At 31.4% G+C, this 241,375-nt stretch overlaps 31 protein-coding genes, 1 long non-coding RNA gene and 4 pseudogenes across 35 annotated transcripts; 15 read left to right on the top strand and 21 right to left on the bottom strand.

Moving 5' to 3' along the window:
* Positions 1-6,292: 6,292 nt before the first annotated feature.
* Positions 6,293-7,227, bottom strand: LOC124824319 (RING-H2 finger protein ATL5-like; annotated as a pseudogene).
* A 3,906-nt stretch (positions 7,228-11,133) lies between these two features.
* Positions 11,134-13,221, top strand: LOC148198128 (epoxide hydrolase 2-like). Its single transcript, XM_088115085.1, has 3 exons — positions 11,134-11,660; positions 11,761-12,002; positions 12,793-13,221. Exons 1-3 carry the CDS (start codon positions 11,196-11,198, stop codon positions 13,037-13,039), a joined length of 954 nt encoding a protein of 317 aa, XP_087971211.1. The 5' UTR covers positions 11,134-11,195; the 3' UTR covers positions 13,040-13,221.
* A 726-nt stretch (positions 13,222-13,947) lies between these two features.
* LOC148198127 (large ribosomal subunit protein eL18-like) lies at positions 13,948-15,860 on the bottom strand. The gene is made up of 5 exons (XM_088115086.1): positions 15,707-15,860; positions 15,549-15,638; positions 15,340-15,468; positions 15,051-15,233; positions 13,948-14,301 (listed from the first exon to the last, which is right to left on the bottom strand). The coding sequence occupies exons 1-5, from the start codon at positions 15,707-15,709 to the stop codon at positions 14,143-14,145; spliced, it is 564 nt and encodes a 187-aa protein (XP_087971212.1). The 5' UTR covers positions 15,710-15,860; the 3' UTR covers positions 13,948-14,142.
* Positions 15,861-16,721: 861 nt separating this feature from the next.
* On the bottom strand, positions 16,722-18,841 carry LOC148198126 (putative GTP diphosphokinase RSH1, chloroplastic). The gene is made up of 8 exons (XM_088091829.1): positions 18,601-18,841; positions 18,200-18,393; positions 17,813-17,992; positions 17,635-17,700; positions 17,417-17,509; positions 17,193-17,324; positions 16,963-17,064; positions 16,722-16,880 (listed from the first exon to the last, which is right to left on the bottom strand). The coding sequence occupies exons 1-8, from the start codon at positions 18,623-18,625 to the stop codon at positions 16,746-16,748; spliced, it is 927 nt and encodes a 308-aa protein (XP_087947955.1). The 5' UTR covers positions 18,626-18,841; the 3' UTR covers positions 16,722-16,745.
* A 15,094-nt stretch (positions 18,842-33,935) lies between these two features.
* On the top strand, positions 33,936-39,287 carry LOC124842285 (sucrose synthase 2). The gene is made up of 14 exons (XM_047318744.2): positions 33,936-34,163; positions 34,268-34,400; positions 35,076-35,227; positions 35,321-35,513; positions 35,720-35,838; positions 35,948-36,164; positions 36,278-36,373; positions 36,475-36,648; positions 36,763-36,879; positions 36,990-37,156; positions 37,353-37,577; positions 37,880-38,201; positions 38,284-38,667; positions 38,922-39,287. The coding sequence occupies exons 1-14, from the start codon at positions 34,057-34,059 to the stop codon at positions 38,958-38,960; spliced, it is 2,445 nt and encodes an 814-aa protein (XP_047174700.2). The 5' UTR covers positions 33,936-34,056; the 3' UTR covers positions 38,961-39,287.
* A 7,743-nt stretch (positions 39,288-47,030) lies between these two features.
* LOC148198125 (endoglucanase 17-like) lies at positions 47,031-49,389 on the bottom strand. Its single transcript, XM_088116799.1, has 8 exons — positions 49,073-49,389; positions 48,760-48,966; positions 48,429-48,629; positions 48,238-48,330; positions 48,004-48,165; positions 47,810-47,915; positions 47,568-47,731; positions 47,031-47,487 (listed from the first exon to the last, which is right to left on the bottom strand). Exons 1-8 carry the CDS (start codon positions 49,304-49,306, stop codon positions 47,155-47,157), a joined length of 1,500 nt encoding a protein of 499 aa, XP_087972925.1. The 5' UTR covers positions 49,307-49,389; the 3' UTR covers positions 47,031-47,154.
* Positions 49,390-53,679: 4,290 nt separating this feature from the next.
* LOC124842322 (pectinesterase-like) lies at positions 53,680-57,368 on the bottom strand. The gene is made up of 3 exons (XM_047318783.2): positions 56,393-57,368; positions 55,855-56,015; positions 53,680-54,771 (listed from the first exon to the last, which is right to left on the bottom strand). Exons 1-3 carry the CDS (start codon positions 57,307-57,309, stop codon positions 54,077-54,079), a joined length of 1,773 nt encoding a protein of 590 aa, XP_047174739.2. The 5' UTR covers positions 57,310-57,368; the 3' UTR covers positions 53,680-54,076.
* A 10,840-nt stretch (positions 57,369-68,208) lies between these two features.
* Positions 68,209-70,248, top strand: LOC124824325 (pectinesterase-like). Its single transcript, XM_088091695.1, has 2 exons — positions 68,209-69,249; positions 69,412-70,248. Exons 1-2 carry the CDS (start codon positions 68,253-68,255, stop codon positions 70,101-70,103), a joined length of 1,689 nt encoding a protein of 562 aa, XP_087947821.1. The 5' UTR covers positions 68,209-68,252; the 3' UTR covers positions 70,104-70,248.
* A 2,700-nt stretch (positions 70,249-72,948) lies between these two features.
* On the top strand, positions 72,949-74,929 carry LOC148198124 (pectinesterase-like). Its single transcript, XM_088116498.1, has 2 exons — positions 72,949-73,981; positions 74,129-74,929. Exons 1-2 carry the CDS (start codon positions 72,994-72,996, stop codon positions 74,815-74,817), a joined length of 1,677 nt encoding a protein of 558 aa, XP_087972624.1. The 5' UTR covers positions 72,949-72,993; the 3' UTR covers positions 74,818-74,929.
* Positions 74,930-79,029: 4,100 nt separating this feature from the next.
* Positions 79,030-81,078, top strand: LOC124824331 (putative pectinesterase/pectinesterase inhibitor 7). The gene is made up of 2 exons (XM_047296755.2): positions 79,030-80,048; positions 80,220-81,078. The coding sequence occupies exons 1-2, from the start codon at positions 79,052-79,054 to the stop codon at positions 80,906-80,908; spliced, it is 1,686 nt and encodes a 561-aa protein (XP_047152711.2). The 5' UTR covers positions 79,030-79,051; the 3' UTR covers positions 80,909-81,078.
* A 5,832-nt stretch (positions 81,079-86,910) lies between these two features.
* Positions 86,911-87,667, bottom strand: LOC124824321 (uncharacterized). Its single transcript, XM_047296742.2, has one exon. It carries the CDS (start codon positions 87,606-87,608, stop codon positions 87,021-87,023), a length of 588 nt encoding a protein of 195 aa, XP_047152698.1. The 5' UTR covers positions 87,609-87,667; the 3' UTR covers positions 86,911-87,020.
* A 5,242-nt stretch (positions 87,668-92,909) lies between these two features.
* Positions 92,910-93,808, bottom strand: LOC148198123 (uncharacterized). Its single transcript, XM_088091998.1, has one exon. It carries the CDS (start codon positions 93,746-93,748, stop codon positions 93,167-93,169), a length of 582 nt encoding a protein of 193 aa, XP_087948124.1. The 5' UTR covers positions 93,749-93,808; the 3' UTR covers positions 92,910-93,166.
* Positions 93,809-94,737: 929 nt separating this feature from the next.
* On the bottom strand, positions 94,738-103,993 carry LOC148198122 (histone-lysine N-methyltransferase ATX3-like; annotated as a pseudogene).
* An 876-nt stretch (positions 103,994-104,869) lies between these two features.
* On the bottom strand, positions 104,870-105,835 carry LOC148198121 (RING-H2 finger protein ATL5-like). Its single transcript, XM_088092201.1, has one exon. The coding sequence runs from the start codon at positions 105,678-105,680 to the stop codon at positions 105,144-105,146; it is 537 nt and encodes a 178-aa protein (XP_087948327.1). The 5' UTR covers positions 105,681-105,835; the 3' UTR covers positions 104,870-105,143.
* A 6,810-nt stretch (positions 105,836-112,645) lies between these two features.
* LOC148198120 (RING-H2 finger protein ATL5-like) lies at positions 112,646-113,542 on the bottom strand (annotated as a pseudogene).
* Positions 113,543-117,527: 3,985 nt separating this feature from the next.
* LOC148198119 (epoxide hydrolase 2-like) lies at positions 117,528-119,614 on the top strand. Its single transcript, XM_088115343.1, has 3 exons — positions 117,528-118,054; positions 118,155-118,396; positions 119,186-119,614. The coding sequence occupies exons 1-3, from the start codon at positions 117,590-117,592 to the stop codon at positions 119,430-119,432; spliced, it is 954 nt and encodes a 317-aa protein (XP_087971469.1). The 5' UTR covers positions 117,528-117,589; the 3' UTR covers positions 119,433-119,614.
* A 726-nt stretch (positions 119,615-120,340) lies between these two features.
* On the bottom strand, positions 120,341-122,247 carry LOC148198118 (large ribosomal subunit protein eL18-like). Its single transcript, XM_088115344.1, has 5 exons — positions 122,092-122,247; positions 121,934-122,023; positions 121,725-121,853; positions 121,435-121,617; positions 120,341-120,694 (listed from the first exon to the last, which is right to left on the bottom strand). The coding sequence occupies exons 1-5, from the start codon at positions 122,092-122,094 to the stop codon at positions 120,536-120,538; spliced, it is 564 nt and encodes a 187-aa protein (XP_087971470.1). The 5' UTR covers positions 122,095-122,247; the 3' UTR covers positions 120,341-120,535.
* Positions 122,248-125,042: 2,795 nt separating this feature from the next.
* On the top strand, positions 125,043-127,740 carry LOC148198117 (exocyst complex component SEC15B-like). Its single transcript, XM_088091899.1, has one exon. It carries the CDS (start codon positions 125,114-125,116, stop codon positions 127,508-127,510), a length of 2,397 nt encoding a protein of 798 aa, XP_087948025.1. The 5' UTR covers positions 125,043-125,113; the 3' UTR covers positions 127,511-127,740.
* A 4,191-nt stretch (positions 127,741-131,931) lies between these two features.
* Positions 131,932-138,264, bottom strand: LOC148198116 (histone-lysine N-methyltransferase ATX3-like). Its single transcript, XM_088115712.1, has 17 exons — positions 137,315-138,264; positions 136,906-136,961; positions 136,668-136,836; positions 135,631-135,738; positions 135,468-135,536; positions 135,288-135,356; positions 135,104-135,195; positions 134,906-134,998; positions 134,573-134,708; positions 134,242-134,314; positions 133,993-134,092; positions 133,767-133,891; positions 133,197-133,342; positions 132,588-132,692; positions 132,346-132,410; positions 132,043-132,256; positions 131,932-131,955 (listed from the first exon to the last, which is right to left on the bottom strand). The coding sequence occupies exons 1-17, from the start codon at positions 138,029-138,031 to the stop codon at positions 131,932-131,934; spliced, it is 2,361 nt and encodes a 786-aa protein (XP_087971838.1). The 5' UTR covers positions 138,032-138,264.
* Positions 138,265-139,084: 820 nt separating this feature from the next.
* On the bottom strand, positions 139,085-140,050 carry LOC148198115 (RING-H2 finger protein ATL5-like). Its single transcript, XM_088092202.1, has one exon. It carries the CDS (start codon positions 139,893-139,895, stop codon positions 139,359-139,361), a length of 537 nt encoding a protein of 178 aa, XP_087948328.1. The 5' UTR covers positions 139,896-140,050; the 3' UTR covers positions 139,085-139,358.
* A 6,807-nt stretch (positions 140,051-146,857) lies between these two features.
* LOC148198114 (RING-H2 finger protein ATL5-like) lies at positions 146,858-147,754 on the bottom strand (annotated as a pseudogene).
* A 3,988-nt stretch (positions 147,755-151,742) lies between these two features.
* On the top strand, positions 151,743-153,829 carry LOC148198113 (epoxide hydrolase 2-like). Its single transcript, XM_088115254.1, has 3 exons — positions 151,743-152,269; positions 152,370-152,611; positions 153,401-153,829. Exons 1-3 carry the CDS (start codon positions 151,805-151,807, stop codon positions 153,645-153,647), a joined length of 954 nt encoding a protein of 317 aa, XP_087971380.1. The 5' UTR covers positions 151,743-151,804; the 3' UTR covers positions 153,648-153,829.
* A 726-nt stretch (positions 153,830-154,555) lies between these two features.
* On the bottom strand, positions 154,556-156,462 carry LOC148198112 (large ribosomal subunit protein eL18-like). The gene is made up of 5 exons (XM_088115255.1): positions 156,307-156,462; positions 156,149-156,238; positions 155,940-156,068; positions 155,650-155,832; positions 154,556-154,909 (listed from the first exon to the last, which is right to left on the bottom strand). The coding sequence occupies exons 1-5, from the start codon at positions 156,307-156,309 to the stop codon at positions 154,751-154,753; spliced, it is 564 nt and encodes a 187-aa protein (XP_087971381.1). The 5' UTR covers positions 156,310-156,462; the 3' UTR covers positions 154,556-154,750.
* Positions 156,463-159,261: 2,799 nt separating this feature from the next.
* LOC148198111 (exocyst complex component SEC15B-like) lies at positions 159,262-161,958 on the top strand. Its single transcript, XM_088091926.1, has one exon. It carries the CDS (start codon positions 159,332-159,334, stop codon positions 161,726-161,728), a length of 2,397 nt encoding a protein of 798 aa, XP_087948052.1. The 5' UTR covers positions 159,262-159,331; the 3' UTR covers positions 161,729-161,958.
* A 3,821-nt stretch (positions 161,959-165,779) lies between these two features.
* Positions 165,780-166,627, top strand: LOC124824334 (uncharacterized protein At5g01610-like). The gene has a single exon (XM_047296758.2). It carries the CDS (start codon positions 165,858-165,860, stop codon positions 166,332-166,334), a length of 477 nt encoding a protein of 158 aa, XP_047152714.2. The 5' UTR covers positions 165,780-165,857; the 3' UTR covers positions 166,335-166,627.
* A 3,610-nt stretch (positions 166,628-170,237) lies between these two features.
* On the bottom strand, positions 170,238-170,962 carry LOC148198110 (indole-3-acetic acid-induced protein ARG2-like). The gene is made up of 2 exons (XM_088091385.1): positions 170,810-170,962; positions 170,238-170,718 (listed from the first exon to the last, which is right to left on the bottom strand). The coding sequence occupies exons 1-2, from the start codon at positions 170,869-170,871 to the stop codon at positions 170,481-170,483; spliced, it is 300 nt and encodes a 99-aa protein (XP_087947511.1). The 5' UTR covers positions 170,872-170,962; the 3' UTR covers positions 170,238-170,480.
* A 2,771-nt stretch (positions 170,963-173,733) lies between these two features.
* Positions 173,734-174,356, bottom strand: LOC148198109 (indole-3-acetic acid-induced protein ARG2-like). Its single transcript, XM_088115008.1, has 2 exons — positions 174,201-174,356; positions 173,734-174,086 (listed from the first exon to the last, which is right to left on the bottom strand). The coding sequence occupies exons 1-2, from the start codon at positions 174,275-174,277 to the stop codon at positions 173,873-173,875; spliced, it is 291 nt and encodes a 96-aa protein (XP_087971134.1). The 5' UTR covers positions 174,278-174,356; the 3' UTR covers positions 173,734-173,872.
* An 8,599-nt stretch (positions 174,357-182,955) lies between these two features.
* LOC148198108 (uncharacterized protein C57A7.06-like) lies at positions 182,956-191,267 on the top strand. Its single transcript, XM_088092029.1, has 12 exons — positions 182,956-183,171; positions 184,802-185,079; positions 185,938-186,097; positions 186,306-186,796; positions 187,865-188,086; positions 188,233-188,559; positions 188,813-189,157; positions 189,240-189,320; positions 189,477-189,551; positions 189,632-190,015; positions 190,434-190,565; positions 190,775-191,267. Exons 2-12 carry the CDS (start codon positions 184,807-184,809, stop codon positions 190,925-190,927), a joined length of 2,643 nt encoding a protein of 880 aa, XP_087948155.1. The 5' UTR covers positions 182,956-183,171; positions 184,802-184,806; the 3' UTR covers positions 190,928-191,267.
* Positions 191,268-192,500: 1,233 nt separating this feature from the next.
* On the bottom strand, positions 192,501-193,879 carry LOC148198107 (uncharacterized). The gene is made up of 3 exons (XR_015786500.1): positions 193,218-193,879; positions 193,016-193,087; positions 192,501-192,934 (listed from the first exon to the last, which is right to left on the bottom strand). It is a non-coding gene; the product is annotated as an uncharacterized LOC148198107 (long non-coding RNA).
* Positions 193,880-200,752: 6,873 nt separating this feature from the next.
* LOC148198106 (caffeoylshikimate esterase-like) lies at positions 200,753-205,580 on the top strand. The gene is made up of 8 exons (XM_088115204.1): positions 200,753-200,969; positions 201,083-201,173; positions 201,263-201,295; positions 203,655-203,801; positions 203,870-204,000; positions 204,147-204,284; positions 204,807-204,905; positions 205,022-205,580. Exons 1-8 carry the CDS (start codon positions 200,943-200,945, stop codon positions 205,394-205,396), a joined length of 1,041 nt encoding a protein of 346 aa, XP_087971330.1. The 5' UTR covers positions 200,753-200,942; the 3' UTR covers positions 205,397-205,580.
* A 159-nt stretch (positions 205,581-205,739) lies between these two features.
* Positions 205,740-210,749, bottom strand: LOC148198105 (UDP-glucuronic acid decarboxylase 4-like). Its single transcript, XM_088115203.1, has 6 exons — positions 209,576-210,749; positions 207,890-207,969; positions 207,654-207,737; positions 207,461-207,535; positions 206,629-206,721; positions 205,740-206,313 (listed from the first exon to the last, which is right to left on the bottom strand). The coding sequence occupies exons 1-6, from the start codon at positions 210,528-210,530 to the stop codon at positions 206,101-206,103; spliced, it is 1,500 nt and encodes a 499-aa protein (XP_087971329.1). The 5' UTR covers positions 210,531-210,749; the 3' UTR covers positions 205,740-206,100.
* Positions 210,750-215,106: 4,357 nt separating this feature from the next.
* Positions 215,107-216,008, bottom strand: LOC124840265 (pectinesterase inhibitor 6-like). The gene has a single exon (XM_047316289.2). It carries the CDS (start codon positions 215,843-215,845, stop codon positions 215,252-215,254), a length of 594 nt encoding a protein of 197 aa, XP_047172245.2. The 5' UTR covers positions 215,846-216,008; the 3' UTR covers positions 215,107-215,251.
* A 1,371-nt stretch (positions 216,009-217,379) lies between these two features.
* On the top strand, positions 217,380-220,267 carry LOC148198104 (NADH dehydrogenase [ubiquinone] iron-sulfur protein 5-B-like). Its single transcript, XM_088092052.1, has 2 exons — positions 217,380-217,599; positions 220,042-220,267. Exons 1-2 carry the CDS (start codon positions 217,450-217,452, stop codon positions 220,138-220,140), a joined length of 249 nt encoding a protein of 82 aa, XP_087948178.1. The 5' UTR covers positions 217,380-217,449; the 3' UTR covers positions 220,141-220,267.
* Positions 220,268-226,783: 6,516 nt separating this feature from the next.
* On the top strand, positions 226,784-232,002 carry LOC148198103 (serine/arginine-rich splicing factor SR30-like). 4 transcript variants are annotated; one of them, XR_015779907.1, is made up of 16 exons: positions 226,784-226,921; positions 227,185-227,276; positions 228,160-228,225; positions 228,307-228,381; positions 228,498-228,606; positions 228,840-228,886; positions 228,992-229,049; positions 229,302-229,351; positions 229,463-229,519; positions 229,609-229,724; positions 229,807-229,914; positions 230,610-230,697; positions 230,788-230,997; positions 231,203-231,236; positions 231,498-231,574; positions 231,685-232,002. XR_015779907.1 is itself a non-coding variant. In XM_088092051.1 (14 exons), exons 2-14 carry the CDS (start codon positions 227,190-227,192, stop codon positions 231,686-231,688), a joined length of 888 nt encoding a protein of 295 aa, XP_087948177.1. In that variant the 5' UTR covers positions 226,784-226,921; positions 227,185-227,189; the 3' UTR covers positions 231,689-232,002. The 4 variants fall into 4 exon arrangements, 1 of the variants encoding a protein (XP_087948177.1); XR_015779908.1 differs by having other exon boundaries at positions 230,626-230,697; positions 230,788-231,236; XR_015779906.1 differs by having other exon boundaries at positions 230,788-231,236.
* A 3,683-nt stretch (positions 232,003-235,685) lies between these two features.
* Positions 235,686-236,821, top strand: LOC148198102 (phytochrome A-associated F-box protein-like). The gene has a single exon (XM_088092050.1). It carries the CDS (start codon positions 235,724-235,726, stop codon positions 236,669-236,671), a length of 948 nt encoding a protein of 315 aa, XP_087948176.1. The 5' UTR covers positions 235,686-235,723; the 3' UTR covers positions 236,672-236,821.
* A 2,144-nt stretch (positions 236,822-238,965) lies between these two features.
* LOC148198101 (universal stress protein PHOS34-like) lies at positions 238,966-240,876 on the bottom strand. Its single transcript, XM_088115077.1, has 4 exons — positions 240,488-240,876; positions 240,300-240,394; positions 239,576-239,697; positions 238,966-239,265 (listed from the first exon to the last, which is right to left on the bottom strand). Exons 1-4 carry the CDS (start codon positions 240,669-240,671, stop codon positions 239,178-239,180), a joined length of 489 nt encoding a protein of 162 aa, XP_087971203.1. The 5' UTR covers positions 240,672-240,876; the 3' UTR covers positions 238,966-239,177.
* Positions 240,877-241,375: the final 499 nt, after the last annotated feature.

Genomic DNA, 241,375 nt, shown 5'->3' with positions numbered 1-241,375 from the left:
ATATAAAAATATATATATATATATATATATTAAAAAATCTTCCATCTAATTACTAATCGTTCATTAGGAACATCACATAGCATCAAATAGATGAGTTTGAGAAAAAAAATATTAAAGTTTTAACAAACGTAAAAGTGGTTAGAATTATGAATGTTATCTTAGGTTCTCAAAATCATCATTGACGATAAGCATAAATTATGAACCATAATCCGATATTGAATATTAGAACTCAATTTACCACAAGAGAAATAATCTCATACATGCTATAATCACATAAAAAAAAATTCAAAATAGGTTGAGAACATACAGCGAGAGGTCATGTTGAAAAACATTTAAATAAACCTCAAAAAAAACATTATCAAATAATAAATACGAACTTTTAAAAATAAATAAATAATAAATGTTTGCTGATCTTGTCCATTAAAATTATCAGTAAATAATATAAATTATGAATTTAAAATAAGGAAAAATATGTCTTTGGTCTATTAACTTTAACTACAAATTAGAATTAGTTTATTTTTGAAACTTTAATCAAATTTAATCTCAATGTTATAAATGTGTAGATTTAATTATTTTAACTAAATTTTGTTAAATATATTTGACATTTCAAACGCGTTTTTCAGTTAACATTGAATAAAAAAATGTGTCAAAGAATATAAACAATTCAAATGATATTACGAAGCAATAGATAAATTTAATAAAATTTGGTTAAACTTATTAAATTTATATATTTTAAAGATAAAAAATTATATTGGTCTCAACGATTTAAAAAGACTAATTTTAATTTTTATTAAAATTAAGAAAATAAAAACATATTTAATTTTTAAAATAATTAATAATTTTTTAAAAATGCATGTTGGATCAAGCTAAAAAACATGCTCGCAAATGCGTTAAAAAAAATCCAGACTAATACAAAAGTTAATCATATAGTCAAGTAACTTCCACAAAGATGTTAAATGATGATAAAATGACATCTTCGTATAATAATAATGTATACAAAAACTCATTTAAATTTGTACTAATTTACTTAAAATGACTACTTTAAACTTTTCCTCAAAGTCAAGTACCTCTTTAACAGTTTTACTATATTCATTTGATTACAACATATCATATATTATCACCCACTATTACAAAAGTACATAAAATTATATTTTGTTAAAGCTCCTAATCTCTTAATATTAAGATTCAAGTATCATTTATCATAGATTTATTAAGCAGTAATAAAAAAAAGGTTATGAGGAAGAAAAAAGAAGGAGAAGTCAGAAGGGTGAAGACAGAGATGAATGTATTGATTCATTAACTGTACAAAATGATACAGAGAAAGGTACAAAATGATACAGAGAAAGGTATGTATGTTAACTGAGAAACACGTTTGAAGACGTCATTTTATCATCATTTAACACGTTTGTATTATTATTTTGTATATAATTTATCTATCACCTATTAAAAGTTGGTAACTGTTTACATGATGCTAGAAGATGAATGAGTTAGACTATAAGATGGTAGAATAGATAAAAGTTATAAATTGTTCCACTCATACTTTTTATATAGTAAATATGTTTTAGCAAATAAAATTTTAAAATGGACTAAATGCAACAAATTATCAATGCATGATAATGGTGTTTTTGATAAATATTGAATATGTATTCTTAGTTTTTTACTTTCATTAAATAATTTTATTTTATACTTTTTTTAACCCATGTTAATAAATGGAATTTTTTTATGATTTGTTGAAAGTGTGAGATAAAATATTAAAATTTGATCAAAGAAAAACAACATTAAAAAGTATTAACTTAAAATGTGATTTTTTTTTTCATTTAAACGAGAAGAATGTAACGAGAAAACATGAAGAATTACATTTGTTTACAAATCGGTAAAAAACTTTTTTTTAGAAACATATAAGTAAGTTCTATCAAACTTTTGACAAATAAAATATGTTAAAATTTCTCATTACAGCTTTTATCTATGAAAAATTAATTTGTAACGTATCTATTTTTTTTTCTCTTTGAATATACTTAATCTGAAGACATTTGGCTTTTAATGTTTATATTAGTTTGATTGACTTATACTTGTTTAATTAAAATTTAATTAGTATTAAAAATGATTTTAAGTCCAAAACATGCAAAAAGATACCTTATTAAAATTAATATTGTAAATAAAATCATTTTAGTTAGACATTTTTAAGAACACTGTTATACAGTGTTGATCGGATTATTATAACCCGCAAAACATTAAACATAATAAATTATTTTACGTAAGATTTGAATAATTTAACAAGTAAATTATATAAATTAAATTTATCAATATAAGTTTATTTTCAAGTAATCCACAAAAGTAGTGATATTATAAAACTTAACCAACATCACCATATCAAAGTTTATCACTTCATATCCACTCCACTCAATTTGTCTTTCAATTTATTTAAACAACCACTTCAACTTAATTTTTTATTTCTTTTTTCTTTAATTTTCATTCTTTTAAACATTAAATTACATTCCTTTTAATGATTCATATTTTTTTTTTACTTATTCGTGAAGTAAAAAGAATATAATCTGTTCCTTAAATATTACTAGAAGATGTGATTTATTTACATGCTCGGTTTATAATGAATAAAGATTATTCTTGTACAAGTAGTTACTATTATATCTTTATAGTCGAAGCTCGTTTATTTTTATATATTTATTTATTATCTTCGTCTCTTTAAATTTTAATATTTTGTTTTCGGTTAGAAAAAATATTTAACTCTCTAAACAACTTAAATCAATAAGAAAAATTATTCAACAATGGTACAACTCTAAGTATTTAAGATTAGATACTTAAATTTAAAAATTGGTTTTACATTAACATGACAAGCTTTCAAATATTCGTAAGAATGCACTAAAGAATTATAGAAAAGATGAATATGTTTCCCTATTGTGTACTCTTAGGTACATAATGAATACAAAAATAGATATCAAGTTACTACCTAAGAAGGTACAAGTATTTTTTAAATAAGAGTATCGAAGGTATTTTTGAGAAGAAGAAAAATTCATGAAACTATCAGAGTGAACTTAGAAATATGGGCTGGGAAGAAGGACACCTCGAGGGCTTCACCCCCTACACCTCCAAGAGTTTCATCATACACCTCCAAAAATTTAACAAAATGCCTATTTCACCCCTAATTAAAAACATTTTTAATTGGTTTTAATTTATAAAAAACTGAAAAGAATATAGTCAAATATTCTTGACCAGTTTTAGTTTCACTTTTATGTTTCTCTCTCACATTTTGGCATCTCCCTGCGTTGGATTTCATTCTTCTTCTTTACTCTCTTTTAATTTATAATTAGTTAATATATAATTAAAATTTTAATCATAAAAAAAATTAATAAATTCAAAATCTATAATTAAATTATAAAATTATAAACTAATACAATAAATTAAACAATTATAAATTATCTAATAAATTTAAAAATAAATACCAAAATAATAATACATAAGTACCTAAAAAATCATTCGAAATTTTGATATCAATTTTATATACCATTTTTTTAAAATAATTTAAAAAAGTCATACAATTTGAAAATTTTAACAAAATGAAAAACTAACAGAATAAATTAAAAATTTATAATTAAAATATAAAATAAAAAATAATCTAATAAACTTAAAAATTAATGTGTTCTGGTCTTGAGAAAATTATGATTTTTGGTCTTGGTACTCGGGAAGGAGGGGCTCATGGCTAAGATGATGAACACCAATATTGTGTTTGTGCTTTCTTTTGTTTCTGACTTCAGCCACAACAAGGAACCAAGACAGAGAAAATAAAAAGAACCTTGAGATGGTTGATCATGATGGGTAAACGTCAGCAAGTTTAACAAATGAAAGTGTTGCTCCCCACCACCACCCTATATTTCCTTCACCTCCTCACATTATTTTAAATACAATTATATTTTTAAGTTAAAAAGATTTTTACTTTTACCTTATTTTAAATAATTTGAAACCCTAATTTTACTTTCTCAGCCCTCATCCACGGAGGAACTCTCTTTCCCTTTCTCCATTTTCGTTTCACCTCTTCACCTCCCGCACTTCCATTTTTCTTTCTTCACAGATTTTTTTTTTGGTTTGAAAGTTTCCATTGCCGCCGTAGTGTGAAGGAGTGTCGCCACCGTGGTATGAAGGAACATCGAGGAGCATCCAGAGCATCAACCAGCGTGAAGAAATATACATCAACGGAGGTGACATCCTTCAACGGATGTCCCCTAATACAACAAACTTTAAAATAAAAAACGTAACATTTAAACGGAGGTGACATCCTTCAACGGAATCCGTTTAAGGTAAAACGAAACGGATATTGACATCTGTTGAAGGATGTCACCTCCGTTTACGTTTTTTATTTAGGGTTTTATTTTAAGGTTTATTCGAATACGAGGAAGCACGACACGCATTGCACGACACGCATTGCACGACTCCACGCACGAGAGGGAGACTGTTTGATAATTCTTTCCACCAATCTTTGCAACTTGTAGTATCTCACAACGAGAAAGAAAGAGAGGAAGAAATATAATATTAAAATGAAAGAAAAGTATTTTACTCATGTACGACTACAATAGGTTATTAGTGAAATATGTTCTGAATGGATAAAACTAAAAAATAATAATCTTAAAAATAAAATTTTATTGAAGGACAAAGTAGTAAAAAGAAAGTGAAAGGAAAAAAATATGGTGGTAGAGGGAGCAACACCCAACAAATGAACAGCAGAGACACCTTTACACACAGCTTGTTAAAGCCTGTGCGTCGACGAACGATTCTCGGCTATCAAAATGCTAAAGAAAACAGGGTATGCTTCGGAAATGGAAATACTAGAGGTACAACATCGGATTTCAAAATCCGATTTTTCTTTTATAGCACCTGTTTGATGTCATAATCTTAGAAAAAAAACACTTTCCTACTTCTAATGTCAATACATTTACCTTCAACTGCCTGCCACCGCCTCCAACGAATAAGTTCAATAAAAATCTTCCTCAATTTCTTTGAAGAATCTGAACTCTAATTAATTATAAGGGTATTTATGGGATTTGAAGACGTAGGATGAAACCTTGGAGATGCATGGTGAAACGCCGGACACCTTTAGTGTTGGCAATCAAAGCCCAATATTCATTCGGATCAGCCCATTTCAGTTTTAGAATATTGTTAACTTAGTCCATGATTACTATCAACACATCTTCAAAATCGTTGAATAGTTTTATTATCAATTAAATTTGATTTTAAATATATAATTAATAAATTTGAGTTTGTAATAAAACTTTCTCATAATTTCATAGATTTTAAAAATATAAATAAAAAATAAAAAATGATTGAAAAGTATATGCTATTGGCATTTTTCTAGTTGATATTGAATTGTAATTTTTTTACTGCACCCTAATAGTCTTGTCTGGGCGAGCATTTTATGAGCCTAATTTGACAAATCATATCTATTGACAATTTTTTTTACAGGAAAAGGAAAATGAAAAAATGAAATAAATGTACATAAATTTAACCATATGTATTCTAAATATAATACTGAAGAAAGAACCAGAATGAATATATATATATATATATATATATATATATATATATATATATATATATATATATATATATATATATATATGTGTGTGTGTGTGTATTGTATAACGTAATAAAAAAAATATTATATGTTAATAAAATATTCAGCGTTCAAGTATTCACTTATAATTACCATAACGTCCCATTCCATTCCCTTCTTCTCCTCTACTTAAAATGTTTGAATTATATTTTTCTTCTCACTATTATTACTGTTATTTTGAAAGAATTATTATTATTATTATTATTATTAAAACTTATTAACTGAAAAATACAGATTTATCATGCATGTACAGAAGAATTGCCTTGAAAGACTCTTTATTGGATTCTCATTGACTTTTCAACAGAGAAACATTAAGAACACATTATTTTCGAATATATTTTTAATGTTATTTGTATAGTTTAAAATTATTAAAAAAAGTATTATTGTGAAGGTTTCATAACTTATCTAATAATTCTCCATATTTAATAATAAATTGTAAACAAATTAAAAAAAAAACATGTTAAAAAATAGAGACAACCTACCTACCTACTTTTAAATTTAAGCATATGCGTCCTCCCATACTTTTTATATTATTATTTTTAGTTAAAGTGAAACAATTTATGTTTACAAAATACTTTCTATCAAAACTTAATATAAATTACTTACTTGACTCACAAAAATCAATATCTTTTTTCTTTTTGCTTTTAATAAAATACACACAAAAAGGTAAAATAATCGAAAATTAGAATGGTCCAAATGTGCATTAGTAACCAAATTCAACTGAGATTTGAGATTTCAGTGATTTTAGATTCACAGATTAAAACCAAATTCAGGGATTAGATTATGATAAAGCCTAGCATTGACTCGCTTAAGCGTTACAAAACCTCTTCAATGAGGATCTGAATCCGTCATCTTCCGTTGCAGGATTCAAATCTCTTTCCAGATCTCCCACCTCTATCACCACATCCAACGCCTTTCTCGGACACGCAATTGGGGGACCCAAAGACGAAGAACAACCCTCGTCCGCTTCCGAAACGGGAACTGAACCGGCTTCATCGTCAGAGCAACCCTTGGCCGGTTGGGCCGGAGTTCGGCACAGAGGACACGTGGAGTGAGAGGCGAACCAGGCGTCGATGCAGTGGGTGTGGAAACCATGCTTACAGTTGGGGAGCACGCGGACTTTATCACCATCGGCGAACTCCGACAGGCACACGGCGCATTCCTGGAGAGAGCGATGGACGGCTGCGGAGAAGGAAAAAGTGGGAAGGGACTTGATGACGGAAGGATCGAGACAGGGCTCGGGGAAGGAGGTGGTCAGAAGGGAATGGGACAAGAGAGCGCGGCGCCGACGGCGGCAGAAGCGGACGTAGGCGTTGAAGAGAATGATGAAGATTATGAGAAGGAAGAGGAGAATGGCAGTGCCCACCATAACCTTTCCGTTGTGTGTGTACTTGGATTCAATGTCGGGCTCCATAGTCATGATTGAGAAGAAGAGTGAAAGCTCTCTGATATGTCTGAAACTGCGTCTGTAAAAGGAGGGATTTTTATTTTATTGGATCAGATCGATATCTGCCACTGCGTATATATAATATGTGCAACCACTGGTCATATATTTATTTATTATTACTTTAAACTTTATATTCTTACCAACATCTTCATCCAATTTTTATCACAATTTCTGTTACAATGTTTATCTATCATTTTTGACTTATATAGGACTATCAAAAGACTGAAAGATAAAAGAGAAAATAGTAGACATGATGAACAATAACGCGATAAAAAGATAAGTATATGTAAATATTGTAGATAAAAAATAACCGTCACACATACAAAAAAAGTAAATAGATGTGCTGAAACATATTATCGTGATTTTTCGTTAAACCATAATATCTTTTAATTTAAATAATATTTCTTAATCTATTTTTATTTATATTAATAATAAAATAGTACTGTATTTCAATTTTGGAAAATAAAAATTATCAATCTTTATCCTGTCTTTATCAAAATTAAATTAATATTACTGGATTTTGAGAATAAAAACTATAGCGAAATATGCGGCAAGGATAAAATAAGATTTAAAACATATCCTTAATTTAAGTTTATTCACTAAATATAAAAAGAAAAGAAGTTAAAAAGATTTTCATCTCTTTTCAATTTTTCCATGTGATCTTCGTTGACTGTTTCTTTCAGCATCTCAGGAAAGAGACATGGTCACACGTTAGGATTTTCATGATGGTGCATGTCCCAACCCAACTCTTCAACAATCCTCTTCCCGAACATAACTAATTACCCATTAATAAGTATAAATCTTTCTGCATCAAGCTATCACCCGTGACTTAATCCTATCCCTTCAAATTTTGGATTGTTTCTTTATTTTAAATTTTGTGGGCTCTTATCAAATTATGAAGATTTTGGGATACTTGAAATTATTATTGTTAGTTTTATTCTCTGGTTTTTCTGGCTAAGGTTATGTCGGGCAGTAGCAGTTGTTCTGAAAAAGTGAAACAATTCACCTAACAATATGAAATGCAAGGCACTAGGTCATAAATACAATCATCACTTATCTCACACGCATACTCTCAACTAATTGGTACGCATATCAATGGTCGAGTTTAGCCTACGTGCTCCCTTCCCTGAGGCTCATTCCTCCTCCTGATATTCGTGGAGATTTTCCTCTTTCTGCAACATACCAACTATTTAGTAGAATCAAAATTGTAACTTGAGTCTTAGGTCGGCTTCGTTGAACATTATGGTCGAATATTTTATTCTGTGAACATTAAAGGAGTAAGCTTATATGAAAGTTAGCATTAGTATTACTATTTATCCATTCAAGATGTTTCCGTGGCCTCCTGGATGTAAGGCATTCGCTGTCTCTTTATGAGTTGCTTTAACCTTTTACTTTTGATTTGAAGAGTTATTATATGCTGCAAAGATAAAGAACCGATTTCTGTGTCACTAAGCATGTCAAGATCGATCAAGTGGCACGTCACTTCTCAGGTACATCACAATCTATGCATCTACAGCCATGCCAGAGTTGGGAAATAAAAGTAGAATTTGACGTTCCTGAATGTCTTATTAGGCAAAAGGGATCTGCAAAATTATGTGGATTGTGCTTATTTGGCTGATGTGCCACTACTAACAATCCACTCCAAACAGAGTATTACTACTACCACTTGGAGCTTTAATCCAAAAAGTAACGCATTGACAATTCTCTCTCTTTCTCTCTTCATCACGTTTGATTGGTTTTTTTCCGGCAAAAAAATTACATGCCACAGGACTGTGAGCAAATGTGAAAACATAGAAAGCGTTTATATAATATTTGTATATGGTCATTCGGATAGAATTTTGAACCTTTGTTCATGCGCAAGTTGTGTTAAAAGAGAAGAAAAATGAAAAACAAATCCAAGGTGTGGGACAAGAAGAAAAAGGGATTAAAGAAAGCACAAGTTGTTGCTTGGCGCATTTGCTAGAAAACCACAAATGAATGGGCACTTCAGTGAGCATTCCAAATCTTTTCAGTCGATTTGATTGCTTTCAAACCACATGTAGTTAACAAAAGATAACCAAATACAAGTAGTGTTAATCCAACTATTCTTTTCAAACCCAATAATAATGCAGCACCAAAATAATATTTTCAAAACATCAATTTGTTCTAATCCTCGTCAAATACTCTGTGTGCCTCTTGCTGCATACTGACAAAATGTAACACACTGTCCAATATTAACTAGTGGATTTAGCTTTAAATAAAACTCCTGTCATTTTCTTTTTTGCAGCTAGATTATTTTACAAGCAATAATATGTCAGACGCACAATCAGATACTAAATATGCAGAATAAAATTTCAGGTCTTGCCATATTCTGAAACACCAATTCCTTTTTCTAATCTTAGAACTAATAGCATAGCTCGTTTTCTGCTTTCCGCCTTCTAGAGTACAAGAATCGAATTTGGTACAGGTAAAATTCAATGCAATCAGTGAATGCTTGTAAATGAAGACTCAATACTTGAGAATTTCACACAGAAACGTGGTTCCAAAGTATAAAGCCAAATTCTGCAAATTTATCTGCCAGTTGTAGATACTCCTCTACTTAAAAACAACATAATATAGACAACAGGATGATCCAATCCACTGGGGTTGGATCAGAATCTGTGGGAATGTCACTATATACAAATCATAAAAAAAATCACTGCCACTGATCAAGCTTGCTACAAAAGTTCCTTATGATTCAGTGCACCGTTTGGCTGGAAAGTCACAATTTTCAGGAAAAAAGAAAAAAGAAAACTTTGAAGCATTTTTTATAATTTACTGATTATGATTGAGATTCCACAGAGAAACCAAAATGTGTATTCGTTAGAATTTGGATGAGAAAGTGCAGAAAAGGCAGAATGTAAAGTAAAAAGCAAGGGAGCAAATGTGAAGTGAGAGTGTGAGAGTCTTTTTGGATTCTGATTCTCCAAGATAATGAAAGATGGTGCACTAATGTGTTTGTAACACGACTCATTTTGTTCATGCAGTGAGATCCCCCACCCCACACCATGATTGTGCCAGTGGCCAATTCGGAACCGAAACATCTACTAACTGAAAAAAGGCATTTCAATTATTCCATTCCCACTATTGTTTTGCTATAAACTATTATAATGCTCCAAATTAGCAGATGCTGTCTTTGATATTTGTGGAAACTACAATGCATCTTTGAAACTAGTTTCTTAAAATAGATCATAGCTGTCAACAAATATCTTTTCCAGATATCGATAAATCTAAAATGGAATCTCTAAGGAATATAGGATTATATGTCAATCAGTCTTGTTACGTTGGTGATTTATGCACCTTTGTCTCCTATACTGTCGAAAATCTTAGCAATAAAACAAAACAGTAGTTAAAAATATCATTTTTAGATACTGCTATAAAACTAATGATACCACTACGTACTGTGAAATTCGCCTCTTTTACAAGGTTGTCATTGTGTCAAGTTTTGGGCCTCCCAATCCAAACGAATAAATGAGCTAGCCCATCTAAGAAAGCAATTGTCATTTACATCTTCTAGTTCTGCTAATATGTTTCTTAAACATTACTTAGTGATATTCAATTCTGAAAAGTAGTAAATTAAATTTATTTTTAAGCAAGAAAATAGGTCACTAAATATTTTCCAAGTTGCTGTGTTTAAATATTAACTTTCTCATTTTCTTCAAAGAAACCCTAACAAAAAAATATGAAATTTGGGAAAAATTCATGGAATATGAATATTGTTTGTGATGTATCAACACTCTAATCACATATTCTGTAAAGAAAGTAATCAACGAATTATCACTTATTTAGTAAATGATAAATTAATTTTAAAAAGTATTTTCATAGATTAATTTACAAGAATTACACTCACAAATTAATATAAAAAATAATATTAAAATTACACTTATCTGGATCAGTGAGCAGAGGCATGATTTCTTGACTTTGAGAGCCGCGGAGAATTTTGGAATCAGATTTGAAAGGTAGAATTGGATCGTCTTGGATTACATCATTACACGCAAAATCATTTCGAAAAGGAAAAGAAAAATTATCTTCTCATTCTCCACTTACCTAAATTCCCTGCAACACCATTTGAAGTAGAAAAATTGAGAAAGATAGAGTGAAGAGAAAGAAATGGAGAAAATAGAGCACAGAATGGTGAGTACCAATGGAATAAATATGCACGTGGCATCAATTGGGTCAGGCCCAGTGGTTCTGTTCCTCCACGGCTTCCCGGAACTATGGTACACGTGGCGTCACCAGCTTCTGTCGCTCTCGGCCGTGGGCTACCGAGCAATCGCCCCCGACCTCCGCGGCTACGGTGACACCGACGCCCCGCCCTCCGCTTCTTCTTACTCCGCCCTCCACATCGTGGCCGACCTCGTTGGGCTTCTCGATGCTCTGGGCATCGACCAAGTGTTTTTGGTGGGTCATGACTGGGGGGCTTCCGTAGCCTGGTATTTCTGCTTGTTGAGGCCCGATCGTGTGAAAGCCCTAGTCAACATGAGTGTCGTGTTCCGCCCCAGGAACCCTAAACGAAAGCCCATTCAGAGCTTAAGGGCCATGATGGGCGATGATTACTATATCTGCAGGTTTCAGGTAAAATGAATCCACTCAGTCAACTCCTCCTTATCTTCACAAATTTCAAAGATACGAGTGAAGTTAATGTGTAGAGCTTTGATATTTTGTCGTGCTGCAGAAACCTGGGGAGGTTGAAGAGGAATTTGCTCGTGCTGGTGCTGCGAGGATAATAAAGAATTTTCTTGTTTCTCGTGATCCACGTCCACCCAGTGTGCCTAAAGAGATAGGATTTGGTGGTTCACCTGACCTTCATGTTGCTCTACCATCGTGGCTGTCTGAAGAAGACGTCAATTATTATGCTAGCAAATTTGAACAGAAAGGTTTCACTGGTGGGCTCAACTACTATCGCGCCATGGACCTGTGAGTTTCTTCTGGTTCCTCGTATATAGTTCAAGCTCCTATTTTGTACATGTGACTGAAATAATTATTTTAGTATACGTGACTTCAAATGATCTTGAACTGATTATGAATATATTGTTCCCAATTATTAATATTTAGAACACTGATATACGTATCCACACGGGGTGTATAGAATGAAAGAAAAAAAAGGAACAAAAAAATTGATGAATGAGAGAGAGCATGTTGAGCTCTCCCCCAACAATAAACATGACCAATGTCTATTGTTTAAATTCGATTATTGGGTATGTTCTTCTTATTTGACTATGTATGTGCTCTAGAATCTAGATGTTTATTCCTAGCTGTGGGTGGTGGTCACCTACATGTTTCACGCTTCGACATCTAATCGTAGGCCTAGGGTGTGAGATCCCACGTCTATTAAAGATATGGGTAATACAAGGTTTGGTTAGACACCTTACAGCCGCTTTTGTTGGGCTCAGTTAGGTCCTATCCTAAGTTTTAAATTTTAAGAGAAAATGTCAGATTTCGAAAGTGTTACTGTGGAAAACAAAGAGACATAAGAAGAAAATGACATGGAAGAGTAGGTGAGTGTATTTTTATGTTTATTTTCAATCTTCAATAGCAATTTAGCTTAATTTTTAGGAATTGCTTTAATAAGTTACTTCAGATGCAGTGACTGAACCTGGTTTGTAGAACTGTATGTATGCATGTACAATTAAAGAGTTCAGAAAATAATTAGTTCGTTGAAGGATGTGTTTGTAGTCTGGTAAGGTAAATTTCGTTTTGTGTGCAGAACCTGGGAGCTCACGGCAGCATGGACTAGAGTACAGATTAAGGTACCGGTCAAGTTTATTGTGGGAGACCTTGACATTACATATAACACTCCAGGTGTGAAGGAGTATATACATAATGGTGGCTTTAAGAGAGACGTACCGTTTTTGCAAGAATTGGTCGTGATGGAAGGAGTAGCTCACTTTATAAATGAGGAAAGGCCAGAAGAGATCAGCGCCCATATATACGACTTCATCAAGAAATTTTAATCCTTGCACAAGTATATTATGTGAAAGAACTCAAACGCAAATTAAAACCCAACCCCCACCCCCTAGCGACTGACAATTGCAGTAACAGTGTCAAAATAAAATGGGGTTGAAATGGCAGTATAGTTCAAGAAAAATGTTTCAGATCGATGAACTAATACTATCAAAAGCTAAGTTATCTTTCAGTTCGCACAGCTTTTGTTAAGGAATCTGTTTGAAATATTGCAAAGGGATGTTCTAGTATCCAAAAGCATACAACACAGAACAAAAATGTGCCTCAATGATGTTTAAACGTTTCCCGAAAGCTAGATTGTTAGTTCACCAAGTTTGAACTTCTAACAAGACGAGGTATAACAGTAAATAATAACCCCTCCCTTCTGTGTATTTAAATGCGCTGTAACGAAAAATTAAAACCTCTTACAATTCGTAATCCACAAAAAAATCTTATTTAGTAATATACTAAACAGACTAAAGTACGTTCTAATAATAAAGTTCCAATAACAAGAGTAAACTTAATTCCTCTTTTAATTTGATATATATAGTCATTATTTGTTCTCAAGCAACAATGTGATACAATATAACGTATCAAACGAAACCCCGATACTTAAGTTGAATTTGATTTGAAAGTTTCCCTACTTTTTCAATGTCATGTCATGGAAAGAAAAATGTTCCTCTGGTATCAACTGAGATTTGAACTCTTTCACCAGCAAAACATTCAGTCAACTGGGATTATATTACTGAAATGGTTTTTAACATTCTTAAAAAATCGTGCTTAAATCGTGCTAGAGAATTTGAGACCAAATTGCAACACCTATGAATATATTCAAAACTAAACTCCTCCTTAGCAGGAGTAAAATACGGGCGTCATAAAACAAAGATCAGTCGAGATCCTGCCGTAAACACATCTTAAGTAGGCAAATAATTACTCATTAATCCTCTCAAAAGTAGTTTGCTAGAACAAAATTGTTCGGGGAAGGAGCTTCAATATTTTTCCCTTGGAAGGAGAAGTAAAAACTAAAATTAACGATTGTTCAAAAAACACGAGAAAACAATACATAATGATCACAAGGTAAGAGGAAAATTCCTTCATGTTTGAGCTACAAAACTCAAACTCTAAAGCCTCTGCTATTCCTTCTCCCTCTGGCCCGCTCAAATTTCCGTCCCTTTGAACGGACATAGGGCTTGGTGTGGCTATGGGGCACACCAGGAGCCGGTCCAAAGTGCTTGACGGCCTCGCGAGCATTCTTAGGACCTCTAAGAAGAACCTGAAACACCATTCAAAAACAAAGGTAAGCTTCTGAGATACACCCTCCATAACCCTTCCCCCCCCCCCCCCCCCCCTGGCAAGGAAAAGGCAGACTTTGCATTATTATTTTTTTCTTCCTCCAATAATAAAGATGAAAGAGCAAGAATACTGGATCCCCAAACAAAAACGATACTGATTAGTAAACTTTATGTCACTATTCAAAAATTGCTAATTTGTTTAGCAGCCAAAACTAAAGGGCAACAGAAGTTTTACTACGATAAAATATAGTGATGTGAAGTTTACTAATTAGAGTCATTGCTATTCTTTGGTCCCGTAAGCAAAGCTTCTAAACTACTAAGAGCATAGCAATTATGACATAAAACCTAACAAAGGTTAAGTAGAGCCTTAAAACCTATTTAGATGAACTTCATACCAATCTAGTTGCGACTCCATACCCAAGACACAGATTGAATCCCATACCTTGGTTAAAGAACCAAAATGCCAAACTACTTGTGCTAACAACTTTATGTGGGTTTAATTACTCATTTGCTTCTTATAGTTATACATACTACACAATTTGATCCCTATGTATAAAAATCATTAATTTTAATCCCTAAACACAATTTTCATTTTAATCCTTTCTAGTTTCTATACATACCATTTTAATCTCTTTCAGTCCCTACTGTCTGAACTCGTGAGAACTAGACCGATAATTAAATCTTACATTTCATAGAAAAATACACGGAAAGAGAAATAGTATAATCATACCGTGTTTTGGCCGAGAGGAGCTCTAAGAGCCAGTTGATCAAAGGTGAGACATTCCCCGCCAACTTTCTCAATTCTAGCTCTGGCAGTTTCAGTGAACCTCAGTGCTGCTACCTTCAGAGCAGGCACCTCGTACACACGAATATCATCGGTCACGGCCCCAACGACCACAGCTATCTTATCCTCCTAATGAAATAAATACCAAGACATCAACGCCAATTTGCTTGTGACCTCAAATGAGAAAAAAATAACGATTAAATGGAACGAATGAAGAGAAGAGATAGGTTTCAACCTTTCCCTTGGTGTAACGGATCAATCTGGAGAGGGATAGCGGAGGCTTGTTGACCTTGCTCATGAAAAGACGCTTGAGAATGACGGCATTGAAATTACTCCCAGTCCTCCGAACAAGAAAACGGTACAACTAAAAACATGGCGAACATTTCAAATCCAAAACCCTTGTTCGTTCGTTCACAGTCATGCAGGAAAAAAATAAAAAGGTACCTTGACGAGGAGCTTGAGGTAAATATCATCGGATTTTGGGGCGGTTCGCTTGGTCTTTTTGGACTTACCTCCTGCCTTCAAATCGATCCCCTGTAATTCAGTTCAACACAAAGTCAGAGAAACTTTCTAATGGATTGTAACAGCTTTGAGAAATGTACCATTGCGAATGTAGCTTCTCGCCGCCGACGCTGCTGCTGATGCCGTCACCAAGGAAAAATTTGTGCTAGGGTTTTGGAGAGGGTCTGATGAATTTATTTATCACTTTTTCGCAAAGTTAAAAGCCCAGACTCAATTCGGGTTACGCGCACGACCCGTTTAGCGAATCCCAAACCTTATTATTTTTTTTATGAACTTATTTCTAAAATGAAATTTTGTATTTTCTATATTTTATTATCATATTTCTTATTTAATTCTCAATTATATTACACTCTTTTGCTTTGTATATTGTTATAGATATCACTTTCATTGTGTTTTTTTAGGCACTTGTACAATAAATAAATATTTTTATGTATTTGTCTAACCTGGTTATTTTAAAAATAAGTGGTTTTTACTCATTTTAAGAAAAAATCTCATTTATTTTAACAATTAAATATTGTTTACTTTTTATAAGAGAATTATTTCATGCCAACATGATTATATTAAAGTTTGAATTCTTGGTTAAAGAACACAGTCTACTGNAGTACCATTACATTATGTCATGTTTTTAGGAAAATCAATGACAATAATGGAATGAAGCAAAGGCCACCCAAAAAAGATAATTATTCATAACAATGAAATTCATCTTTAGTTTCAAGACAATAATGGAATGCAGTAAAGGCCACTCGACAAAAATAATTCTTCATAACAATGAAATTCATCTTTGGTTTCAAGACATTGATAATTAACAAATATTTGACAAGATGGATATATGAATCTCAGTTTCATAGTCCGGTTCACGTTGCTAATACACAATATTTCTATCCAAGTCCCTAAATTTACTGTTGCAAAGTCCTATTGGTGGGAATGTATCTTTACAAGTTAGATTTTTAAATGACAAGGCAATCGAAAATTGTGTGCATCTCTTTATAGACAGTCTCAAATTTTGATAGGGACCCACCTATTCAATGTTATGTAGAGGGGAGATCGACAAAATTATGTGAGAACATCCATTCCCTTTTCATGTTATATTATTGTTTTAGAGTAAAAAACACTGCATGGTCATAACAGTTTCCTCCCAACAGAGCACAAAAAGTCTTTCAAATCAGTGGCCCTAACCTGTTTATGTGGAGGCATATGCGATAGTGTACGCATGTTATGCAACCTGTCTGCTAATTTGACAATTATAACACGAACCTGAAATGACACACATATATTAGTTGCCAAACCACTTTCAATATACAACACATTTGGAACAGACAAGAATATATTAGGTCACCTCCTCTGTCATAGCTAGAAACATTTGCCGAAGATCTTCTGCTTTCACATCTTGAACGGAATCATTTTCATTCTTATACTTCAACTTTCCAAGTTTTGATACCTAGTTAGAATTTAGAATGTTATGTGCATTTAATTTACTTGGTAAATTTATGAATGTGGCATTATAGCTATTGGAGACTTTAGATTTCCATCAACGTTTTTCAATCAAGATTCAAGAATAACAAGTACCTTGGTCTCTCCTTCCACAATGTGGCGCACGGTAGCACCAAACTCCTCCTCTATCCTCTCAAAAGTAACAACATTTGTATCCTCAACTGTATCATGAAGTAATCCGGCAGCAATTGATTCCCAATCAAGTTCCTGGACAAATGGTTGGATCCATAAATAAAATTGTTTTGTTAAACACATTTAGTATGTAAATTTTGCAGAGTAAACATTTCTTCATTACTCACAAGTTCTCCAAGAATACGTGCAACCTCAACAGGGTGAATGATGAAGGGTTCACCGCTGCGTCTTTTCTGACCATCATGAGCTTTAAACGCCAACTGTAACAACCAGGAACAAAAAGAAACAAAACAAAATAAATACATTAAGTAAATCCTACTGTGTCGAAGAAATTATTTTGCCACAAAGGGCATGCCCGGCTAGCTTCTCCAGCTAATCAACTTACCATAAAAGCATTGTGGACTAACTCCAGTTCTTTTGAAGACAGGTATGAAATAGCAGGTTTAAGATCCTGAGGCAATCATGTGATAGGTAATATGACTCAGCCACTATCAAAGAGGTTATCCTCATTCACAGAACTATAATCAACAACAGAAATGATTATGCAAAATTCAGGACTGTACCTCCCACAAACTTTTTGGGGAAAAGTCAGTGGCGGTGTTGGAAGGGAAGGCTGAAGAACAACATAATTGCCCTCTTCTGGGAGCAACTTGAGACATGTTTGACCTAGACAATCCTTCAAAAAGAACAATATCAAGTGGTTCATCGGAACACGAACCACCTACACTAAAAGCTTCACATCCCTGCCAATTTTGCAAGATTAACAGATAACCTAGTTAGTGATTTAAACATCTCTTCTAACCATACTGACTCACAGAATGCAACAGAGGTCAAAAAAGAAGGAAAATTACCCATCAATCATTCTCATACCAAAAACCAGCATCTCTAATTCAATTAAAAAATTGAAAGCACTCAAACTTGGAAAGGCCAAGGGAAACATAAAAACTTACAAAATTATACCGGTTCCTTCGTCCATTACGTCCCTTGTACAAGTCCGAACACTGGTGAAGAGGATGAGCAGTGCTCGCAAGAAAGCCAGTGAGAACCCTCGGAGCTTTCCATGCGCAGGAAAGAAGACTACAGTCGAATTTTCCGCTTCCGTCCCCTCTCCACAGCTTGCAGGCATTCACGCATTCTAAAGAAACTGCAGCACCACACCTTCACTCAGAAAACGACACTCGCAAAACTCTTCCACTCAAAAGAAACAAGAGCTTATGAACCAAGCGCTAATAGGCACATTCAGTAGAATTAAAGAATCTAAAACCCGCGAATTGGTACAGAGAATAAACGCATCAACAGAGTGGAAAGAATTTGGGAGAAGAAGGTTTAAACCCAGGTTCAGTAGACTTACCTGACATGGAGGATGCAGAGGCCATGTTTTATTAAAAGAGAGCAATCTCATTGAATCTTGAATCCCAAAAGTGTGCGGAATCGGAAGCAAGTAGCGAAAGAAAGGGTCATTGAGGTTTGGATTGAGAGGGAATTGGAATTGGAGACTGAGAGTGATTGTGTTGTGAAAATAAGAAATGAAAGAATGGGAGAGACGAAAGAAGTGTGAGCGATAACAAACACAGCTTCCAGGGGATATCGAGTTTAGCACAGGCCACACAATATCGTAAAGATATTTTTCTCTGTCTCTTTTTTACATTTAATATTCTATTGTATTAAAAGGGAATAAATCAATAATTAATTAAGTTCATTGGGTTTTACAGCAAAAAAAAACTAAAACAAACTAACAAACAAAATACATAGAGATATTGATCATGCACAAAACATTAATAAGTATTTAATGGCATTAATGATAATTTTACATGCACATAATTTCATGATTTAATATTTGTATGAGTTACATTATGCCTATAGTTAATGGGATTTTATTAAACTTTTATTCAACCTATCCACACATGGTTGATTCTTGAAGTACTAAATCTTGTCTGTGTATAATAATTGATGGTCCTAAGATTTGTCGGAGTCAGTTTCGAGTCCTATAGAAAGCTATGTTACGCCTCGAAAAATAAAATTATTTATACCGGAATAAATTCGTAGCACTAATATAATATAATTAACATTAGTAGGTCTCAATATCTTTAGAAAGAAAACTCATGACATAATGTTATTCACAATCTTTTTACATATATAGTTGTTTTTTCTTATTCCTTTACTTATTTAATTGTATTGATCACTAATGAAAATACGGTTCATTTTTTATATGATAATATAACTAATAAAATTATTATGATTGGTATTATTATACTTATAAAATTAAATATAAATTATTTTTATAATTTTATTCTAAATTTTTTTTTTTATTTTGTATGCAAATTTTAATAGTTAAGTTTAAAAAATAATTAAAATTTAAAGAAACAGTAAGTTAAATAGTGAAATTAATAAAATATTTATTTTAATTTTAAAAAATATTTAAAAAATAAAATTGAAAAATAAATATGAACATTAAAAGAAATTGGTTTTATATATAGATATAAATAATTTACCCTTAAAATATTTTTTAATTATTTTCAATATTTATAATTATTTCCATAAGTAAAATAGTCAGAGTATTGTATTTCTACTGTTAGAATAACGTGTGTGTGTGTATATATATATATATATATATATATATATATATATATATATATATATATATATATATATATATATATATATATATATATATATATTTTATAATTAATTAGTAAAGACTATTTTTACAATGAAAATGTTAATCATGAAATATTTTGTATTGAATATTTTCTATGTATAATAGATTAATTTATTTCTCCTGTCTATTCAATTGATTTTATGACATAAAAACATTTTTTTTAATTAAAAAGAGTTGAGATGAACTAAAATGTTTTACACTTTTTTAAGACATGATATTAATGGTGTTGCTTTTTTTTAAATCAAATTCTAAAAAAAATGTTAAAAGAATAAATTAACAATGCATTCAATATATTAAATTATATGAAAGAATCATTTTCTTTTCAAATGTTACTTGTAAAATATTATTAGTAATACCCATTACATTTTATTATCGTAAGGTGTTTTTCGAAAGTAAAATTTCTTAAGTTTTGAATAAGATATACAATGTTACAAAACATTTTAAACAATAAAGTTGAAAGTAAAGTATTCATAAATGTTTAAAAGATTAATATAAACTAGGGAAATTAATTTTTTTCCGGGTCCAAAACATTTTCTACCCATGACATTATAGGAAGTTGTGTCATACTGGTGAGGTAACTGAAGTATTATATATATATATATATATATATATATATATATATATATATATATATATATATATATATATATATATATATTGTTTTGAGTTGTTATACAAATTATATTATTCTGCAAATAAAGAAGTATTGGCAAGGAGTTGGAAAAAAACTTCATACAAATCAATTTATATGAGGGTGAATTTTTTTTCCAGAGGTTATCTCATTTTTTATTTAAAATAATTATAAATCCTTGATGAAATGATTCTTTTTTCAATCACATTTAATTAATTATCATATAATATGTAGTGTAATAATATGAGAAAATAAAAATATATAACTTTTCTAGTACTTCCAAAATGATTAAAGAGACAAACTTCATCTGTCAAGAAGAATACAATGTACATTATAATATATCAATAATAATACTGTAGTTTTTAATATTCGAGAATTTAAGATTACATTCCATATTTATGTAGTTTTTCAAAATATAATGAGACTATAACAATAATATTTCATATTAACTTACATTCATTTTAAATAGATAATAACATGATCCACTTTTATAAAATTAATTACATTTGTTTATTTTATTTATTTGAATTTGTAACCTTATCTAGTCACGCTAAAATAGTTATCTTTACAAAAAAAATAAATACACAACACAAATAAGAATAGTCAAACTCAATCATATTACAATTTAAATTTTATAATTAAACATTCAATTTTTATCACATCACATGATCATATCTTAACATATTCTCACTAACACAAGACTGAATACATCACTAGATTCTATATCTGGATTTATGTAATTGTTTTGACACTAGAAGTTGTGCATCCATAACTTTCCATCAAATTTTCCACATTTTGAAATTTGATAACTTATGACTAACCCAAAATTTACAATTCATTGACTTCTCTGCGAGGTTAATTCATTATAGCTTAATTGAAAAGGAATCCATTATTCCTATACCAACTATAAGAATCTCTTACATTGTTCACCACCTAAACCTCGTTCTCTATATAGGTCTGAGAATCTAATAGAGTCTAAGGACAACTTCAAGGAGTGTCCCTAACAATTGCATCACTTGTCAAATTGTACTATTCCTCCTTAGGAAGAATACACCAAATTATTTATACAAATAATTTATACATTTATGACAATTGTTCATACAGAGTCAAAAGTACTCTACAAAATCTTCTTTCTACTCCACAAACTCTTACTTTGTGGTATTCATCCTCTAAGTCTCCTTTATCCTCTATGGAGTGGTAGGGTGCCTACAAGAGATCCTTCAATACTTAAGTTAGTACTCTGATAAGAGATTATAGTTAATGCAAATAAGTGAAGTCAAAATATGATTAAATTAATATTTATAAAGGTGTTTTGTTGGCCATGGGCCTTACCCTGAATGAGTTTCTTTCTGATTGTTGTTGTTGTCACTCTTCTTGTACCATGGTGGATAACCATGTTTAGAGTAGCACTCATCCACAATGTGATTCATCTTATTACAATAGGAGCATTGTTTCTCATAGTTGGGATTTCTTCCTCTCCCTCTTCCTTGACTATGAGATCCATAACCACGTCCATGAGACTTCTAGGTCTGTTATGTTTTCCAGTGGTTTTACTTGTCAGCTATGTTGGCCAGAACTTTGGTTTTAGTGTTCTGATTGGTGAGGCCAGAATCTTGTTTTTCTTGCCTTTCTTGTTGCATGATGAGGGAGAAGACACAATTGATACTAGGAAGATGCTCCATCAATAAGATTTGTGTTCTTACAGTGTTATAAGTGTAATTTAGGCCCTTTAAGAAACAAACAACATGTTTCACTTCTTTGTATTTGAGAAAAATTTTAGACAAGTCACAACTGCAAGGGACATCACAGGTACAACATGGTATGGGTTTAAGAGACTCCAATTCTTCCATAGGATCCTTAAATTAGTAAAGAACTGAATTACACTTCTTTCTCCCTACTTGATGGAGTGAATGTCTTGAAGTAAGTCAAATATCTTGAAGTAATCACCTTTTGATAACCTTTCTTTCAGTTCATCCCATAGTTATTTAGCATCTCCACCACATATAACACTTTCTGCAAATTGTGAGGAAAGAATCTTGATAATCCAAGATAGGACCATCATGTTACATCTTTCCCAAGCATCGAATAAGGGGTCACTTATTTGGAGTTTCTTCATTCTCCCATCTATGAATTTTATCTTGTTCTTGGAGAAAAGGGTTATTCTCATGTTTTTGCTCCAAGAGGCATAATTGGTTTCATTTAGAACTTGAGAGATGAGAGCAAGGCCTATATTCTCTCAAGGATGCAAGTAGAAGGGGCTGGAAGGGTTGATGGATTAGTCCATGTGCTCCATAATGCCAAGAACGAAAGAAAGATGGGTTAGACACTAGGATTCAAAGAACTTTGGCACAACAAGCTAGAGTAGGCAATAGACCTGCTTAGATACCATATTAGAAATGGTAGCAAGAGAAATTTACAAGAGAAAAAGCTCAAGCAAAGAAAGCTAGGGCAAACGAAGCACCCATGGCGGCAATAACTAGGTGAAGGAGTGTGAAAGTAGAGGAAGCCCATAAAAGGTAAGTAAACACTACAAAACTCATATATTCTCTATGTTTATGATTTTCGTTTGTTACAAGAGTGAAAAGAGGAACCTTAGTTTATATAGGATTCCTACAAATATGAGGGAAAGAACCAAAATAAGTAAAATCTTCAAATTCTAATTAACTACAAATCCTAACTGACTCGTTATTGCTCCTAAGGAGCAATACTAACTAACATAACTACTTTGATATAAATAGTTATATATGAATATAAAGATTAAAAAAAATTATTAAACAATATATAAATCTTGATAAAAGATTGAGTTATTTTTTACCTATAAAAATTTTGTAGAGTTTAGAGTTATAAGAATCTAAGTTCAATATTATTAGTGTAACATGTGAACATTAATCTCATGATTTATCATTCACTTTTTATTTATTTTGAGTATGATATAAGTATATTTTTAAACTGAATATAAAATATATATATATATATATTTTGTTTTTTCATCCGTTTCCAATTATGAAAAATGTTAACGCAAATATTTATAACGCAAATATTTATAACATAAATATTTTAACATTAAGTGGTGAATATAATTAATTACTTAATAGTCACAATATCTTTGACATATTAATATCATAGGTTAAATTTTATAATTTCATATGAAGCATTAATTATAACTATTCTTATATAATATAATAAAATTTATCCGCAAGAAAAAAATTATTATGGTTGGTTGGTAACATAGTTTAATACCTTTATCACGAGATTATAAAATGAGTATAATTAATCAAAATTTTAGTTTACAAAATTCACTAATGTATGTATTGGTCAAACTTAGTTTTAGTATTAAATTATGATGATAAGTATAATTTAGTTTATTTTGCAAGATGTGTGTTTTATAAGTTTTATATTTAAGCTTAGAGATGTGGTTCTATTTCTGAGTATTGAAATTGTATTGTGACAACTCTATTACAATAGTTGGTAATGACAAAGAATAACAAGACTGAAAATAAAAGAGAACACTTTGATATTAAATATTTAATAAGTAAGTAATATATTAAAGAAAGAAAAATAGTTGTTAAACACATTAATATTGAGTTTATGATTGTTCGTTCTTTAACTAAGGTATGCTGCCATATAAATTTAGTGATCATGTGGTATAAATGAGATTTGGTTTCACAAAATGATATTCATTATACATACACTTGTTATTTGAAAAAACTCTTATTCAATGCTATTTTTTTTTACACATATTTGTTTATTTTTTAGAAATATCATATAGTTTTTTTAAACTAGAATAGACATACGTGTTATTCATTAAGTTTTAAAATATAGAATAGAGAATCTTGATATATTATAAAATACAGGTGTTGTTTTGAAATAAAATATTTAAGTTTTCTTTAAAATTTGTAATATAAAACACAATTTAGGTTGATTTTTAGAAAACACGTATTGTATTTAATTTTTAATATTTTTTCGTATAGATTAAATTTGGAGATTTGAGTATTGAAAATATAAAATAGAAATTGAAAACATAACTATTTGGAAAAACAAAAATAGAAAAAAAGAAATGTTATAGTTCACTCTCAAGATTGATACAATTTCTTTTATCATAATTTTCTAAATATTTATATACAAATTTGAACTATTAAAAGATTTAATTGATCAATTAAAACAATAATATGAATCAAATCAAAATATCATTGATCTAATATGTTTCTAATTATCAAAATAGAAGTCTATTGATCTTATTTTGATTTCTAAAAAAATGCAAATTATTATGACAAAGTGCAAATCCAAAATTAAAAAGAAAAACAACAAACTCAATTCTTGCTATATTCATGAATTGATCACAAAAAAATAGTTATCCATAACGAGGAACAAAAATTGCAAATGAAAGAAGATGAGGGAAAAGGAATTTATTGTCATGGCCAAAAACAGCAAAGAATGCTAGATTATCTTAAAATATAAAATTAATAAAAAAGATAATACTTTGAATCCAATTTATTGTTACTAACATAAAATGATTTAAAAACTAAAAATAAATCATATAGGTATTTTAAATGTATAATAAAATTATAAATATTCGTACAAAATATATGTCATCAACGAGAGATAACACTTTGTATTGGAGGATTTGTCACCAAGATTTATTTCTTTGACATCTTGTTAATAGAAAAGTGTATCAAGTAATAGATGTAATTTTTTTTTCTCAAACTTTCAATAGTATTGATAATCTTCATTAAATGTGGTTTATTTTGTTGACTTTATTCAACTTTTTATCATACAACGTATAAAGAATGGGATTTTGTGGGTCAAATAAATCTTCGCATGTTTGCTCTTTGCAAGGGATAAAACGATGCAAATATTACACATGTTTTGTATTTCGAGTTATTAAATTTACTCTCTTCTTCAATACACAAAATTATTGCATATTAAGAATGAATGTTCAAGGACGTAAAGTACAAATCAAAATACTCGCAATGACAAAGACCATGACCGAAGATTTGTTGACTATAAATCTTACTTTAATATACAACTTATTAATATTTTATTCCTATTAAAGTAAGTACAATTATATCTCGAGCAGACATATCTAACACTAACTTCTTCCCTAGATTATGTATATTAAATTAGATTGCAATTTTAGTGAATTAAAGTAAATTAAATTGTTTTGAATTGCTTAAGCTCTTTAAATTATTTGAATTATTAGCAATAAAACATATTATTTTAAAATATACTTTCCAATCTTATAAGGTACAATCCAATTTAGTTTAATCAATTTTAAGTATAAACAATTTAGTTTTTAGATATTAACCTAGTATAATAATTTAATCAATTAAAAAATCTTTAAACGCATTAGAAATGAACTTAGCAAAATAAGGCTTAAGACAGTTTGTTCTTCCTGTACCTCCATACATTTTAACCTGCACCCCCACAAAATTGTGAAATAATCCATTTGTCCTTATCTTTTTTCCTTCATCTTCTCACTCACCCCTTCTTCTTCATCCAACAGTGCAGCCCTTTCCTTCAATCATTACCTTCTTCTTCCACCACCATTCCTCTCTCTCATTCTTCACCTTTTTTTTCCATTAAAAATACATATAGTACTGTATAATATAGAACATATATTTTATTTTATATTTTTTGAATTATCCATTCGAGAATATTTCTGAATTGTACATTATGAAACTTATTGAAAACCTTAAACTAAAGGGTAAAATTGAAATTTTCAAATGTATGAGATGCTAATTAAATTATGGAGGTACAGGAAGTGTCAAGAGTAAAGATAAAGAACCACATGACCTATTGAAACTGGGAGCAGCCCATTTAGGCCCAATATTCGTCATACATGTGAGTTTATTTTAGAAAAAAAAATATTTTTAAGAAGGTTGTTGAAATAATTGTTTATTAAAAGGTAATTATTTATCAAGAATAATGGATCCAGTGTTTATAATTCAAATTCTGAAACCTAGTGAAACTTCAACCATAATTTTCTTACAAATCAAATTCACTTTATGTTTTACTTATGATTGTAGTTTGAGTGTATGAAAACATGTAAGGAAAATAGCAATACATTTGAATACCCCTGAATAAGGAGATTGGAATGGAAAGTATAACAAGATCAATTTGACAAGAATTAGTTTATATGAATAATTTTACTATTTGATCACTTGAAAGGTTGCATTTTCAATTATTAAATTAATATATATTGTTATTTAATAATACTAATAACATAATGTATATATTTTACTTTATATTTTTGTTGAGCTAATAAAAAATGAAAAAGTACAAAAATAAAAGCAAATAAAGATGTTGCATTAATAAGTAAAACTGAATAAATAGATAAATGTTTTGTCTATTATTAATATATTATTTTATTTGTTTATTTTTAACTTATTTTAAAAACTAATTACATAATTATTAAAAACTATATATATATATATATATATATATATATATATATAATTAATTTAATTGAAAACATAATTAATCACACAATAAATATTTACTATATAATTGACTATTTGAAATTATAATTAATTATTATAATTTTCACATAAAGGTCTTTAATGAAAAATTTAATGGTCGTGCTAATTTCTTATTTTATATTAATTTTTTTACTTTTTCCCTGTTTCCTCGTATTTAAAATTTTTATATATTGATACAAACAAAATATTAATATGAACAACTTTACTTTATATTTTTTACTATGTATTTATTGTTTTTCTTAATTTAAATAAATTAATTCTAAATATAACTGGTATAGATACTTTGCATTATAATTTTAAAATGATAAGATTTAAATTATTGATTTAGCACATTTCATTTCATTTCTTATTATCAGACTATTTAGAATCAAATCTGTTCATAAGAATAAGTGAAAACTAAACTAAAAACGAAAAATTAATCTAAAAACGTGTAATTAATTAAAATTCAAGACTTGAGGATTGATTTGGATTAAAACTGATAATGAATTAAAATTCAAGAAGACCTGATGATTGATTTGGATTTATTTTAAAAAATATTTGATTTAATTTATGATTTGAAATTTCAAAATTAATAAAATCAAAATTAATTATTTAAATATCATCATATGTTTATTGTATCACCTATAGATGAGAGGTGTGCGTGAACATATAATTTAACAAATCTAACTTTATTCATGTTTATAAATATGTAATCGTAAATTGATTAAAATCAAATTTAGTGAAAAATTAATAATTTAAATATTATTTACTATTTCATTTATATAGATATATGTATGTCAGAAAAAAAAAAAAAAAGAAAAGAAATGTGATATTTTAAACTTGGTTTATGCATTTAAATTCGTAGTAGAGAAACATTACCAAATTTTTAACATATAAATGACGTGGTGAAATGAGAGTCATTCCATTATATAATTGATGTTAATGTTCATGTTTTAAATTTATTGCAATATTATATATTTATAAAAAAGAGTTATATAGTATTTATATCATAATATATAAATATAATAAAATATTTTTTAATACTCGAATTTAATAGGATTCAATTTATTAATTTAAAGTAGTATTACATAATTATAAAATAACATAAATCAACATAAGTATATAAATCTATATACAAATTCGAGAAAAACAAAATAATTTCAAAGATAAATAATATTTTATTAATTAGAAGATCTAAACAATACAAAATTATATATGTCTAAATAACCATTACTATGAAAACGGTCAACAATCCTATTGTTTCGCTATTATCCCATTTGTACTATAACATATTATTAATAGCAAACCACAACACAACAAACAATCACGTAAGTTAGAGTACTTTAAAACTTGTAAGTTTTAAATAAAATAAAAACATATTATATACTCTGAAGTTTACTACACAATTTTCACAAACCATATAATTAATATTCAAATATAAAAGTTGTAATATCTTATTCATACCAATAACCACATACACAACTTTTACAGAGTTGGTAGCATCCTAAAACCTTTCACCTCCTATTACTCAATCGTTCACATCTCTCAAGAGTTATAGTTATAATATGTACTTTCTGGTGTATAGAGCATGATAGGATAAATTATATGTCTCATAAGTTCAATCATTGCCGATTCTCTAAACATGAACTTTTCTCAACTTTCACAACTGTTATTTTCATTAATACGAGTCCAAAAAAGTTTAAAGTATAAATAAAATTTTTATAAACGAGTTTCATCATCTTAAAATCACATAATCTCTCTAAACGCATTTCTTTTAGAGCTCTCTCCCTTCCTCTAAGTTTTCTCATCGTCTTTTCATCTATTTGAAGATCGGAGACTTTTAGGATGATCCTTACGACGAGCTATTCACTTTTTCTTCGATCAGTTTCTTCGATAAAGTAAATTGGTTTTTTGTCCCTTTTTTGGATATGTTTGTTCTTCATCCACATGAGACCCTTTTTTCCTCGCATGTAGGGTTTGATTTTTCTTTTCTAGTATTTGTTTATCAATAGTCCTAATGGTGTATTCTGATTGTGTTTGTGTTGTTCATAAGGGAAAAATAGTAATTTTTGTGTGTTTGGAGGTGTTTTTAGGGTTTGTGAACAATTTGTGTTGTCTTTGAGGTAAGGAAAACTAATTGCATTGTTATTAACTAATAGATACCTTGTAATTGATAATTGTATGCTTCTACGATGTTTGCTTTGTTTGATTGAGTTATATGATGAAATATGGTATGTGGAGTTGAGTTAGGATATAATTTGGCTTATATGAATTATATTTTGAAATTTGGCATGCTATTTGGTTGGTATTACAAATGAGATGAATTAAGTCATTAAGTAGTGTAAAATTTTATAGTTGGTGTGTTTTGGCACTTGTGATTGTTCTTGGATTGAATTGTAGGGATGAAATGACATAAATCTTCAAAATTATGTTTTGAAAAATTATGCAAACTCATTGGGCGATAATATACTCACTAAGCGAAGTCGAAGTGAGAGAGGTACTAACTTAGTGGTTGTTGGGCGAGAATATACTTATTGGATGAAACCAAAGTCAAAGCTCACTGACTTGATAGGTCGAGAATATACTTACTAGGCAAAGTCAACGTCAGAGAGCTACTGACTTGGTAGTCGCTAGACGAGACAAATCTCATTAGCAAAACCAAAGTTAGAGAGTTCACTAACTTGATAATGACTAGGCGAGACAAGTCTAGCTAAGTGACTTTGGGAGAATTTAAGTCTGTGAGTTCTAATGATAATCTCGTTGGAGGAGCTATCTGGTAGCTGGACGAGCTATCTTTTAGACACTATTTGTTGAGCAAATAAATATTTGTGAGATTAATAATATCTAACTCTATTTTCTTATGTTTTATTTTGATGTGTTTAATGTGTGACTTTGTAAATGTTAAAATGATGATTGGTTTGTGATGTTCATTTGAGAATAGTTGGTATGTATTGATATATAGATTAAGCATTGAAAGTTATTTTGTCACTCTAATAACCATCTTATCTCAAAAGAAGGGTGAGGTGTGTAGTGAGAGGTACAAGAGGTCATAGTTTAGGGGCTATACCTTGACCAAATATGGTTGACGGACTAATTTTGTGTGTGGTAGCTTAGATGGACGAGTTGGTCCACTACCACAAGTGCATAACTCACTATAGTTTGATATCAATACATGGATCCAGATAATTGAGTCTTGTATGTTTATTTTATTGAATGAATATAATGTGTGATGATAATTTTATGTTTATTTTATGAAAAACACATTAATTTACCTTTTTCTTTTGTGTTGTTATTAACAATATAGCCGTTGATGTAATGTATACGAGGATAGTCCTCTATAGTTTTTTGGATGATTTTGTTATATATAAAATTTATTTTGTCTCGATTAATATAATATTTTCTTAATGTAATATTTTCTTAGTTAATCTTTATAAATATTTTGATATTATAGTTATATTTTATTTTGGATGATGGTAATAGTATTAGTTGTTTGTTTATTTATTATGTGATATTGTTTTTATTAATGATACATTGGGTTGTTAAGTGAAACTTAAGTTTAATACACTTAATAAAAACATGTTGAAATTTATGATGAAGCCCAAATAAATAAATAGGTGAAACATTATTCTTTTCTGAAATAAAATTGAGTTCATATTTACTTAGCTGGTGATACTATTAAGAATATCAACAAGATAAATGGCTTCAGTTTGTCAGTGTTTGCATTACTTTAATTAGATATTCTTAGGCTATTTTCTAAACTGAATTTGGTGACTTTATAGATCTTTTTCGCTACACTCTTACAATGACAAGACTAAACCTAGTGTGACATCTTCGCTTTGGTATCCATCATTTGCTACTGTCTACTCAATTAACTCACACACCACCTTCATATGAAAATTACACATGTTCATGTGCTACTAAAACAATACACCACGTTAATTTTAACCATAAAAGGCTTATGAAACTTTCATACAAAATGACCTATTATTCAATTTTTGTGATCATGTGCAGGTTGTCGTATTTGGTTTAGGGTTCGGTGTCATGCCTTACCTTTTTCTTTTAGGCATATAGGAGGTCACGAGTGAGATTTACACATGTTTTTCTAGAAAATGGACTTTTTGAACATCTGTTCAGAAACTACAATTTTAGGGAAAAACAAAATAAAGAAATGTCTAATCAAAGGCCACTTGTTCAAAATATATATAATAACAAATATTGAATGGATAAGGTTTGTAACATAGGTGTCCCAAATTAATTAGACGTAGATGGATCATTTTGTTTCTTTTATATTTTATCTCATGATAAGAAAGAAAGCAGGGAATGAAAAGAAAAGGAGGGAGAAGAGAATTAGATTAAGAAAATTATTTAGACGTGGGATGAAAAAAAGAAACAAAGTATAAATATGAAATAACATTTAAAATATAAAGAAAGTATGTATAGTATATAAAACATCCCTTTTTAAAATATAAAGAATGCAATTTAATTACTTCAAATAATAATATAGTAACTAAAATAATTTATATCATTCTCTTAACTAAGTTAAAATTTCACCCGAAAAAAGTTATCATCATTGAAGGTTGAAATCATTTTTTCAAAGCGATTCATCATATTTTTTTACATAAGATATCATAAAAAACACAATCCAAAATTTGCCTCGGCCACGTATTGATTTAAAGTGTTTCTTGAAATAAAATATTCTGAGTTCTAAGTTACTTTACAAAAACTGTAGTAGGTGGTTGAATTATGGCACACAGAATGATATGATGAAGAGAACCATGGGCATATACTAAATGGATAAGATCATGGTGCATATACCAGAAACAAGCACAAGATCATGGTGCATATACCAGACACAACCACGTCAAAGTAAATAGTAACAATATAATAAATAATTGCATAATGAAGACCGAAACAAGTGATTTTTTTTGGTGGGAGCCACTTACCAAATCAGTGATTCCTTAGACAATTATTAGTCAGTGCATTAGAGGCACAAGCACAAGGTTTTATTATTTTATAAAAGTTTAGGATAAGATGTGGTGCATTTTATTTTTATTTTTAAATGGTTTATTTGTTTATTCATGATGCTAACACAAAACATAAGGTTAAAGAATTTATAAATTTATAGTAAGAAGATATTCATTATTGTGTATTGGAGTAGGTTGATGACCCAATGCGTATATGTCTCTATTTAATGAATATTCAAAATCTATGGAGAAATATATTTTAGAGAAAGTATACAATTTCAATTACCAGTACGTACACTTATAAATAATACCTTGTTTAACACATTTATAATTTATCTTACGCATGTTTATGTTTCTAGACATAATTTTTTTATCAAAAAATAAAATTACACGTTAAAGCACAAGCTAACTCATGTATTTAGATTATTGGTTGCAGTTTATACATTAGTTAAACTCAAAATTATCCCTCGTCTGAAAAAAATAAATAATGATTTAAATATATTTATGGTATTTAAATAAAATTAGTGATATTAACATTTCTGTATTAAGATTATAATTTTGTTCATTGTACTGAAAATAAAATATGATAATATTTATTGTAATAAACTGACTACTTATTCATTAATTATTACGGATTACCGAATAAATATATTGATATATATTTTGTCACTGAAATAAAGAAAAAAAATAATCTTAATACATAAATTTTAATTTTATTAATTTTATTTGAATTCAATTAATAGTTTAATTAATTGAATACGTGAGTAATATTTAATAATGATCACATATATCTATATATAAAAGAATTAACTTTAGTAAGCAATTAGAAAACTATTAAAAATTTTAAATTTAAACAAGTAAAATACTCACTTTAAATAAACATAACAAAGCTGATGAAATTAATTTTTTTTTATTAAAAATATTTATTAATTATACTTAAAACAATGAATATTAACTATGCTTACCTGACTATTTATCTATTATTAATTATATTTTTTAATAAATAAAAATTTATCCACATTATTATATAGAATTAAAAAAAGTGAGAAAATACCCACTCAAATGAAAATATAATTAAAATTAAGTATAAAAACTAACACTAACTTTATTCTAATATGACTTTTTTTTACAATGCTGACTTAAAGTTGTATCAAAATCTATTCTCATATCTATTGTTTAGCTACTTCTTTTTCTTGCTATCAAACTAGCGTATTCAGTAAAATGTGTTAATATTTTAGCCTGTTAAAAAATATGACCGAATTAATATTTTAATGTAATATTGTCTAATAATCAGATTAGACAATAATTATCTCAATTTCTAATGTAATATACATTATCTTTAGATTTTAATTTTAATATTAATTGACCAGAATAAAGTAAAACATTATACTTTTAATAAATTAAGTATTTTTAAATATGTTTTTAAGTTATAATTATAGAATATAAAAAATAGTCAGTATCCTTTTGTTTTATTTTATCACTTTAAAAAACTGTGAAAAATAATATTAAAAAAAAAAAATCAAAACACCCTTAAAACACAAACTCTCACTCAAGGGAATTAATTTTTGTTGAAAAAAGTGAAAAAATATTTTAAAATGATTAAAATAACTTGAAACAAGGCACAGAGTCAAAACGTCTCTAAAACATCTACACGGATGTTCTAGTTCTTTTCTTAAAAAATCTGTACATTTCAAAGTGTAAAGTAATTTCTCTACTAATTTTAAATTTATAGTAATTTTTTAACTGAAAAAAGTCAGATGATTTACGGGTAATTAAGTTAAGCTTGACCTAACATATCTCTAGAAGAAAGGTGAGAAGAAGAAGTATAAGAAACAGTGGTTACTAATCTAACCATACAAAATACTAAAATTATTACAAAAACTATAAATACATTTAGCTTAGAGGAAAATAGTGAATGATGGACACGTATACCTTTCTTGTTGCTTTTCTCTTCACTATATAAACGAACTCAGCTCTGATGATCCACAACACAACTCTCACAACTTTCTTCATTAACTCTGCTGCTTTTTCTCACTGCAATTGGAAGCTCCAAATCCGCTTTAACTGACATCTATACATAACAAGATTGTTCGGCATGTCTACTCAGCCAAAACCAAAGCTTGGTAGGCTTCCCAGTATCAGAGATCGCGTTGAAGACACTCTCTCTGCTCATCGTAACGAACTCATTTCTCTTCTCTCCAGGTTCTTAGTTTATCAACCCTACTTTTTTTTTTTAAATAATTAACATGTTTTCTATGTTATGTCTCATTTCTATGAATGCTTGTCTTTGCATGTTGTTTTTTAAGGTATGTGGCTCAGGGGAAAGGGATTTTGCAACCTCATAACTTAATTGATGAACTTGACAACATTCCTGGGGACGATCAAGCAAAGCTGGATCTTAAAAATGGCCCCTTCGGTGAAATTATCAGGGCAGCACAGGTAATTTACTTTATCGTAACTTTGATTTAGATGAAATATTATTTAATAAATATTATGATTTTTTTTAAGTAGTTGTTGAGGTTTCATAAAATTTTGGTACGGAACCCCACTAAAGGATGTTTCTCGAGTTTAACCAGTGAGCTACACGTGGTCTGATGATAGATACTTTTTTTTAGAAAATAATTGAATAATTTATTACGTGTGAGATGAATAATTTATTTAAAAACTTACGTGATAATCTCTCTTTATTTTTGGAATTTCTTCTCAGTTTCTGAAAAGATGGATTGAAATTTTAAATAAATTCAAATAAATACAAAGTGTTTGGGACCTTGATTTACATCCCAACCGATAAGGACTTAATACTGCACATTTCCATATATATATATATATATATATATATATATATATATATATATGTATGTATATATTATATTCAAAACAAAGCATTAAATTGGAATTTAATATGATGGAATTTCAAGTGTGCATGCAACTGAGGTTCGTGGTTGACCATTGTTAGGAAAATGAATACCAGTTTATTGTCATTATCAGTGTCACGCAGTACTGTTGTTGGTACTGTTAACGATTGAAACTGTCGTATTCGGAAAAGTTATTTCGCAATCACGTTGGAAGATTTAACATATGGAATTAAAATGGGTAGCATAATTTTTGTGACAGGAAGCCATAGTTTTGCCTCCTTTTGTGGCAATAGGAGTTCGTCCAAGACCTGGTGTTTGGGAATATGTCCGTGTTAATGTCTCTGAACTGAGCGTGGAGCAATTAAGCGTTGCTGAATATCTGAGCTTTAAGGAAGAACTTGTGGATGGAAAGTAAGAAATACTGCGTAGTTTTCATTGAAGAAATAAACTCTGACCCTGGACTGTTTCTGAAATTGGTGACTGTTTCTGTTTATTGTGCTTTAGGAATAATGACAATTTTGTACTGGAACTTGATTTTGAGCCATTTAATGCCTCATTCCCTCGTCCAACCCGTTCATCATCCATTGGCAATGGTGTCCAATTTCTCAATCGCCACCTTTCATCAATTATGTTCCGCAACAAAGACTCCTTGGACCCCTTGCTTGATTTCCTCCGAGCTCACAAGTATAAGGGCCATGTAAGCATGTTGTGTTATGTTATGAACTTCGATAATGTGATTATGTTACGTGACAGCAGCTATAGTTTCAACAATGAAACTTATGCACTTCTCTCTGAATGACATATATGCTCTTAAACTGACTTATGAGTACTCAATGTCTTATTTATATTCTTTGTTTTAGTACGAGGAATCAGTAATTCTCTCCCTTGTTGTCCATGTCACAGGCTCTGATGTTGAATGACAGAATACAGAACATTTCCAAACTCCAGACTGCTCTGGCCAAGACTGAGGATTATCTTAATAAGATTCCACGTGATACACCTTATTCAGAGTTTGAATACGTGTAAGCTTACGAGGTTTACGTGTTTTAATTTTGCAACAGAGTGCTGGGAGAATTTTGTGGGACTTTTTTATTTTAACTTTTTTTTTCCTTTGATTGGTTCTGAATGTAGGTTACAAGGAATGGGTTTTGAGAGAGGATGGGGTGATACTGCTGAAAGAGTATTGGAAACGATGCATCTGCTACTGGATATTCTTCAGGCTCCTGATCCTTCTACCCTAGAGACTTTTCTTGGCAGAGTGCCAATGGTATTCAATGTTGTTATATTGTCTCCTCATGGCTTCTTCGGACAAGCCAATGTCTTGGGTTTGCCTGACACTGGTGGGCAGGTATCTATCTCATTTGTCATATACTGAAAAGAATAGTTGTTTTAATGCCTCCTCTTTTTGTTTCCCTTAGTTGTTTCCATCCTTTTATCTTACATTGAAGGTTTTATATGCAGGTTGTTTATATACTAGATCAAGTGCGTGCCCTTGAGAATGAGATGCTCCTTCGGATTAAGAAACAAGGACTAGATTTCACTCCTAGAATTCTGATTGTAAGTGTAACTCTTTGGGTCTGGCTTTTCATATCGATAAAGCTTTTGTATTTGATCGTTTTTTGAGTTCAAATCAAGTTCAATTCTCTACTATTTTGCAGGTTACCAGGCTAATACCCGATGCAAAGGGGACAACTTGCAATCAACGACTAGAAAGAGTCAGTGGTACCGAGCACACACATATTTTGCGAGTTCCATTCAGATCAGAGTCAGGAACTCTCCGTAAATGGATTTCAAGGTTTGATGTGTGGCCTTATCTAGAGACTTATTCAGAGGTAATTGAATTGTTCACTTGCCCATGAATCATTATTAGGATTTAAGCAATTTCTTAGCGTAATTTAGATTTGTTATCATTTCCATTTAATATTGATGGCTGAGTATGTCAACAGGACGTTGCCAGTGAAATTGCTGCTGAGTTACAAGGTTATCCTGACTTCATCATTGGAAACTACAGTGATGGGAATCTTGTTGCATCTTTATTGGCTTATAAAATGGGAGTTACACAGGTTATTGTCCCTCTTTTTTCTTATCTTACTTTGCCTTTCGAAACGTGACATCTGATGTTATCTACTGCCGACAGTCCACCTTAAATTGATTTGGATGTTACCATGTGTAGTGCACCATCGCCCATGCACTTGAGAAGACAAAATATCCGGATTCAGATATATACTGGAAGAAATTTGATGACAAATATCACTTTTCATGCCAGTTCACTGCTGATTTAATAGCCATGAATAACGCTGATTTTATCATCACCAGCACCTACCAAGAGATTGCAGGAACGTAAGTATAATATACCTAGTCATTTCTTTTGTCTTGGAAACCTCTTTCAGAGGCATGTGGGATAGTTACTATTTTGCTTAAGCATCTCTCTAGGCATCTCGGACATTTGAAGTTTTTTCGTTGTAATCTTTATATATGTTTTGGTTTTCGGTATGCTGATGCCACTCATTTCATTTTCTTTAACTTGTACTTACAGGAAAAATACAGTTGGACAGTATGAGAGCCACACTGGTTTTACTCTTCCTGGGCTGTACAGGGTTGTCCACGGCATTGATGTTTTTGATCCCAAGTTCAATATTGTTTCTCCCGGAGCAGATATGTCAATATATTTTCCCTACTCTGAAAAGCAGAACAGGCTTACATCCCTGCACGGTTCCATTGAACAGCTACTGTATGATCCAACACAGACTGATGACTACATGTGAGTCTATTTCAGTTGCGAAACTTTTGCATCATTCTGTATCTCCATGTGTAGTTGATCTTATGATTAATTTAATAGTTCTGCCTTTACCATCCATGAAGGATCAATATAAATAAAAATTGACCTAGTTGTCTGTTATGCATCGTGCAAAAACTCAAGTATTCTTCAGTATTGATCCCTTGTTTCCACTCACTTATTCCTGATAAGGGATATAATACTTAGAGCTGTTTGTAATTACTGTTAAGACGTATTTTGGCGTTATGTGCACAGCTAATGAGTTTATCTTTGTCTCTATGCGACAGTGGAACACTGAAAGACAAGTCAAAGCCCATAATTTTCTCCATGGCAAGGCTAGACAGAGTGAAGAACATGACAGGATTGGTTGAATTGTTTGGTAAGAGCAGCAAATTGAGGGAGCTGGTAAACCTTGTTGTAGTAGCTGGTTACATAGATGTAAAGAAGTCCAGCGACAGAGAAGAAATTGCAGAAATTGAGAAGATGCACAGTCTCATCAAAGAGTACAACTTAAATGGTGATTTTCGTTGGATTGCTGCCCAAACAAATAGGGCACGTAACGGGGAGCTGTATCGCTACATAGCAGACACACAAGGCGCTTTCGTTCAGGTTTTATAATTATACTGATATCTCTTTCCCATTTGATTTAATCGCTCAGGATTTCCTTGTAACTACTACTGCATTGCTTCAGCCTGCATTCTATGAAGCTTTCGGGCTCACAGTTGTGGAAGCCATGACCTGTGGACTCCCAACATTTGCTACTAGCAATGGTGGTCCAGCTGAGATCATCGAGCATGGTATATCAGGATTTCACATTGATCCTTATCACCCGGATCAAGCTTCAGAGCTATTGGTTGAATTCTTCCAAATCTGCAAGACTGACCCAAGCCATTGGAAGAAAATATCTGATGGTGGTCTTAAAAGAATTTATGAAAGCTACACTTGGAAGATTTATTCCGAAAGGCTCTTGACCTTGGCGGGAGTTTACAGTTTCTGGAAATACGTTTCCAAATTGGAGAGGCGTGAAACTCGACGATATCTTGAGATGTTCTATATCCTCAAGTTCCGTGATTTGGTGAGTCACATGAAATTGTTCATGTACGATTACAAACTTCATCATTGCATGGTTATGACAAATATCCGAACCATCATTTCAGGACTCAATCGAAATTTTCAAATTACAACTGAGTTATTAACATATAGTTACATTTCATGTGGAGATTGGTCGGATCATAGTGATCTTACTTACATGCATTCTTAGTTGTCATGAAGAGGTTTGCCCTCTGGCTTCTTATTTGTAGCATTACATTTGTTTTTTTTTTTTTGCAGGCAAAATCTGTGCCCCTAGCAAAAGATGATGCAAGTTAATTGGATGCTTTTAGCGAGGCTTGACAGAAGACACAATAATAATAATCTAAGCAAATAAAAGTTTGGTTCTGGTGCTCTCAGATGTCGTGATGTGATGCGACCTAGAGGAGTTTCATGGAAGACTTGTCTATGTTAAGTTAGATTATGTGAGAGGTGGTGAGTACTGGTTGTTGAATTTGAATGTTTCTTGATTGTGATCAAGGCCTGGATTGTGATCTCACTGATAAGTAAAAATAAAGCATTATTTATCTTAGAACTTGTGATGAGATTACATGTTAAATGACCCTCAATTTTGAAGTTTGAAAATGACACTTTTTTTACCATGAACTATATTGTTTGATTTCTTTACAAAAGGAAATACTATTAACATTATTTCACAAATACAGTATCTATACACTACAAAAATAAAGCAATATAGTAGGGGTTGGTTTCCTGAAACCTTTCCTAATTATGGGTGGTTTCAATACAAAACCGTGTTTAAGTGAAATATCCAAAATATTTGGCGCTCAAATCGCGCCTCCAGTACTTTCTAAAATATTTGGCACCCAACGCCGCGCTTCCGTCTTCTGGTCGTTTCTATCTTCACCTTCTTCTCGACTTCTCTGTCTTCAACTCCTTCGACACTTTCCAATTTCTAACTCTTGTCTCTCCTCCTCCAAATCCCTAATTTTGAAAACCCAAAGCTCACCAACCTCGACGTTTTTTAGGAGCTCTCCAATGGCGATTTTGAGGAGCTTGTGATTTTCTGTAGGTTGTATGATAGAAAAATCGCACCTCTCCTCGGCAGCGAGTTCTCACAAGCGGTGGAGCAGAAGCAGGTGGCGCAGCAGGAGGCTGAGCAGTCCAAGTTCGTTGTGATGAAGGCCAAGCAGGAGTGACAGGCCTTGATTATCCGTGCTGAGGGAGAGAGTGATGCGGCGAAGCTAATCTCCGACACTACTGCCTCCGCTAGAATTTACAAATATTCTTTCTTACTTTATATTTATTTTCCCTGTTGTAGAATAAATTTAGATGTTCCCGAAAGATACCAGGAGTTCACCTTGCTCAGTTCTTTGTCATTCTTGACATGATGAAATTGCAACTTGCTAGCTTCATTTTATATTTATGTACTTTTTAGTTCATAGTGATGTTTTCTTGACTTATTTGCTTCTATTTTCGTAGTCTTTGAAAAGGTCAATATAACTTTGAAGCGAATGTCTGATTTGTTTGGTTCCTTAATATATATAACTATTGCATCATTGATTTTGATTCGTACTTTCTTTTGAAGGAATTGTGCGTCAACAAAGCAGTGCTGCTGAAAGTTTCAATCCTCCAAAGCTTAGGAGGAATGCTTCTGCTGCATCTAATATAAGTAGCACTGCTTCCCAGGTGGTCCAACACTTCCAGGTTATACTTGAGAAGACGTTGAAAATAGAGAAGAAACTGGAAGAAGACTTCTTCTGCTTATTACCTACCATCACTGTGGTGTTGTTTTGGATAACAATGACTGCAATAATCACTGTGAAGACAATGAAATTTGGAGAACTCTTATTGTCTTCGTTTTCAATGCAGAGGTAACACAACTCATTTATACCAGAGGGAGGCTTTAGATCCATGACTTGTGAATAGTGAAAGAATCTGATAAAGCATAAGCGAGACCAACATAAAGGCTTTAAATGGTGTTGATTTGGAAAGGTAATACACGACACTGCACATTTGCTCTGCTCCGCTGGTTTAGTACTTGACTTAAACAAGCTTTGTGGAAGATTCCATCAATAACGCACAATTGTTGGCTCTGCTTTTTGTACTTTGTTTTCTTATAAAGATTCATTTTATTATTGGTCCTTTTTCACTACCCATCTAAGCACCTAACTAAGCGCTCCCCTGTACTTCCAATAATTTACCTACATGCATGCACATGTTTACTCACATGAAAATGGTTGTGTTTAGGATCAACTTACATTGCATTGGTTATGTTTGCATCAGTAGATATTAGTTAGATTATCTTAGCGAATATAATCTGAAGTCACAGTTTACACTCTAGGCTGTCACGCTAGTTGCTACCAACCTTGGTTATAACTCGTGATTTTGAGATTTCAATTTAGTTTTAAATCTTGCATTGCATTTCTAGTCTTATCTTAATATTGTAGACTTGTTTAAATCAATGCATCTGTACTTCATCTCCATTCATATTAGTTTGCATCTAGCGACCAGTAACAGATCAGATTCAAACAAATATAGTGAGGTTTCCAAGGGGTGGTTATGGTCATAGCTTTCACTTCTTAGATAACTCAGAAAGTGGTTCTAAAACAGTGGTGTGACGGATAGCAAAAACTGTGGCATTACATGGGCATATGAAGTGGGACACGAAACAATATATGTAATCAACAGATATATATAATCAAGAGATTCGAATGTGATGAGTACCGACTCAACACTTTTAAGATTGATTCAAGAATAAGGTTTTTCTAAATAAGATTTACAAGTATGTATAAGTAAGAGAACTAACAGCACTGTCATTAAATAATGTTTTTATTGCAGCACTGTCTTTAAGATAATGTGTTTATGGAACACTCTTAAATTCCTTCTAGAATTGAAAATTTTCTCATTATCAACATAAATCAATTCAGAACATGCCAAATGATTTGTTGTGTATGTGTTTGACGATGCAGCTAACGAATCACGTTTTTTGGGGCATCAAAGGTTGCAGCCACAGCCAGTACTGGGAAATTGGACTTGTTAAGGAACTTGGGAGCAGACTTAGCCATTGATTATACAAAGGGGCTGCTTGAAGAGCTGGAAGAAAAATTTGATGTAGTGTACGATACAGTAGGTGAGATATTGAAACTCTGAACCTATATATTTTTGTCGTGTATAATTAATATGCTGCAACAATATACAGATAGACCAAAAGTAATATTGTACAAATGATTGCATTTGTATCAGATTTTCTATAATAACATTATTGAAAATTTGTGTATGATTGATTCTAAAATCAAGGCAGAGTGAGATTGATAGAACATTGAAGGTTGTTAAAGAAAATGGGAAAGTTGTGACAGTAGCAGCACATGGAAGTTCTTCAGATATCTTCGTAATGCTCATAATGGTAAGATAGAATTCAGTGTATGTTTTACATATCTATCATTTGGATTACTTATACAAAATTAATTCATTGGCATTACTTTGTTGCGGATGCTTTGTGATGTGCAGGGTATATTCCCTGCCCATCATTGACATAATTCGGGGTTTTGGATTGAATATATTGAAAGCCAAGATGGAAAGAAAGAAGAACAAACTATGGGCAAGCTTTGTTGTTGAGGTAGATCAAATATTTGATTGCAGTATTAGAGTACAAATTACAACATTTAGATGCTGATATGTCAGGCTGCAGTTTTCTTTTTCACTTGTAAACTTTTATGAAAAGTTTAACATTGCTTTACTTTGTGCAACAGGCAAACAGACACATGACAAGGATAGATGTGTTTAGGATACACTTAGCAAAATGAATAGGTGATCAATTCCCAACTAAGTTCCCAAGGAAGAGGCTGTGCAAAATGAATAGGTGAACTAAAATTATGTATACTGTTGAGCTTTATGGATAATTATCAACGAATTTGATGTAGTCAATAAAAAAATTATCTGTAATTAATGTTTTTCTTATAAAATATCCGATTTAAATGTTTAACTTGTAACATTTTTTATAACGATAACTTCTTTAGGGATTTACGTTTACTCTTAAGAAACATAACTTCTTTTAATACATGTTTTGTTACTGAATTGTATGACTATTTCAACATTAAATATTTCACGTTTTATCATATTTTTTTTTTAATATTGAGGTATATGGTTAGATAATCTTTTAATTGGACACTCATGAAAGACAAGATGTACCAAACAAATCCCGTATGACATTTGTCTACCACGACACCACTCACTACTTCAATGCGTGCCGCTCCACCCGTATAACCCTGTTTTATGTTGCTGAATAATAGACTGTGGATGTTGTAATTTAGCTCAAGCATGGTGGCTGGGAATGTATTTGATCGTGTAAATTGCATACGTTTGTTGAAAGGGATTATAATTGATGAATTGGTGAGAATTGAAATTAAATGGTTGGGTTATAAAATTATTTAATTTAATGGTCATATAATCTCAGTGTAAGAAGCACCTTAAAAAGCAAAGTTAAATTATAGCTCTGAAACCCACCCTTTATCTCCAGCTAGCATACATTCAGATAATATTCTGTGATTCAGATTGTCAAAGGTGGATGGCTAGTTATTATACTAGGTATCATATATCCTTTAAATTGTTTGAATTGAAAGAAAAAAATACAATAATATTGACGTAATGTATTAAAATTATTATTTTTAAAATTAAAATTGAATAACAAGGGTAATCTGGTTCATAAAACTAGCCAATATTGGAAGTGAATGCATTAGAGGTTTGAAACAGTAATAAGTTTATGCTATTTTTTTGTCATACTATCTTATTATGAAGTAATAGTTTGTTTTGGAATTGGAATAGAACTTCAATTAAATATTGTTTTCTTGCATTTTATTGTTTAAATGTTGAAGACTATCAATTGTGTTATTTTTCAGGAAAGCGAAAGAGTTGTAAGCAAAGAAGATGGAATGTTTGGAAAACTTGTGCATTTGTTTTGGACTCTTGAAGTAATGTTTAATATCTAATAATTAGGAGCTATTGGCCAACCTAAAAGATTGAACAATTTTAGCAATTATTCTTGAATTTTTTTTTTAATTTGTATGGTTGAATAATGTTACTTTATGTTCAATAATTAATTGTATTTAACAATGTTTAGATATATTTTATACAATAATATTTAATTTTATTTTCAAATTATTTAATTGTGTCTTTTATTATTAAAACAATTTTTTTTATGAAAATCAAATAATATTTGGAATATAAAAAAATAATTTCATTCCCGGTATTGAAAAAACCCTGCAAGTGTCGGTGGTTTTGCAAAAATCTCTGTAAGTATCGGCAGTTTTGGAAACCCCTGATAATTATCGGTGGTTTTGTGAAAGTCCCTGGTAATTACCGGTAGTTTTGTGAAAACCCTGCAAATACCAGCGGTTTTGAAAACCCCAAAAATAGTAACGGTTTTTTAGAAAATCGTCGGTAATTATGCTTTTCCTATGGGTTTTCGAAACCGCGGGTAATATATTTAGACGGGATTAAAACCACCGGTAACATAAAATAAAACCCCGGTAAAATTAGACTTTTTTGTAGTGATAACAGGGAATTAAGTGTACACATGTCATTTTTTTATTTTACCTTTAGTAAGTAATGTTTTTTAAAGTTTAAATGAATATCTTATTAATTTTCATCATTTTTCTAAAATTTAACTGTTTTTTATTTGATCATTTTTTTTAACTTAATAATTTTTTAAAATTAAAATAACTATTTACAATAAAAAATATCTATAAAATAAATAAAAAATATTTTTTACTATAACAATTATTTATATTTATTTTTATAATTATAATTTTGTTTTCATAAAAGCATTCTGTTTGATATTTTGAAGTTAAAATCTTAAAAAAGTTATAATTAAATATACTAAAAACTGTAGATAGAAAGATATAGGAGATATTTTTTAAAAAAATAATTTGACTGGAGAGAAAACTTTTAAGATAACTCGTTAAAAAAAAAGACAGTTAAAAATACTTTCATGCAATAAAGTTAGAATTGTTTTAACAACTTCAGTATAAGTACTTTTAAAATAGAGAAAAAGAAGAAAAATAAAAGTTAAAATTAGAGTGTGCGTGTGTGCAAATTATCTTCTAAAGAAAAAGAAAACTTTTAGTTAAATTTTTATGTAAGTTTTAAACATAAACAGTACAACAAAATTAATGTAAATTTGAATTAATTTTTAAAGTAAATTTTATATAAAATTATTTTCTAAAGAATAAAAGCTCTAAATAGTTTGTAATTTTGCAAGTTTCTAGACTAATTTTTTTAATTAAGCATATGAAAAAGTTTTTTTTAGTCTCGAGTTCGGAAATTTTCATACATTATAATTTTATTAAAATTTTATTTTTAATAATTGAATATATATATATATATATATATATATATATATATATATATATATATATATATATATATATATATATATATATATATATATGTGTGTGTGTGTGTGTATGGTATATGATTGGATATTTTTTATTTTATTAATATTGATGTCTTCTTAGGATAATTTAGTGTATAAAATGTCAAGGACTCTATCGAAGGTTAAATATTGTTTGTCATATGTCGTATGATAGTCTAATGTTATCTCTTAAAGGTTAAGCGTTGTCTACTAAAAGTCATATGTTGTATGTTGAGAGTCAGAAGCTACTTACTGAAAGTTAAACATTGTTTACTAAGGGTCATATGTCGCATGTCAATGGTCGAGAACTACCTATCAAAAATTATGTGTTGTTCGTTGAGTGTCATATATCACCTGCTAAAGATTATGTCTAACCAGGATTGTGTGTCGCTTGTTTATAACTAGGTGTTGCTTACCAAAGAGTGTGTGCCTCCTACCATTACTATATTCTGCCTATTGAAGCTAATAGTGATCTATCCGACCACAAGTCGACTGTCTAGCTACTTCTACCTGGTCATAAGTCAATCTATCTAATTATTTTTATTTGATCACAGTCAGCTTGTATGACCATCACTATCTAGCCATAAGCCGGTCTATCCGACTAACTTTTGGACTAACAAAGCTAATAACATATTACTTCTTAATTTAGTAGAATCTAAATTAAACAATTGGTTCATAAGATAAATGAATGACTAATTACGCCCACTAAATCCATATAGGTAAGAATCATAATTACTCTATAAATAGTATAATTATCGAAATAAATAACTTAAGTTAATTATTATAGCATTAATTGTTATATGACATATTCAACTAATTTCTCGGAGTGTTTATGCATATGCATCTTCCGATCTTAAAGAAATATTTTTTGTTTGAAGAACTTTGAAAAGTCTTGACATGATGTCTCGAACTCTTAAGAACATATTTTAAGCAATGAGAGTAATGGAATTGGAAGAGATACATCAACCACAAATATTGAATTTAAAGAAAGAAAGATGAGATTTTGTTGGAAGCCGGAAAGGAGAAAGGTGATGTTTCTCACTTCACCAGAAGATATATGTTTTGACTTATTAAATGCACGTCTCCTACATGTTATACTAAAACCACGCATATGCTTAGCATGCTTCTTATCTTCAATATCTGTAATTATATAGATTTTTAAAATCTAAATGTAAGTAGGAACTTTTATATAAACAACTTGTTCTTCTAATAAAAAAAGTACTTTATTTTGAAACACACGACTTCATCGAATTCTAGGGAAAAGAAACAACCAATAAATTAAACAAAGGTAAACAAAGAAACATACAAGCCCATGACCAATAACATCGTGTATACAAAAGATAATAATATTTTGACAACATTTTTTATATAATATTTTAACATAACTTACATGTGATTAATCCATCTTGATATTTATAATTATTATTATTGATTATAAAGTAATTTTGTATAATAATAATAAATAAATAATATTAAAATGTTGTAAAAAAAAATGTTTTTAAAAATATTATTATCCTTCTTATAATTTACAGAGGAAGAAATAATGTATCTGTTTGAACATTTATGTAAGTCGGAGTGGAGGAACGTGTTTCAATCTTATGTATGATCCTCTCTCACTTCCCAGCACTCATTACTTTTTACTTCTTACACTTCACATGTCCATCTTTACAAGCTTTTTCAGACCCTTTCATCCACATTTCTCTATATGGCTTTCAACGGTCAAAGCTCGTTATGTGCAAGCCAGTAGAATATTCAAATCAAAATTATTACTCACTAATTTTTTGTATAACGTGCATTACTCGAGCATTTCCCATTCCTTATTATATTTTATTTATATCCTCTGACACTCTTTCACTCTTTATTAACAATTCATTACTTCCAACTTTCAAGGATTAATCATCGTTATTATACATTCTCTCACATTCCCAACCCCAAATTACTTTATACTTTTTTCAGTTATTAAATCTTCACAAAGTATATATATAAACATAAACCTTCTTCCATTAAAATCAACACTTAACAAAGTGGATTTAACACTTAAACTGGTCACACTAATATTTAATTAAAACAAAAGGTGCAAACACAAGTTGCAGACACTGTTCCCTAGAGTTGGCCAGAAGAGTGTGCGAGATAAGCAAGTGATCCCACAAGAGGTGCGTTGATATAAGTAGCAGGTTCTGATTGCTCGTAATCTGACCGTTCATCAGGGAACCGATCATTCAGATCTGGTCCTCCAACAACGGCACCCACTAGAGTGTTGGGATTGGGTGATTCTGAATTCATCACACTGAACCCTGCCGAGCATTGGATCTTGCCAGGGTGAACACCAATGGACGGCAGCGATGAGCCCCTGTGGTGTATCCTTCGCGGAAACCGTGGCCCATACCCCACCATGTATGACATCTTCAAGGGGTTCTCTCCTAACAGGTAATCCACCTTGAAATAAAAAATAATAAATGAAGATCGATATTTTCATAGAACAATAATCAATATTCTGATGGGTCTATTCTCTGTACCTGTTTTTTGGCTATGGCACGCAGTCTCTTTGGAGTCACTGTGGTTCCACCGCAGTTCACAACCACATGGGCTTTGGTTAAATACTTAGCATAAGCTAAGAGTATAAAGGAGGTGGAAGTCACATACTGCATATTGCTATCACCCATCTTGAACAGAAGTCCACCTGTGTTAACAATGGTCATACGATAGTTGAGTAAGAAAAAGAAAAGAAAAAGGAAAAAGGAAAAGAAAAGAACCTTACCTGGGGTGAATCGAGAAGAGGAGGAACCGGGGATAACAGAACAGATAAAATTGTCTGCATGCCCCTTGTAGTCATGCAGGGATTGCACCTTTCGAACAAGAAATTCCTAAAACCAAGAACACAAACATGAGTTGGAAACCATTATTGTTGTTACCACCCTTTCAAAAGAAGAGGGATTGATTTTGATTTTGGACCTTGGAAAGCAGTATCCTTGCTCCAACATGCTTGTTATCCCATCCAAAGGTATTGTCAGAATCTGCAGCCCCAAGGGTCTGTCCATTCGCTTTAATGTAGTTTAGGTACATTGGGTTCTTGGTAGCCTTGTGAAGCCAAGTAGCTCCCCACAACAGCTCATCCTAACGTATTTCCAAGGCATCATTCAGGAACTGTTCTTACTTTACACAGAAATGCAATAGAAATTTGTTTACCTGATAACCAGAGTAGGAGCAATAAAAGGGGCACACAACGGACTTCAAGCCATTGCTGTAGGATCCCCTGTATTTGTCAGCAAACTGGAAAACCTATATTCATAAACAAGCACAACATCACATTTTCAGTATTACTTTAGAGAACTACGTTACAATCAAAGTGTGGTTTTCGTGTCAAATGAATCACATACACGAATAGCCCTCCTAACCAAAGTTTTGGAATAGGCTGGGTCAGTTTTCTTGAAAGCCAGAGAAGCGGCTGCAAGAGCCGCAGCAGTTTCTGCAGCCACATCCGAACCGGGGTTGTTTTTATCTACTTTAAAAACACTTCTTGGGGTGTCCATGTCCTCAGGTCTCTCCCAACAAGCGTGGTCCTTCTCAGCATCTCCCACCTGCAAAAAAACCACACCCAATAACCGTACTTCCCTTGCTTTCTCCGTAGTCATAAGCATTTTGGCGCAACATGACAAAAGTTGACAAATAAAAGCAACCATTATGAAGAGAAGAGAAGAGAAGACTAACCTGGACATAAATGGTGTCTGGATGTGCAGTAGCTTTAAGAAGATAATCTGTGCCCCAACGAATGGCCTCTCTGGCATTCTGCAACTCACCTTTCATCACCCCACCAAACTCAATAACACTCCAAGAAAGCATGGTGGTGGTGAAGGCCATGGGAAAACCAAACTTGACATTATCCCCAGCATCGTAGTACCCTCCAACCAAATCAACCTGCATTGCACATTTAACCCGAAATAAGAAAAGTGCACAAGCGAAAGAACAAAAAAAAAATGGAACTGAGATAAAGGGTAAAACTCTGGTGTTGATAGTATGATACATTCATGGCGGAGCCATCAGATAGAGCAGAGTCCCTCCTCCAAGACACCCTCTGGTTAGAAGGGAGCTTCCCTGACCTCTGACCCTCGAAAAAAAGGATGGATTTTGTGAGAGCATCTCTGTAGTTGTGTGTGGCAGAGTGAGGGTGGTGGTGGGAATGGGGAGTGAGGGAGTGAGAAAGGGTGGAAAAGACAGAAAGAAGGAAAAGGAGACAAGAAAAGAGAGAAAAAGTCATATTGAACTGCCCAAAGTAAAATGAGCAGAGCCAACCCAACCAACAACAAACTGCAAGTATCTCTTGCTCCTCTTGTATCTATTTATAAAAGCCAAAAGCTTCCTCAGCAACGTCCTTGTTTGCTTGGTTACAATACAACAATAATTAGGTCCACATCCTAAACTGAAAACCTAAGGTAGCTAACTAGCACCACCACTACAGCAAACCCACAATACAAGTTTATTATCAAAAGAGTTATCAAAGGCCTATTTTAGGAAACTGATGTTAAATGAAAATAGAAACTAGTGGGAACATTCATCAGGCAATGGTTATTTCATAAAAAATAATCATATATCTTCAATTTTCTCCTGAACTAGTGCCTATTTTTCTTTAGAACTTGTAAGTAAAGTATGAATCTCTGTCAAATTGTAGGCATAAACTGCTGTTTGGTGTTATTGAACAAATAGGAAACATCACTGATCAACAGGTTTCTGATGCAAATTATTAGCTGGGCTAGCTACTTGTAGATATTCTTTTCCATGAAAAACTAATGTCTTCACATCAATGAATACACATGCTTTTTGTATAAACAGTATCCCATTATCTTAAAGATCCCTCTTCCTGGGTATAGATTGTCATAGACATTATTTACTACAGATTACTTTTGTAGTGATAATCAGAGAATCAAGTCATACATACACATCAATGGTGCTAAAACATACTGACATTGTTCGGTTCCATCTCTTGACCACTTGATTCCTGTCCATGCAGACCTACAGAAACTAACCTTTCCATTATGCCAGGACGTTATTTTGTCAAAAGGTACTCATGTTCTTTATAATACTATTTTAATCTTTTACGTTTTATAAATAAACAAAATATTTAAAATGGTTATTCATTTTTAACAGAGTTTTTAAAAATAAAAAAGATTATGTTTTTAGAAAATAAAATGAATCAAATTGTGGAGTTTATTTTATATTTGATTCACAACTTAATTCTTGTTTTTGTAGTCCATTGTTCTTCAGCAGTAAAACAAAGGTATTAACTTTTATTTAAATTTGTATTTTTTTGAGTGAAGAAATGCAATAAAAACAAGGACACGGTGCTCGAACAAGAAAAACTGTCGGAGAAAGGTGATGAACAGAGCATGGAGAAGAAGTATCACTTGAAGTTCTCCAAAAACCATTTTCACAAAGGCCCATACATAACAGATATGGAACTTATATATAGGGATAAGTATGATCCCTCACACATATAATTCCAATTGTTACCATCCTCATTCTGCCTTATATGTTTTGTATCGTTGATACAATTTCAGTCATGCATGCACGAACTGCTACAAGTTATGCAACTCCTGCCGCTATTACTGTCTAAAAAATGAGTTTCTTTTTACATGGAACAATTTCTCCAAATATTACAAATGGACAAGTTAAAAAAATATGATTGATCATAGACTAAGTTGTATGTATTCGTGATAATTCTAAAAACAAAATTGTGAGTATGATATAAATGTATGAAAAAGTGAAGTTATCATTACTTCTACAGACTTCACTTTTTCAAAAGAAGTTGTGTGATGTTCTTATAACGTTGTTTTTTAAGTAATTATGAATTCACATAACTTAACCCATGATTAATTATATTTTTCTGATTTGTTATCCGAACAAATTTGTCTCAGATATATTAAAAAAAAAAAAGAATGATATCTCCTATGTAATAGGATTTTGATTAATATTTGAAGTGTTTGGTGTACATGTCAACTCAACTCAACATAAGATAAATTTAATTTAAGATAAAAATACATAACAATTAAGGCAGAAAAAAGAGCATAGAAAAATCGACATGACAGAAAAGCAAACACTCTAGAAGGTGGCTCCGTCTTGTGATGAATAACATTTTAAATGCCTTCTAAATAGTGATGTATGTAATTATGTAGACCACGAGGTGAGAGTGATCAATGTTGGGAACAAACAGTTTCTTATGTTACGGAAAGAATGAACCAATCTCATATTCAGAAAAATGGTTTTTTTTTGTTTTTTCATCCCTACAAAAATTCCTTTAAGCGTATGTCACCAAACTAATGAAGACAGGAAAACGAATAAGACACAAAAGAAAGGAAATTTTTTTAACAATTCTTTTTAATAATTTTTTATAACGTCGAGTTGGTTTATGATTGATGTATTTTGAATATTTTTTTTAAAAATAAATTTAAATATATCAATAAAATGACACATAATTTAATATAAAAAAGAATTGTTATAAAAAATTATTAGCATGTAATTGATTCAAAAGGTACTCAGGGTTTCCATAACCACAAAAGAGAGATCTATCACAACACATAAATATTTCATGAATACCATATGTGAAACTAACACAATTTCGTGGCATTCCACGTGCTTCAAGCAAAGGGTAAGTGATTATACGTACCAATTGCTAATAACTCTGCACCATTTGTATCCCGTGATGTCTAGACAATATTAAATGAACCACTTATTCTATGGCCATTTCTTCATTGTGGATCAAAATTTCTGGAAGAGGTGTTGAAAGAAATTTGATGGGATGCATGAAGAAACAACCTTATTCTATTCATTTGCCTCCTAATGTCAATTTGGACTTTAAAGTGTGGGCTGATAGAGGCTTTTAACCCAATTATTTCTTTTTCTTCACTTCGGTTCTCGACCTTTGTTACGTGAAATGTTTTAATCAGATCAACTTGATTATTTTACAATATTATATCTATAGATATTAAATATTTATTGGGAGCATGTAATTTAAAATTAAATTAAAACATTTAATAATTCCGTTGAAACTTTAAATTCAAGGAAAATAAATAATTAAAAAATGTCGCATAACCAACCTATTTGGTTATTTATTTATTTATAAATTTTCACTATTCACTAAAGAAAACAACCACCTTGTTGTTCTCATCTAATCTACAGATACTTGATTTTGAGTTTAGTTCCGAGGTTGCTCATATTTAATTGTATTGACTAATTTGGTAGTCATTAGAAATTTCTCTCTACTGTAACCAAAAAATATCAACTCTTTCCGAAATTTGTTCCACCATGCACACATAATTATATGGAGAAGTGATTCTCATATATCCCATCCATAAATTACGTAAAAAAAATACTTCTTTTCTAGTCGGAATGCACTTATAAAAATAGGAGAAACAAAAATAAACATATTTATAGATCGGTACTTTAATATCTTCGTCATGAATACTCAATAAAAAAATATTATTATTTAATATGTAACTTTCTTAACAAAAATTACAAACTTTTATACAATTTTTTATAAAAAGTGAAAGTTTTTATATAATTTTTCTTGACAAAAATTGAAAACTTTCACGTGCAATTCTTTTACCAAAATTGCAAACTATTTTGTTTAATTGCTTTGACAAAAATTACAAATAAAATCCTCTAATAATGAAACACTTGTGAGCGACAATCTTTTTCCATCACCAGCTCTCATCACCCATAGTTGATAACTTCTACATCATTACTGTTAACAACTCACCATTAAGGACAAAAATAAAAGCACAACATAAATTTAGTAAAAATTATTGAGCATACAATTTTCTCTTACAAAAATTACAAATCTTATCGATATAGATTTTTCTGACAAAAATTTCTTATTCAATTTTGTGACAAAATTGTAAATAATATAAACACATAACTAATTAATCCTATTCTTATTGAATTTTTATATTATTCCTTCGTATTAGTGTATCTCAAATTTTGATATATAGTGATTTTAAGAACTAATATAAGAAAGTACATAATATATGATAATATAATGTAAACAAATTCAGCAGTAAGCTAATAATGATCTGATTCAAGGTTATCAAATTCGAGAGTTTATGTAAATTAGTGAGAGTTGATAAATTCGACTCGTAAACTCGTAAGAGTTTACTTCATATGAAAAAAAATTATATAAATAATATCTTAATTTAAATTAGTCTACAAAATTATATAACTTTAAATAAATAAAATTTATAGTTATATTGTTCATAAAAATAAATATTGTAAAACATAAATACATGAATTATTGCTATTAATTTTGATGTATTTCATTAAATATATAACTTTTAAGTTTGCATAATCGCTCAAAACTTACGATTTTATACGATCCCACTGATTTTACAGTTGATTCTATCGAGTTTATGTAGAAAACGAGTTTACTTCCGAATTAACTCAGAAGTCATGTCTAGAAACGTAAACTCGTAAGAGTTTACGAGTTAACTCCTTAGAGTTTGATAACCATGATCTCATTACTTAATTATTGATTATAATGGCAACTAAAAATCATTCAAAAAATATTTAATGATGTATTATTTTGGTTTTTCAAACGTTGATGACAAAAGTTGTGAATTGAATTTTAATTACAACTTGAAATAAAACTAAATTAAAACCCATTAATTGATTAATCCAAAATATAATTCGGTTTACAAATTTTATAAAGGATTTAATCATTATTCAAACAACTTAATTACTTAAAAATTACGACAAAGTGAGAATTAATTATGTTCTACTTAGACCATACAATTCAGCACTTTGATATTTTCTCATTGAAGCATAGGTTTGTATTCAAAGTATTCAAATAATATAGATAAAACTTATTCAAGAGCTTCTTTGCTCTTAGGTCCTCCACATCTTGAAGTATGTCCCTAACCTTCCTAGTGGTGAGGTCTCCAATGAGAACATTTATTTCTTTTTACTTGATTGCTAAGTGGCACCAGAAATAGCAAAGACCAAAAAAGTGATACTTCATGGAATAAGAGCATGCACTTATTCAAGTCAAGCCAGAGAAGAATGGAATGCCATAAGAGTTCAGCCATTCATTGCCTTGAATGAAATTTGCAACTGTGAACTGGCTTGCCTCAGTGGAGTTGGTGATGACTCTATAACCAGGCCACGTAACTCTGCCACTTGTATTTGCACCAGGACCTCTATTGTTGTACTCTCCATAATACAAAGTATCCAATGCAAACGTCCCATTCCATTCCAACCACCCTGCAGGGTCTATCAGATCCTCCATCAATGAATTCAGAAAAACAGTCCTCGAATACATCTTCCAGGGACGACCCAGGTAATTCCTGAACTCAGATTTCACAGGGATCAAATCAGCAGCTGCTGCAACCTTGCAGTTTATGATGGAAATGCCGGTGTTTTGGTTAGGGTCTTCTCTGCCTTGTGCGGTGAACAGGTTCCTCTGGTTTGGATTAGGCTTTCTTGCGTACAAGTTGCAGTTCTGGAGCACCGCTGCTGCATTACCAAAGATGAAGTCCACGGTTCCATAAACGTCGCATTCGCGGTAGAATTGACGCAGAGAGTGGACATAGAGCGTGTCTTGGTAGGCAACAAAGCTGCACTGGTAGAAGGCTGAGAAATCAGCCCCGCTTCTTAGAGCCACAGCTTGGTGTTTGCTGGGCCCAGCTGAGTTCTCAAAGGTTATACCCTTTGCTATGAATCCGTCTCCAACCACAGCTGAACGCCACAAACATCAGTTCCATACATAACAATTAGCTTCATTCATTATGTTTTCCGAAAGGATAATTTAAAAAGCTGAGGTAAGTGTTTATAGTTAGTGTTGTCGGCAGCTGTCATAAAATATAAAAGAAATATATGTAGGCCAAGGTGTCTTATCATGAAGGACACGTTATTTTTGGTTTTACAATATATATATAAGACAAAGTTCTTATGCAATATATCTCTAACTCTTTTTTGTGCTGTCCATCCTATAAATCCATCAATTTTCAATTTTAAAGAAATATATATATACCAAATTATTCACATGTTAATTCTTCTTCATGAACTTAGATCTTAAGTCAATTATCAAGAGAAAAAATGACATTACTTATATAATAATTTACATGTAATTAACAGCCAACAAAATAATTGTTACTCAATTACTAGTGTTGCAAAAGAAATTTTCCTCGCTAAATATACCTTTCAATTTTGTTTGTAATAAAATAAGCTTGATATTAATTAGTTAATCGCAGGAAAAAAAAAACAATTGATATGTTACGAGCTTTAATACAGGAATTGAATTGGTAGGCTTGAAAGAAGTAGTTAATTAATTCTAGTTGTTCGTGTTCAAATCTAATTTGCTTTCCAGAAATGAAAAAGATATAGAAAATGACAAAGCGCAGGTTCCGATAGTAGTAATTCTTATCAGCATACTTGTCAGAGAACCGACACCAGCCCGTGATTGTGATATTCGAATATAGGTTAGGTTACTATGTAGAGCATCTGAAAATGCAGGTAAAGGTCTAAGTGCTTCCCGCTTTATTGTGATAATGTGATTGTGATATTCGAATGTTTGTTTTACCTTTACTACTATATACTAGTAATAATTCAAATAATGTAAGGAATGATATTTTTGTCTCTGTTTTTTCTTCTGCTATTATTATTGCCTTTTTATTGAGTGAACATTAATTCAGACAAATTAGTTGTTGGACTTTTTGTTTTGATGTTTATTTTATGTTATCCTTAAAGAATGGATACCAATCAACTTTCTATGAGGAACAGCAGTATAAGGAAATTAGGAAAGGTTTGAGTAAAACGCACCGACAGTGGCAGATTGGAAAGTAGTCCAGCCATCAACGACGTTCCTGCTTGCCTTCACAACAGTCTTTCCAATTCCATCTCCGACCCACATCAGATTGGTCTTCCTCCTTATTACCTCCACGTTCTCGAAGTATGCCCCAGCTTTTATGTGTATCACAAATCTACACATTTCAAAAATTTACCACTTCATAAAACGTCAAACAATTTAAAGCCACATAATGGCTATGGTTTTCGATTATATCATACCAGTTTAATATTAATATTACACAAACTATTTATTTTACGGCTTTTTACTTTTATTCTGAAAATGCATTCAATGCATCATTTAATATCCTATCGCTATTACCAGATCATCTGTCATACATTACAAGATTTGGTGAATCTTTCTTCTAGTTTAATTTTTCTTGTGATTCTATATAAAAATATTAAAGAGTTTGTTTAACAAGTTGCAATTACCAAAAAAAAAAACAAAGAAAAGAAAAACATAGTACCGATGAATGAGGTGATAACGTGATGGATAAGGTGGTAGTATACTTGCCTGGTCGCACTGGAGTTTGGAGCTGCAGCCACTGCTTCACCTATAGTGGTGAAGTTGCCACTGCCATCTTGGGCCACAACAAGGTCGAACTTCGTTTCATTCACCGGAGCTTGAAGCAACTTCCGGTCTTTAGGGGTAACCCACGACGGGAACCCGTCTTTCATCTTTCCATATTCGGGAAAAATCTCGTTCTTCGACTGTTTCTTCTTTTCGGGCACTTTCTTCAGCATGGCCAACGAGTTGCTTACGAGATGCGAAATCTCCAACAGCCCCTCTTCAATCTTCTCCCTCACGTGCCCTTTGCTGTACGCAAAGCCATCCAGACACGTGTACAGGTTGGTCATGGCGCCGCTTAAGAGAGTCTGCGAGTCGTGGTAACGCTTCGACCCTATTGTGCTTTGGGAGAGATCCGCCACGGTGGTTTTGAGCTCCTCCACGGTTTCGTCGAAGAGGTCGAGGCAGTCGTCGAGAGCTCGCTGTTCGAGTTTGTTGAGACTCGGGAGCTTCTTTCGGAGACCGCTGCAGTTGGAGGAGGACAATGTGACCTCGTATATGGTGTGGTTCACGACAGAACATATCATTTGTGGTACAGTTTTTGAGGTGAGATCTGGGAAAGAGGTAAGGGTTGAGACGCAGAGGTCCGGGTAGAGTGTTCCCTCGCATGTGGAGTTTGCTACCTGGAAATGGAGTTGGGTTTGTTCCAGGGCTCTCGTTGCTTCTGCGGTGATGCTGAATTGGGTTGATGAAAAAAGGAGTATAACATGAACCGCAGAGAGAATGCAGGGTATGTGAGGTATCATTTTTCTACTGATAAAGAAGAACACGAAAGAAAGAAAGTGATAGCAGTGGATCTCTGGCATGTGTGAAGTGGGGTGGTAGAAATTCTGTGGATAAATAGGGTGGGTGGTTGCTGGCATTAATGAATTAGTGGGACTTGCTTCTCTTTAGATCTCACTCACTGTTTGTAATTTAATTTCTCTTACTCACACAGCCACATTCAAATTGTTGTTTACCTTAGTTTGCTCGAGCATGTTTAAGTTCATGCAAATTACTTTCTCTTTTGAAATTTATTTGTGTTGGTTTTTCTACCAAAATGATGCACTTTTATACACAAATTACTAAAACGAGTATGTTTAAAATAAGGAAAATGTTATTTGGACAACAAAAGTTTGACACAATTTTGACAACGGCGACGTGGCAGCTGTGCATTGGCTCAGTGAATTGAAAACAAACCAGAAAAAACCCAAAATACCCCTCACCCCGGTTCAGTGAGCCAATGCACAGCTGCCACGTCGCCGTTGTCAAAATTGTGTCAAACTTTTGTTGTCTAAATAACATTTTCCTTAAAATAAATTTCAGGGTAAATAAAAATCCAACAACTTCAACTTTTATTTTATAGAAATCGTACAAATTTACAAAACTAAAAATTGTCAAATTTTAAAAAGTTCATACAACTAAAACTACTCAAGTCGTCGAGGGAATGAAGAAATCGTGTCTCTTACATATGATTTTAGTTCAATCAAATGGTCAATAAAAGTCATGGGACTTTGGACGACTTTGAAGTTGAAATAACGAAAGGTGTTAACGATATTAATTTTAATTGAAAGTTGTATAAGGATAAAACGATTTCTAATTTTCATAATCATGACTATAATCAACTACAATATAAACGTAATTGATTACCAGAATATTTTTTCTTAAACGCACAATTATAATGGATTACAAGTAATCGACTATCATATTGTTTTAATCCTTACAGACATTTTTGTAATTGATTATCGTGGTAGAACACATATAAATTAGATTTTTGTAATTGAAGAAAATCGTAATATATTAAATGATTATGTTATACACATTTTACGATAATTAAGCTTTTTTTAAAATTGCCCATTAAGGTAAATTTTGTACTACACCATTTTGGTAAAAAAATTCACTTTTATTAATTTTCATTTCTTCGTCTGTTTCAATTTGTTCCCTAAATTTAATCAATATATATGTTATGTTTTTGTTCGATACTTAAAAAAAAAAAGCTCTCGACCACGTCATTTTCTATTGATTATGTAATAATCGATAAAGAAAGAAACACCAAAGTTAATTTATAATTATAAAATTTTTATATCTGTTATTATTTAGTTATAATATAAAAAAAAATATCATTGAACTTGGATGATAACATAGCCATATTGAACGATGCTTTGTAAGTGGGTAGTATAATAATTGATATAGGTTTTAAACCACATCAATAGGCTTTTCGCTCTCACTTTCTTCTTTTCTGAGGGTCGTTTCTTCTTGGTTTAATAGTCAATTTAGTCCCCACTTTGGTTGAAAAATCTCAATTTAGTCCCTCGTTATAAAAATGTTTTACATTAGTCCTAACTTTTAAAATAGTGGGTCAGATTGGTCCCTTTCCTTAAATATAAGTTAACGAAATTAATGGATGATGATGTGACACAGCTTAAAGCTGATGTGTTAGATTGGTCCCTCGTTAGCTTTAAGTTGTGTCACATCATCATCCATTAATTTTGTTAACTTATATTTAACAGAAAGGACCAATCTTACCCACTATTTTAAAAGTTAGGACTAATTCAAAACACTTTTATAACGAGGAACTAAATTGAGATTTTTCAACCAAAATGAGGACTAAATTGGCTATTAAACCTTTCTTCTTTTATATCACTCTTGTCGTGCCAATGTTATTTGTGTCACACTAACGTGATTAAAGTCATCGTTGCCGACAAATTGGCGTCGCCACTATGAGTTTCTCCATTTCCAAATCCACAACCCTTCTCCGTCACCTTATAATAACATATTTTAAATCGTAAATGTTTTTTCTTCCAAAATTCGAAGTCTTATATAATCAATTTCAAGAATCTACAATATTGACATATACTTTTCGACGTATCACATATCATATAGTAATGTTTTACTAAAAACTTCTTTATTACGTATTACACGAAAATCAAAATTAAATAAGTTCATTAATTATTTTAAACTAATAAACAGTTTCAATGAAAAAATTAACACGTTAGGATAAATTCGTCTTACATTACTTTAAAATCTTTGCAAACTAAATTTATCAAATCATTTTAAGCATTCTATTTCAGAACTATTATGGAGTATATCAAGTTAGACTAAAATAGAAAAATCAATGTTTTCTCATTGTCATAAATAAATCATGGATTTTAAATTATCTTGTAACAAAACAAATTTAATTTTAATATATTTGTTTCTAAATTAATTCATATGACGAATAATAACTATTTTCTTAACCATTAAAATAAACATAAAATTTTAAGAATTTTCGTTTGATGAGATATTTAAATTAATTTTATTACAAATAGACGAGATTTACATTTCCTAAAACTACACACAAAAGGGATTTTTTACTAATATGGTTCATTGGTTTTTGAAATTACGTTTTTGAATCAATTTTTTTTTAAAAATACCTTCAAGATTAAGTCGTGTTTTGTTTTGAAATTAAGTGTGTAACTAATTATATTTAATTCTGATGAAAATTGTCTTTCATATTCACAATTTTTTTTTAAAAAAAACATAATTTTAAAAGCAAATTAACTTAGATTGGTTAAACAACCCACAAAATGTGTTCCCAAGTTATGTTTATGCTTCAACCCATTTGGTACAACTAATTACCAACCTTGCAGGGCACAGCGACAGGACATAATTATCCTCAGCTAACAGTAACAGGAAACTTTTAAATGTGATTAATAGGGGAGACAAGTTTAATAATATCCGTTTCCACTTAATAATAATTAATTATTATAAAATTATGCTTGTAATAATGTATTTAACGTTTCATTTTGTTAAAAGACTTATATAGACATTATTTTGAATTATAACTTATTAAAAAAATAAAAATTGTAATTTACTTATCATTCATTAAATTTCATTAAAAATTATAGTCAATCAACCTTTCTATTTAATTATTTATTTTCATATTTTATAGTTTTTAATAAATTTAAAATAATTTAGAAGTATGCTTTGTAAAATATATAACACTTAATTAATAAAATAAGATTACTTGATTCCCTTCATTGGTTGGACAGTAAATTTTCAGTATCGGTTATTTTATTTATATACAAAATCTTCATATTAGGCTTTTTTTAATCCATATTTTCTATGTTAATTTTCAAACGATATAGAAAAAAACATAAGAAAATAAATATGATTCTTCTTCCAACAAATGTGATAAAAGGAATTAATGAATGAAAAGATAAAGAGGAAAAAACACATAAAATCAAAATTTATAATCATCGCAAAAACAAATATATAGTAATTCTTTTTGCATAATAGTAAAGAATTACGCATAAACGGAAACACAATAGGTTATTCTTCAACATAATCGATTATATTTTTCAGCAGAAAATATAATTAATTATGTTGTCAGTTTTTATTAATATTTAAGTATTTATTTGTGATAATAGAATAAATAATAAATATAATATTGTAAAATAATAAATCAGTCTATCAATCAAATTTATTATAAATTGTTACTTAAATTTATCAATTCGTCCTTAATTCTAAAAGTCTCATTTTCGTATTGTGACAAAAAACATTATTAAAAGAATGTTCCAATGATCTTATATGTGAAAAAAACCTAAGACAATATACACATTTCGTATTATTTATAATAAGTCCAGTATTAAACGGAATTTTTTAAATGTAAGAAGTTAGATATTAAATATTTTTTATGGATTTATTGCCAGTGTACTTTGCTGTGCACAATATCAAATATAATACACTGTGAAACTAGGAGATTATTGTCCAATAAAAAAAAAACTGAAATGAAAAAGGAAATGGATTTTGAGTGGCTTTTTTATACATTTCATGCTTTATTTATGAAATAATCTTACCTTTAACAATACAAATATAAATGGTGAAATTAAATTTCGAAATTCCACTTCAGATTATTTGATTATGCTTGTGTTTTTGTCTAAACAATCAGATTATTAAGTTTTCCACATTAAAAATTTCGGTGCCCACGATCTAAATTATGATGCTACAATTATTGTGAGATATTCAATCTTCCTCTGAAGTTCTTCTATATTCAGACATTTGTTTATGCTGTTCTAACTTCTCTTGTCCCTCTATGAAGGACATGGTAAGGTGCCACACACTTTGCATCCATTAAATATACATTGTTTGAGAATTTAATGTATGAGTTGGGCTATTCTTCGTATCCTGTCCAAACTATGTTTATTTTTTTTTGCTGAAAAAAAAAGAGAGAACAAAAGTGCCTAAAAAGCTAAAATATCACACAACTATTAATCTCTTAAACGAGCGACTCAATATAATTTTTTTTAATATTAGAGTTTTTCGATTTTAATGCTGGATCCCTTATAAACGTTCAAATCGTAAATGTTGGAGACACCTAAGACTTTTTATTTATTTATTAAAAGATCTATGATATGTGTGTGTGTTAAGAAACTCCCCTCCTGCCTAATAAATTAACCTTTACGGTAGCTGATAAAAAAACAAATTAACCTTTACATTTCTGATAACTGACTTCTTGTTGTTGACTATTGACTGAATTATGTAAAAGGTTACAATGAGAAACTACTATTTAATTCAGGATCATGAGGTTAGTTTTTATCCAATATTTTCTTGACAGGTGAATCTTTTTGCAGTAATAGTTTTAAATGTTAAAAGTATATAACAAATCATTATTAAGTTGTGAGCAAGATAATTTATATTTGAACCATACTCTGGGATTAAATAATATATAATTTTTCAGTAGAAGAGGATGCTAAAATCTTAGAATAATATAAATCAATTAAAATTTGCATAGGAGAAACGTGCTATGTATCTTATATGGGAGATGCAACGCATCTTATCTATATATAATGTGTTTTGAGAGTCAGATTTTTGGGCTACCCTCTGGATTATAAACTGAGTGTTCTCATCTATTAGTAACATAATATATATATATATATATATATATATATATATATATATATATATATATATATATATATATATATATATATATGGTTTAATACCTATTTTGGTTCTTCGGTTTGTTTTAAATTTGTCTTCATTTTTTTTAAAAGTTCACTAATATCCTATATTTTGTAAAAACGATGCACGTTAGTCCTTTTTACTTATGACGTTAAAAAAGGCTAACGGCAGACTTGTTCTCTTGACAAAAAGTTGATGACTTGTACAGTTATTGTTTACGTGGCACGCTGAGTTGGAATGACTTGGCAAGGTGTGTAGAAATGTTATTAAATTAATTGGTTAAAAGCAAAAGGTTAGGGTTGTTGTTGATTCGTCCTTGAAGTGAGAAAACTTATTCTTCCTCACATGGTGGTGTGCTTCGAGGGGAGGTGGGATAATCCCTATTTATAGGTGCTTCTCATGATGAATTACAAGGTTGTCTCGAGGTGTAGAAAACGAATATGGTGGAGTGATGTTGCGATTTAGGTTTTTGCAAATTAGGGGTTTTCTGATTTGGGATTTTAGGGTTTTCTTTACAGGTTGTGTAATTGAGGTTGAGGAAAAAGGAAATTGAGATTGAATGAAGGTTTTTCTCGTACTTGCAAATCGTGAGGAAAAAGGAATTCTCCTCCTTTTTATGCTGCTGCAAGCATCCTAAGAGGATTTTACTATTTAAGAATAAAGACATCCATTAAACAAAGAAGTCTCGCATGTATCATCTAGAGTATCAACAAACAAGGAAAAAGTACGAAAGCAGCCTTCAACTAGTCATGAAAACTTTAGTAAAACTTTTAGGTCTATGACAGCTTCCTCAATGGCATAAACTATCATCTTCTGTATCTGTTCAACATAAACATATATCTGATAGTATATTCTGCCAATTATCCTTAATATGTATGATAATCATATACGTTAGGGAGCACATTGCACAATTTTTAAATAAAAGGAAGATCACATTTAACATTTTTAAACCATTGAGGGGACCAAAACGAACTTTTATACATGAACCCAGATTGTTCATTTTAATTATAGCAGAAACTGATAATCATCCTTTACAAGAACAACACATAAAATCCCAAAATTGCCTCCCAACATTCCTTGTAGTTCTAGCAAATTTCGTTACAACAATATCACCACAATGGCAAATAGGATTATCCCAACTCCCCTTGAACCAACACCATGTAAGGAATCCAAAAATCCTTTGCCCCATGTCTTCGAAGAAGAATAACAACTTTGTGAAGAAGTCATTCTTAACCCTAACCCTTCGCTTTTAAATTTGGGAACAACAACTTTGCTCACTGCAGCACGAATCACTAACAACCCTAACCCTTTGCTTTTAAATTTGGGAACAACAACTTTGCTCATTGCAGCACAAATCATCAACAACCCTAATCCTTTGTTTTTAAATTTGGGAACAACAACTTTGCTCATCGAACGAATCAACAATTTCTTTTAACCCTCTGTTACAAAATTTCCACATCATTTACTTTTATTCTAAAAAATTAATTCATCAAATGACCTCATCGTGCCACGACATCAACAAATGTACAAGTCATCAACTTTTTGCCAGGGGCCAGGTCTGCCGTTAGTCTTTTTAACGCCGTAAGCAAAAAGGACTAACGTGCACCGTTTTTGCGAAAAGTATGATGTTAATGAACTTTTAAAAAAAGGAAGGACAACTTTGAACAGACCCTACAAACCGAGAGACCAAATTAGATATTAAACCTATATATATATATATATATATATATATATATATATATATATATATATATATTCACGAGAAAAATTGCAAACAAAGTTGTTGTGTATTATGGCAGAAAAAAGAAAGCAAACTTACAAACTGAGATCAAAGAGAAAGAGAACAAAGAAAGCGCCTTGAGAAGAAATGTATTTCTGATTAATGTGAAACAAAACGTTACAAAGAGATAGACGCTAGTGCCTATTTATACAGAGGAAAAGACAATAACAGAAAACAATAAACAGTTACACATAACAATAAGTAATTGATCAGAGAAGCAATGGTAATTAGGATGAAGGTTCGAAAACCGAGCAATAGAATGAAGAACCGAGTGGTGGAAGATGGAATCGAATGGTAATGAAGAACCGAGTGGTGGAAGATGAAACCGAGTGGTGAAAAATGAAATTGAGCGATAGAAAATGGAACCAAGTGGTGGAAGGCAAAAACATAAATAAGACCGAACGGTCGATAATTAAGTTTTTGAATTCTGATTATATATATATTTATTGCACGTAGAGAGGATATATCGTGGTAGAGATGTGTTAGAATGTTTTAAAAAAGCACCGGCTTAGAAAATTTTCAGCGTGCTACAGGCTGGATATTATTCAGCCAAATCCCTTTGTTAAGTTATGTTTATTCAAAATATATTATTAGCAGCCCTTAAAAGAATAAACGCGTCATTGTCCCAGGTGTAAACTATAAAAGTAATTAATAATATAAGAAGTTCACATTATATTAACACTAAAACCGAGTTTATCTTGGCTGTTAGCTACAGGCAATAGTTAAACCCAAGTGGCAGTGTTCGTGAAAGTTAGCTAATGCATGAATAATATACGTGCACATGAAGAGTACGTATATATATGTAAATTGAGTTGAGAGGCAGATCAGTGAACTGTGCGCTGTAACCTCTTTCTGCTTATTTTGATTTTAAGGTAAACTCTAGATAGGTACACTTTAATTCTCTTCAACGCCTTGGGTATATAACACTATATTTATTACAAAACGACCTTAGCTTTCAACTTGTGAAGAGGTGTTTAATCTCAAGTTGCTCAGCACAACTTCCTCGTACTTTCACACAAAGTCAAGTTTATTTTTTAAGCCATTAACACGAAAATAAAGGGTCAAGGCAGAATTTATCTCTTAAAGAATGCAAAAGTTGTAATAAGTTCAACTCTTACTTTCTTTTGAAAAATAAATAGTAGCTGTTGAAGCATTGAAGATCCAAAAAATCACAGGAGAACATGGAGGTAAAGACATGAAAGAGAGATATATAATAAGTGTCATAAATACTTATTATATATGTTTATTATAATTTATTGTTTGTCTTCGATATATGTTTTATTCTCATGGATTTTTATGTTTTCTTTTTTAAGGTAGATATAGTTCTTTTTTTTTTTTATAAAAAAATTAAGATTAGAAGTTGTTTATCAAAATCTTCTCGCTCAACCACTCAATCACTACGAGAATACCAAACATTCCTCCAACTGTTATTTTCTATTCTATCAACTTTATTTATCCAGTATTGTCCTAACCCAATGAAGTCATATTTCCAAATTTACTTTGAATATTTTCAGATTGGGCGACTTTTGTTTGCTCAGACCTACTTTTTCTTTTGGGCATATTAATTGCTTAACTACATTTACACTATTGATTTTAATACTTTAAATTTAACAGCTTGCGAAAATGTTAGATCTAAGTCTGGAAGCAAAAGTTTTTTTCCATGGATGGAACAATGCAGCATGGACTTTCTGTAATTTGCAATGGCAAATTAAGTCTGAAATGACAGCTGCACGTGTAGAGTCTTTTGAGAGGAATACGCAATTTTAAAAGCTTTATCCCTTTCGAAGAAATATTTAAGCTAGGAGCAAGTAAGATAATTATAACGCATTTTAAGTTTTAGATTTTTTATTTTTTATCAACTTGCTCTTTCTACATTATCATCTTGTTTTCGTGACAAGAAAATGGTCAGTACATCATTTTTCTATTCCACCTATCTCACATGAATTATTCTAACAAATCATGTTGTCAAACTGTACCATTCAAACAATCAGATAACCACTTGATTTTAACAAGACGATAATATGCATACATAAATCAACAAAACTTTTATAAATAAAAGTTGCATATCTAATTAATCGTGCTCTTGTTCTAATTCTCTCCACAATATAAGATGTTGCATGCATAGTTTTGTCAAGTATGTGATTTATAAATAAATAAATAAATATAAACATTAACTAGATATGTCCAATATAATTTCCAGCAAATAAAAGTAATTGTCCAATAAAGTCAATAAATAGCTTGATTTCTTAAATATCTGTTATAGTTAAGGTTTAATTGGTCAAGTACATGAAAGAGGTTTGCTGGAAAAGATTGCTTATGAATTAATTATGTTTATTTCTATAATGTTTTGAATTTGGATGAATAACTCTATCCGAATTGTTTGATTAATTCATGTACTCAACTATATATTTACATCAATAGTTTAAAATGAAATTGTTTAACTTTATTTTTATTTGAACTTAGATATAGACATCCACAATTTCAATGTCTTGAAAGAATTAGATTTGGCTGTTGATGGAAGATACTAGGAAAAAGAGGAAAAGGTAATTAGAATGTAAAGTATATTTATTTAGGGTTTTCCATATCAGACGTTGATCACGAGCTATACAGACGTTAGCAGTTCTCTGAAGATTATTATGATTTGAATACCTCATTAATAGTAATCTTGAAAACATAAATATTTTAATGATAATGCTATTTTCTTAATTTTATGTAAAGGTATAATTTAAGAAATTGTTAATAAGCTCTTTTCAAAAACACTAATAATTGTAAACTAAAATTTAAAATAATACATCAATCAGAATATCATATAAAATATTATTATTATTTTATTATTATCATCAACATTATTCATCACTATTTTTTTTAGTTATTTTGTTGTTGCTAATTAACATCCTACCTTGTTAATTTTGTCAATACACTGATGTTGGTCAAACAAGCGATGTTTGTACGTGACTTGTTTTTCGTGTTTACGTGTCATATAGTTCGGAACCACCCTCAAAGTTGATAAAATAAAATAATATTCGATGTTATAAGTAGGTGTCTTAAAGGGGTTATCAATTGAAAACAAAATGAACTTTATATTTCAATTTGGCCTATTCAGATTGGTTTGCCTCTTTATTTATTTTTTTCTTCTCTAATCGAAAGTCTAATATGAAAATGCATTAATGATAGTTTGTCAGATTAATTCTAGATTGAAAAAAAAAAAAACTAAAACTGTCTGTTTGACTATTTTAAATCTTATCGAATTGTATCAACTTTATCAAGTTGTATCAAACCTTGTAAATCGAATTATCGATTAGTTTGGACTTTTAAATTAAAAACGCTCTCTTAACTCTCTTTTTTTTTACTGGATTGATCTGCGTGAGCAAGTAACCAAAACTATCATGATAACTTAATTTGATTTTAATATTTAAAAAGAATATTATATATTAAAATTATAATTTTAATTTGGTATAATATTTATAATAATATTATAAATATAATACCATCAAATATTACTTATCGAGTAAAACTATCTATTTTTAAAAATTAGACCATTGAAAAGAATGAGACGTTGGATTAGGATGAAAAAATTGATAATACTATTCTTTTTTCTTACCATTTTTTCTTCTTTAGTACCAGATAATAGTAATTTTAATAACTAAATATTTTTGTTTTGTGATGTTAAGAATCATATCAATTGATTAATGGTATTGACTTCAAGAACTAAATTATAATTTCTTCTTTTCATTTTAGGATATATACGAATAAAACCACCATTTTTATTGCATTCATGTACGATTATAGCTAGTTCAATGAATTTCTACTCAACAATTTGGAAAATATTTCATGATCCCGAGTTGGTAGCGAGTTCATTGAGTTTATGGCAGCCACATCAACATCAAGTAGCTACGAAAACGAAAAGTCCTCAATTGATGACATTTTTTATTCGTGTGGTGCTTTCATTCTAATCTAAGATTCCGATTTAGGACCAACAATTTTATAAGATCAAGTTGATCTTCGTCTTGGCCTATATATAAGAGCCCCCAACAGCATGAATTTCATTCCGACACATTCTTATACCTACAAGCTCTCCTCAAGTTTCCTTCTTTCAAAAGCCCAATGGCTTTTAAGAACTTGTCCCTCCTTACGCTCTGTGTTTCTCTTGTGTTATCCTCCTTGTCACCGATTTCCATAGCTTCTAATAATAAACGTGATGTTGTTCCACCAGAAACCATATGCAAATCCACCGTATATGCTTCCTACTGCAAAACCCTGCTTGCTAATCAAAACGGCACAATCTTTGACTATGGTCGAATTTCTGTCCGAAAGTCCTTGTCCCAGTCCCGCAAATTCTTAAACCTAGTAAACTCATTCCTCCGAGACAGATCCTCTTTGTCTCTTCCCACAACTCGCGCCCTTGAAGACTGTCAATTCCTCGCTGAACAAAACTTTGAATACTTATCAAACGCACTCGACCATGTTGATAAAGCCAGCGATGATCTTCCCACCACTCAAGCTGAAGACCAGCAAACCATGCTTAGTGCTGCTTTGACAAACCAAGAAACTTGTTTAGAAGGTTTACAGACCACAGCTTCCGATGAAAGAGTGAAGAGTGAACTTCTCTCATCACTCTCTGATGACAAGAAGCTTCACAGTGTTTCCCTTGATTTGTTCATCAAGGGTTGGGTGCCTGAGAAGAAAATCTCAACATCATGGCAACCCAATGGAAGACACTTGGGTTTCCGCAACGGTCGTTTACCATTGAGGATGTCTAACCGTGTACGTGCCATCTATGATTCTGCTAGAGGTCACGGCAGAAAACTGCTTCAAGATAGCAGCGACAGTGTACTGGTCAGTGATATTGTGGTTGTTAGTCAGGACGGAAGCGGGAACTTCACTACCATCAACGGTGCTATAGCGGCTGCGCCAAATAACTCTGCTGCTAGTGATGGTTACTTTTTAATTTTAGTCACCGGAGGTGTGTACCAAGAGTATGTATCCATAGCCAAAAACAAAAAGTACTTGATGATGGTTGGAGAAGGGATCAACCAAACGATTATCACCGGTGATCACAACGTTGTCGATAACTTCACAACATTCAACTCAGCAACATTTGGTTAGCAAATTAAATATACACATATCTTCCTAACGTTGTCGTTTTAATTTTTTAATAGAACTTTTTGAAAAGAAAACTATCTAACCAAACATGCTAACATAGCAATATAGCAAATTTATCTCTCTTTTGACATATAACTTGAAATTTCGTGCGCAATTGTAGCTGTGGTAGCACAAGGGTTTGTAGCTGTTAACATGACATTCCGAAACACTGCTGGGCCAAGCAAGCACCAAGCGGTTGCAGTGAGAAACGGAGCTGATTTGTCAACTTTTTACAGCTGCAGCTTTGAGGGGTATCAAGACACCTTGTACACGCATTCCCTTAGACAGTTTTACCGGGAATGTGACATCTACGGTACCGTTGACTTCATATTTGGAAATGCTGCTGTTGTTTTCCAAACATGTAACATGTATCCACGCCTTCCCTTGAGTGGACAATTCAATGCCATCACTGCCCAAGGCAGAACAGACCCAAATCAAAATACAGGCACTTCGATTCAGAACGCTACTATAAAAGCTGCTGCTGATTTGGCTCCTGTAGTTGGGAGCGTGAAAACATATCTTGGGAGACCATGGAAAGAGTACTCAAGAACAGTTTATATGCAGTCTTTCATGGATAGTTTGATAAATCCTGCTGGATGGCATGAATGGAGTGGAGATTTTGCCCTAACCACCTTATACTATGCAGAGTACAATAACACAGGACCTGGTTCAAGCACCCAAAACCGTGTAACGTGGTCTGGTTACCATGTTATCAATGTTACCGATGCGGTTAACTTTACTGTGGCTAACTTCTTGGACGGGGATAGTTGGCTTCCTATAACTGGCGTTCCATATAGCAGTGGATTGATATAATCAAACATTCAAGTTCCGAGCTAGTTACGTGTAATAAGAGCAAAGTTGCTTTGTATGTCTGATGCAATATTCGTTTCTCTGTTGTATTTATAAATAAGTAAAATGTACTCCGTTGTAAAGTTGTGGATTCATTAGTTGTTATTTACGCAAATTAACATACATTTTAAGTGACTTATATATTAATTATTTTAAAAAAAATCATTTTATAGTCAGACTAAAAATAAAACGATTTTATAGTATATAAAATGACGTAAGTTTTATTTTACAAAAGCTTTAGTGAAATTGATAAGATAAATTAATAATATTTAGATAAGATAAATTTATAATATATAAATAGATACAAATTTTATTATTAACTTGTTTATAGACGTTGTGCTTTCCATTTACAGATGCATGTTAACTTGCTTATAGATGTTTTGCTTTCAATTCATGAATCGTGTCTAAGAGTCACTTGTTTATAGATGTTTTCAATATAACCCAAAACTCAACTAGAATTTAAAAACCTGTCCTAAAAGTTATACAATATTTTTAATATCACTAATAGTATAAAAAAATAACAAAAAAATAAATTGAATATCTTTTAAATAGAGTAAAGAAAATATTAGTAACACTTAATTAAGTATTATATGTAACTGCTGGGAACAACGATAATCCTCTATCATTTTATAATTTTTAATGTTAGAGAAATGTATTGTCAGTTTTAAGAAGTGTCTTGAACCTTGTTTAAGCGACCATTAGACAAGTATCATATATGACGGTACTTACTTAGAGTGACAATATGACTGATATCTTAATCACTTAAAAGAAAAGTTTATATGATTATTGATTGTTGTGAAGACACTTTTGAAAATCCATCAATCTCAAAGATATATATTTGAAGGAATATTTTGAAATATTAATAAGTTCAGGGTAGATATTTTGGGGTTGGTTTATACTAACTCTTTTGGATGTAATTTTATGCTTATTTTTTTTATAGATATTTTTTTCTAAAAAAATCTATATGTGATTTGGAATTCTCTAAATACATCATTTATCAATATGTTCTTTCTTTACTTTTCTTTTTCGGTAACAAGAAAAACATTTAAGTAAACAACCTTATATTAAACATGGTTTTATAGATTTATGTATTTCGATTAAACCAAAGTCATTAGCATCCGAACTAGCTAAATTATTTTAAATAATCTAAACTCAGTATAATTTAACGTAGACGCTAATGACTCTTATTCAAAAGCTTATACTGTCAAAACGGACCACTCGGTCCGACCTGACCCGGTCCACCATAGGTTGGTCACTTAGTGAGTCAACCCAACCCGACTCATTTATTAGTGAACTAAAAAAATTCTAACTCGGTCCAACCCATCACGGGTTGTTGGTGGATAAACAGATTGGCTCCTGGCTCACTTAATTACAATTTTTTTTAAAATAAAAAAAAATTACAAACTTTCTATAATTCAAATATAAATAAATTTCACTCTTGTGTTTAATTAATTTTGAAAATAAGGAACTTAAATAATTTCTTTCAAGAAAAAATAATAATAAATATTTTTTTATAAAATGAAAATTAAATTTTAATAAAATAAAATTAGGTAGGTGGGTTGGTGGGTCAACCTAGCCCACCATGAATTCAACTCGTATGAGTTAGGTTTAAATAAGCCGAGTTAAAATCTAATCTGCATAAAAAAAAATATAATTTTTTCAAACATAACCCAGCTCGAATCCGTGGTGGATCAGATTGATCCGTGGATTGACTCATTTTAACAGCTAAGCTTATATGTAATTTAAATTCTTTAAACTTTTTTATGCATATATATGTGACGGGGTTCACTATTTAGCTCAATTTTTTTCTTAGAATCGAATTTTGATCGATGATACATTATCGTTCACCATGAGATGAATTCACGAGTTACTACTAACACTGATTACTTCCGCTTATTTACTGTTTAAACACATGGATATGTATTTGCTTCAGGTGATTTTAGATTATTCCAGGGAGCAGATTTGCTGGATAACTAGGTATTTGCTTCCTCGCATTTTTTTTTTCTCTTTATCTCCTCAAATTTATCTATTTATTACTCTTCCTTAAGTCATCTTCTAAAAGTAAAATAATTAGGTCCAGGGGTTGGTTGGTGGACACAAATGAGAAAATAAATATATATATATATATATACACACACACGCACAGAGAGATGTTGATTATCACGTTATATATTAAGCATACATGGCTCTGTCGCATGCGGAAATTATCTGACCACATACATTCCTGAGAATCTCTCAAACATTATTCTATTTTCAACATTTTAGGAGCATCACCAGAAATTGACTTTCCATGGGATATAACGGCAGCACAACACAATCTTGTCTGATATTCGTCAAACAATCCACTTTAGTTTAGTTATTCTTATGTTTTGCGTTCCCGTGTCTTGTGATTGCTGGGAACCAACCCCACCATTCACAACCTTAAAATCATATCCAATTCGTTATCTGATAAGTCCATTACCAAACAAATCTTCCGACCAATTTAAAGAAACACACCTAATATTCCTATCAATATTTGCATACATGCACGATGCTTTAAACCTAATGAATGTTCGTCCTAAATTCTTAATCAAAACATTTCTGATATACATTGCAGTTTGATTTAGAGTTGTTGACTATGTTAATGGTCGCCACGACATCAACACAAAGTAGGAAAACGAAAATTCCTTAAAGTTGACTTCCCTTATTCCCTGCATTGATCACCCCACATTAATATCCCTGATAATTTTAAGGACACAAATTCGTCACCCAGTCCTATATAAGAACCCAACTATGTATGCTTTGATCACATCTTCTAAACAATCTTCAAGCTACAAAAAAATCTTATTTGTTATTCTTCCATCCAAAAATACCAATGGCTATGGCTTTTAACAGCTTGTACGCTCTCACACTCTTTGTGTCCCTTCTGCTATCCTTCTTCACGTCGATTTCCATAGCTGATAATAGCCATGCAGTTGTTCCACCAGAAACCCTATGCCACTCAACCTTGGACCCTTCTTACTGCAAATTTGTTCTTGCTAATCAAAATGGTAGCATATATGACTATTGTCAATTTTCTGTTCGAAAATCCCTGTCCCAGTCTCGTAAGTTCTTGAACGCGATGTACTCATATCTTCAAAATCCCTCCTCTCTCTCCCAACCAACAATCCTTGCTCTTCAAGATTTCCAATCACTTTCTGAACTAAACTTTGAATACTTATCAACGACAATTGACACTGTCGATAAAGCTAAGGATGTTCTTCCCACCTCTCAAGCAGACGATGTTCACACATTGCTTAGTGCTGTTTTGACAAATCACCAAACTTGTTTAGATGGTCTTCAAACCTCAGCTTCAGATCCAAGAGTGAAGAATGATCTTTTTTCCCAACTCTTGGATGATATGAAGCTTAACAGTGTCTCACTTTATTTGTTCACCAAGGCTTGGGTTCCTGAGAACAGAATATGGAAACCCCATGGAGCCATCCAGAATGATCGTTTACCCTTGAAGATGTCAAACAAAGTTCGTGCGATTTATGATTCTGCGAAAGGTCAAGGGAGAAAACTGCTACAAACATCGGATGACAGCGAAAGCGTTCTGGTGAGTGATATTGTGGTGGTTAGTAAAGATGGAAGTGGAAACTTTACCACCATAAACGATGCCATAGCTGCTGCACCAAATAACACAGCTGTTACGGATGGCTACTTCATTATTATCATCAGTGAGGGTATATATCAAGAGTATGTATCTATAGCAAAAAACAAGAAGTTCTTGATGTTAATTGGAGATGGAATCAACCGAACAATTATAACTGGCGATCACAATGTTGTTGATGGCTTTACAACATTCAACTCAGCCACATTTGGTAAGCATAATTAACATCCTAAATAAAGATAACTAACGCGCGATCTTTTTTCATGAACGTGAATATATATCTGAACTTCAAATATTCTTGTTAATTAGTCATTGAAATCACCCTCTAACATGATAATTTGTTGGTGACCTTTTTCAGCTGTGGTAGGACAAGGATTCGTAGGTGTGAACATAACATTCCGCAACACTGCGGGGCCAAGCAAGCACCAAGCAGTTGCAGTAAGAAATGGAGCAGATATGTCCTCCTTCTATAGCTGTAGTTTTGAAGGGTATCAAGACACTTTATACACCCATTCCCTGAGACAGTTTTATCGAGAATGTGACATATATGGCACAGTTGACTTCATATTTGGAAACGCAGCTGTTGTTTTGCAAAACTGCAATATGTATCCCCGCCTTCCGTTGAGTGGACAATTCAATGCCATCACTGCACAAGGTCGAACTGATCCAAATCAAAACACCGGCATTTCCATACAAAATGCCACTATAAAAGCAGCACAGGATTTGGCTCCAACGGTTGGTACTGTGGAAACATACCTTGGAAGGCCATGGAAGGAGTACTCAAGAACTGTTTATATACAGTCTTTCATGGATAGTTTGATAGCTCCTGCTGGTTGGCATGAATGGAATGGGAATTTCGCTCTCAGCACATTGTACTACGCTGAATATGATAACACGGGTCCTGGTTCAAACACTGCAAACCGAGTAAACTGGTCTGGGTTTCATGTTATCGATGCCACTGATGCAGTCAATTTTACTGTCTCTAGCTTCTTGGATGGAGATGATTGGGTGCCTCGAACCAGCATTCCGTACCAGACATCTTTGTAATTGTAGTTGCAAACTTTACTTGGATTCATATACTTGTCATAGATCATGTTGAATGTTCTGTTCCTTTTCGATTTAGCCACATTAATGTGGTAATGAATGAATCAATGAATTATACAAGTCTCATCTTTAACTTTAATTTGGGTTGTCTTGTTTTTATTGGTGTATATCAACTTATTTTATTTGTTGGATATTTTCACATCATAACTTATTCATTAAATTCTTCCATTTATTAAAAGCTATTATTATTTAAAAACAATAAACATAAGAAATAACCAAAATGTTACATTAAATATGTAGGTTTTCATTATCGAGTTACTTAAATCATAATAAAGGATACTAAACTATTTAAATAAAAAAAATGAAAACTAACTAAATTAAGCTCACTGAAAAAAGCAGTTTCTATAATGTATTTCAACATATCAACATTAAATTTTTAGCAGTCTTACGTTAGACTTTTTATAAATATTTGCTTCAAAATTTAGTTTTTCAGAAAGAATATTTTTGTCAAAAGACAAAAGCTTAATGGTTGGCATGACATTGCAAAAGAAAAAAAAAAGATTGAAAATAAGGAACTCATTTTTGCATGGTGCAAATTGAAGAACAGTTGCTTCTTGTGTTTAAAAAATCACACATTTTATCCAACGGAATGGTTAATATGGAATATGCTTTTGATTCACCAGTCCAAAATAATAAAAGAATGTCAGATTGCAGCAAAAGGAAAGTAAGAGGGTGCAGAAAGCAGCTTCCGTATTGAACCCATTGTAGACCGTGTTTCCGCTATTGGGCCTTACGAATTGGGTTCGTGTGAGAATAGTGTTGGGGGCTTCTTTCACATCCCATAGCTTTCTACCATAAAACGTAGATCTTCCACGTTTTAAAAAGGGAAAATGTTATTTGGACAACAAAAGTTTGACACAATTTTGACAACGGCGACGTGGCAGCTGTGCATTGGCTCAGTGAATTGAAAACAAACCAGAAAAAACCCAAAATACCCCTCACCCCGGTTCACTGAGCCAATGCACAGCTGCCACGTCGCCGTTGTCAAAATTGTGTCAAACTTTTGTTGTCCAAATAACATTTTCCTTTAAAAAGACGGTGTATCCCATAAAAAGAGACGAACTAAAATGAAACTTATAATTAAACTATCTAATGTTTAATGTATTATCATTCTACTCAAGTTACATTTGTGTTTTTTAAATGTATATCTTTTATACTCTTGATAGTTTATTACAAATTGTTATACAGTGTGTCATTTTTAAAATATAATATATATTTTTAAAACTAATTTATATAATTAGTAGCTTCCATGTAAATATAACGTGCTTCCTTTGACTTGGATTCGATTTTGATACAAACAACTTGCTCGAGTTTTTCAACTACTGTACATAAGAATAGTTTTGTAGTGACTGATTTTGACTTTGGCAAGCTCACAATTTATAAAAAACACCAAACTTATCATAAATCAGAATAATTAACATTTTGAGAATTTTCGATCTAGTTGAAGCAACATCTACTCATTAATATAAATATAAATTATTTTATATTAGAATGAAATATAAGATTATATTAAAGATTATACAACATAATATTTTCAAGTAATTAAATAACTAATAAGTATCATAGACGTGGAGTCGAGGTCAATTAGTTATTGTTGTATGGCTTACAAAAGAATTTAAATGTTCATTTACACACTATTGTTCATTTTTTGTCATTTATATACTATGTTGATGAATTATAGAAGATATTTTGATGTCAGTAAAAATTTGACATTTCAAGTATTAATAGCACAATAAATATAAAATCATAAGTCTTCTTACGTTATAATTAAATTTATAAAATTTGACTTCATGATAATCTAATTATAGTCTAATTATATTCAAAAATAATTCTTCCATTACATATTTAGTCCGACTTCTCAGTCATTCGATAGTGATCAGCTTAATTTATTTCATCTGCATATAATTGACCGTTGAGTCTGTCTCTGACATAGCACTCATACGGTATAATATAATTATTTAATTATTAATTGTCATGTGGATTGTTAGAAGTGTTAGCACTACTATGGTTTTGCAGAGGAAGTAACAGAGGAGTTTAATTATTGAGATTCCGCGTTGCATTATTTTTGAAAAGGAAAAGGTGGGAGCAGGGGCAGGGTGTGTCTATTTTTTCAAAGGAGTTTTGTAGTATATATATATAGAATAGTCTATAGTGTAGTGAATCCTTAACCGTTCGACTTTGGACTCTTCTTCTCTATTGATCCCAGCTTGCCCAATTTGGCAGATATTGTTTACTGAATAATTTCTGCAACGTGTGGGCCCTTCACCGCCATAAACATGTAGCATATCTATATAAAAATGTCAAGACCAGAGTTTCCGCGTTAACAATCAAGGTCAAACTTCCTAACTTTCCATATTCCAACTATTGTCACCATTCAATCACCCTATAAAAAATACAAAAACAAAATCAACCAAGTCTACGACGTACGCTACATTTTAGCTCTCCATTATCTCTAATGTTTACTCCAACATGTATCGATCGTCTTAATTTCTATACACATTTACTTAACCATGATTCATGTTTGATGCGTATTTGTTAAAAATTATTCCAGTTCATTAGTTTGCAGAATCAGCAGTTATGACTTTCTGTCTCTGTGTTCAATCAAAGTCAAATTTGCCTTTTTCATGTTTCCATTATTCTTTTTTCCTGTCTGCCATCTTTTAATTTCAAACAGTTAGGCATCTCTTTTACCAAACCTTTTCTTTGGGCTTTCAGCCCTTAATTGCTTTTCGTTCTCAGTATCCGCTGGCTTCCACTTTTCAACACACAAAAATACTGTGGTGTTTTTCATGCCAAGGAGTCTTTTATTTTTATATAATTTTCTCATTTCTATCTAAGGTAGACTTGACTCATGTTTGATTCCTAACACTTCTTACTTTTGATTCTCCTCGTAATGTCTTTTGTGTTACATTTACAAACACATGAAAGGAAAATTTTACGCTAACAAATAAATGTTGCTTGCGAAGCTCTGCAAAATTCTGAGGCAAACTGAAGTTTCTTCGAAATCAAACCATCCGGTGCCACACATATACATATTTGAGAATCTGCAAATACAACTTGTGAGTTTTTATCAATAATCTTTTGTAAATTTTGAAACATACTATAAATATTTAGTATAGTTTTGGATGTAAACACATTGTGTAACGAATCACGTTAAATTCTTGTATAGTTTAACATTGAATGTATTATCCTCACTGGGTAATTATACCCTATGAATTCTAGAAGACAGCTGACATTAAGAAGAATGTAAACATTCTTTTTTGAAATGAAACCTTTACCCCCATTCTTGTTTAGATTGTTTAAGCGCTAATGGTTTGGCAAATGTCCATTGTTATATTTTGTATTTTAATATTCATTCTCAAATGCCATTCTTTACAGAATTATATACTTAGTATGAGTTTAATTAATATCTATCCTTAATGTGCGATATAACTTTACTATATTGTGAATCAATTAAAAATTATCTTAGGTGTGGTAGTGATAATTATTATAAAAGTATTTTTAGTGTATTTAAATTAATTTTTGTAGTGAATATTGTTATCATAACACATTTTTCGCGGTTGGAGGTAATAGTGTTTTGGTTAACATATTCTCCTTAATGCGGTAAGATTTTGCATAAGATTTAGGAAACAGAGAACAGATTAAATTATTCAACGACAGATATAAAACACGATATTTAATAAAAAAATATATTATAAAAAAGTGCTTCCTTAATTATTTATGAATTACTCCATCATGTAGAAATCTTTATTCATCCCAGTGAGTTGCATGTGTTACAAGTACTGTAACATTTATATCCGTCTAAGTAGAACAGGACAAATGATTCGGTAGTGTCCCTAATTAATTAATCACCACCTACTGCATACTTCATAAATACATAAATTTATTAAGCAAATCCTAGTGGCAAATCCAATAGTTACAATTTCCAAGATGCGTGTCCAATGTAATTTGATGCAATTGACAAAGTCTTCAATTGTTGACTTGTGACTATGCCATTAATATATCTCTTTAGTTGATAGGTCAACCTTCGGCTGCAGTAAAAACATGCAAAAAAAATAAAAATTAAAGTAAACAATTAAACCCATAATCAGAGGTCTCTGTCTCCACCTATAAATTCATTGAGCCAAACGGAGTTTCCAAGTACCAAAACAATATCTTACTACTACTACTACTCAATATGCCTTCCAAGCTTTCTTATTCTCTCTCATTCTTTCTCTTTCTCTTACCTTTGTTTCACACCGTAATAGTTTCCGCCGACACCGTTTCAAATCCCGCAACTCCTGTCTCCCCTGGAACCGCATGCCAATCCACCCCAGACTCATCTTACTGCAAATCCGTTCTCCCTCCCCAAAACGGCAACGTTTACGACTATGGCCGCTTCTCCGTCAAAAAATCACTATCGCAGGCTCGAAAGTTCTTGAGCCTCGTCGATAAATACCTCCAGCGTCGTTCTTCTCTTTCCGCCACCGCAATCCGTGCGCTTCAAGATTGTCGTACTCTCGGGGAACTCAACTTCGATTTCCTTTCCAGTTCCTTCCAAACCGTCAACAAGACAACGAGATTTCTCCCTAGTTTTCAAGCCGACGACATCCAAACCTTACTCAGCGCCATTCTGACCAACCAGCAAACATGCTTGGACGGTCTCAAAGACACTGCTTCCGCTTGGAGCGTCAGAAACGGTCTCATACTCCCTCTTTCCAACGACACCAAACTCTACAGTGTCTCGCTTGCCCTCTTCAATAAGGGTTGGGTTCCCAGATCCAAAGTCAACACGATGCACCCTACCAAGAAACAACAAGGGTTCCGAAACGGGCGTTTGCCGCTTAAGATGTCCAGCACAACCCGTGCGATCTTCGAGTCTGTGAGTAGGAGGAAGCTCCTTCAGGCCTCGGTGGGTCAGGATGTTGTGGTGAGAGATATCGTCACGGTTAGCCAAGATGGAAGCGGGAACTTCACCACCATCAGTGATGCCATTGCTGCCGCTCCTAACAAATCTGCCTCTACCGATGGATACTTCCTTATCTATGTCACCGCTGGTGTGTATGACGAAATTGTGTCCATTGATAAGAAGAAGACCTACTTGATGATGGTCGGCGATGGTATCAACAAGACAATCATCACCGGCAATCGTAGTGTAGTTGATGGCTGGACAACCTTCAGCTCCGCGACATTAGGTAATAATAATAATAAATCTTCAATTACTTACTTTAGTTATGATGTGAGAAATTGGATATTATAATTAATCCCCACAAACAAAACTCATTTTAATATGCTTCTAAAAATTATCCAAAGAGAATAATTTTCCAAAGAACCTGAATCTGATAATTTTTTCACCAATGATGCAGCTGTGGTAGGGCAAGGATTCGTGGGTGTGAATATGACCATTCGCAACACCGCCGGAGCCGTGAAGCACCAAGCGGTGGCCCTTCGAAACGGAGCAGATTTGTCTACGTTTTACAGCTGCAGCTTCGAGGGATACCAAGACACATTGTACGTTCATTCGCTGAGGCAATTCTACAGGGAATGCGACATCTACGGCACCGTAGATTTCATATTCGGAAACGCTAAGGTGGTATTGCAAAGTTGCAACATGTATCCTCGTCTCCCCATGCAGGGTCAATTCAACGCCATCACTGCACAAGGAAGAACAGATCCAAACCAAGACACTGGAATTTCTATCCACAACTGTAGCATTAGAGCATCTGACGATTTAGCTGCTAGCAGTGGTGTTTCAACGTATTTGGGAAGGCCATGGAAGGAATATTCTAGAACTGTTTATATGCAAACTTTTATGGATGATTTGATCAACGGTGCAGGCTGGCGTGCATGGGACGGTGATTTTGCATTAAGCACTTTGTATTACGCAGAGTACAGCAACAGTGGACCAGGGTCTAACACCAGCAATAGAGTGACGTGGTCTGGTTATCACGTGATTAATGCCACTGATGCAGCTAATTTTACAGTGTCGAATTTTTTGCTTGGTGATGATTGGTTACCCCAGACAGGAGTGTCGTACACCGATAACCTGATATAGAACATCTACTGACTCACACATTCACTTTGTTCTTTTTCTTTTGGTATTTTTTGTATCCTTAAAAAAATAAGCTGGCCACTGCCTGTACTCTAATCTACTAATACCCCTTCCAAGTGTTCAAAGCATATTGTTTCATTGAAAGTTACTGTGATTTAGAATTATAAACCAAATATTCACTAGTAAAAAATCGGGTTTTTACAGCGCACATTATGCCACGGTTCAACGAAAACCGCAGCATAATGGTGCGCGGTGGCAGTTTTGTAAATAAAACGAACCTATATGCCGCGGTTCTACTGGGAACCGCGGCATATACCCCAGTCAACCATTGCCTTTGACGCCACGTATGAATAAAAAATTAAATAACAGAGTATATGCCGCGGTTGTGCAGAGAACCGCGGCATATACCCTGCCAATTTATTGCAGGTGCTGACTGGGCCAGAGAATTCGAAAAGTTACAGGGGGTATATGCCGCGGTTCTCTTGGGAACCGCGGCATATACCCCTGTCACGTCTCAACTTCTCTGCCAGTCAGAGAATTTCAGAAGTTACAGGGGGTATATGCCGCGGTTCCCCAGAGAACCGCGGCATATACCCCCTGTAACTTTTCAAATTCTGTGAAAGGCAGTTGGGGAGACAGTTGTGTTGAACACGTTTCAGGGGTATATGCCGCGGTTCTCTGGGGAACCGCGGCATATTCTCCTATATGAAATTAATTTAATGTTTATTTGAAATATTTCGAGGTTTATGCCGCGGTTGCCCGCTGAACCGCGGCATATAGTTTGAAAATAATTTTTTAAATTAGTATAAAATGCCTTTTATACCGCGATTAAGTAGTGAACCGCGGTAGATTCTCCCGTTCAGAGTTAAAAAACAAAACTTGGAACAGTGCATCGTCTTCCTCGCGCGTTCTCTCTGTTTTCGCGTTTCTTCTTCCTCCGAACCACCCTTCATCTCAGATTTTGCGTTTTTAACCGTTTAAACTCAAAATTGTTCGGTCATTATTCGTTTTTGACGATAAAAACGAGTTTTAGCCGTTCAAAATCGTGATTTCCTGGCGTTTTTCACCCTCTCCGCCGCCGTTCCTCTTCCAGGTATTTATGTCCATTTGCATTTTTAACGTGATTTCTTCATTAATTTTTGCATAATGCTATAGTTTTGGTAATGTATGAAGTTTCTATAGTTTTGGTATAATTTTTGCTTTAATTTTGATAGTGCATGAAATTGTTATAGTTTTGGTAATGTATGATATGGTTTTTGCTATAGTTTTGGTAATGTGTGTTGTAGTTCTTGTATTATTTATAAACCTTAAAATATATAGTTAGATTATACAATAGCTCTTAGATTTAGATTTAAACAATGCATTTGATTAGATAGAATTTTCTTAGACTCTCTACTTTATTTGATGTTGAAATACATTTGAACATGTGTTTGTTATGTTGAAATTGAATTTCTGTAAATGTTTTTATATGCAGGTCTGTTTTTGTGGTAGTGGATATCACAAAAACAGACCTGCAATTTTAAAAAACTGCAGGGGAATATGCCGCGGTTCTAACCACAACCGCGGCATATAGTGCATTTTTTAATTTTTTTTTTAATTTTTTTTTTAAAAAAAAATGAATTTAGGCAGCGGTTCCCTAGACAACCGCGGCATATTCCGCAGCCTATATACCGCGGTTCGAACCGCGGCATAAAGTGTCTGACTTACTACCGCGGCTGAATATGCCGCGGTTCAAGAACCGCGACGTATAGTAAAAATCAACCGCGGTAAAAGCCCCTCGCTGCACTAGTGATTGTATTCTGTCTCATTCTCAATTATTTAGTACTTAATCAGATTGTGACTCTTTCCTGCACCCATCAACCGCTGATTTTGACTTCTGCGATGCTTACCAAAAAAATAGAATGTACTTTATGCATGACATTTGTTCAATAAAGATTAATATAAAAATTCCTTCAAAAATAGATAAAGATTGGTAAACAGGCAAAAGCACCAAACAGGTATAATTCTTTTTCAAATTTATTAAAATAGTGTAAATTTTAAAAAATTTACAAAAATTATAAGTAGTCCTAATTTGATATCATTTTCGTGTGTTGTATTTTTTTTAATTTTAATTAGAATCGTAATAACTTAGTGTAACTTTGGTATATTGTAATATAAAATAAAATAGTATGCGTTATATATATATATATATATATATATATATAAAATTCATTAAAATGATGTTAGTTTGATATATTTAATTATATTGTAATTTAAATTAAAGTCGTATCATTTAATACCACTTTATTTTAATAAGTCAAAATTATGTTAAATTTGACATAATTTCTTTATAATTAAGTCGTATCAAAATAGGACTTTTCGATTTTCACCGTTTCAATAATTTTAGAAACAAATGCTTATGTCATATTTCTAGCTAATATTCAGAAAAAGAAATATGATATGGTGCGAAGAGAAAAACAAACAAATAATAAATAATTTTAATTATATATCACTGTCACTCGTTACCTAAAAGAAGCTTTTCGTACTACAAAGAAGAGGAAATAGAAGATATCCTTCTTTGGTTGCCGTGTGGACGATTTCTTTTGACCAAACAACGCTGACGCCTTGCTTTTACATTTTCTTTAAATAAAAAAGTTATAGAAAACTACGTCTTGGAAATAACTTACACCATGCGGCGGTGATTAAAGTTGTATATACCTGTTGTTCAATGATATCACACTAATATGTAGATTTTTTTTTTCTATTACAGACAATTTTCTAGGATCCGACGTACAAAATCACAAATGACACATTTCATCTCAATTTTTTCATTAAACATAAATACGTAAATAATTCATTCCTACCTTTATATATATATATATAAAGATTTTATATTTTTATAAGTTTTATCACATTGAAACTAAAAAGTATAATATTAGACTTTTACAAAAGATATGATTATCTTATTTAAAACTTTTGTGGTATCATCATTTAGTATCTGACCTATAGAGACAACATCTTTTGCTCATACCAAGTAATTATTGTAAAAGAAAATACACACAAAATAGACAAGAAACAAAGATAAACTAATGTATCAAAAAAATCATATAACATTTTTATAGAAGTAAGCACATAATATAAGAAATTTAATCAATTTTAAGATATAAAATCATTCATTCTAGACTTATTTATCTAGATACATGTATTGATGTCTGACGAGTTCTGCATTTGTAGTGATGAACCAGTTTGCCTAAGCTATCACACAAGGTTAATCCGTCTACCATCTATGGTCAATGAATCAGACTATGAATAAGACTTCTTGTTACTCCACATGAGATTAGATGGTTATTGGAATATAAGGATAACTCCCAATATGGAATCCTTATATCAATACATACATTACTTGAAACAACCACAACAACTTTTCCTTGGAATTCTTTTCAAAACATTCTTTAATCATATATACAACTATGTTTATCAACTATAAAACATCTATAATTTCCACACAAGTAAGCATTAAATCTATATAAATCAGTTCAAACCAAACAAGAATCAGAAAATATAGAAAGCATAACATGACTTGAAATAGGGCGTCCAACACCAGGATCGACGCTCAGTGAACTAGGTCTCTTTTCCTAGCAAGTCAGCCTCTCACCTAGAGAATTAAAGAAAGAAAGGTCCAGACCTGTAGGAAAATAGTAGCGCTCAATGCCACCAAACGCCACTCAGCACCCAAAATATAGAAGTTCACTCGCTTGTGTAGCGCTCAGCTACCAAAAGTGTCACTCAACGCCTGGGAGCCTAATGCTCTCTAACTTTTTTGCTCTCAACACCACACCAAAAACCAACAACTTTGAATCTTGATTTGGTTGCCCTCAAGACCTATCCAAATGACCAAATTGGTATTCTTAACACTAAAATTGATTTGAAAACATGTTTAAACATCAGATTGAATACCAATTTGCTCAATTGACCTGTGACTCAGTCCATCAGATCAAACCAACAACCACCACAGCCCTAACAACAACTTAGCATATCAAAGGCCAAATTCAACAAAATAAGAAGCTAAGTAAGTCTTAGATGACACAAATATAAACTCCTAACATCAAGCTCACTCAATAAGCAATCCCCTCTAAAATTCACCTGTCAACCTACTAATTCTAAACAAATTTCCAACTAGCTCTAAAACCTATTACTGAACTAAAGTTCATCAGCCAAATGACCAATCTAAAACAAAAATTCTATCATCCACATATCATCAAAAGCCAATTATAACTTAACAAGTTGTTTATAACAAGAACTCACAAAACCAAATCACCAATTTCAACATGGCACACCATCCACTATCACAAATTTCAATAATTATTCCATACAATTACCATATACAAACTCAAGTTATCAAGCTACTAAAACTATAGAAACAAGGTATTTAGCTTTCCTTCCTGATATATGACCAAAACGTTTTAGGAAACTTAAAACAACTTCAAACACACATTTGCTCCTACAAACAACAAAAACACAATTAAGGTACATGTTAGAACCACTAATCAGCCAAAAACTCAAACTAATGACTCAAAAGACATAAACTTGAGCGCGACTCACATGTAACATATATATAAAAAAACACTAAACAAATGGGGTTAAAACTCAACTTACTTAAACACGGAGAAACTAATCGGTCAAAATTAAAGAGCTCGTCATAAGGATTAACCCTATAGTCTCAATACTTCAATTAGACGAGCAGAGGATGAGAATTCCTAAAAAGAAGTCAGAAAACTGTAAAAAGATGATTTATAGAAAAATTATCTGTTTTAAAATAAGAAAAAGAATTCATAACAAAATTATTTAGATTAAAACTTTTATTATTAAAATAATCGAGTATCTGTATTTAAACCACTGTCACTTCTAAAATGTCATCTTCTAAATTGAGTTTATTTGAATTTCAATATTCGCATAAAATTTTCACAAATATTTTATTTTAAAGTTAAAATTCGCATGTAACTTTTCCTGCAAATTAAAAAAAAGCTGGTCACTTTTTCTGCTAACTTTAAATTCGAAGGTAACGTTTACTGTACTACGGAAATTTTCAAAAATTAATAACTAAATTTTAAATTTATCAAAATATTTATATAAATTCATGGATTAAATAATTTTTGTTACCTTCAAAATTATTGCATATTAAAATTGATATCTTCGAAAATTTCTCAATTATGTAATATATTAAATTCACTATTTTAATAAACATATGAATTTAGTCAAAGCGATAATTATTAAAGTTAAACTGTATTCATAGTAGTTACTTTTAGTCTAATTTTTTAAGGTTTGGGATTATGAGACAATGTCAAAATCAATTAATATATCAAAACGGAAAATTAAAAATAAATGTAATTATTATAACCAACTTAGCTAATTGATGATATAGGAAATAATATCTTATAAAGGAAGCACATAATAAATTTTCATATAAATAAGAGGAAAAATAAAAGTATATATGTATTGTGAATATATAATAATTTTTACATTAATTATTACAAGAATTGATGTTATCTGTAGTTTTAATGAAATATATAATATCCATTATTATAATAATTGATGTAATATCCCCACCTAAAAAATATGCCATATTAGTTATTATAAGAACTAATATAATTTGCTTAGGTGAATAATTTTTTTAGGGTGAATTAATATAGTATATGGGTATTTTTCCAACAGCATAATCTCTTTACTGATACATAAAAGGAATGAGAAAGATATCAAATTATTACAATAAAACAATTAACAAAAATATAATTTAAATTTTTGAAGCAAAAATTGATAGAAAGATGATTATATAATATAAAAGAAGAGGGTTGTACCCTTATCTAATTAATTGTCAATCAAGATCTTCCAAAGAAAAATTGAATGAAGGACCTATCATTACATAATTTATTATATAATTTATGTAATTTCTAAACCACTACTTATATTTGTCCGAGTCCTTATTTTCTGACTTAACAGAAAACAAGATAAATAAAAACCTCGGACAACAGTGCAGTAGGAATATAATCATATAATGATGGAATTGAGATCGACAAGGACACGATGAAGAAAAGATACACACAGCAAAATATGGATGGATCCACAATGCCGAAGGATTTTATAACCTATTTGAATTAACAAAGAGCTTGGTGACGGTGATGGCAATGTTGCAGAGCTTGCGGAAGACTGTGCTCTCAACAGAGAGAATGTCATCATCTCCGGGGATAGAGGCATCGCAAGTGTCGATGGCAGCCAAGGCAGCTTTGAGCCAACGTTGTGCTTCAGATTCCAAACCAATCATCAAGGAGGCAATGGTGTCCTCTAGCTGGCTCTCTGCATCCAAAATGTTCTCCTTGCAATCAGCCAAACCTTGTTGGACATCAGGGTCTAGGTTGACGTCATCAATGAGAATTTTGGCATCGCTGAGAATGCCGGAAGCGTTTGTGGCAGCAACCCTAAGGGAAAGGATTGCCAAGTCTTTGAGATTAGCAGTAGGGCTAATTACTGGATCCGATGAGAGGACCTCAATGCAGAGGTCTCTGGTTTGGGACTTTGTGCATACCTTATTGATTAGAATCTTTCCTGTGGGTACTGTTTCCTTGCCGATAATTAGATTTTCATTCAATAAGTTTAGTGCAACTACCTGGTGTGCCATTACAACTACGCACAGAACCAACGTCGAGAAGAGTTTTGCAAAAAGTTCCATCTTTTGTATTTGAAACCAAAGACAAAGCTTATCTTCTCTTCTCGGTTCCTTGTACTATGTTCGTTGTACTATGTTGCACGCCAGGATGAGGAATCCTTGAGCCCTAGGGGAGGGATTTATAGTTGGAGAGTAGCACTCCTGTCCATTGAATTTTCACACCTAATTAAGGATTATTGTTTTCAATGCTTAAGTTTAGCATAGTATCATACATATTTAGTATTTTTGAGTTAAATTTTTTTCTCTTGCTTTAATCAATGACATTTAACACCGGTTAAATCTAAATTCTATGTCTCATTATTGGTTTTATTCGTTCAACATTTTCTAAACTTAAAACAAACTTGGAATGAGATTACTTTCTTCACATTAACAGAACAAATTATTCAAGATATATATAATATTATATTTTTCTCTCTTACATTGAAATTTAAATTCTCTTATTTTCAGGATGTGGCATACTCATTTTTTTTCTCTTAATTTTATATTCAAACTCTCATAACTTTGTATTGAAAAAAAAACAATTAAAATATATTTTACTTAATTCTTCTCAACAATATAAATGTGCGGTTGTCTTTCAATCTTATGTCATAAGGCATTTTTCTTCTTTAACATAAATAAAGTATTTTATCTAACTTTATAAAATTATAAAATGAAAAAACTATAAAATTATATAATACTAAATTATAAAATTATAAAGTTACAAGTTAATAAAATTAGAAAAATAAAATTATAAATTATAAAATTACAAATTACAAATTACAAATTACAAAGTTATAAAATTATAAAATTACAAAATTATAAAACTATAAATTTATAAAATTAAAAACTTGAAAAACTAAAATTATAAAATTATAAAATTATAAAACCATAAAATTATAAAATAACAAATATAAAACTAAAAAAGTATGAAATTACAAATTATAAAATTATAAAATTATAAAATTATAAAATTATAAAATTATAAAATTATAAAATTATAAAATTATAAAATTATAAAATTATAAATTATAAAATTATAAAATTATAAAATTATAAAATTATAAAATTATAAAATTATAAAATTATAAAATTATAAAATTATAAAATTATAAAATTATAAAATTATAAAATTATAAAATTATAAAATTATAAAATTATAAAATTATAAAATTATAAAATTATAAAATTATAAAATTATAAAATTATAAAATTATAAAATTATAAAATTATAAAATTATAAAATTATAAAATTATAAAATTATAAAATTATAAAATTATAAAATTATAAAATTATAAAATTATAAAATTATAAAATTATAAAATTATAAAATTATAAAATTATAAAATTATAAAATTATAAAATTATAAAATTATAAAATTATAAAATTATAAAATTATAAAATTATAAAATTATAAAATTATAAAATTATAAAATTATAAAATTATAAAATTATAAAATTATAAAATTATAAAATTATAAAATTATAAAATTATAAAATTATAAAATTATAAAATTATATAATTATAAAATTATAAAATTATAAAATTATAAAATTATATAATTATAAAATTATAAAATTATAAAATTATAAAATTATAAAATTATAAAATTATAAAATTATAAAATTATAAAATTATAAAATTATAAAATTATAAAATTATAAAATTATAAAATTATAAAATTATAAAATTATAAAATTATAAAATTATAAAATTATAAAATTATAAAATTATAAAATTATAAAATTATAAAATTATAAAATTATAAAATTATAAAATTATAAAATTATAAAATTATAAAATTATAAAATTATAAAATTATAAAATTATAAAATTATAAAATTATAAAATTATAAAATTATAAAATTATAAAATTATAAAATTATAAAATTATAAAATTATAAAATTATAAAATTATAAAATTATAAAATTATAAAATTATAAAATTATAAAATTATAAAATTATAAAATTATAAAATTATAAAATTATAAAATTATAAAATTATAAAATTATAAAATTATAAAATTATAAAATTATAAAATTATAAAATTATAAAATTATAAAATTATAAAATTATAAAATTATAAAATTATAAAATTATAAAATTATAAAATTATAAAATTATAAAATTATAAAATTATAAAATTATAAAATTATAAAATTATAAAATTATAAAATTATAAAATTATAAAATTATAAAATTATAAAATTATAAAATTATAAAATTATAAAATTATAAAATTATAAAATTATAAAATTATAAAATTATAAAATTATAAAATTATAAAATTATAAAATTATAAAATTATAAAATTATAAAATTATAAAGTTATAAAGTTATAAACTTATAAAATTGTAAAATTGTAAAATTATAAAGTTATAAAGTTATAAAGTTATAAACTTATAAAATTGTAAAATTGTAAAACTGTAAAATTGTAAAATTACAAAATTATAAAATTACAAAACGGATTCTATAAAGTGTCTGTCACATCTCTAGGTTGTTACCTATAGTTAACAGAAAAAGCCACTTAGTTAATAACTATAGTTAACAGAAAAATTTAATGAGACAGATTTGATTGACATAATAAATCGTAAAAATTTATTAAAAACTAATTTGAAATTTTTAAAATTTATTAAGACTTAAACTTAATTATATAAGCCAAAAATATATTATATATTTAACTTTTGTTAATATTTTCTAATGAATACCTAAAGTCAACATAAAATGGATTTAATTTATTATGATTTATAAGAATCATTAGTATTATTTCTCAAAAGTCAAATATCAGGATATCGTGGGTGTATCCTATTAAAAAAATTCAAATGTATTCTTAGTTTTATGGAATTCATGAGTGAAACTTGAAATTGGTAAAAGAATTACGTTTTTGAAGACATATAAATAATTTAGAAAAATTGTAGATAAATTTTGTTTACCATTCTATCCAAAAGAGTATTATGAGTCAACTTTTTATTTTACATTCAACAATAAGAATGATTAATATTATATATAGAACAACTTAAAAATTGTATATCTAACTTGATGAATGATATAATGCAACATCAAAGTGAGGAGGTATATAGAATCTTTGTATTAGTAAATGATAGGTTTAATACATCATTTAGTATTTACTTTTAGAGGTTTGGTTCAAAGTAATTATACCTTTTAAAAAACTTCAATAAGGCTCATATTTTGTTTAAAAACATAACGGTGAAAATGTCACTGTCACGTGACACACGTTAATAGGTAGACTTAAATGATTTTTTAATTTAAAAAAAAAAATTTGTCACGCCATCATCACCATCTCCAGACAAACCTTAATTTCTCTCCAAGAAACCCTGCCGCCGCATCATCCAACGCCGTCACCGTCATCCTCGCTGGCAGCCGTCCTCTCCAACGCATCACACACCACCACCAAAGTGTCTTATCCCTTCTGTTGCACCTCCATCACCTTCGCATCTCACCTTCGTTCTCGTGCCACCACCCAACGTGAGAACCAAACCCCTAAAAGTAGAAACCAAATAATGTATAGATATATATTATTGAGAAAAAAAATATATTTTTTAATTACACGATTTACGGTAAATTTTGTAACTACATCTAAGTAAAATAACCATAGGTCAATTTCAATCTCAAAAACATTTGACACATGCTGTAAAAAAATGTCAATTTAAGCATTTCTAAATCCATTGGCAACGGGTCAACTACTACAAGAAATTAATTCACAATTTTTTTTCATATTTTTTTTTGTTTTTATTATTCATCAAAAGTATTTATGATAAATCTGTCTAATAAGAAAATAACCATTTTAAAGTTCTAGATTTTAGTATTTCCCAAATGATGTTACCACCATTATTATTTAAAGTTGGATTTAAAAATTTTATATGAGGACTCTCAATATGAAAGTAATATATCTTTTAAGCTAGTGCTATCAAATTGGATTGTAACCCGCGAGCCAACTCATCTCACAACGGATTTGAGCCGGGTTGGGTTTGAAAAAAATGTAATTTTTTTATGTAGGCTAGTTTTCAACCCGGCTTACTTAGAACCCGGCTCACCGGGTTGAACCCGTGGTGGGAATTATTTATTATTTTGTGTTTCAATATTAGTAGTTAATATTTTTTTATTGTATTGTAGATGGTGATAAAAAAATATGTTTTAAGAGAGAAAAATATTATAAATTTATCTATATTATAAATCAAAAAATGATACAAAAATTATCAATATTAACAACTTATTTGTTCGCCTTTTGTACATGTTTTTGGATTACGTTTGGATTGTATGATATTTTTTTATTTATTTTGAATTGTCTTTGGAGTTTAACATATTTTAGTGTAACGTTGTTTATTTAGATTTGAATTAAAAAAAATTGTAATTTTTTTATTTTAAAAAAAACTTATAATTAAATGAGTCCATGAGTTAGACCGGGTTCGAATTTTTTCAACTCGCTAATAAGTGAGCCGGGTTGGGTTGGCTCACTAAGTGATCAACCCGTGATGAGCCGGACTACGTCGAGCCGGGTTACCCGTTTTGACAGCTCTAGCTATACTATCATACTGAACAGTTTGTTATTGTTTATACATTATAATTTTGTGTCTTCTTCTAATAAAGATTTCTATTTTATAGTGAAAATAATTTAATTATGAAATGAAAAGATTAAAAGTGAATTCAAAATAATAATTTGTGATTATTTATTATACAGACTATATTATGTCATTCTCATTAATTGTGAAATGTTTGATATTTTTACAAAAAAATTAAAAAAAAAAACTAACTTCTCTATTAAGTATTAGTTTATACATGAGTTCAAAATATAAAAAAAATGTAAATTATATATGTGTGTGTACTAATTTTAGTTTGTGAAAAAATTGATTCTATTTTTTTCTTAAAGAGAGGAAGAAACTCATCCAAACAATTCATAACATGCGTCTTGTTTTAACTGCTCGTGAATATTTATTTCTTCTCCAATAGGTTCTTATAGACAAATTCATAAAAATATATAATATATTACTTATTCTATTAAGAGCTAAAACAGTGTATAGCGATATCCTTGAGAGCCTCCTTTTTATCTTTATTGAAAAATTGCATATGATTCCTCTTATCCTTCTTTCTGTCATTTAGTACGAACATCTTTATTATTGAAAAATAGATTATATTTTTACACACTTCTACCGTTCTCATTATTTTTTACTTTCTTATTATAAAAATCATGTCAAATTAACGTAGGTGTCATCCTAAGGCCAACTACTAATAGAATGATATCATAGTGTGCCATTCTTCACAAAATTGAAAAAATAAGAACGAGGAAATTATATAAATCCATATATCTTAATAATTCTCAACCAAAATTTTTAAAATAACCAAATGAAAGATTCACACGGAAAATCAGCCTGCATGCACCACATATCATCGCGTTGTTTGTGTAACTTCTGAAACACAGCAACCTTCATTTTCTCACATTACAAAAGACAGAAAGAAAAAGACTTGGAGAGCAGTTGCTGAGTTTAAAAATGACAAACACCGGATGAGGAAAAGAGTAATACACAAAATGATACATGTATGGGTTCACAAAGCCGAAGGTTTTTAAGATTTGGTTGGATTAGCGAGTTGCTTGATGACGAGGTTGGCGATGTTGCAGAGCTTGCGGAAGACGGCGCTCTCAACGGAGAGAATGTCGTCGTCTCCGGGGATGGAAGCATCACAGGTGTCGATGGCAGCCAAGGCAGCCTTGAGCCAAAGCTGAGCGTCACCATCAGAATTGATCATCAAGGCAGCAATGGTGTCCTCCAGCTGGCTTTCTGCGTCCAAGATGTTCTCCTTGCAATCAGCCAAACCTTGTTGGACATCAGGGTCAAGTTCGTCGTCATCGATGAGAACTTTGGTGTCGGCGAGGATGCCAGAAGCGTTTCTGGCAGCAACCCTGAGGGAAATGATTGCCAATTCTTTGAGGTTTGCGGTGGTGCTTAGTGCATCAGAAGAGAGGACCTGAACGCAGAGGTCTTTGGTTGGGGACGCTGAACATACCTTGTTGATCAGAGTCTTTCCTGTTGGTGTTTCCTTTCCGCCAATAAGGTTTACTTTCAATAGGTCCAGTGCAGTTGCCTGCTGTGCCATTACAGCCACGCATAGACCCAACACCCACAGGAGTTTTGCAGAGTGATCCATTTTTATTCAGAAATCACGGTCAGAGGTTTTTTTTCTTTTATTCTCGGCTTGGTGTTTTATGCTTTTACACCAAGACGAGTTATCACTGGACCTAGGAGAGAATTTATATAGTGGGAGAGTAACACTCCTGTCCATCCAATTTTTCACACTTAATTAGGGTTTTTCATTTTCAATGCTAATTTTACCACAACATCATAGGTCTACCCAAAGTACTAACAGCCAAACCTAGGTACGTGTTTTTGTGTTTCTGATTTATTTTGTTCCTGTTTTTTCTCTCTTTTTGGCTTCAATCCATTTCTGAAACTGCATTTACACCGCTTGCAAATTCTATCTCTCGCCATAATTGGTTTGGTCAAAGTAGGAACAAATTCCTCCTCCTTCCAAGTTTCTAATATAACCTTAATGCATATAAACAAAATAATAATAATATTAGTATATTTGAATCAAGTTACTTCTATTAATTATGACATTTTATCTTTCTACTGCTAACGGTGGATATTAAAAAGAAAACTATTTTAATAATTTTTTCATAACAATTTTTTAAAAACGGTAACATCTCATTATTCTATTAATTCATTTGAATTTAGTTTTAAAAAAATATTTAAAACAAACCAATAACAAATAAGTTAATAAGTTGTCAAAAAAATTGTTAAAAAAGTATCTTCTTTTGAAAACTATATTCTGAAACATAAATTTCTCTTTCGGACTAAATTGCTGGACATGTTTATTGTTTTTTAGGTGTTTGGCATCGAGATATACATTTAGCAATTTCTTTTTACGGGTGTTATGGATAATTTTCTTCATCATATAATACTTTATAATTGTTCTGTACCAATTTATACCATTCAAAAATTCACTCCCTCCCATTCAAACCAGTCAATACAATAACTGAGATGGCCAATTCAAATTAGATACCATTAATCTAAGGTGATTTTCAATTGATTATAAGAGTTTACATAGTAAGTCATCATATAGTTAAGCTCTTAAAATTAAGTGTTTGAACAATAGATGTGAATAAAAAAATACCTGTAGTACCGAAAAAAGTACAGGCGAAAAATATTATGGAACATATGTCATTACAGTAAATTCATTGTAAGCAAATTTTCCTTTATTCTATAAATTGAATCCAATGGTATACAAATTAATTAACTTATGAAAAAGCCTAAAAGTTGAAGAATCAACAAATATTTCCACATGGTTGGAAAACTTGTAGGCCTGGAAACAATGTAGAACAGAGACAGGGAACCTAGTTCATAAATTCCCTACAATTAGGGGCTTTACAGAGACAGGGAACCTTCAGTTCATCTGGCTCATCTACATCGAACAAGTAATTATACCTGTTGCAACATTTAAAGACAAAAAATGTTAAGCTAAATAGCATCTTCATTCCTAAAAGTAAGACATTATTATATTATTATATATGATGTTTGTCACGTTCAGTTCAATATGCATGATTCCTTAAATGCACAAACGTTAAAAATATACAAACACAACAAACCGTACGTTAGTTCTTCACCAGCCGAAACATTGGTCTTCGCAATAAGCACAATCCGATTCTCCTCATCACTCAAGCACATAATCCTAGCAAAGCAGTTTGGCATGCACTGTAACAGAACAGGTTGATTCAAAAAAAAATCATTAACAAATAATTCATCATTGAACACCAACATCTCCCACATTTTTTTAGCGCCATAGAGCAACCAAAGTACATGAAATCAGTTCTACCTTCGGCGCAAAACCAGAGTCCAAAGACAAGATTCGTCAGAATGACTTACAGAATGGTTTATTATACGTGCAATATTGCCCTTATCCGTTGCGTCAATCATCACTTCATCACTAATCTTGAACAACTGCATAGTTTATATCATTTGGCATTTAGATCGCAGTACAATGAATCCCAACGTTAACACTAAACATCTGCTGTAGAAATCTGAACATGAACTAGAGGTACAAATGGAACATGATAGAATAGGTAGAGCACCAAAGTTCAAGTCACAATTCCCCATGTCCCCAACTAAAAAGTTTAGCTTTGGCAGATTGACTATCTTGGAAAGGGAGGGTGGAGCAATTCGCAGACATGAAAAATGGAACTGCCTAACCTTAATATTTAAGACCCAAGTAGAATTAATGAGAATAAAAAGGACTATTTATCTAAAATCAAATTTTGATAAATCTCAATATTTATAGAACTTCTGTATAAAAACTCAATAAAAAGTTGGGAAAAAAACAATTAATTTATCATTTTTCACTGTGAAGCAAACAGCAAGCCAAAAGCACATAAAATTTGAGTTACCAATCAATGAAATCTCATTATTTTATCAGAATAAGGTAGCATACTGAAAGTGTTGGGTGTAATGTGCAATACCGAAATAAAAAAACAAGATACTCACGTAACAATCTTTGCCTTCTGAACGATACTTTGCTTCCCTTAGGTCTGCAATACTACGTCGTACCTGCTCACCACGATATTCAACAACCTGCAGACACGCATAAAAAACAAGTCCATTTTGTGCTTCAAGGAAACTAGGGTAATACTTATCCTACAATTCATCTTAAATTAACATAGTTACCATTTCTCCTTCTTGTAAATCTCTACGAGCAAAGAGGCCCCATCCATGAATTCCTGATTTTCCTAAGCAAACTCTTTGGCTTTCTGTCTTCTGGAACCCCAAAACATTAAAGGTTGAATATAACCAGGCAAGAAAACCAAACAGATCGCTAATTTGAAAATAAAAGTTAAGTTTTAATTTGACCAAATGGAGAGACTAACTAACCCGTAAATGATGAAGACGTTCCTTAAGAGAAGAAAATTCAAGAGCTTGATCATCCTGTCACAGAACAAAGATATAACTCAGGAAAAAAAATCTACCAAACGGGAAAAGAATCGCAGTCACAACTCAAAAAGACTTGTTACCCATTTCAAAAGCAGAGGTCAAACACCAAAAAAAGTATTACCTTAATACCATTCAATTGAGTTATTTCACCTAAAGAGTGAAGCTTTGGCCCCCCAAGCAAGTGAATTGCAGGCGCAGCATTCTTCTGGCAATAAATTGAATGAGACGAAACAAAAGAGATTAGATAATGTACGGAATAATTTAAAAAAATATATATATTTTTTAACGGATAGATTTCAAAAATATTAAAGGGTATATATATAGGTTGAATTTTAAAATACTTTTGTAAGAATAAATATTTCAAAAAATATGTTTATTATTTAAAAAAAATTATCATAAAATCTCAATTTTTTAATTAAAATTTGTGTTCTCAAATACGATTTCCTTTAATTAGAAATTGCAATTTAAAATATAACTTACTTTTATACCTATGTTTAATGAAATTCTTCCTTTTCGTATTCAATTTTATCTTTCAAATATTTTTTAAAATAAAATAATTATTTTATTAATATTACTTTTTAAGTGATAATTTATTTAAATTTAACTTTTTTTTCAATATTTTTTAAATTTAACCATTTTTTAATTAATTTAATTAAAAAATTACCTACAAAATAAATAAAATTATAATTATTTATATTTAATTTTATAATTATAATAATAATACTAAATATTTTATTATTTTTTATTATCATAAAAAAAATACAAATATACATAATGCATGTGTTTTTTCTTATAAAGTTATTAGGGTTAAATATGTTTTTAGTCCCTAAACTATTGACCATTTCTGGTTTTCGTCCCTCTTCCAAAGTAAGGTACAATTTGGTCCTCATTCTTTAGAAAAACGTTCGTTTTAGTCCTCAAAATTTTGTTTTTAGTCCTCGTTTTAGTCCGTCCTCAAAACGTTCGTTTTTTCGACTAAAACGAACGTTTTTTAAAGATTGAGGACTAAATTGTACCTTACTTTGGAAGAGGGACGAAAACCAGAAACTGTCAATAGTTTAGGGACTAAAAACATATTTAACCCAAGTTATTAAATGTAAAAATCCCAAATAACATCCTTTACACCAAATCCAGATTTTAGTATTTTAGTTTTGGATGCAGCTGAAATACAGTAAGAGACTATGACCATAAAACAAAAGGCTATAAAATCTCATAATTTTACGGCCACAATAAAATGTTCTAAATTACCTTATTGGAAGACCTTTCGTACACACGAATTCGGGCAGCGGAGAGTGGATCAATCTCATGAATTTCAGAGTTTGAAGGTTCAAGAAGTTCTACATTCTTTGTCGAAGCCAGACTTGATCCCCTGAAGCACCTCGGGTGATTTTGAAGCGAAACTGTCGGTGAGAATACCTCCATGGGTGTATGTACAACCAGTCCTGAATCTGGGTTTGGGACCCTAAAATGATATTTTTCTTATATATGAACATTCTCAAAAAAAAAATCACGGAAAACAAGCCATTGTACTTTAGTGACCAGAGCTCAAACCTGTGATTTGCACAGTATATTAGCATCTTCGTTGTTGTTGTCCCATTCTTTTCTGTCGAATGCAACTGTAAATTCAAACAATATCAATATTTCCCCAGCAGTGGCAATCATCATACAATTAAATGCTAACATCCCTGGAACCTTATTTATTACGGAAAGATTGATGAAGCAAGTTAAGAAGAAAACCACAAACAATTTTAGAACTTTGGTTTGTTCATATTCAGAGGGACCATTAAACTTACTTCCATGATATATCCCATTCTTGACGCGCACGTCACATGAAAATGTGTAGCACATTTGCAACAACTTATACAGGAACCGTGGCTTTGTTTACAGATCACGCAAGTCTGCCATCAAAATAGACAGGAAACGTGAAACAATGAAACTAATCTGTAAGTATAGGACGCCCAAACCCAACAAGAAAAGGGAGAAACAAAATGTTAAATAACAACCCAACCACTATGTTACCAATCAATATGAATAAAATCATGGGGAGGAGTGCTTGTATTTGCATTGAATTGAAGGTAGAAGATTAGACGATGTATGATCAGGCTATTTATGTATTATTAGTGTATATTTATGTTGAGTAGGAAGTGTTTGTAAAAGTAATATTTTAAAGAACGATTTCTTTGGTGAGATTGTACGATTGTAAAGAACAATTTTAAAGAACATTTATGTTCAGTAAGACATCATCAAAATAAAAAATGTGTACGATTGTAATTTTTTTTGTATTATCTGCATGGATATCAAAAGAATCACAAAGTTTTGAAGGTGCTGCTAGAAAGAATATTGTAGGCTTCTAGCTGAAACCACTTTAGAATGAACATAGACATTTCAGTCCAATGCCATACCTTCGAAAAGGAATTACGAGGAATCTTGAGGATTCCAGTGGCCGGTTCCATTGCCTCATGATTTTGGAAAAGAACTTCAGGCTGAAACCAAGCGCATGTGACATGAACCCACAACATCTCAACATCAGTTGGTTTCAGAGCCCCACCTGCAAATCATTTTCCCCGTATAGTAAAAGCAGATTAGCAATTGATCGTGGCCAAAAATAATGAGGGAAAAACAATCATTCAAATGGAAAGTGGACAGTTCTAAGACTTTAGATGTAATCATATCTACTGCATGAAGCTTATAGGAGGATTCTCCTTATCGTTCAAATTTTATCAGATTTTCCCAAAGAGAATTCTCCTAAAATTTGTAAAAAAGGGAATAATTAATAGCATTCATAAATTGGTGTAGAGATTAAATATCAAACAAAATCAAGCCATTCTTGGTATACGTGAAAACTAGTCCATTTCTTGGTGAAAATAGTGCATTCGATCCATCAGTTGCTACTGTCGTAGAGTGAAGTAATAGGATCATCAGCATATGCAACAATGTCAGACAACAAAAAATACTCGGTGTGAATAACGTACCTTTTACTGGGCAGAGGCAACACTCTCTCTCAACATCAGGAGTTTCACAAACTCTACAAACCCAGGAAGTAAAGTCTTGAACATTATTTGCCCCGTAGCATTCTTGGTGGACAGCCATTTGGCACCTGCACAATAAACATGCACATAACATAATTGACGGTTCATCCAGTAAGTTAGAAATGAAACTTTTTCAGATCCATCATAACATGAACAATGATGACAACACCTGTTACAGATGATAATTTTGTTATATTCCCAATCTTCGACCCATCTGCAAATGGCACATCTTTCTGTTGTCCATTTTGCATAAACTGGCTCGTACTTCTCTGAAAAAAATAAGGTAAAAGGAAAATTAATCTCTCCCTTTCCAAGATATATTCAACAAGATATATGACTTCCACGTGTCATAGCACATGATCGCATAAGAGAAATTGAGGCTTCAATATGTAAAGGTTTATATGAAATAGAAATTCACCTTGTAAAAAGGACAGAATTTGCTGCTGATCTAACTGCGGGGGAATTCCCGTTGGGGCCTTGTGGTTACTGATCTGAAGTAAATATTATTGGTATAAACACATTATATGGAAAAATGAAGGCATGATATACACATACATAACAATAGCTGCGTAAGTGAAAATTGGGAGATGTTTGAAATAGAAAGATGTAGACACTAGACAGCAGTGAAGTAATCTGAGTAATATTTTTCATAAACGTGAATACAAAAAAATTAATAAATAAATAACAACAACACATAATTCACCAGAGAGTATTGCCATGAATCTAGTATGACAAGAACTGGCACAAACCCATTTTATTAGCGGTTGCATTGTGCTTTCTACTTTCACGCTATGTTTCCATTTTTTGGCTTTGCAACCTGCATGTCTTTCCCATTCAGTAAGTGTATACTTCCTAGAACTACACAAGCCGCAATTGCACATAACCCTGCAAGAAAATGTAATAAAAAGAAACTATATCAATTTCTACTTGAATGACATAATAGGTTTAATCACCACAAGTGTTCACTTGTTCCCAGATCGGACATAGGTTTGCTTGTGAACCTATTCAGGTAGGCTAATAAATCTAGAACACAGTTTCATCTTCCTAATACAAAAATTAAAGATAAAGTGTTGGAGACTTACAAATGAAGCTTTGGAATATAGATTCCTTCCAGGCCATTGCATACCACAGCAATATTTTCAGGTAATACAAGTTTTTGGCTATCCTCCATTGATCTACGTCGAAAAATATCACATAAGATTCACAGATAAAATCAAAATCAATATGTCCGATGTCCTTAAAAGAATGAGTAGAGGAAGGAATAAATAATTTCTACGTACATCTTTTTTGACTTCTGTGCATGAGATGTTGATAATTTACAATTAAATTTTCCCTTGCAATCGGGGCAATAATAATCCATATTTTCCAGATCCTGCATTAAGAAACTAATCAGTCTCTTATACTTTTTTTATCAAATGAAATAAAACAAGCAGGACAAAAATGAAAACTGTCACCACACGATACCTTGAAAAGTTTACTGGAAATTTTGTCACACTCAGCATGCACCCAAACATTACAACCATCACAACATACCTGTCAGAAATTAGCCCCCCAGACCACCACATCTCAAAATATTAATTTTTTTTGTTGAAATAAATAAATAAAATCTAATAATAGATACATTAAGTAAGTAGACAATCTTACCCAATTTCCACCGTCTGAATGATGCCAAATCTTTTTGCAAATCCCACAATATTGTTTCGATTTTATTAACTGCGATAACAGAATCCAATGGAGTAATCAAATGTCAGCAACAAATTTATCCTGTCAAGAAATGAAAGACATATACGCAGAGTCATCGCAGAACCTTTACACAGGGCTTGCAATAGTGCTGAGGAGCACAACTTGAATCCTTAATCTTCTTTATGTTTTTGCATGGCAACACCAAACCACAGCCAGCACAAGATAGTGTACCCTACATAATTTATTCACCGGAAAAAAATCTAGAATTAACCAGACTCTAAGATTTAAAAGATTAATTGACTAAATTATCCACACTCACTCACGTACGGATATATGAAAAGAGATCAAAGGCTTAAAAAAGGTTTTCGGCAAATAAGGAAGGAAACAAATTTACCTAAACCGGCCAACTGATCCCGAGTTTACACAAATATATTTAATTATATGGATCAGTTTCCAAAACCATGATAATGTATACGATTTAGCTATAGGGCGATAGGTAAATGAATCAAAAAATAGAAAAAGGTTTTATTGAAAACTATAATGAGATAACCTTAAATGTTAAACTTTCCATTTTTTGATTTTGTAACCAGGAATGTATACGAAATATCGTTTGTGACATAATTCTACAACATTATGCATATGTCATTATATCAAAGGCATGTTTCTGAAGTCTACGTGAGAGATTTGAACAAACTAAAACTCAGTCAGCCACGCCTATACGGCTATGCCTATGCTATATCCTATGAAAAGACAACAAGAAAACATTTCAAGAAAACTGCACGATTGCTTTCACTTCACATGCTGGGCTAAAAATCTTTTAACTTTGGTGTAACCGATACCATTGAAAATTCATAATACTATCAGTCCCATTTGCTTTTACATTTTGGGCCACTGAAACAATACTCATTCAAATTCTAGGATGTTAATTTGAACTCTTGAAGTAGGGAGTGACTACATTAGAGGCTATAGCGTGAATATCATTACGCACTCCTTAGTCCTTCCAAGTAAGACGAAAATCAGCTATACAGTGCAGCTTTTGTAATCTATATTGCAAGTTCACGACATCACTAGACCTCGTTCTTAAGCTAAATGAAGCTTACAGATGCTCTCGTCATTAGTCTAAGCATGATCATACGCAAAAACAAAGTGAGATAAAACTACCTGATCTTTATAGGAATGACGGTGGTCAACCGGGGAATCCGCAGCCACCAAATTTTGATCAGCTTCCAAGTGTAAGTCCAAAATGCCATCTTCGGCCAACATTGCCTCTTCCATTGCCTTGTGAAAATCACTTGCTTTATTTTTGTACAGTTTGATCTGCCCCTGGAACCTGAACAAAGGCAATTTTAGTAAGTAAATACAAAACATTATTGCGGAAACAACTGCAGCAGATACGCACCTGTCCATGAATTCCCAGAAGGGGAATATCATCCCCTGCTTCACCCAGGCATAGTCCTGCCCATCATAATTCTCTTAGAAATATTTAAACACTAAAAACACAACCAAAAACTCAAGTCTATGAACATACGCAACTACTAAATTAGTGCATATTTGATTCCTTTCTCATTTTTAAGTTGTAATAAAAACCTAAAACAATTCTACATAACTCAACATTCAATTTCTCAACCAAAACATGTTCTTAAAACAAATTCCAGAATATACGTTTTAAAATCCAAAAATAAGAAAAACTCCAAGATAATATTTTTTTCATCTTATTCAATATTTCCTTGAATTGTCTAAGCAACCTGTTCAGTTTCCTTTCAAAACAAAAAAAGTTTTTTTTTTCTAAATAGAAATCAAACCCTTACCCTTCGATTCCCGTTTTTGGAGTAACCAAAAAACATAACACAAAGTGCAGAAGGGACACAGCAGTTTATGACGGATTTGGGAGCTCGAAAGAAAGGATCAATGACTACAGCAGGCCAAGCAGGATGGGTCTTCCCACACTTTGCCCAAACTATATCACCCAAACAAAAATCATCCAATCTGCAAGCATCCCTCTTCCTTTTGACACTTCCATTCACACGTTCAACGTGGGTACTTAGTCCAGGCACAGCATCAATCTTCTCTTTAACAAACACAGAACGACCTCCAATAACCGTCTTTCTAACAGTCTTGACGGAGTACTCGGAATCTCTTAGCACAGCAGAACATGGAAAACAAGGAGAATCCCGCTCACTACTCATGGCAGCAACGTCTTGTAAAACATTCCCATTCCCGTTTTCAGACCCTAATCGTTCGTAAAGAACAGAATCACTGAACCTGCAAGGAAGCTTCTTGGTGCGACCTCTGGAAGACTGGGCTTGAATGGCACGAACCTCTTCTTCTGGTTGCGGGGGCAGGTCTCCAATTGTGCCATTGGAGTCCACGGAATTTGAATTGGACGGCGCCTCACTGGATCCAGAGACTCCTTCAGCAGAAAAAAACCCATTTGTTCTCCTCTCCTTATGAATCTCGGAACCCTCGTTTTTCTGACTTGAATCGTTTTGGAATTTCAGTTTTCATGCTCCGCTTAATGATCATCTTAAGAATCCTAAAATGCACGCCTTTGAATAAGAAAGGGGAAGCTCTGGCTGTGATTGTCTATAACACACCCAAAATATAGATCTGTGTAGAAAGAAACCTAATAAAGCAGCAAAGATTATTCATGTATTGCTACAAAAAGGTTTCTGTTAAAATATATTCATATTTATTTGATTTGATTCTATGAAGAAATTTAGATGCAGAGATCATGGCTGGCGGTGGTTTTGTGACATTTGAACACAGAAATTTGCAAAATTGAGAAAAGGCGCGAATTCTTAAATTTCTTGATTGCGTGATGGCGCCAACATTTGAGGGTTACAGATGCTATAGTTTTTTCAGTTGTATACAAAAGATTCCTCGGCAGTGAATAATCAGAAATTAACTATTTTTTAAAATATTAACTACGGGAAAATGAGTTTTATTAAAATATAGTTAGTATTATAAAGGACTTAAAATTTACAATCAGGTTAAAACTAATTGATAAATAATGTTACAACTTTGAATTCAAAATAAGTATAGCATACCTTATACAAATGAAAACTGCAAAATTATTTGTTAAGATAATTGGTACGTAGTTTCAAAGTATTACTAGTTTTACTTAATCATATCCACTGTGTAGTTTATGAGAATTAAAAAGAATTAAAAAAACTAAAAATTTCTCATCTAATTACTAATTATATCTAATTATTAATTATATGATTACTATTTGATAAAAGGAATAAATTAAATATAAATTATAAAAATTAAGATCATATTAAATATTTAAGAAAATAAATTGTATATTGAACAAAAATGAATGAAAATAAAGAAAGAAAATATTATTAAACCTTATTATAATTATTATTAAAACATATTATCTAAAAATTACAGATTTATAATGCATGTACAGAAGAATTGCTTTGAAAGTTTCTTTATTGAATTATTTTCAATGGCTTTTCAACAGAGAAACATCAAGAACACATTTTCGAATATATTTTGAATGTTATTAAAAAATACATATTATTTTAAAGGTTTCATAACTTATATAACATGTTAAAAAAAAAAAAACGAACAACTTTTAGTTTACAAAATACTTTCTATCAAAATCTATTATAGATTACTTACTTGACTCACAAAAATTAATACATTTTTTCTTTTTGCTTTTAATAAACTACACCCAAAGGTAAAATAATAGAAAATTACTATGGTCTAAATGTGCATTACTAACCAAATTCAACTGAGATTTGGAATTTCAGTGATTTTAGATTCACATGTTAAAACCAATTTGAGGGATTAGATTATGATAAACCATAGCATTGACTAGCTTAATGCGTTACAAAAACCACTTCAATGAACATCTGAATCCATCATCTTCCTTGCAGGATTCAAACCTCTTTCCACATCTCCCACCTCTATCACTACATCCAACGTCTTTCTCGGACACGCAATTGGGGGACCCAAAGACGAAGAACAACCCTCTTCTGCTCCGGAAACTGGAACCAAACCGGGTTCATTATCGGAGCAACCCTTGGCCGGTTGGGCCGGTGTTCGGCACAGAGGACACGTGGAGTGAGAGGCAAACCACGCGTCGATGCAGTGGGTGTGGAAACCATGCTTACAGTTGGGAAGTGTGCGAACTTTATCACCGTCGGCGAACTCCGACAGGCACACGGCACATTCCTGGAGAGAGCGGTGCACGGAGGCGGAGAAGGAAAAAGTGGGAAGGGAACGGAACAAGAGAACACGGCGGCGACGACGGCAGAAGCGGAGGTAGGCGTTGAAGAGAATGATGAGGATTATGAGAAGGAATACGAGAATGGCAGTGCCCACCATAACCTTGCAGTTATATGCGTATTCGGATTCAATGTCTGGTTCCATAGTCATGATTGAGAAGAAGAGTGAAGTCTCTGATATGTCTGAAACTGTGTCTGTAAAAGGAAGGATTTTTATTTTATATTTGGATCAGATCGATATCTTCGACTGCCTGCAACCACTCTTCATTGGTCAATATTGTAGAAGAAAAAAAATCAGTGACACACACAAACTAAACAGATGGTTCAGGATGATGATTTTCCATGACTTAAACATGTATATACAGGACGTTGATTAAAAAATGAAAATAAAAGATAATATATTAACTGATTAATCTAAAGAATATTACTTAATATATCTTTATTTATATCAATAATAAAATAATACTACATTATAATTTAATAATGAAAAATTAAAAGTATTAATTCCTATTTTATTTTTATCAAAATCAAATTAATATTACTGGATTAAAATTAATAATTAAAATTCAAAACCTAAAAAAAAATGTTTCATGATTTTATCAACAATTTACAACATTCAAAACAATTTGTTAGAAATTATCTCCTTTTCTCTCATCATTTTTATGGTGCTTTGTATCACAAGTGTGAAAAAAATTGAGAACTTACTATTTAATTTTTTTAAAATTGGACCCTAAAATTAAAATATCTTTACAATTATCAACCCAATTATTCATTGTTATTTTTTAGAGCTACATTCAAAATCTTAAGTTACATACAAGAGCAAAATGTTTCTTTAATGTAAATCTTAGACCCAAAAATAAAAATATATATATATATATATATTAAAAAATCTTCCATCTAATTACTAATCGTTCATTAGGAACATCACATAGCATCAAATAGATGAGTTTGAGAAAAAAAATATTAAAGTTTTAACAAACGTAAAAGTGGTTAGAATTATGAATGTTATCTTAGGTTCTCAAAATCATCATTGACGATAAGCATAAATTATGAACCATAATCCGATATTGAATATTAGAACTCAATTTACCACAAGAGAAATAATCTCATACATGCTATAATCACAAAAAAAAAATTCAAAATAGGTTGAGAACATACAGCGAGAGGTCATGTTGAAAAACATTTAAATAAACCTCAAAAAAACATTATCAAATAATAAATACGAACTTTTAAAAATAAATAAATAATAAATGTTTGCTGATCTTGTCCATTAAAATTATCAGTAAATAATATAAATTATGAATTTAAAATAAGGAAAAATATGTCTTTGGTCTATTAACTTTAACTACAAATTAGAATTAGTTTATTTTTGAAACTTTAATCAAATTTAATCTCAATGTTATAAATGTGTAGATTTAATTATTTTAACTAAATTTTGTTAAATATATTTGACATTTCAAACGCGTTTTTCAGTTAACATTGAATAAAAAAATGTGTCAAAGAATATAAACAACTCAAATGATATTATGAAGCAATAGATAAATTTAATAAAATTTGGTTAAACTTATTAAATTTATATATTTTAAAGATAAAAAATTATATTGGTCTCAACGATTTAAAAAGACTAATTTTAATTTTTATTAAAATTAAGAAAATAAAAACATATTTAATTTTTAAAATAATTAATAATTTTTTAAAAATGCATGTTGGATCAAGCTAAAAAACATGCTCGCAAATGCGTTAAAAAAAATCCAGACTAATACAAAAGTTAATCATATAGTCAAGTAACTTCCACAAAGATGTTAAATGATGATAAAATGACATCTTCGTATAATAATAATGTATACAAAAACTCATTTGTACTAATTTACTTAAAATGACTACTTTAAACTTTTCCTCAAAGTCAAGTACCTCTTTAACAGTTTTACTATATTCATTTGATTACAACATATCATATATTATCACCCACTATTACAAAAGTACATAAAATTATATTTTGTTAAAGCTCCTAATCTCTTAATATTAAGATTCAAGTATCATTTATCATAGATTTATTAAGCAGTAATAAAAAAAAGGTTATGAGGAAGAAAAAAGAAGGAGAAGTCAGAAGGGTGAAGACAGAGATGAATGTATTGATTCATTAACTGTACAAAATGATACAGAGAAAGGTATGTATGTTAACTGAGAAACACGTTTGAAGATGTCATTTTATCATCATTTAACACGTTTGTATTATTATTTTGTATATAATTTATCTATCACCTATTAAAAGTTGGTAACTGTTTACATGATGCTAGAAGGTGAATGAGTTAGACTATAAGATGGTAGAATAGATAAAAGTTATAAATTGTTCCACTCATACTTTTTATATAGTAAATATGTTTTAGCACATAAAATTTTAAAATGGACTAAATGCAACAAATTATCAATGCATGATAATGGTGTTTTTGATAAATATTGTATTCTTAGTTTTCTACTTTCATTAAATAATTTTATTTTATACTTTTTTTAACCCATGTTAATAAATGGAATTTTTTTATGATTTGTTGAAAGTGTGAGATAAAATATTAAAATTTGATCAAAGAAAAACAACATTAAAAAGTATTAAATTAAAATGTGATTTTTTTTTTCATTTAAACGAGAAGAATGTAATGAGAAAACATGAAGAATTACATTTGTTTACAAATCGGTAAAAAACTTTTTTTTAGAAACATATAAGTAAGTTCTATCAAACTTTTGACAAATAAAATATGTTAAAATTTCTCATTACAGCTTTTATCTATGAAAAATTAATTTGTAACGTATCTATTTTTTTTTCTATTTGAATATACTTAATCTGAAGACATTTGGCTTTTAATGTTTATATTAGTTTGATTGACTTATACTTGTTTAATTAAAATTTAATTAGTATTAAAAATGATTTTAAGTCCAAAACATGCAAAAAGATACCTTATTAAAATTAATACTGTAAATAAAATCATTTTAGTTAGACATTTTTAAGAACACTGTTATACAGTGTTGATCGGATTATTATAACCCGCAAAACATTAAACATAATAAATTATTTTACGTAAGATTTGAATAATTTAACAAGTAAATGATATAAATTAAATTTATCAATATAAGTTTATTTTCAAGTAATCCACAAAAGTAGTGATATTATAAAACTTAACCAACATCACCATATCAAAGTTTATCACTTCATATCCACTCCACTCAATTTGTCTTTCAATTTATTTAAACAACCACTTCAACTTAATTTTTTATTTCTTTTTTCTTTAATTTTCATTCTTTTAAACATTAAATTACATTCCTTTTAATGATTCATATTTTTTTTTTACTTATTCGTGAAGTAAAAAGAATATATTCTGTTCCTTAAATATTACTAGAAGATGTGATTTATTTACATGCTCGGTTTATAATGAATAAAGATTATTCTTGTACAAGTAGTTACTATTATATCTTTATAGTCGAAGCTCGTTTATTTTTATATATTTATTTATTATCTTCGTCTCTTTAATTTTTAATATTTTGTTTTCGGTTAGAAAAAATATTTAACTCTCTAAACAACTTAAATCAATAAGAAAAATTATTCAACAATGGTACAACTCTAAGTATTTAAGATTAGATGCTTAAATTTAAAAATTCGTTTTACATTAACATGACAAGCTTTCAAATATTCGTAAGAATGCACTAAAGAATTATAGAAAAGATGAATATGTTTCCCTATTGTGTACTCTTAGGTACATAATGAATACAAAAATAGATATCAAGTTACTACCTAAGAAGGTACAAGTATTTTTTAAATAAGAGTATCGAAGGTATTTTTGAGAAGAAGAAAAATTCATGAAACTATCAGAGTGAACTTAGAAATATGGGCTGGGAAGAAGGACACCTCGAGGGCTTCACCCCCTACACCTCCAAGAGTTTCATCATACACCTCCAAAAATTTAACAAAATGCCTATTTCACCCCTAATTAAAAACATTTTTAATTGGTTTTAATTTATAAAAAACTGAAAAGAATATAGTCAAATATTCTTGACCAGTTTTAGTTTCACTTTTATGTTTCTCTCTCACATTTTGGCATCTCCCTGCGTTGGATTTCATTCTTCTTCTTTACTCTCTTTTAATTTATAATTAGTTAATATATAATTAAAATTTTAATCATAAAAAAAATTAATAAATTCAAAATCTATAATTAAATTATAAAATTATAAACTAATACAATAAATTAAACAATTATAAATTATCTAATAAATTTAAAAATAAATACCAAAATAATAATACATAAGTACCTAAAAAATCATTCGAAATTTTGATATCAATTTTATATACCATTTTTTTAAAATAATTTAAAAAAGTCATACAATTTGAAAATTTTAACAAAATGAAAAACTAACAGAATAAATTAAAAATTTATAATTAAAATATAAAATAAAAAATAATCTAATAAACTTAAAAATTAATGTGTTCTGGTCTTGAGAAAATTATGATTTTTGGTCTTGGTACTCGGGAAGGAGGGGCTCATGGCTAAGATGATGAACACCAATATTGTGTTTGTGCTTTCTTTTGTTTCTGACTTCAGCCACAACAAGGAACCAAGACAGAGAAAATAAAAAGAACCTTGAGATGGTTGATCATGATGGGTAAACGTCAGCAAGTTTAACAAATGAAAGTGTTGCTCCCCACCACCACCCTATATTTCCTTCACCTCCTCACATTATTTTAAATACAATTATATTTTTAAGTTAAAAAGATTTTTACTTTTACCTTATTTTAAATAATTTAAAACTCTAATTTTACTTTCTCAGCCCTCATCCACGGAGGAACTCTCTTTCCCTTTCTCCATTTTCGTTTCACCTCTTCACCTCCCGCACTTCCATTCCTTTTTCTTCCCAGATTTTTTTTTTGGTTTGAAAGTTTCCATTGCCGCCGTAGTGTGAAGGAGTGTCGCCACCGTGGTATGAAGGAACATCGAGGAGCATCCAGAGCATCAACCAGCGTGAAGAAATATACATCAACGGAGGTGACATCCTTCAACGGATGTCCCCTAATACAACAAACTTTAAAATAAAAAACGTAACATTTAAACGGAGGTGACATCCTTCAACGGAATCCGTTTAAGGTAAAACGAAACGGATATTGACATCCGTTGAAGGATGTCACCTCCGTTTACGTTTTTTATTTAGGGTTTTATTTTAAGGTTTATTCGAATACGAGGAAGCACGACACGCATTGCACGACACGCATTGCACGACTCCACGCACGAGAGGGAGACTGTTTGATAATTCTTTCCACCAACCTTTGCAACTTGTAGTATCTCACAACGAGAAAGAAAGAGATGAAGAAATATAATATTAAAATGAAAGAAAAGTATTTTACTCATGTACGACTACAATAGGTTATTAGTGAAATATGTTCTGAATGGATAAAACTAAAAAATAATAATCTAAAAATAAAATTTTATTGAAGGAGAAAGTAGTAAAAAGAAAGTAAAAGGAAAAAAATATGGTGGTAGAGGGAGCTAACACCCAACAAATGAACAGCAGAGACACCTTTACACACAGCTTGTTAAAGCCTGTGCGTCGACGAACGATTCTCGGCTATCAAAATGCTAAAGAAAACAGGGTATGCTTCGGAAATGGAAATACTAGAGGTACAACATCGGATTTCAAAATCCGATTTTTCTTTTATAGCACCTGTTTGATGTCATAATCTTAGAAAAAAAACACTTTCCTACTTCTAATGTCAATACATTTACCTTCAACTGCCTGCCACCGCCTCCAACGAATAAGTTCAATAAAAATCTTCCTCAATTTCTTTGAAGAATCTGAACTCTAATTAATTATAAGGGTATTTATGGGATTTGAAGATGTAGGATGAAACCTTGGAGATGCATGGTGAAACGCCGGACACCTTTAGTGTTGGCAATCAAAGCCCAATATTCATTCGGATCAGCCCATTTCAGTTTTAGAATATTGTTAACTTAGTCCATGATTACTATCAACACATCTTCAAAATCGTTGAATAGTTTTATTATCAATTAAATTTGATTTAAAATATATAATTAATAAATTTGAGTTTGTAATAAAACTTTCTCATAATTTCATAGATTTTAAAAATATAAATAAAAAATAAAAAATGATTGAAAAGTATATGCTATTGGCATTTTTCTAGTTGATATTGAATTGTAATTTTTTTACTGCACCCTAATAGTCTTGTCTGGGCGAGCATTTTATGAGCCTAATTTGACAAATCATATCTATTGACAATTTTTTTTACAGGAAAAGGAAAATGAAAAAATGAAATAAATGTACATAAATTTAACCATATGTATTCTAAATATAATACTGAAGAAAGAACCAGAATGATATATATATATATATATATATATATATATATATATATATATATATATATATATGTGTGTGTGTGTGTATTGTATAACGTAATAAAAAAAATATTATATGTTAATAAAATATTCAGCGTTCAAGTATTCACTTATAATTACCATAACGTCCCATTCCATTCCCTTCTTCTCCTCTACTTAAAATGTTTGAATTATATTTTTCTTCTCACTATTATTACTGTTATTTTGAAAGAATTATTATTATTATTATTATTATTAAAACTTATTAACTGAAAAATACAGATTTATCATGCATGTACAGAAGAATTGCCTTGAAAGACTCTTTATTGGATTCTCATTGACTTTTCAACAGAGAAACATTAAGAACACATTATTTTCGAATATATTTTTAATGTTATTTGTATAGTTTAAAATTATTAAAAAAAGTATTATTGTGAAGGTTTCATAACTTATCTAATAATTCTCCATATTTAATAATAAATTGTAAACAAATTAAAAAAAAACATGTTAAAAAATAGAGACAACCTACCTACCTACTTTTAAATTTAAGCATATGCGTCCTCCCATACTTTTTATATTATTTTTTTAGTTAAAGTGAAACAATTTATGTTTACAAAATACTTTCTATCAAAACTTAATATAAATTACTTACTTGACTCACAAAAATCAATATCCTTTTTCTTTTTGCTTTTAATAAAATACACACAAAAAGGTAAAATAATCGAAAATTAGAATGGTCCAAATGTGCATTAGTAACCAAATTCAACTGAGATTTGAGATTTCAGTGATTTTAGATTCACAGATTAAAACCAAATTCAGGGATTAGATTATGATAAAGCCTAGCATTGACTCGCTTAAGCGTTACAAAACCTCTTCAATGAGGATCTGAATCCGTCATCTTCCGTTGCAGGATTCAAATCTCTTTCCAGATCTCCCACCTCTATCACCACATCCAACGCCTTTCTCGGACACGCAATTGGGGGACCCAAAGACGAAGAACAACCCTCGTCCGCTTCCGAAACGGGAACCGAACCGGCTTCATCGTCAGAGCAACCCTTGGCCGGTTGGGCCGGAGTTCGGCACAGAGGACACGTGGAGTGAGAGGCGAACCAGGCGTCGATGCAGTGGGTGTGGAAACCATGCTTACAGTTGGGGAGCACGCGGACTTTATCACCATCGGCGAACTCCGACAGGCACACGGCGCATTCCTGGAGAGAGCGGTGGACGGCTGCGGAGAAGGAAAAAGTGGGAAGGGACTTGATGACGGAAGGATCGAGACAGGGCTCGGGGAAGGAGGTGGTCAGAAGGGAATGGGACAAGAGAGCGCGGCGCCGACGGCGGCAGAAGCGGACGTAGGCGTTGAAGAGAATGATGAAGATTATGAGAAGGAAGAGGAGAATGGCAGTGCCCACCATAACCTTTCCGTTGTGTGTGTACTTGGATTCAATGTCGGGCTCCATAGTCATGATTGAGAAGAAGAGTGAAAGCTCTCTGATATGTCTGAAACTGCGTCTGTAAAAGGAGGGATTTTTATTTTATTGGATCAGATCGATATCTGCCACTGCGTATATATAATATGTGCAACCACTGGTCATATATTTATTTATTATTACTTTTAAACTTTATATTCTTACCAACATCTTCATCCAATTTTTATCACAATTTCTGTTACAATGTTTATCTATCATTTTTGACTTATATAGGACTAAAGATTCTTCAAAACTCTTCTTTTTTTATTCTATCTTCTCAGACGAACTTTGAAAAGTATCTAAACTCTTCAAAAGACTGAAAGATAAAAGAGAAAATAGTAGACATGATGAACAATAACGCGATAAAAAGATAAGTATATGTAAATATTGTAGATAAAAAATAACCGTCACACATACAAAAAAAAGTAAATAGATGTGCTGAAACATATTATCGTGATTTTTCGTTAAACCATAATATCTTTTAATTTAAATAATATTACTTAATCTATTTTTATTTATATTAATAATAAAATAGTACTGTATTTCAATTTTGGAAAATAAAAATTATCAATCTTTATCCTGTCTTTATCAAAATTAAATTAATATTACTGGATTTTGAGAATAAAAACTATAGCGAAATATGCGGCAAGGATAAAATAAGATTTAAAACATATCCTTAATTTAAGTTTATTCACTAAATACAAAAAGAAAAGAAGTTAAAAAGATTTTCATCTCTTTTCAATTTTTCCATGTGATCTTCGTTGACTGTTTCTTTCAGCATCTCAGGAAAGAGACATGGTCACAGTTAGGATTTTCAAGATGGTGCATGTCCCAACCCAACTCTTCAACAATCCTCTTCCCGAACATAACTAATTACCCATTAATAAGTATAAATCTTTCTGCATCAAGGTATCACCCGTGATAATCCTATCCCTTCAAATTTTGGATTGTTTCTTTATTTTAAATTTTGTGGGCTCTTATCAAATTATGAAGATTTTGGGATACTTGAAATTATTATTGTTAGTTTTATTCTCTGGTTTTTCTGGCTAAGGTTATGTCGGGCAGTAGCAGTTGTTCTGAAAAAGTGAAACAATTCACCTAACAATATGAAATGCAAGGCACTAGGTCATAAATACAATCATCACTTATCTCACACGCATACTCTCAACTAATTGGTACGCATATCAATGGTCGAGTTTAGCCTACGTGCTCCCTTCCCTGAGGCTCATTCCTCCTCCTGATATTCGTGGAGATTTTCCTCTTTCTGCAACATACCAACTATTTAGTAGAATAAAAATTGTAACTTGAGTCTTAGGTCGGCTTCGTTGAACATTATGGTCGAATATTTTATTCTGTGAACATTAAAGGAGTAAGTTTATATGAAAGTTAGCATTAGTATTACTATTTATCCATTCAAGATGTTTCCGTGGCCTCCTGGATGTAAGGCATTCGCTGTCTCTTTATGAGTTGCTTTAACCTTTTACTTTTGATTTGAAGAGTTATTATATGCTGCAAAGATAAAGAACCGATTTGTGTCACTAAGCATGTCAAGATCGATCAAGTGGCACGTCACTTCTCAGGTACATCACAATCTATGCATCTACAGCCATGCCAGAGTTGGGAAATAAAAGTAGAATTTGACGTTCCTGAATGTCTTATTAGGCAAAAGGGATCTGCAAAATTATGTGGAGTGTGCTTATTTGGCTGATGTGCCACTACTAACAATCCACTCCAAACAGAGTATTACTACTACCACTTGGAGCTTTAATCCAAAAAGTAACGCATTGACAATTCTCTCTCTTTCTCTCTTCATCACGTTTGATTGGTTTTTTTCCGGCAAAAAAATTACATGCCACAGGACTGTGAGCAAATGTGAAAACATAGAAAGCGTTTATATAATATTTGTATATGGTCATTCGGATAGAATTTTGAACCTTTGTTCATGCGCAAGTTGTGTTAAAAGAGAAGAAAAATGAAAAACAAATCCAAGGTGTGGGACAAGAAGAAAAAGGGATTAAAGAAAGCACAAGTTGTTGCTTGGCGCATTTGCTAGAAAACCACAAATGAATGGGCACTTCAGTGAGCATTCCAAATCTTTTCAGTCGATTTGATTGCTTTCAAACCACATGTAGTTAACAAAAGATAACCAAATACAAGTAGTGTTAATCCAACTATTCTTTTCAAACCCAATAATAATGCAGCACCAAAATAATATTTTCAAAACATCAATTTGTTCTAATCCTCGTCAAATACTCTGTGTGCCTCTTGCTGCGCATACTGACAAAATGTAACACACTGTCCAATATTAACTAGTGGATTTAGCTTTAAATAAAACTCCTGTCATTTTCTTTTTTGCAGCTAGATTATTTTACAAGCAATAATATGTCAGACGCACAATCAGATACTAAATATGCAGAATAAAATTTCAGGTCTTGCCATATTCTGAAACACCAATTCCTTTTTCTAATCTTAGAACTAATAGCATAGCTCGTTTTCTGCTTTCCGCCTTCTAGAGTACAAGAATCGAATTTGGTACAGGTAAAATTCAATGCAATCAGTGAATGCTTGTAAATGAAGACTCAATACTTGAGAATTTCACACAGAAACGTGGTTCCAAAGTATAAAGCCAAATTCTGCAAATTTATCTGCCAGTTGTAGATACTCCTCTACTTAAAAACAACATAATATAGACAACAGGATGATCCAATCCACTGGGGTTGGATCAGAATCTATGGGAATGTCACTAAATACAAATCATAAAAAAAATCACTGCCACTGATCAAGCTTGCTACAAAAGTTCCTTATGATTCAGTGCACCGTTTGGCTGGAAAGTCACAATTTTCAGGAAAAAAGAAAAAAGAAAACTTTGAAGCATTTTTTATAATTTACTGATTATGATTGAGATTCCACAGAGAAACCAAAATGTGTATTCGTTAGAATTTGGATGAGAAAGTGCAGAAAAGGCAGAATGTAAAGTAAAAAGCAAGGGAGCAAATGTGAAGTGAGAGTGTGAGAGTCTTTTTGGATTCTGATTCTCCAAGATAATGAAAGATGGTGCACTAATGTGTTTGTAACACGACTCATTTTGTTCATGCAGTGAGATCCCCCACCCCACACCATGATTGTGCCAGTGGCCAATTCGGAACCGAAACATCTACTAACTGAAAAAAGGCATTTCAATTATTCCATTCCCACTATTGTTTTGCTATAAACTATTATAATGCTCCAAATTAGCAGATGCTGTCTTTGATATTTGTGGAAACTACAATGCATCTTTGAAACTAGTTTCTTAAAATAGATCATAGCTGTCAACAAATATCTTTTCCAGATATCGATAAATCTAAAATGGAATCTCTAAGGAATATAGGATTATATGTCAATCAGTCTTGTTACGTTGGTGATTTATGCACCTTTGTCTCCTATACTGTCGAAAATCTTAGCAATAAAACAAAACAGTAGTTAAAAATATCATTTTTAGATACTGCTATAAAACTAGTGATACCACTACGTACTGTGAAATTCGCCTCTTTTACAAGGTTGTCATTGTGTCAAGTTTTGGGCCTCCCAATCCAAACGAATAAATGAGCTAGCCCATCTAAGAAAGCAATTGTCATTTACATCTTCTAGTTCTGCTAATATGTTTCTTAAACATTACTTAGTGATATTCAATTCTGAAAAGTAGTAAATTAAATTTATTTTTAAGCAAGAAAATAGGTCACTAAATATTTTCCAAGTTGCTGTGTTTAAATATTAACTTTCTCATTTTCTTCAAAGAAACCCTAACAAAAAAATATGAAATTTGGGAAAAATTCATGGAATATGAATATTGTTTGTGATGTATCAACACTCTAATCACATATTCTGTAAAGAAAGTAATCAACGAATTATCACTTATTTAGTAAATGATAAATTAATTTTAAAAAGTATTTTCATAGATTAATTTACAAGAATTACACTCACAAATTAATATAAAAAATAATATTAAAATTACACTTATCTGGATCAGTGAGCAGAGGCATGATTTCTTGACTTTGAGAGCCGCGGAGAATTTTGGAATCAGATTTGAAAGGTAGAATTGGATCGTCTTGGATTACATCATTACACGCAAAATCATTTCGAAAAGGAAAAGAAAAATTATCTTCTCATTCTCCACTTACCTAAATTCCCTGCAACACCATTTGAAGTAGAAAAATTGAGAAAGATAGAGTGAAGAGAAAGAAATGGAGAAAATAGAGCACAGAATGGTGAGTACCAATGGAATAAATATGCACGTGGCATCAATTGGGTCAGGCCCAGTGGTTCTGTTCCTCCACGGCTTCCCGGAACTATGGTACACGTGGCGTCACCAGCTTCTGTCGCTCTCGGCCGTGGGCTACCGAGCAATCGCCCCCGACCTCCGCGGCTACGGTGACACCGACGCCCCGCCCTCCGCTTCTTCTTACTCCGCCCTCCACATCGTGGCCGACCTCGTTGGGCTTCTCGATGCTCTGGGCATCGACCAAGTGTTTTTGGTGGGTCATGACTGGGGGGCTTCCGTAGCCTGGTATTTCTGCTTGTTGAGGCCCGATCGTGTGAAAGCCCTAGTCAACATGAGTGTCGTGTTCCGCCCCAGGAACCCTAAACGAAAGCCCATTCAGAGCTTAAGGGCCATGATGGGCGATGATTACTATATCTGCAGGTTTCAGGTAAAATGAATCCACTCAGTCAACTCCTCCTTATCTTCACAAATTTCAAAGATACGAGTGAAGTTAATGTGTAGAGCTTTGATATTTTGTCGTGCTGCAGAAACCTGGGGAGGTTGAAGAGGAATTTGCTCGTGCTGGTGCTGCGAGGATAATAAAGAATTTTCTTGTTTCTCGTGATCCACGTCCACCCAGTGTGCCTAAAGAGATAGGATTTGGTGGTTCACCTGACCTTCATGTTGCTCTACCATCGTGGCTGTCTGAAGAAGACGTCAATTATTATGCTAGCAAATTTGAACAGAAAGGTTTCACTGGTGGGCTCAACTACTATCGCGCCATGGACCTGTGAGTTTCTTCTGGTTCCTCGTATATAGTTCAAGCTCCTATTTTGTACATGTGACTGAAATAATTATTTTAGTATACGTGACTTCAAATGATCTTGAACTGATTATGAATATATTGTTCCCAATTATTAATATTTAGAACACTGATATACGTATCCACACGGGGTGTATAGAATGAAAGAAAAAAAGGAACAAAAAAATTGATGAATGAGAGAGAGCATGTTGAGCTCTCCCCCAACAATAAACATGACCAATGTCTATTGTTTAAATTCGATTATTGGGTATGTTCTTCTTATTTGACTATGTATGTGCTCTAGAATCTAGATGTTTATTCCTAGCTGTGGGTGGTGGTCACCTACATGTTTCACGCTTCGACATCTAATCGTAGGCCTAGGGTGTGAGATCCCACGTCTATTAAAGATATGGGTAATACAAGGTTTGGTTAGACACCTTACAGCCGCTTTTGTTGGGCTCAGTTAGGTCCTATCCTAAGTTTTAAATTTTAAGAGAAAATGTCAGATTTCGAAAGTGTTACTGTGGAAAACAAAGAGACATAAGAAGAAAATGACATGGAAGAGTAGGTGAGCGTATTTTTATGTTTATTTTCAATCTTCAATAGCAATTTAGCTTAATTTTTAGGAATTGCTTTAATAAGTTACTTCAGATGCAGTGACTGAACCTGGTTTGTAGAACTGTATGTATGCATGTACAATTAAAGAGTTCAGAAAATAATTAGTTCGTTGAAGGATGTGTTTGTAGTCTGGTAAGGTAAATTTCGTTTTGTGTGCAGAACCTGGGAGCTCACGGCAGCATGGACTAGAGTACAGATTAAGGTACCGGTCAAGTTTATTGTGGGAGACCTTGACATTACATATAACACTCCAGGTGTGAAGGAGTATATACATAATGGTGGCTTTAAGAGAGACGTACCGTTTTTGCAAGAATTGGTCGTGATGGAAGGAGTAGCTCACTTTATAAATGAGGAAAGGCCAGAAGAGATCAGCGCGCATATATACGACTTCATCAAGAAATTTTAATCCTTGCACAAGTATATTATGTGAAAGAACTCAAACGCAAATTAAAACCCAACCCCCACCCCCTAGCGACTGACAATTGCAGTAACAGTGTCAAAATAAAATGGGGTTGAAATGGCAGTATAGTTCAAGAAAAATGTTTCAGATCGATGAACTAATACTATCAAAAGCTAAGTTATCTTTCAGTTCGCACAGCTTTTGTTAAGGAATCTGTTTGAAATATTGCAAAGGGATGTTGTAGTATCCAAAAGCATACAACACAGAACAAAAATGTGCCTCAATGATGTTTAAACGTTTCCCGAAAGCTAGATTGTTAGTTCACCAAGTTTGAACTTCTAACAAGACGAGGTATAACAGTAAATAATAACCCCTCCCTTCTGTGTATTTAAATGCGCTGTAACGAAAAATTAAAACCTCTTACAATTCGTAATCCACAAAAAAATCTTATTTAGTAATATACTAAACAGACTAAAGTACGTTCTAATAATAAAGTTCCAATAACAAGAGTAAACTTAATTCCTCTTTTAATTTGATATATATAGTCATTATTTGTTCTCAAGCAACAATGTGATACAATATAACGTATCAAACGAAACCCCGATACTTAAGTTGAATTTGATTTGAAAGTTTCCCTACTTTTTCAATGTCATGTCATGGAAAGAAAAATGTTCCTCTGGTATCAACTGAGATTTGAACTCTTTCACCAGCAAAACATTCAGTCAACTGGGATTATATTACTGAAATGGTTTTTAACATTCTTAAAAAATCGTGCTTAAATCGTGCTAGAGAATTTGAGACCAAATTGCAACACCTATGAATATATTCAAAACTAAACTCCTCCTTAGCAGGAGTAAAATACGGGCGTCATAAAACAAAGATCAGTGGAGTTCCTGCCGTAAACACATCTTAAGTAGGCAAATAATTACTCATTAATCCTCTCAAAAGTAGTTTGCTAGAACAAAATTGTTCGGGGAAGGAGCTTCAATATTTTTCCCTTGGAAGGAGAAGTAAAAACTAAAATTAACGATTGTTCAAAAAACACGAGAAAACAATACATAATGATCACAAGGTAAGAGGAAAATTCCTTCATGTTTGAGCTACAAAACTCAAACTCTAAAGCCTCTGCTATTCCTTCTCCCTCTGGCCCGCTCAAATTTCCGTCCCTTTGAACGGACATAGGGCTTGGTGTGGCTATGGGGCACACCAGGAGCCGGTCCAAAGTGCTTGACGGCCTCGCGAGCATTCTTAGGACCTCTAAGAAGAACCTGAAACACCATTCAAAAACAAAGGTAAGCTTCTGAGATACACCCTCCATAACCCTTCCCCCCCCCCTGGCAAGGAAAAGGCAGACTTTGCATTATTATTTTTTTCTTCCTCCAATAATAAAGATGAAAGAGCAAGAATACTGGATCCCCAAACAAAAACGATACTGATTAGTAAACTTTATGTCACTATACAAAAATTGCTAATTTGTTTAGCAGCCAAAACTAAAGGGCAACAGAAGTTTTACTACGATAAAATATAGTGATGTGAAGTTTACTAATTAGAGTCATTGCTATTCTTTGGTCCCGTAAGCAAAGCTTCTAAACTACTAAGAGCATAGCAATTATGACATAAAACCTAACAAAGGTTAAGTAGAGCCTTAAAACCTATTTAGATGAACTTCATACCAATCTAGTTGCGACTCCATACCCAAGACACAGATTGAATCCCATACCTTGGTTAAAGAACCAAAATGCCAAACTACTTGTGCTAACAACTTTATGTGGGTTTAATTACTCATTTGCTTCTTATAGTTATACATACTACACAATTTGATCCCTATGTATAAAAATCATTAATTTTAATCCCTAAACACAATTTTCATTTTAATCCTTTCTAGTTTCTATACATACCATTTTAATCTCTTTCAGTCCCTACTGTCTGAACTCGTGAGAACTAGACCGATAATTAAATCTTACATTTCATAGAAAAATACACGGAAAGAGAAATAGTATAATCATACCGTGTTTTGGCCGAGAGGAGCTCTAAGAGCCAGTTGATCAAAGGTGAGACATTCCCCGCCAACTTTCTCAATTCTAGCTCTGGCAGTTTCAGTGAACCTCAGTGCTGCTACCTTCAGAGCAGGCACCTCGTACACACGAATATCATCGGTCACGGCCCCAACGACCACAGCTATCTTATCCTCCTAATGAAATAAATACCAAGACATCAACGCCAATTTGCTTGTGACCTCAAATGAGAAAAAAAATAACGATTAAATGGAACGAATGAAGAGAAGAGATAGGTTTCAACCTTTCCCTTGGTGTAACGGATCAATCTGGAGAGGGATAGCGGAGGCTTGTTGACCTTGCTCATGAAAAGACGCTTGAGAATGACGGCATTGAAATTACTCCCAGTCCTCCGAACAAGAAAACGGTACAACTAAAAACATGGCGAACATTTCAAATCCAAAACCCTTGTTCGTTCGTTCACAGTCATGCAGGAAAAAAATAAAAAGGTACCTTGACGAGGAGCTTGAGGTAAATATCATCGGATTTTGGGGCGGTTCGCTTGGTCTTTTTGGACTTACCTCCTGCCTTCAAATCGATCCCCTGTAATTCAGTTCAACACAAAGTCAGAGAAACTTTCTAATGGATTGTAACAGCTTTGAGAAATGTACCATTGCGAATGTAGCTTCTCGCCGCCGACGCTGCTGCTGATGCCGTCACCAAGGAAAAATTTGTGCTAGGGTTTTGGAGAGGGTCTGATGAATTTATTTATCACTTTTTCGCAAAGTTAAAAGCCCAGACTCAATTCGGGTTACGCGCACGACCCGTTTAGCGAATCCCAAACCTTATTATTTTTTTTATGAACTTATTTCTAAAATGAAATTTTGTATTTTCTATATTTTATTATCATATTTCTTATTTAATTCTCAATTATATTACACTCTTTTGCTTTGTATATTGTTATAGATATCACTTTCATTGTGTTTTTTTAGGCACTTGTACAATAAATAAATATTTTTATGTATTTGTCTAACCTGGTTATTTTAAAAATAAGTGGTTTTTACTCATTTTAAGAAAAAATCTCATTTATTTTAACAATTAAATATTGTTTACTTTTTATAAGAGAATTATTTCATGCCAACATGATTATATTAAAGTTTGAATTCTTGGTTAAAGAACACAGTCTACTGTCATATGTATCCACGTTAGTTTGTTTTAATTTAAATTAATTAATAACATTAATTTGTTTTGTTTAAAATTTATAGCATATTCGTATAAATAAAATTTTGTAAAAAATAATTCATAATATAAATATGAATTTCCTAATTAAATGATTAACTATTTAAATTAATTTTAGACAATGTAGTTTTATAATCATTACAAATTAAATGACAATTAAATTAAATAATTACTATTGATTACATAAATTTCAAATAGTTAATTAATATTGGTTTAATTATTTAAAGTTAACTAACAAGATGAAACTAATCAATTATTATATGTTTTAAACTAATCAAAACAAATTTTGATTATATCAATTTATAGCTGTATCAATAGTTTAAGGAACGTAATAGTTTAATTTTAAAATGTTAGATAATTTAAATATATAAATATTCAAAATATATTTAACTTGTGATCCGTTGTTTTCTATTTTTGTCCTACGTCTCAATCCAATTTTATTAAAATGTTTTCTTAAAAAGAAAGGCTTTTTTAATTATTTTGTGTTAGTAATAAGAGTTTTAAATTAGTAAAAGTAACTAAATTATAAAAATGAAAAAAAAACGAATTATGAAAGTATTATCAAATAAAACATAAATAATTTTTAGTAATTTTTTTTAATTCAAAATACAACTCGTAGTTGATTCTTTTTTCTTAATCGGTTTCTGTGTAGATTTATAATAGTTTATTTACAGTGAACTTTTAATCTGTTCTTCATGTTCTTGTGTTTGTAATTTTCATATCTGAACATCGTTTAACGTGTATTTTATTGTCATTTAATTTGATAACGTAATATTTTTTAAATCTTTCTAAATTACATTGAAGTTTAGTTTTATTTTCAATTTTAATTTTCACTTTGTGTCTCTCTTTATTTGTAAATATATTTTTCCATATTTTCAACTTACCAAAACAATAACGAAGAATGAAATTTAAAAAAATAATGAAAAAGTGGAATATAACTTAAAAAATAATATTTTTATATAATTGTCCTTAACAAAAGTTAAGAATCGTGTTATTAAGTGTAAAAGGAGAAAAATAAAAGTGTACATCAAATCAAATGTGTATCATTTATATATATATATATATATATATATATATATATATATATATATATATATATATATATATATATATATATATATATGTGTGTGTGTGTGTGTGTGTGTATAATTACTTCAAATGTCATTAAATATTTTATCATGTCTTATAAATATTTATATAACATTTTTTATCATCGAAGACAATATATAAAAAATAAATGAAGTAATTTAACACATCTGCATATCTACATAAACGTAATGTAAACATTCTTATATATCTATAATTTTCTTTTGCAAATTATTCATTCTTTGTCTATTTGAATATGCAATCAGTATTATAATTTAAAAAAAAAAATCTTCAATTTTAACATAAAATGAAATTTAGCAAATACAATTTTCTATATCCACGAATTACTATTTTGTAAACAGAATCGTATATGGACTTCTGCTTTCACCCATTTCTTGTAAGAGTAGAGACATTCCGTCTTGCAACTTGTTTTTAACCGTATTTTCTTAGTGTAGACGGCATTTCAAAAAAATAGAGGCTGTATTTGGAAATTACCATTCATTACAATTTAAAAAAAACAAAACTTATACTATTAAATATAATGTATATGTTTATTTTTTTACACAAAAGAATACATGAGATCAAATAAGCTGTCAACCATTTGACAAGCTGTATTCAATCATCCCTCGTTCATACATTCATTGCGTTGAGGAATGTCAGATGTGTATCAACTCAATGATGGTGTGGATATATATCCAAACTATATCAAACAGAGAGATGAAAAGTAAGACGAAAAAAAAAAGTGATGTGATAAATCGTATAATTTGAAAACAATGCTATTTTGATGATTAATTGATTAATTTGAGGTTTATATACACAGACAGCCTGAAATAAATTTTAATTAATTTGAAAAACACACAACTCCTAGAAATAAGAATTTATTTACGAGAACATGCAAAATTGGTATTTTGCATTTGTAGACAGAAGACATTTACATTGTTCTTCAAAATTGAAAAAGAGAGCTACCAAAATAAAAATAGTATTAAAAATAAAAATGCTATAAGTAAAGATAAAATTACACAATAAATTCATTACTAAAAACAGCTAAAAAGGTGTCCTGACATAGATAACTGTCATTTAAAAAACATACAATAGAAGTCGAATCATATAATTAGGTTAACAGTGGTTGCACCCACCACACATGCATAAAGCTAATTTTTTAATATTTAATTATTTAATAATCATTTACAATTTCATATGACAAGTATGAATGAAATAAAGACTTTTTATTTTTCAGTTCAATTACCGAAATACCCCAAAAGATTACGGAATACCCAAAACTCAAGACTTCCGACGACTCTAATGAAGTGTCCGAAAATTTTCTGAATCCCTAAATTTTCTCCTCCTGCCACGGGCACAACGACGACGATGCTTTCCTCCAAACCACCGCGTCGGAAAATTGTTCCGGCGAACGGAGATGAGTCCGCTGACAAACTGGACCAGCTTCTCTTGTCCTCCGCCATCTGCAACAATGAGGACATAGGCCCGTTCGTCCGCAAGGCCTTCGCCTCCGGAAAGCCAGAGACGCTCCACCACCACCTCCGTCACTTTGCGCGTGTGAAGGAGTCCGAGATTGAGGAAGTGTGCAAGGCTCACTACCAGGACTTTATCCTCGCCGTTGACGATCTACGATCCCTCCTATCAGACGTCGATTCGCTGAAGTCCTCCCTCTTCGATTCCAACTCGCGGCTCCAGTCCGTTGCGCGCCCGCTCCTGTCGTCTCTCGACGCCTTCGTCGAGACGCGGAACGTCTCGAAGAACGTGAACCTCGCCATCGACTCCATCCGCACTTGCGTTAAGCTGATGGAGGTTTGCACGCGCGCCAACCGCCACCTCGCGGACGACAACTTCTACATGGCACTGAAGTGCGTGGACGCGATCGAGCGGGAGTATTTGGATAAAACGGAGTCATCCACGCTGAAGCGGATGCTGGAGAAGAAGATTCCAGAGATTCGATCGTACATCGAAAGGAAGGTGAACAAGGAGTTTGGGGACTGGTTGGTGGAGATCCGAGTCGTGAGTCGCAATTTAGGTCAATTGGCGATAGGTCAAGCCTCGTCAGCGAGGCAGAGAGAAGAGGATCTAAGAATTAAGCAGCGCCAAGCGGAGGAACAGAGTAGACTCAGCGTGAGGGACTGTATATACGCTTTAGAGGAAGAGGAAGAAGACGAAATTATCGCTGGCGGGATCGGCGAAGACGGCGGTGGAGTCGCCGGGTTTGATTTGACTTCGTTGTACAGGGCATACCATATTCATCAGACTTTAGGGTTAGAGGATCGGTTTAAGCGGTATTATTTCGAGAACCGGAAGCTTCAGTTGACTTCGGACTTTCAGGTCTCGTCGATGACTCCTTTTCTGGAGTCGCATCAAACGTTCTTTGCGCAGATTGCAGGGTTCTTTGTGGTGGAGGATCGCGTGTTCAGAACCGGAGGTGGGTTGATTTCAAAATTGGAGGTTGAGAATCTGTGGGAGATTGCTGTTAGTAAGATGTGTTCAGTGTTGGAGGATCAGTTCTCCAGAATGCAAACTGCTAATCATCTTTTGCTTATTAAGGATTATGTGAGTCTGTTAGGGGTAACCCTGCGACGATACGGGTACCCCATTGATGCGTTGCTTGAGGTTTTGAGCAAACACAGGGATAAGTACCACGAACTTCTTTTGTCTGATTGTAGGAAGCAGATTGCGGAGGCGGTTGCGGCTGATAAATTTGAGCAAATGCTGATGAAAAAAGAGTATGAGTATTCCATGAATGTGCTTTCTTTCCAGATACAGACTACTGATATCATACCAGCTTTTCCCTATGTTGCCCCCTTTTCGACCACTGTGCCAGATTGTTGTCGGATTGTACGGTCATTCATTGAGGATTCTGTGAGTTTCATGTCTTATGGCGGGCAGCTTGAGTTCTATGAAGTTGTTAAGAAATATTTAGACAGGCTTTTGATTGAGGTTTTGGATGAAGCTTTAGTGAAGCTTATCAATACCTCGATTAGTGGTGTCTCCCAGGCAATGCAAATGGCAGCGAATATGGCTGTCTTGGAGCGTGCTTGTGATTTTTTCTTTCGCCATGCTGCACAGCTTTCGGGTGTTCCCTTGAGAATGGTGGAGAGAAGCAGAAGGCAGTTTCCCCTAAGAAAAGCTCGTGATGCTGCAGAAGAGATGCTCTCTGGGCTACTCAAAGCCAAGGTTGATGGATTTATGACCTTGATCGAGAATGTAAATTGGATGTGTGATGAGGCACCTCAGAGTGGAAATGAATATGTAAATGAGGTTATAATTTATTTAGAAATTTTGGTTTCAACGGCTCAACAGATATTGCCATCTCAAGTCCTTAAGAGAGTATTGCAAGAAGTTTTTGCTCACATATCCGACAAGATAGTTGGGACTTTAGTCAGTGATTCTGTTAAAAGGTTTAATGTCAATGCTATTAATGGAATTGAAGTAGATATTCGGCTCTTAGAATCATTTGCTGATAATCAGGCCTCTCTTTTCTCTGATGGGGATGTTGATGTTTTGAAAGCATCACTTACCAGTTCAAAGCAACTGATTAATTTGCTATTGAGTAATCATCCAGAGAACTTCTTGAACCCAGTGATAAGGGAGAGGAGTTACAACACTTTGGACCACAAGAAAGTGGTGATTGTTTCAGAAAAGTTGAGGGATCCTTCAGATCGGCTCTTTGGAACCTTTGGTAGTCGTGGGGCCAGGCAGAATCCGAAAAGGAAATCGTTGGATACGTTGATAAAAAGACTTAAGGATGTTAGCTGATTAAGTCTATAGCTGTATGTAAGGTACTTTTTCTTGTTGTTGTCTCTAGTCCATCTTGACTAAGAATTATTTAATAGTGAGTTGTTGATAAATTTATTTGGTTTAAGGTCAGGCTATCACTTTTCGAAATCCATTTTAAGATTTTCCCAAATATCTGTTTGAAATGTATAATTGTTATGTTCTTTATTTTTTTGGATTTCATTAAAATACTTCCATGTCATTTTGTTGTATCTGTTATGAACTGTATCCCTCTTGTCTGCTAAACTGTCTTTAATGTTGTAACATGATGCTTTATTTTCCTGAGTAGCTCCTTGTGTTCTTTCAACTTTCATTGATTTAGGTCTAGATGAATGGAACTCCTGTTAAATTAGCTCAGATTATTGAAATGTCATAATCATTGCCTTGGCATTTGTCTCTCTGTTCATCGGCCTTAGCCTTGTATTGTATCACACAGTGTTGTTAAATAACCATAGTACGGCCACCATAACACTAACATGGCATTTGTCTACCCCTCCGCCAGTGGCAATTTGTGAAGGGATTCTTGTTATGGTGGCACCATAGACCACAATGGCTTGCTTAGCCTCTATTGCTTCTTCAACTTTGGCCAATGGTAGATAAGTTTTGAGATTATTGAAGTGGCATTGATCCACACATTGCTTTCTAAAGCACGATTGATAGCCTTGGCCCTTAGGTTTTGAAATTGATACGAGGTTATTTTTCCAATCCTATTGTCATGATTGTAGGTTTTACTAATGATCGAATGTGGGTCTATAAAAGACACCAATTTTGGAAAGAAACCTTTAAACCCAACGCATAATTTAGATATTATATCTAAATCCTTAACCAATTGAATTAAAGAAGCTCTTGACCTGTTGAAAAAGTAAATCCCAGTCTAATTAAAACAATTTAATTGAGGTTGTGAAGTGATGCAAACAGAATTTGTTTGCGTATTGTCTTTAATTAATCTATTGCATATAGTAATATAGTATTGAATATTAGCTGCACAACACAACTGAATATACTGGACACCAAATTGCTGGCTGAGCCATATTGAAGTATGCTGTTCACCGAGTTGCATTGTGCCCTAAACACACAATGAATGAACCATGACACTTTTCGTAAAGATGGCAGCACCTTGACTTGACACCGTTCTAGACAAATTTGAAACATACACCAAATGCACACTAGTGGGCAGCTGTTTCTACGTTTTCTCTGCTATCTTGTCTTTGTATCTCTGTGTTGTGTTCAAGGTTATATTTGAAGAGTGCCACTTTGATTTTAATTTATCATCTGTATTTTCATTATCTGTTCAACCGCCATCTTATTGTAATGCTGAGCTCTTTATAACATTAAAAAGGACAGATTTGATATAAATGTCCATAGTTAAGATTAAATTAGATATATAAAATCCAATGACTGTTAGATTAAATTGGGTAAAATTATAAATTGTGCCAAAGGTAGACCCTGTTGAATAAATATTAAAACATGACTTGAAATAGTCAAAGACTGGTTGTGCATACTTTTCTATGGTTGACATTTCAAAATTATAGAATAGTCCTTAAAGGATTGATCTGTCTCCTGAATAGTCGTTAAAGTAAAATAATTATATAAATAATTATTTAAGTATTGGAAATTAGAATGAGAAATCTTCAAATTAGTTCATCACCCTAGTAAAATATATTTGGATAATAATTAAATTATTTTATATTTAATACGTAAGGAATTAATTATATAATGTACTTCCTTAAGATTATTTAGGAAAAAAGGTCATATTTGAGAGACCATGTTGATTATTTCTTCAAAAAAGGATCATAGTTTCTCCATTTGATTTGGTTGAATTGGAAAGTTTCTTTTTGGTTGCAATTCTTTGTCTAGAGCCACTCTAGAAAGAAGTTTTATCTATAATGTTTGTTTGGCTATTAAATTTGGAGATATGGTTCGTATTTTTTATCTACAATTTCATTTTCATATTTTGTTTGTTGTCTTCAAACATAATTGATGTTCAAAAGAAGCAAAAGGAGGCTATTACCTGTTTGAGAATATGGGCCATTTGTATGATTGATGGTCATTTCTTCTTGGGTTGCATTTTGTTACGGATCTTCTTTCGCCTTTGGGCTCCTCATCTCAGACAGAAACATGTATACAAGGAAGAAAAACAAAAGAATGTTCCCTATCTTGAAAAACTTGACAAATTACGACACGATTAGTCAAAACCTCTTGTACCACCGAAGTAGCTTTTCTAATTTCAATCAAACCTTGGGTTAGACATTCCAGTCTGCTTCAAATCTGCGATTGAATACTCTGTGCACATTAGGAAATCAAGCACTCGAAACTTGTATTCACACCTTACTAGTTAGATATAGTAGTGAAATTGAATCAAAACTAACTGGGTTATCCGTAATTTTATTTTACTGTATTTTTTGGGAATATAGATTATAAAATATCAAATATTCTTTCAAGTTGTGAGTATCAGATGTAAAACATTGCTTGTGAAACATTATGACTGTTGATATGCGTGTTATGATAATTTTAAAGGAGGCGGCTTTTAAAATTGAAAGAAATAATTAGCTAGGGCTTATTCAATTAGTCTCCAAAATTTATTTATACATTAATAATTTATTTTTTATAATTTAAGCAAATTCTCTCCACTAAATGAATTATTTTTACAAAAATTATCCGTACAAGTGACTCCACGTTTTTACATTTAATCATCTTTTCTTTATCTCCCAGCAACACTTGTTTCTACTTCTCTAACTCTTATATATAATTATTATTAGAAGTTTGTATTGGTTTTATTGTTAAACTTGGTCATTAAGTTCCAAACCACTCTTGAATGGCATCTAAGATTCAGAGTTTTTATAATAAAAATACAGAAGCTAGAATTGGACGAAAAAATATTTAGTCAATATAGACTAAAATAACGTTTGTGTCAAAGTAAGTTTAAACAATAATTCGGACTTTGTTTTCGATACGTGTTTAAAGCGCACGTGAGAAAAGTTTAACACACTTTCTTACTAAATAAATATCATGTCTCCTATATTAATGATATTTTACATCAAATTCAAACATTATATATAGAGAGAGAGAGAGATTTATATGGTCTAAGTGAGATTTATACATATTCATATTCGTTGAGAGTCTGAAACATAATACGAGCAAAGGAGATAAACATGATGGTGGAAAGAACAACCTTGCATGACTAATGACGTGTTCAAACATTGTTTTTCTAAAAAAATAGAAGCCTTATTTTTATCATAGCGGATGTGTATTAATAATTATAATTAACTACTTAATATATACATAAGAGAAAGAGTTTACTACAAATTCTAGAGATATATCATATAAGCTTTTTGAAAGAATAAATTAGATAAGTGTAGGGCATTTGTGTCTTTTGGAATAGTTAAATCAAAACCATGTTCTGTTAACATTGAAAGGATTAAAAAAATGTCATAGAAAATATCTATTATCAGTTAGAGCTAACTTACAAAATATATATCTGTAAATACTAATTAATGAGTTTCTTTTAAATTTGAAGAAGAAATGTCCAAAACTCAATGTCATCCAAACACTGGAAAGAACAAGTTAATCAAGTCATATGTCAAATCTTACAATGTTTCACCAGAACATTTCGCTATGATGGATTGAATTTACGAAAACGAATTTTCAAAACTAGTTTTAAATCTCCATATTAATTTTAACACAGCATTCCACATCACAACTTCTAATGCATTTATTGTATTTATCTGACTGGTGTTTTAATAATTACATTTTAATTAACAAAAAATAAGTTATAAATATGAGATCAAAATCTCTNTTTCAAATATTTTTTAAAATAAAATAATTATTTTATTAATATTACTTTTTAAGTGATAATTTATTTAAATTTAACTTTTTTTTCAATATTTTTTAAATTTAACCATTTTTTAATTAATTTAATTAAAAAATTACCTACAAAATAAATAAAATTATAATTATTTATATTTAATTTTATAATTATAATAATAATACTAAATATTTTATTATTTTTTATTATCATAAAAAAAATACAAATATACATAATGCATGTGTTTTTTCTTATAAAGTTATTAGGGTTAAATATGTTTTTAGTCCCTAAACTATTGACCATTTCTGGTTTTCGTCCCTCTTCCAAAGTAAGGTACAATTTGGTCCTCATTCTTTAGAAAAACGTTCGTTTTAGTCCTCAAAATTTTGTTTTTAGTCCTCGTTTTAGTCCGTCCTCAAAACGTTCGTTTTTTCGACTAAAACGAACGTTTTTTAAAGATTGAGGACTAAATTGTACCTTACTTTGGAAGAGGGACGAAAACCAGAAACTGTCAATAGTTTAGGGACTAAAAACATATTTAACCCAAGTTATTAAATGTAAAAATCCCAAATAACATCCTTTACACCAAATCCAGATTTTAGTATTTTAGTTTTGGATGCAGCTGAAATACAGTAAGAGACTATGACCATAAAACAAAAGGCTATAAAATCTCATAATTTTACGGCCACAATAAAATGTTCTAAATTACCTTATTGGAAGACCTTTCGTACACACGAATTCGGGCAGCGGAGAGTGGATCAATCTCATGAATTTCAGAGTTTGAAGGTTCAAGAAGTTCTACATTCTTTGTCGAAGCCAGACTTGATCCCCTGAAGCACCTCGGGTGATTTTGAAGCGAAACTGTCGGTGAGAATACCTCCATGGGTGTATGTACAACCAGTCCTGAATCTGGGTTTGGGACCCTAAAATGATATTTTTCTTATATATGAACATTCTCAAAAAAAAAATCACGGAAAACAAGCCATTGTACTTTAGTGACCAGAGCTCAAACCTGTGATTTGCACAGTATATTAGCATCTTCGTTGTTGTTGTCCCATTCTTTTCTGTCGAATGCAACTGTAAATTCAAACAATATCAATATTTCCCCAGCAGTGGCAATCATCATACAATTAAATGCTAACATCCCTGGAACCTTATTTATTACGGAAAGATTGATGAAGCAAGTTAAGAAGAAAACCACAAACAATTTTAGAACTTTGGTTTGTTCATATTCAGAGGGACCATTAAACTTACTTCCATGATATATCCCATTCTTGACGCGCACGTCACATGAAAATGTGTAGCACATTTGCAACAACTTATACAGGAACCGTGGCTTTGTTTACAGATCACGCAAGTCTGCCATCAAAATAGACAGGAAACGTGAAACAATGAAACTAATCTGTAAGTATAGGACGCCCAAACCCAACAAGAAAAGGGAGAAACAAAATGTTAAATAACAACCCAACCACTATGTTACCAATCAATATGAATAAAATCATGGGGAGGAGTGCTTGTATTTGCATTGAATTGAAGGTAGAAGATTAGACGATGTATGATCAGGCTATTTATGTATTATTAGTGTATATTTATGTTGAGTAGGAAGTGTTTGTAAAAGTAATATTTTAAAGAACGATTTCTTTGGTGAGATTGTACGATTGTAAAGAACAATTTTAAAGAACATTTATGTTCAGTAAGACATCATCAAAATAAAAAATGTGTACGATTGTAATTTTTTTTGTATTATCTGCATGGATATCAAAAGAATCACAAAGTTTTGAAGGTGCTGCTAGAAAGAATATTGTAGGCTTCTAGCTGAAACCACTTTAGAATGAACATAGACATTTCAGTCCAATGCCATACCTTCGAAAAGGAATTACGAGGAATCTTGAGGATTCCAGTGGCCGGTTCCATTGCCTCATGATTTTGGAAAAGAACTTCAGGCTGAAACCAAGCGCATGTGACATGAACCCACAACATCTCAACATCAGTTGGTTTCAGAGCCCCACCTGCAAATCATTTTCCCCGTATAGTAAAAGCAGATTAGCAATTGATCGTGGCCAAAAATAATGAGGGAAAAACAATCATTCAAATGGAAAGTGGACAGTTCTAAGACTTTAGATGTAATCATATCTACTGCATGAAGCTTATAGGAGGATTCTCCTTATCGTTCAAATTTTATCAGATTTTCCCAAAGAGAATTCTCCTAAAATTTGTAAAAAAGGGAATAATTAATAGCATTCATAAATTGGTGTAGAGATTAAATATCAAACAAAATCAAGCCATTCTTGGTATACGTGAAAACTAGTCCATTTCTTGGTGAAAATAGTGCATTCGATCCATCAGTTGCTACTGTCGTAGAGTGAAGTAATAGGATCATCAGCATATGCAACAATGTCAGACAACAAAAAATACTCGGTGTGAATAACGTACCTTTTACTGGGCAGAGGCAACACTCTCTCTCAACATCAGGAGTTTCACAAACTCTACAAACCCAGGAAGTAAAGTCTTGAACATTATTTGCCCCGTAGCATTCTTGGTGGACAGCCATTTGGCACCTGCACAATAAACATGCACATAACATAATTGACGGTTCATCCAGTAAGTTAGAAATGAAACTTTTTCAGATCCATCATAACATGAACAATGATGACAACACCTGTTACAGATGATAATTTTGTTATATTCCCAATCTTCGACCCATCTGCAAATGGCACATCTTTCTGTTGTCCATTTTGCATAAACTGGCTCGTACTTCTCTGAAAAAAATAAGGTAAAAGGAAAATTAATCTCTCCCTTTCCAAGATATATTCAACAAGATATATGACTTCCACGTGTCATAGCACATGATCGCATAAGAGAAATTGAGGCTTCAATATGTAAAGGTTTATATGAAATAGAAATTCACCTTGTAAAAAGGACAGAATTTGCTGCTGATCTAACTGCGGGGGAATTCCCGTTGGGGCCTTGTGGTTACTGATCTGAAGTAAATATTATTGGTATAAACACATTATATGGAAAAATGAAGGCATGATATACACATACATAACAATAGCTGCGTAAGTGAAAATTGGGAGATGTTTGAAATAGAAAGATGTAGACACTAGACAGCAGTGAAGTAATCTGAGTAATATTTTTCATAAACGTGAATACAAAAAAATTAATAAATAAATAACAACAACACATAATTCACCAGAGAGTATTGCCATGAATCTAGTATGACAAGAACTGGCACAAACCCATTTTATTAGCGGTTGCATTGTGCTTTCTACTTTCACGCTATGTTTCCATTTTTTGGCTTTGCAACCTGCATGTCTTTCCCATTCAGTAAGTGTATACTTCCTAGAACTACACAAGCCGCAATTGCACATAACCCTGCAAGAAAATGTAATAAAAAGAAACTATATCAATTTCTACTTGAATGACATAATAGGTTTAATCACCACAAGTGTTCACTTGTTCCCAGATCGGACATAGGTTTGCTTGTGAACCTATTCAGGTAGGCTAATAAATCTAGAACACAGTTTCATCTTCCTAATACAAAAATTAAAGATAAAGTGTTGGAGACTTACAAATGAAGCTTTGGAATATAGATTCCTTCCAGGCCATTGCATACCACAGCAATATTTTCAGGTAATACAAGTTTTTGGCTATCCTCCATTGATCTACGTCGAAAAATATCACATAAGATTCACAGATAAAATCAAAATCAATATGTCCGATGTCCTTAAAAGAATGAGTAGAGGAAGGAATAAATAATTTCTACGTACATCTTTTTTGACTTCTGTGCATGAGATGTTGATAATTTACAATTAAATTTTCCCTTGCAATCGGGGCAATAATAATCCATATTTTCCAGATCCTGCATTAAGAAACTAATCAGTCTCTTATACTTTTTTTATCAAATGAAATAAAACAAGCAGGACAAAAATGAAAACTGTCACCACACGATACCTTGAAAAGTTTACTGGAAATTTTGTCACACTCAGCATGCACCCAAACATTACAACCATCACAACATACCTGTCAGAAATTAGCCCCCCAGACCACCACATCTCAAAATATTAATTTTTTTTGTTGAAATAAATAAATAAAATCTAATAATAGATACATTAAGTAAGTAGACAATCTTACCCAATTTCCACCGTCTGAATGATGCCAAATCTTTTTGCAAATCCCACAATATTGTTTCGATTTTATTAACTGCGATAACAGAATCCAATGGAGTAATCAAATGTCAGCAACAAATTTATCCTGTCAAGAAATGAAAGACATATACGCAGAGTCATCGCAGAACCTTTACACAGGGCTTGCAATAGTGCTGAGGAGCACAACTTGAATCCTTAATCTTCTTTATGTTTTTGCATGGCAACACCAAACCACAGCCAGCACAAGATAGTGTACCCTACATAATTTATTCACCGGAAAAAAATCTAGAATTAACCAGACTCTAAGATTTAAAAGATTAATTGACTAAATTATCCACACTCACTCACGTACGGATATATGAAAAGAGATCAAAGGCTTAAAAAAGGTTTTCGGCAAATAAGGAAGGAAACAAATTTACCTAAACCGGCCAACTGATCCCGAGTTTACACAAATATATTTAATTATATGGATCAGTTTCCAAAACCATGATAATGTATACGATTTAGCTATAGGGCGATAGGTAAATGAATCAAAAAATAGAAAAAGGTTTTATTGAAAACTATAATGAGATAACCTTAAATGTTAAACTTTCCATTTTTTGATTTTGTAACCAGGAATGTATACGAAATATCGTTTGTGACATAATTCTACAACATTATGCATATGTCATTATATCAAAGGCATGTTTCTGAAGTCTACGTGAGAGATTTGAACAAACTAAAACTCAGTCAGCCACGCCTATACGGCTATGCCTATGCTATATCCTATGAAAAGACAACAAGAAAACATTTCAAGAAAACTGCACGATTGCTTTCACTTCACATGCTGGGCTAAAAATCTTTTAACTTTGGTGTAACCGATACCATTGAAAATTCATAATACTATCAGTCCCATTTGCTTTTACATTTTGGGCCACTGAAACAATACTCATTCAAATTCTAGGATGTTAATTTGAACTCTTGAAGTAGGGAGTGACTACATTAGAGGCTATAGCGTGAATATCATTACGCACTCCTTAGTCCTTCCAAGTAAGACGAAAATCAGCTATACAGTGCAGCTTTTGTAATCTATATTGCAAGTTCACGACATCACTAGACCTCGTTCTTAAGCTAAATGAAGCTTACAGATGCTCTCGTCATTAGTCTAAGCATGATCATACGCAAAAACAAAGTGAGATAAAACTACCTGATCTTTATAGGAATGACGGTGGTCAACCGGGGAATCCGCAGCCACCAAATTTTGATCAGCTTCCAAGTGTAAGTCCAAAATGCCATCTTCGGCCAACATTGCCTCTTCCATTGCCTTGTGAAAATCACTTGCTTTATTTTTGTACAGTTTGATCTGCCCCTGGAACCTGAACAAAGGCAATTTTAGTAAGTAAATACAAAACATTATTGCGGAAACAACTGCAGCAGATACGCACCTGTCCATGAATTCCCAGAAGGGGAATATCATCCCCTGCTTCACCCAGGCATAGTCCTGCCCATCATAATTCTCTTAGAAATATTTAAACACTAAAAACACAACCAAAAACTCAAGTCTATGAACATACGCAACTACTAAATTAGTGCATATTTGATTCCTTTCTCATTTTTAAGTTGTAATAAAAACCTAAAACAATTCTACATAACTCAACATTCAATTTCTCAACCAAAACATGTTCTTAAAACAAATTCCAGAATATACGTTTTAAAATCCAAAAATAAGAAAAACTCCAAGATAATATTTTTTTCATCTTATTCAATATTTCCTTGAATTGTCTAAGCAACCTGTTCAGTTTCCTTTCAAAACAAAAAAAGTTTTTTTTTTCTAAATAGAAATCAAACCCTTACCCTTCGATTCCCGTTTTTGGAGTAACCAAAAAACATAACACAAAGTGCAGAAGGGACACAGCAGTTTATGACGGATTTGGGAGCTCGAAAGAAAGGATCAATGACTACAGCAGGCCAAGCAGGATGGGTCTTCCCACACTTTGCCCAAACTATATCACCCAAACAAAAATCATCCAATCTGCAAGCATCCCTCTTCCTTTTGACACTTCCATTCACACGTTCAACGTGGGTACTTAGTCCAGGCACAGCATCAATCTTCTCTTTAACAAACACAGAACGACCTCCAATAACCGTCTTTCTAACAGTCTTGACGGAGTACTCGGAATCTCTTAGCACAGCAGAACATGGAAAACAAGGAGAATCCCGCTCACTACTCATGGCAGCAACGTCTTGTAAAACATTCCCATTCCCGTTTTCAGACCCTAATCGTTCGTAAAGAACAGAATCACTGAACCTGCAAGGAAGCTTCTTGGTGCGACCTCTGGAAGACTGGGCTTGAATGGCACGAACCTCTTCTTCTGGTTGCGGGGGCAGGTCTCCAATTGTGCCATTGGAGTCCACGGAATTTGAATTGGACGGCGCCTCACTGGATCCAGAGACTCCTTCAGCAGAAAAAAACCCATTTGTTCTCCTCTCCTTATGAATCTCGGAACCCTCTCGTTTTTCTGACTTGAATCGTTTTGGAATTTCAGTTTTCATGCTCCGCTTAATGATCATCTTAAGAATCCTAAAATGCACGCCTTTGAATAAGAAAGGGGAAGCTCTGGCTGTGATTGTCTATAACACACCCAAAATATAGATCTGTGTAGAAAGAAACCTAATAAAGCAGCAAAGATTATTCATGTATTGCTACAAAAAGGTTTCTGTTAAAATATATTCATATTTATTTGATTTGATTCTATGAAGAAATTTAGATGCAGAGATCATGGCTGGCGGTGGTTTTGTGACATTTGAACACAGAAATTTGCAAAATTGAGAAAAGGCGCGAATTCTTAAATTTCTTGATTGCGTGATGGCGCCAACATTTGAGGGTTACAGATGCTATAGTTTTTTCAGTTGTATACAAAAGATTCCTCGGCAGTGAATAATCAGAAATTAACTATTTTTTAAAATATTAACTACGGGAAAATGAGTTTTATTAAAATATAGTTAGTATTATAAAGGACTTAAAATTTACAATCAGGTTAAAACTAATTGATAAATAATGTTACAACTTTGAATTCAAAATAAGTATAGCATACCTTATACAAATGAAAACTGCAAAATTATTTGTTAAGATAATTGGTACGTAGTTTCAAAGTATTACTAGTTTTACTTAATCATATCCACTGTGTAGTTTATGAGAATTAAAAAGAATTAAAAAAACTAAAAATTTCTCATCTAATTACTAATTATATCTAATTATTAATTATATGATTACTATTTGATAAAAGGAATAAATTAAATATAAATTATAAAAATTAAGATCATATTAAATATTTAAGAAAATAAATTGTATATTGAACAAAAATGAATGAAAATAAAGAAAGAAAATATTATTAAACCTTATTATAATTATTATTAAAACATATTATCTAAAAATTACAGATTTATAATGCATGTACAGAAGAATTGCTTTGAAAGTTTCTTTATTGAATTATTTTCAATGGCTTTTCAACAGAGAAACATCAAGAACACATTTTCGAATATATTTTGAATGTTATTAAAAAATACATATTATTTTAAAGGTTTCATAACTTATATAACATGTTAAAAAAAAAAAAAACGAACAACTTTTAGTTTACAAAATACTTTCTATCAAAATCTATTATAGATTACTTACTTGACTCACAAAAATTAATACATTTTTTCTTTTTGCTTTTAATAAACTACACCCAAAGGTAAAATAATAGAAAATTACTATGGTCTAAATGTGCATTACTAACCAAATTCAACTGAGATTTGGAATTTCAGTGATTTTAGATTCACATGTTAAAACCAATTTGAGGGATTAGATTATGATAAACCATAGCATTGACTAGCTTAATGCGTTACAAAAACCACTTCAATGAACATCTGAATCCATCATCTTCCTTGCAGGATTCAAACCTCTTTCCACATCTCCCACCTCTATCACTACATCCAACGTCTTTCTCGGACACGCAATTGGGGGACCCAAAGACGAAGAACAACCCTCTTCTGCTCCGGAAACTGGAACCAAACCGGGTTCATTATCGGAGCAACCCTTGGCCGGTTGGGCCGGTGTTCGGCACAGAGGACACGTGGAGTGAGAGGCAAACCACGCGTCGATGCAGTGGGTGTGGAAACCATGCTTACAGTTGGGAAGTGTGCGAACTTTATCACCGTCGGCGAACTCCGACAGGCACACGGCACATTCCTGGAGAGAGCGGTGCACGGAGGCGGAGAAGGAAAAAGTGGGAAGGGAACGGAACAAGAGAACACGGCGGCGACGACGGCAGAAGCGGAGGTAGGCGTTGAAGAGAATGATGAGGATTATGAGAAGGAATACGAGAATGGCAGTGCCCACCATAACCTTGCAGTTATATGCGTATTCGGATTCAATGTCTGGTTCCATAGTCATGATTGAGAAGAAGAGTGAAGTCTCTGATATGTCTGAAACTGTGTCTGTAAAAGGAAGGATTTTTATTTTATATTTGGATCAGATCGATATCTTCGACTGCCTGCAACCACTCTTCATTGGTCAATATTGTAGAAGAAAAAAAATCAGTGACACACACAAACTAAACAGATGGTTCAGGATGATGATTTTCCATGACTTAAACATGTATATACAGGACGTTGATTAAAAAATGAAAATAAAAGATAATATATTAACTGATTAATCTAAAGAATATTACTTAATATATCTTTATTTATATCAATAATAAAATAATACTACATTATAATTTAATAATGAAAAATTAAAAGTATTAATTCCTATTTTATTTTTATCAAAATCAAATTAATATTACTGGATTAAAATTAATAATTAAAATTCAAAACCTAAAAAAAAATGTTTCATGATTTTATCAACAATTTACAACATTCAAAACAATTTGTTAGAAATTATCTCCTTTTCTCTCATCATTTTTATGGTGCTTTGTATCACAAGTGTGAAAAAAATTGAGAACTTACTATTTAATTTTTTTAAAATTGGACCCTAAAATTAAAATATCTTTACAATTATCAACCCAATTATTCATTGTTATTTTTTAGAGCTACATTCAAAATCTTAAGTTACATACAAGAGCAAAATGTTTCTTTAATGTAAATCTTAGACCCAAAAATAAAATATATATATATATATATATTAAAAAATCTTCCATCTAATTACTAATCGTTCATTAGGAACATCACATAGCATCAAATAGATGAGTTTGAGAAAAAAAATATTAAAGTTTTAACAAACGTAAAAGTGGTTAGAATTATGAATGTTATCTTAGGTTCTCAAAATCATCATTGACGATAAGCATAAATTATGAACCATAATCCGATATTGAATATTAGAACTCAATTTACCACAAGAGAAATAATCTCATACATGCTATAATCACATAAAAAAAAAAATTCAAAATAGGTTGAGAACATACAGCGAGAGGTCATGTTGAAAAACATTTAAATAAACCTCAAAAAAACATTATCAAATAATAAATACGAACTTTTAAAAATAAATAAATAATAAATGTTTGCTGATCTTGTCCATTAAAATTATCAGTAAATAATATAAATTATGAATTTAAAATAAGGAAAAATATGTCTTTGGTCTATTAACTTTAACTACAAATTAGAATTAGTTTATTTTTGAAACTTTAATCAAATTTAATCTCAATGTTATAAATGTGTAGATTTAATTATTTTAACTAAATTTTGTTAAATATATTTGACATTTCAAACGCGTTTTTCAGTTAACATTGAATAAAAAAATGTGTCAAAGAATATAAACAACTCAAATGATATTATGAAGCAATAGATAAATTTAATAAAATTTGGTTAAACTTATTAAATTTATATATTTTAAAGATAAAAAATTATATTGGTCTCAACGATTTAAAAAGACTAATTTTAATTTTTATTAAAATTAAGAAAATAAAAACATATTTAATTTTTAAAATAATTAATAATTTTTTAAAAATGCATGTTGGATCAAGCTAAAAAACATGCTCGCAAATGCGTTAAAAAAAATCCAGACTAATACAAAAGTTAATCATATAGTCAAGTAACTTCCACAAAGATGTTAAATGATGATAAAATGACATCTTCGTATAATAATAATGTATACAAAAACTCATTTGTACTAATTTACTTAAAATGACTACTTTAAACTTTTCCTCAAAGTCAAGTACCTCTTTAACAGTTTTACTATATTCATTTGATTACAACATATCATATATTATCACCCACTATTACAAAAGTACATAAAATTATATTTTGTTAAAGCTCCTAATCTCTTAATATTAAGATTCAAGTATCATTTATCATAGATTTATTAAGCAGTAATAAAAAAAAGGTTATGAGGAAGAAAAAAGAAGGAGAAGTCAGAAGGGTGAAGACAGAGATGAATGTATTGATTCATTAACTGTACAAAATGATACAGAGAAAGGTATGTATGTTAACTGAGAAACACGTTTGAAGATGTCATTTTATCATCATTTAACACGTTTGTATTATTATTTTGTATATAATTTATCTATCACCTATTAAAAGTTGGTAACTGTTTACATGATGCTAGAAGGTGAATGAGTTAGACTATAAGATGGTAGAATAGATAAAAGTTATAAATTGTTCCACTCATACTTTTTATATAGTAAATATGTTTTAGCACATAAAATTTTAAAATGGACTAAATGCAACAAATTATCAATGCATGATAATGGTGTTTTTGATAAATATTGTATTCTTAGTTTTCTACTTTCATTAAATAATTTTATTTTATACTTTTTTTAACCCATGTTAATAAATGGAATTTTTTTATGATTTGTTGAAAGTGTGAGATAAAATATTAAAATTTGATCAAAGAAAAACAACATTAAAAAGTATTAAATTAAAATGTGATTTTTTTTTTCATTTAAACGAGAAGAATGTAATGAGAAAACATGAAGAATTACATTTGTTTACAAATCGGTAAAAAACTTTTTTTTAGAAACATATAAGTAAGTTCTATCAAACTTTTGACAAATAAAATATGTTAAAATTTCTCATTACAGCTTTTATCTATGAAAAATTAATTTGTAACGTATCTATTTTTTTTTCTATTTGAATATACTTAATCTGAAGACATTTGGCTTTTAATGTTTATATTAGTTTGATTGACTTATACTTGTTTAATTAAAATTTAATTAGTATTAAAAATGATTTTAAGTCCAAAACATGCAAAAAGATACCTTATTAAAATTAATACTGTAAATAAAATCATTTTAGTTAGACATTTTTAAGAACACTGTTATACAGTGTTGATCGGATTATTATAACCCGCAAAACATTAAACATAATAAATTATTTTACGTAAGATTTGAATAATTTAACAAGTAAATGATATAAATTAAATTTATCAATATAAGTTTATTTTCAAGTAATCCACAAAAGTAGTGATATTATAAAACTTAACCAACATCACCATATCAAAGTTTATCACTTCATATCCACTCCACTCAATTTGTCTTTCAATTTATTTAAACAACCACTTCAACTTAATTTTTTATTTCTTTTTTCTTTAATTTTCATTCTTTTAAACATTAAATTACATTCCTTTTAATGATTCATATTTTTTTTTTTACTTATTCGTGAAGTAAAAAGAATATATTCTGTTCCTTAAATATTACTAGAAGATGTGATTTATTTACATGCTCGGTTTATAATGAATAAAGATTATTCTTGTACAAGTAGTTACTATTATATCTTTATAGTCGAAGCTCGTTTATTTTTATATATTTATTTATTATCTTCGTCTCTTTAATTTTTAATATTTTGTTTTCGGTTAGAAAAAATATTTAACTCTCTAAACAACTTAAATCAATAAGAAAAATTATTCAACAATGGTACAACTCTAAGTATTTAAGATTAGATGCTTAAATTTAAAAATTCGTTTTACATTAACATGACAAGCTTTCAAATATTCGTAAGAATGCACTAAAGAATTATAGAAAAGATGAATATGTTTCCCTATTGTGTACTCTTAGGTACATAATGAATACAAAAATAGATATCAAGTTACTACCTAAGAAGGTACAAGTATTTTTTAAATAAGAGTATCGAAGGTATTTTTGAGAAGAAGAAAAATTCATGAAACTATCAGAGTGAACTTAGAAATATGGGCTGGGAAGAAGGACACCTCGAGGGCTTCACCCCCTACACCTCCAAGAGTTTCATCATACACCTCCAAAAATTTAACAAAATGCCTATTTCACCCCTAATTAAAAACATTTTTAATTGGTTTTAATTTATAAAAAACTGAAAAGAATATAGTCAAATATTCTTGACCAGTTTTAGTTTCACTTTTATGTTTCTCTCTCACATTTTGGCATCTCCCTGCGTTGGATTTCATTCTTCTTCTTTACTCTCTTTTAATTTATAATTAGTTAATATATAATTAAAATTTTAATCATAAAAAAAATTAATAAATTCAAAATCTATAATTAAATTATAAAATTATAAACTAATACAATAAATTAAACAATTATAAATTATCTAATAAATTTAAAAATAAATACCAAAATAATAATACATAAGTACCTAAAAAATCATTCGAAATTTTGATATCAATTTTATATACCATTTTTTTAAAATAATTTAAAAAAGTCATACAATTTGAAAATTTTAACAAAATGAAAAACTAACAGAATAAATTAAAAATTTATAATTAAAATATAAAATAAAAAATAATCTAATAAACTTAAAAATTAATGTGTTCTGGTCTTGAGAAAATTATGATTTTTGGTCTTGGTACTCGGGAAGGAGGGGCTCATGGCTAAGATGATGAACACCAATATTGTGTTTGTGCTTTCTTTTGTTTCTGACTTCAGCCACAACAAGGAACCAAGACAGAGAAAATAAAAAGAACCTTGAGATGGTTGATCATGATGGGTAAACGTCAGCAAGTTTAACAAATGAAAGTGTTGCTCCCCACCACCACCCTATATTTCCTTCACCTCCTCACATTATTTTAAATACAATTATATTTTTAAGTTAAAAAGATTTTTACTTTTACCTTATTTTAAATAATTTAAAACTCTAATTTTACTTTCTCAGCCCTCATCCACGGAGGAACTCTCTTTCCCTTTCTCCATTTTCGTTTCACCTCTTCACCTCCCGCACTTCCATTCCTTTTTCTTCCCAGATTTTTTTTTTGGTTTGAAAGTTTCCATTGCCGCCGTAGTGTGAAGGAGTGTCGCCACCGTGGTATGAAGGAACATCGAGGAGCATCCAGAGCATCAACCAGCGTGAAGAAATATACATCAACGGAGGTGACATCCTTCAACGGATGTCCCCTAATACAACAAACTTTAAAATAAAAAACGTAACATTTAAACGGAGGTGACATCCTTCAACGGAATCCGTTTAAGGTAAAACGAAACGGATATTGACATCCGTTGAAGGATGTCACCTCCGTTTACGTTTTTTATTTAGGGTTTTATTTTAAGGTTTATTCGAATACGAGGAAGCACGACACGCATTGCACGACACGCATTGCACGACTCCACGCACGAGAGGGAGACTGTTTGATAATTCTTTCCACCAACCTTTGCAACTTGTAGTATCTCACAACGAGAAAGAAAGAGATGAAGAAATATAATATTAAAATGAAAGAAAAGTATTTTACTCATGTACGACTACAATAGGTTATTAGTGAAATATGTTCTGAATGGATAAAACTAAAAAATAATAATCTTAAAAATAAAATTTTATTGAAGGAGAAAGTAGTAAAAAGAAAGTAAAAGGAAAAAAATATGGTGGTAGAGGGAGCTAACACCCAACAAATGAACAGCAGAGACACCTTTACACACAGCTTGTTAAAGCCTGTGCGTCGACGAACGATTCTCGGCTATCAAAATGCTAAAGAAAACAGGGTATGCTTCGGAAATGGAAATACTAGAGGTACAACATCGGATTTCAAAATCCGATTTTTCTTTTATAGCACCTGTTTGATGTCATAATCTTAGAAAAAAAACACTTTCCTACTTCTAATGTCAATACATTTACCTTCAACTGCCTGCCACCGCCTCCAACGAATAAGTTCAATAAAAATCTTCCTCAATTTCTTTGAAGAATCTGAACTCTAATTAATTATAAGGGTATTTATGGGATTTGAAGATGTAGGATGAAACCTTGGAGATGCATGGTGAAACGCCGGACACCTTTAGTGTTGGCAATCAAAGCCCAATATTCATTCGGATCAGCCCATTTCAGTTTTAGAATATTGTTAACTTAGTCCATGATTACTATCAACACATCTTCAAAATCGTTGAATAGTTTTATTATCAATTAAATTTGATTTAAAATATATAATTAATAAATTTGAGTTTGTAATAAAACTTTCTCATAATTTCATAGATTTTAAAAATATAAATAAAAAATAAAAAATGATTGAAAAGTATATGCTATTGGCATTTTTCTAGTTGATATTGAATTGTAATTTTTTTACTGCACCCTAATAGTCTTGTCTGGGCGAGCATTTTATGAGCCTAATTTGACAAATCATATCTATTGACAATTTTTTTTACAGGAAAAGGAAAATGAAAAAATGAAATAAATGTACATAAATTTAACCATATGTATTCTAAATATAATACTGAAGAAAGAACCAGAATGAATATATATATATATATATATATATATATATATATATATATATGTGTGTGTGTGTGTGTATTGTATAACGTAATAAAAAAAATATTATATGTTAATAAAATATTCAGCGTTCAAGTATTCACTTATAATTACCATAACGTCCCATTCCATTCCCTTCTTCTCCTCTACTTAAAATGTTTGAATTATATTTTTCTTCTCACTATTATTACTGTTATTTTGAAAGAATTATTATTATTATTATTATTATTAAAACTTATTAACTGAAAAATACAGATTTATCATGCATGTACAGAAGAATTGCCTTGAAAGACTCTTTATTGGATTCTCATTGACTTTTCAACAGAGAAACATTAAGAACACATTATTTTCGAATATATTTTTAATGTTATTTGTATAGTTTAAAATTATTAAAAAAAGTATTATTGTGAAGGTTTCATAACTTATCTAATAATTCTCCATATTTAATAATAAATTGTAAACAAATTAAAAAAAAAACATGTTAAAAAATAGAGACAACCTACCTACCTACTTTTAAATTTAAGCATATGCGTCCTCCCATACTTTTTATATTATTTTTTTTAGTTAAAGTGAAACAATTTATGTTTACAAAATACTTTCTATCAAAACTTAATATAAATTACTTACTTGACTCACAAAAATCAATATCCTTTTTCTTTTTGCTTTTAATAAAATACACACAAAAAGGTAAAATAATCGAAAATTAGAATGGTCCAAATGTGCATTAGTAACCAAATTCAACTGAGATTTGAGATTTCAGTGATTTTAGATTCACAGATTAAAACCAAATTCAGGGATTAGATTATGATAAAGCCTAGCATTGACTCGCTTAAGCGTTACAAAACCTCTTCAATGAGGATCTGAATCCGTCATCTTCCGTTGCAGGATTCAAATCTCTTTCCAGATCTCCCACCTCTATCACCACATCCAACGCCTTTCTCGGACACGCAATTGGGGGACCCAAAGACGAAGAACAACCCTCGTCCGCTTCCGAAACGGGAACCGAACCGGCTTCATCGTCAGAGCAACCCTTGGCCGGTTGGGCCGGAGTTCGGCACAGAGGACACGTGGAGTGAGAGGCGAACCAGGCGTCGATGCAGTGGGTGTGGAAACCATGCTTACAGTTGGGGAGCACGCGGACTTTATCACCATCGGCGAACTCCGACAGGCACACGGCGCATTCCTGGAGAGAGCGGTGGACGGCTGCGGAGAAGGAAAAAGTGGGAAGGGACTTGATGACGGAAGGATCGAGACAGGGCTCGGGGAAGGAGGTGGTCAGAAGGGAATGGGACAAGAGAGCGCGGCGCCGACGGCGGCAGAAGCGGACGTAGGCGTTGAAGAGAATGATGAAGATTATGAGAAGGAAGAGGAGAATGGCAGTGCCCACCATAACCTTTCCGTTGTGTGTGTACTTGGATTCAATGTCGGGCTCCATAGTCATGATTGAGAAGAAGAGTGAAAGCTCTCTGATATGTCTGAAACTGCGTCTGTAAAAGGAGGGATTTTTATTTTATTGGATCAGATCGATATCTGCCACTGCGTATATATAATATGTGCAACCACTGGTCATATATTTATTTATTATTACTTTTAAACTTTATATTCTTACCAACATCTTCATCCAATTTTTATCACAATTTCTGTTACAATGTTTATCTATCATTTTTGACTTATATAGGACTAAAGATTCTTCAAAACTCTTCTTTTTTTATTCTATCTTCTCAGACGAACTTTGAAAAGTATCTAAACTCTTCAAAAGACTGAAAGATAAAAGAGAAAATAGTAGACATGATGAACAATAACGCGATAAAAAGATAAGTATATGTAAATATTGTAGATAAAAAATAACCGTCACACATACAAAAAAAAGTAAATAGATGTGCTGAAACATATTATCGTGATTTTTCGTTAAACCATAATATCTTTTAATTTAAATAATATTACTTAATCTATTTTTATTTATATTAATAATAAAATAGTACTGTATTTCAATTTTGGAAAATAAAAATTATCAATCTTTATCCTGTCTTTATCAAAATTAAATTAATATTACTGGATTTTGAGAATAAAAACTATAGCGAAATATGCGGCAAGGATAAAATAAGATTTAAAACATATCCTTAATTTAAGTTTATTCACTAAATACAAAAAGAAAAGAAGTTAAAAAGATTTTCATCTCTTTTCAATTTTTCCATGTGATCTTCGTTGACTGTTTCTTTCAGCATCTCAGGAAAGAGACATGGTCACAGTTAGGATTTTCAAGATGGTGCATGTCCCAACCCAACTCTTCAACAATCCTCTTCCCGAACATAACTAATTACCCATTAATAAGTATAAATCTTTCTGCATCAAGGTATCACCCGTGACTTAATCCTATCCCTTCAAATTTTGGATTGTTTCTTTATTTTAAATTTTGTGGGCTCTTATCAAATTATGAAGATTTTGGGATACTTGAAATTATTATTGTTAGTTTTATTCTCTGGTTTTTCTGGCTAAGGTTATGTCGGGCAGTAGCAGTTGTTCTGAAAAAGTGAAACAATTCACCTAACAATATGAAATGCAAGGCACTAGGTCATAAATACAATCATCACTTATCTCACACGCATACTCTCAACTAATTGGTACGCATATCAATGGTCGAGTTTAGCCTACGTGCTCCCTTCCCTGAGGCTCATTCCTCCTCCTGATATTCGTGGAGATTTTCCTCTTTCTGCAACATACCAACTATTTAGTAGAATAAAAATTGTAACTTGAGTCTTAGGTCGGCTTCGTTGAACATTATGGTCGAATATTTTATTCTGTGAACATTAAAGGAGTAAGTTTATATGAAAGTTAGCATTAGTATTACTATTTATCCATTCAAGATGTTTCCGTGGCCTCCTGGATGTAAGGCATTCGCTGTCTCTTTATGAGTTGCTTTAACCTTTTACTTTTGATTTGAAGAGTTATTATATGCTGCAAAGATAAAGAACCGATTTGTGTCACTAAGCATGTCAAGATCGATCAAGTGGCACGTCACTTCTCAGGTACATCACAATCTATGCATCTACAGCCATGCCAGAGTTGGGAAATAAAAGTAGAATTTGACGTTCCTGAATGTCTTATTAGGCAAAAGGGATCTGCAAAATTATGTGGAGTGTGCTTATTTGGCTGATGTGCCACTACTAACAATCCACTCCAAACAGAGTATTACTACTACCACTTGGAGCTTTAATCCAAAAAGTAACGCATTGACAATTCTCTCTCTTTCTCTCTTCATCACGTTTGATTGGTTTTTTTCCGGCAAAAAAATTACATGCCACAGGACTGTGAGCAAATGTGAAAACATAGAAAGCGTTTATATAATATTTGTATATGGTCATTCGGATAGAATTTTGAACCTTTGTTCATGCGCAAGTTGTGTTAAAAGAGAAGAAAAATGAAAAACAAATCCAAGGTGTGGGACAAGAAGAAAAAGGGATTAAAGAAAGCACAAGTTGTTGCTTGGCGCATTTGCTAGAAAACCACAAATGAATGGGCACTTCAGTGAGCATTCCAAATCTTTTCAGTCGATTTGATTGCTTTCAAACCACATGTAGTTAACAAAAGATAACCAAATACAAGTAGTGTTAATCCAACTATTCTTTTCAAACCCAATAATAATGCAGCACCAAAATAATATTTTCAAAACATCAATTTGTTCTAATCCTCGTCAAATACTCTGTGTGCCTCTTGCTGCGCATACTGACAAAATGTAACACACTGTCCAATATTAACTAGTGGATTTAGCTTTAAATAAAACTCCTGTCATTTTCTTTTTTGCAGCTAGATTATTTTACAAGCAATAATATGTCAGACGCACAATCAGATACTAAATATGCAGAATAAAATTTCAGGTCTTGCCATATTCTGAAACACCAATTCCTTTTTCTAATCTTAGAACTAATAGCATAGCTCGTTTTCTGCTTTCCGCCTTCTAGAGTACAAGAATCGAATTTGGTACAGGTAAAATTCAATGCAATCAGTGAATGCTTGTAAATGAAGACTCAATACTTGAGAATTTCACACAGAAACGTGGTTCCAAAGTATAAAGCCAAATTCTGCAAATTTATCTGCCAGTTGTAGATACTCCTCTACTTAAAAACAACATAATATAGACAACAGGATGATCCAATCCACTGGGGTTGGATCAGAATCTATGGGAATGTCACTAAATACAAATCATAAAAAAAAATCACTGCCACTGATCAAGCTTGCTACAAAAGTTCCTTATGATTCAGTGCACCGTTTGGCTGGAAAGTCACAATTTTCAGGAAAAAAGAAAAAAGAAAACTTTGAAGCATTTTTTATAATTTACTGATTATGATTGAGATTCCACAGAGAAACCAAAATGTGTATTCGTTAGAATTTGGATGAGAAAGTGCAGAAAAGGCAGAATGTAAAGTAAAAAGCAAGGGAGCAAATGTGAAGTGAGAGTGTGAGAGTCTTTTTGGATTCTGATTCTCCAAGATAATGAAAGATGGTGCACTAATGTGTTTGTAACACGACTCATTTTGTTCATGCAGTGAGATCCCCCACCCCACACCATGATTGTGCCAGTGGCCAATTCGGAACCGAAACATCTACTAACTGAAAAAAGGCATTTCAATTATTCCATTCCCACTATTGTTTTGCTATAAACTATTATAATGCTCCAAATTAGCAGATGCTGTCTTTGATATTTGTGGAAACTACAATGCATCTTTGAAACTAGTTTCTTAAAATAGATCATAGCTGTCAACAAATATCTTTTCCAGATATCGATAAATCTAAAATGGAATCTCTAAGGAATATAGGATTATATGTCAATCAGTCTTGTTACGTTGGTGATTTATGCACCTTTGTCTCCTATACTGTCGAAAATCTTAGCAATAAAACAAAACAGTAGTTAAAAATATCATTTTTAGATACTGCTATAAAACTAGTGATACCACTACGTACTGTGAAATTCGCCTCTTTTACAAGGTTGTCATTGTGTCAAGTTTTGGGCCTCCCAATCCAAACGAATAAATGAGCTAGCCCATCTAAGAAAGCAATTGTCATTTACATCTTCTAGTTCTGCTAATATGTTTCTTAAACATTACTTAGTGATATTCAATTCTGAAAAGTAGTAAATTAAATTTATTTTTAAGCAAGAAAATAGGTCACTAAATATTTTCCAAGTTGCTGTGTTTAAATATTAACTTTCTCATTTTCTTCAAAGAAACCCTAACAAAAAAATATGAAATTTGGGAAAAATTCATGGAATATGAATATTGTTTGTGATGTATCAACACTCTAATCACATATTCTGTAAAGAAAGTAATCAACGAATTATCACTTATTTAGTAAATGATAAATTAATTTTAAAAAGTATTTTCATAGATTAATTTACAAGAATTACACTCACAAATTAATATAAAAAATAATATTAAAATTACACTTATCTGGATCAGTGAGCAGAGGCATGATTTCTTGACTTTGAGAGCCGCGGAGAATTTTGGAATCAGATTTGAAAGGTAGAATTGGATCGTCTTGGATTACATCATTACACGCAAAATCATTTCGAAAAGGAAAAGAAAAATTATCTTCTCATTCTCCACTTACCTAAATTCCCTGCAACACCATTTGAAGTAGAAAAATTGAGAAAGATAGAGTGAAGAGAAAGAAATGGAGAAAATAGAGCACAGAATGGTGAGTACCAATGGAATAAATATGCACGTGGCATCAATTGGGTCAGGCCCAGTGGTTCTGTTCCTCCACGGCTTCCCGGAACTATGGTACACGTGGCGTCACCAGCTTCTGTCGCTCTCGGCCGTGGGCTACCGAGCAATCGCCCCCGACCTCCGCGGCTACGGTGACACCGACGCCCCGCCCTCCGCTTCTTCTTACTCCGCCCTCCACATCGTGGCCGACCTCGTTGGGCTTCTCGATGCTCTGGGCATCGACCAAGTGTTTTTGGTGGGTCATGACTGGGGGGCTTCCGTAGCCTGGTATTTCTGCTTGTTGAGGCCCGATCGTGTGAAAGCCCTAGTCAACATGAGTGTCGTGTTCCGCCCCAGGAACCCTAAACGAAAGCCCATTCAGAGCTTAAGGGCCATGATGGGCGATGATTACTATATCTGCAGGTTTCAGGTAAAATGAATCCACTCAGTCAACTCCTCCTTATCTTCACAAATTTCAAAGATACGAGTGAAGTTAATGTGTAGAGCTTTGATATTTTGTCGTGCTGCAGAAACCTGGGGAGGTTGAAGAGGAATTTGCTCGTGCTGGTGCTGCGAGGATAATAAAGAATTTTCTTGTTTCTCGTGATCCACGTCCACCCAGTGTGCCTAAAGAGATAGGATTTGGTGGTTCACCTGACCTTCATGTTGCTCTACCATCGTGGCTGTCTGAAGAAGACGTCAATTATTATGCTAGCAAATTTGAACAGAAAGGTTTCACTGGTGGGCTCAACTACTATCGCGCCATGGACCTGTGAGTTTCTTCTGGTTCCTCGTATATAGTTCAAGCTCCTATTTTGTACATGTGACTGAAATAATTATTTTAGTATACGTGACTTCAAATGATCTTGAACTGATTATGAATATATTGTTCCCAATTATTAATATTTAGAACACTGATATACGTATCCACACGGGGTGTATAGAATGAAAGAAAAAAAGGAACAAAAAAATTGATGAATGAGAGAGAGCATGTTGAGCTCTCCCCCAACAATAAACATGACCAATGTCTATTGTTTAAATTCGATTATTGGGTATGTTCTTCTTATTTGACTATGTATGTGCTCTAGAATCTAGATGTTTATTCCTAGCTGTGGGTGGTGGTCACCTACATGTTTCACGCTTCGACATCTAATCGTAGGCCTAGGGTGTGAGATCCCACGTCTATTAAAGATATGGGTAATACAAGGTTTGGTTAGACACCTTACAGCCGCTTTTGTTGGGCTCAGTTAGGTCCTATCCTAAGTTTTAAATTTTAAGAGAAAATGTCAGATTTCGAAAGTGTTACTGTGGAAAACAAAGAGACATAAGAAGAAAATGACATGGAAGAGTAGGTGAGCGTATTTTTATGTTTATTTTCAATCTTCAATAGCAATTTAGCTTAATTTTTAGGAATTGCTTTAATAAGTTACTTCAGATGCAGTGACTGAACCTGGTTTGTAGAACTGTATGTATGCATGTACAATTAAAGAGTTCAGAAAATAATTAGTTCGTTGAAGGATGTGTTTGTAGTCTGGTAAGGTAAATTTCGTTTTGTGTGCAGAACCTGGGAGCTCACGGCAGCATGGACTAGAGTACAGATTAAGGTACCGGTCAAGTTTATTGTGGGAGACCTTGACATTACATATAACACTCCAGGTGTGAAGGAGTATATACATAATGGTGGCTTTAAGAGAGACGTACCGTTTTTGCAAGAATTGGTCGTGATGGAAGGAGTAGCTCACTTTATAAATGAGGAAAGGCCAGAAGAGATCAGCGCGCATATATACGACTTCATCAAGAAATTTTAATCCTTGCACAAGTATATTATGTGAAAGAACTCAAACGCAAATTAAAACCCAACCCCCACCCCCTAGCGACTGACAATTGCAGTAACAGTGTCAAAATAAAATGGGGTTGAAATGGCAGTATAGTTCAAGAAAAATGTTTCAGATCGATGAACTAATACTATCAAAAGCTAAGTTATCTTTCAGTTCGCACAGCTTTTGTTAAGGAATCTGTTTGAAATATTGCAAAGGGATGTTGTAGTATCCAAAAGCATACAACACAGAACAAAAATGTGCCTCAATGATGTTTAAACGTTTCCCGAAAGCTAGATTGTTAGTTCACCAAGTTTGAACTTCTAACAAGACGAGGTATAACAGTAAATAATAACCCCTCCCTTCTGTGTATTTAAATGCGCTGTAACGAAAAATTAAAACCTCTTACAATTCGTAATCCACAAAAAAATCTTATTTAGTAATATACTAAACAGACTAAAGTACGTTCTAATAATAAAGTTCCAATAACAAGAGTAAACTTAATTCCTCTTTTAATTTGATATATATAGTCATTATTTGTTCTCAAGCAACAATGTGATACAATATAACGTATCAAACGAAACCCCGATACTTAAGTTGAATTTGATTTGAAAGTTTCCCTACTTTTTCAATGTCATGTCATGGAAAGAAAAATGTTCCTCTGGTATCAACTGAGATTTGAACTCTTTCACCAGCAAAACATTCAGTCAACTGGGATTATATTACTGAAATGGTTTTTAACATTCTTAAAAAATCGTGCTTAAATCGTGCTAGAGAATTTGAGACCAAATTGCAACACCTATGAATATATTCAAAACTAAACTCCTCCTTAGCAGGAGTAAAATACGGGCGTCATAAAACAAAGATCAGTGGAGTTCCTGCCGTAAACACATCTTAAGTAGGCAAATAATTACTCATTAATCCTCTCAAAAGTAGTTTGCTAGAACAAAATTGTTCGGGGAAGGAGCTTCAATATTTTTCCCTTGGAAGGAGAAGTAAAAACTAAAATTAACGATTGTTCAAAAAACACGAGAAAACAATACATAATGATCACAAGGTAAGAGGAAAATTCCTTCATGTTTGAGCTACAAAACTCAAACTCTAAAGCCTCTGCTATTCCTTCTCCCTCTGGCCCGCTCAAATTTCCGTCCCTTTGAACGGACATAGGGCTTGGTGTGGCTATGGGGCACACCAGGAGCCGGTCCAAAGTGCTTGACGGCCTCGCGAGCATTCTTAGGACCTCTAAGAAGAACCTGAAACACCATTCAAAAACAAAGGTAAGCTTCTGAGATACACCCTCCATAACCCTTCCCCCCCCCCTGGCAAGGAAAAGGCAGACTTTGCATTATTATTTTTTTCTTCCTCCAATAATAAAGATGAAAGAGCAAGAATACTGGATCCCCAAACAAAAACGATACTGATTAGTAAACTTTATGTCACTATACAAAAATTGCTAATTTGTTTAGCAGCCAAAACTAAAGGGCAACAGAAGTTTTACTACGATAAAATATAGTGATGTGAAGTTTACTAATTAGAGTCATTGCTATTCTTTGGTCCCGTAAGCAAAGCTTCTAAACTACTAAGAGCATAGCAATTATGACATAAAACCTAACAAAGGTTAAGTAGAGCCTTAAAACCTATTTAGATGAACTTCATACCAATCTAGTTGCGACTCCATACCCAAGACACAGATTGAATCCCATACCTTGGTTAAAGAACCAAAATGCCAAACTACTTGTGCTAACAACTTTATGTGGGTTTAATTACTCATTTGCTTCTTATAGTTATACATACTACACAATTTGATCCCTATGTATAAAAATCATTAATTTTAATCCCTAAACACAATTTTCATTTTAATCCTTTCTAGTTTCTATACATACCATTTTAATCTCTTTCAGTCCCTACTGTCTGAACTCGTGAGAACTAGACCGATAATTAAATCTTACATTTCATAGAAAAATACACGGAAAGAGAAATAGTATAATCATACCGTGTTTTGGCCGAGAGGAGCTCTAAGAGCCAGTTGATCAAAGGTGAGACATTCCCCGCCAACTTTCTCAATTCTAGCTCTGGCAGTTTCAGTGAACCTCAGTGCTGCTACCTTCAGAGCAGGCACCTCGTACACACGAATATCATCGGTCACGGCCCCAACGACCACAGCTATCTTATCCTCCTAATGAAATAAATACCAAGACATCAACGCCAATTTGCTTGTGACCTCAAATGAGAAAAAAAATAACGATTAAATGGAACGAATGAAGAGAAGAGATAGGTTTCAACCTTTCCCTTGGTGTAACGGATCAATCTGGAGAGGGATAGCGGAGGCTTGTTGACCTTGCTCATGAAAAGACGCTTGAGAATGACGGCATTGAAATTACTCCCAGTCCTCCGAACAAGAAAACGGTACAACTAAAAACATGGCGAACATTTCAAATCCAAAACCCTTGTTCGTTCGTTCACAGTCATGCAGGAAAAAAATAAAAAGGTACCTTGACGAGGAGCTTGAGGTAAATATCATCGGATTTTGGGGCGGTTCGCTTGGTCTTTTTGGACTTACCTCCTGCCTTCAAATCGATCCCCTGTAATTCAGTTCAACACAAAGTCAGAGAAACTTTCTAATGGATTGTAACAGCTTTGAGAAATGTACCATTGCGAATGTAGCTTCTCGCCGCCGACGCTGCTGCTGATGCCGTCACCAAGGAAAAATTTGTGCTAGGGTTTTGGAGAGGGTCTGATGAATTTATTTATCACTTTTTCGCAAAGTTAAAAGCCCAGACTCAATTCGGGTTACGCGCACGACCCGTTTAGCGAATCCCAAACCTTATTATTTTTTTTATGAACTTATTTCTAAAATGAAATTTTGTATTTTCTATATTTTATTATCATATTTCTTATTTAATTCTCAATTATATTACACTCTTTTGCTTTGTATATTGTTATAGATATCACTTTCATTGTGTTTTTTTAGGCACTTGTACAATAAATAAATATTTTTATGTATTTGTCTAACCTGGTTATTTTAAAAATAAGTGGTTTTTACTCATTTTAAGAAAAAATCTCATTTATTTTAACAATTAAATATTGTTTACTTTTTATAAGAGAATTATTTCATGCCAACATGATTATATTAAAGTTTGAATTCTTGGTTAAAGAACACAGTCTACTGTCATATGTATCCACGTTAGTTTGTTTTAATTTAAATTAATTAATAACATTAATTTGTTTTGTTTAAAATTTATAGCATATTCGTATAAATAAAATTTTGTAAAAAATAATTCATAATATAAATATGAATTTCCTAATTAAATGATTAACTATTTAAATTAATTTTAGACAATGTAGTTTTATAATCATTACAAATTAAATGACAATTAAATTAAATAATTACTATTGATTACATAAATTTCAAATAGTTAATTAATATTGGTTTAATTATTTAAAGTTAACTAACAAGATGAAACTAATCAATTATTATATGTTTTAAACTAATCAAAACAAATTTTGATTATATCAATTTATAGCTGTATCAATAGTTTAAGGAACGTAATAGTTTAATTTTAAAATGTTAGATAATTTAAATATATAAATATTCAAAATATATTTAACTTGTGATCCGTTGTTTTCTATTTTTGTCCTACGTCTCAATCCAATTTTATTAAAATGTTTTCTTAAAAAGAAAGGCTTTTTTAATTATTTTGTGTTAGTAATAAGAGTTTTAAATTAGTAAAAGTAACTAAATTATAAAAATGAAAAAAAAACGAATTATGAAAGTATTATCAAATAAAACATAAATAATTTTTAGTAATTTTTTTTAATTCAAAATACAACTCGTAGTTGATTCTTTTTTCTTAATCGGTTTCTGTGTAGATTTATAATAGTTTATTTACAGTGAACTTTTAATCTGTTCTTCATGTTCTTGTGTTTGTAATTTTCATATCTGAACATCGTTTAACGTGTATTTTATTGTCATTTAATTTGATAACGTAATATTTTTTAAATCTTTCTAAATTACATTGAAGTTTAGTTTTATTTTCAATTTTAATTTTCACTTTGTGTCTCTCTTTATTTGTAAATATATTTTTCCATATTTTCAACTTACCAAAACAATAACGAAGAATGAAATTTAAAAAAATAATGAAAAAGTGGAATATAACTTAAAAAATAATATTTTTATATAATTGTCCTTAACAAAAGTTAAGAATCGTGTTATTAAGTGTAAAAGGAGAAAAATAAAAGTGTACATCAAATCAAATGTGTATCATTTATATATATATATATATATATATATATATATATATATATATATATATATATATATATATATATATATATATGTGTGTGTGTGTGTGTGTGTGTGTGTGTATAATTACTTCAAATGTCATTAAATATTTTATCATGTCTTATAAATATTTATATAACATTTTTTATCATCGAAGACAATATATAAAAAATAAATGAAGTAATTTAACACATCTGCATATCTACATAAACGTAATGTAAACATTCTTATATATCTATAATTTTCTTTTGCAAATTATTCATTCTTTGTCTATTTGAATATGCAATCAGTATTATAATTTAAAAAAAAAAAATCTTCAATTTTAACATAAAATGAAATTTAGCAAATACAATTTTCTATATCCACGAATTACTATTTTGTAAACAGAATCGTATATGGACTTCTGCTTTCACCCATTTCTTGTAAGAGTAGAGACATTCCGTCTTGCAACTTGTTTTTAACCGTATTTTCTTAGTGTAGACGGCATTTCAAAAAAATAGAGGCTGTATTTGGAAATTACCATTCATTACAATTTAAAAAAAACAAAACTTATACTATTAAATATAATGTATATGTTTATTTTTTTACACAAAAGAATACATGAGATCAAATAAGCTGTCAACCATTTGACAAGCTGTATTCAATCATCCCTCGTTCATACATTCATTGCGTTGAGGAATGTCAGATGTGTATCAACTCAATGATGGTGTGGATATATATCCAAACTATATCAAACAGAGAGATGAAAAGTAAGACGAAAAAAAAAAGTGATGTGATAAATCGTATAATTTGAAAACAATGCTATTTTGATGATTAATTGATTAATTTGAGGTTTATATACACAGACAGCCTGAAATAAATTTTAATTAATTTGAAAAACACACAACTCCTAGAAATAAGAATTTATTTACGAGAACATGCAAAATTGGTATTTTGCATTTGTAGACAGAAGACATTTACATTGTTCTTCAAAATTGAAAAAGAGAGCTACCAAAATAAAAATAGTATTAAAAATAAAAATGCTATAAGTAAAGATAAAATTACACAATAAATTCATTACTAAAAACAGCTAAAAAGGTGTCCTGACATAGATAACTGTCATTTAAAAAACATACAATAGAAGTCGAATCATATAATTAGGTTAACAGTGGTTGCACCCACCACACATGCATAAAGCTAATTTTTTAATATTTAATTATTTAATAATCATTTACAATTTCATATGACAAGTATGAATGAAATAAAGACTTTTTATTTTTCAGTTCAATTACCGAAATACCCCAAAAGATTACGGAATACCCAAAACTCAAGACTTCCGACGACTCTAATGAAGTGTCCGAAAATTTTCTGAATCCCTAAATTTTCTCCTCCTGCCACGGGCACAACGACGACGATGCTTTCCTCCAAACCACCGCGTCGGAAAATTGTTCCGGCGAACGGAGATGAGTCCGCTGACAAACTGGACCAGCTTCTCTTGTCCTCCGCCATCTGCAACAATGAGGACATAGGCCCGTTCGTCCGCAAGGCCTTCGCCTCCGGAAAGCCAGAGACGCTCCACCACCACCTCCGTCACTTTGCGCGTGTGAAGGAGTCCGAGATTGAGGAAGTGTGCAAGGCTCACTACCAGGACTTTATCCTCGCCGTTGACGATCTACGATCCCTCCTATCAGACGTCGATTCGCTGAAGTCCTCCCTCTTCGATTCCAACTCGCGGCTCCAGTCCGTTGCGCGCCCGCTCCTGTCGTCTCTCGACGCCTTCGTCGAGACGCGGAACGTCTCGAAGAACGTGAACCTCGCCATCGACTCCATCCGCACTTGCGTTAAGCTGATGGAGGTTTGCACGCGCGCCAACCGCCACCTCGCGGACGACAACTTCTACATGGCACTGAAGTGCGTGGACGCGATCGAGCGGGAGTATTTGGATAAAACGGAGTCATCCACGCTGAAGCGGATGCTGGAGAAGAAGATTCCAGAGATTCGATCGTACATCGAAAGGAAGGTGAACAAGGAGTTTGGGGACTGGTTGGTGGAGATCCGAGTCGTGAGTCGCAATTTAGGTCAATTGGCGATAGGTCAAGCCTCGTCAGCGAGGCAGAGAGAAGAGGATCTAAGAATTAAGCAGCGCCAAGCGGAGGAACAGAGTAGACTCAGCGTGAGGGACTGTATATACGCTTTAGAGGAAGAGGAAGAAGACGAAATTATCGCTGGCGGGATCGGCGAAGACGGCGGTGGAGTCGCCGGGTTTGATTTGACTTCGTTGTACAGGGCATACCATATTCATCAGACTTTAGGGTTAGAGGATCGGTTTAAGCGGTATTATTTCGAGAACCGGAAGCTTCAGTTGACTTCGGACTTTCAGGTCTCGTCGATGACTCCTTTTCTGGAGTCGCATCAAACGTTCTTTGCGCAGATTGCAGGGTTCTTTGTGGTGGAGGATCGCGTGTTCAGAACCGGAGGTGGGTTGATTTCAAAATTGGAGGTTGAGAATCTGTGGGAGATTGCTGTTAGTAAGATGTGTTCAGTGTTGGAGGATCAGTTCTCCAGAATGCAAACTGCTAATCATCTTTTGCTTATTAAGGATTATGTGAGTCTGTTAGGGGTAACCCTGCGACGATACGGGTACCCCATTGATGCGTTGCTTGAGGTTTTGAGCAAACACAGGGATAAGTACCACGAACTTCTTTTGTCTGATTGTAGGAAGCAGATTGCGGAGGCGGTTGCGGCTGATAAATTTGAGCAAATGCTGATGAAAAAAGAGTATGAGTATTCCATGAATGTGCTTTCTTTCCAGATACAGACTACTGATATCATACCAGCTTTTCCCTATGTTGCCCCCTTTTCGACCACTGTGCCAGATTGTTGTCGGATTGTACGGTCATTCATTGAGGATTCTGTGAGTTTCATGTCTTATGGCGGGCAGCTTGAGTTCTATGAAGTTGTTAAGAAATATTTAGACAGGCTTTTGATTGAGGTTTTGGATGAAGCTTTAGTGAAGCTTATCAATACCTCGATTAGTGGTGTCTCCCAGGCAATGCAAATGGCAGCGAATATGGCTGTCTTGGAGCGTGCTTGTGATTTTTTCTTTCGCCATGCTGCACAGCTTTCGGGTGTTCCCTTGAGAATGGTGGAGAGAAGCAGAAGGCAGTTTCCCCTAAGAAAAGCTCGTGATGCTGCAGAAGAGATGCTCTCTGGGCTACTCAAAGCCAAGGTTGATGGATTTATGACCTTGATCGAGAATGTAAATTGGATGTGTGATGAGGCACCTCAGAGTGGAAATGAATATGTAAATGAGGTTATAATTTATTTAGAAATTTTGGTTTCAACGGCTCAACAGATATTGCCATCTCAAGTCCTTAAGAGAGTATTGCAAGAAGTTTTTGCTCACATATCCGACAAGATAGTTGGGACTTTAGTCAGTGATTCTGTTAAAAGGTTTAATGTCAATGCTATTAATGGAATTGAAGTAGATATTCGGCTCTTAGAATCATTTGCTGATAATCAGGCCTCTCTTTTCTCTGATGGGGATGTTGATGTTTTGAAAGCATCACTTACCAGTTCAAAGCAACTGATTAATTTGCTATTGAGTAATCATCCAGAGAACTTCTTGAACCCAGTGATAAGGGAGAGGAGTTACAACACTTTGGACCACAAGAAAGTGGTGATTGTTTCAGAAAAGTTGAGGGATCCTTCAGATCGGCTCTTTGGAACCTTTGGTAGTCGTGGGGCCAGGCAGAATCCGAAAAGGAAATCGTTGGATACGTTGATAAAAAGACTTAAGGATGTTAGCTGATTAAGTCTATAGCTGTATGTAAGGTACTTTTTCTTGTTGTTGTCTCTAGTCCATCTTGACTAAGAATTATTTAATAGTGAGTTGTTGATAAATTTATTTGGTTTAAGGTCAGGCTATCACTTTTCGAAATCCATTTTAAGATTTTCCCAAATATCTGTTTGAAATGTATAATTGTTATGTTCTTTATTTTTTTGGATTTCATTAAAATACTTCCATGTCATTTTGTTGTATCTGTTATGAACTGTATCCCTCTTGTCTGCTAAACTGTCTTTAATGTTGTAACATGATGCTTTATTTTCCTGAGTAGCTCCTTGTGTTCTTTCAACTTTCATTGATTTAGGTCTAGATGAATGGAACTCCTGTTAAATTAGCTCAGATTATTGAAATGTCATAATCATTGCCTTGGCATTTGTCTCTCTGTTCATCGGCCTTAGCCTTGTATTGTATCACACAGTGTTGTTAAATAACCATAGTACGGCCACCATAACACTAACATGGCATTTGTCTACCCCTCCGCCAGTGGCAATTTGTGAAGGGATTCTTGTTATGGTGGCACCATAGACCACAATGGCTTGCTTAGCCTCTATTGCTTCTTCAACTTTGGCCAATGGTAGATAAGTTTTGAGATTATTGAAGTGGCATTGATCCACACATTGCTTTCTAAAGCACGATTGATAGCCTTGGCCCTTAGGTTTTGAAATTGATACGAGGTTATTTTTCCAATCCTATTGTCATGATTGTAGGTTTTACTAATGATCGAATGTGGGTCTATAAAAGACACCAATTTTGGAAAGAAACCTTTAAACCCAACGCATAATTTAGATATTATATCTAAATCCTTAACCAATTGAATTAAAGAAGCTCTTGACCTGTTGAAAAAGTAAATCCCAGTCTAATTAAAACAATTTAATTGAGGTTGTGAAGTGATGCAAACAGAATTTGTTTGCGTATTGTCTTTAATTAATCTATTGCATATAGTAATATAGTATTGAATATTAGCTGCACAACACAACTGAATATACTGGACACCAAATTGCTGGCTGAGCCATATTGAAGTATGCTGTTCACCGAGTTGCATTGTGCCCTAAACACACAATGAATGAACCATGACACTTTTCGTAAAGATGGCAGCACCTTGACTTGACACCGTTCTAGACAAATTTGAAACATACACCAAATGCACACTAGTGGGCAGCTGTTTCTACGTTTTCTCTGCTATCTTGTCTTTGTATCTCTGTGTTGTGTTCAAGGTTATATTTGAAGAGTGCCACTTTGATTTTAATTTATCATCTGTATTTTCATTATCTGTTCAACCGCCATCTTATTGTAATGCTGAGCTCTTTATAACATTAAAAAGGACAGATTTGATATAAATGTCCATAGTTAAGATTAAATTAGATATATAAAATCCAATGACTGTTAGATTAAATTGGGTAAAATTATAAATTGTGCCAAAGGTAGACCCTGTTGAATAAATATTAAAACATGACTTGAAATAGTCAAAGACTGGTTGTGCATACTTTTCTATGGTTGACATTTCAAAATTATAGAATAGTCCTTAAAGGATTGATCTGTCTCCTGAATAGTCGTTAAAGTAAAATAATTATATAAATAATTATTTAAGTATTGGAAATTAGAATGAGAAATCTTCAAATTAGTTCATCACCCTAGTAAAATATATTTGGATAATAATTAAATTATTTTATATTTAATACGTAAGGAATTAATTATATAATGTACTTCCTTAAGATTATTTAGGAAAAAAGGTCATATTTGAGAGACCATGTTGATTATTTCTTCAAAAAAGGATCATAGTTTCTCCATTTGATTTGGTTGAATTGGAAAGTTTCTTTTTGGTTGCAATTCTTTGTCTAGAGCCACTCTAGAAAGAAGTTTTATCTATAATGTTTGTTTGGCTATTAAATTTGGAGATATGGTTCGTATTTTTTATCTACAATTTCATTTTCATATTTTGTTTGTTGTCTTCAAACATAATTGATGTTCAAAAGAAGCAAAAGGAGGCTATTACCTGTTTGAGAATATGGGCCATTTGTATGATTGATGGTCATTTCTTCTTGGGTTGCATTTTGTTACGGATCTTCTTTCGCCTTTGGGCTCCTCATCTCAGACAGAAACATGTATACAAGGAAGAAAAACAAAAGAATGTTCCCTATCTTGAAAAACTTGACAAATTACGACACGATTAGTCAAAACCTCTTGTACCACCGAAGTAGCTTTTCTAATTTCAATCAAACCTTGGGTTAGACATTCCAGTCTGCTTCAAATCTGCGATTGAATACTCTGTGCACATTAGGAAATCAAGCACTCGAAACTTGTATTCACACCTTACTAGTTAGATATAGTAGTGAAATTGAATCAAAACTAACTGGGTTATCCGTAATTTTATTTTACTGTATTTTTTGGGAATATAGATTATAAAATATCAAATATTCTTTCAAGTTGTGAGTATCAGATGTAAAACATTGCTTGTGAAACATTATGACTGTTGATATGCGTGTTATGATAATTTTAAAGGAGGCGGCTTTTAAAATTGAAAGAAATAATTAGCTAGGGCTTATTCAATTAGTCTCCAAAATTTATTTATACATTAATAATTTATTTTTTATAATTTAAGCAAATTCTCTCCACTAAATGAATTATTTTTACAAAAATTATCCGTACAAGTGACTCCACGTTTTTACATTTAATCATCTTTTCTTTATCTCCCAGCAACACTTGTTTCTACTTCTCTAACTCTTATATATAATTATTATTAGAAGTTTGTATTGGTTTTATTGTTAAACTTGGTCATTAAGTTCCAAACCACTCTTGAATGGCATCTAAGATTCAGAGTTTTTATAATAAAAATACAGAAGCTAGAATTGGACGAAAAAATATTTAGTCAATATAGACTAAAATAACGTTTGTGTCAAAGTAAGTTTAAACAATAATTCGGACTTTGTTTTCGATACGTGTTTAAAGCGCACGTGAGAAAAGTTTAACACACTTTCTTACTAAATAAATATCATGTCTCCTATATTAATGATATTTTACATCAAATTCAAACATTATATATAGAGAGAGAGAGAGATTTATATGGTCTAAGTGAGATTTATACATATTCATATTCGTTGAGAGTCTGAAACATAATACGAGCAAAGGAGATAAACATGATGGTGGAAAGAACAACCTTGCATGACTAATGACGTGTTCAAACATTGTTTTTCTAAAAAAATAGAAGCCTTATTTTTATCATAGCGGATGTGTATTAATAATTATAATTAACTACTTAATATATACATAAGAGAAAGAGTTTACTACAAATTCTAGAGATATATCATATAAGCTTTTTGAAAGAATAAATTAGATAAGTGTAGGGCATTTGTGTCTTTTGGAATAGTTAAATCAAAACCATGTTCTGTTAACATTGAAAGGATTAAAAAAATGTCATAGAAAATATCTATTATCAGTTAGAGCTAACTTACAAAATATATATCTGTAAATACTAATTAATGAGTTTCTTTTAAATTTGAAGAAGAAATGTCCAAAACTCAATGTCATCCAAACACTGGAAAGAACAAGTTAATCAAGTCATATGTCAAATCTTACAATGTTTCACCAGAACATTTCGCTATGATGGATTGAATTTACGAAAACGAATTTTCAAAACTAGTTTTAAATCTCCATATTAATTTTAACACAGCATTCCACATCACAACTTCTAATGCATTTATTGTATTTATCTGACTGGTGTTTTAATAATTACATTTTAATTAACAAAAAATAAGTTATAAATATGAGATCAAAACATCTCTTTAAGCTGCAGATGAGTTCATTATTAGCCCCCTAGGTGCAGCTGCAGCATATTCTATTCCGTTTTAGTACAATGCACGTGGTACCCGAGGTTTTGTTTTTTCATTTGGTGAAATCACGTGCTTCGCGAGTTGCAGGCGTTAATATAGTATTAACCTTATTATATACCGAGTAGGACAAAAACTTGATATAAAATAACTACATTATTAAGTTGGCGATTGGTTTATTAATTTCATTTAGTATTTGTTCCTCCCAGTCTTAGCACGACACTTCAATTCCCCATTCTCCACACGCTAAACTCGTGCTCCCTACAAAAATGAACACTGGGTGTTCGATGATACTTCTTTGCATACTGGCTTATGCCTATGTTTCCGTTTCAGATAAATTATCAGCGTACGACGTTCTTGAGAAATATGGCCTTCCAGTGGGTCTTCTTCCCAAAGGTGTGACAGAGTACGAGCTAAACGAAAAAAACGGCCACTTCACTGCGTATCTGGAGCAAACATGCTATTTCAGCGTACAATCGTATGACCTAAAGTACAAGTCCACCATCAAGGGCGTGATCTCGAAGGGGAAGCTGTCGAAGCTGAAAGGTGTTAGCGTGAAAATTGAGGTGCTGTGGATCCCAATCTCTGAGGTCACTCGCGACGGTGATGACCTCAAATTCTCTGCCGGCGTTGCATCTGCCGGTTTTAGCGCCGACAGCTTTTCGGAGAGCCCTCAGTGTGGATGTGGATTCGATTGTGAGAATTTCAACCAGAACGGTGACGTTTCTTCTTCACTACAGATTTAATTGATAGGCAGAATTGGATCTGTTGTTGTGCTCTTCTGTTCTTAATTATTATCGATGATGATGATCTTGTTTTTCCTTCTGCATAAATAATGATTATCTATGATGTTTTGCGGGACACGCTAGAAAAGTTTGTGCAAGAGAAGTTGACCTGAGTTTTAGAAAGCAACCTAGATAAATGGATATTCTAGAATCATTCTAAATTTTCCAGTGAATCTCTTTCTCCTACAAATATCTTGTTTTATTGAATGTGTTTGTATTTTTTTAATATTAAATTTGTTTGGTTTTTATGGTGATTAATTTTTTAATAAAGTAGAAACAAATTTATAGAAAGATGATAAAAATAGAATAGGAAAATGTTATTTGGACAACAAAAGTTTGACACAATTTTGACAACGGCGACGTGGCAGCTGTGCATTGGCTCAGTGAACCGGGGTGAGGGGTATTTTGGGTTTTTTCTGGTTTGTTTTCAATTCACTGAGCCAATGCACAGCTGCCACGTCGCCGTTGTCAAAATTGTGTCAAACTTTTGTTGTCCAAATAACATTTTCCAATAGAATAATATGCATTTCTGATTACATTTTACATATTATTTTTGTCAGCTCTCTTTATTTATTGACTATTTCCAGTTGTAGATAGAGATATATGAGAAAAGGCCGAAAGAACAACTTTACACTTTGGAAAGTAAAACAGTGAAGGCAAAATAGATAATAAAAAAATGTAGAGCTTTAGATTTCTTTTTCTTAATCTATAAATTGAAAATAAATATTTTTTAATAGTGCAGATAATTAATTAAAAAATTAAATATGTTTACGAAAGAATTCAAATTTATTTATGTCTCTGGCTTATTTTTATTTTCAAATTTAAAAAATAAAAGATTAAATATATTTTGATTCAATTTAGTTTCCATTTTAAAAATGTGTAAATTTTGTTGTTTTAATCAAATTTTATTAGAGGTATTTTAAATTTATATTAAAATAAAAATATTTTAAATGATATAAACAATTTAAATATTATCATGAAATTAGAAAAAAAAATAATAAAATTTAATTAAAATAACTAAATTCATGTATTTTTAATTACAAATGATTAAATTGAGTCAAAATATCCAAACGAAATTAATTATAATTTTCAAAGGTAAAAAATCAGAACATATTTAACACAAAAAAATAAATAAATATAATTTTTTTGGACTAACAATTTTAATTGTATCTACTTTTTACATTTGAGCTCAATATACTCTTTGGTTAAATAGTTATTACAAGATCTAGTTGATTTAATGAAGTTTTTTAATCCACATTATATTCAATTAAATGTTTTTTTAGATTTGTCTAAATCCGTTAAACTTCAAATATTTGGTTGTCGTTTTGATGGTTTCTTTACCTGTCTCTTGGAATCCATCATAATGTCCTTTATCACGTTTTCTTTGGGTTTTTTTTCGACTTTTTTTAACGTTGTTGCTTCTGTACATGATGAGAAGAGTTTCAAAATGCATGATGTCTTTTCGAGATTAAAGGTCTCATGTGTGATGGGATCTAATTAGTTGGTATGACAATGTATAATTTCCGATAGGGGTGAGTAAAAAAAATTGAACTCACCAAATCTGAGAAATTCAAAAAGAAAAATAAATTTAGAGTCGGCTTGATGAATAAAATTAAATAAATAAAATAGAGTTTTGAACCAAGTTAATGAATAAAATAAATAGGTAAGAGCGTTAAATATGTGTAATAAGTTGCACTTTTATAGATATTTAACTGGTCTTAAATAAAAGAAAATGTTTGTAAACTTTAATTGGTCACTACACACGACATCTCTTGCTTCCATCTCTTCGTCTCTATCTATTTTCGTCACCTTTTCATCTTGAACCCACTTGGTATGACTTTACATGAATCTTAAGAACCAATTTAGTTATATATATATATAAACAGGTTAGGATAAAATCTTTTTAATATAGTCAATTTAATTTATTTTTAATTATAATTATCAAATTTCTTATTTGCCTTGCTTTAAATAATTAAATTTATAAAAAATGTAGAACAACTCACTACAGCATAAAAGAATGAAAAAAAATATAAAAGTATGATATAAATTAAATATCAATTTACAATTTTACTGTGTAAACAACTTTATTTATTTTCCTATGAAACATTATAACATCCGAAACAAAAATTATTAACGAAAGTCATTTGATTTGAAAAACACATATTTATAGTTTTTCCTCCTTTTTTTTTAACGAAATGGTTTCAAAGTTAAAAGAACAAAAAACTAAAACCAGATGAATACATAAAGTTATCTTAAGTTACGAGTAAAAAAAAATCTAAAAAACATAAAACAACAAAAAATGATTTAAACGTTAAAAGAATAGATGATTTTTATTTTAATTATGTCTAATAATTTATTTATTTTTATCTTCTTTCATATGCAATTCTTCTACTGTGGTGGAATTTTCACCAAAATTCTATATTGTCTTTCAATATTCTTCAAAAGTGGTTTGACTTCAATATTCTTCATATTTAATTTTACCATTTTTTGAAAATATGAAAATAGAGTTAGATATTAATATTATTAAGAATTAAAAAATATGAAATTAATTCATGTAACTTATTTTGTTTGCGATTTATTTCTTGATAGAATTTGTTTGACATGTATGATGACGCTATTAAAATCGGAGTGAATCTCATTCTAAACTCATTGACATGGTCCATAAGGTGTTCAAATTAAAAATCATTTGGGACAGATTCCCAACTTTTAGCTGATTCAAAAATTGAAACCTACTTCTATTCGATGCTTGTCAACTTGTTCGTCACCCATTTCCATTTCTCCAAGTTAGATGGATTTCTACTCTACCAATGGAAAACTCTCTACAATTTTAATTAAACAATAGAAACCTAACAAAAATTAGATTGCATAAAATATTTTTGGTTTGATGTGTGTTGACGTTGTTGCTTGTTTCATTGTCCAATTGGAGTTAAAAGCAGAGTAGTAGTAGTTTGGGAAACAAGTGCAGCAGCTTTATCCACATGCAACGAATGCATGCATGAGAAACAAAACAGAATGCCATTAAACTATTATGCATATGTTCGTTTCTTGCTTTGCTGCTTCCGGTAAAGAAAACTACATCACCCTGTCTTTGCAATTTTTCTGTCACTCACACTGCCCTATGCATATGCTGTCATTGCCAAACCACAATCTACAGCAAATTGAAAACGACCCAATCCGTCAACTCTTCTCTTCATCTCACACTTACCTCCCATACACGCTTCCTCTACCATATAAAACGACCATTGTTTCCAATTTCCCTTTGAATTCCTCTTCACTTCACATCTTAATGTAAACCATCACATGTTATACCATCTTTCTGTCACCTCGGCTGCTTCAATCATACCAGAAAAAAACCTGTTTTATATTATAAATAAATGAAACAAAATAAATCGACATGATGTCGGAAACGGAATACCATTGTATTGTGATATATGTGTCACAAAACGGAATACTGTTCCCTGAAGTATAAAAAACTCAGACATTTACCGCTTTTTTTTAGAATCTCAACTCTCGAATTTCTGTTTTTTAGCTCAAGTGAGTGATTTTGGGACTGACTATTATTGCTTGATAACTCTCATCAAAACAATTCTTTACAAAAATTGCTCAATTATTTTGTTTCATAGTGAAGGGGAGAAACGAAGAAGGTTTACCACTTTACAGAAAAACTATTGATCAATTTCATCGATCGGGAACACCATGTTTGATTTGTTATAACTTTAATTGAACACGAAAGTAATACTTTTACTGAAACGTTGAATAAGGTAGCATGGAAAAAGGTAATGTAATGGAGTAAATAAATATATCCTTAGTTAGTCGGATTCTGCTGTGCAAGATTGCAAGCTGGAAATTCCTCACACCGAAAAAGAAATTAAATTGTAAAACTTTATATAACCAATAGATCAGAATGCATTACTGATCGCCATTTATTGACTTCTAAAAGTGAAGAAAACTCATCAGATGCAAGGGAAGATAAACAAGGTGTTCTCTTCATGAAGAGAGAACAGAGCATATCAGCATCATTAATATTCCAGTCTGAGATTAATTAACCAAGCAAGGTGCCGGTAAGCCTGATTAAACTGGACAGGTTAAATCATTAATCTCAATTTTTTAATTAATTGATTGAGATGAGTTGTTGAATTTTTTGGCCAAAAGCGCAGCGCGCAATTCAGCGACATCAACCTCGTTAATGTTCTCGGGTTTGTAATAGCCAGAGACAGGATCTGGAACCCAGGAAACCTTGTAGGGAGACACTCCTTTGTCTTCTCCTGACGTTGTTGCAATTTTGGAGGTCATGGAAGCCACCCCTCCTTTTGTTGCGTTCTGCGATGCCACCGCGTACCCACGTCTGTTTCAAAACCATACATCAATTTACTACCCAACAATTCAATAATAAAAAGCAAAAATCTACTTAAAGAGTGAGAAAAATCAGGTTATACCTAGTGAGAACATGGGGGAAGAACGAAGAGAAGATTTTGGCGCTGGTGAAAGAAGGAGCCATTGGTGATTGAAATAGAATGGACTCTGTTATCAGCTATGACTCCCTCTCTGACTTTGTTCTTTGAGTTGAGAAGAAGAAGGGGTGATGGGTCTTTATATAAGGCAGAGAGTGTAGGGCAGTTCAGAAATTTGGACGCGTCAAATATGAAAATAATAATTCATATTCGCATAATCAATTTTAGGGAAAGGGCCCACATCGAATACACATTTATAATTAAGCTGGTTGTTAGAGAAAGGCTTTCCAAAGATATGACAAAGAGGAATCGGTGCTAATATTTTTAACTTTATTTTTTTAAGCTCTATAAAATATATAAATAACAATCTTATCTGTAACACTACACAAATAATTACCTACCTACATGTTTACTTTTTTTAAAAAACAAAAAGTAATAAAATTATTATTATAAAAATAAATATAAATAGTTTTTATTTATAGATGATTTTTATTTATTTAGTACATGTTTTTTATTTTTTAATTTAGAAAAATAATTAAATTTAAATAAAATGATAACTTAAAAGTAAAAGTGAAAAAAATAGACATCAAAAGGAAAAATCTTCTTTGTCTATAAATTAAATAAAACGAAAATGAAAAAAAAGAAGTAAACAATAAAAAGGAAAATCCCCTTTTATATATTGATATATAGTTTTATATATAAATAATAAGTTGCAGAAAATCAAATCATTTCCTGAGTTATTTTTCTTACTTTAACAATAGTCAACTGATAAATTACTCTCATGTATAAAAGGATAAATGATAAATTATTTAAAAGAGCAATTATATAGGACACATTTTTACATTTGACAGATACATGATAAAATAATTATAAAAGTGTATAATTTTATATTTTTTCGAGAAAAAATAAATTAATTAATTAATATTAAATAAATATAAAAATTAGGTGTCAAAGAATATTTTTCTATTTCAAAATATCAACTAAAAAATAAATTGCGTTAATGTAGACTAAACGGCATTCGCCTGCATTAGTAAAGAAAAATAGCTGACATTGATGAGAAAATTTGGTTGATAAAATCCAAAAGAAATAGTTTCAATCAATATTGTTCAATAAGTACCTATTAACAGCAGTATAGGATTGAAAACTAATTTCAATTTAACATTAATTTAAAATAATTTCAATTAAAATCAACTAAAAAAATTATGTTGACATTATACGAAAAGCATTATGTATATTAATAAATATAACTAAAACTTATATTAATTAATAAATAAAAATGACTTTATTGACAAAAAAACATTGATAATAATACATAAGTACATGACTTGAAGATAAGAAAAATAAAATTATACAAACATCAATAAGAAAAGGCAAACACGTGTAAAAGAATATGTAATCTTTATTTTTTATTTTTTCATAATAGTTATAATCTACTTATATTTTTATTAAATATAATTGTTATCATAAATTTGATATAGTTAAATTTTTATGTTTATTTTTTTTATTTTAATAAATTTTTATGTGATAACAAATAATTAATGATTTTTTAAGTTTAAGATACTCAAAGTTGATAATAATAATAATAATAATAATATAAAATTAACTTATTTTAAATGATAACCTAATTTTAGTTAAATTAATTATATGTTCAAACTTAAATGAGTTTTGTAATATTTCAATTCAAGTTAAGTAAAAAAACAGAATAAGAAAAAATTTCAATTTTACCTTTTAAATGAAATTTAAAGTTTTATAATTATAAGTAATCAAATTAATTCACATTTTTTTAATTGTATTTTCTAAATATCATATTTCATATTAAAATATTGTAAATTTATGTAAAAATAAATTACGTTCCAAAGAAGTTTTCATCAACACAGTACAAATGTTGGCACTACAATTTTTGGTTATACATGTACAATACAGGTTAAATTGAAAACTGAGTAATTAAATAATGGTCTGTTCAATGTTTAATTTAATACCTTACATTTATAGTATGTGTTAGTATTTCACTGCCTTTTTAACACAATTATATTATTTTGTTTATGCATTTAAATACGTCTTAAAATATCATTTGTACCTCAGCATTGGGAAAGAATAAACATTTCTGTAATTTTTTTATATACAAAAATTGTAATTGAAGACAATAAGAGATATTTAGTTTTTCTCTTAAATTCAAACCACGCATCATCACTTCTATTTTTTTACACCACAGGACATGGTGAGTTTTAATTTTAAATTATTTCATATTTTGTAATGCTTTTGAATTCTTAGATTCTTATTTATGATATTCCGTATTATGTAACATTATTTAAATAATAAATATTAGTATTGTGATAACGTATGATTATATAAATTTATTAAAATTTACAAAAAGAAATGGTATCTATCTATATTGACATGAATAGTAGAAATTAAATATGTTTTTTCGAGAAAGAAAACAGAAACCCAACTATTTAATATAGACTAAAAATAATTATTTAAAATTTTATATAAAAAATATAAAGAGTAAAATCAAAACCTGTTATTTTACATATAAATTAAAAACACGTTCAAGTCTAAAACATCACGCAACAAAGTAATGTAAATATTTAAGTAAGAAAGTTGTTTTAGATAACGTTCATATAAGGAAAAAAAAGTTCATATGTCATTTTTCAGAAATGAGAAAGGATTTAACTAAATAAAAGTTTCCTTATTTATAGCCATATAATTATGTTTATAGTAACAAATTAATTAGATAAAACGGTAACGTAATTTACTCTTGAAGTAAGTTATCTTTTTGACATCACATAAAAGAAATAAAATCTAATAAAAAAATATAGCAATCTATCCTTAATTAAGGAGAAAATGTAACTAAAATCTTTTATCCTTGATTGAAACAGAAAGCAATTTGAAAAATATAAAATGAGATAAGATTACAAAATATTTCAAGTCTAATAAACTGCTAATAGTGGTGATTATGAGGATTATTTCTAAAACTAAAACTAAAAAAACACTTGATCGAACTGAAAATCTAAGTAGAAGAAAAAGAAAACATAAAAAATTTAGAGATTAGGAAGATGGTTTGTTGGACTTTTTTGGCAAAAGCTTAGCACGCAATTCAGCAGCGTCAATATCATTGAAGTTAAGGGGTTTGTAGAAGCCAGTGAGAGGATCTGGAATCCACCAATTGATCTCATTGGACACTTTCTCTTCCTCTGACTTTGGTCGCATGTTGCTGTTACTCATGGAATCTGCAACTTTTGATACAGCCGCGTAACCACGTCTGTTTCGTACCACCAAAAATCAAAATATTATATGTTGTTCCCACAAAAATTGTAAGTTTTCCGAAACCTGGTAAAAAAACAAATCAAGATGATATGAAACACAAATAGAGTACCTGATGGTGAAGCAGTTTGAAATTTCTGCCATAGCAAAAGAAGAGAAAAGTTTAACAGTGGTGAAAGATGGAGCCATTGATGGTGTTGAAAAATTCTTCAATGTGAACGTAAATCTCCCACAGTCTATATTATCGCAACAAGGAACAAAATTCTTTAAGCTCTCTCTAATTTCTTTGGCGAAGTGAAGAGAGGAGTCATTATTATATAGGGCACAAATTGGAGCATCTATCTTTCTTTCATAACAAAAATTCAATATATTAACTCATAATCTTTTTATGAATGGATTCTGTTGATTTGTAAAAATATTATATCTAAATATATATTTTCATCTATCTTTATTTATTTTTTGGGGGAAACCCAATCAAGTTTATATCTGTTGACAGATTTTATTAAAAGTAATATTTTAAATTAAAAACTGTATTTTAATTAAAAATAAATTTAAAGAAAGTCTTAACTATAAAAAAATTAGTATCATAGTCTATTAAATATTAATGGCATAGATTTCGAAAAATAAAGGATCCATAAAATGAAAAAATATTTTATTTGTTATTTGTGAATGTATACATAGATCTAGGAAATGTTTCAAAGAGATATTTGAATGGGAGAATCAGTTCTAATTCTAATTTTATAAATTTGATTTTAAATTTTAATATTAAAACTTGTTATATATATATATATATATATATGGGGTTTGTTAACGCGCATACGCTGTTTTTCAGTTGGTACATTTTAGCAATGTGTACCAGGTTTTAGTAGACAAAAATATCCTTATATATCATGGATTCTAAGTTTTAAGGTTAACGGTATTTTAATCATTTTCATTCTCAAAAATAAAACAAAAAAACCCCAAACCCTTACTCACATTTCTCATTCCTCTCAACCATTTCTCTTTCCTCTTTCTCACTCCAATCTTTTCTCTGTCATCCTTATTGTAGTCCAATTGAAAAAATCAGAAACACTTGATGTTAAACAATCTTACAAAAAAATGATTTTATAATGAGTTTTCATCTTATAATTTTTGTCTTCTCTAATTTTATCCAATTTTCACAAGCATAAAGGAATTGGTAATTGACTTGGAAAAAATCAGAAATACTTGCCGTTAAACAATTTCTTACAAAAAATGATTTTATAATAAGTTTTTATTTTATAATTTTTGTTTTATCTAATTTTATCTAATTTTCACAAGCATAATGACATCAAAGAAATTGGTAATTGGCCTGGAAAAAAATCAGAAACACTCGTTTTTAAACAATTTCTTACAAAAAATGACTTTATAATGAGTTTTCATTTTATAATTTTTGTCGTATATAATTTTATCTAATTTTCACAAGCATAATGACATCCGAAAGAATTAGTAATTGGCCTGAAGGGTTTTTTTTGAGATGATGATTCAACCTATACAGATGATGAAATTAGAGAGGTTAGTGAAGATGGTGAAATTGAAGAGATCAGGTGAATATGTCAATGACTCAACTTTTTACAAAGGCAAACTTTTTAAAGGTAAGTGTTTCTGATTTTTTCAATTGGGACTATGACAGAGAAAAGGTTGGAGTGAGAGAGATGAAAAAGAAAGGATTGAGAGGAATGAGAGATGTGAGTAAGGGTTTGGGTTTTTTTTTTTTTTTTTTAAGTTTTGAGAATGAAAATTATTAAAATACCCTTAACCTTAATTTGGGATATGTTTCCTTTTATATAATAGCAATGTTTTAAACTCAATCTTAGCTACTATACTTTCTCAAACTGAATCTAGATTGTATAATTAACACACTTATCTAAAAAAGATAATAATCATTTTTTTAACGATATATATAAAAAAATTTAAATATATATATATATATAAATTTATATATATATATATATATATATATATATATATATATATGTAAGATCCATGAAAAATAATTATAGTAAATTTTAGTATTTTATTAGTAATAATAATTTTAATGGATAGAAAAATGTAAATTTTGGATATAAAATTATAGTAATTTTAGAAGGAGAGGTGCAAATTTTTGGTAAACTTATTTAGTAAATTTTTTTTTTTAATTGAATAGTAAAAAGTAAATAGTAAATAGTAAAAAGTGAATAGTAAAAATAAATTTTCAGCATTTGGATTCCTTAGCATGGAAGAAAGTAGTAGGTAGAAATTAGGATCAGATTTGGTGAGAAAAGGATTGAAATATTATTTTTAAATAATATTAAAATAATAAATAATATTAAAATATTAATGAATAGTAAATTTTTTTTTTACTATAAATAGCCATGGGAGGGAAGGGTATTTTGCACCAAGAGAAGAGAAATCAAGTGAGAGAAAGATAGAGAGAAATTTTTAGTTGCAAGAAGGGTAGAGGTTCTGAAAGGTTTCGGAGAAATAAATTCAGAGCAAGAGACGTCTGGAATAGAGGTAGGGGAGCTAACCTTTCTATGTTTTTATATTATGATTTAATAGTTCTATGCTTTTATATTATGATTTAGTATTGTTTTATTACTATTCATATATTGAAATTCTGCTGTGTGAATACTGTTAATGCTTACTGTATGTTAATCTATATTGAAATTCAGTGTTAATATTATATGCTGTTGTTTTGAATCTGTAAATAAGAAATTTGTTAAAAACTAGTTGAGGAACACTTTGGCTAAGGAAAGACTTGGTACTTAAGTTGTCCATTGTGACGCACCTCTCTTTCCTGGAAGTCTACTCGACAAGTTTTTAACTTAAATCCTATTGAACAGATTGAGTACTGTTAAATTATTATGCAATATATTGAGTTTGTGTGATTTATGCGATGATTGTATTTTATTATATTGCATTTGAATTTATGCATCTGAACATGTTATGAGTATTATGGGGAGATTTTGTAGGGGTATAATGTGAGTTGAGGAAAATGAGTATGGCATGAGTCTCGTGGAGAGATTCAGTAATATTATGGTATTTGTGTATATGTTGATGTTGAGGGTCCCGTAGTTGGACGTTATCCTGATACTCTAATAATCATCTAGTCTCAAGTAGAGAGGGATGAATTATGTGGTGAGAGGAGCAGGAGGTCCTGGTCTATGTGCCGGTTTTGGACATAGTGAGGGGATTAACCTTGTGAATGGTATGAAGTATTTTGAAAGTGTATTTGTAAAAAGAAGTAGAAGTCATTACAAGTGCATAACCTCCCGTGACCGCTCGTCAACGTATCATCCGGATGAGTGTTTATTGGGTATTGTGGTGTCTATTGGGTATTGTGAGACGAGTGTCTAATAGGAATTGTGGTATGAGGGTGTCGAACATAATTATTATATGATGTTTATATCAAGGTAATTATACATGTTTTATAAATGATTTGTTGCATGTTAGCTCACCCTACTTGTTTGTGTTTGTTTTGTTTGGGTATGTGCGATGATCGTATAATTCGTTATACGGGAGCAGATGAAGGAATGTCGTCTGATCCAGTGCCAATGAAGAGAGAGACAGAAGAATAAGTTAGAAGAATTCGAATTATATTTATGAGTTTATAGTTGAAATTTGAGTTTAAAACATGTGTAGACATATATTAACTATGAATTTATAAGTGTGAGATTACGGGATATTACCGTAAATGTAATGTTACAATATATAAATTATGAATTATCCAGTGTGAGATATTGGGATGTTACAATATATATATATATATATATATTGAATCAGCTTTATTTTTAATTCATATGAAACTTCCAACACAGACAAAATATATTTGTAGTTAAAAAAAATTATAATAACTAAATTCATTAAATAATACATCTTAACAATTCAACTACAAATTTGCATGTTCATCACCATCATTAAACTAACATAGACAACCATTATATTTCATTCACAGAGTACAAAATTTCGCAATAAAAAATCGACAACCGATCAATCAAACATATATTACAATGTTCAAACCTCAAATCATACCAATAAAACACAATTATGTGGATAATAACACTATTTTTCCTTACATAAAGTAGAAACCCTTATCAGAAAAAGGTGTTCCTAAAACTCTAACTCTTAGAGATAGATCTATCTAAAAAAAACATATAGAGACCTTTCACATTTTTATTCTCATTAACTTACAAAATTCACTTTAAACTATTTTAAGTCAACTCATTGAATCACAAGTTACAAATAACTAAAAATGCTAACATATCTTAAAAGTAGGTAAAAAAAATGAACTTATTATATTTTTATATACATAAAGCTATATGCAATTATCATTAATATGATTTGTGATTATTAAATAGATGACTAATGGAATCAAGAAAAAATTTATAGAAAAAAAGAAATGTTTATAAAATGAAATTTTATTATTATAAATTTTGTTTATTAATTTTTTATTAATAAAATAACTGAATGTCATATTCACTAGTGCAGAAAGGGCATTTAACGTCTGTTTTTGGCTTTTTAACATCATATCCAGACCTGACGTCTTTGTGGGTGACGTTAATAAGACGTCGGACTCCACAGGTCTAACGTCTTTATAGACGTCGGACATGCATTAACCGACGTCTAAGGGCTCTATAGACGTTGGACATGGCATTAACGTCTATTGCAGCTCGTGTCTTTGGGTAGTGTAGTAGCACCTTCTTCCTTTGCTAGTTTCGCCATAGAAAAGGTTGCGTCTTTTGGACCTCTTATGACATTTCAATCGAAAATCGAATCTGGGTCCTTGCCTAGTTCCATTCCAACTGGCAATGAAAACGAATACGGTGACTTGAGAACTAGGCAAGGATCCAGGTTTGGTTTTGGGTTGAAACGCTATAAGACATCCAAAAGACGCAAGTTTTTCTTACGAGGAAACTAGCAAAGGGAGAATGTGCTATTACGCTACCCAAAGACACGAGAAAAACATCACCAAAACACAACAAAAACTCATTTTAATCGGTTCAAATGGAAGATAATCAATCAAAGACTAATTTAATCGGAGTAAAAGTATGTTTAAACGGTTCAAAAGAGACAAAAACGCATCTGGAAATGCAATGTCGCGGAGAGAAAAGGCGAGAAGGAAGACGATGAAGTGCGCGTAACCGCGGGTTTGATTTATGATTTAACAGCAAACAAGACGTCGGACACCTAGGGAACTGACGTCTATTCTCGCCTAGACGTCGGGGCCCTCACTAATATGACGTCCAAAACAACTTTTCACCTACCCTGTCAGGCCATTGAGACGTCAGATGGCGGGATCTGACGTCTATATGGCGAAAAAAGAACTTTTCATCTACCTGTCAGACATATACATGTTCGTTAGGAGGGGGCACCGGCGTCTATAATATTATAGACGTCAGTCCCCCTCCTAACAGACGTCTATGTGTCCAACTTATTTACGAAAATGTCATCGGTCAATAATTTACGTTGGTTATTTTATGGTCCGACGTTTAACGGGTGACGTTAAAGGCTAATTCTGCACTAGTGATTTAAAAATTCTATCTCTCTTAAAGTGTTTTTTAGGTGTTTACAAAACATTTAAAAGCAACAATCCTCTTAATGGTGGAATTAGAGCTGTCAAAACGGGTCACCCGGCTCGACCCACCACGGGTTGGTCACTTAGTGAGCCAATCCAACCCGGATCATTTATTAGCGAGTCAAAAAAATTTGAACCCGGCCCGATGGGTAAACGGGTTGGCTCACTGACTCACTTAATTACATTTTTTTAAAATAAAAAAAATTACAAACTTTATATAATTTAAATCTAAATAAATTTCACTCCCAAATTTCACTATCAATACGAGTGTTTAATTAATTTTTAAAATAAGGAACTTAAATAATTTTTTCAAGCAAAAACAAAATAATAAATATTTTTTTATAAAATTAAAACTAAATTTTAATAAAATAAAATTAGGTAGGTGGGTTGGTGGGCCAACCCGGCCCACTACGGATTCAATCCGCATGAGCCGAGCTTAAATGAATCAGGTTGAAATCGGACTCGCATAAAAAAAATATAATTTTTTCAAATTTAATCCGGCTTAAATATGTAATTGACCGGATTGACTCGCGAGTTATGATCATTTTGACATAAGTCGAATGGATGTAATTGTAGGATTATTGTTTTTCAAATAGTAAAAATATGCGTCTGGTGTTCCTTGAGTCAAGGATAATTTTATTTTATTTTTTTCAAACATAAGAGCCAATGTTAATTTCGTTTAAGTGAGTCTCATACTCATTAAAATAAGAAAGAGATAAAAAAGACACAGAGATTTTCACAGTGAAAGTTAATTGGTATAATATTAATAAACTAATAATATTATTAAAGTGCATACTTGCACATTTGAAAATTGGCGGATATTAAGAACAATGATTGTTGTTTTGAATTCTTCAAAGTATAAGCCGACAAGGACAATCAAAGGAAAGTATAATGGGTAATATTTTTAGAAGAAAAGGTATTTCAATAGAAAAAACTTAAAGAAAAATATAAAAGTTTGGATGGAATGAGAATCCTGGAAGTGAATGGAAAATAAATTAGAATATTGTGATGTCTGCATGAATAGGAAAGTTAGGACGTAGTTATGATGTCGTCAGATGGATGAGTTGAAACTAGCTGGAAACTTGTTCAGTGTTGAAAGCAAAAGCAAGGAAGGAATAACTTGTGCAGAATTAGTAGTCAATAGACATCTCAGTCCAAATTTTAGGGAACCTTCCTCACTTCTACCTTCAATTTGATGTGCTGTGCTTTTTAGGTCAACCGATCACAGTTCAACATTTCAATGTGCTTTATGTTCCTTCTCTCATAAGTCTCATCAAATGGGAAAGGCTAATTCAAACTCAATTTATCTACTCAATTCATCATCATAAAAACATTAAAAACAAATTTGATTCATCTTTTCAATTTTAAAATTTTAAAATCCATACTTTTTTCCTATTTAACTCAATATACATATTGAAAATAACAAATTGAGTAAGAGCCTAAACTTACTTCTAATTCGATACGATTCATATATTATAATTAAATTTCAATAATTTGGTGTACTAATTATTATTTATTATTTCGATGTAAATATAAGTCCAAGCTCATGTTAATCTTATTTATTATTTCTTTAAGAAATATTAACTTCATAATTATTTATATTCACTGTATTTATAAAGATATTATTTCTGACTTTGAGTAATAAAGATTTTCTTTTGTAAATAGATCTCTCCTTCAACAACAAAGATTCGATTAGTGATCATAAAAAAGATCGAATTACTGTTAAATTCTTGTCATCATTTATAAATCTATGTTCAAGATCTAGCTAAGATTACGTACCATTATATTTTAATAATATATTCTAACATATTTTAATTAAATTCTTTTACACTAATTAAACAAATAATTGAAATAATATTTTTTATTTTAAATTAATTAATAATAAAAAAGAAAATTATATAAATATATTTGTAATAAAAACGTGAATCCATGTTAATATTTATAATGTAAGCAAATGTTTGTATATATGCAATATGGAAATATAAAAGGGTAGGGTGAAAAAAGGAAAGACTGTTATGCATCTCCAAATATTGTATTATGCACCTCAATTTTAAAAAATAACTTCATAGTATATTGAAATATGTTGAAGTTTTTGAAAAATCCTTTAAGGGATTTTAAAATATGTTATTTTAAAATATGTTAAAACACAAAAGATGAGATATATGATTTTTTAAATTAAATGATAATTTTAAAATTTTAAAAAAAAATTAAAAATGCAGAAGAAAAGTGCACCCCTCAAATTTTAATTTTCCTATTTCACCCTTATATATTTATAATCTATTATCTATTATAGTATGAAAAATAAAATACTAGTAAATTTCTTTTATTATTTATTTTATTTTATTGACAAATGTATCAAAAAGTTAATTTTTTAATCATTTATCATTTTTAATTTTTTTATTATTTATGTTTATTTTGTTGTTATTTGTGTGTAAATTATTTTACTTTTTTATCTGTTTATTTTATATTTTAACTTATTTTTTATTTATATTTACTTTTTTGTCACATGAACATAACATTTATTTCACCTTTTTGTCTATTTATTTTATTTTTTGGTTGTACTATTTTTTATTGTTAATTTTATCCTTTTATAACTTTCAATTGTTTGATCATTTAATAAATTATTAAAGAATAATTTATATTTATAATATAAATTTTTTTATACTACTTGTTTCCTTTTTAATTTTATCTTTTTATGATTTATAATTATTTGGTCATTAATAAAATTAAATTTAAAACCATATATATTATTTTTATTTCTTATAATAATATTATTTAAAAAAATTATATATATATATATATATATATATATATATATATATATATATATATTATTAATAACGGTTTACATTGTCATATAACAAATTATTTCTCTTAAAAGTTATTTTATAATTTTATCTTTTTGATTTGTTTTTAAATCGATATAATGTAAAAATAAAAATATATTTTAAATTTATAGTTTAATATCTAATACATTATTATTTTTGTATTTTAATAAAATTATTATATTTTTAAAATTTCAAATTTTAAATTTTATATCAATCTCCAAAATATCAATTATATATAAAATTTAAATTATATTGTTGATCAATTTAATATATGATATGCACTCATACATATTATTTTAAAATTCATTTATTTTTAAAATAAACAATTAATTAATTGTTTTATAAATACCTATCAACATATTTTAATTATTATTAAAAAATTATGATGTTTAAAATTATAATATTTTAAACTCATAACTATCTTAGTATTAACCCTAGGCACAGCCAGAAGGGTTTTGTGTTTTTGTTTTAAAAAGATCCGGGTTTACCCAGAAACTCGTTTACTTTCGTCCTTTGTTCTCGGGTTTTTTGGGTGATTTCTGCGAGTGTGAAATTAGAGGTTGGTGAAGAGAGGGTTGAGGAAGAAAGCGAGGCAGAATCGTGAGCACGGGAGGTGCGAAGGGATTCGATTCAAGTGTTTTTTCGATTCAAGGGTTTTACTAAGAGAAGTTTCAAACCAGGTATGGGGAGCTATTATGTTCATGTTTGGGTTCATTGTTTGAGAAAGTGGAGTGCTTGTTTGGGTTTGTATTTCGTTATCTTTGGATTGTATGTTCTGGAAATTTTAACACTTGAATTAGTGGGGTCATGTGTTGTTAAAAAGGGGTTTTTATAGTGTATGCTCAGAGAACTGTCATTGAGTTAAGATATTTGGATAATTGAGTGTATTATGATGAAATGAGTTCTGGAAAATTGTATGAATGTTGTCGCGTGTTTTTTTGTATGGACTAGGTGCGTGGATAATAATGTATGAAGTTGGGAGATGATATATTAAAAGAATAAACGAGTATACGGTGTTTGGTCGTTTGGGTTTTACCTATTCTGCTTCAGTCAAGTATAATATAGACTTTAGGTGGGTTAAAATGAGGCTAAAGTAGAAAAGCTTGTTAGTACGATGATTGGGTTTGAAAGGAACAATTTAAAAGCTGCTATGCATGAAGATTGATGAAGTTTGTCAAATGTTATGCTTGCTTGGTCCTAAATACTAAGAGTATGATTGATGGAAATAAAGGGGAATATTGGTTGAAACGAAAGGGATGTTTATTTATTTTTGGTTCTTTTAGTTTGAAGGTCAGATTATGAACGCTGGAAGTAAAATTCACTATCTTATTACTGTTGGAAAGAAGTGAAAGAGTTAATTATCTGAAGTTTGTATGCTAAGAATTATTTTACAAATAAAGGTGTATGCGTTAGAATTAACATAAGTAAGCAATTGATGGGGTTAATTATATCTGTGAACAATGTCTACCAGTATATGTGACAAATGATGGTAATAAGAAGTAGTTAAATGAAAGTTTATTGAAGGAAAATGGGTAATAAGAAGTAGTTAAAAGATAAGGATAATGGGGGTATGAGGAGCTATCTTGGCTTGAATTTATTGTTGGGATATGATATGATCTGTTGTTATTGCTTCGAAATTTCTTTGTGCTTTGTGTCTTATGGATATAACAATTGGGTTTCTGTTCTGTTAAATGAAAAAATTACACAAGGGTTATATGTATTGGGTTTTGATTTTGTGGTTATTAAATTAAGAAGTTGGTAATTCGTGTTGTATAATTAAGGGAAAGAGTGAATCAAAATCCTATGAACTTGTAGTAAAACGGTTTTTGCAAAATCTGATTATTAAATCTGGCTTTGAATCTGATTTTGGTGTGAGAGAACTGTTCAGATGTGTCTTGGATGTTAATCTTTGATGCCTTGACTCCTTACTTGATCTTGCTTGAATTCTACTTCAAGAATTGTAGTACCATGAAAGCCATGTTTCCCTTCATTCTCTAAAGAGTTTCTAACGCATAGCATGTGCTTAAATTTTCTGTTTAGAACCAAATCTGATTACTATGCTTGTATGAAACGTGAAAATGAATGTTTATGAGATATTAATGAATTGATAGAAGAAAGAGAAGTAAAATTAAAAAAATTTATAATGATGTTTTAGAAATTTCTGGGAATGATGTTTTAAATTGAGATATAGACAATTATGTCTGAAGTTATAGTAAATTAAGTTTTTTTGAAATTCTCAAACTTTATCTCGATAATCCTTTAGTACTTTATACGCTTGATTTAAATTTGTAATAAGTCTTCTTGTAATAGCAACCATGAAGCTTAAAGAGATGGGGGGAGGTAACCGGAAAAATCAGAAGTCGAAGAAGAAGCAAAACTTACAACGGCAGAAGAGAGGCCCTCGTTTGCCTTCTTCTTTGCAAAAGCAGATTGACCGTTTAAACCCTACAACTCCCTTAGAGAGTGCCGATTCTGATGACGACAACGACCTTTACGAATACGAGGAAGAGAGGGCAGAGGAAGAGTCTAGGAAAAATAAGCGTTACGACCCTGTTTCGGTTAATGATGACCTCTCTGAAGAAATTGAGGTTTCTCTTTTCTTGATCTTTTTCAACAATAATGTCATATAAACTTTTCATATTGTTCGTGTGGTTAACTTGCTTAAATGTTTGTCATAGTAGGGCATGTTTGGTTTAGTTTCGTTTTCAGTTTTTGATATTGAAAACTGTTTTCTATTATCTTTTTTTTTTTATTATTATTAAAGCTTGATTTAATTAAGGACACCTTTGAATTGATGAAAGGAGATGAAAGAGAGGGGAATGGAATGGATTGTGTTTAAGACCCATTGTTTGACTTATTGAAAAATAAAAATTGGAGGAGGATGGAAAGTGTTGGAACCCATTCCTTCTTTTTTCAATTTTTAGCTTTTTTCTTCCCTCCAATGGCGTGCATGCGATGGAATGTGAAACAGTCCTCTCAATGTGGTAACTAGAAGGGTTATGCTCTCCTTTGTGGCTTATCGTCCCTTCCTAGTTTTGTGTTTGCATTCTTCCTTGCAATGTCTGCAATCCTTGTTTAGTATTGGCCAACGCAGATGTTAGAAACTTTTTAATACATCCAACAAACCAAATACATGTGACATCCAAGGTCTAATGGAGAAAGCATTTGAGACTTGCAACACCTTGTATTACACCAAACGAGTCTGTATACAGTCTGGCAGATATTCAACTTACTAGTATTGTAAAGATGAAAAAAACACAAAATTTCATGTGTAACCTGTGATGATCTTTATAATGCCTTACGAAATCTCATATCTCTGATTTATATTCAAATACATTTGGAATATTACATTTGGGTTGGATTGGTTAATTAATTTTTAAATTTAAATTTAACTTATCCTGTTTGTACCATATAATTTTCATTCATGTCTTCACTGGTATTTTTAGGATGAGAATGTGCAGTCTGATGATGAAAGTGGGGACAGTGATTACATTGGGACAAAGAAGGATGAAAATGTTCAAAGTGATGATTCTGGAGAAGAAGATGATGGGAGGCATGCAAGGATGCTACAAGCAATTACTGGTATGCCTAGTGAGGCTTTTGAAGGTGAGATTATGTATGTATGTATATCTGTGTTTCTGTGTCCAGCATTTTGGAGATTATAAGTGTTGTCGTGTCCATGTAGTGTCTGTGCTACATATACTCTAATTTTTGGCAGTATGTAGGAGGAATACTGGACCAGTTTTTTTTCATTAATGTTACACAGAGAGAATGTTGTAACGATATGTTTTACACCTTAATAATCAAAATGCAGAGAATAAGAAGAAAAAGAAGACGATGAATGACTTTGTTATCCCAGAGCTATATCAAGGACCTGAATATAATCCTAGTCGTGATGTTGGGGAAGGTAAAGCACGTATTAGCATAGAGGACCTACTGAATCCTCTTAGTGAAAAGCCGACTTATGGAAAACTTCGGAAGAGACAGCTTCAAATTATGAAGCATGGTAGAATTGTTCATGCGCCACTTTCAAAGGCAGTTCAAGCAAAGGTAGAGAGGACAGCAGCCTATGAAGTATCAAAGAAAGATGTCAGCAAGTGGCAGCATATTATTCAGAGAAATAGAGAGGCTCCAACTATTTTCTTTGATGAAGATGTGAATCTAGGATTTTCAACTGTAGGAGCAATAGCTTCTGAATTTGAACCCAGAACTGAATTTGAGAAGAAAATAGCTGCACTAGTTTATGATAATGAAGTAACGGATGCCCATAAAAATGATGGTTCTAAGCTTCTTGAAATGAACAAGGTATGAATTCTATTAACATAGTTAATAATTGAATTTGACATTACTGGTAGTAGCTCATCATGGAATTCGGAATCTGATTGAACTTTTCCTTTTCTGATTCCCTTTTTATTTTCATTTTCTGTTGTATGATCCTTTTCTGAGTATGATATTAACGTGGAAATGTCTTGACTAGACATTGGTGAAGGTGACTCAGTTGTGGTTCGCATACATCAAAGCATTTTATTTTCAAACAGTCAAACTCAAATTTGTTTATTAGACTAAAGTGCTTGTATATACATTTTTTATTCTTCAAATTAGATTATTTTCATCCCAAAATATTTTCCTTATGCCTACTAAGATTAAAAGGTCAGCTCAAACTAGCTGGCATGATCGAGGGGGAACTTCAGTGGCATTTTTTTCGTGACTGTACTGATTTATTTGTGTGGGTGGAGGTGACAAGGGTATTTGTTTCAGTGATGTGCTTAAATAAGGTTGGATTTATATATACTTTGGAGGTGCACGATAGATTTTGGAAAAAGCAGCAACTTCTTGTTCAGTCCCACAACTATTATGACTCTCCGTACACTGTAGACTTGGATCAGGCTTGTTCATAAAAGTCAACAATGAATTCTCATTTTTTAATCAATCTCACCGCATTCAATATTCCTATTACTTCACCTTCTTACTGTACCATGTTGAAAAATCTAATAACTTGGATGAATAGATTAACTCATTTTGTAAGATTCCAAACATGTATCACTTCTACCAAAAAATAATAATGGGTTCCTTCCAAGCACACTACATAAGCTGAAATAACACTTATGATTCTGGCAGCTACATGGAGGTAGACAAAATCCTAAGTCTCAGCTTGAGTGATGTTATCCCAATTTTAGTTTTAACTTCTAAGTCCCATACAATGTTTCCATGTGTGCCTGTTGGAGTAAAAGAATAAAATGAACATTCGATTACAGCTTTGGAAGTCTGTTTATTGAATAGTCTTCTTAACCCATGTTTTTAATGTATAATTAAAGAAATTACTGATGTGCTGCGCCTTATCAATTGTTTTATGTGGTTTATTATGTCTGATAGGTGTCTATTGAAGATGAGAAGGATAGACAAAATCGGATTGCTAAAATGCGGAGCCTTCTTTTTCGTCATGAAATGAAGGCAAAGCATATTAAAAAGATCAAGTCCAGAACATTTCATCGTTTGTTGAAGAAAGATAGGTTTAAAGCAGAAGGTTCTCAGATACAAATGGACCCCGAAGCTGCTAAAGAACATGCCATGAAACGAGAGCGTGAAAGGGCCGAGGTATATCATCATTTCTGAAGAAATAATAGCTCAAGATATATTTCTTAACAAATGTAGTCTACCAAGATATAATGTATCTTCATAATTAAAACAGGAAAATTGTTTCTATCAATCCCTTTCTAACTTAAAATTTCAACTTGGTACAGGAACGTATGACTCTAAAACACAAAAACCAGAATCGGTGGGCTAAGCGTATTATACAACGTGGCTTAAATAGCCAAGATGAAGGAACACGCGCGGCTATAGCTGAACAACATCAAAGACATGCTGAATTGACTAGAAAAATGCACTCTATGAAGGATAGCAGCAGTAGCAGTGAAGATACCAGTGATGAGGATGACGATGAAAACTCTGCTGGTTCTGATCAGGAGAGGGCTTACAAGCTTTTGGGAAAAGCTAGAGATAAAACCATGAGAGTGTTGGAGGAAGAGAATGAAGTTCCCAAATCAGGATTGCTTTCTTTGCCTTTTATGGTAACACCCATTCCTGCCCTCTTCCCTTTCCTTCTCTTTTAAAGAAATTTCTGTGTAAATGTTATTCTTCTTCTTAATACTGTGAATAAATACTCAATTATTTTAACGTGAATTATCTTGTTGCATGAATTGTGTTATCTTTGCTTTATGTTAATTTTATTTTTATATATTCTCTATAGTATTCAATATAGAGATTGAAAATCGTAGTTTTTCTTATTGATTTGTGGTCTTCCTTTGATCTGGTCTGATGTAGAGGCGCGGATTGGAGAAAAGAAGAGAGGAAGCTGTTGAAGAAGCTAACCTTGCTTTCCAAGAATATGAAGATTCCTTGAAGAAACTGGAAAATTCTGGTAGCTTAGAAGATCCAAAAGCTGCTTCTACCAGTGGTCGAAAAGTATTTGGACCAGCCAAAGCTCAAATATCTGATACCAGTGTTAAGGTAAAATCATATAATAGCTATGGTGGCAGTGATAGTGAGGATGACTTGGGAATCGGCAAAAGTGACAACATGGAGAATATGGGAAGTCACCTTTTGCATAACAAGGATTCGGTTGTAATTCAAGAAGACACTGATACTCACAAGGAATCTTTGTTGAAGGTGATGGAAATTTTTTTGTATTTTTTCTTATTTTGATGTTTTTCTCAATGGATGATACATTTAATGCATTTTTTGTTCACAGACCATTGATGATATTATTGAAAATCCTGGGCCAAAAACTACATGTGAAGTTTCCATATTTGTGTCAGATCAGTGGAAAAAGGTTCGAGTGCTTTTAATATATATATATATATATATATATATATATATATATATGTATTTTTTTTTTCTTTTTTTAATTGGTTTCTTTTGTTAAAGAAATATATTTTCCATTTATGAAGTGGTTGTTCTGTTGTACTTACGTATCTGTGATAAGCAGGCAAAGAACAAAAATGAAAACACAACTATCAAGAAGTCTCCAAACCTTACAGGGCCAGTTAGGCAAAACAAAAAAGTATAAGCTCTTTCTATTTTGTTACAAGTATAAAGCATCTCATTGGTTTAGCCTTATATTTGATCCTTTTAATATATTAGGATGCTGAAAAGGAAATTGGAGAGGATAGTGATACCGATAGTGTAGGACAGATGGTGGATGGAATTCTGTCTTCTGTTTCTAAAGGGCCTTATGAACTTCCTTCTCAAGAGGAGCTCATTCGGCAAGCGTTTGCAGGGGATGATGTAGAAGGGGATTTTGGAAAGGACAAGCAGGAGATCCTCGAGGAAGAAAATCCTGAGCCAGAAAAGCCTCTGTTACTTCCTGGCTGGGGCCAGTGGACACATATACAGGAAAAGAAAGGTTTACCATCTTGGATGCTGAAAAAACATGAAGATGCCCAGAAAAAAAGGGCAGAGGCACTCAAAAAGAGGAAGGATGCTCAGCTTAAAAACGTGATTATATCTGAAAAGATAGATAAGAAGGTTAGTGTCATCATATACAAGGTTTTGAACCTTCCGTATTTTTTTCAATGCATGCAACAATTCATATTCATATTAGAAATTTGGGGAGTTATTTGGATTGTCATATAATATTCCTGATTTTTACTTGTATGAACAGTAATGTTATTAATACGTATTATCATTATTATTATTTGTATTAAAATTTTCACTCCTACCTCATTATTCAAGACTCCTGTCTTCATTATTTGGTATTATATTGCTTATAATTTTCATTTAGTATGTATTCATGGTCGAGCTCTAGTTTTGTAACTTTGTTGTTCGAACAATGTTGCCAACTGCCTCGTGCTCCAGTATATGCTGACCAGTTCTGTACCTATTATTATGTGGGTCAATTAATTTGTCTTGGCTTTAATTCTGTACTTCCTTTTGGATATGGCAGGCTGAAAAACTGCATACTAAATCACTGCCTTTCCCGTTTACTTCCAAAGAGGTGTTTGAACAGAGCATGCGTGTGCCCATCGGACCTGAATTTAATCCAGCAACTGCAGTTGGTCCTCTTACCCGACCCGAAGTAAGTACTTCATTAATATTCTTGACTTTTTCCTGTGTCGAAAAGAATCACACCTTTTGTTTAAAGTAATTGAAAATAGTAGTCGATGGCCTTGCTTACCCTTGGTGAAGGAAAGAACTTTGTTTATTGGGTGGTACTATTTAGGAAAAATACTGTAAGATGAGTGTATCTATTGTAGCCGTTTTGTAAGTATAGTGTCACATATGCAGGTGGTGAAGAAACCAGGTGTTATAATAAAGCCAGTGGAGTTTGAAGACGTGAATCCTCATGAAAAATCAGAACAACGAAGTGGTGATAAGCGAAAGTTTAAGAAAACTAGTGGCAAACCCGTGAAAAAGGCGAAAGTTGGAGGAAAAAAGTAATGGACATTAGTTTTGGTTCTGATCCATTTATTTAATATTCCCAGTTTTGTGTTTCTTTTGGAGAAAGAGGATAAACATTTTTGCAGGATAGAAGAAAACGGTTAAGATAAAAAGAAATTGAAAAGCTGAGAATTTAGTAGAGCTCCGGAAGCTTATGGCATGCAAAGAGTAAAAAATAGAAGAATTAGAAGAGTTGGTGTTGTATTTTTGTGGGGGTTGTTTCCCCTTAAATATTATCAGTCCAATATACAGGTGGAAAAGAATATGTTATTTATCTTTGTCACGTTTGTTTCCCAGGAAACCGTCAAATTTCATTATTGTAATCTTACCTTTTCTGTTACACCCTCGCTTCTAAGTTATCTCGCTTTTTTCTAAAGATCCACCCTAGTACGGCATTTAACTTTTATATCATTTATATATAATTCATTGTTATGTCTACCGTATAATATAAAATTTTTATATAATATAGAAGATATCTAATAAAAGTGTATTGGAAAATGCATTATTAATTTTCAATGAAAGGCACACCATTTTTTATTATTTGAACGTATTCTACTTAAAGTGACTATATTTTAAGTACTCCAACAACGATCATTTAATTAGTTTTTTGCAAGGCATGAAATAAAGGAAAGTATTATCAGTTTTGCAAGTATGAATGATAATAAAGACGATAATAATATATGTTTTAAAGCTTCTTTAAAATTTAATTATATATTATTAATAATGTATAACTCTTTTCAAGAAATGTTAAACAGAAAATACTCTATAAAAATTTCATTGTGTTCATTAAATGTGACAGTAAATAGATATTTGTATAGAGAAGTTGTACAATTGTAATGCCTATAAAACTTACCACACATTGTACTAATGTTACCCGAAAGTAAAAAGCTTTCATGCCAACAATATTTATATACCAGCTGTTGATAAAAAAATCTTATTTGCCTAAAATATACCAGCTGTATCGTCTAGAAAGATAACCGTTTTTACTAATAAAAGTGTTAAACATCACATTTTATTCGTCCTTGAAATTAAAAAAATAAAAAAAAAATTCTTAAGACATTCTTTTAGTCACGCTATTTACTTTCATGGACTCCAACTATTTTAACAAAAAATGTTTAAAGTCAATGAATCATACTAATTTGAAACAATTGCTATTGTTAGTATCAGTTCCAGTGGAGGTAAATCAGATGAGTAGAGGTGTCACAGTTTTGGTAAATCTATTCCATGAAATTTTAAACAACTCATATAGTTCATTAATCACACAGAATGATGTTCCTAAACCATGAATTTGAATTAGTGAGTCGTATTCAGAGAGTCATGTGGTGGCATGTGACCTTTAGTTGAGTAAATTCCAGCTCCCCATTGGTAGGACGGGTTTTCGTTGTTCACCAAGTTATTATCTGTTGACTATTGCTTTGTTTCACCATTTTTCAACAACCATCGTTGGAAACCCTAAATGGACTGCTAGATCATACTTATGTTGCTTAGGTGGTTGGTGGTGGATCGCTTTTATTGTCTTTCCACTTTTATTTTATTTGTAGATATATGTCACACTGAGATATATGTCATACTCTATTGCCCATTTCAAGTTTGGGGAGCACACATTTATAGGACAAGGTGTCTAATTCACACTTGTGTAAACAATTTTGACCTGACACTATAACTCATTTATGGACTTCTAAATTTAGTACCATTTGAGATTCACCATCCATGATGAAGCTTACTGATGTCCAGACACCTAATATGTTTTATTATTAATAATGAGAACCAACTCAAGGAAACTATATTACACTTAGTTCATAACTGCACACTCCTTCAAAGATATACAAGCATACCATCAATTGTGTAGAGGATAATGCCACGAAGCTCATATTCTTGTAGCAATAGAAGTATCCTTTGAGGCTAATTAGGGTGAGATGAAGCTAATATGCTTGTCTATAACTCTTCAAAACCGTCTTCGTCACCTTCATTCTCTTCCCTTTGAAATTCTCTTCTCCATGATTCCATCTGCCATAATATCAGTGCCTTGTTATGCCTTATTCACACTACTGTGCAATACCATGTAAATTTGAATACAAAGTGCCTCACCTAATCATCGGAATGTAACAACTGTTCTGCAGAAAACAATATACTGTTATAGTGCCTTGATGCAAAAACTAGCTGCATTTAAGGAAAATCCATATCAAATTATGCAATATCATCAAAATAACTACCTAAGTACTTAATGAAAAATCGTAATTTAAGAGGATATAGGATTATTCTCAGAAACATACACACACTAAGCAAGTACCTGTTTTATTCCATCATTAAGACTAACTGTATGGAGCCGTTTATCATCAATGAACTTGGCTGCAAGACGGTACGGATGACATCCTCGGGAGTATTATCAGGAACAAAACAACCACCATATGGGTCTAGAAAAAGACGCTCTGCACTTGGGAAGAAGGGATACTATGAAACATATGTCACGCGAGACGACAAAATGAAGCATCTAAATACCAAAAATGTGATATACTCAAACTCGCATATATAGACAGAGAAAAGTAATGATACGTACACACCTTCCTAAATCAAACACTCAATCAATGCCTAATATTATTGTCTCCTTTTTCTCGATAGATCATATCACCTATCATAACTATATTTCTCTTTTCCTTTTTCCTCTCTGGATGTTAAAAGGCATTTGATGTCCACCAATCTTTTCCCACCAGCCTAATATATGAATGGCGGCAATGAAATGCTAGCTTAGCACGATGAACCTACAGCTACCATTTATTGGACCATTCTATATAAAGATAAATGCTTTTGTACTTTGAAGCAAGAAGACTCAACCATACTCATGCATTATTATCATTCATTAAGACCCTTGAAATGCTCGATGAAATGTCTAAATGAGATAGAATTTCCAAGACAATGTGATGGAATGAAAGGGAGAGATGGGTTAATTTTCCTGGTCCAAGAGATTTGTGTTAACGAAGAGAAGCAGAAGAAGAAGCAGTAGTAAAAATATGTTTTATTTATATTATTGAGTTTATGCAATTAACTTACTTAGTTTCATATTGAATTTATTTTTTAAATAAAAAACAAACAAAAACATGTAAATAGTTATGATTTAGATTGAATTAAGTTAATGAGTTAATGTAAAACTTTATATTAAAAATCAAATCGAGCTTCAAGCACTCGTCACATTACATAGACATAATTTGTTGTTGTGGTTTTACTCTCTTAAAAATAAGTTTGTCTCTTTGATAAAAAAGTATCTACGTATATTTGAAATATCTACATGTACTAAGGTTTAGTTAGTAATTTCATTTTTATAATTAATCTATAAAAAAAAACAAAACTGTATTACTAATTAAACCTTAACTAATATTCCAGAGTATCTTATTCTCGTCTCTCATTTCAAATCAACTGTCTAATAAATGTATAAGGGACAGGAGGATAGACATGTATTTGACACTTTTTTGACCAAACAAAAAGATTTTGTAGTTTTTATTTTTACAGGATACAAATGCAATATTGAGTTAACAATTGTTTTCTTAATATAAGATGATTTTACAGAGTAATATAAATACTTAATTTAATTGTTTTGAATAATCTATATTATTATTCAGTTTTAAAAAAATCTCCCTGTTTATTAATAAAAAATACATATACTTTTAATATTCAATGAGAGATAACAAGAAAGTCAAATATAAAATTATATGAAAATCTTTCACTCTCTATCGAACCATTATATCATCTCGCCATGTTATTATGCTAATTAACTAATACCACAGAACCAAAAACATCATATATGAATAAATTTTCGTAAGAGAACATGGAAAGTTATTCATTAATTAAAATTAACTTATATACAAATCAATTTATACAAGTTTATTTGTGTAACTTTTTATTTTCTTAATCTGTATATTAACTAATTTATTTTTCTTAAAACTTTTTATGATAGTGTGTATCTATATTTATATATTAAGGGAAATTTTCTTTCTTGTGTCTATATTTTTTTCTTTTCAATTTTATGCTTCAAATAAAAGGTTTTTTTAATTAAAATAAATATTTTATTAGTTTTTTAAAATATATTTTTTAATTTAATTATATTTTCATTTGATCTTTTTTTAAATTTAACTATTCTTTTGGTTATAAAATTATATACTAAATAATAATAAAGATATACTATTCATTCACTAACGATTATGCATACAACTAATTTATTTTGTATTTCATCACAGTAGCTGTGTGTTTTTTTTATTTTTTACATAAATCTGTAGTGCATATTATTTGTCAAATATTATTTTATTGAAATTATAACTTACATACATCAAATAAAAAATAGTAATACGTATATATTAGTTAAATAAATACATACAATTAAAATGAATAATGATATTAAGTTTTAATTTATTAAAAAATCATAATATAAAAATTCAAATGTACAAAGTGGACTAGGATTCTCCTAGTACTGTTAGTTTGACTTTTGTGAAAAGTATTGAATGAAATGAAAACGACAAGAGATTCCAACTAATTTTAAGAGATTTTTTTCTTCTAGAAATTCTTTTATTTGATGTTAGTAACTATCTTTATATGCCAATTAAAGGCAACCACCCTATATACGTTTTGGTTTCTTGTATGGAAAATTTCAGTGAATGTGTGCTATACATATAGGGCCTGCAATATTTAATAATCATAATTATTTTTTTAGGTATTTAACGTTTTGCAAAAAAGATGTAATCTTTGTAGTTTGCATTGTAGTTGGCTAAATATTTTAATAATTTTTTAAAAATACTTTATATTAAATATTGAAAGGTGAAAGCCTTTTGTTTTGTTAAAAATAGTTTTAAAATGTTAAGAATATAACCAATACTTGTTTAATAAAAAAAATTATACTTTTAGAAACATTAAAAAAAATTGAAAAATATTTTTATAAGAAAATATAACGGTTTCTTTGAAAAATTAAAATTAATTTATATTTAAATGATTTTGTAAAAATCATCTTATATAAATTATTGAAGTTTGCATCTTAATAAATGTCTTTTTGCTATAAAAATCTTTTATTTACCTTTTTGTTAATGTTTAAGCACAATATTGAATTGAACGTTTGATAAAAATATTTTTCTGGACTAATTTGGTTCGTGACTAAGGCTTGATTATTTTTATTTTTAAATGGGTGGTGTTCCTTCAACCATTTATAGTGATTTCTTAAAGTATACAGGTAAGAGAAATGATGTTTGGTGAAGTAATTGTATATGTATTAACGTGAGATATTTGAGAAAAATTAATTACCTATATTTATATGTTGACTAAGAATTTTTGTATATTGGATTTGAAGCTCGTCTTAAATAGTTTTGAGAAACTTTGTAGATCACTGAGATTTTAGTTTATTAAATTAAATGGTGTTCAAACTTTTTTGAATAATATTTTTAACTTTTTATTGGATTATAATGGTTTATATGAAAGTTGTGTAAGAAATAGTCACCGGAGCTTTTTTAGGTCTGAGGTGGCACTGGACCACGCAGTTTTGTTTTCATATATATATAAAAACTAATATATAATTGATATATTTTATCTTTAACATTTCCCATTTGTATTCATCTATAATTTTTTTTTTCACTAGTATAATATATTTTTATAATATCCACCACTACTTGAAATAGATAAATTTGAATGTTTTAAACTTCATAGTAAAATAATTATAAATAGAATATCATGATTAAAATCATCTTGGTCAATATGAAATAATAACATGTCACTAAAATTATTTTGATTTAAATAACTCTGTGATATGAGGCGAAGTTGTATTTGTAGGAACATGTCGACAAAAATAATAATAGCATTATAATTATAGTTAAAAACATAAATGAAAACAAATATAATTGATAGAGAGATTAAGATATAAGATGGATTGGCAAAATTCTAAATCATTTTAAAAGTAATTTGTTTAGATGATCTAGGATCAACTACATAAATTTTATGAGACCATTAAAAATAATATTAGTGATGAGGTATATTATCTATTCACTTTAACACTTTTTATTCACATACTTGAGTTTCATAGTGTATTTATAGGCATCACCTCTATTTAGATTTTGGAGATATTTTTACGCAATACATCTTTGATGACTTAGTTGTGTGGAGGAAAACATATCAAATTGAAGAAAAAACATTAAAAAATGTTTATTGTGTGACATTTCTAGAGTATGTCTTGGTCATTTTAGAACAAACACGTTGGTGACGATAAAGGTTGAAAATATTTTGGAGCTATTGCATATAAATTTATTTTTCTCAAACACTATAAAAATGTAAAATTTACATTCCCTTATATATTATCATGCGCTTATATATTATCATCTTATCTCTAATTGATGTAGAATCTTTTTCACGTGAAACATATACATTTAAAATATAAAACTATATAATAGTCAATTAAGAACTTAATAATAATAACATAATTGGTTTAACAAACTACAAATCTCATTAATATAGATTTCAGATAATTTTAAGATCATATTAATAAGGATTTCAAGTAAAATTTAACTTTATAAAACTAACTAAAAGTTTCCAAACTTATATGAATTACTTTGTAGTCAAAATGAAATTTCTAATAATACTTTTGCTTAAACAATACTCTTTATAAAGTAAATATAAAGTAAAAATCTTGATTATATATATAAACGTTGATAACAAAAAAAACAAAAATTGTGTCTCTGGTTATTGATAGTCAAAGAAATCAACTAGCTAACAACTATTAAGAAAATTAGCATGTAAGGTTAGTAGGTGAGTGTTTGGTGATCTACAATTCCGGACGAGATTAATGGCACCCAGAAGTGTGTTATTTTCCTTATTTGTTTATTTATTTATTTTACTTTGGATTTCATTTATTGTTAAAATGATACTGATAAAAAAAAGTCCAATTAAAAATGTAAATATAATTAGGACTTTGTTCGAAAAAATGGCTTTGATGATATAATCATATATAGATTGTAGACTGATATAAAATGAGACTTTGATAGGAAAGAAGATGTTGAAATGTGATGTGCTACCACTTTACCATCATCACATTCATCACTACATCTTCCATTAATTAACCAATGGAACAAGATTCCGTTCTCGATTAATAAGCTTAAGAAAAATGATACTTGAACAACCATTTTTAACAACATTTAGATACGCATACACGTGTCTAAATTTGAGTGGTCCAGTTGGAAAAATTAAATGAAAATGGACCATTCAAATTTAGACACGTGTGCGCGTGTCTAAATGTTGTCAAAAATGATTGTTTAAGTGTCATTTTCCTAAGCTTAATACCTAAACCTCAATTAACACCCACAATTGATGCTATATGTCCTAAATTACCTAATTTTAATCAAAATTATGGAATCCAATAATATTACGCAACTATCATATTTCAAATTAAACGATTTCAGAAATATCATCATTACCAATCATTACTGGGAATCTCATTCATTTTACACAGATAAATCATTACTGGGAGTCTCATTCATTTTTAAATTATAATATTACATATTTAATTTTTCAAATAACTTAATAAAAAAATATTTTTTAAAATTTATAATTATTTTAATATTTAATTAAAATAAGATTCCGTACACTAGTTTATCAACTTATACTATGCTTGTTTTCATGCGCAGACTATTTAAACAGGTGTGAAGATGAATTTTTCATCCGCTCTTATTTGTTTTTATGTATGTGAGGAGATTTGACGGTGTTGATTTGGGTGAGACACGAACTAGCGATTCACCTAACTTGGAAAGATTTGTTAACTATTTATTTATAGGAAAAGACCAAAATACCATTGTTTTATTTTGAAAAAAAAAACTGGATTATTGTTGTTATGTTGTTTCATTAAAGAAAATTGTGAGAGTCCTGGATTCGAATTTGGACTTTGTGATGAATCAAATTGGTTATAAATAAAAAATATATTTAAATCAGTCAAACCATTTAATGATGGATCAAATTAGATTAAAAATTTTAACTTAAAAAAATTAATTAAATTAAACTAATTCTCTTTAACAAAACTTAAGCCATGTAAAACAAATTGACTCGTTTGAATATCCCAGCGTTTGATGAACTTCGAAAGTATCTGCATGTTGATAGCACGACATAGGGTGCATAACTATCCAAAATCACGTCAACTTAATTAAATTAAAAAGACATAATTACTCTGTAATAAATTTTGTTTTTTTGCGACTAATGACATATCTTTCTCATAAATTATAAAATTGATTTAATTTCTAGTACGAAAAACATAGTTGTATTGTACATTTTTTTAACTTGATAAAAATGTTGAATTTTACACTAATTAAAAAGAAATCGATATCATTTAATTTTATTAATCTCAGCTCAATAATTTTGTAACATCTATCACAGAGAAATGCTATAAAAAAAAACTTTAAAACACGATACTAATTAAAATCAAAATAATTTAAAACGATATCATCAAATATAATTAAAATAAATTAAATTTATTTATATTTGTTTTAAAAAAGAGCAGCATTTATGTATGAAGAAAGATTGATCGAGAAGCAGCCTGTACTATTAGAAGAAATTAAAATTTGAAAAGTTTATTGAGTTTATTAAGCTCAGCCTACCGCATTATTGCTTCTAGTGAAAGAAAAACAACACTATTGACTTCTCTTCAACATATAATTCTTTACCTTTTTAACTATACCATTAAATTCTTTCATAAATCCACGTCATTTAATAAAATAAATATCATAACAATAAAAATTTTGTACAGGTTAAATGTTTTACCAAATAAAGCATACTATTAATGCATGTAGACGTTAATATGTTCAGACAAGTAAGTGTTTGGTAATACTGGTATTTGTTAAGAATGTTACAAAAACATTTTCTGAACATTTTTCATTTATTAAATTTCATTAAAAATAATAAAGTATCATGAATCTTACTATGTCTTATATATATATAATTTATTTTATGTAAGTTTAATAAACGTTAACAGATAAAAAAATGTGTTAAAAACATTCTTATAGAATTTTAACATGAACTTTTTGTGGTATGTTATTTTAAGTTTATTATCTCTTATTAAAACAGGTCCCTGAATTTGTTTTGGCAAACTTCTATAACTATTTTTAAAATATAAAATAAATAAATTTTAAATATAGGTTACAATTTTAATTTTGAAGACGTTAATATGATTTTTTTTTTGTACCAAATTTATGTATTGAGAGTTTTATTTTTTTTCAAATAATAAAAATATTAAAAATTTGCATGAAATTTATGAATCAGTTACTTAAATTGTTTTAACGAATGAAATTTAAAAACATTAAACATTTAGTTTTAATGTATAAGGAAGAAAACCTTTTTTTTTCTTATATGTATAAACAAATTTTAACCATTTTTCCTTTTTCTTATCATACTATTCTTTAAAAAAATTAAATTATATTAATCAGTGAATGACTTTTGAGTACAAAATTATAATTTCTTTACAAAATTAATGATCAAAATATTAAAACATCAATAAAACACAATGTATATTAGGGGTATGTTTTAAACAAGCTTCAAATATCAGTATCAACAATAAAGCCAAGTTAAGAAATAATTAATTTAATTTTAAAGAGAATTAAAGATATCAAGGTTACAATTAATTAGTTGTTAAAAACTTATTTTAATATAGGATTATGTTACACATGTAAAAATTATCGATAGATTAGGTCAACAGTTCATTATTAAAAAAAACTAAAAAAAAAGTACAATATTAAAAGGTACTGATCAAAGTTATATATTAATGGAAAAAAAATAATAATGAATGTTTTTATATACAAGAAACTTCGCTACAGTCTCTTTCCAAAGGGACGAGACTCTAAGCTTTATTCTTCTTCTTTCTCTCTTCTCTTCTTCTCTTCTTCTCTTTCTCTGCTATCCGACTTTTCTCTGCTATTTCTCTGCATTAATTCACGACTTTCATCACACCGAGTTACACACTGAAGCAGAAGTGCAGTTTACAGATCCATCAACACTCGGTGCAATCTCTTCCATGGATTTAGATTTTGAATATCACGAAGTAACTCTTCCCTTTCTTTCTCTTCATTATTTCTGCACACTCTTATGTTTTCTTCTTCTTCGTCTTCCTTTCTTAATTATCTAACATGGAGATTGTACAATTTGTAAGTTCAGGAATACAGAAGAAACTCAAGGGGAGTGCAACTTTTCACCTGTAAATGGTTACCTTCATCTTCTCCCATGGGTCTGGTTTTCCTTTGCCATGGTCAGTAATTCACTACTTTTCTCTCTCTCTCTTAGTAGTAGGTGTGGCTTAACTTAATTTACATAGGTTTCATTAATTATTTCTTGCAGGTTATGGCATGGAGTGCAGTGGCTTCATGAGAGGTAATTAATGATCTTCTTCCATCTCTTTTTCTGTTCCCTTCAGAATATTTTTCCTTTTTCTGACATTATTTTTGCTTTTATCCACTTAAAATTATAATTTAAAAACACATAAATAAGTTTTATGTTTTATTGTAAAAGATTTTATTATCATCGCCGACCTAAATCCTTATTGCGAAGCTATTTGTGGTGTTGTGGTGAGTGGTTGAAAGTGTTTCCATGAAAAAAAAGGGAAAATAATATGTTAGAAAAGAAGAGGTGTGATGTTTGAGGAATTGGTAGGTGTGGGTAGCAATATTTGAATATTTGATGAAGTGTAAAATAAGAATGGGATTGCGTGTTGTTACGTAAGGGTAGCGTTGGAGTGAAAGCGATAGTTTATGGTGTAGATGCCCCTTAGATAAAGCACTACCGTGATCCAACTATAATTCACACCCTACTAAAAAAGATAAAGCTTTTCTACATTCTTTTTTTATTTTCACTCAAATTTAATTCACCAATCTCATACTCATCACAGTTGTAATATTCTTGTATTTAATAAATTTTTAATTTCTTATATGATTTCCAAATTCTATTCGATTTCATCTTTAGTCATAAATTATTAAATAAGTAACATTCTTTTAAAAATATAATTTGTTGGGTTTCTATTGCAAAACTAGTCCATAATAAAGTTGGTAAGTGATAAGCTACTTAGTTAATAAATTTCCAACATATAATTTTTCAGCTCATAAACCAGTTTATTAACTTAAAAATGTTTAGTAAACTAACTGATAATCTAGTTACTAAGTTTAAAATGACATAAAATAATTATTTTATTAATTTTATTTTTTAAGTGATGATTTCTTTAAATTTAATCATTTTTTTTACTTGATTGTTTTTTAAAAATTAATCATTTTGTTATTTACAATAAAGTTACAAAAATTATTTTAATTTTATGACTATAATAACAACGACAACAATAATTTTATTATTATAAAAAAAATATGAACACATAGGTGTTTTATATTATTATGTAAATATAGTTTTAGCTCTTTTTTTCAAATAATTACATTTCGAATGAACTTTTTAGTAGTTGTATTTATTTTAATTGTTGTATACACGTTTTTATTTCAAAAATTCATATTATTATTTAAATAAGTTGATGTTATAAATATTTTACAGAATTGAAATAAATAACAATACATAAAAAAATAATGAAATGTATTAAAATGTAAATCTTAATATGTAAAAAAAAACACTATATTAAAAATATATGTAATAATGTCAATGTGCTAACAACTAATTAACTTAGTTTATAAATTAACTTAATAAACACAACGATGTTTTATAAGGCACTTAAAACTAGTTTTTCAGATTATTTAATTTTCTTTTATTAATGTCACTTATACTTTCAATACAATTCTTTACTATCTTTAATATATTTCAATAAATTATCTTAGGTGTTTCTAATATGATGTTAGAAAGCGCTTGCAATATTTAAGATTGAACATTTGTTTTAATTATTATTTTTAATGCCTTTTAAATTAATTTTTAATTTAGTCCAAATTAAAAAAATTAAATTTTATTTTTAGATCAACTGGTTTGAAACTAATTACATATTTAAAATGATTAGTGAGATTGTTCGTTATATATGTAAATTAGCCAATAAAAGAATTTGGTTAAAGATAATGTTGAAAATATTTAATAGTGGTATTTTTTTTTTCACGAGATATAAATTGTCTTGTAAGCTCTGAAAATGTGATGAAAGCATTTTCATCTTAGTCGGTATCATTTAATCTTAATGGAATCGATACTCCACAAACATAGGTATCATGTGGATGCTAGTATTCCGCAGCTTTATTCATAAGATCTTTTCTCGAACTTTTTTTTCTTCTGGTTTTTACTATTACATTATTATTATTATTATATATATTTTTTTATGATTATTATTAATTAATTAATTAAAATAAAGGAGCAAAGAGTGAGAGGGTGATCAAATCCCATGGCAGGTTGGTAGTATTAATTAGACATGGTGTGGGGAGGCAGCCAGACAAAGCAGAATATGGTCACATCATTTTGTTGCTACCAATTATAGTTATCTTAATAATAGTGAACAACTATCTAAATTTATACATTTGAAAAAAATCGACATATTGAAACATATATGATATTACAATTTAAACTTAATTTGATTATTTTATCAGATCATCGAATTTATTAATATTTTTCATCACGATCTAAACAATATTCAAAAACTGATAAAAGCATTTATATTTACACTGATATGTAAATAATTAACAATGTTGGACAATCAACAACAACAAAAATAAAAATGATGAGTAGAGTTACTTACATTGTTGGTTTGGTTGCATGATGGTTGTAGAATGTGGTGTAAGACTAGCGTGTGCTAAATATGCCGTGTACGGTATCGATTATGAAGGGCATGGACGTTCTGAAGGTGCTCGTTGTTACATAAAGAAGTTCGATAACATCGTTAATGATTGTTATGACTTTTTCAAGTCTGTCGGCGGTAAGCTTCCATCTCAATGAAACATGAGACTTTTGGTTCAGCTTTATGATTTATTGTGTGTATTTCAGAGCTCCAAGAGTATAAGGGGAAGGCTAGGTTCTTGTATGGAGAGTCCATGGGAGGGGCAGTGAGCCTACTTTTGCACAGAAAGGACCCTTCATTCTGGGACGGTGCAGTTCTTGTTGCGCCCATGTGTAAGGTATGAAACTATGACACTATGAAACGAAACATTTATTGACCTAAATAGTTTCTAAAACTTCATTTTAGCATGGGAAGATAAATCTTACTAATGCTATAAAAAAGAAATTGAACAGTGTTTATCCAAATGTTGAAACTATAAACCAGATATCAGAGAAAGTGAAGCCACACCCGGTGGTGATCAACTTATTGACTAAAGTGGAAGATATAATCCCAAAGTGGAAAATAGTTCCCACTAAGGATGTCATCAATGCAGCCTTCAAAGACCCTGCTAAAAGAAAGAGGGTAGGGTTCAACCTCTTTCATCAATATTTGTGAAATTTTCAAGTTTCTATTGTTATTGAGAGGTGTTGACTAGACTCTTCTATTATTCTTTGGACGGTCGGTTTCATACTGATAACCATTCGGCTTGTTCTGGTTCTTTATGACTGAATGTTTTGTTTTGTGATCGTTCGGTCTTGTGGATTCGGTTTTGGTTCGTACGTTCGTTTTTTCGTTTTTATTGTACTCGACCTTCGGTCGGTTTTTTCTTAAACGATCGTTTGATCTTTCTGTTGTTTGTTTTCAGTCGTTTGGATTGGCTATATATAGTAGCTTGTCTTTGTAGAATCAATTTAATCTCGAAATATTCAGATTTTTTTTTTCTCTCTGTTTTCACTTTTTTCTTCTTTTTTTTTTTTTTTTTTTTCTGTTTCTTCGTTTCACACTCGAACTCAACAAGAGGCTTGCTTAAAGACTTAAGATCTTGCTTATTTAGTTCTGGAGTTAACTAATGTGTCTCTTCTTTTCCTCTGAGGGTCACTACAGATAAGGAAAAACAAGTTGATATACCAGGACAAGCCCAGGCTGAAAACAGCACTGGAAATGTTAAGAACCAGCATGAGCCTAGAAGACAGCTTATATAAGGTTATGTTTTAATCTCATTTGTTTTTATTGAATCTAGTTCATAATCAAATTACGACTTCTTAAATATACTTATTATACCTGATTTTGTTTGATTCATTGGCTTTGTTTTTGAGCAGGTGACCCTGCCTTTTTTTGTACTGCATGGAGAAGCAGATACAGTGACCGACCCAGAAATAAGCAGGGAACTATATGAGAGGGCAAGTAGCAAAGATAAGACCATAAAATTGTACCCAGGAATGTGGCATGGCTTAACATCAGGGGAGACGGATGAGAACATCGAAAAAGTTTTTGAAGACATTATAATGTGGCTAGATAAGCACACGGGCAATCCAACTCATGCTTCTACACAACAAATTGAGACTTATAAGTATGACATCGAGAGATTGACTACAGTTACATCGTCAGCAAAGTTTGTAAAGCAAGAAAACGGGCGAAGAAGCTATCTCTGTGGCTTGAAAGGAAACCGCTTGTTATACCACTCAGCAATTTAGATTGCAGTCCTAATATGGTAGGAGTTAGGACCTGTGACCATGTGGCATATTTTCCCCATGTTTGCCTAATTAATAGGAGTCTAACTTGTTTCCAAAAGTAAAGCGATTTGAGACTGTACACTGTTATGGCTATTTTCCCCACGGTTTGTTTTGAAAAGTAAAGCGATCTGTGCCAAAGCTCCAATTCGCCTCGTTTCAAGAAAAAATTCACAGGACATGCCAATAAGATTTTATGATGTTAGCACCAGGCTAATAGTAGTATAATACCAACAAAACAAACGTACGAGTCCCTATAATGTAATAACAGAGATTAAAACGAAAAAGCGTCCAAGACAATACGGTGTCTGTTTAATATGTGGGACATAATTTCCATTTCGTAATTAATTTTAGTCGTTCATAAACTTCTGTTTTTTCAGCATCGAAGATGTCCGATTTCGTATTACATTGTGAGCGTGTATCCATCTAACAAGGGGGGAGCAAGGGTTGCTATTAGAGAAATACAATAAGGACATCAATGGTACATTCTAAGAAAAATGGTAGAGGATAAAGGACCAAGCGGAAATTTATGTTTGGCTGACAAGCTACTGTGACTAATGGACTACGATCTGGCTAATGCTATGAAAAATGTAAACTACAATCTCCTTTCACACTTGGTCTGAGGTAACTGGCAGAACAAATTCCAATATTCATTTTCCAATCAAGAATTAGGTAGAGGTTGCTCCTTCCTTTTGGTCCCCAAAAATGCGTTGTCGGAAGTCAGAAACCATTAGAGGGAGTCCCTTGCGTAGATCCACCTTGGGTTCCCAGCCCAGTAGCTCCTTGGCCCTACTGATATCAGGCTTTCTCATGTGTGGGTCATCCTCTGTGTTTGGCCTGTAGTCTATCTTAGCCTCTGGATCTATTGTTTCTTGAACCACCTGCATCACCATCATCAAATATACAATCTTATTGCTCGTGAGCCGTAAAGCATTTTATCACAAAAACAACCCTTTCCTCTCTGTTGCCAATTACCCCAAGTCACTTCCCTAATCTTACGTGGGTGGGTTAGTTGAGACATTTATTCCCGGTTTTACTTGTTAAGATAATAAGAAAAGAGACATGATACCAGAAAATACTGGTGTCCCTTGCTAACAATGATGCCTAAATAAATGTTTTCGTATAAGTAAGCTCTGTTTTATCATATGTTTTGTCAGCTTAGAGTGCGTTATTAAGAGCAAGAATCTCTACTTTACCTTGGCAAGTTCAAGCATGGTAAATTCACCAGGATTTCCAAGATTGAAAGGTCCTACATGTTCTCCTTCCATAAGGCGCATCAGCCCCTCCACCTGCGACATCATAAACACCTCATTAATCTAACAAAATTAAGGCACATGAGCTCTAGAGTTAATGATCCAATTGAACTAACCAGGCACCAGTAATCTCTCACGGATACTGATCTAGAACTTAATTTATAGTGATATTTTACCATTTAAAATGCAAGAATCACTAATCAATTATCATACAACGAGGCTGCCACTTAGAGTGGAGACTTTGTCGTCCCACGAACAATTATGTAATGGACTGCATACTTACCTCCATCACATGACAATACATCTTTAGGTAAATGGGTTCACACAGTGGAATTGTAGTACAACCGACATTAACAATTCTGAAGTCTGAGGCCTTCCATTCAAATTACACATTTTAACTTACCACGCATTACGCGACTATTCTTTGCATTTAGTACTCTTGATCGCCATTACTACCACCTCCACGGATAGACTTCTCATCACTATTACATCTATCCCCACTACTGATGTCACAGTCAGAATTACCGTGAACAGTTGTTATCAGAATTATAATATCGTTATTATAATTGTCACCACCCCTGCCTTCTCACCATGACTCTCTTAAATTGTTTTGAAATTACGACTCGCAACCACAATTCTAGTTAATGCGTGAGTAGATCCCGGAAGAAAAGATTCATTGCATGATGCCAAGAATTTTTTGTTGTGCATAATTAGATATAATAACTTATTAACATGATTAGGATGAGAGAGAAAAAGAAGTATATATATGAGTTACCAGATCAGAAACGTATTGGAAACTTCTAGTTTGCTTCCCATCCCCATAAACGGTCAAAGCCTCCTTTCTTAGTGCCTGCATTAACGCCAGCAATTACCGATATTATTTTATTAAGAAGTCCATGCATTTCTTTTTGTAACACCAAGTACTTTATGTAACACATAAATACTTCAAAACAAACCAACTGGCTTACCTGAGCGACGAAGTTACTAACAACGCGACCATCGTCTAAGCACATTCTGGGCCCGTAGGTGTTGAAAATCCTAGCTATTCTTACCTGAAAAAAAAAAAATAAAGTTTTATAATAATTTTAAATTGCTGAAACAATAAATTCATTAGCAAAGAAAAGCAAACACATAGATAATAATTAATTAAATTGAAGAATAGAAACAATTAAGAGGTAGGTGTGATAAGTTGAAGGAAAATGACCTCGACTCCAGCTCCTCTGTGGTAATCCATGGTTAACGTCTCAGCCGTACGCTTTCCCTCGTCGTAGCAGCTTCGAACACCTATCACAAACATGTACAACCGTGTCAGACAACCACCAAGAAATCACCACTCTCTTTAATGGCCTTCCGGTAAAAAAAAGGGTGAGATTACAGACAAAATTAATTGAAATAAATTTGGTTATTGGATTAACTAAAAAAATAGAGTAAAATATCATGAAGCTAATTACTATTTCTTATTCTATTTATAGATTATATTTGTTCATTTTTATTTTTATTTTTGTTCATCTTAATAGAAAAAAAAGAACCTGCGAGATGAAAGTTTTGGCAAGCCTTCAATATCTAAATCTCCTCTGGAAACTAAAGATGGAACAGAAAGTAATTTTATGATATATTTACATGTATTTTATTTATTTATCTGTAATCCTATTCTAATAAAAACAAAAACATTTCTATTAAATATTAACAAATAAAAAAGTAACAATTAATCCTATTAAAAGTAGGGTGGGTATGTGGCTTTCAAACGAGTCGGACAAATTCAACTAAAAAAATAAATAGATTTGTTCTTTCAGGTATGGAAAACACACGAATAAACGACAAGTCTACTAATCTATTAAACTGTTTTTTAAAATATATATATATATATATATATATATATATATATATATATATATATATATATATATATATATGTGTGTGTGTGTGTGTGTGTGTGTATAATATTTTATATTATTAAACTACAATTCACCAAAAAATTATTTAAATATAAAAAGTATCATGACATTTAAATTGTTTATTTCAATAATTAATACTAAAAATAACAGTTAAATTAATCTATACAACTAGTATTTTTGTGTTAATATTAAAATTTAATTTAAATAACAGTTAATGAAATAGTTCATGAAACTACATACAGAAATTGTAAAATTTATATATCAAACTAGTCAACTAAAAAAATTATGTATTTATGGCATACCCACCCTAGGTAAAGGTAGACTGTGGTTCTAATAATTTTATCCATGATGTCGACTAGTACAAAAACTAAAAATTTCAGTTCCAGTCAAAAAAGACTACCGAACTCTGAAAAGTTAACTAAAATTATCTCTGGTTTCTTCTTTAGGTTGGTTCTGTGATTTCTATTATTTCTTTCCTTTTTGTTTTACCACACCAAACAGAATGTTTGGTGCTGACCCTTCTACGTTGTAGCTTTGTAGGTTAGCCGTTAAAGCACCCTCCTCACCGATAACGCCAAGTACCAACCAACCATTCCTTACCGGCCTTCCACCATCCACGATAAGGATTTCAGTTGTTTCGATCGTTGCAATTGAAGTTGTGAACAGAGAACCAGAGACCAACGAAGATCTGAACCCTGGAATCATGGATATCCCACGAGAATTTTCCCAGGGTGTGGAAAACGTGGTCCTCTTAAGAAGTCCCACGTGTCTCGGTTTGGTTTTGACTCACCATTTCTCCACCCCACCTAGAAAAAGTACCAAGTTTGAAAAGGAAAACACACAGACAACGCTGTGCTGTCGCAACGCCACGGTTGCCACGTGACACTCAATCACTCTAATTTAAACAAACCAACCATCGCTGGTGCAGAGCATGTGAGAGTCTAACACGCTAGCGTACATCCCAAATAAACAAAAAGAAAAGAGAGAGAACTGACCAATGGGATTGACGTTGCCCCAATAAGTCTCCTTCTGAGGGTGCTGCAGAGGATCTCCGTAAACCTCGCTGGTACTGGTTAACAGGAACCTCGCGCCAACCCTTTTAGCCAGCCCCAGCATGTTCAACGTGCCCACCACGTTGGTCTTGTGAGCAACACTACCCCAATTAAGGATTCCATTTTCCAAATCCAATTCAACATGGACCAAAGTGATGTTATTATTTAAATCTGTTCTTTCGGTACATAGAACTTTGGACATTTTCATGGGAGAAGAAATTAAGCAGTTGTTAAACGTAATAACGGTAGTAATCAAGACGAATAGAATGCAATTAAGAGAATTAAATAGAAGGAAACGAAAGGATATAATAGTCTTGACGGGATTGAACTTGTAATGGACAGGGGAGGCAGGACAAGCGAGATGGTAGATCTGGTCTACTTCAAGGAGGAGAGGCTCAACGACGTCGTGTCGGATAAGTTCGAAACTCGGATTCCCAAAATGGTGCATCACGTTTTCTTTCCTTCCTGTGAAGAAATTGTCAACCACGATCACGCTGTCTCCTCGGCTAATCAACCGATCCACTAAGTGGGACCCGACGAACCCGGCCCCGCCAGTCACCACCACCCGGCGCACCCTGCGTTTAATCCCTAGAGGGATCCTCCCCGAGGAATGCACCGCCACGTCATAGGCTCGGGTGTTGGTAGTGATCCAGTGCGTTAAGTCGTGGCGGGCGGAGAGAGAAGCGGGGAGTGGGTCGTGGGCCCGGACGGGAGGAGAAGAGAGGGAGGGGAAGAGGAGGAAGAAGACGGAGGCGAGGAGAATGCCGAAGAAGAGGAAATGGAGTCGCTGCTCGCGGAAGAAGTAGCGGAGGGAGAACCATGGCTTTTGCGGCTTGGCGGAATAGGCGTCGTTGACAGGTTGGGCCTCGTGCCCTCGGAAAACCAATCCCGAAGCCATTTTCGCTGCTCAATTCACAGTAATACTTGTCTGTCTGTTGTTGTTGTAGTATTGGTCGTGGTTGAATGTGTGGCTGTGAATTTGATGTGAAGAGACGAGAATGAATGCGGAGAAGGCGGGGAATGAAAGTGCTGGTGCTGGCTGGCTCACCTTTTCAGATCCAAAGGTCACTGCTTATAAAGCTCTACCAAGTTTCTATGCTCTAACGTGCTTCAACTCCTTCTATTCTGTAAAATTCCACTACACACACATTTTCAATTTTTAATTTTAACAAACAAATCCTTAAAATCTCAACTTCATAATAAAAAATTATCCCTTTCTTATAATTATTATAATATTAATTAATTTTTCTTCTCAGTTAATAAATTTCACTTAATAAATAAATATAATTTTTTTAAATATTAAATAATATTCCAAATTGATATTTAAAATATTTATATTATTTAATACATTTTAATTTTAATGTCAATTTAAAATACTGTTAACATCTAAAATAATTAATTTTATTGAATTAAAAAGTTATATTTTACTTATATTTTAAATTTAAGAATAAAATATATATAAATAAAAACGAATATCAGTTTCATGTTTACAAGGATTGAAACATACTTAATCCTGCACTTAAAAAAATTATAAACACACACGCATACATATATATAACATAATCACTGTATACATTACGTATTATTTATTAATGATTTGTTAAAATCACCTCTTTCAATTTGTATACATGTTTTTTTCTTATATATGATATTATTAAAAGTTGATTTATAAGAACTAGTAGAAGTGAGTGTCTAAAATAATTTAATGTGGCATGTGAATAGCGATTAATTAAAAGAAGATTGAAGATTAGAGAAGTAACCACCATCATAGATATGATCATAGCTTCCTTTTCTCAGCATCAACTTTCAAAATTCTTAAAGCTTGAAGAAGGTAAGGGATTCTCCTAGGTAGGCTTAAAAGGGGATTGAGAAATTAGGGCTCTCAACCACCTTCATGTATGCCTCCATGCTTTTATACTCTTCCATGATCTTATTATTGGTGACCTCTGATGTTTTACAGTCAAATATTTGACATTTTGAAATTTGGTTTCCTATTATAAAAACTATATAGAAATTTGTTTAGGTAAAATAATTATAACTGACAATACTCCCCTCTATTTTTCATCCTTTCATTTTTACTATCAACCACTCGTCTTTCTTTCTATTCCAACGACGGACTCTTATTATTTATTTGAATGATGATGAAATGGTGCGAATAAAATTGAGGGAGTGAAAGAGAAAGAAAAAGATAAATACAAAATGAGATAATGTTGTTTCTTTGGTTAAATTGAAATAAGAGTTTAAATTATATAAATTTACCCTCTTTCGTCAATTATTTTGTTATTGATTGAAAAACATAAAATCCAAATTTTATTGATCTCATAAACGGTGCTCATGCATCTCAACATAATTGATCATGTTTAGGGTTTTGTTTACTTGAATGAATTTGAAAGTATTTGAAGATAAATTTTTTTATTGTATATTTGAGTGGATTTGGAAGTAAATGAGAATGAGTTTAAAAGTAAAGTTTACGAGAATTAGTATAGGATTTGATTGATGTGACAGATTAGAAAATTTTACTTACAAATCCACTCTCACTTACTTTTAGATTCACTTAAATAAACAATAATAAAATTTATCTTCAAATCCTCTCAATCACCCTTCCCCAAATTCATTCAACTGAACAAAAATTTAAATGCCTGCAAAATGTTTATTAATTTTTTTCTACAATGTCACTGTGATGTATGCATACCAAAGAACATTACGTACCATTTTTTACATATTTTTTTTATCAGATTTATAAGTATAGTATTACATATCGTATTAACTTACATGTATTCATTAACTTTATTTTTCATTTTATTCTACCTTTTCTATCTTATATTAAATCACTCTTATATAAGGTACACAATTTTTATTTATATTCCAATCGCTCTTTATTTTCATCACTTATTTGTAATTTTGTTTACATTCAAATCTTATATCTTAATAGCAAAATAATTTATAATCTATTATCAAGTTCATTCTTAAAATTATATTTTATTGACAAAATAGTCTCAAAACCTATTAACAAGAACAATTAGTATAAAGAATAATTTATAATTTTTCACTTTTAATTAAATATCCTTTTAGGAATATGATTTTTTTATACGATTTATAAAGAATATTATTGTACTCATTTTTTGTCAAAAAAAATTATCTTTAAATATCATTACAAAATTTAATTAATTTTGTTTTACCAGTGTGAAACAAAGGATGGAATGGGAGACATAAGCTATGCATGTGTAATTAAGATGAATATGAATCCACTGCCGAACTCATTAAATGTTATGGCCAGACTTGGACAATAAAAACATAATTTTGTAGGTAATATATTAGTTATTATATTGTCTTATAAGATTTCTCTAGTGTAATATCACATAAAAATTAAGATATGATTTTTGTAATTTTAAATAAAATAATGTGATATAACAAAGCTTATAGAAATTAAATTAAAACGTTACAAAATTATTTATATAATATATAAATACTTTAAAATTATGAACATACATGTATTTTTAGTTTCTATTGACAATTATGCAATTTCTGTTTAATACTTTTTAAAGACTGCTTTAACTATAGGGAAGAATAGGTTAGGGGAGTTTGAAAGAATTTTAAATTCGACTGGACCAGATCATATAAAAGCAAATGAAATGTAAGAAAAAACGTATTTTCAATGTTAGATATAAAAATAATAGGTAAAAAATAAAATAAACAATACTTCAGAAATCAGTAAACATTAATTATGTTATTATTTATGCGTAAAGTGATTAAGTCGCTTTAAAATTCCCAAACCCAACACTAATTTCTGTAGGTTAATATTTTAAAAAAATTAAATAATTAATTAAACCTATTTTTTATAGTTTTGATTGAGTTTGTTTTAAACTCAACTCAAATCAAAGGTGCATGTAATAAAAGCGAAGAGAAAGCTCGTATATTTTTTTTTCAATAAACAAATTTATAAACTTGAGAGTATTTGGGATGTTCTAATAAACTTACGAGCAAAATACATTGTGTAAAATATTATAATAAATAAATTATACATTTATAGATGAAATCCCTTTTTGATTTCTGGAAATAGACCGACATGGATTACATTTTATGATGTCTCTCTCTTCAATAGAAATTTTAGTGCACACAAAAGTAGTTAGCACTTTCATTTCAGTCGAAGAACACACACAAGCTTCATGCTATTTATCGTCAAACACTTAAATATCCACTCTTTCAGAGACAGCTCATGCAACAAATTTTTATTCTATTTTGTTATTTTTTTCATAAAAAATTAACACAATGCAATTTCTTTTATAGTGTATTACATCAAAGCCCTTATGTTAATGAACTACACAACGAAAATAACTTGTTTCTTTTAACTCTCTAAATATCAGTTAATTTTTTTTAAATAACATATTTAATATCGAAATAATTATGATGCAAATTATCTTTTTTAAACCTAAACAGCTTGTTTCGGTCATGTAATTAAATTTCCCTTTTTATTGAATAGTCCATTGATACGGGGAGGTCTTAATAGTAATTTAGTTATAAAAAGATAGCTAATGTGGAAACACGAAGAAGGGGAAGGTGATAATAGAATGGGCCCAACAACATGGGCCGTATATTTAGTAAATTTGTAAATAGCTCTTGACAGATTTATTTAATTTAATAATGATTTTAATATATTATAATTTAATAATTAAATCAAATAACACGCTTGTTTAAATGATGCTACACGGAATGGTAAAACTAATGTGTTTTTACAAAATAAATTGTGAAAAGAAAAAATACATTCTCAATCAATTAGAGATCATCACAATATAATTTTACAAATAGTTTGCAGGAAAAAGTTTTTCTTAACAATTTTTTTTATAACCTTTTTACAATAATACACATGATAGTTTATGATTGATCTATTTTAAATATACAAACTAAACACCTGTTATAAAAATATTGTTAAAATATGATTATCATAATTTGTACTATAATCAATCAATTCCAACCACATTGTATAAACTGTTTCAAAATCATAAATCTCAATGACCATCAGATTTCACATTCTATCAGCCTTTTAAAAGCCGAATTCGTCAATGACATTAATCCAGGCTTCCCGAAGTAGTGTGTTTTAAGGATAGAGGCATGATTTTCAAATACCAGACATTAACACTTGTTATTTCTCTTCATATTTATCTTCATATCACGTTCCATCCCTATTTTTCTTTATCTCTTTACACTGTTACTTGTTATGAAAGTTTCCAAATATGATTTCCTTGACGATGCATGATTAACTGAATCAACAGCATAAAAAAGACAGCACTCAGAATCTGTAACTTCAACGAGATAGAGCTTTAATACAAAGACCAAGCAGTATATATCATGGGTAAAACAACATATCCAAACGTTAACAAGTCTTTCATATATATATATATATATATATATATATATATATATATATATATATATATATATATATATATATATATATGGTCACTTTTTCTGGACAGTTAAAAACAAAAAAGCATATATATATATAGAAACATTTTTATATATTCATATGTAATTGATAGTATCTATATATATAGTTCACAGTTTATTTATATTACCTTAATATAATACATATATACTGTTAACCATTTCAGAACTTGAATTCTAGGGGTCGTTGATTCTTCCCAGACCTGTGGTGGCAAGTTTGTTGACTAGAGCAAGAGCGTTGCTGGTGATGTAAGACACATTCTGAACACGGTTTTGCAGCACTTTAACGTGCTTCTCATTTTCTCCTTCAAACCCTTCCAGGCAAGTTTCTTCATCGGTGAGTGCTGCACTGATCCACGTGTTCAGGTCCCCCATTTGGGTGCTAAACGTGTTTTTGCTTAGCCTCCTAAGCACACCAAGTGATCTGTGAAGCTCGTCAAGGGCATAGGAAAAACATTCAACACAATCTGAAAGGGCAACTTTGTTTCTTCCCTTCATGTGTCCATGCTTCTTCAATTCTGCAAGATACGCTTTAACATTCTTAACCTCGCCAATGGACACTGACACTCCCGCACGTGCCCACTTGCTAGGGCTTCTTCCAGCAGTGTTGGAGAATTGTGACAGAGAGTGAATACAAAGGCTTTGATACCTTGTCACACTGCAAGCCTCTGTGACATTCTCCTTCCCTTTTGCAAATACCATTTGGCCAGTGCTTGTTAGAAGTGAAAGAAACAATAGAAACAGAAACATAGGATGAGGTAAAGTAATCATTTTGGAGGAAGAAGTTGAAGGACACGATAGAAGGTAAATGTGGTGGTGATGATAGTTTTGTTCCAAGAACAGAAGGTTGTAAAGGATTCAGAAAAGTGTGAGATTTAGCTTTGAAGGTGGAGTATTTAAAAGCAGCATGTTATGTTTCACTTTATGGACTTTTTCTAGAGGGAACTGTTGCGTAGGCATGAGGCTAGTGAGTGCAATTAAGAAAAGGGATATGGGTGATGAAACGAAATATATGGGAAAAGTTAGGAACATGTGAACAGAAAGTGAGTTTCGCACTTGTCATGATAAGCATAACCCGGTTTTGTTACTGTTTGTTTCTGTGTTGATCAATCTCCCATTGATGGTAAACAGGTTATTATATAGGTTAAATGAACTTCTTGAGAGGTTTATGTTTTAAATAAATAATATTTAACTTCCTTATAATATTAATAAAGTAGCACTCATTTTTATATTGGTGTAATTCATTGGCAAATATATTTTGTATAATGAATAGTTGTGTGGAAAAAACAAAGTTGTCAAACATTAATTTATGCATGTTCGTTGGACAAAAATCATGGGAAACTCAGATGCAATGCAGAAGGTCAAGGCTACCAACAGTATGATGACTACATATCTAACTCCATTACACGTGGTGTGATGTATATATGATGACTACATTACATGGTTAGGGTGCCAAACTCCATATCTAACTCCCACATAGAAACCAGTTTTAATGAATATGTCAGCTACAACAGTTCAATCATTTAACATGTATGGAAGAACAACTTTTTCTGATAAATTTTCAACACTGTTCATTCCGTTAGTGCAGCCAACCAAAGTAATATTAAAACGTGGGGAAACAGGCTCTATCATGTGGAAGAACCAAAAAATTCAAGCAAAACATTGTGTATAAACTTGTATATATGTTGTCAAGCCTAACAAGTGCATCGGTAGAGAACAGCAGAAGGTAGATGAAGGATTTCGATCTGGTCATTCGTTAGTAAGTTGAAAAAAATCTTTGAAAGTTTCATCTGCTACTGTAGATAGAACGTTAATCTTGATGAATTGTCAATGTAAATCACGCAAAATGAACAAGTTTGATGGAAGTAAAAGAAGGAAGAGTATGACAAAGAAAAAAAAAGGTAATTAAATTATTCATATTTAAGGTAATTTAAATATTTTATATTGATTAAAAATAAATAAGATGATTCATATATATAAGCAACAAAATCAATAAACATAATTAATGTTGTTTGTAAGCCGACAAGTGAAAGGTAAAGGAGGTGGAAGAACATCAAGGAAAAAATAATATTGGAAAGATTTTATAGCTAATCTAGATTAATCTTAATTAACTAGAAGAACGACGTTAGCTTTGTTAAAAAAATAAAAATTCATTTAATAAAAAAGTATAAAAATAAATCTAAGTATATGACAAAATTATTAATTAAGTAAACTTTAATTAAATTTAAACGTATTAATTTAATTTAAAAAATAAAAAAGAGAGAGGGCAAAGATAGAGAAGGTGGTAGTTTGGTAATTTAGGGTTGGTAGAAGGGAAAGAGGGTTTGAAGTTGTAAGAAGCAGTGAGATCAGAGAGCGAGAGAGAAAGAGAGACAATGGCGTCAGGCTGGGGAATTACAGGCAACAAAGGTCGGTGCTACGATTTCTGGATGGATTTCAGCGAATGCATGTCTCGCTGCCGAGAACCCACGGATTGTGGTCTTCTCCGTGAAGATTACCTCGAGTGCCTCCACCATTCCAAAGAGGTATTTTCCCTAATCCTCCCCTCTTTTTAATTCCCCTTTCGTTTATCGCATCCACGAACTTCCTTTTATCCAATCTGTAATTCTTACTTATATTCTTTCATCTCGTTTGCCAATCCTGTTGATGTCCGTTGCACGGCTTCGCTTCTCTTCTCTTCTCATCTCTCTTTCCCTTTACTTAGATCGCCTTTTGTGGTTTCCTCTTGTCTTTGGGATCTTGTATTGTTGTTGATTCGATTAAACTATCTCGAACGGAAGAGACGGCTGAAGAAGTGTTTAACCTAGAATTTAATTTGCTAGTTCCCCGCTTGCATTTCTGCTTGTATCACACCGGAAAGTTGAGATGGGTGTGGCGTTTAAGGATTGTCACTATTATGATGAAAAAGGAACTGAGTTTTCATATAATTTATTTTAATGATTGAATAAGTTCGTTCTCTTTACTTGTAAGGTAAAATGTATTTGATTAAATTGGGCACTGTTACTGTGAAAACCTTTTAATAGCTGGTTTAGTTGTGGAATATAATTCTCCTCAGCGACGTTAATACAAAAAATAGAGTAAAAAGAAATCTTGTAAATAGAGTAAAAAGAAATCTTGTAGCTCTTCGCTCGTAATTGATCTAAAACTACTCAGATCTTTTGTTGTTTTCTTTTATTTTTATACATGTTATCTAGTAGCAGTTTAATTGATCAACTAATTGAGCAGTGTCAGGATGAGATTGATATTGTGAAAGGACTCGCAATCTATGGTAAAGCATTGAATTTCTTCATGCACAGTTAGTTTCATCCCATCCATTCTCTCCATGTGTCCAGTTTTTGTCTCTTCGAAATTAGGCCTTTGGTAATCAAGTATGGGTACTGGGAGAGATATTTCTTTATTCTATGCCTCTGGCTCCAATTCAAATTTCGTATGCTGTGCTATTAACATATTCATGTTGTATTTTTATTTGATGTTAATATGAAAATTTTTGGTTGGCCTTGAAAGTTTCAACACATGGTTTTGTTTAAATCTTGTAAAGTTATTTGTCTTTTTCCCTGCAGCAATCAAATGTTAAATTCTATCTTAGTCTTGGAGTTCCCAATGAATTGAAAACAACACTGGGTTTGTGCTGATTACTTTAGATTCTCTGGTTTCGTTTTGTTTCTCTTTGTCGGCAACTGTGTTCTTCTTTAGTGTGTGTACCAAAAGTATTTGTTGCATAACTGAATTTGCTCATAGATTATGAACTTCAAATACGACTGGACTTTAAATATTTGATTTGACAGTAAGCCTGTTAAGTTCTTAAATTTGTTTCTTCTCTTGCTTTCTCAACACATTTTTTATATTTATCTTTTGTAGCTCATATGGTGGTTTTACCTAATTAACAATGGATAATGGGATATCAGTTGTTTGCAATTTGGCTGAACTCAGTGCTTAAAATTATTCGTAGACCCTTGTATATACAACTCAGAATGTACAATCCTGTGGTTGACTGACAATAGTATGCTGTTTAATTTCAGATTTCTAATGTTATTATAGTATAAGGCTGTTTAATTATAACTTCGTAAGTTCAGAAACTTTCATGTGGTTGAGGAACTCAAAAATCCTAATATAGTGTCTAGAAGAATTACAGACTTTCACGTGGTCGAGGGACTCGTAAATCCAAATAAACTTCTATGAATTTCAGACTTTTGTGAAGAATTACACATATTAATCACCCTTATGTCATTATATTCACAATTCATAGTGGCGTGTCTTTAATGAAAATGTTGGCCAAAGAAATCAATCAGAGTGGATAAAGCTGTGTTTTTTTTTCTTATTCTGTAAACCATGGGATAACCTTGTGTCACAATATTATTTCCTTGACACCCTTTCATCCCATTATCTACCTAAAAATTGCTTATGCTCTGCATCGACCACCAAATGGGAAATAGAACAAAAAGTGATGTTTGTAACTTAAGTTTCGGTATTTTTTTCTCTCTATATTGCCCCTCAGTGCATCAAAAGCACGCCCATAGATATTTTATCTTTTTATACGAAAGGATAACTCGGGGAATGATTACTTTGGGAGGCAGTGAAGACCATGCTTCCCATAAGAATCAGAATATGGTGTGAAAGTTGTAGAACCTGTTTGGGAAACTAAGGGTAATATGGATGTTGAAAATTACTAGAGTAAACTTTAGGCATAAAGAATTCCCGATTTCATAGCTCTCGTACCTATAATGTTTTCTCAATGAAACATTCTTTTCTACAGTTATATGCCCTGGTATTTTAGTTCAAAACTTGAAAGCAACTGAGAATGTCATATTATTAAAAAAAATTGACAATTTTTACTTTGCCCAAGCAGTGATGGGAATTGACTTTCTTCTCCGAATACAGTGTTGTTTTACACTCCGTGTAAACCTTTTAATACGGTTGGATTTGATAGACGGATAAATTACTGACGTTGATTTTGTTATTTCATGCAGTTTCAACGACGTAACCGGATTTACAAGGAGGAACAGCGCAAAATAAGGGCTGCTGCCAAGAAAGCCAAGGATGATGGGGTTGTTAAGGAACATCATTAGCACCCGTTGTCAACATTTTCAATTTAAGCTCTGAACGATTATTTTGTTAAAACGTTTGTAATTTGCTTGGATCGGTATTCCTGCATATTCTGTCGGCCCATATTTTAACTTGAGTTTGCAGACTTCATTTTCCCTGTGCAATAATCCAGAGATCATCTTGGAACTGCAAATTAGACCATAAGTTTGCTGAGTTTGGTAAATGTCTTTTGAAATGCAACCGTGATGGCTGATAATTGAAATCCACGAAAAGAAAATATCTACAGCATAAAATTTTATTTGGGTTTGCGTAATAATATTTTGCCTTTTTGTTAATATATTTTTCTGCAAAAAAAAATTGTATCTTTTACCAAATACAAAAATGTGAAAAACTCTCTTAACCTAAAGTGAAATAGAAAGCATCCAGACCAAAATAATTGTCTTTTTGAGCGTGGAAGTTATCGTTTTACTTATAAACAAATAGGTTATAAATTATTTTTATTCCTCATAAAAGGATAATATTATAATTACAAAGATAAAAACAAAAGATAAATATTACAAATATAATAATAACATATAAAGATACAAAGTAATAGCTATTTATCTAATATTCATATTACAAAGATAATAATTACATATTTTCTTTTTTATTAAGTACTGAAAATATTCAACATGGAAAACAATAATGCAACACGCTAGACTAGATAATAAATTTACGTGTGATGCTAGATTTTACTATATGGCAATAACTAAACACATTTTGAGATATCTAAAGGGTACAGGTGATCATGGTTTGTTGCTTGCAAAAAGGTGCTAACGAGATTTAAACAAATATATCATCATTTTCTACTTTTGATTAGTGTGACGACAAAATGATGAAAATAAAAAAACAAGTGATTATTTGTACAAATACTTGAATGATGTTTAAAAAAAGTGAATTATTGTAGCACTTTCTTTTCATGTGAGATACAGTATTTAACATCTTCAAAAGTTGTATGTATAAACTTATAGTTAAAGAGATAGATGAAAATTTGAAATTGAAATATAAAAATCCAATTAAACTATTTCTTAACAACAATTTAGCTATGAATTTGTCCAAAATTGAATATTTCTACAAAAATAAACATATGGCAATAAAATTTCACTTTCTTAAAAAAAACATGTAAACAAGGACAAACTAAAAACATCTCGTATATTTGTCAGAATAGACTCTATTGAATTATTTAAGTTAAAAAATGACATTGTATAATAATTTAAAATAAACGAGGTTAATTGCTCAAAAGAAACCCAGATAGAAAATATACACTTTCATCATTTTATACAAATAACTATATTTATGTATACTTTAATATTATAGACGAGAAAACTTCTATTATCCCATTTATTTTGTGTGGATGTGTGTTTTTATGTTTTTAGTTTGTTCTCAGTAGGACACGTGGATTGAGCACATTCGCATATTTTAAAACTAATGCCGATGAGAGATTGGTTATAAAAAAAGTTTAAATATGTTTTTCTTCATGGTATTTTTTCATATATTTTTACTTTTAAAATTGTTTATACTGATATGTTTTGATTTCAATATTAGATATTAAATAAATTTAATTAAAATAATTAAATTCGCATTTTCATAAAATTGAAAGGCTAAATTAAACTAGAATTTAAAAAAAAATCACTAAACGTTAAAAGAAAATAAAAAAGTTAAAACAAACATAATAATATTACCTACATGCGTTTTCTTTCAAAAATTAAATAAATAACACAACTCATTCATCGTGTACTTTTATTTTTATATATTATCATTTATGCATTTTATCATTTTACTTACAATTTTTCTCATACGCTATAACTTTATTTTCTAAATTTTATATATTTTACATTGCATATCACATTAACTATCAATATAAGTGTCACGTTATTATCGCGTAAATATTGCAATTTTACATTATAGTAGTCTACTAAACGGGTAAATAATTAATAATGAAAATTAACCCCTCAATTTACAATAATCAATTTGGTAAAATAAGAAATAGTTAGAAAATATGTATGTCAGATTTGAGAAAAAAAAAGGTTGGAGTGATTTACTATAGAAGAGAATTTGCAAGGATGGATTTGCGTGGTAAATGGTGTTCGGTTGATGTGATTTGCAACGACGGAAAAACAGTTAAATGGAGTGATTTGCTCGAATTATTACTTTTTCAGCATCTTCCAACTTTGCAAAGATTTGCGATGATTTGTAATGAAAAGTCACATATGTCCCTGTGTTATTTGTATAATTCCACGAGCATTGAAAAAAGCATGCATAATATACATACACGTATTAACGTATTCGGTTCCATTTTTTTCGTACTCGATTCCAACAATTGCATTGTGCTATCACGAGTGATATTAGTGTGGCTTCCCATGTGACGAGTTTGGACTGAATGAGGCATGCTTTTGCAGCGTGGTTCAGCATGGCATAGTGTGTCCTAGCGAGATTCCCTAGTTGAGACAACCATTCACTGCAAAGAAGAGTTTCGTTTTTGAATTTCAAAAAGAAACTCTGACCATTAACACCGTTAATAAAACGATGTTGGTAGATAAGTTGGGTGTGTTTACTTAGCAAAGCTTTGCGCGAGTGAGAGTTGTGTGTGTGCTGAAAAAATCTGAGAGTGAGCAGTTGTGGAGAACTTGAGGTGAGGTCATGTTTCTGGCACACATTTACGTGGTTGTTGCAGGTTGAAGACCTCTAGAAGTGGTGAACATTGAAGACAAGGGTGTTTGGAGGAGGAAGAAGGCGGTTCATGATGACCACGACAGCGGATGAAGAAGACGAAGGAGGAGGAAGAAGGTGATTGATGATGACGACGCGAGCGGATGAAGAAGATGAAAGCTTGAAGCAGAAGAGATGTTGATGTATTCGGATCCAGGGTGAAGTGTATCCGGATCCAAGGTTAAAAGGTTTTGGTTTGTAGGTGTATTCGGTTACATTGTTTCACGTATTCGGACCCATATATGTATGAGGGTGGTGTACGACTTGGTATCTAGTTGTGCGGATGGAAGCTCTGTGTTGTGATTCCAGCAAGCGGTTCCCCATAGCTGGAATAGTGGCTCCGTCGGCAAAGGTGAAAGTGCAGAAGCGTGTAACCGGCCGTCCGTGGGGTGATGTTGTTATGATCTCGGTGGCGTGGCTGTCGAACGTCTTCATCCGCCATGGAAGCAACGGTGCGCGAAGGTTGACGACAACGCCGCAGAGGATGGAGGTGTGTTGTTACAACCACCATTCGATAGAGACATGTGGAAAAATCGACGACGACGGAGACCAGGGAGATGTGTGGCATGGAGAAGAGGATGAAGGGTCGTGTGGTGGACGAAATGTGGTGGTCCTGGAATGCAGGGTAAGAGTATGGAGGAAGCAATAATATAGTGAGGTTGATGGGGATGGAGGTGGGATAAGGTGGAGTACGACGGTTGTGTGGAGGGTGAAGGGCAACGTAGAGCAATGTGTTGTGGCGTACGGGTTGGCCGGATATGGCTTCCATTAAACTGTACATGGACGAGGAATCACATAGGGACACAAGTTGTTTTTCGAAATGGATTTTTATGGCAGCAGGCTTAACCATTTGTATGTGTTTGCAGGTTTTTGTAACAATATATTAGAATTGGGAAGCAACGCAGTATTTGATGGAGGTGAATTGAGGAATAACTAATTTGTCCAGGTTAGGGAGATATATTGTGTGCATTTCCTTTTTTTTTATTATTAAAGACAATCTTGTTCTTTTGAATGTGTAGCTTAGTAATGAACTTCGTCTTATACTAATGATTAGAGGTTCAAAAATCTTGGTGGCTGTATGTTAATAATTTTGACGCATTAAGTAGTTGAGCTTGCTAAGTTGTTGTGTTCAGTCATTGTGTGGAGTTCCTTGAAGTCGCATGTAGGGTGAATTGAAGGTAGATATTTGACAAACTAATTTATTTTTTTCACCCAATATATGATATAAGATATGAATCTCTTTTTTCAACAGGTTTGGTTTGGTTTGGAATTGTCACTCATTTATTTGAATATTGACAATTGAAATTAGTATCTTATTGGGATCTTACCGTGATTGCGTTTTCAATCTTCCTTCAAATATTGGATCAAATCTCAAATTAAAGCTTCCTAAGTTTTTTCAATAGGTATGTTTCATATTACTATATTTAATTATTATGCATGATTGTGGTTTATGTAATGAATAAATATAATGAATTTTGTTTAATTATGATATGAATGCATGAATATTGTTAATTAGGATATGAATATATGAATTTAATGATATTGTTCATTTTAGTTGTATGTATAAAGTTCATAAATTGTATGTATTTTGTTAAGTAAATATAGATGGAAGAAGAATTAGATTTATCATATTTGGACCGTGAAGATATAGATGATGATGTGGTTGGTGTAAACTTCAATATTATCACATTGATACGTCAACAATTATAAATAACCACTTCATTGGCTGCTCTAACAATGTTATGCATTGTTGTGTTATGCATTGTTGCACAAGCGTTGAGTATCTCGAATAAGTACTCCAGTGATTCGAGTAGTGTAAGCAATTACATAGCAGACAGAGACCGTCGTAGGGAGCAATTAATGTCATATCTTGTGCATACAAATCGGTGCCGCGACATTATTAGGATGGGTCCAGAGCCATTTATTAATCTTTGTGAGAGACTAAGATCAACTGGGTTAGTTAAGGACATCATTCGGTCGACATTGGAGCAACAAGTTGCTTAATTTCTTCATATAATTGGCCATAATGTTAAGAATCGAAGTGTCGCATTTTTCTTTCATCGATCTGGCTCGACGGTTAGCAAACACTTTCACAATGTGTTGGATGCTATCTTAACTTTGGAATACGTGTTTCTAATTCAATCCTCAGGAAATGAGGTCCATCCATACGTCTTGAAAACCAATCGATTTTACCCGTACTTTAAGGTACTCATTTCAACATATTTGTAGATGTTGTATGATGGAAGGATGATGACAAATTGTGAGTTTTATAAGCACTTGTTATTTGTATGTTTAGGATTGTTTAGGGGCCATAGACGATACTCATGTTCATGTGAAGGTGCCAAGATGTGATGCTCCGAGATTTCGAGGAAGAAAAGATTGGCCAACTCAAAATGTGTTTGCGGCTTGTGATTTTGACATGAAATTCACATACGTTCTTGCTGGGTGGGAAGGCACTGCATATGATTCAAGAATTTTAAAAAATGCTCTTGATCGAGATGATCCGATGGTTATCCCCCAAGGTGAGTGTGTACATTGCGATGTTCAACATTTTCTTTAGTAGTGACTAATTACTTGTATATGTGAAAAATTGTAGGAAAATATTATATCGGTGATGCTGGATTTATGTTGAAAAACACAGTCTTGACTCCATATAGAGGCGTAAGATATCACCTTTCTTTAACACACAATGCACACGGACTGGAACCACATCAATAGGGAAAGCAAATTCAGAGAAGGAATACAAACACTAACTATTTTCAAGACAGTTGTTACTAATTTTAAGTGTAAGAACCCCAATTCATTTGCGTATAAAAATCCTTAATTTTCTAACCACAACAACCCTAATTTCATTCGCGTCAAAAATTCAATTAACACATGTCATCAAACAATTAATCACATGTGGCAAGAGATAGGAAGCAAAGATGTGAACACACGTGGACAAACGTTAGCCACATCAGCTGGTTTTTAACGGTGTTAGTTTTGGAGGACCAAAAATTAAGGTTTCCTTAAGGAGGATGACTAAAATGTACTTTACTTTAAAAGAGGGACTAAAAACAAATCCGCTTGATAGTTGATGAACTAAAAACATATTTAACCCTTATTTTTTTTAATGAATATGTAATATTTGGTAAAGATCTTGATATATATATATATATATATATATATATATATATATATATATAATTAATTGAATTAAATTTTAGCATTAAATGTATGAAAAATACCAACTAATGCTTTAATGATACTAATTAACATATTAATAAAATAGTATATATTTATATAACATATTTCTTTAAAAATTAAAATACTTTTTTTAATTAATAATAGTTTTTTAGTAAATTTTTCTTATTATATTTTTATAATTAATAATTTTAGATATTAAATATTATTTATTTCTTTAATATAAATAATTTTGTTAAATTAATTATATTTTTTTTGTGAAATTTAATATTTATTGATTAATCTAATATAATTAGAAGAGGAAGGAAAGAGCTTCAATTTGATTAATTAGATTTTAAATAAAAAGATGTCTAAAACCCCTTTTAAAAGAACACGTGGTTCAAATTCAACCTGTTTTAGAAAATAGTTCAATTTTTTTAAAACAGATTTGTTTACAAACTAATTCAGTATTTTGCAATTTACAAAGTTGGTTTAAATGTTTTATTAGGAACACCACTACAATTAAGTAAATTAATTTTAAATAAAATATTCTACAAATTTAAGAAAATGATCTAAATTCAGTGGATAATTTAAATTAAGAAAAACACTTATAGAGGTTTTAAACACAATATATATATATATATATATATATATATATATATATATATATATATATATATATATATATATATATATAAAGTGGTAAATAAATATCCAAAACAAAGTGTGAGAATTATACACGTGCGACCACAAGCGTGCCGGCCTTGTAGTATAAGAAGACACAACTTTTCTCCTCCCATTTCCCTCTCGTGTGTCGGACACTAAAATCAAAAACCCTAACCTCTCTCAACCTTTCACGGCAACGCCACCGATTCCAATCCCCACTTATCGAAGGTGAGTCCTTCTCCGCCAATTGCACTCCTCACTGCTTCTTTACTCTCACTTCTTTCTATGCGAACTCGAATTTCGATTTCGGTGATCCCCTTCCCGTTTTTTTTGTGATGTTCTTTTCAGAATTTTAAATTTCTCGTTCAATTACCTTAACTCTGGTTTTTTGCTTCACTGGGTTTTGTATTGGACACCAGGGCATACTGAATAACATAAATGTTTATTTAATTTTAACTTGTTTTTGGTTATTTTTCGATTTTGTACGGCAGAAAAAATGAGTAGACGCTCGAGCAGAACTGTCTACGTTGGGAACCTTCCTGGTGACATCCGTGAAAGAGAAGTTGAAGATTTATTTCTGAAGGTGCGTTGATAGTTTTTGCTAGGTCTGCAGTTTGATCTGAAATGTTTTGTTGGCTGTTGGCTGATGGGAGGTGGCTTAGACATCAATAAATAAGGGTTGGGTATGGAAGTGTTGGGGGAATTTTCTAAGATTAACGTTTTTATGTATTTGGGCTTGAAAGTTATTAGCTTGCTAGGATCTATTCCTTATTTTTGTTTCTTCCGCTATTTGAGGATTTTGTTTGGTTTATTAAGGCTGGGAGTGAATCTCATTTTAGTCCCTGAGATTGTATGCTTTGATTTCGAAGGAGTGAATCTCATTTTAGTCATTGAGGATGTATGCTTTGATTTTGAGAGCCGTCATTTTGGTCCTTGATGTTGTGTGTCTGGTGCCATTAGCTACTCTTGTGTTGCCAGGTTTCTATGTTCAATTCCCCGTAAAAGCTAATACAATTCACTCCAGACAGATCCATGTCCATCTTTTTTAGTTGGCGAGATAACAGGCTGTTTATAAAGTGAGATTCACTTTTGTCTTTGATTTTAATAACAAATGTAGTGGATAACAACTAAGGTGAATGATTTTTGCCAAGTCAGAATGGCTTACAGTGAGGTTATTGTGAAGTTAAGGGACTATGGTGATCAGGGACTGCAGTGATCAATGTTTAGAATTAAAATGGGTCAAAACTATGTTATAATAATGAATTCTAATTGCAAAAAATACTACAATGCAATTTTTCACGGTCCCCTTTGGGACATTGTATATCGGATGTGCTCCTGATGTGACTGTTGATGATTTTTTGTTGTTTGCTCTCTATAATTAATGTTCCGTGGGAATGTTTATTAGTCTCTTTCATAATTGCGGGCTTTCTTGTTGTTTATGCCTAATTAACTTTTTCACGTTGTAGTATGGACACATAACTCACATAGATCTAAAGGTTCCCCCAAGACCCCCCGGTTACGCATTTGTAGAGGTGAGTTTGGAGACACTTAGAGTCTCATAAATTTCTTTTCCTCCCTTTACGCAATATCTTGACTTATGCTGATTATTGCAGTTTGAAGATGCTCAAGACGCTGAGGATGCAATACGTGGACGTGATGGCTATGATTTTGATGGGCACCGGTTACGGGTTGGTTATTTCTCAATCATATGCTTCAATATTATGATAACTATAACAAATTAGAAGTGGTGAGAAACAAGATGACTTTGCATACCTCACCAACACTGTAACTTGTATCCTTATAGGTGGAGCCTGCACATGGTGGACGTGGTCATTCATCCTCAAGAGATCGACACAGCAGTCACAGCAATGGACGGGCTGGACGTGGGGTATCCAGACGCTCTGAATATCGGGGTGTGTATATATTTGAAATATTTATTGCTTTTCATAATTCTCAAATGTGGCTTTTTCAATCCCTCCATCACGGGCAATTTGGGAAGGGAAGCCCTGCCTTTGGCACTCCATGGGGTGCAATGGGTATATGGTTGGATTCTTGGCCATCTGCCGCCATCCACCATTGATAACATTGTATCAGATATATTAAGACTCTTGTTACGTTTCTAAATTTTCCACTGAACCTTGTGCAGTTCTAGTCACTGGATTGCCCTCTTCAGCATCCTGGCAGGATCTTAAGGTGAGCTGTTGAAAAGAGTTATTGTTGTTCAATCATGTTCTATTGGATTATTTTTCAGGGTGTTTATGAATATTGTCTCAAAACAATGCTTTTTTATAAATGCAGGATCACATGCGCAAGGCAGGAGATGTTTGCTTTTCCCAGGTCTTTCATGATGGAAGGGGTATGTGACACTTGGATGAAGTTTCTGGTTCATAATTGTGCTAAGATGGTTTGGATGTATTGGTATTTAAACAGTTTTTATACTATATTTTATTTTTTTTATGCATCCGAATATCTTCCTTTTGTCTTGGTTCTATTTACGAGAGTTTGCATTTGAGCCTGCAGGAGTCTGAGAGATTATGTTCTTTGTTACTTTGTGGTTTATATTGTCTGCTGTAGGCTTTGATGTCTTAATTATTATGTTATTTTTCAGGTACTACTGGTATTGTGGATTACACAAATTATGATGATATGAAATATGCTGTGAGTTACTTATTTACCATGGTTTCATTTATTTATAATTACATCATGGATAGCCAGACATGAGCTTTCAAAATCGTCATCTGTAATTGATGGTATTTTCTTTCACTACAGATCAAGAAGCTTGATGACTCTGAGTTTCGGAATGCATTTTCCAAGGGTTATGTTCGAGTATGACATGGATTTGACGTTTTGTAAGTTTTATTTTTTTAGTGCATGCTACTTCTGCTGATTTTCCTTTTTCTTTTACCTCCATATAGGTGAGGGAATATGATTCAAGACGGGATTCATCTAGAAGTCCTAGCCGGGGCCCATCTCATTCTAGAGGAAGAAGCTATAGCCGAAGCCGTAGTTACAGTCGGGACCGGAGCCAAAGGTCTATACAATATTTATTTTAAATAAAAAATATTCTATATTTTAATTCATTGTTAACCTGTTGATACTTGTTCTGTATGCAGCAAATCTCCAAAGGGTAAATCATCACAGCGTTCACCACCTGCTAAATCTCCATCAAGATCTCCTGCTGCCCGGTCTCGTTCAAGATCAAAGTCTCGTTCGTTGTCAGGGTATGAAATGTTTTGAAAGTGCAGATTTTTTGACGAATACTAATTGTCTGGCTACTTTTATTTCCAAGTATTATTTTATTCATAAATTATTTGGTATCTCGATGGAAGGACAGTATGGTTGGCCGACTTGATGACTTTACTGATGTGTTTAGAGTTTCATAGCCTCTCCACCAATGTGAAGAGATGAAAAGACCAGAAGAGGCATTTTAATGACTGCACACTGCTAACTTAGGGATTTTTTTTTTGGAATTTTTGATAATGATTAGAATAGGAATAAATAGAGATCATTTGGAATTTATTAAATTAAATTCACGTGCACGATATGGCAAATTTCTTGCATGAATAAAATTAATTTCATTTTGATTTGTCCTTGTGAAGTCAGTTGTTTCAGTCTGTTGTTTGTTTTCTTCGGAATAAAAAACTGGGACTTGTTTCTTTTAACACCTTTCATTAAAATTGAAAGTCATAGAGAATCTTCTTGTAAATAAATTATTTATTATTTCTTCTCTATGAAATTCAGATTTAACATTTTAATTTTTCTGACACAAAACTGTTGTCCCCTTCACATTCCCTCCCTCAGTCAATTTTCCCCTATCTTGCTTTGTCCGGAACTTGGTGAAACTTGCCTCAATGTCAGAGTGTTCTCAGTTTCCTTTTTGCTTTTGTAAAGATTCCTTTGTTTTCTTAACTCTTAGATATGGAAACATGCAGCATACTGGAAATTGGAAATTAGGATCTTGGTGGGATTTGGTTCAATTGTCTGCAACTCATTTTGTTGTGGAGGTATGATATTTTTTAGAATGGGCGACTTTGGATACCTTCACAGTTCATCTGTTCTAATACTTTTAGCATGTAAATGTCCATGGGTGCTAGATTGGGGACCAAGGAGATCATGGATTGCCATATAGAGCTGGATTGTTTATAACCTCCAATGAGCAATAGGGACAATTTCATTACAATTGTGGGCTTCAAGATTTGCCAAGCCAATAGGATGCACCATCTGGATTCTCTGGATTTTGTGGTGCAGTAGGGAAGATTTCTTTTCTCACGATAATTGGTGCCTTAATATGTCGCCCTGAAATGGTCTATTTTTATTCATTTTTCATCATTCTATGCGTATACTTTACCTTTTTTCAGTCTTCTGTGTTGGTCTTTTTATATTTTGTGATGCGTGGTTTTACCTCCTTGGAATATGTTAACTGACATGGAAGAGGCATCAAGGCCGTTGGATCAATTTGATAAGGGAACTTGCGGATTTTAAATTCTGGTTTTTGTGGAACTTTTGCAGATCACGGTCGAGGTCCAGATCTCCATTGCCCTCTGTGAGTGTAACTTAACTTCGTCTCAAGATTATTATTATGTTGTGATTTGCATAATAGAGCGGTTTGTGTGGTTTTTTACTTTTAGCCATGTATTATGGTGAACTTGTATGGCTTCGAAGAATTTTTTTATTACTGCGGGGGTGTGTATTGTACAGAGCCTTAGAAAGCATGTTTTAACGTTTGAGTGCGTTTTGTTTTGAAGTACAAATTTAGGACACTGGGCAATCTTTTTACCCCCCAATTATTTGTATTCTGTGGCAGCGTAATAAAAGTCCCAAAAGGCGCAGTGCTAGCAGGAGTCCGAGTAGGAGCAGAAGCAGGAGTAAAAGTTTGTCTCGGTCTGTATCTTGGAACTCTTATAGTTCTTTGGATGATTTTGTCTATGGGCTCTTTAACTTGGTCAATTTAAATTTTATTTCTCCGGATCTAATCGAGCTTGGTCTTGCAGGTGAGCTGATTGTTCCAATCGACGAAGTTGCGGACGTGGTGAGTGCTACCGCCAAGTTTTCTAGTAAAATTGACATTAGCCATGAAAAACACTTATTTGGTTTTATGTTTGATATTGGATTTGAGAGTTGTGCCTATTGGCGACCTAGTTTTAAATACTGAGGATTTATCAGACCTTAGATTAAGGTAATAGACTGTTTAATGTCAAAAACAGGCACTATTTCCCTGTTACATTGTTGTTATTTGGTTTGAGTAACTCTGACGATAACATATATTGCAAGAACTCTGAATAGTTTATAAGTTTGATTGCTTTCTTGTATACACTTGGAGAAAGGGCTCGAAAACTTTTCTAATCAGGGTTTTGAATCTTAAGGTTGTCTTCGGTTAGAGACTGGGGGAGTACTTATTTGTCAAACTGTCGAATACATGTAGAATTGTTTTTGTTTAGGCACAGTAAAAGCAGATATTGTCTAAAACAGCCTGTGCATTCTTGTATTTTTTAAAATTTGTTAATTAAGTGGATTTAAATTTATTCGTAAAACGATGTAATGGAATATATATAATTGGTATGATATTCTAAAGCATAATATTCGAAAGTAAAATATTCTAGAAAGAATAGGATTCTGAGTAAAATAAAATGTATGTTGTATTTGGGTGGTTGAGTTAGATGAAAGTAAATGTAGGTTAGTGGTAGTAATAGGTTGGGGGGCATAGGCATGCATATAGGGACAAGTTGATTGAGAGTGAGTGAGTGAGATGAGTAGTGGTGGTTGGTCTGTCGTCCTTCTTCTGTGGCTCTCCTTTATCTTTATATCATATCATGTCTTCTCTTCACTCACTCAATCATTCATTCTTCCTCAATTCACTCTTTGCTAAAATGGCCTTCATGTATCAGCCCCCCCTTAGACTGATTACGGCTTCCAGCAAATTAAGTTTTTTTTTTCATAATTATTTTACTATAATTGTTTATTACTTTTAATTATTCATATTGATAACTTGATATTTTAAAATACTATAATATTATTTAATAATGCTTAAGTATTTTAAATGTTTAATTTATTTATTTTTCAAATTAATATGTAGTGAAATATATGTGAACACTTTAATATAAAATATATTTAAATTTTGTTATAGATTTTTAAAATAAAATTTAAATAATCTATATATTACAATTAATATAATCCTTTTTTATTTTTAAATGTTATATGATTTATTATAAACTCATAATTCACCTGTTCATTTTTCATACAATTGCACATTGATATTTTTCTGTCATGATAGTATTTAAGAAAAAAAATGTTATAATAATTAGAAGCTAATATAGTAAAATTATTACCAATGAATTGCTCTATCTTTCGAGTCCAATAACTTTATGCATTTTTTTAAAAATAAGTTACAAAATGAATAATTATTTTTTAGGCGGAAAATCTTATTAAATATATTAAGATAAAAAGAAAAAGAAAAAAGTTCGCGTTAGCAGCTCCTTATTGACACCTATTAAAACTAATTAATTGTTTTCTTTAAGCCGTATTATGTAGTCTTTTTATTCTCAAGTTTCTGCAGGTAGAAAAAGTTGAGTAAACTGGTTAAAATATGAAATGGAAGAAAGATAAGTGGTAATTGTTCTTATGGTTTTTTCATTGATAACTATTCAGGATATTTTCCAATTCATAGACACTAATAATACCTTTCTATGTGATAAGTTCTCATATTTCATTCATAGTGTCAGTGTAACCGTACAGAGGATTATGTTCTGTTTTTCTTTTGTTTTTTTATTTTAAGAATTTTAATTTAAGTAAAATTAATTTCTTAACTAATTATGAACAGTTGTTTATTTATTCCATTATTATAATAAATAATATTAATAAGAAATTGTCGTAATTTTCGTTAACTTTTTTAATTCGAGCAATTTTATTTTTTATTTCTTTTCTTTTTCTCACTTTCTTACTTTCCTAACAAATCGTTAATAAATTCTTCTCCTTACTTAAACTTTGTGTAATTCCAGTTGAACCATTTTTATTTTTTCTTCCAAATTCTCCTGTATTAGTGCAACTAATACTTACCATTGCGTAATGAATTACTTATCTATGCGCAAAGTTTTTCTTTTAAAGGTATGATATAGTAATTAATCGTTTGTCTTATACGAGTTTTATATTTCTAGAGAAAATAATAAATAAATGAAAGTAAACTCGTTTAAAAGTTAAAACTATTTTATGTAAGAATTAATTTGTAAAAAATTTTATATCTATATAATTTTTATTTTTAACTTATATGAAAGCTAATTTTAATTTTATAAAGAGTTAAACTTAATTTTTTTCTTTCTTAAAAACATTTTTTATTAATGTTACATCTTAGTATATTTTATTTTAGTTTTTGGGTAGAGTACTTGATTTGAAAAAAAATCTAACTTATTATTTATTTTGTTAATAGTTGGATACTGAATTAAAATTATCTATAAATTTTAAAAAACATACAAATATTCATATTCATGGATATTTAAATTTTGTTATATATTTTTAAAATACAATTTAAAAAAGTTGCCAAAATATATAAAATTTAATATAATTTAAATTAAAAGTGCATTAGTTTTAATTATAATTATAATTAAATTTAATCTTAAAAATTTAAATTACATTTTAATTTTAATTTTAATTTTTTTTCATTAAAATATACAAACAAATAATATAATACTCATATCAAACTTGCTTATAAATAAATATTAAAATATTTATTATTTATTATTTATAAATACTAAATATTCACTACATATCTTATCTACAGTACTTGTTACATTAGTATTTTTATCATTCCATTGTGAAAGTGACAAAGGATAAAGAAAAGTAATTTAAATTTTTTAATTTATTTTTATTTAATATTTGCTAAGTCGTTTTTAATACAGTGGCTTGTAAATGTTAATTTTAAAAAAATTAAACGATGTTCTACTATAAATTCTTCTTCTATTAGAATATCTAAGGTGAATCTGATTGTGCAACTTACATCTTTAAACTACTTTTTTTTAACATTTTATCTTACAAAAGGAAAATATTTTAAACATTAACATTTAGGTTAATTGTAAAATTTATAAAAATAAATAGCAATTTTAATATTAATGTCAAAATTTTGTGTGGAATATTTAAATTTATCTGACATGTAATATCAGGAAATTGGATTAAGAAGTTTATTTAAACAAGTGAATATACAGAATAGAAAAGATAAGAAAGTTTGTTTGTTTTTTAATAATTTAATAGCATGTAATCACCACCATTAACTATTTTCTATAATATGTCATTTATTCGATATCAATGTATTAAAAACTAAACAATGCATTAAATATATTAAATTAGTATTTAATATATTTTATTAAATGTTTTAAATTTTAATTAATTATAAAATACTTTTTGTGTTCTCAGATAATTACGTAATTAATAACTTTTTTTTGTCTTAGTTAGCATTTATCATATGCATGATGTAAAAAATAATTTAAATTTTAAATAACATCTTTTAAAATGAAAAAGAGAACGGGTAATCCTATTATCGTTTTTAGATTTTATTAAAACTAAGTAATATAACAAAGGGTAGTAGAACATATAAATAAAAGGTTTATGTAAAAAAGAAAGGAAAATTAAAAAAATAATTAAAAATATAATTAAAATATTTTAACGGGCATGAAAAGAAGGAGAGTAACTTAAATATTTTCAATATTGTTTTTTTAATTAAAATTCGAGTTGAGGTTTATCTATTTTCATAATAAATAAAAAAAACTGAATTACTTAACAGTATAGAAGTAAATGACAGTGTATGATATAAAAAAAATAGGACAGATTTGTAAGAATTCTTTCAGTAATATTTGACTTAGTTAATTTATGTGAAGCGATAGTTTTATAGTTAAGAAGAAAAAAAATAATATTTTGAAAGGGCTTTTTTGTGTGGTCCTCATTCGTGAGGTGTGAGTCGCTTTGTGTCCGCAGAATTTAATAATGGAATAAAGGAACGGTTACAATAGAAAAAAGAAAAGAAAGAGAAGTTTGAGATAGAAGAAGATGGTTAGTAAGGAAGAGAAAAACGTGTTCTCCGAACTAACCGACGACATCGTTTTGAACATCTTCTACAATCTCGAAGACGATCCTCGCCACTGGGCTCGCTTGGCCTGTGTTTGCACCAAATTCTCTTCCCTCATAACCGATTTCTGTTGGAAGTCCAAATGCTCCCGCACCATCCCCTCCGACCTCCTCTCCGCCTCCGACCACCCCCCGCTCTCCCTCCACAAGCTCGCCTTCTGCTGCCCCGGCCTCCGTCACGCCGGTCTCCTCTTCGATACTTCCGATTTCGGACTCGAACGGGACCTCGGCCCTGACCTCATCAACCACTCTTCTCCCTCCAATCCTCCTCCGCCGCCACCGCAACCTCAATCTCTACAAACAGTCTCTGATTCTGATACCTCTTCTTGCTCTTCCTCGTGTTGGTCGCTTTTTGATGACCTATACTACGACACGCTCTACGTGGCGACGGAGTCGGAGGCGCCGCGGCTGGCGGAGCCGGTGAGCGCGGGCGTCGTTTCGAATGGCGCGTGCAAGAAGCGGAAGGTATCGCGGTCGTGGCGGTCGCACCTGGCGTCGGGGAGCTGGAGCCTGAGCCGGGAGCAGGGGAGCAAGCTGCTCGGGAGGCAGTTCCGCGACGATATCCTGTACGTTTGCGACTGGCCGGGTTGCGTGCACAAGGAGGAGAAGAGGAAGTACCGCCTCTTTAGAGGCGTTTTCAAGAACTTCAAACGCACTAGGGTTTGGAGAACCATTCACGACGGCAACAAGAGGAAGCTGGATCTGCCCTGCGCCTTCTGCGCCTGCAAATTCACCTGGGATCTCCACTCTGCCTTCTGCCTCCGCCGTGTGTTCGGCTTTCACGACGACGGAGAGCCTGTGGTAAGAGCCTATGTTTGCGAGAACGGACATGTCTCCGGTGCTTGGACCGATGTTCCCATGTACACTTGATTCATTCATTCTCACAACAAGTCTCTGTTTCAAATCTCGTTTAGACTTTCTGTACTGCATTTTTATTTTCAACAATGTATCTTTCTATCTGTCATTTTCATTTCGGAGTTTCTTGCTGCTATAAACACACGAGTGATTCAGCTTCATTCAGATCACGACATTCCATTATTTTAAGCGCTTACATGTCAGATTGCAAATCTTTGCTTGCGAAGTTTCCATCACCAAGTTTCTTTCCCCTTCACGGTTTTCTTTTTCTTTTTATCATCGCTCAAGCTTCTTCTTTCTGTGCTACGTCGATTGCAGAGGAAAATTATTCACTTCCATATTCTTGTTTGTGTTTTGGTCCGAAATCATAATTAGAGTTTAATTAACTTATATTTCATATACTTCATTTAGAATTTGTGAATGATTATTACATCTTTAGCTTACAATTTCATTATGTGATTCAAAGCTTATTATATCAGTTCTTGCTTGATTAGGTTTTTATGGTTTTGAGGAGAGTATCACGGAAAGTTGGGATTTGATTTCCTTTAGAATTTTCATGGCAAATAACTTGCTATCTACACCCATCCTATCTTCACTTCTCCGTAATATTGCTATAAGTGGTCGGGTCCTATCTACTGGTACACTAACCCAATTAAAGTTATTCTAGACTACTTTATTTTTAAAATTAATGAACATATTAAAACTAATTAATAAATTTTTAATTATGATTTACTTGTAGTGAATTTTAATTAATAAAAACTAAGGTTTGTAAAGTACTCGATGGAGAAAATATTTACACTAAACACATCTTAGAAATTAAAATGGTTGTTTTCAATATTCTGTTAGTGTAATCATTGTGAAAATGTACGCACATTTGCTCGAAATTACTCAAATTAGATATTTTTAATCTGTATTAAAAATTTAACAAAGATTAAATGTTCACAAATACAGAAAGGAAAAAACTATAAATAAAGTTTTATTGTTGTGATTGACAGAGATCCATTAAAAGTATGATACATGCATTGAATTCTCTCACATATTTTTACTTGAACATGTGTGCAAAGGACAATCGCAAATCCCCTAGCGGTGCTATTGTTCTTGGAAGTTATTTTATTTCTTAATCTATGATTTTTACAAGGATTTCATTAAGCCACGTCACTCGCTAGGAAAAAAAATCAGCAAATTTGTGGAGAGAAAGTTATCATCTTTTTCTTTTCCTTTTTAAGTTATTAGTTAAATTTCTTTGCTGTTTAGGCTTTTAAAATGAGACTTTAAGACAAATGTGTAAGGGTGTGTGCAATTAACTTTTCTCTTTATTTCATAGAATAAATATCTATTTTTAAATGATTTTGGAAATTACTGTCGGTTTAAATGTTATCATGCAACTAAATTTAGATCACCTTACTTTTTCAAAACCTTTTTCTGACAATAAATCTGATGTCTATTATGTGACACTCATACCTTTGTATATTTATGTTAAATTGTTGATTGGAATTTTATCACATGAACTAAAAAGTAAATAGAACGACTAAAATATGTGAATTAAAAGTACAATTAAGACAAAATTAATTTTCAGAAACAGAAGTGATATTTTTTTAATAATTATATTCACAAGTTAGCTCCCCTGTAAATTTATACAAATATACTCCACAATTACATGTGAGCTTATTCTACTATTTGACTTTGAAATGGGTCCTTTAATATTAAAGAAAAGGACCCGATAAGAGAGATTGAATAATGTGTTTATATTTTAAACATAAAAAGATTTTCGTCAGAGAATAACAATTGTTTCTCGATATTTATTTTCATAAATCTCTGAACAGTTGACTGTATTATTGCACTGCACTTTGTATAAAACCTAACCATAAGATGGAGAAGATATATTCATATTTTGTCACCTTATGTTCGATACTGACCGAATGATCAGGAGTTCAAATTATTTGGATATTGAAGATAGCAAATGTTTTGGACTCACCCTTCAAATATTATCTATAAATCTCCAAAAGTGTATATTCTAACACAAAAATCACAATTAATAACAATGAAACTCAGCAATTCAGAACCTTATCCTTCAAAACTTTCTAACAATATCAAGTGCCCATGTTATTCTTTCATTGTTTCTTCTATCTTGCTAATAATAAGAAGAAAAACAAATCTTCTATGTTTATCCACAAAACCATGACCATTATTGTCAATTGACACTGTTCATAAACCATATACCAGAAAAACAAGTCTATTTGATGTGATGAATCACAACTTTTCACGATTTATATATCGATACACACAACAGTAATATGAACAAACTGCTCTTGAACAAGATAAATCAAGCACCACTGGGAAGAGGAAAGAACATTGTGTTACATACATTATTTGTCGCTTCTAACTAAAGTAAAATGAACCTAAAAGCTCAAATTTAAAGTCTGCTATTCATGAAGAAAAAATATTATGATATATTGCAAACATTTATTTTGCCTTTTGATAATCGATGTAGTGGTATTTGATTGTCGTGCAGACAAAGATATCAGTGTTTGTGCTTTGGCTTCTTCACGATCATGACAGTGCAGTGTGCATGATGAGCACAATAGTCACTTACACTGCCCAAAACAGCCCTGCAAAGTTAAAACCAATCAGAAAGATATTTTGAACCGTAAACACACGTGACCTTCTACACTACCAATGTGTGAAAAAGCAAATACAAAAGACAAAATTTTCAAGCTGGCTTCTGCTGGAAAAAAACAAATACATCACTCATGGATTTAAGGTCTGCTATTTGGTAACAAATACATCACTCATTTTGTTAGCAAATTGGTGCATTTGAGAACGAACACCATTTAGCATATTGTATTATATCTTACCCTCATTCACACATTTCAGAGAAAAGGAAAAATTGTCATACTAGTATCTGGGATCAAAATGTACCTTTTTAGAGCACCATAACCATGACTACCCACAACCAACATTGAAGCATGGTGCTTTTCCACAGCATCGCAAAGAACAATCCTAGGATCACCTTCCATCACGTCCACTGATACGTCATTTACCTGTTTGACTTAGCCATCAGATAACAATTGCAAAGGTATACCCACCCACACATGATATATACCATTTTCATGTTCTTCAACCAAAAAAATGAAGTGAAATTATACAGCATCATCCTGTCTTATCTGTAATTATAAAGGCAAATCTTCACTGCACTATTAGGCAATTTTAACTTGCTTTTCTTTTTATTACATTTCATTACCTCTTTACATCCGACAAGACTAAACTCGCATGGAATCTATTTGATAAAACTAAAGAAAATGTTTCATGTTCATCTGCACTTAGTGACAAAAGATAGAAAAGAAAATTATAATATATCTGATGTGATAAAAGAACAAAAATAAAAAATATATATCGAGTGTCTTTCAGAGATGGAATATCATAGTACTAAAACTGATGACTCGTTAAATAATTGAAGCCATTAAGTAAAACTAATCAACCATGAGATGCAGTCCAAGAATACATAAACCAGCAATCACATATGGGTTAAACTTTGCTACAATATTTCAAACAATATGCATGCATATATACAAATACGTGCGAAGGCTTAAAAATAAGCAAAGTTTGGAAATAGAAAGTGATAGCACATAATTGTTTATCATACGGATTTCTTGTGACATAGATCTTTGGCATTTTCAGTGACTTTGGCAGCTATTCTTCTCAAATCCGCTTCGACAATAGGCAAAACCTCAGAGGCTCCTGCAAAACATTAGGATGTAGTTAAAAGTCGTATAATGGATACTATATCTGAAAGGAACAGGAACAGGAACATCATTGGAATTAATCTGGTACCAGGGCCAACAAAACCAACCGAAGCGGAGACAGAAGGCCTGGCATAAACAAGAAGGAGCTTGAAGTTATGATTAAGGGTTGGCGATAGCAAGTGATCGAGAGTCCACAGGAGAGCGTTGGTGCTGAAATCACTGTCGTCGATTCCAACCACAATCACCTGCTTCTCGGACTCAGTGGTCGCCATGGAAATGCAGTTACAGCAATAGTTGCAGTTTGCAATAAAGCATGTGGCGCTGGGCTGGTATGTGTATGAATTTATTCACATTGGAAAGAAGCGCAGAAGTAGAGGAAGATTTGAATCGAGTTCGTGGGCGAAAAGAGAACAGCATCGTACTATTCGGGATGCTGTTGTGTTCTACATCATTCTAGAATTCACTACTAGGTAAATCAAACTGCGCCCTCCACCGTTTTTAACCTAAACCAACCACGTAACTTTTCCTCCGAATGGGTCATAACTCCATCATTCCTGCCAAGAAACAAGCATCCATTTTCCGAGGACACTAACAAATCTAAATTTTACTACCTTTCTGCTAAATATTCTTTGTTATCAACCTTTTTTTCTTTCAAAAAAAAAACATGCTCTTTTTTCATATGGACCTACGTTTGGTACATGTCTTTCTTAACGGATTAGGTATATGTCAAATCTGTTCATTATAAATGAAAAAAAGAAAGGATTCTGGAATTTCGGGAGAGATCAATCGATGAACACATCGATTAAAATATTCGTTAGATAAAGATATGCCTTTCTTTGTATGTGAACTATATTTTCTTTTCTCAACAATGTAAATTCATTTTGTTATAATACAAGAGAAAAATATATATTCTTGTTAGGTAAATATCAATGTTTCTTGTTCACTTTACAAAAGAAAGGTTCGACTAGAGCATCTA

The sequence above is a fragment of the Vigna umbellata genome, chromosome 5 (genome assembly GCF_029865625.1).
Source record: "Vigna umbellata cultivar VRB3 chromosome 5, Vumbellata_1.0, whole genome shotgun sequence".
Classification (NCBI taxonomy): domain Eukaryota; kingdom Viridiplantae; phylum Streptophyta; class Magnoliopsida; order Fabales; family Fabaceae; genus Vigna; species Vigna umbellata.
Note: the sequence above shows the minus strand (reverse complement) of the source record. Positions and strands in the feature narration are given on the sequence as shown.

Excerpts from the sequence above, each read along its gene's own strand:
- LOC148198128 (XM_088115085.1), top strand. The coding sequence starts at position 11,196 with ATGGAGAAAATAGAGCACAGAATGGTGAGTACCAATGGAATAAATATG. Across the intron at positions 11,661-11,760 it reads ACTATATCTGCAGGTTTCAG|AAACCTGGGGAGGTTGAAGA; the intron begins GTAAAATGAATC and ends GTCGTGCTGCAG. Across the intron at positions 12,003-12,792 it reads TACTATCGCGCCATGGACCT|AACCTGGGAGCTCACGGCAG; the intron begins GTGAGTTTCTTC and ends TTTTGTGTGCAG.
- LOC148198127 (XM_088115086.1), bottom strand. Across the intron at positions 15,469-15,548 it reads ACCTCAAGCTCCTCGTCAAG|TTGTACCGTTTTCTTGTTCG; the intron begins GTACCTTTTTAT and ends CCATGTTTTTAG. Across the intron at positions 15,234-15,339 it reads TCCGTTACACCAAGGGAAAG|GAGGATAAGATAGCTGTGGT; the intron begins GTTGAAACCTAT and ends TTATTTCATTAG.
- LOC148198126 (XM_088091829.1), bottom strand. The coding sequence starts at position 18,625 with ATGGCCTCTGCATCCTCCATGTCAG. Across the intron at positions 17,325-17,416 it reads CACGTATTCTTGGAGAACTT|GAACTTGATTGGGAATCAAT; the intron begins GTGAGTAATGAA and ends CCATTTGTCCAG. Across the intron at positions 16,881-16,962 it reads TTCTAGCTATGACAGAGGAG|GTTCGTGTTATAATTGTCAA; the intron begins GTGACCTAATAT and ends GTGTCATTTCAG.
- LOC124842285 (XM_047318744.2), top strand. The coding sequence starts at position 34,057 with ATGTCTACTCAGCCAAAACCAAAGCTTGGTAGGCTTCCCAGTATCAGA. Across the intron at positions 38,202-38,283 it reads CACAAGGCGCTTTCGTTCAG|CCTGCATTCTATGAAGCTTT; the intron begins GTTTTATAATTA and ends GCATTGCTTCAG. Across the intron at positions 38,668-38,921 it reads TCCTCAAGTTCCGTGATTTG|GCAAAATCTGTGCCCCTAGC; the intron begins GTGAGTCACATG and ends TTTTTTTTGCAG.
- LOC148198125 (XM_088116799.1), bottom strand. The coding sequence starts at position 49,306 with ATGACTTTTTCTCTCTTTTCTTGTCTCCTTTTCCTTCTTTCTGTCTTT. Across the intron at positions 48,967-49,072 it reads CTGATGGCTCCGCCATGAAT|GTTGATTTGGTTGGAGGGTA; the intron begins GTATCATACTAT and ends TGTGCAATGCAG. Across the intron at positions 48,630-48,759 it reads CAGACACCATTTATGTCCAG|GTGGGAGATGCTGAGAAGGA; the intron begins GTTAGTCTTCTC and ends GTTTTTTTGCAG.
- LOC124842322 (XM_047318783.2), bottom strand. The coding sequence starts at position 57,309 with ATGCCAGCAACCACCCACCCTATTTATCCACAGAATTTCTACCACCCC. Across the intron at positions 56,016-56,392 it reads CCAAACTCCAGTGCGACCAG|ATTTGTGATACACATAAAAG; the intron begins GCAAGTATACTA and ends TGAAATGTGTAG. Across the intron at positions 54,772-55,854 it reads TTTCCAATCTGCCACTGTCG|CTGTGGTTGGAGACGGATTC; the intron begins GTGCGTTTTACT and ends TGTGGCGTTCAG.
- LOC124824325 (XM_088091695.1), top strand. The coding sequence starts at position 68,253 with ATGGCTTTTAAGAACTTGTCCCTCCTTACGCTCTGTGTTTCTCTTGTG. Across the intron at positions 69,250-69,411 it reads ATTCAACTCAGCAACATTTG|CTGTGGTAGCACAAGGGTTT; the intron begins GTTAGCAAATTA and ends GCGCAATTGTAG.
- LOC148198124 (XM_088116498.1), top strand. The coding sequence starts at position 72,994 with ATGGCTATGGCTTTTAACAGCTTGTACGCTCTCACACTCTTTGTGTCC. Across the intron at positions 73,982-74,128 it reads ATTCAACTCAGCCACATTTG|CTGTGGTAGGACAAGGATTC; the intron begins GTAAGCATAATT and ends GACCTTTTTCAG.
- LOC124824331 (XM_047296755.2), top strand. The coding sequence starts at position 79,052 with ATGCCTTCCAAGCTTTCTTATTCTCTCTCATTCTTTCTCTTTCTCTTA. Across the intron at positions 80,049-80,219 it reads CTTCAGCTCCGCGACATTAG|CTGTGGTAGGGCAAGGATTC; the intron begins GTAATAATAATA and ends CCAATGATGCAG.
- LOC124824321 (XM_047296742.2), bottom strand. The coding sequence starts at position 87,608 with ATGGAACTTTTTGCAAAACTCTTCTCGACGTTGGTTCTGTGCGTAGTT.
- LOC148198123 (XM_088091998.1), bottom strand. The coding sequence starts at position 93,748 with ATGGATCACTCTGCAAAACTCCTGTGGGTGTTGGGTCTATGCGTGGCT.
- LOC148198121 (XM_088092201.1), bottom strand. The coding sequence starts at position 105,680 with ATGACTATGGAACCAGACATTGAATCCGAATACGCATATAACTGCAAG.
- LOC148198119 (XM_088115343.1), top strand. The coding sequence starts at position 117,590 with ATGGAGAAAATAGAGCACAGAATGGTGAGTACCAATGGAATAAATATG. Across the intron at positions 118,055-118,154 it reads ACTATATCTGCAGGTTTCAG|AAACCTGGGGAGGTTGAAGA; the intron begins GTAAAATGAATC and ends GTCGTGCTGCAG. Across the intron at positions 118,397-119,185 it reads TACTATCGCGCCATGGACCT|AACCTGGGAGCTCACGGCAG; the intron begins GTGAGTTTCTTC and ends TTTTGTGTGCAG.
- LOC148198118 (XM_088115344.1), bottom strand. Across the intron at positions 121,854-121,933 it reads ACCTCAAGCTCCTCGTCAAG|TTGTACCGTTTTCTTGTTCG; the intron begins GTACCTTTTTAT and ends CCATGTTTTTAG. Across the intron at positions 120,695-121,434 it reads CTCCTCTCGGCCAAAACACG|GTTCTTCTTAGAGGTCCTAA; the intron begins GTATGATTATAC and ends ATGGTGTTTCAG.
- LOC148198117 (XM_088091899.1), top strand. The coding sequence starts at position 125,114 with ATGCTTTCCTCCAAACCACCGCGTCGGAAAATTGTTCCGGCGAACGGA.
- LOC148198116 (XM_088115712.1), bottom strand. The coding sequence starts at position 138,031 with ATGATCATTAAGCGGAGCATGAAAACTGAAATTCCAAAACGATTCAAG. Across the intron at positions 134,315-134,572 it reads TGCAACCGCTAATAAAATGG|ATCAGTAACCACAAGGCCCC; the intron begins GTTTGTGCCAGT and ends TATTTACTTCAG. Across the intron at positions 131,956-132,042 it reads ACGAAAGGTCTTCCAATAAG|CTGCATCCAAAACTAAAATA; the intron begins GTAATTTAGAAC and ends ACTGTATTTCAG.
- LOC148198115 (XM_088092202.1), bottom strand. The coding sequence starts at position 139,895 with ATGACTATGGAACCAGACATTGAATCCGAATACGCATATAACTGCAAG.
- LOC148198113 (XM_088115254.1), top strand. The coding sequence starts at position 151,805 with ATGGAGAAAATAGAGCACAGAATGGTGAGTACCAATGGAATAAATATG. Across the intron at positions 152,270-152,369 it reads ACTATATCTGCAGGTTTCAG|AAACCTGGGGAGGTTGAAGA; the intron begins GTAAAATGAATC and ends GTCGTGCTGCAG. Across the intron at positions 152,612-153,400 it reads TACTATCGCGCCATGGACCT|AACCTGGGAGCTCACGGCAG; the intron begins GTGAGTTTCTTC and ends TTTTGTGTGCAG.
- LOC148198112 (XM_088115255.1), bottom strand. Across the intron at positions 155,833-155,939 it reads TCCGTTACACCAAGGGAAAG|GAGGATAAGATAGCTGTGGT; the intron begins GTTGAAACCTAT and ends TTATTTCATTAG. Across the intron at positions 154,910-155,649 it reads CTCCTCTCGGCCAAAACACG|GTTCTTCTTAGAGGTCCTAA; the intron begins GTATGATTATAC and ends ATGGTGTTTCAG.
- LOC148198111 (XM_088091926.1), top strand. The coding sequence starts at position 159,332 with ATGCTTTCCTCCAAACCACCGCGTCGGAAAATTGTTCCGGCGAACGGA.
- LOC124824334 (XM_047296758.2), top strand. The coding sequence starts at position 165,858 with ATGAACACTGGGTGTTCGATGATACTTCTTTGCATACTGGCTTATGCC.
- LOC148198110 (XM_088091385.1), bottom strand. The coding sequence starts at position 170,871 with ATGGCTCCTTCTTTCACCAGCGCCAAAATCTTCTCTTCGTTCTTCCCC. Across the intron at positions 170,719-170,809 it reads TTCCCCCATGTTCTCACTAG|ACGTGGGTACGCGGTGGCAT; the intron begins GTATAACCTGAT and ends GTTTTGAAACAG.
- LOC148198109 (XM_088115008.1), bottom strand. The coding sequence starts at position 174,277 with ATGGCTCCATCTTTCACCACTGTTAAACTTTTCTCTTCTTTTGCTATG. Across the intron at positions 174,087-174,200 it reads TCAAACTGCTTCACCATCAG|ACGTGGTTACGCGGCTGTAT; the intron begins GTACTCTATTTG and ends GGTACGAAACAG.
- LOC148198108 (XM_088092029.1), top strand. The coding sequence starts at position 184,807 with ATGAAGCTTAAAGAGATGGGGGGAGGTAACCGGAAAAATCAGAAGTCG. Across the intron at positions 185,080-185,937 it reads ACCTCTCTGAAGAAATTGAG|GATGAGAATGTGCAGTCTGA; the intron begins GTTTCTCTTTTC and ends TGGTATTTTTAG. Across the intron at positions 186,797-187,864 it reads AGCTTCTTGAAATGAACAAG|GTGTCTATTGAAGATGAGAA; the intron begins GTATGAATTCTA and ends TATGTCTGATAG.
- LOC148198106 (XM_088115204.1), top strand. The coding sequence starts at position 200,943 with ATGGATTTAGATTTTGAATATCACGAA. Across the intron at positions 200,970-201,082 it reads TAGATTTTGAATATCACGAA|GAATACAGAAGAAACTCAAG; the intron begins GTAACTCTTCCC and ends TTGTAAGTTCAG. Across the intron at positions 201,296-203,654 it reads GTGCAGTGGCTTCATGAGAG|AATGTGGTGTAAGACTAGCG; the intron begins GTAATTAATGAT and ends TGATGGTTGTAG.
- LOC148198105 (XM_088115203.1), bottom strand. The coding sequence starts at position 210,530 with ATGGCTTCGGGATTGGTTTTCCGAGGGCACGAGGCCCAACCTGTCAAC. Across the intron at positions 207,970-209,575 it reads GGGCAACGTCAATCCCATTG|GTGTTCGAAGCTGCTACGAC; the intron begins GTCAGTTCTCTC and ends TGTTTGTGATAG. Across the intron at positions 206,722-207,460 it reads TCCAATACGTTTCTGATCTG|GTGGAGGGGCTGATGCGCCT; the intron begins GTAACTCATATA and ends ATGATGTCGCAG.
- LOC124840265 (XM_047316289.2), bottom strand. The coding sequence starts at position 215,845 with ATGATTACTTTACCTCATCCTATGTTTCTGTTTCTATTGTTTCTTTCA.
- LOC148198104 (XM_088092052.1), top strand. The coding sequence starts at position 217,450 with ATGGCGTCAGGCTGGGGAATTACAGGCAACAAAGGTCGGTGCTACGAT. Across the intron at positions 217,600-220,041 it reads GCCTCCACCATTCCAAAGAG|TTTCAACGACGTAACCGGAT; the intron begins GTATTTTCCCTA and ends TATTTCATGCAG.
- LOC148198103 (XM_088092051.1), top strand. The coding sequence starts at position 227,190 with ATGAGTAGACGCTCGAGCAGAACTGTCTACGTTGGGAACCTTCCTGGT. Across the intron at positions 229,050-229,301 it reads GGTCTTTCATGATGGAAGGG|GTACTACTGGTATTGTGGAT; the intron begins GTATGTGACACT and ends GTTATTTTTCAG. Across the intron at positions 229,725-229,806 it reads AGTCGGGACCGGAGCCAAAG|CAAATCTCCAAAGGGTAAAT; the intron begins GTCTATACAATA and ends TTCTGTATGCAG.
- LOC148198102 (XM_088092050.1), top strand. The coding sequence starts at position 235,724 with ATGGTTAGTAAGGAAGAGAAAAACGTGTTCTCCGAACTAACCGACGAC.
- LOC148198101 (XM_088115077.1), bottom strand. The coding sequence starts at position 240,671 with ATGGCGACCACTGAGTCCGAGAAGCAGGTGATTGTGGTTGGAATCGAC. Across the intron at positions 240,395-240,487 it reads GGTTGGTTTTGTTGGCCCTG|GAGCCTCTGAGGTTTTGCCT; the intron begins GTACCAGATTAA and ends AATGTTTTGCAG. Across the intron at positions 239,266-239,575 it reads GGTTATGGTGCTCTAAAAAG|GGCTGTTTTGGGCAGTGTAA; the intron begins GTACATTTTGAT and ends TTAACTTTGCAG.